Here is a 241196-nt window from a genome sequence, read left to right on the forward strand (position 1 = left end):
GGCCAGGTGGAGCAGGTCTTCCAGGACTCCCAGCCAATATGATCTCTGGTTTCTTCAGCAGCCGCAGCTTTTGCAGCTATATAAATTTCACATCTGGCAGCCAATGTGCCCCTTTGGATTCAAATAGTACATGGGTAGACAAAAAAGCCCGTGACACAAATTTTTACACCCCTCTAGCAGCTATAGTGGCTCATTTACCAGAAGTAATGTATTTAGCGTTAACTCTGGAAGTGTAGCGCTGTGGGACACGGGTGGCGCTGTAGGTAAAACCTCAGTGCCTAGGACTTGCCTATCGTATGGTCGGTGGTTCGAATTCCCGCGGTGGGGTGAGCTCCCATCGTTCGGTCCCAGCTCCTGCCCACCTAGCAGTTCGAAAGCACCCTTAAGTGCAAGTAGATAAATAGGTACCGCTTTATAGCGGGAAGGTAACGGCGTTTCCGTGTGCTGTGCTGGTGCTGGCTCGCCAGAGCAGCTTCGTCACGCTGGCCACGTGACCTGGAAGTGTCTCCGGACAGCGCTGGCCCCCGGCCTCTTAAGCGAGATGAGCACGCAACCCCAGAGTCGGTTACGACTGGCCCCTACGGGCAGGGGTACCTTTACCTTTACCTAGAAGTGTATACTCAATTCTGACCAAACTAAGCCTCCTGATGTATATTTCGCTCTAAGAGGCTATTATTTGTGGACTGTTGACAGCTATGTCTGCTACCCCCTGCAACAAAGTCAGCCACCTTTTTATAAGGCCAGCCCTACCCTTGGTTTAATTAAAGTTGTGGTGTTACTAAACATTTTATTATGTGGTGGATCCCGCCACAGATAAACATAATGTTGTCTGTACAGCATAGGTTCATTAATGCTGCCTTTGCCAACCTGGTGTCCCCTAGATGTTGCTGGACTGTATCTCCCATCAGTCTTAGTCAGCATACTAGTTAGGACTGATGGGAGCTGCAGTCCAACAACTGGAGGGCACCAAGTTAACAAAGGTGGTACTGTTGTTACTTCAAGTGGTTCACTTCCATAATTCTAACAATATACTTGCAAATGTGTTGGGAAGATAAATTTCGACAAATGCCTTTACTCCATTTTACACAAGCAAAGTTTTTAATTATTATTATACTATTATTCTAGTTCTCCAGGTGACAGATGAAACACAGGCATCGTTTGTGGAGCAAAGAAAGCACTGTTCATCCTGTCTCAACATATTAAGTTGCCATTGCTGAACTACTATGACATAGCGTGCGTCTGCTCTGGCTGACAGCTGCTGTCCAGTATGCTCGGCGGAGATGTTCCTATGCCTGATCCTATGTGGCGGGAGATTGCCAGGGATGGATGCGGGGCATCCTGCAGGCACGGCATCTGCCATTAACCCCATGCTGCATGTGGCAAAATGTATGCTACAGAAGGTATTCGCTCTCAGCAAAGCTATCCTGCCTGCATCCCGCCGATTTATAAGTCAAGTCAAGTAAATTTGGTGCTTCAGAAGGGCGTCGCTCTCCGTTTTTTGCGTCCGCAAACCGTTTTGAAACAAAACAAACCCCCACAATGCTTTGCCCGGAGAGCCTGCCGCGCGTTGTATGCTGGGAGTTGTAGTGCTCCCCCTTTTTCAGAGGCGTCCCGGAGTCGAAGGGCTGCGGGTGGAACTCTTTTTCCCAGCATGGCTGGCGCGCGCGCGCCAGAGGGCGTGGCCGGAAGAGGCGGGGAGGGCGGGCGAAGCGCGGAGAGAGGGAGCGCTGAGTGGGTTCGGGCCGCACTCGGGGCCGCCGCCTCTGCTGCCGCCGCCGCCGCCGCCATTAGCCGAGGGCGAGCTTGCGAGGTGAGTACTGCGAGACGCCTGAGGTGGAAACCTGAAGTGAAAGACATAGAAGTAGCGGGGCTTCTTTCCTGCCTCTCAAACTCCCGTGCTGGGCCTGGGCGCTGTCTGTCCGCCTGTTTGCCGGCCCGCCCGCCTCTCTCTTCGGCTGCTTCGAGGCCTTAGGCGTTGGGGAAGGGCGAGGATAAGGGTGTGTTCCTGAGTTACCACTGAATTCTGTTGCTTCTCCTTCCTCTCCCTGTTTGCTAGTGATTAATAGCATGGGATCGTGTAAGACTCTCCACGCATTTTTAGGGGGTGATAAACCCATGTGGGTGTGCATGTGTGAATGTATCCGCCCTTTCCCACGTGTGCGCTTTCTCCGTTACGTGCTTCTTGATTCTTTCTTGGATACACCAGGAGCGCACTGTTTGAAAGTTTGGGGCCTTGGGCAAAGAACTCCCCCTCCCCAAATTTATATTTGTTAATTGCTATTTGCAATTCGGACAGGGTTTGCTCCAATGCGTCCTTTTTACAATAGGCCAATGCCTGATATTTCAATAGGTTTTAGTAGCGGGTTGTCAAAAACGTTAAGGCCCTACACGTCGAAATTTGTTTGAAGGGAAGCGGTTCATTAAAACTTAGGCTGCAACCCTAGTCCCACCTACCTGAGTGGAAGTTTCTTCTCAGTGAATGTACTAAAGGGGTTCACTGACGGTCTGTGAGGGCTATCTCCAGTTGCCAGTGACAAAGCATATATCGAAAACTACAGGTAAATAACAAAAGTGTAGTCATTTGTTTTTGAACTCCCAAGTGAGTGCGAATCCAGCCTGCTAGTAAGACTGATCCATTCATTGGACTGACCTGATGAAATCCTTGAAGGAGTTTTTTTAAAAAAAATTCTGTTTCAGATTAATTATTAATTAAGTAGTTATGAAAGAAAAAACTAAGATGACAAAAACTATGTATGATACAAAAGTATCCAAGTTAATGAAATCCAAGGTAGATTGACATTAATTATTATGTGCTGGAAAATGAGAAAAGTTAAGTGATTTGAAGAGTGTTGTCCCAAGGCATGGCCTTGAGAACTTATGATAGAACAGTCTTGTCTAGTAAGACCCTTGATAAGAGACCACCATGTATGTTGCCTTCCATGATGAAATAAAGCTGGGGTATAAATCTCAAATACCGCCCCCCCAATCGAGTACCTAGAAATTGCCACCAGTTTTCTAGGATATTGAGATGTTTGATTTTTTTATTGAATGGGGGTAGGAAGCAAGCAGATATGTGAGAATTCTTAAAAGTGCGGAAGATATATGAGATATTTTAGGTCAGCGTTCTCCAGCCTAGTGCCCTGCATATTGGACTCCCAGCTTGCATGCATCACAGCTTGCATGCCTAGTAGTTAGGAAAGATAGGTACTGCTTCTGAAGGGCGTCACATTGTTGTTTAACAGTCTTTGAATGGCATCATGTTGGGGAAGGCTTTTCTAGTCTATTGAGGTATATACCACTTAATTGCAGCAGTCAGCTGATCATCAGTGTTAGAATGACAAGTAAAGCATTGAAATAAAATGTATTCCTATAAATCAGGGGTGGAGAACTTGCAGCCAGTGTGCCAAATTTGCTCTGCAATACTGTTTTCTTCCAACTGTGTTCACTTGCCCCACGTCTATCATATGTGACATCAAGTGTGGGACAGGTAGAGATGTGCCTGGATTGACTGTGTGACCAAGTTCACCATGTTCTGCCCACTTTTGGCTCAGGTCCCATCTACCACCATCATGCATCATATTGCACCAATGAAATGCAACCCTCAACAGGAAAAATATTCCTAATCTTAATTCCTAATCCCTGATACAGTTGTAACATGCTGCTCAATTTTATGAGGCAACTGGCATTATTGGAAAAGGTGCCTTAAAGGTGAATGAATAGTAGTTGTCTAAGAAGATATGAGTGACTGTTCATTTCAAGAGCTAGTATGCTAGGCATAGGTATGCAACATGTATGTTTGGGGGCCAGAGTGACCTAGAATGCCTGCATCTCTCTGAACCTGCTTCCCCATTACAATTGCCAGGGACTCCTCCATATTCCATTTATCCAAGAATAGATACAGGGAAATTGTCTTCTTAGTCATGGCCCCTACATTCTGGAATTGCCTTCCAGAGGGGTTCATCTTAGCCTACCTCTTCAGAGTTCAAAAAGGAGGGTGGATTTCCCCCAAGAAAAGTTTTAATTTATTGGAATTTTATTGAGTAGTTATAATCTTGGAGAGACAGAAATCACAAACATGTTTAAAAAATAAATAAAATCTATGAACTGCACATAGCTGGCTAATCCATAATAGATTAATGCTGTGGCAGCGGTTCTTTTCATTGTTATACTATTGAAGAGCAGGATTGCACATCTAGGTGTTTAATTAAAAAAAAAGTTTTTTTTATATGAAGAAACTGTTACCTCCAACCCATATTGGTGCCTCTGCCATTTCATTGACCTTGCAGGATTTTAAATATAAAATAATAGCTATGAATGTTGCAGTGTTCCTCCTTCAGTGTTGCAATGTAGTGCTCTCCTAAAATTGAAAAATGAACTTACAAATTTTACTTTATGATTTCTGTTAGTACAAATGAAACCAAGAAACTGATAAAACTCCACAGTGAGTGAGGCATTCCTCCTTAGTCTTGTGCAATTGTGAGTAATTGGTGGAGGAGAGTGCATAGGAACAATGCAGTTATCTGTTGATAGGACTGTGATGAATACAGATTTGAATGTAAGCATTTGTAGATTCTATAGGATGTCACAATGATTAATCCAAGTGTTTAAGATGATGCTTATGTCATGTACTATTGGTAGGAAATAAAATGAACAGTAGTTTTTTTTTTCTTGAACATACGCTCCAGTCAACAAAATGTCAGCAGAACAGCTTCAAGTCAGTAATGGATACATTTACAAAACTGAATTTCTCCCTAGCCTGTGCTTATCCTTGAAAGTTATATTCTTGTTATCGTATCAACAATACAGTATTAACTCAATTTAATACAGTATTAAAACAGTGGTTCTTTTTGCCTGCCATTAGGAATGAAAGAGATTGAGGTTTTCTACTGAGTGGACTATTGCTCTTTAGAAAGAACAGCCACTCGCCTGTGGCGAATATGAATCTCCTCCAGGCAACCAGGCACAGAAGCATTATAAAGGTTGATTCTTTTTCCTTTTATTTATTTATTTATTTCAGTGTAAATCCCGCCTTTCTACATGTAGCACTCAAGGCGGCTTATAATAATAAAAATACAGTAGTTTGGGGGAAAACCACAACCTAACAATAAAATAAAAATAAGACCAGATAAAATTAGTCAGTAATAAAACAGCAAACAGTAATTATATTTGAACATGTTAAGGAAAAAAATTAAAAAAACAGCTAATCCAAAAGCTAAATGCCTGTATAGCCACTGAGAAGGGTGTCTTTGGAAGATCTCAAGATTCGTGTCAGCTCGTACTGGAGATAGCAGTCCTTCAAGTAATATTGTCCCAGGCTTTTTGCATTGTTCCTGTAAATGAATTGGTAGTGATGAAGGTATTGTATTTGTGGTATTGCATAGTCCCTATAAGAGGCCCTACTCGAGTCCAGGTACAGCGTTCTGAACCAGCTGAAGTTTCGAAAAGCTCTTTAAAGGCAGCCTCATAGATAGCACATTACTGTGATCCAAACAATATGTAGTCAGTGCACATGCTACCATGCCCAGAAATAAACAGAAGAGGTAGTAAAACATGTTGTGAGCTAATGTTCGTGGACTTATTTGCAAGGTTGAGAAGGGTATTAGTGTCAAACATGTTACTGCTTATTTTATTATAACATTTGTATCCCACTTTTTCTCCAAAAGCATATATAGTAGTTTCAAAAGCAGTTTAGAACCTACTGGTGCTGTAAAGAAAGGGTAGGAAACCTCAGGCCCACAGGCCAACCTTGACCCACCAGGGGATTCAAGTTGGCTGGTGAGGCCATTTCCCCCAAACCACAGCCCCCTCACCAGCTGATATCACTTGTAACATCTTTTGTTGGGCGGTGTTAAATCATGCATCGGTTGGGCATACCTGTTCTTCAGCTGATGAACTTAGGTTAAATCCTGCTTACTTCAGCTGGATTCCGTTCAAACTGCTGTTAATGCAAAGGAGAAGAACACCCTATTTTAGCAGCACTTTGCACCTGATATCATTGTGATGTCAGGTGATTGACAGGTTGGTAGTTCCTCCCCATCAGTATTGATAAGGGTCTGGCCTAAGAAGCCACAAATATTCCCCACCCTAGATATGCATGCTTCTCATAGTTGCATTTTCATTTAATCCTGAAATGTATTTTAACCACATTGTGAAGTGATTTTATGATGAGGAAAGGTGCCAGTGTTTTTGTGCAAGGCAATATTAACCCTAAATGTTAATGCACAGGTAGAAGGGAATGAGAATCATACCGTAAGAAGAGGCACTTATCTGGTCCACAAAGGCATAGAGAGCTGAAGATACCTCAGGGATGGGGGAACCTCCTGGCCCTCCATATGTTGTTGTATTCCCAGTTCTCAACAGAACCTGGCAGCATACCCCATAGTCAAGAATGATGGGATTTGTAATCCAGCAACATTTGAAGGGCTACAGGTACCCCATCGCTAGCCATGGTTGTTTGCATAATGAGAAAAAGCACTAGATATTAGAGTAACACTTCATTATCATGTAAGTGACCAATGTGATTTTGTATGTTGTATTTGTGTAAAAAAAAGAAAAAGAACAAACTTTTTTAGAATTCAGATATACAGTGGACACTCAGCTTGCAAACGTGATCCGTGCAGGAGGCACGTTCACAACCCGCAGTATTCACAACCTGCAGCGCTGCATCTGCGCATGCGCAAAGTGCTGAAACCTGGAAGCAACCCATTTCGGTACTTCTGGATTCGGCGCGGTGTACAACCCAAAAACGCGCATCCTGAAGTGTTTGTAACCCGAGGTATGACTGTAAATTAAAAACAAAAAAATTCTGTTATGTTTGAGATCTGAGCATCAGACTTCACTATGTTTTCAGTGCCTGACATGTTGGGTCCACCTCCTGGTAAGGATCAAGGAGTTATTGTAGTAATAACAATCTGCATTGCTCCTAGGGAGAAGTGTTAAAGTTGTTGGCCTACTCTGCAAACTGACCTTTAACTGCTATTTAAGAACCAAAATTAAAAAGAGAAGTAATAGTAGATTTATACCATTAAGGTTTCTTCTTTTCTTTTCTATCTAAAGGGCTGTGGGCAAGCCACATTAAGTTAGTAACAAAGTACGTCAATAATCTAAACCAGAAACTAATACACCATCCAGTAACAGGCTCCCAGAAATCAGCTAAAACATCTTAGAACTATCTGGCAACTGTACAGAGGACAAGAGAGACTGACAGAGGTGAGGCAGTTGAGAACACTTGGATATTGTGTTTGGTACATGGATTCATCAAAATAAGTTAGGAAAGCTCTTCATTCAAGAAGGGAGCACAATTACTTTGCAATAGATGAGCAAACTGCTTCTATTATGGGCTGAAGTTTGTCAAAGCATTGTCTAGAGCAGGGCTGGGAAGCCTGTGGTTTTCCATATGTTATTGGCCAACATGGTCAATGGTAAAGGATGATGGGAATTGCAGTCCAGCAACATCTGAAGTACCACATATTCACCATCCCTGACCCAGAGGAATTTTTTTTTTAGTTACAAGTTAGGATACCATTTTCAGTCTGCTCAGATACTTTCATGGTTCCCGTGGGTTCCCCACTCCCACCCCGTGTGCTAGCTTTACCAATGGGTCTTGGTTTCCCTTCACTGCTGAATTTTTAGATCATGTTGATATTTATCAGTGCCAGGGTGGGAGAAAGCTTGGTTAATTGGTTGCCCAAATGCCTACAAATCTCATGCTGGCTCTCAGTTTGGATCTATGTAGGATTTTAAAGAATAGATGTCTATTCAGAAACTCTGAACACCACCTCAGAACTGACTGACCATGTTTCCATGGTCACATTAATCCCAGATTAAAATGAATGTGCAAGTCAAGCTGTGTGTACTTGCTCTCAGAAAACATTGGACAGTTTAGCTGTTTACCCTGAGCTTTCTCTCATCAATCTCTCTAGCTTTCTACTTTGTTCCTTTTATGCCTCAAACATTTATCAACATTAGACCTATCTAAATGTTTTGTGCATGTCCTGCTAGAATAATTGGTCCTTTATCGGAGAGCCAGTCTTTATTGGAGAGCCAGTGTGGTGTAGTGGTTAAGAGCGATAGTCTCGTAATCTGGGGAACCGGGTTCGCGTCTCCGCTCCTCCACATGCAGCTGCTGGGTGACCTTGGGCTAGTTACACTTCTTTGAAGTCTCTCAGCCCCACTCACCTCACAGAGTGTTTGTTGTGGGGGAGGAAGGGAAAGGAGAATGTTAGCCGCTTTGAGGCTCCTTAAAGGGAGTGAAAGGCGGGATATCAAATCCAAATTCTTCTTCTTCTTCTTCTTCTTCTTCTTCTTCTTCTTCTTCTTCTTCTTCTCATCCTTTTTTCTTACCAAGCACTTTAAATGGCTTTGGTGGTCTTGTAGGAAATGCTTGAGGCTACCCATGCTAATCAGCCAAACCATAATATCCTCTTTGGAGAGTTATCTACCTTGATCTTCTGTTCATCTACCTTGATCTTCCGTTCATCTACCTTCCAACTTTAGTGATCTGCTTACACGATAAATAGGTGTGTTTCTGTTTGCTGCCATTCAGAAGAATGCATAGTTCCCCCTCACTCTTAAAGTTTTGCCTTGAAGTTTACATTGTAGCAAGTTGTTGATCTAAGTCAACAGAAGGAAAGTGATGTCCAAATTGGTGATACAGAATTGTAGAGTTGGAACAGTCTTGCAAATAGATAGTGAATGGACTCCTATGATCTTCTGTGTTTGGCTCTGCTTTATCATAAAAAATTGGGACATACAAGTTCACTGTCACCTTTTGTTCTTGCTATTAGGCTGGGCAGATTTCCAGAGCACTGCACTATATTTCAGTAATGCAGCTGTTATTTGGCTTCCTTCCTTTACAATATCCAGCATTATAGAAAAGACAGAGGAACTGTGATAGGCAGGGAAAATATAACAAGTATCTATGGCAGCGGAGTGTGCACAGAAATGCTCTCTTTTTCTACACTGCCTTCAAGAGCTATAGCCTCCACCCCCAATATACTTTCTAGCTTGCTTTTGGTATGAGCACAGCACCAGGAAGACTTCTTTCCCTTCTGAATATTAGAGTTCAGGGAAAATCCAAGAAGACAATTTTGGGCTAGATAATTTGACCTGGTGGAAGGAAGCTTTGGATGCTCCCAAATAAGTTCTGTTGCTTTTTGAATGTGCCTGAATTCAGTGCAGCATGAGGCAGAGTTTTCTTACTTCTCCAGGTACCCAGAAAGCAGTGAGACATATTACTGCTGTTTGTGTATATATGTGACTCAGAGCAGCAGGGATGAGCCCCAGCTGACTGCTGAGGTGGAGAAGGGCAGAGGCTCTATCCCTGTGGTGTCATCTGACCCTGAGCTCAACATGATGCCAGAGAAGGCCCTGTCCTCTTCCTTGGAGGCCAAGGTTGTAGCACAAATTGATTTTGCTTGGCTGTCAAGGCCTGCAAAAAAAAGGAAAAAGAGTGACTCCTGTATATGAGCCTTTTAAGGACACAGGACAGAGAAAGCTTTGAGCACACTACTGTACTTCTACAACACAGCACAATTTTGGCAGCCTACTCCAGCTTCAAGTTAGCCAGGATGAGTACTTGAAGGTGCTTCGGTGACATATGTGAGCATGAAGGCCACCAACAGGTTGACACTTGGTAATAGAATCATAGAACTGTATAATTGTAGAGTTGGAAGGAACCACAGGGGTCATCTAGTCCAACTTCCTGCAGTACACAAATCCTTTTGCCCAGTGTGGGGCTCAAACCCATTATACTGAGATTTAGAGTCTCATGCTCTACCAGTTGAGCTGAGAATGTTTGCTGCTTGTTTCAAATGTGTGGAGAATTGCACATCTGTATTAATACAACTAAACAATTTGATGTCACTAGTTTGTATGATACATTTCTGGATTCTGAGTTCTAATTTTGGTTGTTGTATGTTGGCCAAAAATGCTCAAAGGAGGAGGGTACTGCTACAGAGCAGACGTTTCATGCTTTTAAGAGCCATAGTTTTCTTTTCCTCTGTGTCATGGTATGAACCAAGGAGTGCCTTAATGCTGGTGCCTAAATATGCTGCAGTCAGGCTCCTGCACTACAGCAATGTAAACTGGAGAAAGTTCTCTGTAGTGTGATGCTCAAATCCTCAGGGAGGAAAATCATGGCTAAGTGAAAAATTTGGACGATTCTGGTAAAAGATCAGCCTATTGTACTTGTATTGTTACAGTCTTTCATTGCCCTGGGCTGTCAGTTTTCACTGCTTTTTCTTTTTCAGTTGCTGGCTCCGACTGAGGATTCAGAATGGGAGACAAGCCTATTTGGGAGCAGATTGGTTCCAGCTTTGTACAGCATTACTACCAGTTATTTGATACAGACAGGACTCAGTTAGGAGCAATATACGTAAGTAGCTATTGCAGCAGATTTTTCTTGATTATTTTAAACTATTGCTCAATTATTCCAACACCCCCCTCCCCATTTATGTGCTTGTCCATTACAAACTCTTGCAAACAGCCCTGTGAAGTAGGTTGCAATCCTGTTATCAGGGAGAGAATTAAGGCAAGGACATGTTTACTTGCCAAATGATACACATCAGGTGTGGGAAACCTTTGGCTCTCCAGATATACCTAAACTACAACTCCCACCATTCCTGGCCATTGGCCATGCTTGCTGGAGGTGATGGACACGGTAGTTCAGCAACATCTGGTGAGCCAAAGGTTTCCCGCTTCTGACATACACAGTTATAAATAGGCAGTCTTATTCAGTCAATTACTTGCTTAGATATTCTAGACAGTTGAAAAGTACCTACCCCATCGATTGGTCAACATGTTCTATGACTTTGATTTGATGCACCACTCGGCATTCTAGTGGCCTCATTTTACAGTAGCTACAGTAAAGCAAGTTATAGGAGTCAAGAATGTGAGGTTACCAAAGCATGGCGCCTTCACCTGGTGGTATATCACAGGTGACACTCCCACTGCTCCCGCAGTATACCGCTGGGTGAAGACGCCATCACGCTCTGGCCCTCAAACCTAGGGAGGAACAGACCGATGGAGCTTGTTTTTCCCTCTGAGTGCCAGGTGCTGCCTAGCATTTATAGGCATGAAGTGCAGGGATCAAGAGCAGATTTAGTTGGCTGAACAGCTTCAGGCGTCTTGTTCAAATTCTTAGCATGCAGCAACCGAAATAAATGCCCCACAATTTGACAAAATGGTGCTCCAGACATTCCCTCTGATACTGTATAAGCATTATTGTTTAAATCAGAATGAATGTGAATGACTTTACCTTAAAAGTGCTGTAAAATGTGTCACAGCAGGCCTCAGAAGGTTCATATATTTCCAACAGGGGTAGATTTTGCCAACCCATTCGCCACCCTGAGAAGCTCTGCTGGATGTCTACTAGAGGATGCAATTGTGGCAGTGAAGTAAACATTCTTCATTGCCATGTGGTAGGCATGATTATACACTCACCAGCACAACGTCACGCTTGCTAGGAGACTTAAACCATTTGTGCTCTGTCTGTTTTCGCTACCTCCTGCTTCACCCACAACTCCCTGGAAAACCAGGGTCTAAGCATGCTCTGCAGTGCTGGAGAGGCCCTTGGGAGTGGCTGTGTCGACCACTCCTTCCATATCACTGTTCCAAAGAGAAACCAGAGTTCTAATAAATGGTGACATTTCCACTCTAGATGTTCAGTTGCCTTTCTAAATAAACTAGGATCTCCTAGGCAGATCAGTAATACAGGATGAATTGTTAATATGAAACAAAGAAATGAAGCCTTAGTAATGCTTAGATTAACGTGATCAGCAGCACAGTGCTGATTTAACTTTTACACATGCAGTTTTTGTCTTTTCTCTGAGTTCCTGTCAGCAAACTTGGGGAGGGTTCAAAATACACTTCAATACATTGTATATAGCTTAGAGGCTGTACCTGACCTTTAGGTTGGCATTGCCTGAGTGTTTCAAGAGAACTAAGTGCATTTAGGGACTGCCTGAATGCATCAGAATGCAAGAGTGATGCGCATGCACATAGGACTCTAAACTTCGTTGGCAGGAAAGCATGTGTTTTACCTCAAGCATTCATACTTTGCTATTACTAGATGCCGTCCATACTCTAGCACTATTCATGGCATAAATTGAAAGGGATTTTCAGAATTTTTAAGGGTTGAGTACCAAAAAGCAAAGAAAACCAGGGAACAAAGTGGGAAATTCTTTCTTTGTCTGACAATTATTTTTCTGGAGGGAATTAAAAATGGCATTTTTGCTAGAATTTGACTTCTAGCCATATTGAAATGTGGATGATTGCTAAGCATATTGCAATAATGTGAGAATGAAATGCTACTTATAACTCCTGTGCCCAGGCCACATCACTTCTACTCCTAGCAGGTGATCTGGTTTTATATTGGCGGGTCAATTTTCACTTCCAAAGGTTCTGGTGAAGAATGGCAGGTGGTAGAGATTGCAGATCCAATTGGAAAATGCTCCTGGATGAAATAGTGAATCGCAGCTGCTCTGAACAATTGGCAGTTCTTTTTTATGTGGGTGTTGAATGACAGTTTGCATCATTCTGTATTGTTAAAACTTTAAGGAAATGAAGGACCTCAACAGCTGCCTTTTTTGTTCTTAATAGTGTATGCTTCACAAGGGAAAGCCATGAAAGCTATTGGAATGACAATTTTAAAAATGGTGATTGACTGACTTTGGTCATTCCTAGTTCCATACAGTGTATAAGCTACCAAAGAGTGTTAGATTTATCTAAGATTTGCTGTATAAACTGAAGTAGATGGGAGCTAGAAAGCTGAGAGTCCAAGAACAGGGAGAGGTTAGACTATAGATCTTTGACCAAGAGGTAGTTGGCTGGAAGAGTGGAGCAAAGATGGGAGACCACAGCCTTCCTCCACCCCACCCATTGGCTTCCTAGCAAAATTGCAAAAGCCCATTTTCTAAATGGCAAGCTTTAAGTGTGGCACTGTCCAGTGGTAAGCATGATGAGCAACCAAGCTTCCTCCCAACTTAGAAGCTGGAGATGTGGGTGAAGATTCTTCAGCACAAATGCATACCCTGCTAGTTTTTCCTGTTCCAAGCTAAGACAGAGAGCATTGGATTAAGCAGTTTGAAGGCACTGAGGCAGTAGAGTCCAATGGCCTGCACTCCCCCCCCCCCACCAAAAAAATTGGCCTTCCCCAAATTAAATACCCTGGCGGTAAGGTCTTGACAGGTGGGGAGGCCTGGCAATTGCACTTTTTGGCATGTTCAGCAAGGCCAAATTGTAGACCTCCTAGATGGACAGCTCTCAAGCAATAAGTAGCTTCTAGAAGGCAAAATGTGGCCTTTGGGTCTATGGTTGCTGCGTAGAACAAATATATACCCTATACTTACGAAATATAGCCTTATTGTATGGGCCAAAAGTAAGGAGTCTGATTGGGGTGGAGGGTGTTGCCTGCTGTGTTGCACTACTAGGACTCAAAATTTGCTGGATGTCTTTGGCATGGAGCCAACCTCTGATTCAGCTGAGCCTGTGCTTAGCCCTTCTGAAAAAGGTGCAAACTTACTGCTCTCTGTTTCTGTGTGTAGCTGAGAGAGTTTAATAACTATTGCTGTTTTCTTTATGCAAAATGAAATCTTACTTTTCCAAGCAGATTTTTACCGTCTCCCTCTCCCTCCTCTTTTAATAATTTCAGATAGATGCCTCATGCCTTACATGGGAAGGACAACAATTTCAGGGCAAAGCAGCTATTGTTGAAAAACTCTCAGTAAGTTCCTGTGTTCTTCATTGCCGGACATTTCTGTTCAGCTCAGAATTCTTTTTGAAAGATTTGCGTTTTGGTGCAGGCCAAGTTCTGGTGTTAACTTCTGTTGTATTATTTATAGGAAGCAGGTTTAGGCTGCACCCTTTTGCATTTCTAATCTGCCTGTCTGAAATTGTAGTGATTTCAGTTCCAGAAATGTAAAGCACAGTTAACTTACGAAGTAAGTCCCATTGGACTCAGTGATAGTGAGGATGAAAAAACACACCCTTAGATTTATATAGTGTACTTGAATGTTCAAAGTGCTTCACATGCATTATTTTGTTCTAGTGCTAACTCAGTAAAGTGGTTCAGTTTTATTATCTCCAGACTGCAGATGAAGTCTGAGGAGGTGTGTCTAGCCTAAGGCTATCTCTTGAGTTCCAAGCAGATGAAGGCCCAGGGCATCCTGATTGGTGGCTCAGTCTGTTAGCCACCTAGCTATACAAAACCTTATTTGCATGTGTTCCAGACAGCACAGTTGCATCCTCTTTCATCGTAGTTGCAGTCTATATAAAGCAGGGGTGGTGAACCTGTAGCCCTCCAGATGCTTGTAAAGATGGTTCTAAGTTTTTAAGCATACAACAACAAGTGATTATACAGTGTCTTTTATTTTGCACGCATGTCTATATTGTATACTGAGAGCAGATACAGCCTTGCAACAGTTTCTGGGATTATAACATGCTAATTGTCTCAGGATAAAGCTTCTCCTAAGTGAGAGGCAATGGTGGTCTCTGGCAACCATCTACATGTTGCTGAATGCCTGTTGGCCTCATTCAGCATGATAATGAACAACCAGACTTATTATCTATAACATCTGGAGGCTACAGGTTCTCTTTCCTTGTTTTGTGTGTACTCTGTCCAGAATGAGAACAGCAATGGAGCTCAAAAGAAACACCCTTTGGAATAGGTGAGTTTCTCCTTAACAGGGCTGAATTCAGAGGTCCACAATTTTTGCCTAACCTTAATAGACAAAAAAATATGACTGCACTTTCCTATGTTGTTGATTTCACATGACACTCTATACCAGGTCTGGAATAATTCCTTGCTCCCCTCCCCAGCTTCAAGTTTAGAGCTGGAAATAAGGTGGGAGGGTGGCTTGTTGGCTGTGCAGCCTAAGTGCAGCAGCAGCAGCAGCAGCTTAAACACACATCAGCTTCCCTTGGAGCAGGGGAGGGAGGAGGTGGGAATCACCATGAAACTGCTAGTACAATTACTGCCTCGCAGCTGCAAGGTTGGGAGGAATTGCTTACAAGAAAGCAGCAGCATGCTTACCATGATGACCAAAAATGTGGGAGCCTGGCTTGACCTTTCACATGCTGTTTTAAACAAAAAACTGGTCAGCGATTGAATGAATACATTTCAGGGTGCTTGCATTTTCAGAATTAATTCAACACCTAAGAACCTGGCTTGGTGCCACAGATTGCTTCACAGATGAGCTTAACCATAAAAATTTTAAGCAAAACTTTACATTTTTTTCTCTTTCTGTTTACAGAGCCTTCCCTTTCAGAAAATACAGCACAGTATCACAGCGCAAGACCATCAGCCCACGCCTGACAGCTGTATACTCAGTATGGTAGTTGGGCAGCTTAAGGTAAGTGCTTTTTTCAACTTTTGGTCCTGTGAAAGGAATAGTTGGAGTCCAATTTCAGAACCGGTTCAGGGTTTAGCCACTGCAAGTGAGTTTTGGGCTCACATGTCCTCTGCCTTCCTCCCCCCCACTCTATGGTTTGCTCAAACCAAGGAGGGAGAGAATTAGAGCACAAAGGGGGGGGGGAGTAGGTATGTTTGAGCCCAAAGCCTGTTCATGACTGCCAAACCACAGCTTGACAATTACATCTGAAACAGGTCTAATCCATTAGGGCAGATTGTTCTAGCACTGCAAGTGAACAGACCTACTTTTGCTTGGGTCATGGAAGCTGAATGACCAGGGCTCTTTCTCAGAGGGGTCCCCGTCCCTCCCCTCTAATACAGTGGTACCTTGGTTCTCAAACTTAATCTGTTCCATGAGTCTGTTCGACTCCTGAAACCATTTGAAAACCAAGGCACGACGTCTGATTGGCTGCAGAAGTTTCCTGCACTCAAGCGGAAGCTGCGTTGGACATTCAGCTTCTGAAAAACGTTCGCAAACTGGATCACTTCTGGGTTTGCAGCGTTTGGGAGCCGATTTGTTAGGCAACTAAGCCATTCAAGAACCAAGGTACCACTGTATGTTGCATTGTCTTTGTAAACGTTAAATACTCCTATGTCTTGTTTTGACTGATGTGGGTGTGGCTTGTTTTGACTGATGTGGCCTTCATGCTACCAGTTGGAGGGGAGGAACCAAATGAGTCACCAAGTTTGTTACAACTGATGGAAAGGAGCCGGGGCCTTAACCAACACATAGCATTGTTCCCTCTCTGACAGAGGAGCTTAAACAAAAATCTCTAGGTGGAGCCGTGGTTAAAGAAGCTTGTTATCTTGTGCTGCCTTGGAAACTGAAATACACCTGTGAGCAGGCAGGGTTGTGAGGCTATTCTCTGAAAACTTAGACTTTCAGTTGGACATCTTTAAAGAAAACTGTCTGGCAACACTGAACTTGGAATGTTGGTCACAAGGACTTTGGTAAGCACTGCGTCACACAGCAAAAGTGTTATCCCTTGACACAGCCCATCGGAAGGAGGCACAAAGAACTTTTCCGTCTCTGGGCCTGTGTTAAGTGCATATGGACACACTTTGCCCCACATGTAATCCAGCTTCAAAATACTTTTACTTCATAATACCTGCTAGGAATGTAAAAACAACAAAAGAATCTTGTAGCAGTTCAAAGGCTAATATACTGTGGCAAAAGCTTTCATGGGCTGTAGCTCATGACAGCTCACACCACTATTCTTCAGCTGGTGGGTTAGGACCCACTACTGGATCATAGCTTGGTCCAAGGTGGGTTGCAACAGCAGTACCACCGCATGCAGCTATATGGAAAAAGATTGAGAAATGGGTCCCCAATTACATGCTTGGAGTTAAAGGTGGGTCCTGAGTCTGTCTTATGCTATAATAAATTAGTTTGTCTCTTAAGATGCTGCTACAAGTCTTGCTGCAACAGCCCTTTGGAACTACCCCTTTGGAAATTGCTACGAGTTTAACTTTACTGCAAGAGTTGAAGAGAAGCCTGCAAAAGTGGCATAAAAAAACCAAGGGGTGGACATTACTCTCCATGTGCCCATCGATACTGGTAGCACCTTTAGCAGTTTTGTGCTTGGAGGGAAGTCCTCTTTGTGCCTTCAGTGTAAACACACAAAGAGGTTTACATGGAGAAACAATCTAGCTCCACCTCCTAGATCAGGCATGTCCAAAGTCCGTTTCAGGGGCCTCCTAATCTGGAGGCTTAATTCGGCCCCAGTTTATTTCCTGGGGTAAAATCCTTAAAAAACCCTCACGGCCCTTCACTTCATCAAATCTGGCCCTCTTTGAAAAAAGTTTGGACACCACTGTCCTAGATACTGATACACAGTCAGCACCACTCTGAAACAAGTTCAAGGCATGTAGAGTTTGTGTCCTTGTAGAGGGAGTCCTATGCAGGAGGGATCCATTTCAAACTGATGTTTGTGTGATGTCTGAGAAGTATGGCTGACATAAGTGTCAGCATCTAGGCTAGCCCACCCAAGAACGAGAGCCCGTTTACAGGTTTTCAAGCCAACATGTGAAGCAGTAATCTAAAAGAATGCACATCTTCTTGTTATATACAGAGGCTATGTAGAAGGATTAATGTATGGATGGGGTGATTTTTTATCATAGAAGATAAAGCTTATACAGTGGTGCCCCGCAAGACAAATGCCCCGCAAGACGAAAGGGTTTTCCGTCGCGGAGGCGCTTCGCAAGACGAAGTTCCCTATGGGCTTGCTTCGCAAGACGAAAACGTCTTGCGAGTCTCGCCCTTTTTTTTTTTGCTCCCCCCCCCCTTTTTCAAAGCCGCTAAGCCGTTAATAGGCTTTTAACAGCTTAGCCGCTAATAGCGCTAAATCGCTAATCCGCTTAGCCGCCAATGGGTTGCTTCGCAAGACGAAAAAACCGCTAGACGAAGAGAATCGCGGAACGGATTCTTTTCGTCTTGCGAGGCAACACTGTATACTTTTCTTCTGAATGCTGTTTCAGAAGCGATGCAAGGAGAAAGGGCTTCACTTCTATGTCTTGCCGGAAATGAATCATGTGCATCTTCCCGGGCACTTTTAGGCAGATTGGGAAAGTGCAGATCAGTGGTGCTTCCTATATCTTCTGCATGTTGCCCTGTCCAAAAGAGTAGTCAGTGTGATATCACTAGTATTCATTATCAGTGCATACTTGTTGCATCACTTGGCAGATGAAGGCATTTAGGAAGATAGATTCTGGAAAGGAGAAAGTTAATCTCTAAACATAAAGATTACTTCGTGTAGCTTTATAGACAAACACCTGTTTTCTAGTAAGTTTTATGCTAACCTTTCAGAGTTTACTTGGCATCTTCATACTAGTAATAAAATTGAAAGGGCCCAAACTCCATGGTAAAGCAAGTATTGTGTATGCAGAAGGTTCTAGGTTCAGCCAATGACACCTGCTATTCAAATGATTGCATGTATTAGGGATGAGAAAGACCTCAGAGGTGCTGCAAATTGGAACTGACAGTGCAAGGCTGGGTGGAAAAATAGTTTGACTGTATAAGGCAGCTTCATCTGTTCAAAGCTTCACAGATAAGCAACTTTAGTTGGCAGGCTTTTAGTTCATGGTTTGCATGTGGCTTATTGTAAGCTATTGGAAGATTTATTGTTGCGAATGAAATTATATGAATCGCCCATTACAAAAACCTCCAGGAAAAAAGTTAATGTAGTCCCTTTAATGTGGACTGAAATTATCTTACTAATTTTTAAGCTTGTCCTTGTCCTCATTGTACTGCTCCTGAGTAATTGGCAGCAGTAGAGGTACCTGTTGCATGCCTGGAACATTCTTTCTAAGTGCAGTAAATACACTCATAATGCAATCCTGCAAGGAGACTGGCATTCTGTATCTACAGAGCCTATCACTTTAGTAATGATTTCTCTCCTGTTCTGCTCAGGCAGATGATGACCAAATTCTAGGTTTCCATCAGACCTTTTTGTTGAAAAGCTTACAAGGTGCGTGGGTGTGCACCAATGAAGTCTTCAGGCTAGCACTCCACAATGTTTAACCTCTGGGCGCCTTCTACCTCTGATCTTCACAGTCCTCACTGAGTAAGAAGCACACTGCTTGCTCCTGTATCCTAGTTGAACTTGCAGTCTGAACAGCATGGACATTGCTTGTGTGTTCTTAAAGCAGGGTTGAAGAATGAGAATCCTGCTCATCTCAGGGTTGTGGCTTTTGAATTGAGCAAATGGAGTTTTCCACTTGGAACCAGCTGCTGCGGAATTAATTTAGCATAACTTTTTATGCCAGTCAGTTGCTTGCCTAACATCCTAGATCTAGCATTGCTTAGAAATCTAGGACATCTGTGTGGCACACAATGAACACTCACCTTGTTGTGTTTGGAGTTGTCTGAGCTAGAGCCTGTAGGTATATCTGTGCAAGATTCCTCTTAGATCAGGAAAATGCCCTTAAGCCAAGGTCAGGTTACACTTTAAAAGGTAAAGGTACCCCTGCCTGTACGGGCCAGTCTTGACAGACTCTAGGGTTGTGCGCCCATCTCACTCAAGAGGCCGAGGGCCAGCGCTGTCCAGAGACACTTCCGGGTCACGTGGCCAGCGTGACATCGCTGCTCTGGCGAGCCAGAGCTGCACACGGAAACGCCAGGTTACACTTTAAAGCACCACAAATGTGCAGCTCATAAACACAGTTGGGTCTGGGCTTCAGGACGTTTACTGTTTAAATAACAAGAGTGTTGGAGGAGATGGGAAAGGGAAATGGCAAAGAATGGGTGAGCAAATGTATTTATTTTAGGTTTTGCTTCAGTTAGGGATAAGAATTAAGACAAAGGCTTCACAGAAAAAGTGGGGTTTTAAGAAGGATTTAGCAGGTGTTTTTAAACTGCAGCAGTAAGAATGGCTTTTGGTATGTACAGCATGGGTCTGTGGGGCCTCTACATTTACCTGATTTGGTTGCTAATAATCAGAGGGAGAAACAAATGTCAGGGATATGCAAAAGTACTTTCTTTTTAGGAAGCATTTATATATGTCTCTTCTGTGGCACTCTGAAGCCACTTTTGCCCACTTGTTTCAGCTTCAGTGGAGATTGTGTGTGTGAATGGCATGGACAGGTATGCATTTAGAATCTAGATCCGGTTATATTTCTTTTTGAGTGCAGAGTGCATTTTTAGATTTGGAGCCAATCTACTGAGTGCAACCATCTTTTGGATAAGGGTCATAGTTCTAGTTATTAAAAATATTTGACATGTAGGTTTGCTTCATCCCTGGCACCAGCAAGAACAGGGAAGAAGCAGAGTAGGCACTTAAGAGCAGTGTGCTGGTGCACACAGGTAGCAGGGGCACAACAAGTAAATAAATGAAAAATACTTAAGTGCCCAATTGCAACACAGATAGCTCAGTTCTGCCCCCCCCCCCCCCCGGCAATAATGCTTGCCTCCCCTTAAAATAAATCCTGGCTACGCTCATGCATTAAACCATAGTTTATTCTAAACTATGAGCAAACTAGCTCACAGTTAACTGCTCCATGGAATTCTGCAGAAAAATTATATGGAGTTGAAACGCAACATTATATGTACTGCTATATATTCTAGAAGACGTGAACAAGTCAGTAATTACCAGCCTTTCCCCACTGAATGTCACTGTAATGGCTTTATTCCTCCTATTTGAAGGGATTCATTCTTATGCCAAATATATTAGTGATTGTTATAAGGACATGGCATTTTTCAAATTTTTGACCACCACTCACCATCCCATTTTTTTTGCCCTATCTTTTTGTACATTCTAAACCTTATGCCTATTTTGTTGGCTTTAGCAGGACTTAACCTTGAACTCTCAAACACACTACTACCTCCTCAAATTGATGTTAAGGGGTTGTATTGATTCTCAAGAAGCTTATAATTCTCAACTTCCATAAGCATAAACATTATCTGTAGTGCAGCAGTAATTGCTACAATGGTAATGGATCATCTCCATGTTTCTACTGCTCTTTGAGTATTGTCCATGCCGTTGTAATTTTGCATCATTAAGACTCAAAAATGCATGTCAGAATCTTGCCTACCTTAATTCATTAGCACAGGGATGACATGATAAATCTGAAAGCTGAATGTTGGTGCAGACAGGTGAAGTATGCATGACAGCATTTGGCACCAGCTGCAGGAATTTGCCTTGTTAGACATTTGCTGTAGTAGAGAATTTCTAAAATTTATTTTTATTTTGTCTTCACAGGCCGATGAAGATCCTATTATGGGATTCCACCAGATATTTCTATTAAAGAACATCAATGATGCTTGGGTTTGCACCAATGACATGTTCAGGCTAGCATTGCACAACTTTGGTTGAGACAGCATCCCCGAGGCACCTGTACTTTTCTTTTCTCCTCTCCTCCTTACAGATATTAATCACATTCATGGAACATTCCAAATATCATACACAAACCTGCAACACCACGGCAAGCAAGCAAGACCTGCGACATGCCCTTCTGAAGAGTTTATGTTGTGTCACTAGAAGAGTTCCTTGTGCATGATGTTTGGAAGTTAGACTTAGCTGCATTTGACAAGGGAAATGTGTGTTTTTACCAGCATGCCTCGGGAAGCATCCGTAATGCAAAAGGTTGTGTTTCTGTACTGACAAGTTTCTCTAATAGCCCAAAGAAGCAAAAGGAAAGGAAAGAACGGCAGCCTGAATCCAGCTGAGATACTGATTTTTTTTTTTGTTCAGATGTTTCAGTGCTACATTATACAATAAAACCATGAAATTTTCTTAACAGTTTACATTGTTGGATGTTCACTATGTAACTAGATTCTTGCATCTTCAGCTATACATCTGAATACCTAGCCTGGAAACGCACGACTCGGCAGAACTTTGAAGTTCTTAACGTCTCCATAGCTCTTTTGTAGTACATTTTTGCCATTGTTTAAGGCTTAACAATTGCTCCATATATCTGAAAGTTGAGACATTTCCTTCCCCTGAAAGTCATAATACGGATTTATATTAATTACTTAAGTGTAAAGCAGATCATTACACTGAGCATCAATCATTTTCTTCAGTCCTTCTTACAGAAATAGATGGAAGACCATGCATAAAAACAGCAATGTAGAATGTACTTTTTCCAGGCTTCTAGGCTTCTTTCTCTACACTAAGTTCTCAAGATCTGGCATATTCATACCATTTGCTTTTCCTCTAGTGTTCAAGACATGGGTCCGTATATCATTATGAATTGTTTAAAGAGTTGCCCTTCCAGGACAGCCATTTTAAAGCGAGCTATAACTTTAGCCTAGTACAATCACACTACTTTTTTCATCTGCCTGTGACTTGCTTCGGATAATGTCCTGAATTATCCTAGTATTGTTGCTGAAGTAAGCAGCACCCACATGCCACCAATAGCAGTGTATCAGTAATTAAATAGTACCAGTACTACTAAACTGCTAAGAAAATTCCAAATATGTTTTCTTTGCTGATTTGCTACAACAACATAGCGATGGAGACAACACAAATTTTCAAAATGGCCAGGTCCTTATAGGATTTTTATTAATGAGCTTAGTATTAGGTGAGCAGACTTGCATCCATGGGCCTTTCCTAAAGATTAACTGAGCTATTTCCAAATTGTGCTGGGCACTTGACCTGATACTTGTTTAGTTTCATATGCCAATGAGTAGGAGGAACAGTAAGTGTGTTTTTCTCAACTATGGAAAAAGATCTCTTGAAGAGATGGATTTGCTATCACATCTACTGAGAGGTGGCTGTAGTTGGCATCAAATCAATATAAAAACCAAGGCAAGGAAGGTATGCATTTCCAAGCATATCCTGAAATAAAGGTACATTTCTAATCCCCGCTGGATGGTTTACAAAAGTCCCTTTCAGCTTCGCTCTGGATGTTAGGGTTTGGATTCCTTGTTCTGATCGTTCTACTTCACCGACTCTTTTTGTGCTTTCATTTTCCTACACAGAAGTGATCTAAAGGACTGTCACTGTCCCCGGCAAGCCAATGCTTTTGGGGCGATTATAGCTGCCGCTTACGGTCCTTGAGGTGTAGTTCCATAGACATCACTTCATTGCAAGGATTTTGGTTAACATTAGCCAGTTACATGAATTTAAAATGTGCTTGTGGAAGAGGGCTTAGGCTGGCATCCATGTCTTAATGCATGTGTACAGGTTTAGTTTGCAGAAGTCCCAATGATGTGTAGAACTTCGTGCCAAGTTTGCTTAGAACTTCACCCTTCAAATCAGGTGATCGGGCAACTATTGCTTCCACTGCCAAGTTGATGGTCGGAAATGGTTGTCTCTGTATCTAAATAAGATGAGGCAATTCCAGATAGCCTCATTTTAAATTTAGCACACCAGATGAAAATCTTTGGGTGAGGTCATCATAGGGTACCATGTTTTGAGTTGGATGTTGTATAAGTCTTGGTGAGAGCTTTGCTTAATAGCCATATGAAAATAAAATGCCTTATAAAACTTCATGAGAATGTCTTTCACAGGCAACATTTTGTTGGAAGGGGGGCTCTTTGGCCAAGCTAATGAGGAATGTTTATTATCATCCATAAAAGAAGAGTGACTGTTTCCCAATATCTTGTGTCACCTTCACAACATTAGCTTATGGCATTTTATTAAAAATTGGCTTGCAATTTGAGAAAATGTTAAAGTCAGTAGATAGAGACTGCTCAGAAGGACAATAAAAAGCTGTGTTCTCCAACCCAATTTGAAGGAGAAATCCATCCTTCCTATCATCCCTTAATGGAAACTGCCTTGTAATCATTTGTTTTCAGAGCAGAAAACATCCTTAGGATATTATAAACTGCTACAAGAAGGTATATGATAGAAAGCCTGATCTAGGATTCTAGATTATGTGTAAGGAGATGAAAGCTGTTAAACTGCTTATTCTGAAAACACTGTAAATTCTTTCATAAAACTGCTAAGTGCTACTTTGCTTTGGGGCAATACATAGAGCAGACCTGTGCAACTACCAAAGCACAGCCCATCAGCCACATACCATGGCTTGCCACATGCTCCATAAGTGTATTTTTGCAGTTCTAGGCCAGCACCCAAAACAGCAGGGTTTGGATCCAGTCAATATTGTGGTGGGGTTCTCCTTTTTGTGAGGGGTATACAAAAGAAGGCACTGAGAATTCGCTTCTATACAAAACTTGTCATCAGTTGACTGTAGAAACATCATGTTCCAAAAACTGCAGCAGCTTACATACTCCTTTATAGCAGATGCTTGATGTACATGGGGAGAAAAACACTATTTGTAGAAATGCAGAATTTCAATTGCAGAACAGCACTACCTACCTATACCATATCTACTGTATAATCTTGACTTATTAAGATTGTACCAGCAGCAAATGTTTAAATAAAGGCTCTTTAACAAATACTGTTGCTTTAAGACTAGAAACCAGAAAAAGAGTGAGGAAGTGTGTGCTGTCTTGCTTCATGAGGCAGCATAAGAATAGGGGGCCAGCATAACTCATCTGTGTTTAGATTGTTGTGTGAGGACATCTCTCATCTCTGAAATAATAATCTTGTGGCCAATTTCCCTGTTATCTAGTGATAAAAGGGAAGGGACAGCACTTTATGTGAACAAGCCTAATATTGTCACCATTTGTTTAATAGTGGCAGCCCCTTTTCCTTCACATGTAATTTCCTTCCCATGTAATTATCCTGACCACTTCTGAAAGAACAAGATGTGTGATAACATGCCTACTTGTAGAATAGCTTTTCCCAACATAGTGCCCTCCATTTCCCTGGACTGCAACTCCCATCATCGGTGATGCTGGCTGGGGCTGATAAGAAGGCAATAAGCTGGTGAAGGGTAAACTTTCTGTTTTGTTATTGACGTGCAGTCTACAGATAGCAATACATGAAATGTGAGGCACGCATACTTGCCTCTATAGGTCATTAAGGCAAATTTTCATGTTATGTACACTGCAGTGCACAGTATGGGGATAACTACATCATCCTATGCAATCCTTTGCGGTCCATGTATGTATTCATCATGTGTTATAAAAAATATTTTATTTAAAATATGTATCTCTTCAGCCAAAAAGGGCTGCCAAAAAGGCTTACAAATGTCAGTCATAAGACAGTCCTTCCCTTCAGGCTTACAATCTAAAATGCATGACATTCAAGGGAGAGGGACTGAGGAGGAAAGAAAAGAACACGGGCATTATTTCTGGTTGTGAATTGTCTGTTGCAATGATGTTGCAAAGGTTTTGAACCAGAACAAGCCAAAGGTTAGTGGAGGCACAGCCTGAAAGATACTACCACCTTAGATGTGGTTTGTGGATTTGGGGAACAATAGCAACACTAGTGCATTTCTAGGCTTGGTATCCCAGGAAAGCTTTTCCATTTAGAAATCTAGTGTAATTTTCCTTGTAGAGGTGGGTAGGGATAAAGGAAAGTTGCTGTTCCTGACAGAATAATTTAGTATGTGGATATGAAGCTTCTAGCATTGCCTCTATTCTGATTGGCAGCAATTCTTCCAGGCTGGGATAGGAGGTTTTCCAGGTTTTACTACCCAAGAGCCTTTTACCTAAATATGCAAAGGATTGATCCTAAGGTCTAATGCATGCAAAGCAGATGTTCTAGGTCAAACAAGCTTGATATGGAACCTTAAAACAACAATGTTGGGAAATATAAAAGAGATTATTTTCACTGCTTTGGCAGAACTTGCCTTAATATGTCTTGTGGGTTGGGGGAGAGGTTTAACAGGTTATTGCACATGTTAATGCAAAACTAAGGAAGTGAGAGGGATGGTGAAATTACTTCTAATTCCATAAAGTTAAAAAATTTCAAGTAATTTATCAAGAACAGTGGACAAGTTACTTATGTACAGCAGCTGCTGACAGTATTTCATTTTCTGTATGCTACAGGCTATTCTCTATATTAATAGGGTTGGTGTATTTTTAAATTGACAGAGGCTCTGTGTAACAGGCCAAAGTCAACAGACAAAGGCAGTGCCGAAAATGATGGTACAGAAGCTGTCCCTACAGCTTTGTCTGCTTGACATGCAGGGTGTTTTTAAGGAACAGAGCGCAGCCTAATATACTTGAAATGACTGAAAATGCCTGCATTTGTATGCAAATCATCTTCCTGTCTCGGTAAGTATTTTCAACGTGCTTTCTCTGATAAGGATTTTGCATAACTGGAAAACTTTTGAATAGCCAGATTATTCTAGACTAGCGTGTCTGTCTGTGTGTACGCACACACTACACAAACAGATATGCGTGAGTTAAGAGAGAGAGAAAGAGAGAGAGAAAACTAAACAGTGGGGACTAAAAAACCGCTGAATCGTAAGAAGCGCATCCTATGATATTGCAATGCAAAATCCCTTTGTATCTTAGGTGACGCTGCCTCTCAACTTGCTTCCGCAAGTGGTGTTGTCCATCTTTATTTCATATGGTTTGGGGGTTTTGGAGTCAACACATCAGGTCGTCTCCACTCAAATATTACATTCATTGGGACTTTGTGACCCAAACATAGTGACACTCATTGGGGCGATCCTACATACACACACACACACACACACACACACACACACACACAGCTCTGTGGTTTTTAAGGTTAAGCAGTGTATAAATTCTGCTAAAAAATAATAATTTGGCAGCACCACCTAACATACTACTTGGAAGTGACGCTGTGTGTTCATTTGGGGCTTAACGTCCAGGATATGTATGTCTGCAGCTCAAGCTGTAGCCTCTCCTGCTGCAGAGAACTGTCCCGCCTTTCTGTATCTTTATTTTTTAGGGCCCAAAATGAACCCCAGACTAATTTTATTTATTATGTTTATTTAAATTCTATAGTGCCCTTTATCCGAGGATCACAGTGCGGTTTACAATATAAAAATACAAACATACATAATGTTATTGTTTAGTCGTATCTGACTCTTCGTGACCCCATGGACCAGAGCACGCCAGGCACTCCTGTCTTCCACTGCCTCCCGCAGTTTGGTCAGACTCATGTTTGTAGCTTCGAGAACACTATCCAACCATCTCATCCTCTGTCGTCCCCTTCTCCTTGTGCCCTCCATCTTTCCCAGCATCAGGGACTTTTCCAGGGAGTCTTCTCATGAGGTGGCCAAAGTAAAAATACAAACATACATAATAAATGAACATATAAAAACAATACCCCCCAGCTACCCACAGTTTAAAAGGCCACAGGTTGTACGTGCGAGGTGGGCCCTCTTCCCGGCCCTCGTTCTCCTTGCTGCGCGCTTCTGCCTGCCTCGTACACTATCTGTATTTATTCTCTGCTGGGAGAGGCGGAACCCGGACGTCTGGATACCATTTGCCTGGGGGAAGGAAAGCAATGACCGGACCGGAAGCGGAAGTGGGGGCGGAGAAGCGGGGTTTGGCCTGCCCGGGCGGTGGAAGCCGCGGTAGCTGTGGTACTGCTGGCGGACTTGGCGGGGCCCAATGGCCTCCGCGAGCATCGATATCGAGGACGCGACTCAGCATCTCCGAGACATCCTCAAGCTGGATCGGCCGAGCGGTGAGGCTCTCGGGCCGGGACCCTAAAAAGAAGGCGGGGGTTTTTCCTTGGAAGCAGCTCCTTTGGGGAGTGAGCGGCTGAAATGAGGCTCGTGGTCTCGGGCGGCGGTGCTCCCCTTTGCTCAGCCCATCCCGCGTGAGCGGGAAGGCGCCAACGGCGCTGGCAGGAGGGCGGGAGGCGACGGGCGGGAGAAGAGCCCAGGGGGTCGCGATCCTATATACACGCTTATCTGGGAGTAAACCCAACGGAGCATGATGGGATTTGTTGTCTGGTTGTGCCGGGTTACGGTAGGGGGTTGCAATCCTGCGTCTACTCGTTTGGAAGTGAGCCTCCTTGAGCACAGTGGAGACCTACTTCTGAGTAACCAGAACTCAAGGATGGGGCTTCCCGTTTGGGGCCAAAAAGTCCCATCTGACTAAAAAGGTCCTCTGCAACTGTGGCTCCTGCATCAGTGCTTTCTGCTCTTTTTGGTGGCGTGTGGTGCTCAGCTTTCTTTCAAACGTGGCTGCCTCTTTCTACCCCACCCCCTTCATGTTCTGTTTCTGCCCCGCCCCCTTCTTTAATGGAGCAGGCACTTGGTTTGACTTTGCTTGTTTTTTTAAAGGCCATTTCTCCCTGCAGCTTAAGCCTGCAGCCCAGAGTCTGGTGTCATATATCTGCAGATGATTGTGAAGGCACTCTAGGCAAGGTGGGGTTGGCCAGGCTGCTCAAGCTGGCGCTGAGAATGAACAACTAGCAATTCAGTACTGTTATTCTATGGCTCTTTAACAAATACCGGATGACTTGACCTTTCCTTAATGTACATTCTTTGGTTTCTTTGTTTTTGTAGTCATATTCCAGTTGTAATTCTCTGTATTAATAGCTGCTTTTGCTACATCTCTCAGGCTGGAAGGAAGACTGAGCAATAGTGTTGTCAGATCTAAACCCTATTTTACAACTTGGTAGGGTCTTGTAGGGCCAGAAAAAAATGATGGCCTTATCTGACTTACCAAGTCATGAGTTAGCCACTCCTGCTGTAGATCATAACATTTTTGCATACTGAACATATATCTGGTGTGCCTGGTCTCCCACTCCTATGCCTCCCCCCCCCCAGCTGCTTTCAGATTTTTTTTTGGAGGGGGCACAGTTAGTTGTGGTACTCCACAAGTTATGTTTCTCAACAACTACATGAAGGTGCTGGGAAATATTATCAGAGCTTATGCATTAGATATAATTAACAAGAAGATGACACCCAGGTTTCTAGTTCATTACGTAAGTGTCCAGCAATGGCTGCCTCAGATCTGAACAGTGTGAGGAGGCCACAGGCAAGTGGATGACATAAACAAAACACTTGAGATTGATTCCAGACAAGGCAAAGATGAAGGTAGGGGTAAGACTGTGGCTCATGCCGGAGTCATGCCTGAGTAGGTTCCTTACCTATCCAGAGGGAGGTCTGGGCAGTGCTCCAGGATGTATCCTGCACTGGACATGACAAGGCAGCCAAATCAAATAGTGCCCTTGCTGGGACGCTATCTCCCCACCGATAGGTGACCTGCCTGGTTATTATCGTGGTAAGAATGATGTGGGGATGGAGTGATGGACAAAGTTGAGTGAGTAGCTTTGGAATCTTCATAAATTTGGAAATATCTGCAGTGCAGAGTATGGGAGAGGTTTGTCTTTAAAGGGATAGTTTAGAATGCACCTGTCGCTTTAGTAAAGTGTGTCTAATTAGCATGCTGTGCTGTATTTTATTTGAGGAGGAAATCACAACATTTCTGCCTTGGAAACTGCATTAGCCTCATAAGTCATGAACAAGAACATTGGTATATGGGGGCATTGTTGTCTTTCTTCATTTGTGTAAAAACAGCTGAATAGCTAGTATGAATATGATATACCTATCTGCACATATTATAATACTAATACAGTATACTTAGGTGCAGGATGCATCCTAGATTTTTATCTGAACTTCTGCTGTGCCAGCCAGATCCCTCCCTTTTTGTCTTTTGTGAGATACTGTTTCCATGGTGCTTGCAGCAGTAACCATTTCATGTGAGCAGCGTACTGTGCCTGTTGACATTTCCTGCTATAACCTCACCCAGCTCTGTTGGGCTAGATGGTGGCGTTTGGTTCCTACTGTGCTGCATGTATATCCAGCTTTTGAGCAAAGGCTCTGCTGTAAAGTATTCACCAATCTCTTAATTATTTGTAGGAAGGACTTACTATATTCAGATCACTGACATATCCCAGGGCAGAGTGTGGATTGATTGCAGAATTACTGGGGGTGGAGGATATTAACTCAATTTGCAGTAGGCAATTTCTTTATTCTAGTGGAAAATAGGAGATGCCTTTGCTACTATTACTTTCCTTTCCTTGAACTTGCTCTGGATTTTGATTCCTCCAGTAGGCGTTATCTTTGTTATTCAACTGTCCCTGTAACCACAAGAAACAGTGTGAAACTAAGTGAAATGAAAGCGAAAGTTGATTCTTAGTATTCTGTGTGATTCACTGATCAGCATAGGAATATATAGACATCGTTCACTGCTGTTCACTGCTTTATACCAAGCCAGAGCATTGATCCACCTCACTCAGTTTTGAGTCTACCCAAATTGGCAACTGCTTTCCAGTCAGATTTCAGGCAGGATCCTCAATTGAGAATCTTTCCCAGCCCTACCTGAAGATGCAGGGAATTGAACCTGGGACCATTTGCATGCGAAGCATGTGCTCTGCCCTGAGCTTATGACCATAGGCATGTACATTTTCATATGAGGCTTGGACCCCATTTTCATGGAGGGTCCTGTGTTCTGGTTGGGTGGAACTTACATCGTATGTGAGGCAGGCAGCTGACAACGGCCAGCTCTGCCTTTCCTCAACATGCCTTCTGTGTCTCCTCAGGCAATCAGATTATGGCTTGGCAAGGGGTGGGGGGGACTTAGCCTGAGGAGGGCAGAGAGGGAACTTTCCCCCTGTCGTCCATTCACTGTCTGTACAGAACTAACCATTGTGTGCTCTGCCTACGTGCCACCCACCCACCCACCTTTCCTCTTCTCACTTTATGGCATTGAGCCATGCTGCACTCTAGTATGAAACTAGCATTAGCCATCAGTTAACGGGACTGGGTAGGAATTTTACCCAGGATCATCAGCTGACTTCTCTGGCCCTGGGTTTTTGGATTCTCTGCAACAATCCCCTGACTCAAGATGGCTGAAGCTATTGATTTTGACCTTCTAACATCTACCCAGCAGGATTGCTGAGCCCCACACTTCTGACAGCACATGAAACAGTAGAAATAGGTTCTGTGCCTGTATGTCCTGTCTTGCTACTGGTAAACCTGCCTAGAAAAGTTGTTTTTTATCTTTTCTCTAATTCCGTGGTCTGTTCGTTTCTAACTCCCTTCACAGGTCTATTCTAGCCTTCAGGAACAAACAGAAGTCAGCATCTGGAATGGCAGTTATCCAGAGATTTTTAAGTGTCCTGGCAAAATCATATAGCCCCATCAAGAGTTTGGGGACCACCTTTCTCCACACAATCCTTCCTAGTTGAAGCCTAGTCATCAAGTGGTGTTGCTGGCTCCATGCTTATGGCTCATTAGGATAGGCACAGCTAGAAGGCGAGCCTTCTCAGTTATAATTTCCAAACTTGGAAACTAGAAGAGAAGCAGGCCACAATTTTCATTTTCCCTGCCCACCCTTCCATTCTCCTCTATTCTTATAGTATGGAGGCTTCTCACTGAACTGGAGTGGTTAGAGGAACTACCTCTCCATTGAGCTTTCATAGCGATTCTAAAACTTTCTTTTTTAATCCAGCCTTTGGCTGAAATAGTCTTTGTGTGTAGTTATGTCATCATCCATCATGCTTTTATTGATTAATAATAATAATTAATAATTCTATACCACCCTTCATCCAAGGATCATAGGGTGGTTTACAATATAAAATCACAAAAAATATGTAGTATACTAACAATACCAAAAAACAAACCCCAACACACAGTTTAAAAGGCAATAGTTTGTTTAATTAATCTTCTCTAGAACATTACTATCTTGATGGGCTCCTTGTTTCCTGTTTCAGTAGAAAGAGAGAGAGTTTGGCATTTCTTTTGAATGAAACCACTCTCCCATGTTATGTTCTTTTCATCTGGGACAGGGGACCATCAAAGGGAGACTGTATGGTTCAGAAACTTTCATGACCCTTTAAATGGCTGCGTGAATGTGAACATTGGCTCTGTTCCCCCCCTCCCCCCATTTAGGTTCAGTCAACGAAAACCAGAGATCATCCACTTCATACAATGGAGACCTGAATGGTTTGCTGGTGCCAGATCCCATAGCATCTGGAGATGGAGCTTCCTTGACGAAGCCAGTACCCCAAGCAGTTCCTCTGGGAGCACTTCAGGAGAAGCAAGTCATGTAGGTATCTTGGTGGGAGAAAGTGGAGAGCTTGTCATGGGTCTGCTGAAAAATCTCAGCTCGGTAATTGCTCCTACAAAGACTGGGCTTCCAGCTTTCTTGATTACTGCTTTAAAGTTGTGTAACATTGTTTGTAGCTTCTGTTCCAGAGACACTCAAATTTAAGATAGTGTGTTGTCTCCACAGCTGAGGGACTACATTCATACACAGCTTAATGGGGATACATTTTGTACAGTAATGGAGGCTTCATTGACAATGACTGGGATTGAGGTTTGCAACTTGTGGTTTGCATTGTTTGCTGTCTTGTGTTGCTTCCAGTAAAATGCTCATTTGTCCATGAAAGACCATTTGCAGCAGGAAAGACAAGTGGTAAAATTGCTACTTCATAGTAACAGGCATGTTTGTTTAATTGGGGACCTTCAGTAGGCATATCTCTAGCTTTTTCCCAGCTCTCCATAACAAAAGCTGTTTGTCTTTGAGGTTTTTTGTTTTGACTTCTTCTTATCATTTTCTTTTAGCTGCCTCTCTGGAGATGATAGCTCTACCTGTATGGTGATAACTGCTAAAGATGTTGAGATAGTAGCCAGCAGCGACTCTAGCATCACCAGTAAAGCTAGAGGGAGCAACAAGGTAAAAGGGGAAAGATTCATCTGGACAATGTACAAAACCAGTTGGGGTACCACTTGCCATCTTTTCAAGCGTGTAAAGCAGGGATGGGGAACCTGAGATCTTCCAGATGTCATGGGAGTACAACTCTCACCATCTCTTACCATTGGCCATGCTGAATGGGGCTGATGGGAGATGGAGTTCAACATCTGGAGACCTGGTTCCTCATCCCTGATTTAAGGAGTCAGTGCCTGGATTGCTGGTGAATGAGGCTGAAGAGCGTAATACGTTGGAGGGGTGGATTGAGTATTGTGGTGCTTCTCTTAGACTTTTTTTTTAAAGCAGGCATTCATGCCTCAGCCTTGGAATAGCCTGTTTTCTGTGCATATTAGCACCCCCTCTAATGTTCAGTGGTGATAGGCCTGGGGAAACCTAACTGCCATGGGAAGCCTTTGTTCACAAGAAAATGGTTGTGTGTGGTTGGAGATTGAGGCACTAGCTTCAAACTGCTGTCTTGGGCTGGTTCAGATGTAGCCTTTAACCAGTGTTTCCCAACCTTTTTTGGGCAAAGGCACACTTGTTTCATGAAAAAAATCTCGAGGCACACCACCATTACAGCCCCGTGATGTCAGCGCGCAGCGTCACGCCGGGAGGGACATGAATTGCTAGCAAATTACATAATCACCTCCTTGAGGGCTGGCTCATCTTCTCCGAAGGCAGAACCCCATTAATTAACAGCACAGACTCACACCATAGCCAAGACGAGGGGGGAAAACCTCAGTCATGCACAGTCATGCACATGTGGGGGCTAAATGAGGACGAAGACCGGGCAGAGAGCAGGGTTCAAATCACCCCACCTGGCCAGGACAATCCCTGGGTGCTCCCTTGGGCCACTCGCCTGACCCACCTCGCAGGGCTGTTGTTGCGAGGATAACACGGGGAGAACCACGCGCCCCCCCGGGAGCTCCTTGGAGGAGAAAGCGGGCGATGAATGCAATGCACGAAATATATGAGAGGCGACCAGGTTTTGCAGGTGAGGGGCCCCCGCCAGCCTCCGCTTCCAACACCCGGCGCAACGACGCTGAAGTTTCCCCCCGGGCTCGGCTCGGGGAGCAGCGCTGCTCCCCCCCGGCTCCCCTTCGCCCTCCCGGCTCTCTCTGCCGCCCACTGGGGACCCCCCTCACCTGCCAAGTCCGGAGCGCCGGTGGAAGTTGCATGCATGCATGCAGGGCGCCGCGTTGCCATTGCATTGCACTGCACTCCATGCAACGCCTGCACGCATACATTGCCTTGCACGCCCGCCAAGGGGTCTCCCCGCGGTCCGATGCGTCCCCTCCGGCGCGGATGCAGCATTGCAAAAATAAAAAAACCCCGACGCAGCCCTACCTGGGGGGCAGCCTCCGCCTCTGCCGCTCCGCCTCCTCGGGGATCCCCGGGCTCCATCCTGCCGCCCGATCTCCGGGGGGCGCAGGCAGGCTGCGCGGGGTCTGCGCGGAAGAGCCCCTGCCCGCCCGGCCGCCGCCGCTGCGCTCATTCCATGGCCGGGAGAAGAGCGCTTCAAACAAAACGCCCGGCCCGCCAGGCCACGCTGGGAAACGTAGTTTGCGCACCCCGCGCGGGCGCGGAGCCCAAGGGCGAGGGGACTACGGATCCCGGCAGCCCCCGCGCCGGGGACGGAGGGGGAGAGGCCGGGTGCAGGGATGGAGGGACGGGTGGGCGAGCGAGTGAGTGAGTGGCAGCCGCCAAGCCTTGGCCGAGAGCCAGGAAGGGCCTCCCCGGAGGAGGAGGAGAAGGAGGGAGGCGCAGAGCGGGAGGGAGGGAGGGAACCCCAGGGGTCATCTAGTGACGGCGCCCCAATCGAAAATTTGACTTTAAAAAAAAAAATCTTTCAATTTTTTAATTTTTCCCGCGGCACACCAGGCAACATCTCGTGGCACACTAGTGTGCCGCGGAACAGTGGTTGGGAAACACTGCCTTTAACCACTTGATGATATATGAAAAAGTCCTTAAGAATTCACACATCCCTGAGTTCCTTTCCTATCACCTTCCTTTCACGTGCCATGATTCCCTCCCTGCCTTCTCCTGGTTTATGACAAACTGTAGCTTGCAATTTCATCTGAAACAGTTTCTGCAAACCAGAGAGGGCAGTGGGAATTGTGGTACCTGGGAAGAAGGATTATGGTGTAAGAGCCCAGAGGTCCCTAAAGACTCGTTCACATAGTGCCACACAGAGCACATACTTTCCATGCAGAAGGTCTCCAGTTCAGTCCCCATCATCTCCTGAAGAAGGGAACAGGATTGGTGACTCCTGAACTAGGTGTTGGCTGTTTCCTCTCTCCTCAGCATGTATAGATGATATTACAGTTTTATGTTCAGCGATGGATGCCTTGTCCCTATTTTGGCAAATGTTGAATTTAATTCCACACTTCAGCTGCTCTTTGTTTTCTTTGTTGCCCTCCAGGTAAAAATCCAGCCAGTGGCCAGGTATGACTGGGAGCAGAAATATTACTATGGTAACCTGATTGCTGTGTCAAATGCCTACCTGGCATATGCCATTAGAGGTGAGGCATCTCTCCATCAACTTGGTTCTTTTGGCTAGGCTAGGCTTCTTGTAGTGGCCTTGTGTTGGGCTGAGGTCCCTTTGCTTTCCCCACAGCTGTAGAGAGTGCACTGACATTGCCTAAGCCATCTTAACTGTCATTTTCTTGTTGCTGTTCTTTGACAGGTGCCAGCAATGGCTCTGCAATGGTTCGGGTCCTGAGCGTTAGCACGGCAGAGCGAACCCTGCTGAAGGGCTTCACAGGTGGAGTGGCAGACCTGGCTTTTGCTCACCTCAACTCCAACCAGCTCGCTTGCCTGGATGAAGCTGGCAACCTCTTTGTCTGGCGCCTGGCCATGGAGAATGGAAAAATCCAGTATCTTATCTCTCAGTACTGTTCTTCGTAGGAGATGGCTGCAGTGTTGTTAGATACTGAGGCAACTTTGTAACTACAAGATAGGAAGTGGGCACTGTTTATTTCTGTATCTTAGGCAGGGAACCTGTGACCTTCCAGATATTGTCATTCTTAGCCACTGACCATGGTGCCTGGGGCTGATGGGTGTTGACAACTGAGAAAATCTGGAAGGCCAAAGTTTCCCCATCCCTGCCTTAAAGAGATGTACTAGTATTTATTTCTGCCAGCCAGCACCCAAGCATTATACATATTTTCTTCTTGCAAGTTATCCACTCAGGAAATCCTTGTATTTCCAAGTTATCCTTGTATTGTGACTCAAAGGTCCCCTTCGGCAGTAACAATTGTGGCTTAATAAACTATAGCTCATTAAGATGAGAATAGACATCAAGCTCTCACACACATATCTCACATGTGTTTTATTGTATTTTTAACATTTTGTTGGAAGCCACCTAGAGTAGCTGGGGAAACCCAGCCAGATGAGCGGGGTATAAATAATAAATAATTACTGTTATTATTATTCTTGTGCTTAAATCACAGTTGCCCATTACATCCAAACCAGGAAGCTGTGGTTTAATCCTAGTTTACTACCTAGCACTGGGCGGCCCAACTTTTCATACCAAGTGGGCCGCAGAGTACTTCAAAACGGATCCTGCGGGCCACACACTGCATTGTTGCATAGTGGGTGGAGTGAGACCAACATCTGATGCCCCCACCCCCCACTCAGCCCTCACACTGCCTTCCCAAAGCCGACTATGCAAGGCTCTGTGTTTGTTTCTACTACATCTGGGATAAATCACAAAGCAGTTGATACTACAAAGGAAAGTGATTTGTAGCTGTTCCTTAACTTGGTGATCAGAGAGGAGATCCTGGTAAACATCAAGCGACCTGATGGGACTCCTCTGAACAGCTCCCGGAGGATCATATGGTGTCCCTTCATCCCAGATGAGAACGAGGAGAGCTGTGAGGAAGGCAGTCAGACCTTGGCACTCTTACATGAGGATAGGGTAAGTTTTGATTTTTTTTCTTTCGTAAGGCGGTTGTTCGTATTGCGGTACTAATAAGTTGTAGATAAGGAATTAGAAAGATGTGCCCCATGGTTAGGTCAATTTTCCAGGTTCTTATACATCCATGCACAAAGCACCTCACAGCATGTAAACTGGTACAAGTTTATCAAGTCAGCCTCTGCTTTTATTTAAGTAAGTCTGGCAAGTGTGGTTGTGTTGTGCTATTTTTGGGTGTGGTACTTGTGAGGAATAAACACAGGAGATGGTGCAGAGTTCATGGGAGGATAGTGAATGCAGAGCGAGGTGGCAACTGGAATGGCAGGTGACTTTATGTTCACTCCTGGCAGAGCTTCAGTATGCAGTTTGTGTCCTTCCTTCTTCTCTTCGTTTTGCAGGCAGAGGTTTGGGACCTTGATATAATCCGAGCCAATCATAATTCATGGCCAGTGGAAGTGACCAGCATCAAAGAGGGCTTTATTGTGGTAAAAGGTCATAGCACGGTAAGAGTTCTGCTGCTGTCCTTGGTGTCTGTCTCCCGTTACAGAGCTGAGCCATCTGTTACGTATGTTTAATTCCTTAATCCAACAGTTTTCAATATTCTGAAGAGGCCTGTGGCTTCATCCACTTGGTTTATGGGATCAATGGCAAAAGGGTCTGAGTGTGTGAGCTATTAGACCAGAAGCAGAGGGCCTTTGGCTCTGCAGTTTTTGCTGAACTACTACTCCTATCATCCCTGATCATAGACATGTTTGCTGGGGCTTATTAGACTGTTGCTGAGTTCCTGCTTTTCCCATATGGCAAAGAACAGGCATTTATGATTGGACAAGTAAAGATGGCATCTTTTTCACCTTTCCATTGTGTGGTTTTGTGACAGTATTTCCCTCCCCCTCGAAGCACTCTTGTTAAGGTTATGGGTGGAAAACTTCCAGCCTCTGCTTACGGGGGCTTTTTGAATTGCACAGCTTTATGTTTTGGTTTAACAGCACTGGGGACAAAAGAAGCCTCTTTAAAATGGGAAGTGAGGTGAGAGGGCACAGCGTGATGTTTGAGAGCATGACTGGGTAAGAGTCCTGCTGTGGGTGGAAAGGTGCTTGGCACTTCACTGATCCAAAGATGCGTGAGGTAGTGGGAGAAGTTAAAATAGTCAGGGTCAGAGGGTGTCAGTGCATTGATGGCAGCTGAGCCCAAGATGGTGATGGAGGATGTTGCCTGGAGAATACAGAATGAAAAAGTGCTGTAACATATATCCCCCCAAATGTCTTAATTTTTTATCAGCTTAACATACTGAACACCTGGGAAATCGAAAGTACTTTGGCTCAAATTGGCAATATGTGCTGCTGCTGATATAAAAGTTGATAAGCATTCACTGTATAAAAAGAAAGAAGGAAAGAAACATCAGGTTATTAATGTGATTCACATGTATATCACAACCATGTTGGTTTTTTTCACATGTAACACTAACTTGTAACTTTGCTTTGTTGAACAAACCAGGATGACAGATGAGCAAAGTGACCACAGCTTATTTCACCTTACATTGGTTGCATTTTCTAAACACTTGTGCATCTGTAGCTGGGTCATGGTCTGGGGTGGGGTACCAAAACAAACCAGGATTAAGTTCAGGTGTAATAAGAAGCCATGGTTATTGCAAGCCACATTTCATAAGCCTGTTTTAAACCATGATTACATACAGTATTCTGGTTTCTTGGCCACAAACAAACCATAGTTGACCAGGTTGGGTTTGGGCATACAAGCAAGCACATTTAAGCTAAATAAACCACAGCTTATCCTTGGGTGCAAACCAGGTTATTGCTTTGTATTTCATTGAAGTTGTATTGCTGAGTGAAAGCTGATTTTTCCCCTGTCCCTATCTAGCGTCTGAGTGAGGGAGCCCTTTCTCCAGATGGAACTGTCTTGGCCACCGCAAGCCATGATGGCTTTGTCAAATTCTGGCAGATTTACATAGAAGGGCAGGATGAACCAAGGTAACTTCAGAAGCTCAATGTCTCTTGATTTGGTGTGCCTCAAGCCTACTTAGATGCCCAGTCCCTTGCTCCAAACATAGTCTCAATTTGGCATGATTTTGTTGATCTACAACAATATTCTTGGTGCTCTCCAGATATTTTGGGTTACAACTCACATCATCCTCTCTCCCATGCTAACCGGGGCTGATCAAATTGTAGTCCAAAGCATCTGAGCTCAAGCTTTATTAAAGTTCTTGTGCTCTATTGTCTGACCTCCACTTGTAAATAATGTTTGGATTCTTGAGAGTAAATTGCTGCCTAAAGGAGCCATTTCACGCCTGCAGTTACGAAGGAGCGGGCTCTCAGTCATCATTTCTTTGATTTCCTACCTAGGTGCCTGCATGAATGGAAGCCTCATGATGGTAGACCTCTCTCCTGCTTGCTGTTCTGTGACAACCATAAAAAACAAGATCCAGAGTAAGACATCATTCTGTTTTTTTGCTAAGGATATCCCATTTCCGGTGGGAAGCATGACTGTATGGAAAAATAAATACATTTGCTCTGTATTTACCCCACGAAGGTTCCTTGCTATAATAAAGTAACAGGACCCTACCGATCAGTCATTTACTACTTTCTAGTATAGTTCCTCTATTCCTCCAGGTGTAAGTGCTGGCAAGGAGGAAAAAACAACCCCTCTTTCCTCTTCCTTCCCCCTCCTTGCAAGAAGTTAACAGACAGGGGAGCAGACCCACGGGAGAATGGGCAAAGGCTCCCAGCAGCTGATGGTATGCTTCTGGATTCCCTATGCCCACATGAGTACAATTCACATGTCCTGTAGGTCCAGTCTCTGTACCACAATCTTGTAATGCTTTGGTTTGAGCAAAGAGAACCAGTCAGTTAAGAGAGTCTGGTATCTAGTTCTTTTTGAGGAGAGGCATCAACTTGTATGAGACAAAATCTGCCAGTTAAGAATTTTCAGAGGCTTGCTATTCAGGCTTTCACCCCTCTACACAATTGCAGAAGGAAAGTAGGGGTGTGCTCATTGGCCCCACCACCTTCATTCTGTTGCTGAGGGCTCATAGCTATCTTGACTTCTATGGGTTTTGGCTGAGGTCCTGCAGTGGGGAGCCTTTTCTACTTCTATAGGCACCCCACATGATTTAGGTCCCTGCGTGTTGAGAGTTATGTATGGCGCAGGAAGCCTACACAGATAGAGGAGGCGTCCCATGGCAGAAGTTGAGCCTGAATGTGTGGAGGACTTGGAGAGATGGCCTGTTAGGAATGTGACAGAGCACAGCCAACATCTCCCCACATCCCGACTCCCCACTCACGTGGCTGGAATAGTGTGAATGCAAACAAATTAATAAAGCTATGGAGTAAGCAAAATGGCCTTTTCTAGTCATCACTCATTCCTTCTCATCCATCCTTTCATTTCTGCAGAGTTCCCTTCTGGAGGTTTCTCATCACAGGAGCAGAACAGAATCGAGAGCTGAAGATGTGGTGCACTGTATCATGGACCTGCCTACAGACTGTCCGGTAAGTATTGCTCTAGTCATCAGTTGTGCGTGGTAGGAGCACGTGATGAATGTGTGTGTGTGGAAGGATAACCGAGAAGGGCAACTAACAGTCTTCGTCCCCCTGCCAATGATTTAGCTCTGTGTTAGAGCATCTGTCTTGCATGCAGAAATCCCCAAATTCCATCCCTGGTGTTTCTAGGTAGGATTGGGGAATGCTTCTGGTTGAAATTCTGGAGAATCGGAGTAGACCGTGCTGAACTAGATGGACCAATGGTCTGATTCTGTATAAGGCAATTCTATGTACCTAAAAAGGCAGGTTTCAGCAATGCACACAAGACGTCGCTAAAGAGAAAGATTATTAGTAGACATCTGAGGGAAACTGTTTTCACTGTGTCATTTTCAGATTTTCTCCGGATATATTCAGCTCCATGAGTGTCCTTCCTAGTTTGAAGGCCTGCCTGGATCTCTCAGCTGAATACCTGATTTTGAGTGATGTGCAGAGAAAGGTAGGCAAGTTCTGTTGAGAGGTTGAGTGCAAGAGGAAAAGACATCTGCTAGGCTAGGGAGTGTGGGGTCTGTTGTTAACATATATAAGAGATGGTTGGGGCTAGCAGCAGCTGTTTGATTAAGCAAAGCATTCGGTTCCTTTTAGTGGGTGTAAACTTTTAAAAGTTCTCATTTTCAGACAAGATCTGTGAATCCAGAATTAGTTCAGTACTGCTGACCAACTTTCATGCTGGGTTTGCAGAGAGGCTGTGTGTTGGTTTCTCCCATTGTGCCTAGCCTGTTCCTTGGCCCAAAGTGCAGGTGCACATGTGTCCTTCCTGGTACAAGAGCCCCTTATTGCATACGTTACTTCAAGGTATCTACCTGATGCTTTCCTCTTAGGTCTTGTATGTGATGGAACTTGTGCAGAACCAGGAGGAGGGCAAAGCTTATTTCAGCTCCATCTCAGAGTTTCTGCTGACCCATCCAGTCCTGAGTTTTGGCATCCAGGTGGTCAGCCGCTGCCGGCTGAGACATACAGAGGTCCTGCCAGCGGAAGAGGAGACCGATGGCCTTAGTGCAGGTGAGTGATAAAAGATGTGTCTCATCAAACGTAAGGAAGAGAAAGATGACTGTCTCTCTGGTAGCTAGCCTGGTTCCCCAAATGCTAGGCAAGCTTTGCCTCTCTAGTCACACAAAACCATGGTTTACAAAGTTTAACTGGTTTGTCATGGTGTCCAAACCTGTAAACCATGATTGGTCATTGGCCCACAAACTATAATGTGAAACCCGTAGTTTGAAGCTGATTTGAAACCTGCCATTTGGACTGAAGTCTGAATTGTTGGTTTGGGAGTCTGATTGGATGGAAACAGAAGTACTTGAATGGCTCTCAGTTTGGGTTCCCGGTGGCCACCCAGCTAACAGTTTGCCCACTGCTTTGGTCTCGGCTGTTAATCTGATGCCAATATATCAACAGTGTAAGACAAAGATGCCCAAACAGAAGCAAACAACAGATGATGCTAGATTCAGGTAGGTAGCCGTGTTGGTCTGATGCAGTCGAAATATATTTTAAAAAATAAAAAATTGTCCAGTAGCACCTTGGAGACCAACTAAGTTTGTTCTTGGTATAAGCTTTCGTGTGCACGCACACTTCTTCAGATACACTGAAACAGAAGTCACCAGACCTTTATATATAGTGGGAGGGTGGGGTGGGGTTTTTCTCAGGAGGGTAGTAGGAGATGGGTGATTGACTCAGTGGGTATGGTAAACCTGTTGATGACTGTTAATGACTGTCAGTTTTTTGCAATAGGCCAAAGCAGAGCATTTAAGGGACAGCATCCCAGGGATTCCACGGGAAGTAGGCGAGAAAACACACAGTATAAATGATGGTTTCATTGTATCTTTGGAGCACACCATGGTTTGTTTTAAAACTGCTGTTAGCACGAACCACGGTTTTGTGGGATACTGGAATTCTGTCATAGTCTTTCTTCTCAAGTGTTGAGTGTTAGAATGGTACATACCCCCTTGGCTCCTTCTGCCTAAGAGCAGGTAAGGCTTGTACTTTTGTGCCAGAGCAACCATCCTGAGCATTTTCTTACACTGTGAGCAGCCTTATCCTACTTTACTCAGAAGGTGAGCAAGGAGGCTTTACCTGCTAAACAGGAAGAAAACATGTTTTTTAAAAAATATTTTAAAATGTTTCTGTTTTTACTGATTATTTTAATATGTCTTGTAAACCACTTAGAAGTTGTATTACAACCAAGCAGTATATATATATTGTTATAAAGAAAAATAAAATTTCATCCATTTTTTTCTTCTTCCTAGAAGGTACTCAAGGTACTGGAGCGGTAGAATCAGCAGCGGGGGTGCTTATCAAACTCTTTTGTGTCCACACCAAGTGAGTATTTTGTAGGACCCCTGTTCTCCAGGCCTGCCTTTTAATTTTGTCACATATAGGCTCAGTTTTTGCCAACCCACAAGATGGGATGGTACCATAGGTAACGAACTGCCTCTTAACTGCCCTGGAGTGACCTTTCATGCATTTCCTCCAAACAGAGATAACTTTTGCTTGCTGCTCCCAAAACAGCAGTCCTGGGCTTTGTGACCAAAGGGTTACATCATAATGCAAGTGGTTCTCACCAAAATAATTCCAGTTATGTACCAAATAAACCCTCATTCCGCACTTGGAATGCAATGCAAATATTAGGTGCAGATAATGCAAACATTTTGTTGTTGGGATTATGAACATCTCTTTAATGGGGGATGTTGTGGATTGCAGGATCACAAGGCATGCGTGTGCAGGGGAGCAGTGGGGACCCAATTGCACCTGTGCATGAAGCTTTAGCAAACAAGCTACAAGTGTCAGATGCAAATGAGAAGTGACAGCGGAGTACACTGTTTTAATGGAATCTCTGTCTGCTACTGGTTTTCTTTTGCACAAAGCAACGTTGCTTGTTTAGCATGGTGTTTGCCTATCGAGGCCAAGTTTGTAAACCAAAACAATCTATCTGGATGTTGCAGGGCCCTTCAGGATGTGCAGATCAGATTCCAGCCTCTCCATAGTCCAGACACAGCTGCTCCAATTCCTCCCCATGGCTCCCATGAGGATTTTGGTGAGTCCTCTGTTCTAAAAAATGTTTGTGTTTCCTTGTTAATTTGACTATTCCAACTGATATCAAGGTACCCTAATTTGAAAGTTTGCTATGTCTCAAAGCTGACAATGGAAATTCTTGCTAGTGCTTGAGAATTCTGGATCCCAAGTCTGTTGTAGTTGCTGGGTTATTTTTGGACTGTGGGCAATTGTCAATTGTGGTACTTTTGTCAATTGTGGTACTTCATTTCAGGAAAGGGACCTTAATTCAGTGGTAGAGTACATCAGAAGGTGTATTGGCTTGTTTATTACATTTATTTATAACTAGTTTTAGTCCCTGGCATTTCCAGTTGCTGCCAGGCAGAGTAGTCCATACTGGGCTATATGAACAAAGAGTCTGATCTGTTATAAGGCACCTTTGCGTAGCCTAGGTTTCTCTGCCTCTGGACAAAATCTTGCCTGACCCTGACTTTTGCTGCCAAGTCTCTGAGAATAGCCAAGGATTTTGGTTTGTCTTGCAATCTGTACCCCCACCCCTCCCCAACCTGTGTGTGTTAATATTAATTTAACTGAGTGGCTGGTGGAAGGAGGCTGTGTGTTTTCTCTCTTTGTACAAGTTGCTTTTAAACTGTCTGGTGTGTTTTGAAGCATTCCCAGATCACCTGGCTGACCTGGGCGCAGAAGGGCTTGGATCAGAGAAGGGATCCGTGCATGGCTCACAGCCTGACTTGCGCCGCATTTCAGAGCTATCTGTTCCCGTGGATTTCCTCTCCCCTTCCAATGACACAAAACCCAAGCTCATGACTCCAGATGCATTCATGACTCCCAGCACATCTCTGCAGCAGGTAACCTCCTTAGAGTGTGTTTCAGATGGGAGCAAATTCCTTTGCTGCCTTCAATTTGGACATTATAACGTAAAAGACTTGGGATTCCTTATAGCAAGAGTGGAGAATCTGTGGCCCTCCAGATGTTGCTTGGAATGATGGGACTTCTACTGGCTCTACTGGCCGGGGCTGATGAGAGTTGTCATCCAAAATATCTAGAGAGCACCATGTTGGGGAAAGCTGGATTAGATGGTGGATTAAAGAACAGAGAAGCAATTTCCACTGTTCCTTGTATATATTTTTAAGCCAGCAGTTACTCAAACCTGTTCTAAGCACTAATTGGAACTAACTACGGTATTTGACCCAATTTGTATACCACTTTGTATGTCACTTAATTGTATGTAAAACCTCTGAGCTGTTTAAAAGAATATAAAATATACGTTAAAAATGTCAGTAAAAGTCAAAGTTAAAAACAAGCTTTAAGAAAATCAGAATTGTAAGCAGAAGTAAGGAGAAGTATGGTGCTTCTTAAAATGGCAAAATAGTTTTCGGGTGGTGCCGAGTTAATTTACTCCATATATATATATATATATATATATATATATATAGTAGTAGTAGTAGTAGTAGTACAAGAGGAGTGTTTACTAGCAGGCAATACTGTGTATGTATTCAATTAAAATGCTTGCTGGCAGAGTTTTCTAACACCATTGAATTTTCTGTGCCAGGTCACGGTGTCACCTGGAAGCAGCATTAGTTCCCTCACAGCTGTCACAACCATGAGCACGTCTTCCGTCAGTGACCCCTCCATTCCCAGGTAAGCCCTAGGCAAGGACTCCTTCCCAGTGCTACCCACTGAGTACTTTCAAGGGCAAGGAGACTCCCTTCAGAATCAGGCATGAAAATGAAATGGCTCACACGGATATCACAGGGACCTTTTTTTAAGGCGGCGCTTCTGTCATCTTCAGAGTTGCAGCTGTCAAATGCGCTATCCCTATTCCCAAGGAGAGGCATCCCCTTTGTTCTTCAGCTCAATTCCCCATAACATTTCCTGAGTTTTGTAGGTTTTGCTTCATATAATTGGAATAGATAGCAGAGGCTGGTAATGAAGTGACCTTGTAGGCAGATAGTGGAGGGTCCTAGACTTGCAGGACAGGGGAGGAACCCCTGTTCCTTGGAATATAGCTGTAGGATATAGAAGAGCACAGAGGCCAGTTCAGCATTGTTTACCAGGCAAGAACCACGAGGGGCCATCAGGCTTCAGATTTCTCATATACTAACAGATAGTGAGACAAGTAAGACTGCAGTCACTGCTCTCCCACTAGCTTCTCACCACAGCTCTGAATTACTTGAGGGAATGGATGACCACCTCTTATAGGTCCCCTTCTAGCTTTTTAGCATTCATTGTTTCAGCTTCTCCCATACAGTGTCCCCCAAGGAAGTCTTCTTTATGAGAGCGTTGCTTGGGTGACAGTCCCATAGACAGTAAAGTCAATGGCACAGTTCCTTAAGCATGCTGTGGTCGGAACCCTTCTCCCTGGGCTGATTTTTAATTGGGGTTTGCAAGACCACTCTCTTTTGTAACCTCTATGGACAAATTTGCCTTTTGCCTGCTGCAGGCCGGCTGAAGAAGTGTCTCTGAGCCCAAAGATGCAGCTGGATAGTAGCCTTACCCTAAGCGGCAGCAGTGGAAGTCTGCAGACAAGCCCTCGAAGTCATTCGGTCCTCCTCCCTGGCCTTCCTGACAAACTGACCCCAAAGGCCCCCATCCCGGTAAGGTGGATTCTCTATGAGCATGCAAAGCTTAACCTTTCTCCCTGACTGTGTCATCGTCCACACGGTGTGCATGTGGTATGGGTGCCCAAAGCCACTGGAGCAGTGGGTGGGGAACCAGTCCCCCTCCCTAGATGTTACTGACTACAACTCCCATCAACCTTAACCATTGGCCATGCTGGCTAGGGCTGATGGGAGTTGGAGTCCAACCAACATCTGGAGGCCCAAAGGTTCCTCACACCTGCACTAGAGTGCACTAGTCTTGGGTATACTGTCTGATTTCTCCCATACTGAGTTCAACGCATGTGTTCTTCCCCATAAATAGGAAGAGGGGGTGCCCCAATGTGGTCATTGCATGTAGAAAAATACCTTTGCTTATGTAAGCTGTCCCAAGACATATAGTTGTATCAAGCTGTGTGTTACAGATATACAGGTATTCCCCATGACATATTTTCAGTCCTGAGCTTCCTGTGCCACCTAGAATCATAGAATTGTGGCTTATCGCATGCTGTGAGGATAAAACTGGGGTAATCATATATGCTGCCCTAAACTCTATAAGGGAAAGGCCTACTAAAAACAGAGTAATAAAATGATCAGTAAATATTGCAAAACTTTTAATCTGTTTCCTCACTATGTACAAATCATCATCATGTTTTCGATTTGCTGTGTTAATTGTACTTCTTTGGGGGCATTTGTCAAAAAGCAGCCTATATATACTTAAAATGTAAGGAAGAAAAAATGGGATTAGGAAGGAAGGTTGTCAAGACAATTGGGCATCTAAGTAAACTCTCTAGGTAGTGTGGAGAATGGAAGTGAAAGGTTAACTTTTCCCCTTCTCTGGTCAAGGTTTCCCCAGGGAATGCTCCTCTTGCGCTAGAGCGGCAGGAAGTGGAGCCTCTGGTGGTGCCCCAGTCTTCGCCTACTCGTGAGCGCTCCCCAGACGTCATTTCCTCTGCCTCTACCGCCATGTCTCAGGACATCCCAGAGATTGCCTCTGAGACCCTGCAGCGCAGCTTTGGAGGCGGCCCCCCTGGGCTCCCCGCAGAGATGCTGGATTCCAACCATCACGCGGACAGTATGGCTTCCGCAGCATCAGCCTTGCACTTGCTCTCTCCGCGGAATCGTCACAGCTCGGAGCACAGCCATCACTCCTTGGACATGGCCCCCAATGAAGTGGACATGCTGACTGCGCCTTCGCTGCTGGAGGCGGCCTTACCTCAGGAAAACGTGGCTTCTGACGCTGGCGTGAGCCAACCGTGGCCAGCTGCCCCTGACATCACCAGGGAGACCAGGAACAGCATGGCGGACAGGTACCTGCTATCTCCTTCCTTTCTTTTGGGGAAGCACCAATCTTGGCCCTCCAGGTGTTTTTGGAGTCCTCTTTCCATCATCCACAGCCAGCATAGCCAATGGCTTTGAATGCTGGGAGTTGTAGTCCAGCAAGATGATGTCCAGGGTCACAAGTTCCCTACTGCTGATATGGGCCATCACATGTCTTGAACTCCCATCTCCTTTCTACACTGGAAGATCAGCAGCTGCCTTATCCCCTATTTGTCCATCTGGCCCATTGAGTAGGCAGTGGTGACAGTGGCTCTCCAGGCATGTCAGGGATAGAGAGGCCTATGCCAGCCCTGTCACATGATTCTTTTAAAATGGAGATGCCAGGAATTGAACCTGGGGATTTCTGCATGCAAAGGCTGTGCTCTGCCACTTCCCCTCCACCTATTGCAGTCATGTCTAGTGTTGCATAGTGTTTATTAGATTGTCGAGCTAAGGTTGTAGAGACCCAGGTTCAAATCCCCTCTTGGCCACGAGGCTCACTGGGTGGCCTTGTTCTCTCTCTGCTTAACCTAATTCAGAAGGTTGTTGTAGGGCTAAAATGAAGGAGGAGGAGAGTGATGTGCCTTGCCTTGGAGGCTATAAATAAAATAAGAGATAATAAGTATCCATTGACTCAATTGCTGCCTAACCCCAGCTCTACTGTTTGGCCCTTTCTTTTAATGGCTATGTTTGGTTTGAGCCCACAGGCCAGCCTGAAAGAAAATCATACTTGCTCTGGGTATTTTGCACAGAAATGAAAGCTTCAGCACTTACTTTGCACCTGAGTGCTCAGCTCCCATCCTTTGCATGGATGAGATCTGAGACTTCAGTACTTGCCAGAGTATCCCACTATACCAACTGTATCGAGCCCTGAAGCCAGCAGTAGGGGTGCTACTAGTGGTCCTGCCTGTGAGTGCTGCTCATTATGCAGAGGCCTGGAAGAGGGCCTTATCTGTGGTGGCACCCCAGTTATGGAACTTCCTCCACTCATAAGGATGGATTGCCACCACGTTAATGGGTTTTGCCAGACCCATTTGCTTATAAAAGCCTTTGGAGCTGACTCTGTTTTCTCCAGTTAGGCCCTCTTTCTTGTTCTGTTGTTGAGTGGCATGAAAACTGCTAAGAATTATTTTGTATACTTTGAATGGTATGATACTTAGTTTGTTTTGATTTCTAGCCAATGTTAGTTCTGCTCAGAGTAGATGGACATAACTAACATAGGCCCATGGATTTCAATGGGTCTCCTCAGAGTACTTATACAACCTTTTCTTACTATAGCTGTATATTTCTATGGAAGCTCACTTTGAAGTCTGTGTAACATAAAGGGGCACATAAAAAAGTTAGATAAATAAAATGAGGCAGAATAAATTCAGTGTGATGGAATCGTTTCCTCCTCTTCCCCGGTCTCCCCTGCCCTTAGCCCCAGGAATGAAGTGGAAGAGAAACACAAGAGCTCCTACCACAGGCACAGCTACCACCTCCTGCAGCATGACAGCCAGGATGCCAGCGCTGAACAAAGGTATTGGCAGGTGCCAATCCCCCTCTCTTTCCCCTTTGCAGTTCTCTGATGAGCTCAGCAGACGTTTCTGGGCACAGTGAATCAGTTGAATTTTCACCTCGTTTTGCTCACTGAGGACACATGCTGCCCTCTGACCTTCTGCATGCAACAACTGGCTGCTCATAACTAGGATTTTGGATGTAGCAGATGCAAGCATACTGGCATGTGCAATACCTCAGGCTCCTTCTGCCTGTGACACTAGTGCCACAGGCCGGCTAATCATGATGGTACAAAGCTGGTCCCTTAGATAAGAGCGGAGCTATCTTTGTTAAATTTTGAAACTAGAGGGGGCATTCTTGTAGAAGATTGTGGCAGCGTCAATTGGCGCCTTACCCCAGTTCCACTTAGGTGGCTTCTGCCCCTTTTCTGTTGCTGACCAGAAGGTCTGCCTTAAGACTACTGTGTTGGGGCAAGTACTCATCAGGACTGGCTTCCCTCTGCAGTGACCATGATGATGAAGTTGCAAGCTTGGCTTCTACGTCTGGTGGATTTAGTGCCAAAGCAGCTGCACAGCGCCTGCCTGTGAAGGACTGGAAAGCCAAAGTGTCGCCTCGAGCATCTCCAAAGCTAAAGAGGAAGGGGAAGAAAGATGATGGGTGAGCATATGCTGCTTGGAAGGTTGGGAATGACGGCAAAGTGGAGCCTCCTTATAAGGCTGGAAACGGTGGTAGGGCTTGTATTAAGTGACCAAGCCTCTGTGAACCTGTGAAGCCTGAGGCTCTAGCTTTCCCCTCTTCTCCTCAGCCAGGAGGAGGAATAAATCAGGATTCTGTGCTTCTTCCCTGATTCCTGGCTTGTCATTACATACAAACCAGGAATCAGGGTTTAAAGTAAAACCTAGTTCGCAAAACAAGCCAGCTTCATACGGATGGCTTGAAGGCGGCTTGTTTTGAAGCTGACTGGAATTAATTTTAAACCATGATCCCTGTTTTGCACATATCAACGAGCCCGGAACTGGTGAAATTAGAAATGAATCCTGCGTTTGTTCCTCTTCTTGGTCATTAGGGAGGAGGAGATGAGCAGAAGTGTAGAAAATTTGTTCTTAAGTCTTCATTCAGCTCTCTGTACTTTTCAATTGGCGTGTGTGTGTGTGTGTGTGTGTGTAGAGATCACCACCCTGTAGCAGAGCCATTTCCAAGTCAGAAAAGACACGCTTTATTTTTTTGAAGCAATCAGGGCATTTGTAGCAGGCCACATTTCTGGTATAATCCCCCTGGTTATGCATGCAGTGCTTGTGATGAGCAATTCACGCAGTCGTCACATTAACATCTTCCCTTCATTTCCAGGGATGTGCAACAGTCCCCAAGAGCCTTTGATCAGCAGGTGAGTATTTTTCTTTTAGAAATTCCATATACAGCAAAGCTTTCAGTTCTTCCTTCCCAAAAGGTGGGGTGGGGAACTTTTTCTTGTGTCAGGGATCAAAAATAGGACTCTTCTCTCTCTCCCTCCTCAACCCTCTTCCTCCTAGTCTAGCAGGCTGCAGGGAGAGGGAAAGGTCACTTTTGCCAGAGATTCCAACTCACTTCTTGCCCTGAGCTTCCCTTCCTTCTACAGCTCTGTTCATTTCAGCTCTCTTTCTCTCTCTCTCTCTCTCTCTCTCTCTCTCTCTCTCTCTCTCTCTCTCTCCATGCTCCCCTCACTCCCCACATGAAATCAGGACAAGGCGTACCAGTTCCACATTCCTGCCATGGGGGATGCCCTGCATCTCTTCCTCCTATGGAATTGTACAGATTTAGGGTTCAAAGACTCAATTTTTAAAAGGTGGAGAAGTGGGTAAATGGACACCCCCATGTCTTATGCCCCTTTTTAACATTATTATGTTCTGGTCTGACGCCTTTTGCTAAGACTCTGGCCACTGCTTTTTTATATATAGTTCACCCAAACCTAGTGCCATCCAGATGTTTTGGGGTACACCAAGTCAATTACAGCTGTTATAGATTGTCCTCATCCATTGTCTAAATTCCTTTTGGGAATCCAAAAATGAAGGATTATGTTACCATATTCCTCCACTAGGATACTCATCTGAGCCTGGGACTTTCTGCACCTTGAGATTTGCTAAATTTGCTTTGTTTGCCCTTCTCTGAAGTGGCTCCCTATCATTGGGTTGAACTCTTTATGTTGCTGCCTCCCATGTAACACAGAGAGGATCCACTGAGAGTGCTTGGAGTGCTTACATTTCCCCTGCCTCCTCTTCCAATAGGTCGCTCCTGAGTACCAGGATGAGCTGTTGTCTCTTCTGAGGACCCAGCAGAGGGAGATTGTTGAACTGAGACAGAACCAGATGGAACTCATGCAGAGGCTCACCGACCACCTGGATGCTGTGCAGAGCTCCCTCATGGGCCACATTGAGCGAGTGGTGGATTCCCAGCAAGAGCAGGAGCGTATCCTTCCCAGAAAAGTGCCTTCTGGGCCCTTCTCTGTCATGGGTTTGTCCCATTCAAAGCTGAGCACTTATGAGGAATGTGGCCAGTTTCTGTTGGAATCCCTGATCCTTTTTTAAAACCACATGTTTAAATATAGCTGGCTGCCTTCTGGAGTGAAGGGAAATGTCCATTAAATTTTATTGTGTCTAGTTTAGCCATTACTCTGTCCCGGAGTGGGGAACCCCATTCCCAAGCCCCGCCTCTCATCAGTCCTACTCCATGCTTTTGAATGCTTTTGCTTAGCTGGAATAAAGACACTGGCCTCCTGCTTCTCTGGGTGAACAGCAGAGAAATTGGGGGCAGGGGATGTGTGTGTGTAAAACCTCTTAACTTTTGCAAGGCTGGAATGTTGCCTGCTGTCCAAAGGCAGGAGTTGTATCCATTGCTCCACCCACTTTTTTTTTCTCTGGCCACACCCACCACCAACATTTGGCCCCCAGGAGATGGCTGCCAAGGAAATGTGGCCCTTGGGCTGACAAGGCTTCCCCGCCCCTGAAATAAAAAGAGTGACAGAGGAGAAAATATCCAGCAAACAAAAACCCATACCAGTCTAACAAAGAAAACGCGTGATATTCTTAATATTAAATCATGATTAATTTTAGAATGCATTAGAACAATGAGTGCAATATAATGTGTTGATCGTGCACACCTTTTAAGACCTTTGTTATATTTGTCCATAGAATTTATTCCATAGTTTCCTCTCTTCCTTCAGTGGCGGAGGTTATCCAGGAATGGGCATTTCTGCCTTCTCTCTCTTTGTAGGTAAGGCTAAACAACTGCCTTAGTGCTTGGGTCCCCTTCAATGAGAAGAGCCCCTTAAGTTCCAGTCCTGAAAGAAAAGGCGTGAAATACCACTTGCAGAAAATAAAACTAAATGTTAACCTTCATTATGAAAAGTTTTTTAATGGAAAACATTCAGGTTCTGCTTGCTATAAGCTTCTGGTTGGCCACTGTGAGAGCAGGAAGCTGGACTTAGACGGGCTTTTGGCTTGATCCAGCAGAGCTCTTCTTGTGTTCTTACATTTGTATCCTGCTTTTCTTCCAAGCACTCTTCCTATTTTTTTCCTTGCAAAAGCCCTGTGAAGTAGGGTTTATACTCCAAAGGCAATATATGCAGATAGGTGTATATAAAAACATTTTTTTCATTTATTTTTTGCTGGTGTTGGTGGCAGCGGTGCTTGTAAGGTATGAGGAATGAGGATCCCACCTGATGGTTTGGGAGGAAACTGCCCCATGCTAGGTCAGGCTGTTGATCATCTAGCTCAGCAGCGGCTGTCCACAGAGTTGAGGGCCGAGGCCTCTCCCAGCACTTGCTGCGTCTTCCTTTGTAGCCGGAGGTGGCAGAGACCATTCGTATGCCATGCATCTCCCCTAGCACAGAGCCATGGTCTCTCCCTTTGCTTTCCTTAACTCTTGTGGTTTCAGAGCGGAGGCTGGACCAGGCCTTAGCTGAGGGACAGCAGCGCAGTGGGCAACTGCAGGAGCATCTGTCCCAGCAGCTTTCCCAGTCCCTCTCCACGGCTGCCTGCAACCGGCTGGAAAGGACCATCCGCGAGGAGATGAAAAAGACGGTGCCCCCGTGTAAGTCCCACATCTTGGATTCTGATCAGTTTGCAAAACAACAAAGGAGGTGCTTCTTTGGAAGTAGAGCAGCCTTCTCCTTCCTGCCTCCCCTCCATGCTTTAGACTACAACTTCCATTGGTGCTGGCTGGGAGTGTTGGTCCATCTATAGGGCACCAAGCTGACAAAGGCGGCAGTAAGCAGTTATCCTGTGGTGCCCAGTGAAGATCTGGGTTCCCAGGATTTGCTGAGAGCAGAGCCCAAGAGTTTTCTCTGCTACAGATAAGCGACCCAGTTTCTTTCTCCCTGGAGAGTTAACAAAGCAGGAAGGCTTGATGCCATTGTTTCAAGGGATGGTCTATGCATGCACCTCTCCCAAGGTCCTCATATACTTCTTTATTTATTTAAGAGGGATAAAATGGGGGCCTGACTTTTGTTTTGCTGTCTCTCTGCTAACAAGGCGTTTCCAAGACTTTGGATCCCATCACTGGGCAGCTGAATAACACCATTGCCACCAAGCTTACAGCCATTGAGGGGACACTGAAGGAGAACGTCACCAAACTGGTGAAATCAAAGGTAATGGGTGGGGTTGGCTGCTGGGAGCAGATCCCTGCCAGTTTGACAGGGAGGGAAGCTGGTTTGTGGTGCTGGGGTAGCGAGTGCTGGTCAGGCTGCCCATTTAGCTGCAACACTGCTGCCTCCTAGCGCCTTTTCAAGGTGTTGATGTGCTAGGCCAGACATCGGCTCATATTTTTGATGGCTGTGACACCTTTTTAGACCAGAAACCTCAGTGATTGTGTTTTGATTGCAGAACCTTACAGATGCCATTGCCCGGGCGGCTGCCGATGCCTTGCAGGGCCCCATGCAGTCGGCATACAGGGAGGCGTTCCAGAGTGTGGTGCTTCCTGCTTTTGAGAAGAGCTGTCAATCAATGTTCCAGCAGATCAATGACACCTTCAAGCAAGGCACACAAGAATGTATGCCCCACTCTCTGCTTCTCTCCTTTTCAGCTTTGTATACTGTCAGCCGTGGGAAACACTCATGTACAGAACTGTGGGGCAAAAAAGAGGCTCCAGAAAGCAGGAATGCCCTTTTGAAAAGCCATCATCATATCCAATAGCCTTGATAGGTTTCTCTTTCATGAATCTGGAGGGGTGTGTTTCTTAAGGCTACCAGCCACTATGGTTAAATGGAACATCCCATGCTTGGAGGCTACCAGAAGGCTATGTAGAAAGACTCATACCTCTTTCTCCAGCATGTCGGCTTCCTTGAAGCAGCTAAGTAGTGTGGGAACAGAATTCTGGGCTATGTAGACTTATAGTTCAGTGATGGCTGCTAGCCGGGACTGCTCTTAAGCTGATAAAGCTTCAACACCTTTTGTCAAGCTCAGGCCTAAGCAGCTGGTGCAGAACACAGGAGTGGCACATCACTCCAGTCCTACAGACTATTTTCCTGTTGATTTTAGGGTACAATTCATGGTTCAGATTTTGACTGATGAAGCCCCTCCTTGACTTGAATAGCAGTATATTTTGGAACCTGCTGGCTCCACGAGATCCCTTCTCGTTCTCCTAAACTACAAGTGCCTTCTTAGCAGTACCTTTTATGACAAAAAGGGTGAACCAGGAGGCATTCTCAGTAGTTGCTTCAAGACACTAGTGCCCTCTCCATTTGAAAAAATATGCCTGAGCATCCCTTGAGAAGGTCTTCCTCTTCAGGTCAGCTTTTAGGAGTCAGGGCTTAGCTGGTAGGTCAGGATACCTAATACTTGTTAAATCTTTAAGGTTCTTGAATGGGGTTCAAATGGAATTGTTAGTGAGATGCTTTCTCCTTTCTTACTGCCCAGAACCTTTGAGAATGGGGCAATGCTCCTTGTAAACAGTCTTGTGGTTGCCATTGGATAAACACAACCAGCAGTTTAGGCAATGGCCCAAATCCCTCTCAAGCATTTTCACATTGTGCATTCAGAAAACCCCTGTTCCTCAGCAGAAATAAAAAAGGTGCCTTAGATCAGGGGTGGGACCCTGCATCCCTTCAGATGTTACTGGACTATAACTCCCATCATTTCCTGCCTGCATGGCCCAATGGCCAGGGATGATGATGATTTTATTATTTATACCCCACCCATCTGGCTGGGTTTCTGCAGCCACTCTGGGCAGCTTCCAGCACATATAAAAACATAATGATGGGGTTCATAGTCCAGCAACACCCAGAGGGCCACAGGTGAGGCCCATCCCTGCATTAGACAAAACTCCTGTGTGTTTTTTCATGCCTTGCTGAAGAGTTTACAGTATGAAGGCTTTGGGAACATGAAGGGGAGTTGGATTTGAGGGTGATGTGGTAGAGAGGCCAGAGGCTGTGGGAATGGACTCCAATGGTACCCAGCTGGCTTTTGAGTAATTGTGAATCTTCTCTTGTAGATATTCAGCAGCTGGAGACCCACATGAAGAGTAAGAAAGCGCGAGAGCAGGATGCCCGGGACTCTGTGGTGAGCCAGCTCCGGCAGCTGGTCAACAACTTCCAGAGCACAACTGATCAGCTGGCAGCCACCATTACGGCCAGCATGCACTCCGAGGTGCAGCATCAGCTTCACGTCATCGTGGGCAAGTGAGTGGCAGAGCAGATGGGGGCATCTCTCATAGAAAGAAGGGCAAAACAGAGAGTCTTGCGCCAGATTAATAGCAGTGGGTCCTGAGATCTGCATGAAACTGACTCATCTGATCCTTCACATATGAGAAAACAGGGCACACACCCCCTTTGAAATCCCCCTTCCTTGCCACACTGGTCATAAGCAGTGCAGTTTTCTACCAGCTGGGCAATATCAGTATTGGAAGCTTCCCTACGTCCAGGGTCTTCTCTGCTTTGTCTTGGGAAGGGGCACAATGTTCAGAGAACAAAATGGGAACGTTATCTGGAATTATGTACAACTAGCCTCTTGCTCCTGTAGACTTCCCACTTCTGTCCCCCCACCGCTGCCCCCCTGGATCTACACAGCCCCTCCAAGTTCCCTTCTTCCCCTTCTCTCCAGCATGCAGGAGTCCATCCTGGCCCAAGTCCAGCGGGTGATCAAAGGGGAGGTGAGCATGGCCATGAAGGAGCAGCAGGCTGCTGTCACCTCCAGCATCATGCAGGCCATGCGCTCTGCTGCAGGCACTCCAATCCCTGCCACTCACCTCGACTTCCAGTCCCAGCAGGCTCACGTGTTACAGCTGTTGCAGCAGGGGCACCTGAATCAAGCCTTCCAGCAGGTACGCATTTCTCCAACCATAGAGGCAACACACTGGCCACGCAACTGCTCTCTGAAGGACCCAGATGGCCACATCCTCAAGGAAGCAGGCACAAAGCTCAGTTAGAGAGATAACCGTGAGGTTTTTAAAGAGAAGAAACCCGTGACTCTCCAGGTGTTGCTGGACTCCAACTCCCATCAGCCCTGACCAGATAGTCAATGGGCTGGGGTGCTGGGAGTTGTAGTCCCAACAGCTTCTGATGGGTCACAGGTTCCCCATCCTTTTTGGAGGCATCTTTCTGGGAGTCACAAAGGGGCAGCTGGTGGTCTGCCTTAGAACCAGCAGGGGGCGCCCAGAGCAGCTGTCTTATAGTTCAAAGTGTATCATTTAAGCATGACTACGTAGCCCTGCTGGTGCATATATAACCAATCTAGATGTTGTCTGTTCAAGGCAGTTTAGCATGGATTAAAAGTTGCTGTGTCTTTCATACTTCCACTCAAGTTTGAGGAAAGGGTTGTTTTCCATCAGTGTTTTTAAGTCTGTGAGGTTTATAAGATAGGGTCTGGTGTGGAGAAAGTGGATAGAGATGTATTTTATTCTTCTCTTATTGTAGTAGAACTTGGGATCTCCCAGTGAAACTGACTGGCAGTATTCAGAGGGATTGCTGTGTTAATCCGTTGCAACAAATACAGCAGAGGCTTGTGGCACCTTTTTAGAGACCTAACACATTTATGACGCCATATGTTTTAGTGGACCAGACTCCACTTCATCAGTTGCACAAAGTGTAATCCTAAATTGGCCGCTATATATACATGCACACAGTTGGATGGTGGTATGTGTGCCAACAGCAATAGCAGGCTATTTAACATCAGTCACTCATTTGTTTGTGTCCTGCTTTTCCACAAGATGGTATCCAAAGCGGCTTTCAGCAATGTATGAGCAAAACGGCCAAGAGTACTGCGTTATTGTGCTCAAAGCCGTATTCAGCCATATTGAGCTTCTCTAGAAATGTAGATTTCTAACCAGGGCACTCTCTTCTCTCTACAGGCTCTCACTGCAGCAGATTTGAACCTAGTCCTCTACGTCTGTGAGACAGTTGACCCTCAGCAAGTGTTTGGGCAGCATCCTTGCCCCCTGTCCCAGCCTGTCCTCTTGTCTCTCATTCAGCAGCTCTCCTCAGATTTGGGAGCTCGGACAGAACTGAAACTGAAGTGAGTATCGCCCAGTGGTGCCTAATGGTAGATGCAGACTTTCCTTCCACAGGGAAGAGGCAAGTGCTTCCTACACCAGGGCCCTGTATGTTCCGCCCTTTAAAATGCAGACAAAATTCCTGCATCTGGGAAAAACTTGCGTTATTTATCTTACTTTGTACAAGTCTGTTTTTGCTGGCCATGGAAGGATGCCGTGCAGGACACTAAAGGCCCAGCTGCACCTGCTAGACATCTTATTCAGCTATCTCTTATTTCTGAGTTTAACAGATGTTGTACACATACCTGCAAGTGCATCTTTGCATCCATAAGGTCTGGAAACTTGCTTTCTTCACACATAAAACTGAGAAACTTGGGGAGCTCAATTCTGCCCATTCCCTACACATTCATGGAATGTCATTGTATACACATGCCTGCAGTTTTGCAGCCATGATCACAACTGTGCTGTGCTCTCTCTCTCTCCTTTGCAGTTACCTGGAGGAGGCAGTGATGCATCTAGACCACAGCGACCCCATCACCCGCGACCACATGGGCTCTGTGATGAACCAAGTGCGGCAGAAGCTCTTCCAGTTCCTGCAGGCAGAGCCTCACAACACCCTGAGCAAGCCGGCCCGCCGACTCATGATCATGCTTCAAGGCCTGGTCACACCCAGCATGTCCTAACAAGGCTCGAGCAGCCTCTCCACAAGGGCGTCCATCATTGCTAACCAAATGTGGCTTTTTCTTTTCTTTTTCTAATGCTCTTGCTGGGAAAATACGTCCGCGCTACAGATGTGTGGGATGGATAGAAGGGTCTGAGCCCCAGCTGTGTTAGCCCCGTATAATCCAGTTCTTTTCTGTGTGAGCAGACCATGGCCCTACCCACCACCTGCCTCTCTTTGTACTGTACAAGTTAGATGCGCAGACACTAATCCCATCTTCCTCCTATTTTCTAGCTTGGAGCCCCTCCCCGAGAATTTGAGGGGTTTGGCAGAGCTTGGCAAGCCTTGCCCTTTTGTTTCAGGAGTACGCTGCCAAGGTAGTCGGAGGTCAAAGGTGCCAGCGGGTTGTGAGTCACAGCAGCCATAGTGAAGTATTGCCTCCACCTGCGCGGCTTGTGGGTGAGGGATGAAAAGTTCATGAAGCCCACCCGTCCTGGGAAGCAGCGTTGGTTCTTTGTGTGGTGGAGCATGTTCATGAGTTAGACAACTCCTTTCATCATTATTATTATTTTGCTTTTACACCACTTTTTTTCCTTTTTATCTAGACTCTTAATCTTTCATTTTTGAATAATGTTTAACAAGTTCAATAAATGACTTTTTTGGAGGAAAAAAACTGCTTCTGTTTCGTGATGGGCCTGGTGGGGGAGCTCACTCTCTTAGTCAGCGCTGGTCACAGTGCAACTGATGGGTAGGAAACTTTGAGGCCACTGACCCGATATGGCCTACAGCACTCCTCCTCCCCCTCACCCCTGCATGCTGCAATTAGGCCTGAAAGCAGCCTTTGAGCCAATAGGAAGCTGTTTTCAAGCCTAATTGCTTTGGGAAGGAACCTTGCGGGGTTGCCTTTAGGTAGGTAAGGGTTAACCCTCTCTGTGTGCTGTGCCTCTGCCAAAATCCTCCCCAAGTAGTCTTGGAAAAGAAGTTTCATTGTCCGAGAGGCTGTTCTGAAATGTATAGATGTCCAGGGTGGGGACTTGAAGCCTAATTGTGTCTCCATAGGGGATAGTCCCCAAGCTTGATGATTGTTGCTGGGGGGGGGGGGGCGTGCATGTGTAAAAGAGAATTAGTGGGGCATTGATATGTATGAACAAATGTACTTATTGGCAAGCAGCCCCCGGAAGGTTAGCTATGAAGAAATGTGACCCTTTGGCTGAGAGATTTATCCCCACCATCACCCATCCTCAGGAAGGATTCTGACTCTCCTTGTTATGCCTGACGCTGCCAAACCAGAGTGATATCAGGTAAATTGGAAAGGCTTTTTTTTTTTTAGCAAGACTGCTTGTTGAAGGGGCATTTCCTCCCCCTCTCCCAGTTATCACAGCCAGAGGGCCCGTCTCCATGAACCCTGTTGAATGTACAAGTCATTCATTCCAAGAGAAGCTTCATCATGCCATGTTTATTTAACCACAGCCTCAGCTATTCCTGTTGCCTCTTCCTCATGGCATCCCTCATTACATTGCTATCAGTCCCACGGTGGGGAGCCTCTGTGACATCTGACATGCATTTTCCTGGAGTAAACCTTCAGCAGTCTTCTTACCCCAGCCCTCCTTTTAAATCTGTCTGTATCCTTGTCGGTGTTGTTCTTTACGGACACAAACCTGATACAAAAAATCACAGCTAAAATGTAATGTACACTTTTGCCGACACTGGAACATCAAGCAGGATACTGATGGCCCAGACTGAGAGGGGATGCACAGTGTCAATGGCTGAAATTTAATTAATTCAACTGCACCCCCAAAATTAAACAACTGCAGGTCACCAGCTGTTGGCTCCTTCCTCAGTATTTCATTAGTTCAATGCGTCTCCCCTTTTTTGTGACTCTCTAGAGCCCCAAGTTGCTCCCAACCCAAGAAGCAAGAAAGCCATTTAACAGGCTTTATAGCTGTGACAAACCAATGAGATTATTCCTGTTGCCAGGGCATCAAGCTTTTTGTGGGCTAAGGCAGATGTTGCAGCATCGAACATCCCTGGGATACATTTTTTTTTAATCACAAGTAGAACAAGAAAGCTGCTGTGGAGAGGGTTTTTCTTTCACCAGAACACATGGTGCTGTTTGAATATTGGAGCATGCTTTTTTTCTTGTTCTTCCTACCACTGTCTAAAATGTGCTTGGGACCACTTTGCAAGTCTGCTTTTCCACCTGCGCACATGCAGTGTACTCTGAAGCAATACTTGCTATGAGTTTCTTATGGTTTCTTCTGTAACCTGGGAAAACCTAGAAGTCATCATATAAACCCAATAAATCAGTAATTCCAAAGTTCAAAACAAACTCTTGGGAGCTGTTGGTGTAGATGATGCATGTTTACATACACAATAAAATTCCACTATACATCCTGAAAGTTAAGCCAATCCTTGTAAGGCCTTAAGATAGTATGTAATCTCATATATAGGATTATTCCATTTGTTTTTATACCAGAGCATCACATCTGACTCCTGTAACATTTTCCATTTTTGTACAATAGATAAATGCACAGCAACTAGTAAAAATTTACAAGTTATTTACATGCATGTGTATATGTGTAATTTATTAGATTTATATATTATATCTAAAAGATCACACAAAATAAAAGCACAAATAAATAGTTAAAACCTAAACAACAAAGCAATAACCGCCTCCCACGAACACATTTAAAGGTTGTAGAATACTAATCAGTCAGCAGTGTCAAACAAGATTTCATATTATTGAGATCTGAACTGGGGGTCCTATATCATCTATGTTAAATATTTAGGTTTTCCTAATATTTGCCAATATAGATATTACTGGCTTCTCCAACCTGATTCCCCCCCCCTCCCAATCTAGCTTTCAAATTTGTCTACGAAATAGTTTCCAATCCTGTCCTTGGGCCCAAAATAACATTAAATAATTCTGCATAAAGTTCAGCAGCCAATCCTTTCCCGGAATAAACCCTATTCAATATAATACCCTCTGAACTTGTGTAAGAAGCCAGGGAGTCTGGGCACGGATCTGAGGGTCTGACAACAAATGAGATACTTGACGTAAATGCAACCCACCCATGCCCAGGTCTCCAGTCTTCACAAGGAGTTGTTCCTGAGTAACAGGCTTGGGTTTTTTTTAATATAAAAATCCCTCGTAAAAGACCATTTAACCTCCCATTTCAATACCACTTCCATTACATTTATGACTCATTCCTAAAACATCTTGAAGTGATTTAACAATAAAAACAATTGTGTGTGCGTGTTTGTGTGTGTGAAGAGGCTGGAGCCAGATAGCAGTTGGGAATGAGGGCTTTAGGGATTAAAGTATATTCTGAAGGGAAATATCCCTTTCCCAGCTGGCTTCTGTGCCAGGGCTGGGGGTGGGGAAGGGCTGAGATGCCTGCCTCTCAGAGGCTGGCCGGCTTGCTCAGATCTGATAGCAAGTGGGGTGCAGGCTAGCAAAGAAGGGCAATTCTCTCATGCATCCATCTTCCTTATTGAGGCAAGCCCCATCAATCGCAAGCTGCCCTCTTCCAGCCCACACCTGCCTGCCTGCGTGCCTGCTCACTTGCATCCTCCGGTCCATGGGGCGGCACTCACGGTCAGCTTCCTCTCCCTCAATCTCAGTGTTGCCATTGGATAAGACAGTAGGGAAACAGGTGTAGACAAAACTAGGATGAGTTGGCTCTGCCTAAGAACAAGGATAGTGTTCTTAGTGTTGGTTGGATAGTGTTTTCGAGGTTACCAGCATGAGTTTGACCAAACTGCGGGAGGTAGTGGAGGACAGAGGTGCCTGGCGTGCTCTGGTCCATGGGGTCACGAAGAGTCGGACACGACTAAACGACTAAACAACAACAACAACATGAACAAGGAAGAGTCTGCTGGACCAGGCCAATGGCCCATCTAGTCCAGCATCCTGTTCACACAGTGGTTGAATAGTTGCCTCTGGGAACCAAGCAAGCAGGATTTGAACCCAAGACCACTCTACCCTCCTGTGGTTTCAAGCAACTGGTATTCAGAAGCATTGCTGCAGCTGCAGCTAGTAGCCACAGATAGCTCTCTCCTCTGTTAATTCCCATTCACGTTGGCTGCCATCACTGCCTCCTTTGGAAACCAGTTCCATATGTGCTGCCTGAGGGAGTGCTTTCTTTTGTCTGTCCAGAACATCTTCCAACATTCAACTTCGCTGCATGTCTACACGTTCTAATTTTGTGAGATGGAGAAAAGCTTTTCTCTATCCGCTTTCTCCATGCCAGGCATCATTTTATCCATTTCTATCATGTCACCTCTTCCTCACCTTTTCTCCAAACTAAACATGGCAACCTTTCTTCACAGGAGAGTCACTCCAAGCCCTTGATCATTTTGGCTGCCCTGTTTGGAAACTATTCCAACTCTATACTATCCCTTTAGATGTGAGGTGACCAGCACTGTATACTGTATTCCAAATGTTGCACCATAGATTCATATAATGGCACCAGTTTTATTTCCTAAGGATGCCTAGTATGAAATCTGCATTTTTCATGACTGCCACAAGCTGGGGCGACATCTTCATTGAGCTATTTACTATGACCTCAAGGTCTCACTTGTGGTCTATGGACTAGGAGTGGACACGTGGGCACATTTTTGCACAGATCATGTGGCTCTGGTTGTCATTGGCTCTGGTTTCACATACTGTTTAGACCAAGTTCAAGTAACTTATTGCACTAGCGGGAGCCAGCGCAGTGATTCCTGCTAGAGCAATGGGAATTCCCTCTCTCCTCCCCCAAGTTCCCTCCCAACTATATCCTGCTCTGGAGGGTTGGGAGGATACCCAAAAATAGATTTGGGGGGCACGCTGGGGGTGGTGGTGGGGAAAGAGGTTCCAATCTGCACGGGAAATCCTTGTGCTGATGGAACTCCATGGCCTTAGCGCTACATTGAAGGCAACCTATTGTCTCCCTGCCTTCCTCTGCACTTGTCAGTCCCCCTGCCTAAATCCGACTAACCCTACTGTGTAGGGTGGCTGCCTAGGCAACTAATTGTTAGCTATTTTATTTGTTATTCATATTGTAACCAACTAAGTTCTACTCAGAGGAATACATTGAAGTTAATAGACACGACTAATTCAGACCCATTAATTTCAACAGGTCTACTCGGAGTAGAACCTAAAACGGTTTTTATGGCCAAGAAGGGGAGAGGTGCTTGCAGGGTTTTCTGCTCCAAGTGTTAAAATAAGTTGGCTGGATTTGGCCGTGATTTTGGTGGTGCTAGGTCGTCGGGCTATTTGCTGCTCCCTGATCTAAGCAACTCCAGCGCCCTAGTTGTCGTTGCCGCCGCCTCCTCCTCTTTCTCCCCTCCATCTGCGGCCAGCCGCTTCGAGGGTTGAGGAAAGAGCAACTTTTTACAAGCTTCCCGCCCGGGCAGCCACCGCACTGCGGATCCGGCGGGGCTAGAGACGTTAAGACGAGGCAAGAGAGAGAGAGGGGAAAAAACTTCAGTTCCTTACGAGCTGCAGTGCAGGACGACGACCCCAGGAACTTGCACGGATCCTGTGCCTTTTGAGAATAGTTTGCTTCCGGTCTCCGCGCGCGCGGCAGCAGACCAACAGGGCGCTGGGCAAAAGGCAGGTGCACGGAGCAGCTCCACCTCGGCCCGCTCCTAGAGGCCGCGAGGCGAAGCTCCGCGGGCCGGATCCGAGGGGCGGGGCGCGGGGGCGGGGCTGAGAGGGGAGGCGCCTGGCGCCGCTCGGCTTCTTGCTCTCCCGCCTGGCTCCGCACTGAGCCGCTGCTGCCGCTGGAACTGGGCGCCGGCACCACCATGGGCTGCGGGGCGCTGCTGGGGTCCTTGGCGCTGTTGCTCCCGCTGCACCTGGGTGAGTATCCGAGATGTGCGCTCGCGTCTAAGCAGGGCGGCGAGTGTGCAACGGGAGTGCAAGAGGCAAGGCGAGGGAGTTGAGTGTGCAAGCTGCCAGCCGCGTAAGGGGTGGGGGGAGAGGGCAGCCCGGCGCTTGGAGGAGCGTGCAAAGGGGGCAGGAGAGAGGCGCGCAAAGTCTTTCGAGCAAAGGAAGACCGCGAGCCTCGCTGCGCCTGCTTGGTATCTCGGGAGCGGGGCTTGTGTCCCAGGGGGCGCGGATCGGCTTGGGCTGCACGTGTGTGTGATGCTCGCGATGAAAGAACGGGGCCAAAACAAGCAAAATGATTTTCCATAGGGACAAATGTCAGGTTCTACACTTAGGCAGGAAGAACCAGTTGCACAGTTATAAGGCGGCGGACACCTGGATTGCCAGTAGGACATGCGGAAAGGAACTAGGGGTCTTAGTAGAGCACAAGCTGAGCGTGAGTCCCCAGTGTGATGCAGCAGCAGAAAAGGCTAATGCTATTCTAGGCTGTATCAACAGAAGTATAGTGTCCCGAATAAGGGAAGTCATAGGACCGCTCTATTCTGCCTTGGTCAGTCCACACCTGGAATACTGTGTTCAGTTCTGGGCACCACAATTTAAGAAGATTGACAAGCTGGAACATGTGCAAGGGAGTGTGATCAAGATGATAATGGGCCTGGAAACCAAGCCTTATGAGGAACCGTTGAGGGAGCTGGGTATGTTTAGCCTGGAGAAGAGGAGACTGAGAGGAGATAAGATAGCCATTTTCAAATATCTAAAGGGCTGCCCCAGGGAGGATGGAGCAAGCTTGTTTTCTGCTGCTCCGGAGGCTAGGACCCAAAGCAATGGATTCAAGTTACAAGAAAGAGAATTCCGACTAAACATCAGGAAGAACTTCCTGACAGTATGAGCTGTTTGACAGTGGAGCAGACTCCCATGAGAGGCGGCAGACTCTCCTTCCTCGGGGGTTTCTAAGCAGAGGTTGGGTGGCTTTCTGTCCCGGATGCTTTAGTTGAGATTCCTGCATTGCAGGGGGTTGGACTGAATGACCCTTGGAGTGCCTTCCAACTCTACAATTCTGTGGCAAGTGTTCGTGAAGATGCTGCTGCTTGGTTCTGCAGCCGCGCGCCGGTGCATCTATTTTTGTGATCTAATGGCAAAAGTGCATTACTTAAGGATGTAAGCCCCATTTAAGGGGATTAAGGGTCCCTTAAGGATGTAAGGGACCCTCAGCTCATCCTGCTAAATAGGACCCAGAACATCGGCCTCCAAGTCCTGCCCTGCAAAGCTCGGAGCGCTTTAGACTGGCTCTCTCCCTCCCCCAGCCCAGGGCTCCGCGCCGGGAGGATCTCCCTGCTTCCTGTCTGCGGTCTGCCTGCTATGAATGGAGGCGCCGTGCGCGCCTTCTCCTAAGTGTGTGAACACCGGAGACCAGCGTTCCGATCCTCCCCTCAAACCCCGGGTGCGTTGCCAGGCCAGCAGGGGAGACCTCTGGCTCGCCAGTTTGTTCTCCTGCACCTTAGCAACCCTGCGCGCTCGTATGGAAGGAAGCCCTCTCCCGCGGTGCCTTTTCTTCAGCACCACGGTCTCCAACAACCGGTCCGTTTTCTGGTGGTATGGATCAGCCTTCTCCAACCCAGTGCCTTTCAGATGTTGTTGGACTACAACTCCCATCATCTCTGACCATGCGGCATGTAGGGGCAGGTGGGAGTTAGAGTCCAATGAACATCTGGGGGAGCAGCAGGTTGGAGAAGTTTGGCACAGCTGCATCCTCCGTCACGTTGGCAAACAAAGGATGTGGAATCCTACATTGTGGTTGTATCCAGTGTTACCCCTACGCAGAGTAGACTTACTGGAATTAACTGACATGACTTAGGTCCATCAATCTCAATGTGTCTACGTACTAGGAGTATAACTTGCTTGGGTACAATCCAATATTTCTAACAGATTGCTTCCCATGTTGAAAGCACTCTTCTTCCTCCCCCCCCCCCCACTTTTTTTTTACATGATCAAGGTGGAGAAAAAGGGGTTAAATTTATTTCCTTTTTCCTCCCCCCCCCCCTTTCAAATGCCTTCCTATGGGTGGACTGGTATTTTGAATTTGTTCTGGGGTGGGGGTGGTAGCTGTGCCAGTCTGCTACAGCACGCATAACAGAAAGTCTAATGGCCCCTTAAAAGACTAACAGGTTTGTTGTGGCAGCACTTTTAATGAGTGTGTGTGTGTGTGAGAGAGAGAAGCAGGGTGTCCTTGTTAATCTGGAATCTGGAGCAAGAGGGCACCACATTGCCATACAATTGCCCAGAATGGATCCCCTGGGGGTTTACTGGTGGAGTTGGAGCTGTCTTTAGCTCAGCTTGGCAACGTCTTTTCAGACGGATGGAGTTTTCATTGTGGCTTGAATCGTGGCGTTTCAGTTGAGCTTGGCATAACTGGCATAGAGTTATTTCCTGATGCTGAAAAGATGGTCAGTGACCCCAATGTGCCCTCAGTTGCAGTGATGTATCTGTGGATGGGCGGGGGGGAGGCAACAATTCCAGCAATTGTTGCTTCTGATTGTATTGCAAAGTATGTTGCATTCCACCCGTCTAGACCTGTTAAAATTAATGAACATTACTGATGTAGGACTGTTTGTTTCAGTGCATCTACCCTGAGCAAAAGTTAGTTAATTACAATCCTTTGTTTGTTCCTCTAGCCCAGCATTAATTATTTATCATTAGGGGAAAGGCTGTAGCTCAGTGGTTAGAGCATCTGCTTTGCATCTGGAAGGTCTCAGGCTGACTCCTTGGCATCCCCAGGTGGGGCTGAGAGAGACCTCAGAGTGAAACCCTGAGTGTAGTTCAGAGGTTCCCAAGCTGGTCCATGGACTACCAGTTGTATTCAGACTTCAGCACAGCACATTATAGTTGCTACAATTGTCAGAAAAACCCTTAAGTGGTCTGCCAAGGTCCTCTGCAATTTTCAGGTGGTCCATGTGGGGAAGAGATTGGGAATCCCTGGTGCACAAAATTCTGAGTTAGATGGACTGATGGACTTACTTGGAATACAGGAAGCTGCCATATTATGATGTGCTATTTTTCTTCCATCCTTTCTTCCCATTTTATCATCACAACAACCCTGTGAAGTGGGCTAAACTGAGAGTGTGGCTAGTTCAGCATCACCCAGGAGACTTCATGACTGAGCAAAGGTTTGAACCCAGATCTCCTGGCTTCCAGTCTGTTAATCTAGCTGCTTTGTTGTGTAGTCTGGTAGCTGATCTTCAGGATCCCAGGCTGGTTGTCTGTTCTACCTGACCCTTTTACCTGGAGATTTGCTAAGGGATTGAATGTCAGGCCTTCAGCATGCAAAGCATGTGATCTGCCCCTGAGCTGTGATCCCTCACATTCAAGCATAAATTGCAAGATCATCTCTAGAACATCTGTTGTAGTTGGTTATTTGTAATAATCAGAAATAGTTGGCAAAAGCTGGCATAACTATTCATGGAATATTTCACACCTTGTTTTGGTTATCCTCTTAGGCTGTGATCCTGTAGACATTTACCTGAGTTCAACAGTACTTACTTCTGAGTATATATGCCTAGGGTTGTGCTGTCAATCTGTCTTCTGGCCCTGCCATAGTGGCACTCTCTGGTTTTTGCCCAGCCTGGGGTGTGGCAGTATCAGTTTGGAAAGGACAAGAATGAATGAGGATTTGCAGTGCAGCTGACATTTGAGACTGAGTACACTCTTGTTCTGCCCCCTCTCCAACGTCAGGGCAATGTTCCCAGTGACCGACAGGCAGTGAGGTAATTAGGAAGCTTTACAAATCTGTGATTTGTTGACTCACCTTGTTCCTGTTGGTTAATATGTGGGCATATAACAACACAGGTTCTGAAAGACCTACATTGGCTCCCAGTACATTTCCGAGCACAATTCAAAGTGTTGGTGGTGCTGACCTTTAAAGCCCTAAACAGCCTTGGCCCAGTATATCCGAAGGAGCGTCTCCACCCCCATCATCCAGCCCGGACACTGAGATCCAGCACCGAGGGCCTTCTGGCAGTTTCCACACTGTGAGAAGTGAGGTTACAGGGAACCAGGAAGAGGGCCTTCTTGGTAGTGGCGCCCACCCTGTGGAATGCCCTCCCATCAGATTTTAAGGAGATGAGTAATTATATAACATTTAGGAAACATCTGAAGGCAGCCCTGTATAGGGAAGCTTTTTAAGGTTTAATGTTTTATTATGTGTAAGCCACCCAGAGTGGCTGGGGCAACCCAGTCAGATGGGCAGGGTACAAATAATAAAGTAGTAGTAGTAGTAGTACACATTGGAAGGGGGAGAAATTTGCTTGGCATTTTACGTGAATCTACTTAATTCACACTTTCTGAAATAATACGCAAACTGCAACATAGCCATCCTTCTAAAATTGCACCTCTCCAATTTTTGTGATGCAGCCCTCTGGCCAAGTAGTGTCCACAGAACTCTATATTCTAGAGTAAAATGTATAAACAAGTGAAAAACGAATACAAATGGGGAAATTGCTTGCAAAAATGTGTTTCTAGGGGAAATTGTATAAACAAATCAGGATAATGTGCACTAAAATACTGGTGACTTTTCATGAGGGCTTAAACAAAATTCACAAACTGATGCCGAAGTACGGAGAGTTGAATTTAAGATTAGGAAAAAAGGAGAAAATAAGAGAAACAAAAAATTGACAGATCTGTCCACCTCTATCTACACCTCAAATCCCTCTCTCTCTGTAAGTGTGTGTGTGTGTGTACTCCAGATTTAAATGTACACTGTGGTGTACACTGGTGTGTTGTACACCAGTTTTAAATGTCATGGTTCCCTCCGAAAAAATCCTGGGAACTGTAGTTTTGGTGAGAGCACAGAAAATTCCCAGGAGATACCTAGCCTCTCTCCTCCCAGAAGTTAAAAATCAGTAGAGGAAATGACAATTAAATCAGTGTCAAGTCTGTGCTGTAGCTATGCCATAATTGTGTGTGTGTGTGTTAGAGAAGGAGTATTCTGTAGTTCCATCCTCCCTTTTTAAAAAAGACATTTTAATATTATGCTCGTGAGCATGAAGTATCTATCTATTCTATTATGGGGCCACTGGGTCGTCTTTTCTTTCATTATTCCACCAAATAAGATCTGGACAAGCCATGAAGGAGCTCTCTCAGCCTTTTATAGAGTCAGCAGCCTCTGAGATATCTAATAAGGGACTTTTCTTCCAAGTGTTGCTCAGGAACTGGTATTAATAAATTGGTGGCAACAAAGAAAGAAGCAGACATGAATGCAATCTCAGCAACAATTGTCTTCGTCCACCTTTGGCTATTTACGATTTTTCTGCCCCCCTTTCTATGCCTGTCTCTTGATTGGAGAGGGACCTATATTTTAAGGGGGGAATTTGTACAGCTTTCTCTTTTTCCTGTTGCCCATAGAGGGGTCCCATCTCTTTCTCTGCTATCTGTATGCTTCAGACCACAAAGGTAACACACACTTCAAGCTCAGCCTTCCTTTCCATATACAATTAATGTGGTACAATGCTAAGGAACCATCATCTTTGGGATTTGCTGTGCAGACAGACACCCTAGAAGTCAGTGCATGGTCCATAGACGGTAAGCCATTATAGAAGAAGATGCTCATGCACTGCACTATACCAAGAAGTTTTGAAACGGGATGGGGAGCCTGTGGCTCTCCAGATGTTGTTGGACTCTACCCACCGGGGTTAATGGGAATTGGAATCCAACAGTGCCTGGAGGGCCACAGACTCCCCATTCTACAAGCTGACATTGTTTGTGGTGTGTGTGTGTGTGTGTGTGTGTGTGTGAGAGAGAGAGAGAGAGAGAGAGAGAGAGAGAGAGAGAGAGATGGAATATTTATTCATCAGTGTTGACTGTAGGGGCCTTCTGACCCTGTGATTCTAAGACAGGGATGGGCAACCTGTGGCCCTCTATATATTGCACCACTACCATCATCATGCTAGCTCGCTGGGTCTTGCAGGAGGTGCAGTCTCAATAATCTCTGGAAGGCCATGGATTTCCCATCCCTGGTGTCAGTTGAGAAGAGCCAGGTCCTCTCTAGAAAAATTCAGGGCATTTATTATGGATGAATGATTGCTGAAGTAGAAGTTCTCATTGATGTGAAGCATATGAAAGATGCAATTTGTTTTAAAAAGATTTCTTCAGAAAGTGTTAGGTAGAATTTTTTGTGGCTCCAGGAAGCTGCAGCCGCTCATCCTAATTGAAATACACATTTGGGGAAATTATTGGATAAAACACAATGTTCTGGGAAGTTAAATGGCAGAATTCAGCCATTAAGTACCAGAACATTTGGGTATGGAAACGTGGAGTATTCCTTCATGTAAAGTGCCTTCTTTGGCTGGATTTGGAATAGTTCTAAATTCCTGTTGTGTATTTGTATGCCCACAGAATGTTCTATGGATGGCATCTCCCACCCCATAGCAAACTTTTCTTTAGATGCTAATGGTTAGGAGGGAGTTCATTTTCTTTAATCTCCAACCCCCTCCTCCCCACTAGGGGTTGGAGCAGTGTGTTTACATTTGCAACCTATACTTGTAGCACCAAGTTCAGCTCCATATATATATATATATATATATATATATATATATATAATACTTTTATTTTGCTTTAAACAAATACATATAAATACAGACAACCAAAATTACAAAATAAAATTCCTTAATAATAATAATGAAAAAAACTTAAAAACTACAAAAAATATCAAAGTACATGGCACAGAACATATTATTTCTCATATTGAACCTCTTCCTGATTTAGAGTGAGAAACATAAATTAGCCAGTTTTATTACTGAATTTCAGTCTGAAATTTGGCTTCCAGATTTGGTGCAAAAGGTTTAAATTGTGTCAAATGAGTCTCCTTCCCACCCCCAGATGCTTGCAGGATCAAGCATAATAATCCTGTACTAAATTTCAACCAGAATCCCAAGTTCTGTAACTGGAAATCCATTATGCATTTATGCCCATCTGTGTTATGTGTTTAAATATGCTTCTGTTGCTTTTTATTTTTATGCTTTATCCTGTTTACCATCCTTTTGGTTGATTCTAGACTTTACTTGAAATTTTCCAGTACAGAATCCTGGTGCTAGAAATAGGTTTCAATAGGCTGTTAATTATAGCTAATGGACACAGCCTAGCTTCATTCATTTCAATGAGATATTGACAGTGGATTGCTAAGTAAATAACAGTGCAGGCCTATACTCAAAAGTTAATCCTATGGGGCTTATACCCAAGTATGTGGGTGTAGGATTTTAGCCTAAGTCCCAAAGTCAGTCGTCCTTTTCGTTGCTTGGAAAGCAGAAAACTCAGTCCACATAGTTTCAGTAGCAACTTGATACAGATAAGTGTTGGCATGTTACTTGAGTTTCACAAGAGATCCCAAAAGAGCCAGCATCAGATATTTTGATACCCAACATGAATAATCCCATGACAAGCCCCACTCTCTTTCTTTAATTCACATGGGCCACAACCTACTTACTAGATAGGTAAAGGTAAAGGTACCCCTGCCCGTACGGGCCAGTCTTGACAGACTCTGGGGTTGTGCGCTCATCTCACTCTATAGGCCGGGGGCCAGCGCTGTCCAGAGACACTTCCGGGTCACATGGCCAGCGTGACAAGCTGCATCTGGTGAGCCAGCGCAGCACACGGAAACGCCGTTTACCTTCCCGCCAGTAAGCGGTCCCTATTTATCTACTTGCACCCGGGGGTGCTTTCAAACTGCTAGGTTGGCAGGCGCTGGGACCGAGCAGCGGGAGCGCACCCCGCTGCGGGGATTCGAACCGCCGACCTTTCGATTGGCAAGCCCTAGGCGCTGAGGCTTTTACCCACAGCGCCACCCGCGTCCCTACTTACTAGATGTTCCCCTGCAAAACCATCATTGGTTTAAATGGGACCTGTGCATTCTTCCACAACTGTGCCCTTACTCAGCTCCTGTTTGTCTATATGTCGCTCAATTGAGAGAATGTTACAGCAGACTCTGCCACAAATCAGATCCCCCCCCCCCCGAGCGGCATCCAAAATCTGCCACCTAAAGCAGCAGCCTCTACTTGCTTCAGGTCACTGCGCATCTGTGGGTTCCAAATAATTATTTTATTGCTTTGAATATTATGGGCACTGGAATATTTAGGCTTTCAGTTCTTCACAGAGAAGAACAGTAAAAGTAGCTTATGGCACTGCCTTCTACCGTGAGGCCACTGAGCCTTCTAGCCAATGAGTCATAACTCAGTGGCAAACCACATGCTTTAGAAGCAGAAGGTAGTTCTGTTACCTGAAAGGCTTTGAGCTAAAGATGCTTAGATTGAACTTGAGACCTTCTGCATTCACAGTATATGCTCTGAACTCCCTCCCCCCCCTTTTTTTTAAGTTACAAACTTCATGCAAAGGTTGGGAGGTGGAGGGGGAGAGAAAGCAGGATTAGAATTTAGATCTCTGCACTTCCTATCAACACAGCCACAAAACAGGCTAAAACTAGGTGTTACCATTTATAATCATCATGATCATCAGCCGTATTATGAAGGCTCAAGGGGCAGTATAAAGAAGAATTCCTGGATGCCAAGATCCGAGTTTGGGGCAAGTACTTTTTTATCAAAGAACCCCAGCAGAGATTTAAAATCACAAAATACGCAGCAAAGTAAAACATAGAAGTATAGGTTGTTAGACCTTTTAAATATGCCTTTCTGAATTCCAAAATTTCCCTCTTCACCCAGCGTAGGAAAAGACCACACATTTGGTAAGTTTAAAATTGGTTTACTTACACTCTTCAAAGGTCAGGTTCATGTGCTTTTTCTATACATCAGTCAGAAAAGTTGCACAGGCAGTAAGACTTAGTTTAGTTCCAAGATGGTGGAAGTTCATAAATTATTGGTATAGGAACCCAAGAATGGCTTGTGAGAGCCATGCAGCTAATCTGGAACAACCATCTTGGCCTCTTCACATGCTGAGTTCATCCAGTACACTGAAGAGGAACAAAGTCTTGATTGTCCCTCCCAAGATGAGTTAAGCCTGGCAGGACAGCTTACTCTGTGGTCTTAACCCCTTCATGCATTAATTAGACTTAAAAATGTTAGTTATATGAGGCTGCTTATCCCACATTTGACTAATCCCTAGAGTAGGGATGAGCAGAGGTATACCTAGGCTCCCTTGTGCCCTTGACAGGGAGCTATACCAGTGCACATGTACCTGGTCCCTTGCACATTTGGCAAGGAGATGTATCAGTGCCTCCGAATCTGGGTGAGACCATGGAGCAGAAACTTTATAAGTTTGCTATTCGTCATCTTTCACGCTCCACCAGTGACTTCCTCTGCAACCATTGGGGTTCGGACTCCTCTGTTCCACCTTCTCTCCTCCTTGCTTTGCCCTCTCTTTCTGGGCAAGAGTATGGGCAGGCAAATGACAGAATTGACAGCAGCAAAGTGATGGGCTCACAGAGAGGGACCCTAAAAATCTGGAGTGACACTGCTAGCTCTGTGCCAACCTCATGGACGTAGAGGTTAAAACATCTTTAAATAAATAATTAGAGTCCTTGAGTTGCAATGTGACTTTCATTTGATTAATGCTAATCTCATGGTGGGACTATGGGCTCAAGCTGACATATGGCTTGCCACCTGCGGGTGTGACAGACTTCCCATCCTGAATTGGCGGGTTGCCCTGGGTGACCAGCAAAGGTTGTTGCATAGCTTCTTGCAAGGTTACTCAACAGTAAACGTGCGTGGCAAATACCCTATCATCTGCATGCAGCGATAGCCATGGTGGCAATGTCCCCCTTAGTGGGGAGAGCGCTAGTGCACTCAGGTTATGCTTTTGGGCTTTTCATAGGCATCTGGTTGGCCACTGGGAGATGAGCTGTTGTTCTGATCCAGCAGGCTCTTTTTATCTTCTAATGTGCAATCTGGGGAAGTTTGAATTCTTACAGCAGCATCTTTTAAGAATCATGACATGGGCATCTTGCATTTAAAACGAAGACATGGGTTACTAGCCCTTGAGGTTTCTATCACTCTGTACAAGTGATATAACGTAGCATGTGAATTGCTTTTTGTTCGAAATTTGCTCTTCACCTACATCCCTGTGCTTGGTCCCATTGGGCAGCATGGGAAGATGCCTGGCTGCTGTTTCGCTGAGATGTGCCTGTCGTTGTTGCACTACTGGTGACATAGCGGTAATGGCAGGAGGGCAAGAATGTATGCAGGGCACTAGATCCCAGTTCTTTGTTATTGCAAATACAGTGGTACCTCGGGTTAAGTACTTAATTCGTTTTGGAGGTCCATTCTTAACCTGAAACTGTTCTTAACCTGAAGCACCACTTTAGCTAATGGGGCCTCCTGCTGCCGCTGCGCCGCCAGAGCACGATTTCTGTTCTCATCCTGAAGCAAAGTTCTTAACCTGAGGTACTATTTCTGGGTTAGCAGAGTCTGTAACCTGAAGCATATGTAACCTGAAGCGTATGTAACCTGAGGTACCACCGTACAGGTTGGCTTGCTTCTCTTTCTGGCTTTTCAGGCTTCATGAGGCATGGCCCCCACACTCCTGAGCATAACTCCACAACTTAAGGACTAGAAACTTCTTTTGTTAAAATGAAAGTGGAGATCCTTGGGGTGCTGAACCTTCTATTGATTTTCTGCACTTTGCCCCAAACAACTGCCCTCTGTCCTTTAACCTACTGCCCTTCTATAGGCAGATAGCACACTCCTAGTACTTGCACACAAACAAAAAAATAAAGTTCTGAATAATTCTCAGGGTGGTTTAACAATCTGTCCCTCTTCCCAAGGAACTCTAGGAATTATAGCTCTGTGAGGGGAATATATATCTCCTAACCACCCTCAGCACCCTTAACAAACTACAGTTCCCAGCATTCCTTTGGGGAAGCCACAACTGTTCAAAGTGGTACGATACTGCTTAAAAATGTATAGTGCAGATGGGGACTGGAGGCCTTTGTCATTCTGGACCTGATTCAGCCTGTTCCCATTACATCTGCCTAGGCCAGAAGTCATCAGAGATGAGAGCAGTTTCAGAGTTTGCTAATCAGCTTCTTGGGGGCTCCCCTGCCAGTTCCGAGGGGAATCCCATCTTCGTCGGCTTTGCTGTTCAAATCTTCTGGCTGTTCCTTTTCCTGCTGGTGTGTTCAGAGGAGTGAGGCAGCCTAAGGATGTGTTTTGATCAGACTGAACTAGGCCAGCTCACTTAAAATATTAATCATTTTTCTACTTTGCGGACATCTTACTGTGTTTTCTCTGTCAGCCTTGAGTAGGTAAGTGTCTCCCAGCCAAGACTGGTCCAAGTCAGCTTTAATGGAGGGTGTCTGTGTGGGTGCCGTCAGACTAGCATCTTAACAAGAGGTCCCGACGGCAGCAAGGTCAGAATTACTGTGACTGCTGGTACTGGCACCTATATATATTTTAAACCAGTATGGGTGCACTATGAGGTCTGTCTAGTGATTTAAAGAAGGTTTTTAAAGCTGATTTGTCATCTGGCTTTGAATCAATTTGACCAGACCAATTTAATTAGATTTGCCTGTTTTTCAGACTTTCCATATTTAGGAGGTTTTCTAAGATGAGCATTTGCTGACTATATTGTAAAGTTAACCAATCCTTGTTATGACAGGTAGTCTTTAGCATTTTCTTATTCTTATTACAAGAACTCCACTCTCACTTTAGTGTTATATGTAAAATGCACAGATGTGCACACTTAATGTGACTAAAGTCTGCAAATTTGTTTTCTCACAGTTTTGGGGGAAAACCAATGAAACTGAGGGGCAGAATCCAAAACAAAATGTCTAATTATTTTGTACTAAGGAACATGCCACCCTTCCCACTTGTTCCAAAAGTACATAGAAATATCGGGAAATGTTTTTAAAAGCCAGAAAAAAACAAGGAGGAAATGCATAGCAAGGAAGGGAGGAAGCCTGATGAGATGGACCAAGGTGGCTTCAGGCTATGCTGAAGGCCACATGAACCGAAGTACGAGCCGTACGTGACCCTTGGGGACACAGGTTGCCCCTCTGTGTTAGAGATGATACAAGCTGAGTGTTGCTTGTTTCCCTCTACAGTTCTGTCCGAGGAGCCGGTGAGTGTGGCCGGCAGTAAGTGTAACACCATCTACAAAGGTTTTGCTGAGTGCCTCATCAGCCTTGGGGACAGCATGGCTCAAAGTGCACAGCAGGAGCAGCAGCCGGATGACGATAGCATCCAGGAGCAGCAGGAGCTGGACATCATCTGCAAGTGAGTACAGGATCCTTCTCCCAAATACCTAGATAAGAACGCCCATAGTGGGTCATGACAGACAGCTGCCTTATAGAACATAATACTATGGCCACATCTACACAATTCATTTAAATCTGTATCATGCCGCCTTTAAGAGTCATGGTTCCCCCCCCCACAAAGAATCCTGGGAATGGTAGTTTGCTAAGGGTGCTGAGAGCTGATAGGAGCCCCTCTGTTCTCCTCTCAGAGCTACAATTCCCAGAGTTCCCTGGGAAGAGGGATGGATTGTTAAGCCACTCTGGGAATTGTAGCTCTCTGAGGCTGGATGCCACACTGCAGCCATTTGACATCACAGCTAGGCTATGGCGGTGGGTATATAGAATCTCAGAGGAAGAACACCAGTTACTGGGAAACAACAGCAGGAGACAACTGTTGCCCTCTTGACCTGCTTGTGGGCTTCTCATAGGCATCTGGTTGCCTGCTGGACCAGGTAGGCCTTTGCTTTGATCCATTATGGCTCTTCTTCTACCCCTGCTTGATCAAAGACCCATGTAGTTCAGCATCCTGTTCCTACAGTAGCCAGCTAGATGCCCATTGGAAATACACAAGCAGGATCAACCAATCAACATCGTGGCTCAGTGGGGTTTGAACCTGGCTCCTTTCAGTCTTAGCTCAGCAGTCTAATCACTACCCCACACAGACTCTCAGTGGTTTTTAAAGATTGCTGCAGAGCAACTGTAGTCATAGGGGCAGGTCTGTAGCCATCAGCTATGTGGTTAAGCCAACCAGGTGCCCAACAGCCAGGCTGGGCTGATGAGAGTTGTCATCCAGAACACCTGGCAAAGGATGCCATTCACCATTCTGGCTGGGGCTGATTGGGGTTGGTGTCCCAGCCACATCCGGGGGCCCACCGCTTCCTCACCTCAGGCCTAGCTGAAGCTCCCCTGTTGCTGCTTCTGCTTCTCGGGGGTGCCTTGCTTGCTCCTCATGCAGATTCCTCTTCTTGCAGGTCCTGGGATGACTTCCACACCTGTGCCACCCAGGTTCTGTCCAGGTGCCCCGAGGAGGCAGCGAAAATCTGGGAGTCGCTTCGGCAGGAGTCCCGGAAGATCCAGTTCCAAGGCAACCTTCACGACCTCTGCAGCTCACGGGCCCAGCTGGCCGGCAGCGGGAGGGCTTCGGATATGGATGAGACCAACAAGGAGACCTTGCGGGGGGAAGCCTGGCTGCCTCGGCCCAGCTTTGTGGGCAGCCTGACTCTTGTGGCTCTCTTGGCTTTGGTGCCCTTTGCCTAGCTAGGGAGCAGTGGGAGGCCTCCCTCCCTCCTGTCCACCACAGTGCAGACCAGTGGCCCAGCACCGCTGCCTGCCAGGGAAATTGGGATCGGGCCTGGCAGTCGGCAGCGGTGCTCCGCGTGTCCTGATGACGGGGGCACAAGGCCCACTGGGTGGAAGAGGCAGGATGCCATGGGCTTGCCTGCCTTGTGTCTTGCCCTGCTCCAAGAGGCTGGGTTGGGCTAATGGTGCTCTTCCTGTCCCTGTGTGCCCTACTTTTACCAGCCGGCACTTTGCGGCAGCTCTAGTGCCCTGTCCTCCTGCCTACACTGCCCCTTGTGTCCGTCTCCATTGCTCCCCAGCCCTTCATGCTAGGAACATAGGAAGCTGCCTTGTACTATTGGTCCATCTAGCTCATTATTGCCCACACTGACTGGCAGCAGCTCGCCGGGGTTTCAGCTAGGAAGTCTCCCTCAGCCCTCACTGGAGATGCTGAGGATGGGACCTGGGACCTTCTGCATGCAAAGCAGATGCTCGCCCACTGAGCCATGGTCCTTCCCCATCCTGTACCACCCAAGAAACTCTGCCTAGGGGTAATATCAAAGCCACCGCCTCCCTGCTTCCTTATTCCAGTAAGAAAGGCATCAGTACATCCAGCTGCTTACAGCATCCTTGCTGAGTGACTAGTGCCCCTGAGAGTGCCAAAGGTAGTGTGTGTGGATGTGACATGACATCAGCACTCTTGTCCTAGCCTTCCCCCGTCCTGCAGCACTCTGTGTACCTGGTTGAGTGGGAGCACAGCTGTTGCCGGTGAGCTTGGACACCTTAGGGATCTATACTGGCTGCAGGTGGGTGCTGCAGTATATTTATCTGGCAATTATATAATTCTCTGCCCTAGAAGTCCAAGCCCTCCAGGTTACCCTTTGCATGGATAACAGCAGTCACTTAAGTTTCATCTGCTGTCTACTTCTCTGCAGGGTTTTTGACATCTTAAGCCTCCAAAGTACAGCATTTCTCCATGGGTAGGTCATTTCCCAGCCCAGTGCCCTTCCAGACATGCTTTCCACCCACCAGGATCAGCTGGCAGGGGAGATGGTTTGGACCTGATGATAAACGGAGCACCCTCCATCAACTCTTTTGCCAGTGAGAGGGGGTCTGTGGCAGCCTTCCTCAACCTGGTGCTCTCCAGATATTTAGGGGTGACGATGCCATCAGCCCTGATGAGAGTTGCGGTCCAAAAACAGCCGGAGGGCACCAGGTTGGGGAAGGTGTAGTATATGCTCTTGCAATTCACAAGGTCATATCCTGAATATACTTCTGCACTATTCTTTTCCTTGTGGAGAGGGGCTTTTTGGAGGTAGGTGTGTTTTGTCCCATTTGGCTGGAGAGCACTTTCCTAAAGGGGATGTCTTGCCTGTGCAGCCCAGTCTCAGTTCAGAGATCCCCTCTGTTCCCAGCACACGTGGCCATCTGTTGGCCAAGACGTGGGATGACAAATGTGTACGCAATGGAAGTCCTGGGCCTCCCTTTTTGCTGGTGTCAGCTGTTCAAATGTATCTATATATTTATATTAAAAGGCACTTTTACATTTCTCTTGCCTTGTCCTGTGTGGTGGCTTTGCCGTTCCTGCAGGGTGCTGCTGCTGCCGGGAGCCTTTCTGCCTGTTGTGTCTTGTGATCCAGATCACACTTAACTTGGAAGAAGTCAGCGTTTGGGGGTAAATGAGCTCAAAGAACTGCAACATGAGGGGACCCCATGCCTTCTGGAGTGAGAGCTGTCTTCCTTGGCCTTTTTTAAAAAATACATTTTTGTTCCAAGGATATCAAACCTCCAAAAGTTTTTATTGTTCAGGCACACCATCCTCCTTATATGTGCTAGTAGCAATCTTGCTTCTGAGTGCCAGTCCTTTATAAAGTACGCGGCTTCTTCCCAAGAATCCTGGAAACCGTAGTGTACCCCTCACAGTTTGCCTGCAATTCCCATCGCCATTTAACAAACTCCAGTGCCCAGGGTTGTTGGAGCCAGGTGTGTGCTTTAACTTTGTGGTGTGTCTGCAGCTATAGGACGCTGGATATATGCTTTCTGGTGTTGGATGGGGGGAGTGGGAGGGGAGGAGAGAGGGTGTGCTAACTGGCACATGTTTCCCCCCACTAAGGGTATTAACGGCTTTGCTTGGATTTCAGCTCTGTGTTCCCAGCGCTGCTTGCCCATAATGTAATTAATCTGCCTTTTTGCTTAAAGCCTCTCCTGAGCCCTCGACACCCACCTCTCTTTCTAGCCCAATTAAGCCCTTCCACAGCGTGGCTGCAGTTCTGATACATCTCCTGGCACCCTCTACGCATTTGCCGCATGCCCAGGGCATGCAGGTACAATGGCTGCTTCTAACCTTGGGGCAAACATCCGTCGCTATGGCACAGATCTTGCTCATTATTCAGTTTTCAAATGTCTCGTTCTTTTGTTATTTTTCTTGAATGGGCCAAATCCTAGCTGGATTGGACAGTCAGCTTCTGCTCAGGCCAGATCCTCTAAACTACTTTAATAATTTGAGGCACAGATTCTGCACGGGAAATTGTTGCTGTTTTACCCCCCTGGGCCTTTCTCCTGTTGATGATACCTAAAGATGTTTGGGCTATGTTGAGGAGGTGGGAAACAGAAGTTATGGTTAGAATGATGGAGGAAACTTCAGTCCACGCCAGACGCTTCCACTACTTGGTTCCTGCATTTCAGATACAGGACTGTGCACTGAAATAAAGTCCAGTAGCCCATGACAGAAGAGGAGAAAGGTATATGCATGGCAGTGAGAGAGGCAAGTTTTTCTCCCTCTCCCCTAACGCTAGAACTTATGGACATCAAACGAAGCTGAAGATTAAGGCAGACAAAAGAAAGTAACAGCACATAGTTAAACTGGAAATGGCTCCTACAGGAAGCAACGTTGGTCGCCAATGTAATTGCTGTGGGTGACTTTAAAAAAGGATTGGGCATAATAATGTCAATGGCTATGGGCTACTAGCCATGATCACTGTGTTTTACCTCCACTGTCGGAGGCAAGGTGCCTGTGATTGTCACAAGTGAGGAAAGTGCTGTTGCATTTTGTCCTGCTTTAAGGTTTCCCAAAGGCATCAGATTGGTCACTGCAAGAACAGGATGCAGGACAAGATGGGCCTTTGGCCTGATCCAGCAGGGCTCTTATATTCTGCTAGATAAATGGGTTGCATAATGTCAAGCCTCCAAAGCTTCATCCCTGTGCTTTCCACAATGTTGGTTGAAGGATTTTAAGAGCTGCAGTGGTTGCTGAGTTGTAGCAGGAGTGTGCCAATGCACTGCTGTGCCCCGACACTTGTCAAGGTGTTCCATGTGTCAGAAGTGGTTTAGTCACCCTGGCCACATGACCTGGAAAAACTGCAGACAAATGCCGGCTCCTTCGGCCTGAAAGCAGAGATGAGCACCGTTCCCCATAGTCCAATTCAACTGGACTTAACTGTCCAGGGATCCTTTACCTTTACCTGGTACTCAGGGATAGGTGAGGAGTGACCTGGGGGTGGTTGTTGGCCTGTACAAAGCAGCCCTAAATCTTTGGCTTTCATTAGACTGTGCTTCTAGTACCTGAACATGACAGAAATCTGGGCTTGCGAGCTGCTGTCCCTGGGGCAATGAGCTCAGCATTTTCTGAAAGGCACAAACAAGAGTCTGGTGCCTCCAGAGAGCCTCTGCCCCCAAAGGCCCCCTGCTTATTTCCATTCCATGCTCTGTGCTGGCACGCTTCAGGGAGAAATGGTCTCTTCCCTGTTAAGGCCTAATATAGCAGCAGGTGTGCACTGGGACAAGCAGGGGAGGAAAGATGCTCTGTTCACCAGGCTATATCTCACTGAATGGAAAAATGGGCTAAGGCAGGTAAAGTGTCTTCTTCTAATCTCCTATGTCCCTTCACCAGGTATCCCACTTGAAATTCCACACTCCACTTAAATCCTGCAGCAATTTCTCCAGGTCCTTTGATGCAAACTAGATGCTGGAAGCTGCTTTATACCTGAGCAGACTATTCATCCATCTAGTCTGTATTGTTTAGTCTGACTGAAAGTAGCTGTCCAGGATCTCAGATAGCAGCTCTTCCCATCTCCTGCTAGGGATGTTTGAGTATTCCAATGGAAACGGGAAGGCAATTTCCCAGTTCCCCTTACCCCAAATTGCCCTTATCTGTTCCATGTCCAGAACAGGACTCCGGCAAATGCGAATCTAGAAGCATAAAACACACCCCGATTCAGTGCAGCAATCTAGGTAAAAAATTATCAGACAAAACCAGCAACAATTTTAAACCCAGCACAACATCTTTAAGTGGATCTATATATCAGGTCTAACTTATTTAAATCTAAATAAAAAGGCCTTTAAGGCTCATGGGCAGCTGGTTGGCCACTGAGAGAACAGAGTGCTGAACTAGGTGGGACTGAGACCTGATATAGCAGCGCTCTCTTAAAATCAGAGAGAAAGAGGAGCCATACAGGATGAAGTACCACAAATGTGGGGCTACCACTGAAAAGACCTTATCACTTGTGCCTCATCTGACTTTGGTTGTATGAGCAGGACCTCTGCAACCATCCTTAAGGTCCAGGCATAGGTTGCTATGTTGCTATATGCCCAGACAAACAGGGACATTGTCTTGGTATCACAATCATGCTAGACCACATTAGAGGGGAAAAGCAACTTTTGATTGCGGTGCTTGATTTTTCTTCTTCTTCCACATTCCACTGCCTTGCACCCATCTTTTCCCAAGCAGCATACAAGGCACTGAGATGTAAAGAAACCAAGTGCAGAGACCAGGAAATACATAGCAATAACAAGATGATCTGGTTATTTTAAGGGTCCTCCCTTTGCAACCAGGATCAAATGTATATCCTCAGTTTTTACTTTTACTTTTAAACTGTCTTTTTGGTCAGGGGAGGGAGCACACAAAGTCCTACTGATCCAAAATCCACAATTGGTGTGATGAAATCTGTTGAGAAGGGGGAAAGGCCAAAATCAAAATCAAGCAATTTGGCCAACAATTTTTTAAACTGCCCTGTGCGTAGCAAGGGGGGTGGAACAGGAAGAGGGATGCCCTTTGTAAATATGCACATTCAGCAGTTCTCTGCAAGGTCCCTCAGCATTTAAAAGCAGCCAGCAGGGCAGATAATCTGCCTATTCTTCATTTAGAATTTCAACAAGCCTGTGTTTAAGGGTGAATTAGTGCTGGATATCTGCAGGATTCAGCTAAGAGGATAAGCCAGGCTGATAGTATGTGTGAACAACAGAGGATACCCAGCTCAGCCTGAGTAGTTACTAGATGAATCACTTATCCAGGGCAGGGCACACTCTAGATCACTTAACATGAATTAACCACAAGTTTATTCATTGTCAAGCATGTAGTTTTGCTGTTTTTTTGTTTTTTTTAAAAATCTTTCTATATGCCAGAGCCAGCCCTAACACTAGGCAGAATGGGGTGACTCCTTCAGGTGGCAGATGCTGGGGAGACAGCAGTAGCATCCCTCTGAGCCTCCCAGCCATTACCCTCTGACGGAGGACAGAGCTGTGCATGCCATACAGTCTGTCCTGGCCCTCCTAAATTAGCCTCCTGCCCTCAGGTGCAATGGAAGATATTATCCTGTCCTCAGTATTGAAGAAAGGTTCAGCTTATGCCTTAATAAATGTGTTACTTTTTGATGCAACAGCCTAACACGGCTCTGGAAGTTACAACTGTATACTGGCAGTTATGTTTATGATGCTGGGTGGAACTAAAGACTTGGTTATCAGAAAATTATACCTGTATCCAAAACTGACAGGTATGCATTTTGTGTCAAAAACCTTTTTTCTCTGATCGGAAAACAGAAAATATTATCTATCTTGATATAGCAGGTGTAGGTTTCTAATGCTACACAGGCCCTAGGAAACACTGGTGACTTTCTCGGGTGCCTGAATTTTGTTCTGATAAATTTCTGGACTATACTGGTAATGCTTTGAGCATGTAAACAGAAAAGTGTTTTACATTTATTATAGTTGTTATTATTAGACTGGGATCCAAAATCCCAGGAGCTGAACTACTGCTACAGACCAATTAGCTGACCCTGTTTTTGCCTATAATAGACAAACCAAATTTTCTTTTGGAGCTGTGACAACCTACACAAACTGTACTCTCTGCTGCTCATTCTTCGACCTGTTTGGCTGCACTCTCTGCATCCCCATCAGTCACTATTCATAGGTGAACCAAGAGCCCTCTCACATTAGCTCTTCTTGTTTTGTTTCATTTGGGTTTGATTTTATATTGACATAGTGAGAATGCACTGCGTAGGAGGTAAGAGGGACTGTGCTGGGAAGAGGCTGCGGCTGGGTGTGGACAATGGATCCTGCCCCTAGATGGTGCTTGATTGAACAATACAAAGAAATACGAGCCTGGTGCACTGAATACCAACTACACTTCTGAAGGAAGAAGTTGGGAATCCATAAAGGCAGCAAGATGGAACAAATACAAGGTTCCCGCCAACATTCAGATAACAAGCAAGCAAGCAAGCAAGCAAGCAGCTAACTAAACTATCAGTGTTAGAAACTTGTTGTGAAAGGGAAGTTCAGGTACATGGAAGCGTGACTCTGATAACAGTCCAGAGCTATGTGTGTACTAATACTCTAAATTACATACTTCTGTGTTCAGTGGGGCTTGCTCCCAGCTAAGTGTGCATAGGATCGCAGCCTTAATTGTAGATTTGGGAAGCACCTCAACTGTCATCTAGTCAGTAGTGACTGGTGCCTCTTGAGACTGGAGAGGCAGAAGGCAGGGCCCATCAGTCAGTGGCACCAGAGACAGTGACAGACAGAGCCAAGTACTTCCACCATCCTCTTCTCTGCTGAGGAATCTGACATCCAGTGTCACCACTAGACAAGATGTAACTAAGAAAGCAGGTAAGTGGGAGGAAACCGAAGTTGGTGGGGCAATGCCCCATTTATCCTTATGGACCATCCATCACTGCATCTAGTTCAATCTGTTGTTGGTGTAGGAGATCCACTACTCTATCCCCAGTGTAGCAATTATACAATTTTAGACTTTGAACTATTGTATATGATCTTACATGGGTTGATGGGAGGCTGTTGTTTAGATGGTTATGTATTTTATCACTTCAAAATGTAGTAAGCCGCCCCTGCTATGTTTGTGGTGGGGGGTCCTCCTGCTCATTCTACTGAATGGGGCCCTGGGCTTCTTGCCCCAAAGTCCAGCCATGATGGCAACACTGTACAACATCCCTGATAGGGTAGAAGGGCGTTTTGTAAAAGTCTCCTGAGATGTCAATAAAGTTCTTCCTAATGTTCAGTCAAAGTATCCTTTCTTGTCATTTGAACCCCTTGGTTCAGGTTCAGCTCTCTGGAGCTACAGAAAACAACTCATTATTACCTCACTAACATGCAGAAGAACTGAAGAAGAGCCTGCTGGATCAGGCCAACGGTCCATTTAGTCCAACATCCTGTGGTCACAGGTGCCTAGGAGAAGCCCACAAGCCGAACCCAAGCACAAGAGCACTCTCCCTCCTGCGGTTTCCCACAAATGGTGATCAAAAGCATAGAACCTTGGAAACTGAGTGTGACCATCATGGCCAGCAGCTGTTGATACGATTTGCCTCCAAATCCTCTTTTAAAGCCATCCAAGCTGGTGCCCATCACTGCCTCCTGTGGGAGTGAGTTCCACGGTGTAACTTTGCACTGTGTGGTGTAGTGGTTAAGAGCGGTGGACTCGTAATCTGGAGAACCGGGTTTGCGTCTCCGCTCTTCCACATGCAGCTGCTGGGTGACCTTTGGCCAGTCACACTTCTCTGAAGTCTCTCAGCCCCACTCACCTCACAGAGTGTTTGTTGTGGGGGAGGAAGGGAAAGGAGAATGTTAGCCGCTTTGAGACTCCTTCGGGTAGTGATAAAGCGGGATATAAAATCCAAACTCTTCTTCTTCTTCTTCTTCTTCTTCTTCTTCTTCTTCTGTGGGAAGAAGCATTTTCTTTTGACTGCCCTGAGTACTTCAGCATTCAGCTTCATTGCATGTCCACAATTTTGAGGGTTGCGAGAGAGGAATTAAAACCTTCCACTGCCCACTTTCTCCATGCCATGCATTATTTTATACACCTCTATTGTTTCGCCTCTTCCTTGCTTTTTCTCTAAATGGGTTAAGACGCTGCAACCTTTCCTCACAGGGAAGTTACTCCTTGACAGTGGCGTAGCGTGGGTTGTCAGCACCCGGGGCAAGGCAAGTAATTTGCGCCCCCTAACCCGCGGATTTGCGCCCCCTAACCCGTGGATTTGCGCCCCCTAACCCTAACCCCCAGATGTTGCGCCCGGTGCGGCCGGCCCCCCCTGCACCCCCCACGCTACGCCACTGCTCCTTGATCGTTCTTACTTGCCCTTTTCTAGCTCTGCAATATCTTTTCTCAGGTGAGGAGACCAGAACAACACAGAATATTCCAAGTGCAGTTGCATCATAGATTTGTATAACAGCATTAGGATATTGGCAGTTTTGTTTTCAATTCCTTTCCTTATGATCTCCAGCAAGAAAGTTGCCTCTTTTTTACATAGCTGGGTTAACGTCTTTATTGTGCTATCCACTACAAGCTCATTCTGGTCAGCCACCATCAATTCAGACTCCTTTTTTTTTTTGTCTGGATGAGCCTTCAGACACAGGATCCCCCTCTCTTCTGTGAGCCAAGGTACAGTCCAGGCGCAGCGAGAGAGAACTAAGCCTAAGAGGCTAGGCTGCAAACCAGGAGAGTCCTTGAGTTCTGCCAGAATTAAGATTCTGGGTCAATATGAAAAGTTGTAAACGCTGGGTTTCATTTAACATTTTATGTACGATTTAAAAATTGCATTATATTATTGTCTTGTGAACCACCCTGTAACTGGATGAAGGGCAATCAATCAATCAAATAAATAAATAAATAAATAAATAAATGCCCTTTATCTTGGTGGGCAGATGATCATTTTAAGGTTGACCCTCATTTTTATAATGTTCCTATCTGCTGAGTCTGTTTCTGTTTATATGCTCTTGTTTTATTCTGTTCATGGGATTGCTTCATTTTTAATTGCTATAAGCAATTTAGATGCATTGGGAAGGGTATATGATTTTAAAACAATAAATAAATAAATAAATAAATAAATAAATAAATAAATAAAGTCAAAGACCTGAAAGGAGCAAGTTTCTGGCTTGGAGCTGTCCAAGGTCCTGTGATTTGAGCCCTACCTGTTGCTGGACTGACTATTCCAGAGGTGGACAGAAGCTACCGGTACATCAGCTTTTGCTTGCAGATCTCTGGGTGATTTGCAACTGGACTATAGCAAGGGTTTCTGAGTCTCAGTTGCTGCTAACAAAATTGTTCTCAACAAAATGACTTTCCCCACTTAAATTAGGTGGTTGAAATTAAAAGGTGTGTGAGTAACCAGGAATTGACTGCTGTGTAAAAGGACCGTGGTTTGTAGCCAACTTTTAGTTAGAGTAGACACATTAACATTCATAAATGTAAGTTAGTTACATAATAAATGTAAGTTAGCGGGCACAATGACTACAATCTTGTGAGCTCAATTCAGTTATGATCCTGGAAAAAACTTCTAGGCTCAGAATACTCTGGCTGACAGACCTCTGGTCTTCTCCCGTGGAAGCATGTGTTCTGCCACTGAGCTATGGCCTTTCTGCTATCAGACACAAATTCAAGCTGCAAGTTCTCCATCCTTAACTAAAAGCATGAAAACCATCCATTTGCCCTTGATCTTAAAGTAGACCTGCCAAATCTGAAGTCTGCCCACCTCTGGACTATTGCCAGTCTGAGCCACCTCTCATGCCCTGTCCCACCTGTAGCCAGGACAGAATAGTTCACACGGACTAGCAGAATTAGCACAGGAGGAGACTTCAGGGCGAGGGTGTTGTGGGGCTCAAGCAGGGTTTTGTGCTCAAGACTGTTTGCTTTGGCCTGTGACACTCACAGTAATCCTCATATTGCCCAGTCAACTATGTGGACTAGCACAGGTTTGAACAGCCCCCCTGTGGCTTGTGGGAAATACTATTCAGTGTGGTGTAGTGATTAAGAGCGGTAGTCTCGTAATCTGGGGAACCGGGTTCGTGTCTCCGCTCCTCCACATTCAGCTGCTGGGTGACCTTGGGCTAGTCACACTTCTCTGAAGTCTCTCAGCCCCACTCACCTCACAGAGTGTTTGTTGTGGGGGAGGAAGGGAAAGGAGAATGTTAGCCGCTTTGAGACTCCTTAAAGGGAGTGAAAGGCGGGATATCAAATCCAAACTTTTCTTCCCACTCTCTCCTTTTCTTCTGACACTTAGACTGTGTGCATGGTATATTTTTAAAGCACACTTTGAACACATTATTTCCCTCAAAGAATTCTGGGCACTGTGGCGTGTTAAGGATTGCTGGGAACTGTAATTCTGTGAGGGGTAAGCTTCAGCGCCCATAATTCTTTGAGGGAAATAATACATTTCAAATGTGCTTTAAAGGTATAGTGAGGACATCCTCCATCTGAAATTACCTTTCTAGAGACACCATCAGGGCGTGGAAGAGAAAGTGGTAGAGGCAACTGGGCTAAGAGGGCAGCAAAAGCAATATAGACAGAGGCTCAAGCTTAGGAAATTCCCAGCCTGGATTTAGCTTCCATTCTCAGCCATCATTTGTTACCTGTGTGCGCACACAAATGAATCCACCCAATAGAGACTCTTGAATGCATTCTCTTGTCTCCCAGTTGCAGGTGAGACTCAGCCTGCAAATTGTACAGCTATTTGAAAGCTAGTTTGAACTGGTGGGTGATTGATTCCTCCGTCAAGGGAAATGGGCACAGCGCACCCCTCTTGTCCATTACAAAACTCTCCAGCGACCTACTTTACCCTCCCTGCCTTTGTTCTTAATTCCTAGAAATGGCTGCGCTCCAGATTTTGCCCATCAAGGCAAATTAATTGGAGTCAATCCTAATTTGCTCTCTGCTGTTCTTTGGCCAGAAGATTAAATGCTTTGCAGACATTATCCTCCTCCTCTTCCTCTCTCTCTCTCTCTCTCTCTCTCTCTCTCTCTCTCTCTTTGCTAAGGGACAAACCTCCCTGAATTGGGAGGGACAGGCGGGTGGGGGGGAAGGATAAAAGAAGGGAGAGTTAAAAGGAGATGATGTTTAAATTCACTCTTTGTAATTGTGAAGCAGGGGTGGGGGGAAGATGCTGCGCTGCAGCCATTGTTGAGAAGCCGGGCACCAGATGGTGAGACTATTCTGGGCAGCTGTGTGACAGCAGCGGGCATACGTGGAGTAGGGCTGTGGGGGCCAAGACCATTCCTATGACAGTGCCCTCTTAAGATCATGCTGGAATATTGATGATCCTTACAGGGCCTGCACTGAGAGGATAGCTTGACCAAAAGTCAGAGTTGGCTTAGAGCGGTATGGTTCTCTATGTGAAACATGAAATCCTCTCTCACTTTAGCATACTGGGGCCACATCCATACCATACATTTAAAGCACTATTATACCACTTTAAACAGTCATGTCTTCCCCCAAAGAATCATGGGAACTGTAGTTTGTTAAGGGTGCTGAGAGCTGTTAGGAGACTTCCATTCTCACAGGGCTACAATTCCTAGTGTGGTTTAACAACCAACTTAATGAACTCTGTGAAACTGTAGTACATACATCACACTTTCCCCCTTAACAACAACAACAACAACAACAACACAGAGGTCTTGCACAAAGAGTCCAAGATCTGAGCAGGTGTTGTTACAAAGTGAAATCACTGCTTGGCCAACACCATCTTAAGCAATATTTGAATCTTTACAAATCCCTTGAGCCAAGGAGAGCCCTACTCTGTTTTGTCCTGCTAATGGTTACCAGGTAATTCATTCTCCAAGGGCTAGGACTTCCTGCAATTAGTTTCCTGCAATGTCCCTTGATGTGTTACCTCAATGAGAAAAAAGAACCTTCTTTCTCAGGACACTGGGGAGAAAAAGGAATGGGATGTTATGGTTACACCGCCATAGGTCCCATCATCATCATCATCATCATCATCATCATCATAGTTTCTGGCATTTCAGTTTGGTAAATAACAAGCTTTTTTCAAAACCAGATGTACTTCCCTCCATCATGTCATATGATTTAAGCAAGTCGTAATCCAGGAAAACCTCCAGGAAGCAGTAGTTTCCCATGTGATTCACATATCTCTTTATAGCAGAGGTAGTTCCTACTTTTGAATACTAGTCCCTGGTAAAATAGGATTCCTATTTTGTTTTTAGGAGAGAAACTGTGTGAATGTACATTTGTGTACGTCCATGTGCATGTGAATCCTGGGAACTATAGTTTGTTAAGGCTGCTGGCAATAGTTCTATGAGGGGCAAACTGCAGTTCCCAGTATTCTGGGTGCTTTAAATGTATCATGTGCATGGAGGTTTTATATAAAACATACCGGCAAGCAGTAGGTTGCAGATTGGTGAGGGGCCACAGCTGATCTAGAGTCATCTTTCCTCACAAACACAGAAGTACTGGCTGCAGGTCTGATCCTAACTCAATGTAGGCACACCACACAAGCTTTTGATTTTAGCGTGCTTCGGTGCACCTAACTCTGCAAGGGATCAAGTTGCTATTTCCTCAAGCTGTTACCAAAATAAGCTCAGTTCGAGAAGACCCCTGCCCCCATTCAGTGTGAAGCTGGATTTAAATAGAATTAACTGAACATGAATCCATTCCTTTTGGCCTCCATCCAGATTTGCAGATACTGATAGGGGCCTTTTTTTGCACTCTGAGAAGGGCACCTTCTTTGCCACATGTTCTCCTTGCCCCAGGCATCTGGCAAAATCAGATGCCTCATGTAGCCTGCCCTTGTTACTGACAGAGAACTAAGTTCTGGTGAGGGAAAGCAGCTCCACTTGTATTATGCCAGTAATTAAAACACAGAATACTAGCAGATTCATATGTGGTGCTACTCAGGAATTATAAAAAACATGCTCATTGGGCAACAGTCATTCGTTCCCCTTACCTTGGGATTCCTTGGAATAATACGGTAGTTTGTGACTAAGTAGTAGACTTTGAGCACTTCCAGAGTTTTGCTATTTTGGGGTGGGATTCATTCACATATTGGTAAATTCAGGTCACATAATTAAAAATGATTTGGAGCTCTTGCATAATGAATTCACTCCCCTAATTTGACTTTTTGTGACAAGGAAATTGATGGGGAAATGCCCTGGGAAATTTGGGGTAACATTTGCTTGACACAGCATCGTTTAACCTCCCTGCAAACTTTGTGCGAATAAATCAGGATAAATCAATAAGCAGTTTGTCTTGAAGTGACCTGAGTCCCCATCCCAACAATAGATCTGAACAGGGGGAGGGAACTGATTTTCCAAATGAGAGTTTTCAAAAACTGAAAAATACCCAAGCACTATTTGTTTGACATAAAGTTTTTATAACTAACCATTTTATAAATGCAGACAACAAAATATCTCTGCAGCACACAGAAACATTATCACACAATATTTAGGTGACCTAGTATCAATGGGATCATGAACTGGATTGTATTCGTTTTCAAAAGAATGGTGTTTGCTGACAGCATTATTTTTCTACTAATGTCACACAACAGACAATTTTTTCCACAAGAAAACAAGTGGTTTTGTTAAGAGAAGTATCCAAAGAATCGGGGAGTAAAGATGAGAGAAGCTTGCTTTTGAGTCAAGTAGAGGCTTAATCCAGGAGTGGGGCCAACTCTTGCCTCCACATCACACAACATGATGTCAGTGTCTGTTTACAATTTCCAAAGGACAAACAGGATGGTATTTCTGCAAAAGAATTAATGAATACTAATTGGGTCTTAGAAATGACAATTCATAGAAACCAGAGTGAACATTCCTGTCTCTGAGGTGGTCTTTTTCTGAATTTAAAGACTTTATACTAAACACACACAAAACCCCCGAATGTTTTCAAGGCTAGTAAAGCTGCTGACCTGGAGTTTGTTGATTGATTTGACACAATTTCTTTTGACCTGTATTGTGATTTTTTAGGTTGGTTCAGTTGGCACAAACAGTGAGTAGCTCTCACATATGACAACAGACAAATTGAGCACAAACTTCCTAGGTAGTCCGGACCCATCTCCATCTTTGGGCTTATTGAATACATGTGACTCAGTCTCATTTACTGCAATTAATTTGATAAATGTAGTGCAGCCGGCTCCAGTTTTGGGGGTCAGTCAGGTGCTTTCAGCAGGCCTCAACCTTAGCACTTCTGTTCTGCAGTGCACATCTGCAAACTTGTTTGCTTTTCTCTTCTGGAACCAGTCCATGCAACCATTCAGATAAAGAGAGAGAGAGAGACAGAAAGAATAAAGCAGGCAGAGGATGCTGCTGTATCACCTCACTCTTCTGATTGTTTACATGCTAGAAATGACATGTGAACACAGGCATTGACAGCATTGAGGATGAGGAGCAAGACCAGCAGTCTCCAGGGAATGGCAGTGGGCCATTTGCAGGGGTATTGGCCACAAGAGGTGCCCAACAATTTTTGTAAATAGCCCTGTGATCTTCAGATGAAGGACAGTATAATAATTTAATTAATAAAATAATATGTAAATAATACTGCTGCCGCCAGCCCTGACTGGCACTTTCAAGCATCTGTTGAGGTAGGCGCTTGCCTCCAAGGCCCAGCTGCTGCACATGGTTTCTCTCTCTTTGCCTTTGAACAATGAAGAATCCTGCCATCCTTGAAAGGAGAGAGGACATGCTACCCTTGTAGGATATCATGTGTCAGAAGGGAAATAAACAGATATTGCTATTGCAAAAGGTAAATGCAGTTGGAGCAAACTTTATTGCTTGTGCATCCAAGCTTTCAGTTAACCTCATCTCTGATTTAAATATTGTCCCATGCTGTTCCACTTTCAGCTTTGTTAAATTGGAAGAGAATGTGTTAATCCAGACATAAAGCCGCAATCCTCTTATACTAAAGTAGCCCCATTAAAATAAACTGTACCAGTTTTGAGCAATAAGAAGATAGTAACTCTGGGAACAAACTTCAGTGAGTTAATAGTCCCAGAACTGGCCACTCAAGAAGCAGTCTAGTATGTTTCTTTCTTATCCAATCTCATGTATTTATTAGTTGTCACAGAAGTCTCCATGGTGAACCCTGACTTCTTTGCCATGCTAGGATCTGGATTACGGCGATGGCTTCTATTTATTATTTATTGTTCTCTCTAATAGTAAACTCAGGTGGTAAGTGCCGACAGAGATTGAGCTAAAACAAGGGCATTAGAAAATAAGATGGAGTGGTATGAGCATCCTCAGAGGAATCCAAAGTACAAAACATTAAAGGGGAACCCACAAAAACCAGCTCAGTGAGAATCGTACCAAAGAATGTTGAGTGTTAATGGAAGGAGGAAACCAGAAAACTGGGGGTTATGGGAAATTGATTACCCTGCTTGAACTCTTTATACTCTCGAACAAGAGGGCATGGCTTGCTGACAGAAACTCTAGAAAAGAATAGCAATACTGCCAAAAGGTGAGATTACACTGTAACACCAAAATCCATATTAGGGAAATAATTTTATCATCAAATAGAATCATAGAATTGTAGTGTTGGAAGGAACCAATCTAGTTTTCAACTCTTTGTCAGGCTAGATGGTAAATAAGAAATTTAGATGCGTGTGCAACTAAATTTACAAGCTAAAGCAAAAATGCAGCAGTAGGCAACACATGAAAAAATCCCTAAAGAGCCCGCTTAAATAAAACCAACTGCTGCATCCCATGTTGAGTTGTCAGGGAGCTTTCTGTTATTTTCCTGCACAATCCTATACACATCAATTCAGATATACAGCTTCATTCAATAGGATCTACACTCAGGTAAACCTGTATAGGATTGCAGCCTTTAAGCTGTACTTAATTTGATGAGTGTGAGTATGCTTTATTTAGTATTTTTTAGGCAGAGGCGGTTAGTTTTGGGTGGCATGGAAGGGCAGCAAATAGTTATTGGATTTATTATTGCTGTATTTTTTGTGTCAGGGAAGGGCAGAAGAAGCGCTTAGAATTTCTGCTATAGATGCCTTGATTTGGTGGGGGTGGGGAGCAAATTGTCTCGATTCGGCTGTTTTTGTTCTCTTACTGCTATTCATTATTCCTTATTGCTCGGACCTCCAGATGTGGCAAGGGACGTCTCAGCTGCTGGACTTTTTTGCTGGTTGGTAATTCTAACACACCCAGCTTGGAAAAAATGCAAGTATTTCCAAAAAGTCACGGAATATGGAGGGGTTTTGTGTCGTTCTTATAATTTACGTGCCCTGCGTTTGCTGTAAGCCTCGAATATAAACTTCAAAGAACTTAAACGGTGCTGGGTTTTTGTGTTTTTGTTTTTTAACTGCCACGGTTTGGTGAGATGAGATTTCAAAAACGCATTAAGCAAACAACGCATATTAAAAGAGGCGCATGTGTGTAAAATGTATTCGTATGAAGGCAAGCAAAAACAGAGAAGAAAACAACCGTGAGGGGAGAGAGACCAAGGGGCGCGCTAGTCGCCGCCTCCTGTTCTCAAAGGCAGCCCGCACGGGCCTGTAAAGAGCTCCAGCTCCGCTCTTGGCACCCGCTTCCTTCCTTCCTGGCCTCGCCTCGGTTTCTATGACAACCACGGCCACCTCTTTCCCCCGCTCCCGCCCCTCTGCGTTAAGCGCGGCCCACGACTCGCCTCCACCAATCACAGCCGGAGAAAGCGGCCGCGCGCCATGTGTGTTGTTATCCCGAGCGCGCACTGATGACGCAATGAGGCGAGCGCCAGGCCATAACCCCCCATTTGGGCTTGGGCTGGACCCGGCGCCCACCCCGCTGCGGGCTGAGGTGAGTCGGTGTGGGGCGACTTGGCCCCAGAAGGCACTGAGCTCGACATGGTCTTCTTGCTATCCGGCGTGGTCTTGGCGGGGCCTTGACTCGGGGGGGGGGGGATGTCTTGGGCGCACCAGACCATAGAGGGGCCTGCACTTCTCCCTTGCTCGTGCTGTATCCGAGGCCTGCTTTGCAGGTCCGTCCCCCCCGCTTCGGCCTGGCGTGGAGCTTGAGGGCTTTCGCAGTGAGCCTCTGTAGTCCTTCCGTTTGCCTGAAGTAGCACTTCAGGCTGCTCCTCTTTGGCATTCGTAGCTCTTTCCCCCGTCAGCCTCAAAGCTCTAGTAGGGCAGCGCCTGTCCTTAGAATTCGAGTAAGCAAAGAAGGAAGATGCTTTGGTGCTGACTGTGCTTAGTCCCGTTAAGTTGGTGTCACCATAAGGTCAAGGAAAGGGAATTGTTTATCTCTTAAATAAAGGAAGCTGTGTTGTGCCAGGTAAGACCATTTGTCCATTTAGTCCAGCATTGGCTACTCCAGCATTTCCCAACCTAGTGTCCTCTTAACTGTTTTGAGCTCCCAGTTCATCACCCACAACCAGCTTAGCCAATGGCCAGAGATGATGGGAGTTGCCCTACAGCATGTGTAAGCACACATGTTCTCCATCACTTGTAGCAGTTCTTCTTCAGGATGTGAGGCATAGGTCTTTCAAATCACCTGCTCCCTGATCCTTTTACCTGAAGATTTCAAGTACTCCGTCTTGGATCACCTTCCTGCAAAGCATGTGCTGGAGTTTTGGTTCCTCTCTGATTGGTCTGCCATTAAGTAATTTGGGAGTATTATTCACTTCTATAGCTTGATGCTGGTAGAATTTAGCTCTGGTTGACTGTTACCTGAAAACTCTTGAGTGCACTGAGAGAGAATGAATGGGAGTAAATATGGCTTGCTACTGTTTCTTAACATATCTGGCCCTCATAGGAAATCAAGTGAGCTTCCATACATGCATCGTATACAGAATTGCTGCCCTGTTTATGCTTGTAGAAAAAAAGGTGGAGGAGGATTAAGTATAGGCTTCAGTGTTGTGTGGGTGCACATTGGTTTTCTTCAACATGCAAGAGGAAGAATAGGTTGTCAATGTATAAAACAGAAAAACAAGGGTGAAAAACAGCTTGTTACTTGTGACTGAAGTTTTCTTCCTACATGATCACTCCTTGTCTAATCTTGTCTTGAAAGCTTTAAAAATATGTGCCGTGGAATAAAACTTGTTAAGACTGTTTACAGAGAACAAGGGTTTTAATGGGCACTTCATTTTCTTGTGTTCTCATAGCAGTTTGAAACATGCTAAAATTTCATGGTACACATGGTCAACACCTGACTCCTGTGGTACTCTTGTAAACTGCCCTTTCAAAAATAGTCTCTCTCAGAGGAGCAGGGCAGTGGCCATCTCTTAGACTGTCCTGTGGCAAGCAAGATTTGGGAGGCACACGTGCTGAATAAATATGAAGGGTGTTATCTGCATGGTTACGGTATAGTAAAGTTGCACTGGTAAAGTAATTGTACACCTGATCTTTAAACCTTAAAATTATGCATTATTGGCTTTTGTAATAAGTGCTGACGCACAAGAATTACCTGCACTTGAAGAAGTAAGAGAGGCCTGGACAAAGCCTGGTTTCCATGGAATTTGAGTGAAATTGATCCAGGGTCTGTGAGTGACGTTATACAGTTTTAAAACCACAGGACCTCTTTACAGAAAGAACCACTGCTTCAATCAGCTTACTAGGGAGACAACCTTTTTGCTTATATACCCACTAGTTTTCTCCTTGAAGTCAGTAGAATATCAGAAGCCTACTCCACAATAGCTTAAAGCTGGGCTTTCAGCATGGATGCTCCTCTTCTGTGGAACAGCATTCCTGTTGAGATATGAAAAGTGCCTATTATTTCATTTTTCCGTGATCGACTACAGACCATTTTGTTTTGACAGGCATTTCCAACTGGGTGAAAAGGTATCTGCCTTAGTTTTAGTAACACTACAGAATAAACACCTATAGTTTTCATCGTTTGTACTATTTTAAAAGCTATTTTAAGTAGGGTGTTGTTGTTTTTGTAAATTACCTTGGGATACATATGGAAGGTGATTAATAAATTAACAAAATAAGTGTAGTATTGCTAGTTCCCCCCACCCCAAGATGGTGACTGCCTCTTTCAAAGCTCTGATTTACTAAGAGGATGCAGTTGTTACTCTACCAGTCTGTTACCTACCTTCATTCCTGCCTGCAGTAGCAAGGTTGACTTTAGATATGAGAGATGGTGGCTAATGGTGCAGCTACTGCAATATCTCTCAATGCCTTGATAGTTTTAATAGGAGAGGCATCAACTCCAGATGAAGACCAGGCTATTCTGTTTGCATTCCAATCACTTCCTTATAACGGCTTTCTAGGTGAATATTGAGAAATATTTTACTTCCTTGGTAGGTTCTGGGACAATATCTGATTGCACTGACAAGCATTGTTTCCCCCCGCTTCCACCCTTGAGATTTGTGTAGGATTGGAAGGAAGTACATCTGAACTCTTCTGAAAGTACAGTTCTCAAAACATTTTCTTGTTGAAATTCTATTGCAGTCTGAAGGGTTTGCACAATAAATCTTTTTTTAGAATATTGTAGAATTTTTTAAAAAGACATTTGAAGGAGGAATAAAAATTAAATATGATGACAGGTACCTTTAAGATGAAAACAGGAAAACGTGAGGTGCTAACTTTTCTCACAGCATTCATAAGGAAGAAAAGTGTGTGTGTGTGTGTGTGTGTGTGTGTGTGTGTGTGTACACCAGCCTTTCCCAAGCTGGTGGCCACCTGATAATTTGGATTGCAACTCCTGTCCTCCCAGACCATTGTCCACATTGACTGGAGTTGTTGGAGCTGGAGTCCAAAATGTCTGGAGGGCATTAAATTAGGGAAGGTTAGTTGCTTTGACTTTGCAGTGTGAAGAAAATGTGCTCATCATTTTTTAAAGATTATTTTGAAAGGCATGCTTCTAACACACTGAGTAATGCCACACTTCGGATAATTTTCCTGATACTTTTGAATGCCAATTGTGCATGATTGATGTTTGTTACAGGTGCTTTAAATTGACAAAGACATGTGGTAAGCCATCAGCAGAGGGTGGAATGTCCTCTACTCTGCAGTTGGCTTCCCCTTCTACTTCTTGAGCCTTAAGATCATTCTCGTCCTGCGAATGGAGGTTTAGGTTTAGCTTTAAAGAGATTTTTAGGATTAAATGTTAGCCTTTGAACACTGACTTCCTTAAGCTTTTTGTTTTTTCAAAAGTGGAATGCTGCATTTCTTTCTGACATGCCTTTAAAATTCTGTTGTTTAGCTGCTCTTAGTAGATGGGATTCTCTTACGGTTGCTCAGGTTTCATGTACGTTTGAGGAAAGGTAAAATATACAATGGCAAAAGATGTTTGAGAAGATCCAGCAGCTTTCTAGTACTTTCCATTGAGTAGCTTGAGTTTAGACATCTTTTCCTCTCTCGTGGACCAGAATGGGAAAACTCAGACTGAGAAAGTGACATAATGTAGGCAACTTACCAAACTCCTGTCCAGCATTTTTTTTAAAAAAATAATAATCTTCAAACACTGTAAAATCAAGCAACCTTCTGTGGTGTGTTGGGATATAGGGGTGCTTTTCTCTTTTGATAAAATGAATGGAAGGTCCTCATTTTCCAAAAAGCGAGCCAATTCAAGGATCTGTCTGAAAAAATGATGAGACTGGTAAAATGTAATTCTGGCACCTAAGAATTTATTATTCTATTTGAAACATTTGATGCTTAATTCCTAGGAATCTTAAATATTTTAAAACCCTGATAAGGAAGGTTATTTGGCAATTTAATATTAGCCCAGCAGCAGAAAATGCTAAAGCTTGTAATGGAATTTTGTACCTGTGTAATCTGTATGATAATGTTGATAGTATTGTTTGAGAGTCAACAGTTTCAGCATTCAGCATCTGCAACCCTAGCTCCAGCTGCTAGAAGGAACAATAGAGAAAAGAAGGTGCCAAACCAAACTGTAGGTCAATATGCTGATCAGCCAAACAAATAGACAAATACTGAGTTCACTTGGAAATCTCTTGACTTCTGTGAAATTTACTTTTAGTAACTATGCTAAGCTAGAAGCCTTAATGCCTTCTAGTTATACAGCTGCTAGACTCCATTGCATTCCCATATTCTTTTTGCAGAAAACATTCGCTGTTCCAGCATCAATTTCCTGTCTTCAGCTTCATAGGTAACCTATAATTTGGGTGCAGATGCTCATGAAATGTGAGCACTTCATACCTGTGAAGTGATTCTGGTGACTTTCTTCCTTTCTCACAATATCTCTGCACATTTTTGGATGCAATTAATTAACTTACAGGTTTTCCTCTACTGGAGATTGTATTAAGGAAGCTCTAGCCAACTGGTTTTGGGAGGACTTGGGTTGATATATTGAAACAGTTTGAACTGTATATGTACTAAAAGTTATCTTGAGATGCTCAGAATTGTTGGATCATTTTATTTTTAACTTGATGGAGTTAGCACAGAACTAAGAATGTCTGAGTCTTGGCTTATCAGTGGAAGTACTGATGTTGTGGCATTTCTTCCTTTGGTTTCATGACAGAGCTGTGGTTTAAAGCACACTTACACTCCCCCTTCCTAATTATATTTTCTGGGAAGCCAAGTCTCCTGAGTTATATTAGAGATAATTTCCAAGTGATTCAATAAGCAGGAGAAAAAATTGAGGTTATTAATATGGTTCAACTCAGACATCACACAGAGGTATGGTTTGTGTCAGTCTTCCTCCAAGCTGGTGTCTTCCAGATGTTTTGGACTACAATTCCCATCAACTCCAGGGATGGTGGAAGTTGTATTCTAATGGGTGCCAGGCTGTGCAAACCATGGTTTGCAAATCTACTTCAAACTGTAGTTATTGATTCTGATTTGTTGGTGATCACAAACTGTGGTTTAAGAATTCAAATATTGCACTAAAACCTGAATTAAGCTTATGTGCAGAAAGGAGGGGGGCATTTATTGAATAAATATAGTATGCTCATCTCTCTCTCTCTCTCTCTCTCTCTCTCTCTCTCTCTCTCTCTTTCCGCTCCAGCTTCCTGGGATGTCGTGGAGATTGGAATTGTTCCAGACATGCTTGCTCTGGTGTTGCTCTGGGAGAACACCTTGATGGATGATTAGTACCATTCAGTGATGGGCTGTGGGACTAGCAAAGTACTTCCTGAGCCTCCCAAGGATGTTCATTTGGATCTCGTTAAAAAGGTGGAGCCATATACTGGTTATAAAACTGACATATATAAGCACTTCATCAAGGGTGATGGAGATGCCATCAAATCTGCTATCCCTTCTCCTCCTCGTCACACTAACCCACATGTGGAACAGGCAGAGCCTCGCAAGAACAGAGTGGCAAAGTACCGTGCAAAATTTGATCCCAGAGTGACAGCCAAGTATGATATCAAAGCCCTGATTGGCCGAGGCAGCTTTAGTCGTGTAGTACGGGTGGAGCACAAGGCTACCAAGCAGCCGTATGCAATCAAGTTAATAGAGACTAAGTACCGTGAAGGAAGGGAAGTGTGTGAGTCAGAGCTGTGTGTGTTGCGTCGTGTTCGGCACACCAATATCATCCAGCTCATTGAAGTGTTTGAGACTCAGGAGCGTGTCTACATGGTGATGGAATTGGCCACTGGAGGGGAGTTGTTTGACCGAATCATCGCCAAAGGTTCCTTCACAGAAAGGGATGCTACCCGAGTGCTGCAAATGGTGTTGGATGGAGTTAAATACTTACATACATTGGGCATAACTCACAGGGACTTAAAGCCAGAGAACTTGCTCTATTACCACCCAGGCATGGATTCTAAAATAATGATCACAGACTTTGGGCTGGCGAGTGCTCGAAAGAAGGGAGATGACTGCTTAATGAAGACTACCTGTGGGACACCAGAGTATATTGCCCCAGAGATCTTGGTCAGAAAGCCCTACACAAACTCAGTAGACATGTGGGCACTGGGTGTGATCTCATACATCCTACTAAGTGGGACGATGCCTTTTGAAGATGACAACCGCACCCGCTTGTATCGGCAAATTCTGAAAGGAAAGTACAGTTACTCAGGGGAGGTGAGTGTGTCAAGGTTCCAGCAAGGGAGTGCCTGTTGTGCCAGTGTATTCTGTGATGGTCTGAAATCTCTGGTCTCTACAGGAAACACCCTCATCCTTAAATCTGGAAGCCTACTGCAACCCTGGTCCTTTAAAAGCTACTGCTTTCAGAATATATAGTGTATGTTTTTTTGTTTCAGAAATTAGGCCCCCCTTTGCACAAAATGTCTTACAAGAAACAACAACAATGAGGTTGTCTGGGTGAAAGCAAAAGTAACAAGTGATTTCCAAGCAGTGGGAATCTCTGCCCCTGCTAATGGGAGGTGGTAAGGCCAGGCTTTTTCAGAAATGGAATTGAGAGTCATTTATCCATTTTTTGGAGATGTATTGCATTTCCTCTAAAGAAAAAAAAACCCTCTCAAAATGGTTTGCAAAGAAGAAAAATGTAAAAGAAGTATTAAACTAATACAAAAATTCTTATTTTTCTTACATAAATTAACATTATTTAACATTTTAGCATTGGAATGGTTGGCTTTTAAGCAGTTTGGGAGGCCTCACTCCTCTGGAAGATAGAAGAATGCATGGGAGCTCTGCCAAGTCTTTACAACAGCTTCAGATGGGATGAGTTGAAAAGCCATTCCCCTCTAGGAGTGCCTGTCCTCAGGAAAGATTGAGCTAAATCTAACTTCTGAGTCTTGTCTGGTGCTGTTCAAAAGACCAGTGGACCCTCCAGAAGTTGTTGGACACCAGCTTCCATCAGCTCTGGCTAGCATGGCCAATGGCCAGGGGGAATGGGAGCTGTTGTTTAGTAATATTTGGAGAGGCACACATTCTCTGGAGAGGCAATGCTTTAGAGGCTATTTCTAGGGGGTGCTGGCATGTATCAATTAAATCTGTCATTGTACTGCTTTGGTCTGCTTCATTGTGTGTCTTATGGTTATAGAAAGAAGAATATATGAATGTGGAGATAAGTTCTATACTTCCTTCAATAAGTTACACTCAGAAATAGAAATAATTCAACTATTGCCCCTAGTGGCATCTCAGCAAGAACTGAGCCAAATGTTTTATATGTGTAAGAGAGCAATTTTTCAGTCGGGGGTTGAGAAGTGACAGTAAAATAACTGACTGAAAAACAAACGAGGTACTTGCTAGTTCTCAGGCTGTGATGACATTTCAGTAATGGATGAAGAGTCCTTTTTATATTATTTGGGGTGTAATGTTCTAGATGCTAAATCAGGATATAAGTTGCTTTTGAAAACATTGAGGCAATTTTCATGGCTGTGCAGGTTTTGATAAGTCTTCCAAATAATGTGCAGTTGGTCACTCTTTGATTTGACTTGTAGCTTCTGTATGTTTGTGGCTGGGTTGTGTCAGGCAGTCAGATTTCACAAGCAAGTAGGTAACCTACAGTAAGTAGGCACCCCATTTATATTCTGTAGAGTAGTAGTAGTAGTTGTTGTTGTTGTTTATTTTGCCATGCCTGTTTTGCTTCCTGTAGACCACAGCCAGCGAATCCAGATGATCCAACTAGTTTCCCTATTTGTGAATTGTGAATGAATCTGACAGCTGCTATGTCCTGGCACTGATTTAAGCAACATGTTTCACAGTGTTTAGGAATGAGTGATAATCAATGGAGAAGTAGGTCAAAGAGCTGATAGCGGGTGGTAGGCTCCCAAGCTCCCACAACACCCCCCCCCCCCAATAATGGGTGTCTTGAAGAAACCATGCTTCTGCTAACCTGATAAATCTCAGAGAATCAGTTTTCTTCTTATCTTTTCTGGTGTAATGGGAAGAAATCAGCCATAAGCTTGTTTTATCACTGGCCTTCCAAAAACAAATTAAGAGAACTTTTATTACACAGAAATCCTTTAAAACTGCACTGGATGCAGCTGTGGCAAACTGAGTGTAAGATTGAGAATGCGGGAGAAAAAGGCTGCTACAGAAAGGCCCCTACCCCCCTTTTTTAGCTTTAACTCTGTGAAATGAACACACTTTTATCTGACAGTGGCACTCCCAAGAGGCATGTCTGTGGAGATCCGATCATAGAGTTATAGATTCGCCTGCAGTGACCCTCTGGGCTAAAGCATAAGAAATGTGCTTTTGAACCAGGGAGGAGAGTGTCTGCTAACATAGGCTCTCATAGAATTTCACAGGCAGAGAGCTTGCATCATAGAAGAATCCAAAAAAGGTTAGATGTTTTTCCTTCTCTTCCTATCCCCAAAAGAAAAGGTGTACTTTCCAAGACAAGGCTTGCCTCAAATGCTGAACTGAGATTGTGGAGTCCTATTGAGAGAGAGAGAGAGAGAGAGATGTGAAAGCTGATATTCAGGCTGACTTGTGAAGTATTTCCATTTTCTTGATGAGAAATGAAGAGAGCTTACAATTTGGGTTCCTTTCCTGGAGCAGTGTCTGTTTTCAAGAGGCTAGTAGGCAATTGATGGGAAAGCTATACCTTAATAGCTCATTTAGGTCCTGCTGACCTCAACTACTCTAATTATCATTCTCTGGCTCCTGATGGTATAGAGTTGATGGCAAAGGCATGGCGTTTAAGGCAGTCTGGGGATAAGTGACTTGGCAAGCCCTTTTGATGATGTTAGCTCCCTGGGTAAGGGTTACAATGCTTATCAAAGCTGGATCAGTACAGCCTATCCATCAGGAACTAATTGTGTTCTCCCCTGCCACCCTGCTCCCTGCTGCTCTTTCTTTGCTTTATCAGGGCTTTGCTAAATAAGCTGAAGGGGCTAGTTTTACTGTCAAAAATCCTACAGGTAACATAGCAGAAAACTTCTTCTACTGTTCTAGTGTTTCCATTAGAGAGGAGAGTTCACATGCTTTTCAGAAATGTATCCTGTCACTCTTTTGCATTTCTGATTTGATGCTAACAAACTAGAAGGCTTCCAACTACTTAAAAGTTGGAATTCAAGGGAGAAGTAGCTATTTGCAACTTGGCATAATATGTGGAGTACAGGTACTGGAGGCTGTTGGCCTGTGGGGGAAACTTAGTGCTTGGGAGCTGGTGTAGTGTAGAGGCTGATGTATAAATCAGGAAGTCCCAGCTTCAAATGTCACCTCTACCTTGAACTCATTAAGCTGCTTTAGGCAAGTTACTTTCTCACGGCCCTGGTTCTCCCATCTACAGTATGGGGGATAAAAATGCAGACTTAGGATTGTTGTAAAAATTACTGGAAAATATACATGGAACCAAGGACCTTATACCAAGTCAGGTGGTTGTTTTACTCAGTATTGTTCACAATGACTGGCAGGCAGTTTCAGGCAGGAGTTGTTCCCAGCTCGACCTGGAGATGCTGAGTATTGAACCTGGGACCCTTCTGCATGCAAAACAAATGATCTACCTCTGAGTTATGCCTACTTCTTCTTGAAAGCTTTGCCAATGTTAAAGTACTAAGACTTGCAACAAAATGTTGCAGTGTATCATCACCTTCGTAGAGGAATGCTCCTCTTCAAGGTTCCAATCAGCCATGTCTTCCACCTTGATTTTCCATCTTTTTGGGCAGGAGGTTATCTCCGCAGAGTCTTTGCTGCTGTTAGTGCCCCTGCTGAGTCAAGATCAAGATGTCCTTTGGTCACAACAGTGGCAGTGCTCAGGCCAGAGTCTGTTTCTGTTTCTAGTTGAATGCTACCATGTCATGCATCACCACAGTTCCCCATACCACTGCCATCCTGTTCCCCAAGCTCAGCTCACTATTCACATCATCTGGAACGATTCCCTCTCTTCCTACCGTTGTCTTGAAACAGACAGTGTAGTGCTGTAGGGAGTTACAGTCCTGGCAATCTCTGAGTGATATTTGCAATAGTGCATGGAGCCTACGTTTGACAGAGTGGCAGGCAAACAGTTAGTTGTTTTGCTATTATGTTCACCCATAATGGAAATCACTAGCTGCATGTCATAAGAAGAGGAAAGAGTCCTGTTGGATAAGGCCAAAGGCTCATTTAGTCTAGCATCCTATTATCCCAGAAGCAGGATATGAGTGCAGCATCACTCTCCCTACTTGTGACCTAGCAAGCTGTATTTAGAGCCTTCAACAATGAAGACAGAACATACCTATCATTGCCAATAGTCACTTATTAATTTATCTAATCTTGTTGTAAAGCCATGCAAGTTGATGGCCACCAATACATAATTGTGGGAGTGAATTCCATAGATGAACTATGCCCAGTGTGAAGAAGTACATTGCTTTTGCTGTGCTGAATCATACAACATTCAGCTTCCATTATGAGAGAGGGAGAAAAAGTTATCTCTATCCAATTTCTCCAACTATGCTGCCATGCATCTTAAATGCTGTCAGTCTGGCCTCAGTGGCTCAGCCTTTCAGCAGCCCCTCCTAGAAGGCATCATAAGAGTTGACTGGTACTCCGGCAAATAATTTTTGCATAGAACAACTTGGAAGTTCGTTGAAATAAATTGCATCATTTTTGTATCTTCATTTCTACTTGCCCCCACGTTCTTTGGTGCCTTTCGCTTGAACTTCTTCCGTATATTGTTTGTGTTTCCTGGCTGCTCTGTCTCTGTGCTTGCTGTCTTAGATCCAGAACATTGTAGTGGTTGGAGTGTCAGGCTAGGAGTGGGGAGAATGGAGTTGAAATTCTCACTGAGCCATGAAGCTCACTGAGTGCCCTTGAGCCAGTCAGTTACTACCGTATTTTTTGCTCTATAAGACTCACTTTTTCCCTCCTAAAAAGTAAGGGGAAATGTGTGTGCACCTTATGGAGTGAATGCAGGCTGCGCAGCTATCACAGAAGCCAGAACAGCAAGAGGGATTGCTGCTTTCACTGCGCAGCTATCCCTCTTGCTGTTCTGGCTTCTGAGATTCAGAATATTTTTTTTTCTTGTTTTCCTCCTCCAAAAACTAGGTGCGTCTTGTGGTCTGGTGCGTCTTATAGAGCGAAAAATACGGTATTTCTTTTGAACCCAGCTGACATCTGAAGAGCATTACAAAGATTATTATTAAATTTTTATACTGCCCTTCATCTGAATATCACAGGGCAGTTTACATTATAAAAACTCAAACACACATACCATAAAAAGAAAATAAAACAATGCCTGCCATCGATGGTTTGAAAGACCCTAGATTGTTTAGGAGAAGAGGGATGTTTTTGCCTGATACCTAAAGATAGTAACAAAGGTGCCAGGCAAGGCTCCCTGGAGAGAGCATTCCACAAGAGGGGAGATAAAGGGTCGGGGAGAAAACCAGTGTGGTGCAGTGATTAAACGTGTTGGACTATGACAGTGCAGTTCACTGAGTAAATGTGGGCCAGTCGGTCTGTCAGCCTAACCTACCTCACAGGGGAAGGGGAGAACCATACATGCCATGCTGAGCAACATGGAGGAAGGCAGGATAAAAATTTAACAAATCCTCTTTGCCTTGGCTTTTACTTCAAGATCTGCTTTTACTTACTAAAGAAGCCCAGTGGAATCTGCGGGGAATGTTTTAGAGGACATGTCTAGAGTTACTGGAAGCAAAGTAAGAATCCTGAAAACATACTTTGTAAACTTTCCTGATCATAATTTAAAAAGTGTAGGCTGCATTATCTGTCTTGAAAGAGTGGCTGAAATCTATTGTCATGGATATTTGTTGACTCGCTTGAGTAAATGGTCCACCAACGTCACACCCCTCCTTCCTTTTGCTTTGTGACTCACACCAGCTTTTATTCTCTGATGAATACCACCTTCAGATGGGATGAGGCTTAAACACCTTGACGCACAATGCACTTTGAAGGGTCGTGTTGCATATTTAGCCTGGAACACGATGTGGTGCATAACAGTTTCTGGTTGACATTAGCTTGGGTTAGTGTGAAATGGAGGCATACAGAATTATAAAAGGGAAAGGGAAAGGAACAGAACATAAATATTCAAAGACTGCCTTTGTATTTAAGCTCCTCCTAACACCATAGCATCTGCCTTCTTCCCATTTGACACTCAAGCTTAGCTTTTTGCTATGACTTCACCAAGTCAGCTTCACGGGACACAGTCCAAATAAAATTGGGATATCGTAAATATGTGTGATTTTTCCTCCACTCCTCAATGCAAAAACATGTTTACTCATGGGAATTGGTATCCCAAACATGTAAGGGCTGTGTGCCATGTGGGGATGCAGGAGGAGCAGTGCAAATAAAGGGGCAGTTTTTGCTGATGTCAGTGGGAGAGCATCTGCTTTGCATGCAGAAGGCCTCAGTTTCAGTTTCCAGTATCTCCATGTAGGACTGGGAGAAACCTCTTTCTGAAACCCTGGAGATCTGGTCCACACATGCAATATTGAGCTGGATGGACCAACGGTATATCAGTGTATGACAGCTTCCTGTGTTCTTGTGCACAGCCCTAAAAGAAAACTAAACATTCCCAAGTCTCATCTAAAAGCAAGCAGGAATTCAGTGCATGTGCATTCATCTCAATGGAAATTTGGCTTGCCTTTACTAGCAGGGATGTGTGTTTATGATGTTATGGTATTATTATTATTACCACATTTATTTATTTATTTATACATACATACATACATACATACATACATACATACATACCCTGTTTTTCCCCTGACAGGGATTCAAGGCAGCTTACAGATAAAATATCGTGCAGTCAGATATTTTGGTGCTAAAAATATTTATACTTTAAACATCAACTTTAGGCAGGCAGTTTGCCACTTTAACTTTTGTACCCACTTGTCAATCCATAACTCCCTGGATGGCTTACTATAACATATTCATAGCATATAACAAGAAATTATAGCCATAATAATAAAGTGCTGCAATCCTGTATTGACTTACCTGGCAATAAGCTCCACTGAACTCCGCTGCGTTTTCTTTTGAGTAGGATTGAACTACCAATGCCAGTAAGAGCCCAGAAAATTGAAAGTGATTTTTCTTTGACCCCCTCCATCACATTTGGCACTGTTACAAAAACGGTCCTGACTTTGGTAGACTTCCACCACACTTTGATAGTAGGGGCATTCAAGAGGTGGCTGATTGTAACAGCGAGGGAGCAGGAGGTCTTTTGGTTAATGCTTTTTCTCCATACATCCCTATAAATGACTGCACAGTTCTTCTGAGGCTTCTGAGGATTTGACTTTCCTGCAATAGTTACAGAAGAATGTTCCCAGCAGGAAACTAACCCAACTGAGACTGTAAGGTTGTTTCTTTCTTTCCATTGACTGATATACAGTATTTGATTTTCTTTTTGAAATTTGAAAGGTCTGAATGCCTGTTTCAAAGGATTATTCATTCCAACTCCCTCCTTACCTGTAGAAAGGGTGCTCGGAAGGTAAAATTCAATCTGATGTTTTCCATGCTTGGCCACACTGGCTGCTTCAAACATAACATGATGAACGAAATACATTCAAAGACAGCACAAATTAGAGGGCCCTTTGAAAGAGGTGTTTCACTTTCCTTGGTCCACTTTGTGCTTTTTTGGCTGGATGTGAAGATTTGGCTGTCTCCTTGGATGGTGGTTTGGAAGCAACTTTTGGATTTTTAAGATTGTCTTCCTAGGGGTCTTATTAGAACCACCCCCACCATGTGTGAGATGCATTAAATGTTGCACATATTTCCCACAGAGGCCTAAAATTGTGCGTATGTACAAGAATGAACAAACAAATCAATGAAAATTCTGACTGGAATAAATAGAGTCTAGAAAATTCAGCTTTTACTGAGAAGAGGAACTGTTTTTAAGTGCACCTGAGAGTTCTGTCTCCTGGAAGAGAAGAGAAATCCATTTACAGAGGAATGTGCTCTTGCGTCCCAGATGAAGAGAGCATTGAGCGAGTGTGGGTGAAGGCTCCATGTGACCTGAGGGGCCTCTACTTAAGAGACAGAGTGTTCTGGTCTCTCTCTCTCTCTCTCCCCCCCCCCTTTCTTTCACTTTTTTTCTTTCAAGACGGAGGAACATTGAAAAGAGCCTGAAATAGGCTGTCTCCATGCCTGAGGTGGAACGTTGAGGTCAGCCTGACAAATGCACACTCTATGATGAGGCTCAGAAGCCTTTTTTGCTCTGCCTCTTTTTCTTATCTCCTACACCTGACCTTAATGCAACTGTTCATCTCAAGCAGGGGTAGCCAACGTGGTGCCCTTCAGTTGCTGTTGGGTTACAACTGCCGTTATCCCTGACCATTGGCCATGCTGGCTGGGGCTGATGGGAGTTGGGGATCCAGCAACATCTGAAGGGCATCATATTGTCTATCTGCAGTGCTGATGTAGTTGATGTGGTTTTGTGCTGAGCTGTGTGGCTAACCAACTGGAGCAGTGGTAGAAACTTTTGCAGAATTAAGAACTCATGTAGCAAAGCCAACATCCTGCTTGGTTACATAGGGTGAGTGCAAATCTGCTCAAAGTAACCAGATATCCTGTAGTAAAGATGTTTCTTTGGGGAAGGGGAGAATGGACCTATATTTGGACCTCTATTGCAAGCTGAATTGTCAGTTTCTATGAATTACTAAGCATCTGTATTGTTTTCTGTAAAATGTCCACTTTCCATTATGGTGCATTAATTATAAACTTCTTTGAGTCTCCAGGTGAGTATTTTTCTCAAAAAACATTGGTACCTCGGGTTAAGCACTTAATTCGTTTTGGAGTTCCGTTCCTAACCTGAAACTGTTCTTAACCTGAAGCACCACTTTAGCTAATGGGGCCTCCTGCTGCCGCTGCGCCGCTAGTGCGATTTCTGTTCTCATCCTGAAACAAAGTTCTTAACCCAAGGTACTATTTCTGGGTTAGCGGAGTCTGTAACCTGAAGAATCTGTAGCCCGAGGTACCACTGTAAAGTGAAATAGTTTGAAAATCACACATCAAACACTTGTTTGAGATGGAAGCGAGTTCCTTGAATAATACTGGGACAAAACTAGTATTGCATTTGTTAAAATAAATGTGATTATTTAGAGAACGTGGAGAATATCAAATCAAGCATACAAATGCACACACTCACAAAGCTTCTAGCTCTGATTTAAATGTGACTACAATGCATTGTAGTTTATTTGCCTTCCGAAGGTGCTCAGTCCATTTAATAAAATGAGAGGGATAGTCTCCCATCAGAATAGTGGGAAGACTTCTTCTGCCGCATGAATCCCCTGAAGAGTAAAGAGGCTATCTCAGTTGTTGCATCCCTTTTAGACTTATTTGTTCACCGTCTTGACATCATAAATACATAGTTTCAACAGACTGTTAAAATACTTTGGGCTTGGGTCCCTTTTGACACAAGCCTGATTTGCCATGCTTAAAGAGAGAGCAAAATTTGTTGGCCTTACGTCACAACTGACTGGCAAGTTGTATAAGTAGACGACAGCAAAGTTGGGCTATAATGCAAATAATTCCATTTTCTCTCCCCCCCCCCCCCCCCCGGTCACAGGGCATTGCAAAACCTTGTGAATAACCCAAGCAAACATTCCTGGAAAACTAAAAAAAGAAAGAAACCAAACTAGTTTAACTAATAATGCATGTTTCTTTTGGTCACAATGGGAACCCACTGAACCCACCAGGCAATATGGTGAATCTGTTCAGCTGCATATGGAGCCAGCAGAAGAGCCTGTTCTTTCTGCCATACTAAGTCCACACATACAATGCAATTCTTTGGTGACATAGAGAGGCTTTTTCTTGCCATTTACACCAGAAGGAAAATTTCTTCCTTTTCTAATACAATATTTTTATCTTATAAAATACACAAAATCTTATCATAAATAAGTAAATATACAATAGATTATCTTGATACATTTGTCATGAATATAAACTGATGGAAGTATCCAAAAGACTCAACATCTGTAAATTATTACAAATATTCTGCTCCTCAGAAAATCTTGTATAAAACTGTTGTTACATTAATATTAAAATTTCTAAAGATTTATACATTCTCAGAAAAATGTTGCAACTGTGCCTTCTATTTCTGGGAGCCAACATGGTGTAGTGGTTAAGAGCGGTGGACTCATAATCTGGTGAACCAGGTTTGCTTCCCCGCTCCTCCACATGCAGCTGCTGGGTGACCTTGGGCTAGTCACACTTCTCTGAAGTCTCTCAGCCTCACTCACCCCACAGAGTGTTTGTTGTGGGGTGAGGAAGGGAAAGGAGATTGTTAGCCACTTTGAGACTCCTTAAGGGGAGTGAAAGGCGAGATATCAAGTCCAAACTCTTCTTCTTCTCTCCTCAGCTTTTGATATAATCAATCATGGCATCCACCTGGGAGATGGGCTTCAGGGGCACTGTTCCGCCATGCTTTCAATCTTATCTCCACGGATGGTTCCAGAAGGTAGCATTGGATGAGTGCTCCTTAGCCCGTTGGATTTTGAGCTATAGGGTGCCACAGGACATAATAATGTCTCTGGTGCTATTTAACATCTACATTAAACCATTGGGAGCATTCATTAGGAGTTTTAGAGTAGGGGTAGGCAACCTAAGGCCCAGGGGCCAGATGCAGCCCAATTGCCCTCTAAATCTGGCCCGTGGAGGGTCCAGGAATCAGTGTGTTTTTACATGAGTAGAATGTGGTGGGTTAGATGAAGGCTGCTCCTTTTCTGTGGAATAGCATTCCTTGTCAAGATATGGCAGGTGCCCATTATCTGCCCTTCCCAGAAACGAAGACTTTTTTGTTCTGACAAGCTATCCCAGCTGGAGAAATCCAACTCTTCTGAAAGCTACTAAAAGCAAAGCCATTTTCAACAAATCTATTAGTCTTTGTATTGATATAGACATAACAAACCCAATCAGTTTATTTTTCAACTCTTTTATAGTTGAAACCTTATTTAATCTCCAGCATTCATCATAATTTATTGTAGCTGCCATAACTATATGCACTGTAAGTTGAGAACCTACATTTTACTACATTTAACACAAACTAAGAGCAACTGTTACTGTAAAGACAAGAAGGTTTATTGAACTCTTCCAAAAACCAAGCAGACCTTCCCACCCTGCTTGCTCAAATATGTCTCTTATCATTCTGTCCAAGCTCTGGTTTATGTTTACTTTATTCCCACCACCCCTTGTGTGGTCCAGTCTTTCTGAGAATTGGTAGCTTTGTCTGTCCCTCTCCTCCTTTCCCTCCTGCAGTTCTGGGAGAGTGCCAGTCTGGAGTCCCCAAACATGCTTCCCAATTAGTTATTTGTTTGGACCTAAATTCTTTTCTGGAAGAATTGTGTGGTTCTGCTAAAACCTGAGAATCAGCTCAAGCAACCAATCAAGCATTGATTGGTTAAATGGTAAGCTGTTCAGACAGTTGGTTATGGGGAGGAAGCTTCCCGCTGTCAGCTGTTTGTAGCACCTGCTGATACTGGATTTGCCGGCCCAGCTATATAGATTCATGCCCAGTGGCTTGTAGCTTGCAGAGTTCCCATACTGTGGCATGCTGCACATGAGGAACGTCTCTCCTGGGGGAGCCTTTATTTTGAGATATTTCAGGAGATTGATTTCCAGAGTGATTGGGAAACTAACTTACAGCTGTATTATCCTAGACCAAAGGGGGTTCAAATCTTGTAGAGATTGCATGATGAGTACAATTCAAGAGATTTGTCTAGTTACGTGTCTGTCATCTTGAACTTTCTGAGATATATGGAGTGACATTACTAGTGACATCCAGATCTGATAATGGCTTAACTGCTTGCCAGTACCCACTTAAAACAAGGCAGCACAAAATTTCTTTTATATTGTTCATTTATCAAGGAACATCAGTGGATGCATCTGGAGCCCTTCATGGTCTAGTTTTGCATGATGTGTCAAGTCACCAGACTCTTCCTGTAGACCTGGATTTGCCAACCTCTTTGAGCCTGTGGGCACATTAGCAAACCAGAAAAATGCTTGAGGGCACCACACACATGCCACAACTCTTCCTCCCCGACTGTAGGGCCTCTAAAATTGTCCAAATGTCACAATTAGGTTTCAAAAAAGGAGTCTTATTAGCCAGAGGTAATTTCAGTGGGAGGATGGGACCTTACCATGCACCAGGGAAACCCTCTGTGCCTTTGAGCAGTAGTTGTTAGCAGTGATATGTTGCTCTCCTGGCTTCCCAACACTGCATGTCACTGCCAGTTACTGAGAGGGAGAGGGGCAAGGCATTGGGAGCTTTGATGCAGTGCAGGCACAGTGGTGGAACCAACCTGATGCTACTCCAGGGGAGCAATACTATTAATAGCAGAGCAAGTGACTATGTGTAGGCAGTCAGCTGAATAAACCCATTAGGGCTAGGGCTAACTTAGCCAAGGCCAGTGTTTCTGTTCCCCTTCTTCCCTTGTGGTTCTGTACTCCCCACCCCACCCCATCCCATTCCTTGCTATATTGCTGTTTTCACTATTTATGATATTGGTGTTGCTTAATAACCGCTTCAGAAACCAAACATTTAGTTTGGCTGAGCCAGTCCAGTCTCTGGCAAATTTATATCTAGTTATCCTTGCCCTGATTTCAGAAATGGGCCACTCTGGTACTCTTGCAGCAGAGAGTCTATTATAGCATTTTAGGCTGGGCGGTGTACGTTTGTGTCTCCACAAATTTTGATTGCATGACTTAAAATCCTGAGAATCTCCTCTCCCTTTTTCTTTAAATGCCTGTTTCCAGCCCTCAAGGCAGCAAAGAGAAGCTTGAAAGTATGTGGGCAATGCCTGTATACTATCAAAAGAAATTGTGGGGAGCAAATGGAAGAGGATTTGCTGTCAGCAGGGTTTCTGTGGCCTACATAACTTCTTGCCTTTCCCCATGACTAGCTGAATAACTTCTATAAATCTTCTAAATTTGCATAGTCTATGCATATTGCAGTATCCAGTATTTCTTGGTGTTGAATTTGATCTACCTTAGACAAGAATTATACCTGCTTTTGGGTTAGTATAACCATGGGTCCTTCTAGCTCAGTTTTGTCAATGCTGGCTGGCAGAGGCTCTCCAGGGTTTCACAGTTTTCCAGCCTTATCTGGAGACATCGGGTATTGAATCCTATGGCACTCAAAGCCAGTGCTCTGCCACTGATCTACAGCCCTTCAAGAGTACAGGGCTGCCATCTGTTTCTGTACTCCTGTGTTGTTAAGAAACGCAAGTAACCCGGGCAGTACAAAATAAGTGTGGTGCCTGTTGAGGATTGTACCCACCGAAGATGCAGCAATTGTTTATGGCGGCTTTACTTTTTCATTTGAGCAGTGTTTTACAGGGTTTCTGGCTGCTTGGCTTGCTCAGGCTTTTGCTGACTACCACTAACTGCCTGGCAATCTGTTTCTCAGGATTCATTAACTTCTTTTCTCTGGTGTGTAGGAAAAAAGTATTTCTTGCTTGAGTGGGTTGATGCATTTAAGCTTGCCTAGTGCTTGGTCTTAAATGTGGCTGCCTTTAGTTGTGCATAGTGTATGCCTGTGTCTTAAGACTCGGTTTCTTAGGATGATGTGTGTCTGTTGCATGTTATCCAATGACCTCTTTTTAACAAGGTGTTTGTGCAAGGGAGACCACGTTGGCTATTTTCATTTGAGAAAACTAGGTTATAGGAGATGATGGCACCAGATGGCCGCATATCCTTAGAGTGCTGTGGATTATTAAAGGGTTTGTCATGCTCTTATCCTTTTTTCCTCCCTCCCGATACTGTCAAGTGCCCATTGCTTAAGATCTGTCATGAGTTGTGTCATCTAAGAGCAGGGGTGGGCCTAATTTCAAAAGCTCTCTGGAAGAGATCAGATCTCTGGCAAGAGTGATCCTATAGGAGAAAAGAAGAAGGAGTGGCAGAAATTAAAAAGCCCAACTCTACCATGTGTGCCTGGACGGATTATTCCCAAGCGAATGCAACTTTCAACAGAAAACAGGTTCCCCATTCCTGTTTTAGAGGCTGTACAGTTCAGGACCTCAACACACCCTGGTCTGACTTAAGAACTCCTAGGTACCCATACTTTCCTGTTAGATGTTGGTAGGCCCATCATCAATGGCACAAGAATCTATTGGAAGGTGTACTGGCAATTCTTCTCAATGTCTTATTCATCTTGCTATGTATACAGCTGATCCCAGAGTTTTGGTGAGGAAGGCTTATAATTGTGGAAGGGAAAAACCTCTACATTGCTGTCCCTGTCGAAAGCCTGGAGCAATCATCATCATAAGATGATAGAATTGTGCTTCTTCTAGGCTGGGAGATGCCTGTTGTTGCACAGGCAGTCCTGATTCATCTAGCCGATCAGCTCCTGATCCCAGTTTTATTCTTCTTGTTCAGGAATTAGAAGCATGTCCTTGGAAGCCTGCCCTAAGGTCATTGTTGTTGGGGGCTGACACTGTGAGGCCAGAAGTACTGTGATATAATTCTTTCCAGCCCAGATTACATCTGAAAGAATTTTTAAGCTGAACATTAAAACAAGCAATACTTCTGAGTATGGGGATGGGTCAGAGAGGGGCAGTGGTAGTTTCTACTTTTTTCTCTTAAGAGGCCCAGATAAAGGATAAAGTATTCAAGCTTCTCCTGCTATTAGTGCTGGCTACAGGGAAAATATTGTCCTAGTTCACACAGGAGCCTGTAAACAAGGCTCTGGGTGACTGTAGCAGCAACTAAGGATTCCAACAGCTACTACAGCCAGTTGCAGAGAGCCCCCCTCAGTCCTGTCTCATTGTGGCTGCTCACCCTTCCTGTGGCAGTAATGCTTGCTTTCTTGCTTCTGCTGGTCCAAGAGGGTGAAGGAAGTAATTGCTTGCTGCAATTTATTGGGAATCCAGTAGCGCTATTTTTATTTTTGCTTCTTTGAATTCTTTGCTTGGAAACCTTTAAGGTGCATCACAGACAGAAGTCACCTGGATCCCCAACTCTTTAATGGATCTCCTCATCTCAGATCAAAATACCACATACCCACTCCAGATGTCTGCCCTTGCCATGAGAAGAGCTTATGAGGAAGTGTGGGCCATTTCTTTTGACTTGGGGTTTTGGACTAACACCCCTAAACTGCACTAAAATGCAAATGTCAGCACAGTTTGCAGTGCCCATTTTGTCACCTACGTTGAAAAGGCCGACAGCCGTATGCCTAGCTCTGATTTGTGATTGAGATGAACATTCTAGATAATTTTCTTTTTGTGAGTAAAGTTCAGATTTTAATTTATCTTATATTAGGTTGCTGGTCAGCCCATCACGTGCACAGTAGCTATGTATTGAAATGGCCTCTATGATTTATTTATTTTTAAGCATGGAGAGTAACTGCTTGCTTGGCGCTGAAAGCTCCTTATGGACCAAGAACCTTTGGTCATGTTTTTAAGCTAGATGAGTGGTTCAGATTTTATTTAATCTTTCTTAATGTAAGATTAAAAACAAGATTAGAAAGTTCTGGTGGCAAGACCAGCTCCTTGGAAGCTTATTGCAGGATTAGAAGTGTATTTCTTCTTGCTATCCAGAAAGCTCCCTTGTGCTACAACAGACATTAACTCATTTGTCTCACTGTGGAAGATTATAATCCACTTTCCAGTAAAGTAACCCTAGCATTTAGTTCACAGCAGGGCTTAGTGATGAATCGAACTGCCTCCTCAAGAAATCCGAGAGAGTGTGGCATTACAAAAGTTTCCTTCCTCACAAGCTTTCACTCTATACTAGGCTGTGGTTCTGTCTGCACTACAGACTTGGTGTTGCACAATAAAGCCTTTAATACTGAGCCAAAGGAAATAGACATGTTTCACAACAGCATACAATTAAACTATGGGATTCACTCCAACAAAGGCAGTGATGGCCACCAACTTGGATAGCTCCAAAAGAGGATTAGACAAATACGCAGAGGATAAGGCTACCAATGGCTACTAACCACAATGGCTTTGTTGGGGGACAGTATGCTTCTGAATTCCAGTTGCTAGAAACTGCAGGAGGGGAGAATATTCTTGTGCTGAGGTCATTCATGTAGGCTTCCCATTGGCATCTGATTGGCCACTGTAACAGAGGCGGTTTTAGGGTAACGAGACTGGTGCAGCCACACTGGGTACCATGCTGGAGGGGGCACCACAACAATGTTGTAGAGCAGAGCATGAGAGGCAGGGTGCCACTGAAATTGGAGAGCCCAATTAGATGGCCTGTTGGTATGATCCAGCAGGCTCTTCTTTTGTTCTTACTTCAATAGTTATCAGCAACTAAAAAACTTGTAGTTCAGTCTAGCTCAGGGTAGCTTGCTGTTGGACTTATAAAGAGTATGGCCCCAAATAAAAATGTATTATAGGAGAAAGGAAATACAGGAGAAAGACACAGACTGGCTTTGTTCAATGAAATGCAGATACGCAGAATCCATGTGCTCATCTAAACATGTACTTGAGGGCAGCTTTGAGCTGTCATAGGAACATAGGATACAGTAATACCTCCACGAACGTCCGTCTCGTCTAGCGTCCATTCCGGTGAACGTCCACAGCAAACCCGGAAGTACCGGAACAAGTTACTTCTGGGCTTGCCGCATGCGCAGAAGCGTTAAATTGCTCTTTGCACATGCGCAGAATCACAAACCGCTCCGCTTGCGTGCATGCGTGCGCAGACATGGCGCTTTGCCCTGCGTCCTTTTCAGCTAGCGGCCAGGGCTCCAGAACAGATCCCGATCACAAAACAAGTTACAACTGTACATCTAGCTCAGTATCAGCTAGACCAGGAGTTGTCTTATGTAGATTTTTCAATTTCGTTGTTCTCTATGGGACAATGACAATAAAGATGTATTGTATTGTATCGTATCGTCAGCCTGGTCCCTACCTCCCACTAGTGGGCGTTTCAGGATTCTAGGTGAGCGGTAGGGGGTTCTATGGCACAAGCTCCTTCCATTGAGCACTGGTGGGCGGTAGGAAAAGTTTACCATCAAGAAAGATGTATTAGTGGGCAGTAGGTATAAAAAGGTTGACTACCCTTGAGCTAGACTGACTAGTAACAAGTAGCTCTTTGCAGTTTCAGGCAAGAGTCTTTCCCCAGCTCTCCCTGGAGATGTTAGGGGATGAATCTCAGAATTTCAGCATGCCAAGCTTATGCTTTCCATTTGAGCTATAGTCCTTCCCTTAATACTGGTTTACCTATAAGAAGGACTCACGTGATTAGCTCTTAAGGTGAGCATAAGAAAGCATGTCATACAGCCTTGTTACTTGCACAAAATAAATAAATACCAAGTGGCTAGTAGAATTTGCAGACTGGAAGCATTTCCCCACCACCACCCTCCAGCAGCATAGAAAAGGGGTCCATTTCATAGAATCATAGAGTTGGAATAGACCACAAGGGCCATCGAGTCCAACCCCCTGCCAAGCAGGAAACACCATCAGAGCACTCCTGACATATGGTTGTCAAGCCTCTGCTTAAAGACCTCCAAAGAAGGAGACTCCACCACACTCCTTGGCAGCAAATTCCACTGTCGAACAGCTCTTACTGTCAGGAAGTTCTTCCTAATGTTTAGGTGGAATCTTCTTTCTTGTAGTTTGGATCCATTGCTCCGTGTCCGCTTCTCTGGAGCAGCAGAAAACAACCTTTCTCCCTCCTCTATATGACATCCTTTTATATATTTGAACATGGCTATCATATCACCCCTTAACCTCCTCTTCTCCAGGCTAAACATGCCCAGCTCCCTTAGCCGTTCCTCATAAGGCATCGTTTCCAGACCTTTGACCATTTTGGTTGCCCTCCTCTGGACACGTTCCAGTTTGTCAGTGTCCTTCTTGAACTGTGGTGCCCAGAACTGGACACAGTACTCCAGGTGAGGTCTGACCAGAGCAGAATACAATGGCACTATTACTTCCCTTGATCTAGATGCTATACTCCTATTGATGCAGCCCAGAATTGCATTGGCTTTTTTAGCTGCCGCGTCACACTGTTGGCTCATGTCAAGTTTGTGGTCAACCAAGACTCCTAGATCCTTTTCACATGTACTGGTCTCAAGCCAGGTGTCCCCCATCTTGTATTTGTGCCTCTCATTTTTTTTGCCCAAGTGCACTACTTTACATTTCTCCCTGTTAAAGTTCATCTTGTTTGTTTTGGCCCAGTTTTCTAATCTGTCAAGGTCATTTTGAAGTGTGATCCTGTCCTCTGGGGTGTTAGCCGCACCCCCCGCACCCCAGTTTGGTGTCATCTGCAAATTTGATCAGGATGCCCTTGAGTCCATCATCCAAGTCGTTGATAAAGATGTTGAATAAGACTGGGCCCAAGACAGAATATGATATTGAAATATGACTTTCTTCTATAAGCATAACATGTCCTAGTTGATCATTTGAAATTTGGAAGGAAAAAAATATTATTTGAATTCTCTGCTTGGGATTTTCCTTTCATATACTGTAATTACAGAATTGGAGGGATTTCCAAGGGTAAACTAGTCCAACCCTCTGCAAAGTGCCCAACCAACCTTTGCTTAAAAACCTCCAATGAAAGGAAGTCCACCACATTCCGAGCTAGTCTGCCTCTCTGCCAAACAACTTTTACCATCAGAAAGTTCTTCCTAATGTTTAGTTGGAATCTCCTTGCTTGTAATTTGAATCCATTGAGGGCCTACCCTTTGGAGCAACAGAAAACAAGCTTGCACTATCTTCTTTGTGACAGCCCTTAAGATATTTGAAAATGGCTGTCTTATCTCCTCCCAGTCTCCTCTACTCCGGACTAAACATACCCAACAGCACCCTCAATCATTCCTCATAAGGTCTGCAGAACAGCAAGAGTCTTGATCCAGGTTGGGACTTTGGTTGGGGGAGGATTACCTTAACATTTTATCCATCACTGTTTTGTGTTGAAAATCCCTCACACACCCCTCAGAATCTGCTATTTACTGTTTTGATTTATTTATTTTTTAAGTGGCAGAGAATCCCAATCATAGGGCTTCAAAGATGTGGTGAATATCATGTATACTTTGACCCTCTTTGGGCAAGTTACTTTAAGGCTCAATTTCTATTAATCTGAAAGGGAGAAGTGAAAGATTATACTGTAAAAATGATTTCTCCCCTACCCCCCCCCACTTCCATTGATGTCGTTCTTCCATCAAAGTTCAACCCTGCTGATGTGGTACTGTGAAATGGATCAGCTTTGTCAGGAACTTGACAAAGAAGCTGGTAAACTCATCTTGGCTATAACCTCAGCAGGATATACTCTTTTTTTCCTTTTTTCTTCAGGAGGGTAGCTTAATTAAATCAAGCCAAAGATACATACAGTACAGCAGGTGAAACCTGCAGCAGCATAAACAGATCAATAAACCGATTTGTGTTTGCTGACCAGAAGAGATTTCTAATTACTAGTGCTCTGTACTCCCCATTTCTGATGGCGTGGGAGTAATTGAAAGCATAAGAAATCCAATTCCCTCTTGTTTGGGAGTTTGTTTCTGTTTAGCTCCACTTAACTGGACTGGTAATGCTGACTCGTCTGTCGAGGCTGAAGGTGGTAATTTATTTCCAGTTGTCTACTTGGGATCCTAGTTCCTTATTCAAGAGTTGCTTAAATTTTTTAGTAGGAGTTTATTTTTAGAGGTTTCAATACACTGTGCACTAGCACATTAAAGTATATATATGTGTGTGTATTTATTTATATCTGCCTAAAAGTACACATGTGCCCCAGACTTCCTGCTTCCTGTATCAAAAAGAGAACGAAAGCTAAATAATAAATAAATAACTGTAAGCAGCACCGAAGGGGAAATTATCCTCCAATTTGTGAACCTATGGAAATACTGTATATTCTGTATTGTTGTATAATATCTAGGATTTATTGCATGGAGAATCAAATAATATTATTATTACTGTTGTTTTTTTTGTTGTTATTTAATCTACCGTATATGCTGCTTACATGCCAAAATGGCTTCTAAGTGGTTTGCAACTATAAAATCAGAATCAAAATACACAATAACATTAAAAGATCCATAATTAAAATATACAATAAAACAAACAATTAAAAAAGCATAATGAAAACAGTGAAAACCCATTTCAGGAGATATGGGAGATAATCCAGCAAGATTCTTAATTTGGTGTTCACACACACCAAAACTGATTTTTAAAACTATTGATGTAGCATGTTTAGAACTTTTCTGAAGTTCTGTCAGAGTGCAAATACTGAAAACCCAAGTATTAGTAAATGCCTTTTGACTTTTCACACAAAACTTAATTAAGAGATGTAGCAGTATGGTTGCTCATTAATCATACGTTTGCTGCCCCTGTAGTTCTGCTGCCCTGAAATCCATTAGTCTCCAGCCATGTACCTGCCAATGTACATCAGCATCTGTGGCTTCTTACACTGCTCTGGGTGAAGGAATAACAAGGGCAAGGCAAGTGATGTGGTTCCTTCCACTTGCCAGAGCAAGTGTGGTAGGAATGCACACTTATTTAAAACAAGACTGCTTGCACATTGTCACTCTTACTCCAATGTGGGATGGTCTGTTTGTTACCAACATTAGAATTAATGCTTTCTTCTCTCCCCGCCCCCTGTTTCTTTATCATTTTCAGCCATGGCCCAGCGTGTCCAATCTTGCTAAGGATTTCATTGACCGTCTGCTCACAGTGGATCCTAGTGACCGGATGACAGCTCTTCAAGCCTTAAAGCACCCCTGGGTGGTCAGCATGGCTGCCTCTTCTTCCATGAAGAACCTGCACCGCTCCATATCTCAGAACCTCCTCAAGAGGGCATCATCTCGTTGCCAAAGCACCAAGTCAGCCCAGTCCACCCGCTCCAGCCGCTCCACTAAATCCAATAAGTCCCGGCGGGTACGGGAGCGGGAACTGCGAGAGCTGAACTTGCGCTACCAGCAGCAGTACAATGGCTGACAACTCAGCAGGAGGCTGCCTGGCTTGTTCTTTCTTTGTCATTGGGACATGTTCTGCACTGCGTTCACTAAGTGAGGGGGCCCCAAACTCCAGCCCTCTTCTCTCCAAGCCCAACTTCCTATGTCCATCTTCCTGCCTTGGGAGATGGAGCTTTAGGGATGCTGCTGCCCCTGGGAGCACATCTCACCTGTGTAGGGTCAGGGGATTAGAAAATCCTGCTTCTTGGCCCAGCCCTGGAAAAAAAGTCTACAGTTAGTTGCCTGAAATACTGGAGCCACGCAGAAGAGTCCTTCCCTAGCCAAGAATCTTTGCTACTCCTATTTATTGACTCCCAAGTTTTATCTAGCCAGCCTCTGTTGCTACAGGGTCTGGGAGGGGATGATTTAGGCCAGGGTAGCTAACATGGTACCACCCAAATGTTGTACTACAGCTCGTCATCTCTGTTGACTGGCCATGCTGACTGGGGCTTATGGGAGTTGGAGTCCAGCAAAAACTGAAAGGCACCACATTGGCTATTGCCGACTTAGGCTGTTGGTTAAAATCAGGATCATGGAACCCCATGGGTCCACAGGTGCAGAAGGAGATTACTGAGTTCCTCTTCTGGCTGCAGCCTTTTGCACTGCATCAGACATTGCCCCAGAAGTTTTTGTGACATCAGTTGGGGGTTTTCTGCACCCAAGAGAGGGGGAAGGGGAGCCTATAAGTCCCAGTGCATGTGTGCAACACCTTGCACAGCTCTCTGAATCTTGGGCTATGCACTTTCACAGTTTCAGTTTTCACTTGGTTTTGCACTTAAATGGCTGCTTTCCATCCATACAGCTGTGAAATGGGGACCAAATTCTCCTTTGATACTTGTTGGAGGAAATCAGAATTAGTGCTGCTCCTCTCACTGTCCTGTGTGTTGAAGGCCGGAGAAATGGTTGTGCCTTAACTACACTAATTTTGGCTGGGAATGGCTTTTCCTCCCACTATTTTGGAGCCTTATCTTGCTCTCTGTTGTATCTTTCCACTTAACGCTGGAATGAATTATAGGAAACCCGGTCATCATTCTGACTCAATCAGTGCTTAGATGTGTGACTCAGTACTGCAACATTGCAAGTGACTGAGGAGACATCAGACAGCTTTCTTCCCTCTTCTGACCTCCTGTACACACACCAGGGGGGGTCTCTCATCACAGGGGTGACATCAAAAGTCTGTTTCTCTCATTAAAGGCTTGAGTGGGTTCAAACAACTGCTGTGCTTGCCTCTACAGCTGGCACACTGGGGTGCAGGCAATGCAGCTTAGAATCATAAAATCACATAGCTTAAAGGGACCCAAAGATAATCTACGCTGCATGCCCCCCCCCCCCCGGATTAACCCACTTTCCCTTGGTTTTAGTGTGCTGCAAATAAAGAGCCAGAGAGCAAATCAGGTGCTCACACCAGAGCTGCCTCTTGAATTAAGTAATATGAAAAAAATCTAGACAGCAAGCTTGGTGCTTATTACAGCAGCAAATTGCCAGAGTCAGTAGCCAGTCTGAGCAGAGAGACAACGTGTTTCTGTAGGGATTTTCTGTCTCCAGTTAGACTTTTATCTAAAAGTGCAGCAAAATGATGTAATGAGGTACCAGAGTCCTGAAATAATAGGATGGCCTGGGGGTGGGATAAATTTATTCGGGATATAGGAGCAAGTCTTGTTGTTCTGGCCTTTCATTCACCCCAGTAGATAAGGTCAAGAAAAAAGGGCAGCTATTGGAGTTTCCAACCTTAAATCAATATTTCTCTGTCCTGTTCATGATTGGCATTGTGCCCTCACATCAGCTGCTCTGTTTCACAGAAACCAGCTACTTCCAGCCTCTGGTGGCACATCCTGTTTCTGAGAGCAACTCTCTTGTGCTGGTTAATGTGTCAGGATACATTGTCAGACATCAGCTTAAGGACATTGCGTCAGTCATGGTAGGCAGGTGGCCATATCATTTTGGGCAGTTAAATTTTATTGACGTCTACAAAGGCACTTCCTGTCCCAATGAACAGTGACTCAGTGGAGGTGTTAAGAGTAAAGGTGTACAAAGTGTCTGGGAGTGATACCATTGCAGTGGGGTAGCCCTTGGGTGCTCCCAAGTGTGCATTTCCCCATGACAGAGAGGGAGGGAGTGATGGTGCTACAGTAGCTGTGATGTTGAATCGCTCATTAGTAAGGATGTGAGTCTGCCTTGTCCTCACCTTGTTGAGACATCAGCATTACATAGGAAAAGTAATGTAACACACAGCTTGTGTGCTTAAGAAGCTTTAATCCACTACAGTGGGATTGATTCATGTCCATGTGTTCCTGCAGTAGTTCTAGAGGTACATTATGCAGAACCAGTTTCTCAGCCCAGGGTGACATCTAGTGGTCCAACATACTCTCTCTGTCAGTAACCAGGCTCCTATTGATGCTTGGCTTTTATCTCATACAGTGGTTTCACTTAGGTTACTTTGCAGTTGGAGATGCACCTGCTATTTATGTGTCACCAGTGAGTATTGCCCACTACTGCTGGCACACTGTGCTTTCCATTGACTTTTGTGGTGTGTATGTGACTGCTTCAGGAGACACCCCAGCATGGGTGGTAGCGGTAAAGGTCTCTGCCTTGTCTCTCTATTTCCAGTTTTCTATTCTGGATAGGACACCAATTTCATAGAGGGTTATTCCTTTAGACTCACTCACACTTTCCCCCACAGTTATTTCTGTTACGCGATGGGGAAATTGCCAAATGTGAGGTGCCTATGTTCAATAGCCCTGGCAGTGAGAAATTTCTGTGTTAAGGAATTATTAAGTTTGTAGGTCAAAAGAAAATGACAGCATGACCTCACTGTTGTTCCGTCCTGGATTGCAGAACTCCTAGGCCATGCTTTTGCTTCTCCTGCTCAGAGTTCATGCCAGTGAACTGGATTCATTGTGTGCATTTGCTTAAAAACAAAAAGCAACAAGGTGGCAACACTTGGGTACTGAATTGTCTCTAGATGTTGACGTTGGTCTCTATCTTATACCACCCCTTCCCTCCCTGTTGGAACAGTAAATATTGTAAATATATTGGAACTTAGCAATACTGTGTGAAAAACAAACCAACCCATACAGCATCTCGGATCTAGTGGTGCAAAACCCACCTATCCACTGTGGAATGGGATAAGGTCAATGATTGCCACTTCAGAGAATGCCTGCTTCAGATTATGTGACGTTTTTGTTGATAAGAGAGGACTCACCCCAGAGACATAACTGGGAATGGGGATAGGGGTATCATGGACAAGAGGCAGCTTCTAACTGGGTTGTGCCATTTGAAATGTCTCACGTTTTTGAGCCTGGAGATTCTTCATGATTACTTCCTCCTACTGGTTTCCAAGTACTCCGTGTACAGGAGTTTCCCTTCTGTATCAGCAGATTCTTCATGATGACTTCCTCCTACTGGTTTCCAAAATCCCCCTTGCCCCTTTGGATAGTACCTTGAAGTGTCATTGTGCCTTAACACCAGCCAGCAGGGATAAGGAGGTGTATTCTGCTGGGACAAAGGGCCTTGGGGTAGTTTAATCAGAAAGGGGAGAGGCTAGCATCTGCTATGTCTCTTCTCTTAGTGTTGGGAAAGTTAGTTTCTGTTGCAATAAAGGCCATTAATTCCTAGTGCTTTGAAGTCCCCCACTCCATATGGGACCAAGCCCACACTCACAGTGGATAGAGGCTTCCTTGCCCTCATAGCCTTACTAAGCAAACTCTGATGGCCAGCTGTAACAATCTGGAAGAGCTGGGTCTTCCAAAGGAACCTTTTGGCTTGGTCCTTCTAAGCTACGGTGCTTCTGTTTTGAGGTGCATTGGGATGCTTCCAAATGGAGTTTTTTCCTTTTCTTTTTCTGGACTCATGTATGCTCCTACATGAGTGGGATTCAAGAGGTCCTTAGGCTTACAAAACCATTTCCACATGCATGTCAGATGGTGTTCCCTCCATCTTCAACTTTTCCTGTGTCTTCCACTCCTTGTACAGCATTGAAGACTATCCCCAAGAATTTTGGGGAGTAGTTTGTTGAGCCAGCACAGAGGTCTTCAGTCATAAAGGAGAGCCTCCCAAAGTTCGCACGATAATTCATTGCATGGTCATTTTGGGTCCTAGGCAGTGCTCTTTTTTTTCCTTAAAAAATGTTTGGGGGTATTCTCATTCTGTCTGAGACTCAGGAAACACCATGACAGGAAATGAGGCCACTATCAGGGGTAGCAACGGAACTGACGATTCACCGTGCTAGAGAAGAAACTAAAAAAATATTATTATTTTTAGTTCCTTCTCCCGTTTGATTCACAAAATGTTTAGGAGTATGCATACCCGTACATCCCCCCAGAAAAAAACCACTGGTCCTGGCCATGGAGCATGCCTGAAACTGGTAAGCCAGATGGAAGATATGCCAACCCTGTGATGATACCAGGTTGGGGAGACAGCAACATGTGTAATGCAGCCACTTTGAGGGTTTTTTCCCTACAATTGAGTGATATATAAATTTTATGAAATAATAATGGAGTTGCTACAGATAGCACAATCTGCAGGAATAAATCCCCCCCCCCCCATTCCACGTCCTCCTTTCTTCCTTCTCTGATGCTGTGGAGCAGTTTTAAACCCCCATCTGGAAGCTCCCTTGGTCTTTATTTCTGATGTGCTGATTACTTTATTCATCTTTTGAAGAGTTATATGGTCCCTTTCTTAGAGTGCAGATGCCACTGCTACTGAAATATACTGTGACTGAAGCACAGACTTCTGCATGAGCTGTCCTTTGTCCTCATCTAATTCCTACCTTATAAGGAAAGAAGTCTGATGGGGAAGTCCCTGATGTGATGGCATGTGAGGGAGATAGTGAAGGCAACATGGCACTTTTTAGCTGCCATAATGTGTATTTTGGCCCTCAGCTAACCAGACAGACAGCTGAACCTGCCATTACATGAATCTCTGGTTTGGTGGCCAAGCAGTGGCCTGGGATGCCCTGGCTGAGGCTGCATTCTTCTCTGACACACACCAACACCAAAAGTATGGGATTGTCTTCATTGCAGTTGAGTGAAACGTGTTTGTGAACCATGTTGTTTAATCCAAATATGAATGAGACAGCTGAGATGGTCCTCTGAAAATCTGTCAGTAGCAAATGCCCGGGGGAGCACTAGAAAAAGGTGTGTGTGGAGAGAGGAAGGAAGGAGGGGGGCTCGGTTGCATCATTCTGCCTATGCAGCTTTTCCATGTCTTTTGAAAAGTTGCCTGTTCTGAATGACTTATACAATTTTCATGCTGCATTTGCCAACCAGTGCCTTATTTATCTAAAGCAATCAGTCTCTGCCCTCAGAAATCCAGGGTTCACTTGCAGCCCTGAGTCAAGATCCAAAGAACTGCACAATTAGTAATGCACATCAACTAGTCTTCCATGTTTGTGTTTGTTGTACTTCTGTTTCCCCCTTTCCCCCATGCTCTGCTACAGACAGTTTTTGAACTTGGGAGTCTGCTATGACACAAGGGCCTCCGGTTCAAAGGGAGGAGCAATAAAATAAAAAACTCTCCCACTGGGCACTTTCTAGCCTGGCACTGTTCTGTGGATCTCAGCTGTAGCATTTGTCCCCCACTAACAGAGACATAGCAAAGAATGTGAAGTGCATTAATTGACTGAGGGTGGCTATCCGAAATAACCAGGTTTCTGGTTGGGCAGCCCCTGTGTTGAAAAATCCATTTGTCTCTGCTTTTCCATCACTCGGTCTTCTCTTCTGCTTCATCTTTGCTCGTCTGCCTCTGTGGCATGTAATGAAAGGTTGTTTATAAAGTTGGGGATTTCAAGCTTTCCACTTGCAGTGTACATTCTAGCCCAACTCGTCTGCAAAGGAACCCTTCCCTGCTTGCCCACCAGAGAACCCCAGCACACTGCAGAGGATTCTGGGGCTTGTAGGGCATGCCCTGAGCAATGGCTGCTGGTTAGGCCTTGTTGGGTGTTGCCATTTAACCTGTACTAAAGTAGAATGCCTTAGAACACAACACACCTACTACTGGCTATGCATTGCTGGGAAAGATTGGTAGTGACGGGCAAGCTGCCTATTGGGAAAGCTCGTTTGCCGCTACTGATTTTTCTCACTAATAAGTATTCAAAGAACCTCTGGGTTCTTGGAGTACAGTTTGAAAACCACTGTTTTAAATAAACAAGGCTGCAGTTCTATAGCCACTTACCTGGGAGTCAGCACCATTGAACTCAGTGGGACTTATTTCTGAGTAGACATGCACAGGACTGCACTGTGTAAGACACACTGTCTCTGGCTAGTAGCAGGCTACTTTCCAAGCCGCCTGCGGTCTGGTGGCCTTTGGACTGGGGGGCGCCACCTCTTGGCCTCCACCTGCCCTTCTCTTCTCCCCTGTCCTGTGAATGGTTCACTTTTGACCCTGCAGTGCTTCTTGGAAGTCCTCCACTGCAGGTCTTAAGGACCTCGCTTTCACATTTCAGACATTCTCCCCCACCCCCTGCTCATCACACTCAAGTTGCCAAAAAAGATTGTTCCTAATCTCTCTCCCTGTTCTCCATGGGACAGTGAGATTTTACTTTTTGTCTCAAGTATTCATGTCTGTGATTTTTGCCTTAGGTGCCTCTTTTATTTTTTACACTATGGAATCTCTACTTTTTTAGAGTGTGATTTGATACATGGCAATTAACCTGTAATGTTGAAATTAGTGTATAGAATTATTTATTTTGTGTATTCAGTCTGTTTTTAAATTTGTAAAAGTATTCTGTTTATTCAGTAAAGTGTTGATCCTCACTTAGTGGTCAGTGTATTTCATTTGGGGTGTGTGGTGTGGTGACTGCTTTATTGAATACATTGTCAATGTCGTCATATTGGTTCCTTTATGTGCATTTTAGTGGATGCTCAGGCATGCTTTATGAAGGGAGCCCTCTCAGGATAGCAAACGTTCCTAATCTTTCCTCTGCTTTTCTTCTACCTGCATCTGTTTGATATTTCTCTTGGGATATCAATTACTTGCTGAGCACAGGATGGAGTACTGTATGTGCCCCCCCCCCCGGATGGAGACTGGAGCAAAGTGGTTTGTATGATGTGTATTTCAAAGGTATTTTTAATGACAATGAAAGACTGGAGAGTTATTATTACTATTATTATTTATTAAATTGGTTAGCTTCCCAGCGGCATCTACCTAACTCATTGTTGAAAATGGAACCTTGGTTCAATCCAGCAGAAATCACATGAGCTTTCCACTCCCCAGTAGAGTTCCAATACACAGCCACAAACTGAAAGTGTGAGGAGTTATGCCTGAGAAAATAGATGTTGTAATCCAAGTTTTCTTGTGTCCTCATCACATTTGCATGTGAATCTATACCACCAGAGTTCAGACTGTTGTATTCTGTATCTGCACATGGAGGCAATTGGGATCTTCGTAGATGCTGTGTGGCGTGAGAAGCTAAGCTACATGGATGGGTGCTTCATCTGAAAAAAAATGCTTAACACATGCTTTTGGAGAAAGATACTTTCAGCATAGTGCTTCCTCAGTATATCAGACTCTCTTTGAGTTAGCACTCTTACCTGGCAGGAGGAGGCGCCAGTCCCTGCAGCATATAGATCATAGATGTGGTGATACGGTTGCCCCAGTATTGCTGGCACTAGCTTACTGTCACCAGGGGTAGGTCCACCTGCTGTAGATTGGCAGCTGAGCCACTTGCTACTGAAACAAATCAACCTCAGGTAGGGAAAGGCTAGGCAAAGTGGTGCCTGGTGCCCATTCAGACTGATAGGGTGGAGGGCAGGAAGACTCAACCATAGGTGGAGCCAGAGCTAATGGCAAGGAGAGACAACTAACTTTGGCTTTGTCCATATTCTCCTGCCTGCTGAATTCTACAAGAACAACACAAAGAGTGCCATCCACTCTTATGTAGGGTGGGGCTCACCCCCCCCCCATTTTATTCATGTTGGCACCCCTGGAAGCAGGGCCATTCCACTGGCTCTGCTGCAATACAAGCTCCCTCAGGCACCTTTCTCAACTGTGACCTGACTGCAGCTGCTTATCTTGTCTCTCCATCAGTCACTACCCAAGGAGAGGAAGGAAGCAGAAACCACGGGTGGTACAGACCTGATTTGGTGATAGGTACACTGGCATTACTCACCACAGATAGTGCCAAGCAGGTCTAGGTAGGCAGCAGCTGTCCACAGGAAAGCCATTTCAGTTAGTGCCCCAAGGGAACATCAGATCTCCTGGTACCCCTCATTCTATATGGGCTCCTCATCTGCACTAAGCAGCTTATTGGCAGCTGCACTTCTCTGTGTGTCCTTGAGCTGATAATAGCAGAAGGCCCAATTTAGCCTTGTGTTAGGTGCAGGTGCTGGACCAAAACACTTCCTCACCAGGACCCACAAAGCCTCCAACAGTATCTGTTCCCCATAACTTTCTCTTTATGAATGAGAAACACAACATTCAGAATTAGGTGTGTGGTTTTTAATTCCCGTGCTTATTGGCTCAGCTATAGAACTATCTGAATAAAAGTGGTGTTCTGTGCTCCACACATGTCCAAGTGGTGAGAGCTTGCCAGCACTGGGAAGAGAGATTGATTATTAAAACACTTTTAAGACTGCAGTTAAGTGAAAAGAAAGGGTTCTAACAAGTCAGTACCCTTAACAAATGACAGTTCCCAGGAGTTTTTGCTGAGAGCCATGGCTGTTAAGTGATATATCACTGCTTTAAATGTAAGGTGAAGGTGTAGCCAAAGGTGTCACTCCAAAGCAGCTCTTTTCACCCTAAAAAGCCATTGCATGTAATAGTGCAGTGCGACCACGACCAGGACATCAAAGCATACTGTAGTTCCTTCTCAACACTTTAGCAATTGAGTGTAATAGGCATGCATTCTCTGTTGGCGTGTGACTTGGAATAACAGAGTTTTTCCATATTTGTCTATTGCAAAACAGTTGGGAAGTCCTAGTTTGAGCAAAAGAGAGAGAAAAGAGGAAGCCACTTCAAAAGAAATGTTGGGTTCTTACCATTTTTGAAAATGTGGTAATTTATGTACAAACTGCATCAGTTTCAGTCATTTCCCTTTTGCACTAGAGCTCTACTTACACTCGTTCTCCGACACCTATTTGCAAAGGCTGAGCTCTGCAGGAGGCACAGGATGGCTCTTCTCAACATCACAGACACACACTCGAGCAGCACGGTGGAAGAGGTGTCATGGGTAAAAGCCAGCTTGCTTCCAAGCCTCTTCCTTGGGGCTTGCTTCCTGGTTGGCATGCCTGGGAATTGTCTTGTAGTCTGGACGGTTCTTACTAAGTTCCCCCAGCGTTCCTTCACCATTATGCTCATCTTGAACTTGGCCTTGGCTGACTTAATGGTCATGTTGACAGCACCATTCTGGATCTACTATTTTCTCAACAGCTGGGTCTTTGGAAATGTCATGTGCAGACTTCTCCTCTACCTTGTCTACTTAACTGTGTATGCCAGCATCTTCTTCATCACCCTGATGAGCCTGCACCGCTTTGCTGTTGTGGTCTTTCCATTCACTTCCCAAATGTGGCGGAGGCAACGTGTGATGTGCAGGACTTTGCTGGCCGTTTGGTTGCTGGCAGGTGTGTTTGCATGCCCAACTTTGATATCTGCATCAAGCCTGAACAAGGTTGGAGAGTGTACAGATGAAATATATTTCTCAGATGAGCATCGCCTTGTGGTCAACATTCTGGAGACCTTATTTGCCTTCATCATCCCGTTTTCTATTCTCTCCATCTGCTACTCCTGCATGATGAGAAGGATTCGGACACTGAGACGCTGCAAGGAAATGAAAACTGGGAAGCTGGTTGCAGCTGTGGTGGGTGCCTTCTTTGTGTGCTGTCTTCCTTACCACATCTTAAATCTCGTCATAATCTCTGCATTGTTGCTGAAATATGCTCAGCCGGAGAAGGCAAAGGCCTTGCTAGAGACAGCTGAAGCTCTAACAAACCTTCATGGGTCTGTAGCTTTTTTAAGCAGCTGCCTGAACCCCATCCTCTATGCTTTTGCTGCCCGGAGCTTCCGTGGGGGACTACGAGAGACCAATTTTGCCAAGTTATTTGCCAAAATGCATGAAGACACAGAGGAGAAATCTTCTAAGGACAATACTGTTTCAATGCAGGTTCTGTAACTCCAGGGGAGAAAGGAGTAACTTTAGAATAAAATATTCCTCGTCTGATATGAGCATTTTCTGTAGATATTAATAAGCTAAGGAAGAACCTCAGAGGTTGCTTGGGTAAAATAAATGGATGTGAGACCCAAGGCAATGCTGTTGTGGCACCTGGCAATCTGAGGGAGTCCCAGATAGTTTTTGTGTGCAGCAACAACCTTATCTGTGGTTCATTAGCTACTTTCCAATGTGGAGAACTCTTTATGTCTATCCTAGCCAAGCAATTTTCCTCCCTGTACCCAGGTCAACATATTCCGGGGGCATGTAGGTTGCAATGACAGAGCTTCCGTACTTAGCATAAACATATGTTGCAAACCAGTTGAGTAGTCCTAGTTTGAGTACAAGAACAGAAAGGGGAAGCTCCCCTTCAAAAGCAATGTTTGGCTTTTACCAACATTTTGAGAAAATGTGGTAATGTACCTACATCATCTGCATCAGCCCCAGTCATTTCCTTTCTGCACTGGTGTTGTTATTTCACTCATTTTCTGACACCTATTTGCAAAGGCTGAGCTCTGCATTGGCTCCCCCCAATATTACAATGATGTATGGGAACAACACGGTGACAGAGGTGTCATGGGTGAAGGCCAGCTTGCTTCCAAGCCTCTTCCTTGGGGCTTGCTTCCTGGTTGGCATGCCTGGGAATGGTCTTGTGGTCTGGACGGTTCTTACCAAGTTCCCCCAGCGCTCCTTCACCATTAATGTCATCTTGAACTTGGCCTTGGCTGACTTAATGGTCATGTTGACAGCGCCATTCTGGATCTACTATTTTCTCAACAGCTGGGTCTTTGGAAATGTCATGTGCAGACTTCTCATCTACCTCGTCTACTTAACTGTGTATGCCAGCATCTTCTTCATCACCCTCATGAGCCTGCACCGCTTTGCTGTTGTGGTCTTTCCGTTCGCCTCCCAAATGTGGCGGAGGCCACATGTGGTGTGCAGGATGTTGCTGGCTGTTTGGTTGCTGGCAGGTGTCTTTGCATGCCCAACTCTGGTATCGGCATCGACCAAGAACAAGGCTGGAGAGTGTACAGATGATATGTATTTCTCGGATGAGCACCGCCTTGCAGTCAATGTTCTGGAGACCTTGTTTGCCTTCGTGATCCCGTTTTCTATTCTCTCCATCTGCTACTCCTGCATGATGAGGAGGATTCGGACACTGAGACGCCACAAGGAAATGAAAACTGGGAAGCTGGTTGCAGCTGTGGTGGGTGCCTTCTTTGTGTGCTGGCTGCCTTACCACATCTTAAATCTCGTCATAATCTCTGCATTGTTGCTGAAATATGCTCAACCGGAGAAGGCAAAGGCCTTGCTAGAGACAACTGAAGCGCTAAACAACCTTCATGGGTCCGTATGCTTTTTAAGCAGCTGCCTGAACCCCATCCTCTATGCTTTTGCTGCCCGGAGCTTCCGTGGGGGACTACGAGAGACCAATTTTGCCAAGTTATTTGCCAAAATGCAGGAAGACACAGAGCAGAAACTTACTAGAGAAGGTACTGCTTCAGTGCAGGCTCTGTAACTCCAGGGGAGTAAGGGGGTAACTTTAGACTAAAATATTCCTCCTCTGATACGAGCATTTTCTGTATATATTAATAAACAAAGGAAGAACCTCAGAGGTTGCTGGGGTAAAATAATGGATGTGAGACCAAGGCAATGCTATTGTGGCACCTGGCAATCTGAGGGAGACCCAGAGAGTTTTTGTGTGCAGCAACAACCTTATCTGTGGTTCATTAGCAACTTTGGAATGTGAAGAACTCTTGACGTCTATTCTATCCAAAAAACTTTCCTACCTGTATCCAGGCTATTACCTGCTTACATTTTTGCTCTGCGCAGGACACCTCACAATATCTCCATGAAAGAACCGTGAGCCCTGGCTGCATTAAGATGTGCTACCTCTACTCAGTCCTTCTTAGGGATGGACAAATCTATCAATTTCAGTTTCTCCCACTTTCCCATTTTTTCAATCTTAAGTTCAGTTCTTCACATTTCCACATCAGTTATATATTTTTTTAAGTCCTCATGAATATTCATCAGCATTTTAGCGTGGATTTCTTTTAGTAACTACATTTTTGTATGCATTTTAACCTGATATACACATTTTTGCAAAGCTATTTTCACCAATAAAATGCAGACTGGTGTTTTATTTTCACAAATATAAGCAATGATATGCACATTTTCATCTAGCACTTGCATTTTTGTACCTATTACATGGCTGAGGAACTGCATTGCAAAACTGGAAGAAGTGCAGATTTAAATGGCTGTGTTTCACTTCATGTATTTTTTAAGAAAAATACAAATTAGGTAGGTTCATCTTTAAATATGAATGAATTGAATTTACCCCCCATCCCTAGTTCTGCTGGCTACTTGGGTACCCAAGATAGAAGATGCTCATGGCAGGTTCTTTCCCGAAGTTTTCCAGTGCTTACAATAATCAAGTCAACCTTCTGCTGGCAGAAATTGCTGCAGAACTGAAACTGCTGACCAGAGATATCACCTTGAAATATTATTGTGTCTACTGGGAATCTGTTTTGGCTATCCTGCTATCCCAGCATTCCTTTGCTAAAGCCCAAACTTTGAAAGTATTTTGAATAAGGGCACAGCTAGCAGCAATACTCTTACAATACTTAGGTTGAGTTAATTCATATATATATATATTTGTTTTTAAAATTTATTTTCAAACTGTGAAAATGCAAACATCAACTTTCTGGTTATCGTGCAAATTTATCACTGTTGATTGCAACAAGAATTTGAATGCCCCAACGGGGGTGGGGATGGAATGGGAACTAATGCATGATAAAGTTATCATTCAGAAGTTAAATGGTTGGTGTTAAAAGGTTTGCAGTTTGTGCCTATCTATCTATATGTCACATAGATACACAAACACATGGTACAGGGAGAGCAGCATGGGGCACCTAGTTATAACTAACTAATTATGTGACCCCTGAGCATCAAAGGCTTCTGCTGCTGCCGAAAATCCTCCAGATGGGGTATTATTGCTTGGTGATTTTTGCTAGGGTCAAGATTTAATTTTGGAGATGTATTATTCTGGGTGTTATTAGTCCTTATTAAAAATTATCAGTGGATTGTTTCATCTTATTGTATATTTATTAATAAGAGATGTTTTCATTAGCCTATATAACGATTTACATGTTGTTCTCTCTTGTAAATGCTCGTGAATTATGTAAACTTTTTGAAGTTGTAAGCTGCTTTGAGCATGATCTATGATGAAAAAACAGCATACAAATAAACAATGATGACACATAGGAATGGCTGACAACTTATTTTCTCTTCTTGGGTAGACCTCTGGGTATAGGGTGGTATATAAATTATAATGATGATGATGATAATAATAGCAGCTGAGATGATATGATGCCATCTTCAGGTAAATTCCACTTTATTTTGCACTAGCTGGGCCCCACCTGGAATACTATGTCTAGTTTTGGATACTTTAAGAAGTATTTGTTTAAAAAACAGAATAGGTTTAGAGGAGGGCAGTGCAGATGATCTATGAGACAGGAAACAAGTTGCTTGAGTAAAAGTTGAAGGAACTTGGTAAGTTTAGCATGGAAAAGACCTACCAGCAGTGCTTTCCCCCCTGAAGGTTCTCAAGGGTACACAGTACTGGCACTTTTTTTTCTAGAAGAAAAGCACTGCCTACCAGGGACATATTAGCCGTCTTAAAATACCTGAAGATCTGACATTTCTTTGCTACCCCAGATTAGGGCTATGTACACATTAGTGCCTTAAAGTGCAGCAAGGGCATTTCCTCCCCCCCCCCCCCGCTGTGTTTCAAGTTGCATTTGTACTTGCTGTACCCACCAGAAAGTAAGTGGGGTGTCTTCACCCAATGTGCTTTACCTGCTTTGTTTCCCCATCCCTGAAACCCCTACAACTCCTATTCAAGGAAGCTGTTATCTGTGCATGCTGCACTTGGGGGCACTTTTCCTTATCGTTTTTCATGAGGCTGGTAGTGCTAAATCCCTGAAGAGAAGGGACCACATGGAGATAACTAAGGGAACACTTTGGCCGAAAAAGGCACTGTGAGGAAGTGTGGTTTGTGTGGCAATTTTTGGAAATGCAAGTTCCTGTTTTTGTGAAGCTGGCGAAAGAGCATAATTTCCTCTTACATTTTCAGACATGGAATCAGGGTGGTTGCCGTGTGTGTGTGTGTGTGTGTGTGTGTGTGTGAATGAGGGAAGACTTCCAGTTGTGTATGATATTTGTAATGAATTTGGAATGAATTGTTATGTTTCCTATCCCTCCTTCTGAAAATAAAACAAAACTAAGTTTAGGATTTGCACAGCAAATCCTGAACCAAGGAGCTGAGGTATTTCCAGTGTCACCAAAGTATTTACACTTTTGACATTTCCTCACCTCAGGGTAGAAATTAGTTCAATTCATAATTCAAACCTACAAAATTTGCACTTCTAAAACCTATACAAACTAAAACAGATCTCTTTCAAATGTCACACTTCTCCTTATTTTGCAATGCAATTTTGCAACCCCAGAATGCATACAAAAATGTGTATATTGGTCAAAACAACATACAAAAATGTGTTCTATTAGGACAAAATAACTTGCAAAAATGCATATATTTGGCACAACTGTATTTAAGTTTGTTTACTGGGAGAAATGCACATAAAAATACCTAATAAATTTCCTGCAGACTTGCTTTTTAAAAACGTTATAGACATATCTGGAAATGAAGCAAATAGCCTCAAGTTCAGAGACTGGAAACAAACTTCATGTGATGTGATTGGCTGCTGCAGCCTTCCCACAATGAGGAGAGCATGACTCTAAGCTCTACCTGGGTGAAATTAGGTTGCTTTGGTTCCTGAGCACATGTTTGCTTAAATAGGGCCCTCTCACTTCATCTGTGTTAGGTAAGAAGAGAGTGGCCTCAGCCAAACAGAACCTTCAACTGTGGTTTAATGTTATAGGAACATTAAACCACAGTTATAGGAACAAAGTAGTGAGGTTATGTGGTTTCTTTCCCCCTTCCCTCCTCCACTGCTTCTGCTCTTGATTTGTCATTCCATCTGAACATGACAAACTGGTCAGTGTTAACTATGGGTAAGTGAATGTTGTAACACCATTATGACTTCGAACCATTGCTTGTTACATGCAAGTTCCTGCCTATTTATCATTTTGTTTACTCTGACGAGTTTGAAGTTGAAGGGACATAGCCCTAGTTAGAAATGCCCTAGTTAGACATAGCCCTAGTTAGAAATGGCTTTCTGTATGTTTCTGAATCATGAGTTTACTCCTAGAATAAGATTTTATTGTACAGAGTCTGAAGCTTTCTTACAGGAATTGATAATTGAAATTTGCTGGTAACACATGATTAGTATGCTGATCTTTGCATGAAGTAATAGGAAGTCAGGATATTTACTCATCCCTTCCAGGACCAGTTTGTCATCAAGAGATGGAGGAGTACACCTTTGGGAGTGGAGTCTATGGGGTGCAAGCCTGGGCAGTGTGTGTGGAGGTCCTGGGCTGCCCAGACAACAAGAACCACCCTGCTCTTGGCCCCACTGATGTGGTCTAGAGGAAAGGAAAGCAAGACAAGACATTTGGCATCAGCTTGGCAGCAGGAGTTGCCGGAAGGAGGCATACAAGATGCCTTAGAAACTCCACTCTGGATTTGTGGAGGAAGAGTTTAATTATGTGATGTGTGAAAGAAGTACTTCCTTTTGTCTGACTTCACTACCACTGAATGTGGTGATGGCCATTAGCTTGGAAGGCTTTAAAAGGAGATTAGATAGATTTGCAGAGGATAAAGCTATCAAAGGCAGTAACTAATCATTATTTAAATAACTAGGTTAATAGGCATGGGAATTTGTGTATGAAAGTGAAGTTCGACATCATAAGAATTCAAGATTTGTGGTGATTGTCTTTGCATTCCAACTCTGATATTCACATAGAGCCAGTGAAAGCTGAAGGATATGATGGATTGCATGAATTTCTTGAGAAGCTGTGTTACTGCATCACCCCAGGCCATTTCCTCTGCATTTACCATGAACCTCTATATAAGATGGTGCTCACTCACTCTTTGCAACTGCTAATCACCGAATGAGATCCACAATGGCTCTCAATAGTTCTGTAGAGACTGGATTGAACAACACAGGGATGGACACTTTGTGGGTGCAGCACACTTTGCTTCCAAACCTGATTCTTAGTGCTTGCTTCCTGACTGGCATACCTGGGAATAGCTTTGTGCTCTGGATCATCCTAACCAAGTTTCCCCGGAGATCATTCACCATTGCACTCATCCTGAACTTAGCCATGGCTGACTTAATGGCATTGCTCACAGTGCCATTTTGGATTTATGACTTTGCGACCAGCTGGAACTTGGGAGAGGCTTCTTGCAAGCTCCTTGTGTACTTTAACTATTTAACTATGTACGCCAGTATCTTTTTAATCACCCTGATGAGCCTGCATCGCTTTGCTGTGGTGGTTCTTCCGGTCGCTTCCAAAAGGTGGCAGAGACCACATGTGGTATACATCACTTTCGTGGCAGTTTGGTTGTTAGCAGTTGCCTTTGCGTCTCCAACTCTGATATTCACATCGAGCCAGAATGTGGAAGGAGATTGCTCAGATGATGTGTATGGGGCCCAATGGCAGCAGATTGTGGATAACGTGGTGGAGACTTTGTTCAGCTTTGTGATCCCCTTTGCTGTGATCGCCATCTGCTATTCCTGTGTGGCAAGGAAGGTTGGGACTCTGAAATTCCATCAGAAGATGAAGACCAAGAAGCTGATTCTTGCTGTGGTTGGGGGCTTCTTTGTGTGCTGGCTCCCTTACCACATCTTCAGCCTCCTCACCGTCTGTGCACTGTTGCTGCAAAGCACCTTCCCAGGTGTGGCAAAAACTCTGGATCATGCCGACAAGGTTGTCTCAAACATTCACTGGGCTGTAGCCTTTTTAAGCAGCACTGTCAACCCCATCCTGTATGCCTTTGCTGCACAGAGTTTCCGTGGGGAACTACAGGGGACCGGTTTTGCCAAGTTATTTTTCAAGCTGCATGAAGACACTGCTGAAACATCTGCTAACACTACAACCACCAAGAGGTAGGGCAGAGTCATAACTAAAACTTATTGGTTTGAACGGAGTTTCATCCATGTAAGCACATGATCATGGATTTCAACAGTTCTGAGCAAAATGGAAGCCTCTAGTTTCCAACGGTTGTGATATTCATTTCCAGTGACAAGGGTATAGCTGAAGCTAAATAGAGTAGCAGCAGGGAAAGATTCCCTCAGGGTCTTCTCTTGAACCTGACAAGTTTCTATGTGCATAGCAACCACATTTCTGGTTTGCTTGCAACTATCCCATGTGGAGAACTCCGTCTGTCTACTGCAGCCCATAAACTCTCCTGCCTGCCCCCAGTCTGTTACCTGCTTCTTATCAAAGTCTGTAAAATATTCATTTTATCCCTGTCCCTTCCAGGCCTTCCAGTGACAACAGTATAGATGAAGCTAAACTGCCTCAGCCCAATATACTTGAAGGAGCGTCTCCACTCCCATTGTTCAGCCTGGACACTGAGGTCCAGCGCCAAGGGCCTTCTGGTGATTCCCTCTCTGCAAGAAGTGAGGTTACAGGGAACCAGGCAGAGGGCCTTCTCAGTAGTGGCGCCTGCTCTGTGGAATGCCCTCCCATCAGATGTCAAGGAAATAAACAACTATCTGACTTTTAGAAGACACCTGAAGGCAGCCCTGTTTAGGGAAGTTTTTAATCTTTGATGTTTTATTGTATTTTTAATATTCTGTTGGGAGCCGCCCAGAGTGTCTGGGGAAACCCAGCCAGGTGGGGTATAAATAAACTATTATTATTATTATTATTATTATTATTATTATTATTATTACCACCAGTGCTTTTTTCAGGGCAGGACAAGGAGGGGTACGCCTACCCCTAAACATTTTGTGAATCTAAGCTTGGCCTCATTGAAGGGCAGTATTTCAATATGAGTAGGAAAATGAGAGTACCACTAAACTTTTTTTTTTAATAAAAGCACTGATTATTATTATTACTACTTAAAGAGCAGGTGGGTGGGGGATGGAACCTGGTATAATATAATACTGTATTTTATAAGATATCTAACATAATAAGAATATAAGATATTAAAAGCCCTTGTTTTGATATTAGCTTTATGACATTGGTTTGATGTATTATTGTTGAGATCAGCACTTATTAAACTATCTGATGTAGTCATCCAGCAATTCCCGCCCACCCAATGTGCCAGGCATCAGTACATTTGATCTCTGAAGTGTCCCACCCAACCTGGGCTGTGGTGGAGTTCAGCATGGACTAGCAATGGCTTATGGACGGCACCAGTCTGTGGACCACCACTTTGAGATAGCACTAGTCTAAGATGTTGCTGCTAAGATACCCTGCCCCTCTGCCTGGGTTGCCCCAGTCACTCTGGGTGGCTTCTTGCAGGCTTGCTTATAAATAGTCTATTTATTGTTCACTCATTGTGAGGCTTTTAAATGTTATAAACCGCTTTCAATAGGCTTCTCCCATATTTTATGCCTTTAAAATATCGTGAAATAAAATAAATGGACCCAGTCTCTGCTGTGTGGTGTTATGTTTGCAGGTGGAACATCCCAGCTGGGGAAACTCCTGTTGAATGTAGGCATGAAGTCACCCAAGATGAAACATGAAGCAGCATTGCCTTGTGCATGAACTCTCATCATTTGCATACGGCATATAAAATGAAGGTGGGAATAACTAGTGCTTGTGGTTGCTTGGTATTCAGTGAAGTATACTCTGTGCATGTTCAGGGGCAAACTTTTCTTTCTTATAGCTTCTCTTAAGCCTGGCAGTGCTACATTCCTGGAAGAAGAAAACAGTAGTTGTCATGAGGGGGCAACTGCCACCAAGCCCATTTGGGGGAATAACTTTTTGGCAGGATTGTTTCTGAAGTTCCAGGCCAGAGTTTGATATTTATTCTGCTGCCAGGTATGTTCCAGAGGACAGGTGCTCTCAAAAGCAGGCTTTGTCAGCCAGAGACCAAGCTTTAAATCAATTTTTTTGTTAGCCACCTTGCACTATATAATCCGCTCAGAACTTTTAATTGAACAACATCATACTAAGAATGCATAAACAGATGTTAACTCACTTTAAGGGAACATAGGAAATAAAAGTCAACAGTAAACTTATTGAAAGCTGGACATATCTTTCAAGAATTAAAACATAAGAAGATGATCCTCGATGGATATGAAGAAATAACATCATTTGAATCACATTTTTTGAGAAAGTTACACCATTTTCTTTTTTCTCTTTTGGGACTTGGGTTTGTTCCTTTTGCATCTGTCCAGTGTAAATAAAACTATGTATTGTGTATGATAAAAAAAAACTTATTAAAAATACAACAGGTTATTAAATGACATAACATAAGAAACATTTCTGGTTGAAAAAGTCCCCAATATGAATATGCGATGTTTTCTAGAAAGAAAATCCAAAGGCTTTGGATTAGGCTTAGAAATCAGTGTGCTTATAACAGACATTCAAGGGACTGTAGCCTTTTTAAGTTGCTCTCTGAAGTACTATATGACACTTCCATGGGGGACTACAAAAGCCCAATTTTGCCAAGTTATTTGTGGATGATAAATCTGCTAAGGATACTACTGGTGCAATGTAGCATTTGTAATTCCAGATTTAGGCACCATATGTGCAATATATTTGAAGTGGCATTATGCCACTTTTTAACAGTCACGTCATCCCCCAAAGAATCCTGGGAACTGTGATTTGTTAAGAAAGTTGTTAAGAGAGCCCTATTCTCCTCACAGAGCTACTGTTTCCAGAGTGGTTGAACAATCAATACTTTTTCTCAGGGAACTCTAGGAATTGTAGCTTTGTGACAGGAATAGTGGGCCTCTTAACAATCCTTAGCACCCACAGAGTCATGGGACCTATTTAAGGGTGCTGGGAGTTGTGAGGAGACCCTTAACAAACTACAGGTACCCAGTTTTTTTAGGAGAAGTCATGTGTGTATTTGGGAGCTTTAAATGAATGGTGTGACTATAATTTAAAGCAACACATCAGCTCTATTTTCTTCTTGACAGCCCTTAAGGAATTTGAAGACAACTATCATGTCACCCTGTCATCTTTTATTCTCCAATCTAAACGCGCTTATCTCCTTCAAACATTTCTTATAGGATTTGGTTTCCAGATCCCTCACCATACTGGTCATGTACCAGTGGTGAAAGGAGAAAGGGGTCGACCAAGGATGGAGCTTTCATTTTGCTGCATTCTATTGTTTTTGGAGTGGCATTGTTCTGTGAAGTTCACATGGTGCACATGGAACATGGCAGGCAATTGTGGTTAGCTGGGGTTAAGGGAAATGCACTCTGTAGATGCTCAGAGGCAAACCTTTATTTCTTATTATTTCTCATGAATCTGGTAGTGGTAAATCCCTGAAGAGCAGGTGTTGTGAGCAGGTAGCTGGTGAAATCCTTTGCTTGAAAAAGGCCCCATGAGAAAGTGTGTTTTTGAGAAAAGAAATGCAAGTTTATATTTTATACCTGTTAAAGGAGGGGAAAGAACATCACTTCCTGTTGTAGTTTTCAAAATGTGTGGCTTGTGGTGGGGGGAAGAACTTCTGTTTTTCTCTGCAGGGACAGCAGAAATGATTTCTAGATGTGTACTTAACAGATTTTGAAATGAATTGTTTTGCATCCACACTTACGCCACTATGTAACCAGCCCTTACACCAGGGTTGGGTTGGGTAACCATATGTACTACCTTACAGAGGACAGTCCTCTATTTGAAGAAAGCCTCTATCTCTGTCCTTGCAGGGGACTAGAGATGGGCGAATCTGTTAATTTTGGTTTCCCCCAGTTTTGCATTCCAGTCTTAAGTTCAGTTGTCCACATTTCCACATCAGTTTTGCAAGTTAGAAAGATAAAAAAGGTTCTCATGAAAATTCACCAGCATTTTAGTGTGAATTTCTCTTGCATGAAGTTTTGCCAATTTTTTTGCAAAGCAATTTCCCCTAATATATTGCACTTTGGTATGCTATTTTCACCAACATGCAAAGAGATGGCGGCTTATCTCTTCCTTTCCTGATTGGCCAGGAGTTTAGGGCCCAAGATATGCTGGAGTGGTTGGTTCCCATTGCACTAGGAAAAAAAAAAGGATAAGCCTGTCTTCCCTAAGTGCCGTGTTCACCATAAGGGCTACATGCCTTTAATTTAGAAAAGAAAAACTGAATGCTATTTATCTAGAAAACATTATCTAGCAAGCATATTCGGTTCTTAAGCATGAATTGATAAATATGTTGCTCTTGTGCTCCATGATTGTGCCCCATGATTTGCATAGTTCTAGGATAAAGCACATTACGCTGTCTGCATAATTTGTAATGACAATGCAATAAGCAGTGCTCTTTTGGGAGTAGAGGCCAGTACTGGCTTTGGTGCCATTTGCCAATCATATTAATCTTTTCTAAATGCTACAAGAGATGGGCTTCAGTGTACTAGTTGGTCTGCACAAGTGTTACACTCATATACTGTGTAGAATTCATAAGTGGGTTTGGGTGTGGATGTGATCTGAGCATATATTAACACCCAAAACCACACAACCCACAGAAAACTAGTGCAACTGGTGCGTAATAGACAACCATTCCTGCGTATACTCTTGCATAGAATATAGAGCAGGTGTGGAGAGCCTTTGGCCCGGCAGATGCTGCTGAACTCCCAACAGTCATAGCAAACATGGCCACTGGCTAGGGATGATGGAAATTGTAGTTCAGCAACACCTGGAGGGCCAAAGGTTCCTCACACATGGTAAGGAGACTGCATGTGGCTGTGCATGGCTGTGAATATGGGAGAGAGAACATAAAACTGACTAAATTTAGCCCCGCCCCCACAAAATGGCACCATGTGTTTTGGATTGCTGGAATGTAAAAAACAACCCACCACCAACAGGCTCAATCCCCACTCAAGTTCCATCTTCCCAGGTCACCAGCTACCGTCCTGGCAAAGTTAGCAATGCAGCTGTAGACGTATCAGCATCTGTGGACGTATCAGGCACATTTGGACTTCCCAAGGCAGAAGGGTGGCTCCGGAGCTGGAACAAAAATGTTGCTAAAAACTGGGCGATAGTTCTCAGGCAGTACTTGAGGATTCTGCACCATGATCTCCAGCACGTTGTTGTGGATTTCTTTAGAGATGTCGCCACGCAAGTGGAGGAGCATGGAAACGTGGTCTTCGCTGGTGAAACAACAGGCACAAAACGTGTTACCTCTCCCTTGGCCTCCTGCTGCCAACCAGGACTGGCCCTACCTTTAGAAAGAGTGAGGCAGCCACTCCACAAGGGGATGCTAGTGGGTGGAGAGTTGGAGAAGAGAGCTGTATGTTCTCCATTGTGGCCTACCCTCCAAACCCTTAGCTAGGCTGCTGTTCTCAGGTACACTGGAGGAAAGGTACCTGATACCAGTGCTGAAGGAAGATTGCTTTGGTGGAAATGGCCTTGTGGGCCAACGTGGACCCCCTGGCAGGCCAAGATTAGACTGCAGGTTGGAGAGTTATTACCCTTGCGTTATTGCTGGGGCGACTGCCAGAAAATGTTTTCGGCCTTGAATTTGGAGAACGGAAGGGATGCCTAAGGCCTCAGATCCAAGACCTGGCATCTCCAAGCAAAAGAATTCCAGCTCTCACAGTGCTGGAAAAGAACAATGATTCTCTCTGTGTTGTATTTCCTGTGCTTCCTGTTTAGGGGCAAAATGCAAATCCTGTGCTTGGGGAAGCAGTGGTGGAAGATGGGAAAGTGTATTTGCTTTGAGTGCCCTACCTGATATCAGGATATTTTGTCACAAATCCCAGTACTTCCAGGCTCAGCATGGAGGGGTCCTTGAGACTGACGAGCTCCTGCAGGTCAGCAATCACTCTGAGAGTCTGTTCATTCTCCTCCAGGCCCTGGGAAAGGAAGCAGGAGACAAACTATACTATACCAGGAGGACAGAGCGGATGGACCGATGTGGAGGCTGCAAGATGAGTTATGATTGTCGAGTGACTATTACTACTGTTAGCAGTTGCAGTTATACTGCATGTGGGTTTTGCATTTTTATATATTGATTTTTGTTGAGATGGGTAAACCTCTCGGAGATTTTTAAAAAATAAATATAACATGGTATACAAGTTCAATAGATAAAGAATACCGTATCATACTGTACCATAATAAAAATAAATAAAAAATTATCTAGTAGCATCTTATAGACCAACTAAGTTTGTTCTGGTATAAGCTTTTGTGTGCATGCAAGCTTCTTCAGATACCTGCACCCAAAAGCTTATACCAGAACAAACTTAGTTGGTCTATAAGGTGCTGCTAGACAATTTTTTATTTTTTTTATTTCTACTGCATCAGAGCAACACAGCTACCTACCTGATATTGTACCATAGACATTAAAGCAGAGAGCAGCCCAGTCATCACTAGACCAGTGTTTCCCAACCTTGTGCCTCCAGCTGTTTTTGAACTACAACTCCCATCATCCCTGACTAGCAAGACCAGTGGCAAGGGATGATGGAAATTGTAGTCCAAAAACAGCTGGAGGCACAAGGTTGGGAAACAGTTTCCCAACCTTGTGCCTCCAGCTGTTTTTGGACTACAATTCCCATCATCCCTTGCCACTGGTCTTGCTAGTCAGGGATGATGGGAGTTGTAGTTCAAAAACAGCTGGAGGCACAAGGTTGGGAAACACTGCACTAGACTACCTTCCACAGCATCCTTGAACGAAGTTCAACTAGGGAACAGCTAGCAGCTGTTGGCAGAGCCAGCCTCATGACCAGGTGTTCTGCACAGTTGTTTATTCCCCAACCCCAACCCCAACCTGGCTTGGGTTGCCACCTCCTGACCAAAAGGATGATTGCCTGATGTGACTTTTTCATGCAGGTACTGAAATGCAAAGACACCTCAGGAGTAAGCAGCAACTCTAGCTTGGTATTATCGGCCAGACTTGCTAGGCAACAAAGTTGATCTCCCAACAGTTCGGCCCTAGGAGAAACCTGCACAGGTTTCTTTGGAAGCTGGAAGTCGTGCAACTAGATGCTAGGGATGTTGAAAATTTTGCTCAGTTCACATTTTAAGTGAATTTATTCCATTCTTACTTCCCAGACTAATACAGGAACTGGAATGCAGTTATCCTTCAGTTGTTGAACATCTTAAAATTTTGCAATATAGTTCATGGCTCAAAAATATAAAAAATGTGTACTTCAGGTCAAACTGCATATGAATTTCCCCCCAGTTTAAAACAAACAAATAGCTGATTGATGTGAAAATAGGAAATAACTAACTTTTGAATGAACACGTGCAAAACTGACACAATCTGGAAATAGAATGACCCATTCATCCCTATTGGATGCATATTTGATCTTTGCTGGCCACGCACACAACTCTGTATTCAGCTTGGTGAGCAAAGTCAATCTCCCTTTCCTCTGTGATCACCAGCAGCTGCCAGCCCCATCCTTGGAACGTGTCTGGCAAAACATGATAGCTGTTAGCTGTTCCTTTCTCTCACCAGGCTGCAAAAGAGCTCCGTCAGCTGAGAGGCGTCTTGCACCATCTGCCTGGCCGTCCGGCTTCTCTCCTCAGCGTTCCGGCAGACTAGCCTTTTCTGCAAGAGAGCCCTCACGTACTGGCTCATGACCAAGCGCTCAGTCTCTGACAGGAGGTGCTGGACATCAAGGGGGGAAAATTGCCATGGTCATTCTAGTTAATGGGAGCTGCACTGAGACAAAAGGCAGAAACGCAGTGTGTGTGTGTTTCCTGCAGTGGTGGCTGGTGTCCACTGGGCCTGGTAGGGCAGGAGGCAGGGAGGTCAATAGTAGGAGCCAGAGCCAATGGCAGGCAGAGATAACTAATTCTAGGTTTGTCCCCATCTTGCTGGTGATGGGTGGCGCTGAAGCTGGCAATGGGCATGGCCAGAGCAAAAAGTGGGAAGGACCTCCCTTTGACACACACTCTCTCTCTTTCTCTCTCCCCTCTCCCCCGTCTCTTTCTTCCACCCCATTTTCTTTCTCTTTCTGATAAGTTTGCAGAGAGCTTACCCTCGCTTTCTGTCATTCCACCAGTCTTGGCTCCCTGCCCCTTTCTTGCCAGGCCCCCCTCACCCACTTGAAATCCAAAGCCCAAAGGCCACGTGTAAACCTCAGGCTGCAGACCCCCCACTTCTAGAATCTAGAGGCAATACTCAAATGGTAGACCACCCTCCCTGAAGCTAGCCAACCAGCAGTGCACAGATCTTCCCACCGCTGTCAGCCCCCAGCTATGGAGGGATCTTACCATGCTCATTGGCTTGTGAGTTCTGCAGAAGAATTTCATGTGCATTTCTACCACCTCGCATATGCTGCTCAGCACCTGGGATTCACCAGACAGCCATTGACGGGAGGGCATCTGAGCAAACGGAGGCTGGGACAGAACAAGGGACGTATTAAGTTGTTTTAAAAAGGTCTCTCTCTCTCTCTCTCTCTCTCTCTCTCTCTCTCTCACACACACACACACACACACACACACACACACCACCTTCCAGAAGGAACTCCAGAATGGCTTACAGCAACAACAACAAATACAGGCAAACCTACAAAATGGCATAGAGCTCCTCTGCAAATACTACATGTTATGTTGCCTTTAAAAGACCCGCTCAAGGAAGTATGTTTTGGTTTGCCTCTTGCAGGGTCAAGATATGGTGAGCAGAAGATCTATAGCTGTGAAGGCAGAGCAGATAGTTAGCCTGCCTTCCACCAATTCACCCTCATCAGGAGCTTGGCTGCTGCAAACTAGGGCTCCACAAGCTTCTTTGGGCTTGCTTGCAAGCACAGGCACTCAGGACCCCTCCAGACATCTTTTTTTAAAACTGCATTCATCATTATTTGTGCTCATGGTGGTATTAGGGCACTTGTAAGTGGGAATCTCTAATCCGTTTACTATGTGTCAGAGACGGGGAACCTTTTTCAGTCCGAGGGCCACATTCCCTTCTGAGCAAGCTTTTGAGGGCCACATGCCACTGGTGGGCGGGGCCAGAGGCAAAAGTGGGCAGAGCAATGCATATTGACTTTACCTTCATACCGTAGGTTAGTTTTGACAATCTCACACAACGCTCTCTTATCTTTCATCCAGGCAAGCAGGAAGCATTGTCAAAGTTCAGGGGTATATTCTAGCTTGGGAAAAACTCATGTGTGGGTGTGAAACAGGGTCAGCAAGGGACATGGCCTTGGGAGAGTTCCAAGGGCCAGACAGAGAGGCCTGCAGGGCCACATTTGGCCCCTAGGGCTGCGGATCCCCACCTCTACCATAGGCTTTCTTAATAACAATGGGTACCTGCAGATCTTTCAGCATCTCCTCCAGCAGCAGCTGGCATGCCTTCTTCTGGGCTTTCTCCAGGGCAACATGAAGGCTTGATGACATCTTGCTGGCCTCTGAGGATGTTGATCTGCCTTCACACAGGGCTGCAATGGAGGTGCTACCAGTGGAGGGAAGAGGAATAGCTGGGAAGCGGGCTTGCATGTAGGCTGCTAGCAAGAGAAGCCCAGATACAGAAGGCATATGGGAGGAATCAATCACAGGAGTTGGGAATACCTGAGAGCCTGGCAGTTGTTGAGGGTTGACAGCAAGTAAGGCACATAGCACTTGGAGGTCGCAGGTTCTCGTTGATGCTCCTTGCCAAATCCCACCAGGTCTTCATACAGGCTGCAGAGAGCACAGCAGTTGTCATGACATCTTGCACACCAGTAGCCACTCGCCCATCCCATGTGTCTTGAGAGCGAAACAGTGCAGAGTTCCACGTATGATGAAGAATAAGCAGACCTATGCCCCATCTTCAGTAGACATTTAAAGCACTTTTGCTACTTTAACAGTTCTGGTTTCTCCCAAAGAATCCTGGGAACTGTAGTTTGTTAAGGGTGCTGAGAGTTGTTAGGAAATTGTTATTCCCCTCACAGAGCTACAATTCTCAGCATGGCTTAACAGTCAGTGCCTCTTCACAGGAATCATAGATCTGTAAGGAAAACGTGTCTTTAACAAACTACAGTTTGGGATGAATGAATGTGTAATCTTGAAGCGCCCTCTGATGGCTTTAGAAGAATGAGACAAATTCATGAAGGGACAATGGCTATTAACCACTATTGTTAAATTCTGCCTCCAGGATCGGAGGCAGACAACTTGTTTACTGAGCTTATGAGGAGGTTAGACCACATCTGGTCTTTATTGAGCTTTTTTCTGATTTGTTTGCGGGGTGATTATACAACAATGAGGATTCATCCTGATTTGCTTGCGAGTTGATTTTACCTCTTTCTATTAGTTATTTGCCCATTCTACACTTTTTAGTGCATTTCTCTATCACTTTCCTAACTGCAAAAAGTCAGGATTTTGCTTTAAACTGGATTTGTTTTGCTAGGTCAACAGAGAGCTTTCATCCACCTTCATTTCTGGTATGGGCTTAAATTCTTTTTGCATAATACTGACAGATCTGGAAGTAATGCCTCTTCTGGGGAAGAGCAGAGGGAGAGAGAGAGAGCTATTGCACTCATGTCCTGTTTGCAGGATCCCCACAGAGCTATGTATGGGAAGCAAGATGCTGGACTAGACAGGCCTTTGGTTTGATCCTTCAGGGGTGTTCTTATGGCGCAGAAATAACATACCTCATTTCAAGCCCACTAAAGGTTTTCTGTAAGGAAAATGGAGCCTCAGTTGGAGCAGGATTAGGGAAACGAGCCTCCACAGCCTCCAGTGAAAGAAAGGGGAAAGGAGCAAGGATCCTTAGCAGGAATGATAACCAAATTCAAGTAAGAACCCAAGATGTCTCCTTGGGCTGTGCCTGAAGGTCCTACTGCTGGTGAATTAATGTTAGGGACATGGGAAGCTGCCTTATACTGAGTCAGATCATTGGTCCATCAATGTATTGCCATCACTGATGGGCAGCAATTCTCAGGGGTTTAAGACAGCAGTCTCTCCCAGTCCTACCTGCAGATGCCCTACTTGGGACCTTTGGCATGCAAAGCAGGTGATTTACTGCTGAGTTATGGTGGTTTCCCCACTGAGCTGTGCTGTGCTGAGCATCCTTTTCTTGCCTCTCAGTCCCTACTCTGCATCAGCAGCATGGAGAGAGAACTGACCTGCCCAGAAAGACCTCAAGCTCCTCCAGGGCCATGCTGCACAACTTCTGCTGCAGAGTATCTGAGATGAGGGATGCCACTCGGATATTTTCATCCAGCATCTGGGGCAGGCAAAGAAAGAGAGGAAGGTGATTGGATGAGTAGGGATCAAACACATGGCTTTGCTTCCACAGCCAATAGGACACCCTGTATAGGAATCAGGCAGGCTTCCCTGCAGTGCATTGCCTTCTTCTCTGACCTTCATGACAATCATGGGAAGGCTGGTCTGGAAGCAGCCTTGATAGTCTGATTCGGGCTCCTCTTCACTGAACCACTCTTTAAACTCCATCTCCAGCGTCTTCTGCATCCACTGAGCAAAGCTGGCCTAGAAGAACAAGCAGAGATCGTTTATGGCAACAGAGGTTGGGGAACCTTATTCACCCCGAGGGCCGCATTTTTGTCTGGACAACCTTCTGAGGGCCATGTGCCTATGGTGGGTGTGGCTGGAGACAAAAGCAGGCAGAGCAACAAATGTGAATGTCACCTTTGCATATGGGCTAATTTCTCCACATGAAGCTCTCTATCTTCCATCCAGACAAACAGCAAGCACGTTCTGAATTCAACGACACATTCCAGCCAAGAAAAAGCACTCATGGGTATAGCCTGGGGAAAGTTCCCAGGGCCAGAAAGAGAGGCCTGGGTGGGGCGGGGTGAACAAATTTGGCTCTCAGACCTGAGTAACTATTCTCTTTTTAAGTGAAGACCAGGGACCCTCCACTGCACACAAGCCACTCACAACCCCAGCAGTGTTCATATTCATTTGCCTAGCTCCTTTCTCCTGTGGATGAGAAACATCTCTTTAGTGGGGCAGCTGATATACAGTACATACGGCTCAGATCCACATCACACATTCACAGTACATTTAATGCACATTGCTTCCCCCAAAGAATTCAAGAGCTACAGTTTGTTAAGGGTGCTGGGAAATATAGCTGTGTGTGGATATGACCTGCAGTATGTGTTCTACCTCCACCTCTGGTCTTCCTGAAAACCTCCCACCTCTATCCCTATTTCTCTCCACTGCTGTGAAACAATGGATGCTTCCAGACTGTCACTATTTTCAGGTGGAATTCAGCCACAAGCCAGCAGATTCAGGTTTGCTCAATTATAGTTGATTAGGAGGTCTTGCACAACAAACCTGTTTCCCTGAAAGGTAGCACTTTCTGTGCTATTTTTGGGTGGGATTCGATCTCGTGCAGCAAACCTGTCTCCCAAATCAGGATGAATGTTCATTAAATAGCCAACACCTTCTAAGCTCCCCAGCAAACAAATCAGGATGAATGCTCAATAAACAGGTGATCTGGAAGTGCCTGATGAAAACTCCAGAGACTAGAGGGGCTTAAGAGGCAAACTGCGCAGAAGTAACACGTTTTGGCTGAAGGCTGCTTATTCTGAATAAAAGTAGTTTGGGGTAGTGACCTATTTTGAACAGAGAAATAGCAGACGGAGGAGGAATGCTTAGCCCTTTCTTTACCAGCCATTTTCCCCATCTGCTCCAAATCGCCCTCTTGACCCTCAGAGTCCCAAGTGTGTGGTTGCCTGAGTTTGGAACCCTGGGCAGGGCCAAATCAGTTGGGGAGACAACCTTTGGAAACCTTGGGAAAAGGGTGAAGCACCGCTGCCTCATCTACCCCCTATCTGTTAAAAATGGGCATCTCCTGAAGGTGCTTTTCTTCAGAAAGAGGAGACAAGGACTTTACACAACTTTATAGCATAGCACGGCATCCAGTAATATGCCATTTGTCCCTTATTCACAGGAATATGCTGGATACTGAGTTAGACAATTGGTTCCTCTAGCTCAGTAGTGGTCCCTCCAGCCCACAGCAGCTCTCTAGACTTTCAGACGGAATATTTCCACATTCACTGGTAAGAAAAGATCTCTGCCTGAATATTTGGAGAACTTCCTATTAACACTCTCCAGCACCCAGGTTTCTAGGCCAACCAGCAAATCTGAATATATGAGTGCTTCAGTATCCACGATCATTTTGTTCCCCATGGTCTCCACGACTCACCTGTACTTTCCCCACATAGGTCTCCTCCAAATAGTCTACTGTATCCACAGGAAGCAGAGGACCCAAGACTGTGATGTCCACTTCAGGTAGAAGGCTTGGGTGGGTCATCATTTCTGAGCTGTGGAACAACAAGAAGGGTCAGGAGCAAAAGGTACCTAAGTTCAACTGTCCACTGCAAGGCTGTTCAGTACACCTGAAGCAGGATTATATGTGCATATTTCTAGTATTCTTGTACGGGGAAATGCAGCCCATTGCCAAATCTGCTTCTTTGCAAATTCCACCCGACAGTTGCCTGCTGGTACAACAGAGAACATGATTGGATAAACACCCATGTGTTTAAAGCATTATCCTACCACTTTAACAGTCACAGCTTCCCCCAAGCATCCTGGGAATTCTACTTCGTCAAGAGTGGTGAGAGTTCTCAGTAGACCAGTGGTGGCCAAACCTGGCCCTCCAGCTGTTTTGGGACTAAAATTCCCATCATCCCTGACCACTGGGCCTGTTAGCTAGGGATTATGGGACTTGTAGTCCAAAAACAGCTGGAGGGCCAAGTTTGGCCACCACTGCAGTAGACCTTTCACAAACAACAGTTCCCAGAATTCTTTGGGGGGAGCCATGACTGTTAAAGTAGCCTACGAGTGCTTCAGATGGATGGTGTTTGGGATTCCAAGTCAGAGTTATGGGTGGTAGGCAAATGTAAGCCCCAGCACTTCTTTTTCTAAAAAAAATAATGACCCCCACTTCTCCTATGAACCCCAACACCTGCCATTAGGAGCACTGACCTTGGGTAGACATGGAGTGCCCACTGGAGAAGAGTAAAGACCTCCTGCTTCTCCAGCTCCCGAGTGAGGATGTGATGCAGGTGTTTGGCAAGGCCTTGATGATACATGGCAGCAAAGGCTGCGACGATATTGTAGTGAGGTGGGCAGCACTGGGCCATCAGGTCTTTCACAACACACAATTCAGCCAGGATGTTGTTCTGCAAGATCGCCAAATGCTGAGCAAGGTGCTGGCCTTGGGCATTGCTTGGCATGGCCTGGAAGTGGGAAGCGACTATGGTGTCCTGTATAACCTGGAAGAACTTCTGCCTCCAGCACTTGGGGCGCCCTGGTGGGAGGAAGCCAGAAGGAAGCTGAGATCTCAGCAGCAGGGCAGCATCAATGCTCTCCTCACGCTCAATAATGCGTAGCGTGGAGACAAAGAGGGAGGGGTCCTCAGACACCAGTCTTGTGCTGTGGGCCACAATGTGCCACAGGTGCTGGGCAAGGGCATCGTTCAGTTCCAGGAGGCCCCTGAAGTAGGACTCTACACTGGCCAGGTGCGAGGAGCTGAGCAGGTTGTGGTGATGCAGCTGGAACAGGATGCTGTCCCGTAAACTCTCTAGGTCCATGAATCCTGCGTGGGCTTCCAGCAGATGGTGACTCTGCAGGAGGTCAAAGGTCTCGGAAAGGAGTTTGTGTACTGTGTGGGAAAGAAGAAAGGGAGAAAGGGCTTCAAAAGCATAACCTGGGGAAGAAAGAGGAATGATATCCAGTGTGGTTAGAGCAGTGGTTAGAGCAGGGGTGTGGAACCCTCTGTCCAAGGGCACTCAGCTGGCTGGGCAGATGAGGGGGAAAGGGGTGCTGTACAAAGTATGCAGCTGATCTACAAGATTATCTGCTGCAAGACGATCAAGCCAGAGAGGGAAATGTCTCAGCTGAAAGGTAGGCACGCTGCTTGCAGATATTTAGAAGGTTGTTCCATGTGTTTTGGAATTGCATGCATGCAGTTTTCAGGATGCAATGGCATTTAGGTATTTGAGGTTTTGAATAGCCTCTTTACTCAAGCCCTTGGCTGAGTGCTCTGGGCTGGTGTTTTGTTATTCTGATATGATTGTTTTGCAGTTTAATTTCATAATTTTAGTTGTTCATTGCACTCATTCTAATAGTGTGGTTTTTGTAACCCACTCTGGTTACAAGGGGATATAATAATAAATAACACATATACAAACTGAGGCTCACCTGAGAAAAGTTGGGGCAATGTCTGGGCAACTGAACCCAGCTGGGCATGTTCCACTGCCACCTCCCGTAGTCGCTGCAGGCTCTGAAAAGAGTCGGTGCTGGATGCCAAGGACTGGCATATGTTTCTCAATGCTTGCTGCACATGTTGAACATCTGCAGTGGCTGAGTGCAACTGCTCCAGGCCTGTGCTCACACCCTCTAGGTAGGACTGCACAGTTGACTAGGGACAAAGAGAATCAAGTGGCAAAGAGGACACAGAGACTTCACAGGCAGGACAAAGGGTCTTGGCTCAGTGATAAAACATCTGCTTTCCATGCCGAAAGTCCTAAATTCAATCCCCAGCATCTCCAACTAAGGCTGGGATGGAGCCCTACTTGAAACCTGGAGAGCCGCTGCCAGTCAGTGTAAACAATACTGTGCTAGCTAGCTCTGACTCAGTATAATGCGGCTTCCTATGTGAAAAGCTCATATCTGGATCTCCAAACCCTTGTTCTATTAAATTCATAATCAAGGCTGCTTAAACCAGTGAGATTTCAGGATCAAGCTGCATTAATACTTGAAAGAGTGGCTCTCCTTGTATATGCCAACCCGATAAATAAAGTTTTGGGCAATGCCCAACAGACAATGACCTGATATAGGGTCTTTTCTGTTGTGTTGTCCTGGATGTGGTATCACTTGCCTCTGTAGGTGTGCCAGGCATCATTAGTATATCAGTTGTCATAAAGCCACACCTCTCCACTTGGACCTTTGGGACCCCACTGGCATTGGTGTTGGGTGATTTTGGATTTAAATCCTTTTTTGCCAAGGTTATTCAAGGCTGCTAGTGTTAGCCTAGTTTTATCCTGGGACAGAGCAACGGGAGCTCACCCTGTCGTGGGAATTCAAACCACAGACCTTACGATCGGCAAGCCCAAGAGGCTCAGTGGTTTAGACCACAGCACCACCCGTGTCCCTAGAACCTTTGTTATTGGGTGGTTTATAAATAAACCTAGGCATAGCCAAGGCCTGGCATCTGGGATTGCTACTGATGGGCACTTGCCAAGGCCCATAACTCAGCATCAAGCCCTGAAACCCCCTGATCCTGCTGGTTCTCTTTTTTACAAACAACAACAGCCCTTGCCCGCTTTGAGCACGCCGCAAGTGATAGGGGTAGGGAGAAGGTGCAGCTGCCTTTGGTCACATGACCCTTCTGGTGAACCCATCCAATGGCCATCCAAAAGCTGGAAGAGCCAACCCAGGTGTTCAGGGAACAGCCAGTGGAGGCTGGTACATTAGGGCCAGTGGGGCACTGCCCCACCAGCCTCAGTCTGCTGTCACCCATCCCCCAACTGCCTGTCTCCATACTTACAATGGGTTCAGGAGATGGCATTGCCTGTCCCCTTCCTCTTCCTTACTCAGTGTGGCCAGTGCAGAACTCAACAGGGAGGAGGATAGAGACAGAGCTAGAATCAGTTGTGTCTGTCATTGGCATTGGCGTTTGGCTGCACTTCATATTGGGTTCCCTGACTTTCGCCCTCCCAATCCCAATGGGCACCAGCCAGCACTGGTTTCAGCACTGCAACCACCAACCTTTATGCGGGATTGGATGGAACTGTTGCGTTGTATCTCTCGGATCCGATACTCCTCAAGGCCCTCCAATTTGTCAGGTCGGTAAAAGACCCCAGATGCCCATTTTAAGGCAGCTCCTCTGGCTAATTTTTCAGCCTTCTCCACTTCTGGCCATTCCTGGTCTAAAACAGAGAAGGAAGAGGGAGAAGAAGGAAAACCACACATACAGCTGTGAGTCTTTGCAAGACAGGAATTGCTCTTCCATCCCCAGCTGCTTCCCTGGAATGCAGGAAGGAAACAGGATGTGACCGCCTACCCACAGTCTGGATAGCCTAGGGGGAGAGGTGGAATATCTGTGGAGGGGAAGCTTCTGGGGCTTGGAAACACAATGACCTGGGAAAGGAGGCACACTTGTATTGTCAGACGTCTGGCTTCAGAGGCAAGGCGGGAGAGGGGGTGTTAGAAGGGCGTCTGGAATCTGATAACTAATTCCCTCTACTGTATCTGAAGAAGTGTGCATGCACACGAAAGCTCATACCAGTAACAAATTTAGTTGGTCTCCAAGGTGCTACTGGAAGGATTTTTTTTTATTTTGTTCCCTCTACTAAAGAATAGCTGTTCTATTTCTAATAGGCATAAGGGCAATTATGAGGCTGCTAGCATGCTACCAGTTAGTTCAAGCTTTTGCTTTTAGCATTCAAAGCCCTGTACAACTTGGGTCAGGTTACCTGAGGGATCATCCAGCAACTTTGTAGTGGAGTCTGGAAGATAGGAAATTTTGCAAAGGCAAATGGATTATTCCACTATAAACAGCCACAGCTTCCCCCAAAGAATTCTGGGAGCTGTAGTTTGCTAAGGGTGCTGAGAGTTGTTAGGAATGCTCTATTGCCCTCACAGTTGTGCAATTCCCCGAGTTCCAATAGCCAGGGCCACCCCTTGAACTGGTTATTAGTAAGGAGTTGGCAGGTGGCTGCGGGGAGATCTAACTTGGTGGGGCAGTGCCCCATTTGCCCTAATGAACCAGCCTCCACTGCAATTGTGTTCCTCGGGGGGGGGGGGCATTGTTAAGAGTTCTGCATGCTGCAGATGTATGCATGAGGTCAACTAAAACCCAGGACTTAAGTGTTGTTGTGGCTTCAGTTCTATGGAATCTGCTCCCTGGTGAAATTAGACAAGCACTAGGGCTTTTAGGCAGCTATTGAAAGCTTTCAAAGAGGACTACCCTGAGGAGTGACTCAGCCGTTTTATACTCAGGAGTGACTCAGCCATTTTTTAATGGCATCTTGTAATTTAAGACTTTTAAGATTTGCTTTTTTAAATGTTACATACAGTGGTACCTCGGTTTATGAACTTAATCTATTCCAGAAGCCCGTTCTTAAACTGAAGCGCTTTCCCTAATGAGGCCTCTTGCCACCGATGCCCTTCTACCATTTGGCTTCCGTTCCTAGACTGAGGTAAAGTTCGCAAACCGGGACACTACTTCTGGTTTTGCGGAGTTCGTAAACCAAATAGTTCGTAAACAGGGCTGTTCTTAAACCGAGGTACCACGTAATTCTGTTGTACACTGCTTTGGAAACTTTAGTTTGGAAGTGGTTTGAAACTCATTAAAGAAATAAATAAAGGGTGAATTCAAATGACTGGGCAAATCTGTACAATGTAGGCTCAACCTTCCCCAATGTGATGCCCTCCAGATGTTTTGAAATACACTGCCCATTAGTTGTGCTGGGTGGGTCCACTGGGAGTTGCAATCCAAAACGTCTGGAAGGCTGATATAAAGATATAAATTGCCACTCCTCTCCATCCAAAGAATGAAGGTGTTGTAACACCAGGCTTCACCTTGTGATAAGAGGCCTACAGACCAGAAGTAGCCCACTGTGTCCCCTCCAGATATTGTTGGACTACAACTCCTATTATCCTTGACTATTACCCATGCTGGCTTGTGGCTGATGGGAGTTGGAGTCCAACAACATCTAGAGGCACCATGTTGTCTAATCCTGCACTACTTTATTTATTTCATTTATATCCCACCTTTTTCTCCAAGGAGCTTAAGCTGACATACATGGTTCTTCCACACCCCACATGTAATGCCAACAATAACCCTGTGAGGTTGATTAGGCTGAGAGCCAGTGATTGGTCCAAGGTTACCCAGTAAACATCATGGTTGAGTGGGATTTGTACCCTGGCCCCCCAGAGCCTACTCTGACACTCTAACTACTGCTCCACATTGACTCTAGACAGACAGCACCCGACATAGCAGCATACACTAGAGTGGCCATGTGTCCTGCTTTCAGAGGACACTTCTCTACTCGAAGGGCTGCCAGGGGCCAGTCCTTTATTTAAAAGTGTCCTCTATCAGAGCACTACACAGTAAAGTTTTAAAGCATCTATGGTATTGCTCCCAGTGAGGACAGACAGTAAACAGACAAACCAATCTCTGGCTCTGATTTTTCTAGCCCATTTATTTCCAAAAAGGACAGTTACTATGACATGTAAGTCTCTCTCTGAGACCTCTCCCTTCCTGCATGACCCCAAGAATGCAATATTATCTAGGAAAAAGTATCTGTGACATCTCACAGCCCAGGTGGATAAAGTTTAAGTGCTTTTCTTAAAGTGGAAGGTGCCTGGTACCCATATACTAAAATTGTCTGGCACCTTCCTCCTTAAGGAAAGCACTTTAAAATCATAACCTCATTCATTGTATGTGTGCTGAGATGTCAGGTACAGTATTTTTTCCCTCATCAATTGCAAGAACAGGGAGTTCTTTCTCAAGTAGGGAGAAAGAAAGAAATCAACACAGCTAGGAGACTTGCTTTACCCAAAGCCCATCTAGGAAGGGCCCCATATGCCTCACCCCACCCCACCCCACTGAATGGTACGGTCACTGGGATCCTGTAGCTGCATTTCGCGTTACCTTTGAATCTGGTGGAATCGTCCTCCTCTGCAGACATGCCCATAGATTCAGCTGCAGTGCACAGGTCCAGAGCTTAGGGCTGGGCTGAGCAGAGGAAGCAGAGCCAGCAATAGCAGTTTCCGTCAGTGATACTACTTCCAGCTCCTCAGGGGCTTGTTCTGTAACACTGCAGATAGACTCAGGATGTAGGAACAGGAGGGCGGAGGAAACAGAAAATGCACTCAAAAGTTTAATTCTTAGGGAATGCAGATTAAGCAGCACAGAACAACTCTGGTATATATGCATGCCTGGGTTGTGGCCGCCAGGATTCCTGCATGTCCCTCTGCCTTCAGCGGTAGCTACTGCTCTTTGGGACTAGTAAGGCAGAAGGCAGGGAGACCAGCAATAGGTGCAGACAGGCAGGCAGAATGACAAGCAGAATCAACCTCTAGCTTGTTGTAAGTAAGGAGGAAGATAGGTCCACAAGCTTCATCTAGTCCAACCCCCGCCATGCAGGAATCTTTTGCCCAATGTGAGACTCGAACCCACAACCCTAAGATTAAGACTCTCGTGTTCTACCAAATGAGGACATGTTCTTTCAGATATTTGGGGCCCAAGTCATATATGGATTTAAACACTAATGCACCTTGAATTGGGGCCATAAATAAACTGACAACCAATATACTGAGTTCCTTTTTTGGAACCTAACACAGCATGTTAACACACACACATATAATGTGTCTGAATAGACAAATAATATGAAGTGCTTCTTTTCTCAATGAAAGGATTATCTAATCAATTGCTCAAGTTAGTCAGTGTGCCCCACCCTGGATAGTTATTGCTTATTTGTTTATTTTACATGATCTCCTTTCCTCTGAAAGGGCTCAAGGTGGCTTACAGGTAAAAGAAGAACCACTAGAAACAGAGAAAAATCAATCATTAAAATACAATGAAACATTGATAAAATTAAAAATATATATAATATATACAATATGTTAAAAACATACCAATAATTACAATAAAAACAGCACAGCACCAGGTCACATGACTGAAATGAATGGAGATAGTATTCGGCTTAAGTCCTGCCCTGCAGCCCCAGCAAGCTTTGGCTCATCCAGCTGAGCCCTGGGTGAGCTGGGGTGAGCCAACTATGCCAGCGTATTCCTAGCTGAACTTGCATTCAGACTTACACTGGTGTAGCTGAGCTCAGTTAGAGTTAAATAACACGGAGGAAAACTTTTGCCTGACAGCTATTAGTATGGTTTCCACTGGGTGTGCATTAATGTGGTGGCACAGCTTATAGGGGGATCTCAAGCTGCAAGAAATCCAGTTCCCACCCCTGCACTGCAAGACCAGATATTTCTAAAGTGGGTTGCTACACCCACCATTCAGCTGCGATCTACATGCCAAAGAAGTATTTCAATTAAGTGTTATCTGGTAAGATAACCCATCCATCCAACCAGTTGCAACCATAGATTATCAAATCAGCAGGAAACAGTTTGTGCCTGAGGACAGTGATAACTGGGACACACAACAAGGGCTAAGAGAGACGAGAAGGACATATATACAGATGTTGAGATAGGTGAAAAGAAAGAGACTTTGGAATAGGGGGGTGTCATAAGTGCATTATTGCAGTAAGGTCCTAGATTTGTAAGTTATTGCTGTACTTTATAAATCTTTTTGGGACAAAGATGACTATTGTGGAATAACACTTTGTGCATAATTCTTATTTTGTTTGCGCTCACAACTACCCTGAGATAGATTATCACCGTTTACACTTTGCAAATGGGAAAGGAATGACTTATTTCAAGCTTAGGTGCCAGGAGCTGAAGATCAACTCTCTACCCATTATGGGGCAGTGGCTCCCGCATGAAAGGTGTTGTATGGATTTGGCTCCTGAAAATTAAGGATTAAATCTCTAAACACAAGTCCCTAATTGGATGTTTCTAGTCATGTGATTTATTTCAGTTCTGCAAAAGATTTGATTTAAATTAAAAAAAAGTTTCTGCCCTGTAGTAGCAAACTCGGCAGTCTACAAGTGGAACCCACAACAAAATGTTGCATTATTGAGTGTGCACTGATTTAAGCATTTGGCAACAGAGGTCCACCACTCATAAATAGATCATAACAAGCCCACCCGACAGAGCTATATTCTGCTCTTATGGACAAGAAGACAACTGAGAGTGGGGGAGGAACGTTCATTTTCCGAACACCCCACAGGCGCAACCCTTTGGAATCCTCAAGGCGCCACCAGTGTTTACACGCCACTGGCCAGCAGGGGTCGCTACAACGGCAGGAGAGGGGAAGCCGGTGGTAGTGGTGGTGGGCGGAGCCGAGCAGAAGGAGGCGGGAGGGAGCGTGGCGGCGCTCCGCCCTCTCTCCCAAGATGGAGCCTTCCCTCCGCCTCCCTCCTCCCGTCATGCCCTGCGGCGGCCGGAAGCGGCAGAGGGGTCAGCGCGCGGGGGCCGTACCGGAGACCCGGGATCTGCACCGGCCTCGGCGGCGGAGGGCCTGAGGCGGACGTGGATGGCGGAGTCCGCGGCGCAGCCACCGGGGGGCGCCCCGAGCCGGCACGAGAAGAGCCTGGGGCTGCTCACGACCAAGTTCGTATCTCTGCTGCAGGAGGCCAAGGACGGCGTGCTCGACCTCAAGCTGGTGAGGAGGAGAGAGCGGGGGAAACGGGGTGCCGGGGGGGGGGTCCTGCTTCCACAACATGGCTGGGGGTGGGCTATGGCTGGCTCCCATCAGGGCAAGAAGCATTCCGGCTGGGCAGACTTAGGGCTTCTTGGATCTACTTTGTTCCCCCTCCTCCCCCCCAAATCCCCCCCATTCACCAGCCAGAGGCAGCTGAACACACACACACACACGTGTCACTCAGGTAGTAAGAACAAGGTGCCAGGATCTGGGATGGGTTCCCAGTACCACAACGGTATTGATATCACATCCCTTTCACGCTAAGATTAGCTTTCTTCATTTCAACAACAGCCCCATTAGTGTGGGTTTTTTTGGGGGGGCGTTGTGTTGCTGCTATGAAAACAGTTAAGAAACCCTTACCGATAGATCCCAATTGCTTTGTGCCCACCCGATGGTATAGACAAGAGAAAGGAGGCAGCGTGGAGTGGCGGTGGCAGGATTTGCCTCTTGGGGCCGGATCGGGCTCACGGAAAGTAAGGATCGGGCCCTATTAGGTATCTGTTCCGACCACCTCCTTTTATCTGGAGCTTTGGTCTGTTGCTGTGTGTCCACATTTGGGATCTCTTGACTCCGTTCCATCTTCCCATGCAGGGTTGGATGTGTGTGTGTGTGTGTGTTAGTAAAAATCCCAGTTAATAGATCCTGCCTTGAATTGGGCTTCTCTCTCTCGGTCCTCAGACCAAATGAGCAAACTCTAGGGGCAAACTGCTTCCCCACCTGTTTGCTAGCTCTTCCTCTGACCTCCCTCACCTCATATCAAGGAAGCATGACCGTTAAGGTGCAGCATCCGCCAAATGGGGAGATAATGCTGAGTTGCATGTTGGGTATGAACTGCAGGAGTGCATGGAGGGATCTCTGTGGGTGGGGGTGTTACACTGAGCTGGTTGCATATGTATAACTTAGTCACAGGTGTGACCAGTTTGTTGCCAGTGCAGAACTCCAGCAGTTGCAGGAGCTTCTGCTTTACCGCAACAGTAGCTTCTGTGTGAAAGGGACTGCAGGTGTTCGCAACCTTGCCTGAAGTGCTTAACCTTAACTGAAATCTGCTTTTGGTTCCACTGCAATGCAGGCAGATGGGGAAACAGGCAGACGCCTCTGCAGTTCAAAACGGTTTAGGACCAAACATGGGAAATCTAGAGTAGAAAAAGTGGGCAGGAAGAAGCTTTTAATGCTATGAACCACAAACTGTTTAAACAACAACAAAAAGCATTAGTATAGTGTTACTGAATCCAGATGTGGCTTCTTATGTGAACTAGGCCAGTCAGCTGCAGGGCCATCTAAGGGCCTTTGGTTTGGAAGGGAACAGCAGTGGGAAGGAGCCCTGCTGGAGCCCTGTCTAAGGTGATTGATGATGGCTTTGACAGCATAGGTCTGTGTATCTTTGCACCAAAGCAAACCCCCCTCTGTTCAGGTGGTGCTTACTCCTACGGAAGTGCAAGGAGGGTTGCAGCTTGAGACTTTTCATCAAGGCAGCTCTTGTATTTTGCTAACTCCAGAGGAGCAGACATAAGAAGCTGCCTTGTTCCCCCTAGCTCAATATTATCTAAACTTTAAATTACTGGCAAAAGCTTGCCGGGGTTTAAGATCAGAGGGTTGTATAGAGTTTAGCGCCACTCAGAGTAGATCCATTGAAATTAATGGGCATTATTAATATAGGTCCATTAATTTCAGTGGGTCTACTCTGAGTAGAACTTGTGTACAATCCAGGGTCTTTCCTATCCCTACTTGGAGATGCTAAGGATTGAACTTGACTTCTTTTTCATGCAGGGTCTGTTAGCAGCAACATATGTCCATGGACACTTTAAAGGCTTACTTACTGTGTTAGAAGCTTTTCTGAGTCAGAGTCTATTAGAAGTATGAAATAGTCAGGTAAATGGGTGGATATGCATACCCTGAGTAAGGAGATAACAATGTTTCAATGAAGTTGAGAAATGGAAGAGATTGTGGTAAGTGTCATAATTTGCACAACACAAGTGAAAACAGGCTCTAGTCAACAAAGATCAGGTACAAGAAGCATCCGTGTGACCCACTCTTAGCTAGAAGTTACTTGTGATGAATAGGCATAGCTGAATTGATAGTCTCGGTAAACACTGAAAGGGACAGTGGCTTTCTCTTCCCAGGTGGTTTATTGATGCCAAGTTCCCTAGTGTCAAGTTTGGCAGTGAAATCTAATTTCGCAACTTCATGCCAGAGTCATCCGTTCCAACTTCTTGAAGGCTTTAAGGTCTGCAGAATGTATGGGAAGATTTAGCTGGACTTGTAATCCAGATGGTTAAGCAAGATGGATACCCTGGGGAAGTTCATAAGAAAGGTGTAATGATTATATCTGTCTCTGGCTTATTCCTGGCATGTACCAATCAATGGCTATTAGTCATGATGGATTTGTACTACCTCCAGTATTGAAGAATTGTATCTCTCTGAATATCAGTTGCTGGGGAACAGAGTGTTATTGCACTCATGGCCTCCCTGCAGGCTTTCCGTGACCTGGCTGGCTGCTGTGAGAACAGGATGGTGGGCTTTTGGTCTTACCCAGCAGGGTTGTTCTTATGTAGCAGTCATACTGTTCTTGCGAATGACAAAGTTGCACTTATATATCTAACAAACATGAACTGTGCTGCATGTTGCTCAGTGGTAGAGCACATGTTTTGTGTGCAGAAGGTTCAGAGTTCAATCGCTGGCATTTGAAGATTAAAATAAAATCTAACGGCAGGTAATGTGAGCTGCCGCCAATGAGAGCAGACAATACCAGATTACATGGACACATAGCATAAGCTGCTCTTACACAACTCCCTTTGATCCATTTGTGCTCCCAGCATTGTGTGACTGAAAGACATCTGAATATTTTTATATCTGGGTGAAGTTACGAGTCCTCTTAATTTCTCTAGAACCTGCTTTCTAATAGTAAGCGCTCTAATCTACCTACCTTTTCACCTTTACCTTGAGAAAAGGGCATCTTGGTATCTACAAAATCTTTGTTAACACATCAGGCATTTGTTAACACATTGCATTTTATGCAACAATAATATGGGGGATTTTGATTTTTCCCCTCTATTGCATCTTACTGCTGGATATGCTTCCAGGCATTACCTGCTTATGCATGCTATACATTTGGTGAAGCTGAGGATCCAGAAAAGTCACAGAATACAACCCAGCTGCCCTGCAGCGATACTGCCTAAACAGGATGTAGAGAGTTTGGTTCTTACACTGGGTACTGATAATCCACATCACTGTTCATTGATGTTCTGAACAGTGGATATATATAGACCCTTTCATGTAATAAATAGGAAATCATCTTTTATATGTTACAGATTTTGGGTTTGCAATATTATTATCATGGTGATGATGATATTACATTATTCTGTTCTTCCTGCAGGGAGCCCAAGACAATTTACATGTTTCCCTCTCCCGTCTCCCATTCACAATAACTTGGCTAGATAGGATTAGGTTGAGAGAGTGACTGCTCCAAGCAAGGCTTTATGGCTGAGTGCAGATTTGGATTCCTCACCCAGTTCTCTAGCCACTACACCATGTTGTCTCTCTGTGTGGCAGTGTATCAGAGAAAGCAATGCCACACATATACGCTTCTCTGCCATGAAAGGTGGGATTTGTTCCCTCGGATGTGCCATGACATCAGGCAGTCTTTGGGGCCACTTGGAAGGAGCCCCAGGATGGCAGATGCGTTGCAGCTTCTCATGCTGAACTTCTGTTTTGTTTATAAACTAACCCCCTGAAATGGAGCATGTGGGAGGCAAAGAGATTTAATTAATGGTTCCTCTCCCAAACCCAAGACAGAAAAAACTGAGTCCATGCATGTTCCTTTGTATAACTGACAAAGTGGCTGGAGGTTTTCTTTGTTTTGTCAGCTTCCTGCTATTCTCTGAGTGGCTCAGGCCTTCGTGAACAGGGCATGATAATGTTTTGGGTTTCCTACACAGGCAGCAGATACCTTGGCAGTGCGGCAGAAGCGGCGCATTTATGACATCACAAATGTCCTTGAGGGCATAGGGCTGATTGAGAAGAAGTCCAAGAACAGCATACAGTGGAAGTAAGTGCCCGTGAATTGGAGCAAGGATTGGTGAAACTAGGCTCTGTTCTCAGTGATGCGTGGGGGGCAGTTGCATTTGAGGAGTGTGGCACAGTCACAGCTTGCATTTGAGTAGTTGACTGTGTCCTGAGTGCAGCATTTAAGGCAGTTTTGAATAAGCTTCACCAATGGTCATGCTGTTCTCCTGTTTGCTGAGTGGTCACAAATAGCAGGGAAATAGCTTATGAAATTGAGTTGTAAGGGGAGTTGCAGGCACCCACAGTATTGGGATTTAGGTGCCTGCTTAAACTCATCTGTTTGCATTTGCTTTTCCTGAGCAATGATCCAGTTATGTTTGATGTATTAAGCAGATACACTAATTTGGGATGTGTTTTATAATTGTTTTATGAATATAAATTTATTTTATGCTGTTTGCTGCCATGATATTTTCCCCTTGATGTTGGCAGTATAGCATTTATAGGTTCAAACTTATAAAAATGTACCTCACCTAAAACCTAATGACATGATATACTATTTGGGAATAAAAACATGACTGAAGTTTGGAGGAACTCTCTTTCAAGGGAACTGTGTTGGTGGAAGGAGATCTTTGAATATTTTATTTTTATTATTTATTGCATTTATAGCCCATCTTTTTCTCCAAGGAGCTGAAGATGGTGCACAAGGTTTCTCCCCATTCTTCATTTAATCCCCACAACAACCCTGTGAGGTTGGTTAGGCTGAGAGGCAGTGACTGGCCCCAGGTCACACAGTGAGATTCATGTCCCGGAGGCGATTTGAACCCTGGTCTCCCAGATCCTAGTCCTGCACACTAACCACCGCACCATACTGGATAGTGACATAATATCTAAAGGGCTGTCAATTCATCTCTGGAAGGTTTGGGCTTGGAAACAAAGGGAGGAATAGTTTGTGCTCAGTGCGACTGAACAATCCTGTGGGTTTGGGGAGGTATTTTGCGGTTGCGATGGCAATGTCTCTGATAGCTCATGCCCTCTAGGGAAGCTCTGCAAGAGGTGGCCTCTCTCATTTTTCTTGCTTCCAATTCTCCTTCCCTCCAGAGGAGTAGGTCCTGGCTGCAACACCCGTGAAATTGCCCACAAGCTGATAGAGCTGAAGGCAGAGATTGAGGACCTGGAGCAGCGGGAGCGGGAGCTGGAGCAGCAAAAGATGTGGGTGCAGCAAAGCATCAAAAATGTGACGGACGATGTACAAAACAGCCGATATCCTTCTGAGTGCACCGTGGTCCTTTTTCCTCCTTCCCCTTCCCCCTTTCACTTCGAGTTTCCAATGCTCGTTCCAAGATGATCCTTCTAGGATGGCGGAAGGAAAACATTACTTTCCAGGGCTTGAAGGCAGTGACACCGATCCTGTAGTGCTGGCACAACTCTTTAATTTCAAATCACTTGCCACCCTGTGCAGGATACAGAAATTTCAGTCTTCTTGCTGGGTCATGTCCACAACATTGGCCAGCGAGACATCTATGGTGAGATAGTGACACTCTCTCTCTCTCTCTCTCTCTCTCTCTCTCTCTCTCTCTCTCCGCGCGCGCGCATCTATCTGTCCCTGGATGAAATGCTAAGAATACCAAAACAGCACCAACAACTCAACTGCCTTATCCCAGATCTCTTTTTGAGAAAATGGAAATAATTTCTCTCTCCGCATCATTCATCCCCACTCCCCTGCCATCATCGCGTTGATGTCACTTTTCTTTAATCTGTCATATTCCTTTCTTGGGAGTGGGTTTTGTTTTGTTCTTTTTGCAGAAATACAGCTGCAAAAGCAACAGAATCTTTTGGCTCCTTGAAACTTATTGTGTCATAAGCTTTCGTGAAGTCCACTTAATGAAGTAGACTGTGGTCCTCAAAGGCTCATGTGCCACAGTTCATTTGTTAAGTCTTTAAGCTGCCACAGGACTCTACTAAGGCTCCACCTGCACTACACATTTAAAGCAGTTTCATACCCCTTCTAACAGTTACGGGTTTCCCAAAAGAATCTTGGAACTGTATTTTGTAAAGGGTGCTGAGAATTATTAAGAGACCTCTTTCCCCCCTACAGAGCTATAATTTCCAGAGTGGTTTAGTCCCTCTTCCCTGGGACCTCTGGGAACTGTAGCTGTGTGAAGGGAATATGGGTTTCCTTGCAGTTCTAATCACCCTTAACAAACTACAGTTCCCCGGATTCTTCGGGGGAAAGCCATAACTATTCACTGTTGTGTGAAACTACTTTATAATACAGATGGTTGGGTGGAGCTTAAAAAGTGTTAAGTAAACGTATCGGATCCAAAATGTCCTCCTCTGCTGCTGCTTTTGTAGAGATGCACCCAGTAGGTGGGGCACATAGGACACATTCTGACCAGCGTTTTCTGCAGCACCGACTGATCACTAGATCTGTTGTTCACTTGTTTCTTCCAATTCCCCTAAACATCTTGAAGTGTTCCTTTGTCCAATGATCTCATTGTTTCTGGATGCATCTGGTTTTTCCCCTTAACTTCAGGAACGTTAGCCTATGTGACTGATGAGGACCTCTGCAAATGCTTTCCAGGTGAGGATGTGGTGGTGTATCATAGCTAGATTCCCCTCCTGTACGGCGTACCTTTTCCTTGGCATGGTGCCCTCCAAGTGTTATTAGGCTACAACTCCGATCATCTATGATCATTGACTATGCCGGTGGGTGGGGGAGCTCAGCAACGTTGGGGACCCCACTCCTTGCTCTAGGAACAAATGAACTGAGCTGGGCAAGAGTTCCAGAGTTTAGAGCCTGTTTTTCTTAGAAATCAGGCAAACCCTCCAATTCTTCACAGCTCTCAGAAAGTGCAGTAGCCCTTGTCTTGCTATCCAGGCTGGATTCCCTTCATGTATACTCTGTTTTGCCATCACCTTGCTTTAGTCACTTAGGTCTACTAGCATTAGCCAGATAAATATTGTGAATGAAATGGCCTTTTGCTGTGAAAAAATACAAGCAGCCTTAAAAAAAACAAACCACAAAAATATTCGCACTGCCCTTCTGTATCTGAGAACTGTACACAAGTCTGGGAGATGTCCTTTTTTCCTGCCAATGTTACTGGCCGCGTTAAAAGTTTGCAGACCAGGTAAAGCATGGATGGGGAAGTGTTGTCCCTGCTGATGTGGCTGAACTATGACTTCCATCAACCCTGGCCATTGGCCAACCTTGTGAGGCTGATGGGAGTTGGCATCTAGCAACATCTGGAGGGCCACAGGTCTCCCATCTCTTCGGGAAAGAGATGAAAAAGAAGGAAGGAGAAAAAAAGAGTATGCGTCTTGGCTTGCAACGGCCTGCTGCTCCATTCTTCACCTAGATCAGATTAGTAAATGCTGCGTTTGCTCTCTTGTTCCAGGTGACACACTGCTAGCCATCCGAGCCCCATCGGGTACTCAGTTAGAGGTTCCTGTCCCGGAGGTAGGTGGCACGTGGGTAACAAAGGAATGGTCCCTGGTTGCAAAGAGGCAACGGTGGAAGCCTTATATGAGGGATCACTAGCCTTTGGCCCTCCTGGTGTTGTTGGGCTCCTGTTGGTGCCACCGCAGCTCATGTTTTGCTTGCAGGAGGTCCCAGGTTTAATCCCGAGCACTTCCAGTTAAAATGTGGTTGGGCAGGGGAAAACCTGTGGCTGAAACCTCAAGGAGCTGGTGGCCCTTGGAACAGTCAGCAGCATCTCACATTGCAGGTTGATGCTGGCTGCAAGTTGTGAAGGCGCTTTCATTTCGCATTTTCTTGCACAACAACATTCATCTGGCACAAAACATTTTACCAGTGGAACAAGTATCCCACTAAGATTGTTGAGATTCCTGCGCTGCAGGGGATTGAACTAGATGACCCCCGGAGTCCCTTCCACCTACAGTTCTATGAGTCTAAGTAACTTAATGCTATATTGGATACAGTCCTTTACACACATAGATGCATCACTGCGCTGGCTTGGGTGCCTTACCTTGCAGCAATCTCTCTCCCATTCTTTAGGGCTTAAATGGTCAGAAGAAATACCAGATCCACCTGAAAAGCACAAGCGGTCCAATTGATGTCCTGCTCGTAAATAAAGACGCTTGGAGCTCTCCTCCAGTGGTACTACCTGTGCCTCCCCCGGAAGACCTCATTCAGTGTCAGCCAGTCACACTCTCTAAGGCACAGAGACCACCTGTTGCCCACTTCCAAGAAGCATCTCTTCCCAGTGGTACACACCCTTCTGCGCCCGTTCCCAACAGCACACAGGACCAGGTCTCTGCTGTACAGAAAGCAGCCAGCGCCACAGGTGAGTCGCAGAGGAGCTTTCCCTTCCTGTAACCTCTCTCGAATATGACACTGAAGTCGAGTCACTTGGCCTTGCTGTCAGCCTCTTCCAGATGAAAGGAGTGGGCAGACCTGGCCAGAGGCCTGCCTTCTTCAGCAGCCACCTGAGAACTTTGGAACCTGGCCTTGGCAAGGTTAGGAAGCCTCCAACATCACTGTCCCTTTTCAAAACGGCACCCAAACTGGACTGGGGATCCTGTAGCCCTCCAGATATAGTCAGGCTGCAGCTCTCATCTTCCCTAACCATGGGCCACACTGGTTGGAGCTGATAGGAGCTGGAGTTCAGCAACATTTGGAGGGCCACAGGTTTCCCACAAATGCTGTAAAACCTTCCTATTTCATCAAACCTTAAAGGAGAATTTAAATTTTCTGAGTCTTTTCCGTCGTATGTATAGCCTCCTTGTGATTTTATAATTGTTTGGCTTTTTGTTTACTTGCTTTAGTGTAAATTAGTTTGAACTCTGGAAAGCAGTACAGCCAGTCAGCTGCAAAGTGCTTGGGTCTCAAACTGGAATAATATATTTACAGTGGACTGTACCAGCTTTTCCCATCTTGTTTAAAAATTATAGTTGTATATAAATTATCTTACATAATTTTCAGTACATACAATTATTGTAAGCCAATAACACATACATTCCTTTTTTCTAGTTCTGAAACAGCAGATTCTTTCATATATGTAGTTATTATATTTCTTATCCCAAATTAAGATATGGAAAGCACATAACATCCATTCGTTGTTTTCATCACTAGTCTTAATGTATTTATTTCTTTAAACACATTATTAAATAGGCCACCATCAAAGTGGTGTACACTGAGAATGAAACACAGAAACACAAGCTCAAAGAACAGGAAAAATCAATTCAGCAAACTCAAACAATAAAACTATCCATACAGACTCTTAAAAACAACAGTACTATTTTATCAAATATAAAATTGATCTTCCATAAACGTCTGGCTTACACCTTGGGGTAAGATTTCCTTTTAAAAAAAACATATTCAGTAGGCGACTAAACATCCTCATGTTAGGTGCCTGGCTCGTAATTGGTTCAAGAGAACTGGAGCTACAATACTTCTTACACATTCAGAAACCCAATCAAGTATTGACAGCTGTTTTCTCTACTATTCCATTGTTGGGAGAGAGAAAAAATAAGTCCTTCCACCACACTCCCAAGTTTCCCTTCTACACATCCTTCCTTCCTTAAACTTGATATTGTACCTGTACTAACATACTCCATATATCAGGGATGGGAAACCTGTGGCTCTCCAAAAGAGAAGTTGTTGGACACAGCCACAGCCAGCATGCCCAATAGTACAACAAAAACACCTGAAAGGCCACAGGTTCCCCATATATGGCTTACATACCAGTTTAACAATCTGCCTGCTGCAAGTGCATCAGAAAAGGGCAAGTTTTTTCTGTGGCAGGTCTGCCTGAGACAAATATTTGCTTTGCCTTGTGCATTTGCTTCTGTGTATGTGTGTTCTCTCTCGAGGATTAAATTGTGGTCTACCACTCCTCACTCCTGGAATGTGTGTTGAATTGTTAAGGCAGTGGCTTGGTTTTTTTTTTTTTTGTCTAAAATTCTAACCTCGCACCTAACTTTGATAACTGTTTACAGGTTGACTCTTTGGGAAAGCTGTATCTTCCCAGTTGTTAGGTTTTAATAAAAAGTATAGCTGTTTTGTTTTTTAAAAAAGTTGCATAATAGGTTGTTACTGTGGTAAGAATTTACTTCTACACCACCTTGCTCTCAGCCAGGCGAGGGTAAATAAAACATGGAACCAAGGAAATAATTCAAGTCCAGCACCCAGTTAGGAGGTCAGCATTTACTGTAGTAATAAGACAGAGCTCAACTTAAGTGGTTGTTCTCTAGCTGAACCACTAGTTAAGAAGTCACCTGCCACTAAGAGAATTAGAACAAGGGTTTTATACACACAAGACACAAAAGAGTCATAAAACATCTAAACGTTCTTAAACCATCAACATCCTTCTACATACATCAGGAAAAGTTACAGGTCATGAGAAGCAAAACACGCATGGCTCCATACTGGTACCTTGACCCCCACAATCAGCTTGGGGTGCCCCAAGAGTGCCCAGGCCATATGGTCTCAAATGTAGCATTTCTGTCACTGTTCCCCTGGCAAGCAGCCCTTCATCAGGTTGTTGACATTCCTTCCTTTATCTCACTTTCCTTGGGGAAGCTTCAAGGATAGCTGACATTACACTCTGGTCCTAACTCATGATAGATTTAGAATAACATCCTGGAGGGCCATTTGTGCCACTTTCAGGGTCAGATAGAAAAGGAATGCAGCATGGGAGTCATAAAATGCAAACACTGAGAATCAAGTCTAATACATGCTAGCCAAAGCTTCAATACAATTAATATTGGAATGTTTTAAAAATCTACACCCTGGGCCTCTAATTCTTACATCATTGCGATACCGTTCATGTTGGCTAAGTTGCATCTGGCCTGTGGTGCATCTGTCTGGAGAATGGTGGATGGCATAACAGAAAGCTTTTGGATCTATGAAAATTCATCCCCTTCATGTGGGAAAAGGCATGTTGAGGAGAAAAGTTCTAATCAATGACCTATGAAGGCTAGTAACTTTTCTGTGGCGTATTTATAAGGCTTAGGGGATGCCTGCGGGCATTTAATGCAACACCGTACTGCCCTGGAGTTTGGTGGATGAGTGTCATGTCCTATTCAGTGTGCAATCCATGAAATGTTGCAAAATTGTCGCCATCTATGTCTTACACCTTTGCAGATAGTGGCGTCTCAACGGCAGAATCGAGAAGCAGCGGGGAGCTGGACCCACTTGCCCCCTCGACAGCATCAGCCAGCCCACCTGCTGGGCTGGACACGCAGCCCCTCCAATCCTCCGCCTTGCTGGACAGCAGCTCCATCCTGCCCAGTCCCTCCACTTCCTTTGAGCCAATCAAGCCAGACCCCACAGAAAGTGAGAATTCTTTGGTTGCTGCCTTTTGGGTTGGGGGTTCCTGTGTTCCCAAATGGGCATGGCACCGAGTCCTGCTTTTTCCAGAAACTGGAGCTGCTTTGTAATGGTTGCTATGGTTAAAAGTCTGCCGTGGAGCAATGTTTGTGTGCCTGTGGTTTGTTTTGGGGTTTTTTGAATAGCAAAGCATCTGCTTTGCCATGTGCAACAAGGGTGGAGAACTGGATGTGGTCAGTAGATTGGCCTCACCTCCCCCTGTCACAGGCCACTTTTGCAAGGTGGGTGGAGCTCCTCACCTTTCAATCAGCTGATGCCACAAGTCTCTCTTTGGGGGCATGCAGTGCATATTAAAGAAAACCCCAACGTAATGCTGTATCGGAGCGGGCAATGAAATGGGATTTCTAAAATACCGGTAGGCAGGGTTGTGGGCAGGATATTTATGTTGGTTTTTGTTCTTTTTTCATGTTTGTGGCTTCCTACAAGGAATCCTAGGATCTTTAGTTGTGTGGGAATGAGTGTTTCCAGACATTGCTAGCTACTCTCAGAACTACAGTTCCCATGATTCTTTGAGGCCTGGTTCACAGACAACGCTCAACTGTAGCTTTTTGGAGTGGTTGCGAAGGGCAAATGGGAAGCATCAGTTTTCTGGCTGAAGCTAACTTTCAGTTGCTGCGTCCAGCAAGGACAAACTGTGGCTGGTTTAAAATATTGTTTATTTAAATGAGCAAAGCTAAAGCCCTAGCTTCTGATCCTGGCTTGTACTGTACAAATAAAACCATAGCTTAAATTAACATTTGTTCCTGGGTTGTAAGTAGCAACATACTCTGGACAAGTAAGACCTGGTGCTTCTGAGCCCCTCTTCCTGGTGTGTGTTGCAGGAGATCATGAGCCTGAGGCTGGAGCAGATGGATTTGCATAGGCAGCCCTTTAGCATTGCTTCCAAACTGAGCCCTCCTTAAGCCCACAGTGTAGATGTACCATCAAGTTTCACAACCATCTATAGCGGAACTGTCTAGCAACAGTGGGCTTCCACCAAATATTATGGCAGGTGTTGGTAGTGTGTGTGTGTGGGGGGGGGACTCTGCTTGTGAACAGAGGCTATCAAACAGGGGAGAGCACCCTGTATAGGTTACTGCACTTTGGACATTACTGGAGCAGCATGGAAACCAGAGCCGTCTCTTCTGTTTTTCAGTACCGGAACTTCCCAAAGAGCTTTCGGAGATGTTTGATCCAACAAGAGGTGCGTTGCTTCAGCAGAACCATATTTGTTTCACTTTTCTGGGGCAACGTGAGGGGCCTTTGAACCTGCTTGATCTCGCATTTTCTCCCATGTTTTCAGAGGCCCTTACTATACTCAGTTTGGAGAAAGCAAATATCATGGCACAGTGGCCCTCTGCTGGATACATGTGAGATAACAGCTAGCTCAGGGATATTCATGCTGTGGTAGTGACACTGCCCTTGCTGTGAAACTAGGGTGCCTGTGGCTATTGCTTTATCTTGTACAGCATTACTTGCTGCAGCGCAAGCTGGCATCTGTTCATAAGCAGTTCCTTTAGGCCTCATTGATCTGTTTGGGTCATCTGGAATATAACATTTCTCCCTGGGCATCCAACACTTACCCCAAGAATAATGGGAATTGTAGATCTGTAGGGGTGAACTATAGTTCCCATGGTTCTTTGGGGGAAAGTCATGTGTTGAATGTATTATAAATACACAGTTGGGGTGTGCAACTGACTGCTTCTTTTTACAGTTAACATCCAGGTAGTTAACATCCATCAAAGGCAAAGCTGGCTTCTTTATCATGGGAGTGTATTCGAAACTAACATACCTGAGCCTTTGTTTGAAATGATACAGAATATTCTACTGTAGAATCCCAAAGCAGAGTGTGTGGTTGTAATGCAACTCTTTCTTCACACAGAATGCATGAATTCTGAGCTGCTCGAAGAACTAATGTCATCTGATGGTAAGGATTAAGCCTTTTGCTATTTCCCAGTTTTGGGGTGGAGATGGGTTTGGGTAAGGCTAGAAAGTTAGGGTATAGGAAATTGAGTTGGTCCAGTTGAACTGTAAGCAAATGGTAAAGCTCAGCTGAACTGTAATCAACTGAGTAGGCTAATGCACACTGGTCTCAAACTAACACAGGTGTGGGTCTGTTTACAAGCAGGACATCATTTGGACCCCTTGTACTCCTGATGTTGCTGAATTACAACTCCCATCATCACTGGCCATTGGCCATGCTTACTGGGGCTGATGGGAGTTGTAGTACAACAACATCTAGAGGGCCAAAGGTTCTCCGTATCTGGACTAACTGGTTAGGATCCACAAGCTAAGTGGTTGGGATCCACAAGAAGTGACCTAAAGTTGCACTTCTTATTTTTGTTTTAACTGTCCCCTCCACCCGCCACAAAACATAAAGCATATGTTTATCTTTGCTGCCCCCTTTTTTAAAAATAACAACAACAACACACATGTTGGTTCTGTAGTAGTTTAATTGCCATGGTTGTTCCTACACCCCCCAAAATCCGGGGATTGATGGTTGAAGATACTAAGCACTTCCTGTTGTGGGTCCTTAACCCCACCAGTTGCTCTTCTTTCCTCACCCTGCAGCTACACTTCCTCAGAGAGAAGGAGTAAATGTGGCATTGGTATATCTGCAGTTTTTGTGTGTGTCCTAAAAGAGGCATAGAAGAGCAAAGGAGCTTATAGGTTCTAAAGTTAAAGCAGGGTCCCATGTTTCAAGGTTGGGTTTAATGGTGAGTCCTGAGGGTCATGCTACAAGTTGACATGGGCAATCTGTTCCTTGGGTCTTCTAAGGTCTTCTACTTTTGGTAAAGCATGCAGGGCAGGGAGGCATGTGGGTTGGGTGTTGCAGCATGTGGGAGGGGCCTTACCCTGGTTTTTGTTGCCAAAGGGCCAGCATACAGGCACAGTGAGCCAGACACAGCCTGACTCCACTCCTTTCCCTTCAACAGTATTTGCTCCTTTGCTCCGTCTCTCCCCGCCTCCTGGTGACCACGACTACATCTACAACCTGGATGAGAGCGAAGGGGTGTGCGACCTTTTCGATGTGCCTATCCTCAACCTCTGACTCCTGGCATATGGATGGACTTTAGGATACATGTTTTTTAAAAAACAAACAAACCAGTCCTTGGAAAAACCTGGTGTTTTTTTGGATTCCTTTTCTGCTCTAGTGCTTGAGTGACACACTTGGCTGCTCTGGTCTTGACTGAAGATCAACAGGGATGGACTTGCGGACCAAGCAGCAGCAGGAGCAGCAGCTCCCTTTCCTGGCTTCTTTTCTTCCTTTCCTATGTTGCACAAGGCAGTCCCCTGGTTTCCCTCTTGCTCCATTTTTGGCTGTCCTTTCACTAGATCTGAGGCCTCCTTCCCAGCGGCCTGCGGTCAATTCTTCCTGAACAGCAGAAGAGCTTCCTTGGGTCTGCAAGCCTGGCTTGGCTCCCCTACACTCCTGGTGGCACTTTCTGGAGAGAATAGGAGGGCTGAACAACAGGGGCAGGGAAGGCTCATGCTGTCTTGTCTTTATAGCTTGTCTCTATGTATTTCAGAGGTGCTCATTTCCTTTTCTCTCTCTGGCAACTACACACTTTGACACAAGGAACGAGGGGGAGAGGGGGAAGCGACGCCTCGTCAACCCTGCCTTGGATCCATTTTATGTATGGAAGGTGCTCAGAAACTTCTTCCCGAGTTTCAGCTGCTTCTGTTTCACTTTGAGAGCACGACGATCACTCGGTCTTGCAAGCCGAAACATGTCCAGTTCTTCTCCTTTAGCCGTGTAGAGGTGCCAGTTTTGCACAGTCACTTTTCCTCCAAAGAGTCAGGATGGAGAAACAAATTGCCCCCTCCCCAACAGCCAAGTTGTTTAGGGATGGGGAAGCTTGGCTGGGATTGCCTGCAATGCAAGGCCCTGAGCTCGACAGTGAGAGCCCAAGAGGAGGGGCTTGGATTGAGGGAAGGGGCCAAGTCTGGGTGATTTATTTCCATATCCTCGGTCAATGCTGAAGGTGGGCTTTTTTTGAGTGCATTCGAGCTACTGCATTTTTCCCTTTCCAAATTGCTGCTTTCATTTGGATGCCCATCCGTGCAGCTTATCTTCTCTCCCAGAGTCTGTATGCGACACATCTTCCCCACCTTCCAACACTGAGTATTGCTCACCTCCCCACCTGCACCCGTGAACCTCCTCCTATGACTCCTTTGCACTTCTCGACCTCTTTCCCGTAACCGCAGTGTTGCTCTCCAGTCTGCAGTTGTGCTTTCACCAGATGCCAGCCCCTAACTCACGCTCCCTGGCCCGTAACCTTTGCACAGTTCTTGGCCGCAGGCACTGAATATGAAGGTGGTGCTGCCTTGCACCCTAACCTTAAAAACTGCTGCTTGGGTGAAGAGTTTGATTTCAGTGGGATTTAGACCTGCAGCCCTAAGCACACTCACCACTAAGCCGCCCATATTAAATCAGGGAATGTTTGTGTTGTCATGTGGTAGCTTTTGGCCAGCAAGAGCTAGTTTAAGCTGGCTGCCCTGTCCTGCTTCCTAAGAGTGGCCACAAGGGTGTAAGTTGTGCAGCCGATACTTCCCTCTGTATGGAATATACAGCCCTACAATTCCTCGGCATCCTTTCCAGAGTGGGAACTTGTTAATACTCTGCTTCCAGATGCTTAGTGTTTAGAGAAGCCTCTGGTGTCCTGTTTAGCAGGGATGGGCAACGTGGTGTCCTCCAGATGTTGTACTCCAACTCCCATCAGCCCCAGCCCACATGGTCAGGGAGCTTTGGGAGTTCTAGTCTAGCCACACCTGGAGGGCTACCCATGTGCTTAGGCACCTGTGAGGACACCTTCCTGGCCTGCATGTGTCTGTTTCCAGAGCAGTTCCTGCATTGCACAGATGCTCTAGGAAGCCCAGAGGTGTGTCCCATTTCTTCCTCCCCAATAGGCTCAGGGGCTTCTCTGTGTCTTTGGGAGGGATCTGTTTAGCAGCTGAACCGTCACTTCCCTTTGCTATAAATTTCTTGCCTTCTCTTTAGATGACGTCCTGGAAAAGATACCTAAAGAAAATGTACAATGGGAAGGGGGGTGGAAATGAACTTTGATTCATATATAAAGATTATTTTTATACTTTTTGCAGCAAGAGACTTGCCTGTAATATTTGTACAGTTTTTGTTTTTTTGAGTGAATAAACAAAACCTTTCCAAAGCTGTTTCCTGTCAGCATGTTGGAACAAGCCATTTCATGTCCTTTGCAGCCTGGCTGATGCTGTGAGGCAATCGAATTGCAAGGCAGAGTTTAAAGAGATTCTAATGCTAAAGAAGGATTTCCATTGCACTGAGCGTCTGGAAAAGAAGCAACAGCTGCCTCTTTTGGTTTCCTTTTCAAATAGTCTCCTCCAGTCTCAAATTAGGCTATAAATCAGGTGTGGCTAATATTTGCCCCTCCAGATGTTGGTTTACACCTCCCATCAACCCTGGCCATCAGCCATGCTCTCTGGAGCTCATGAGAGGTGAACCCCATTAGCATCTGAGGGCACCATGCTGGCTCTGGTTGCATCTGTCAGTCTAGGCAGTCCAACTGCTGGAAGGTTGCAGTGCCTTCTGTGGCTGTAGAGACTGATACAGGAGAGATGTTTAGTTGCAGCTGGGGCAGATGAAGGCGTCTGGTTGTGCTGCTGCTGCACTATGGCATTTCTTCTCTCTGCACTCCTCCCAGCAGCCATTCCTCCTCTGGTCACTGCTATGGATGCACAACCTAACTGATGGTCTCCAGGTGCTGCGGTTGCCTGCATCATGGGGTTGGGGTTGCCAGCCTTCATGCCACGTTTGCAGACATCTTTGTAACACAGAGTTGATCTGCCAATGGGTCTGGTACCGGGAGCCAGCTCCCCTAGAGCACATCCTTGAGCATTCTGCTGTCTTCCGTTCTGTGGACGTGACCAAGCCAGTGTAGACGTCCCTGAGACAAGAGAGTGAACATGCTGGCTACTCAGTGGTGGAACTTATCAAATAGCACCCGGGTCAGCCATGTGGGGGGTGCCCCCGAAGATGGCATGGCACAGAGGGAGCCTGCTGCGGCAGGGACACATTCATGCGCCCCAGTCCGGGAGAGTGGATGGCAGCATTGCTGCCTACTCTCCTCTGCCAGAGCTCCTGGTCTGGCAGAGGTGTGAGAGGGGACTCTGGGGTGTGTGTGTGTGCCTGGTCCATGCCCCCCATGGTGTGCCCAGCCCCCCTCCCGCTACTCCACTGTGACTACCCCAAAGGTATTGTACATTGCCTTGCTCAGTGGCTTTGGGGACTCTTGCCCTGAGGCTCCTGCCGCCCACAGAGCCTTATCCTGATGGCAGATTGCTGCTCAGAAGGAGAGACCAAACGGTTAGGGAGTATCTTGCTCTGGGTACCACCCATCCCAAACCATACTGACTTTTAGAAATCCCGGACCACCAAGCCCGGCAGGAGAGGAGCAACTTAACCACTGATGGAGGCTGGGATCATGGCCACCACCTTTTTTGATTTTGCCAAGCCCCGCTCCCCTTTCGACGGCAACCTCTTCGCGCCCACACCCTTGACGTGCAGAAACGCGGCACCCTGGACCCTTTTGCTGGAAACGGGGAGAAGCTTCCCCACTTTCACACGAAGCCAGTGCCGCGACGGCATTTGCCGGAGAGGGGCCGGGAAGCGAGGCGCCTGGGGGCCTGAGGATCCGGCGATGGGCTGCGCGCCGCCGGCCGGGGGCGCCCCGGCGTGTTGGACGGCGCTGGAGGGATCCGGACTTCCTAGCCCTCCCCAGGGGCGGGGACGCTCGCCTTCCTCCTCCGCACCCGTGGTTGGGGGGGAGCCCAGCCACCGCCCCGGAACTACCGAGAGTTGAGCAGGAGGAGGCCGGGCCAGCGCGTTCTGGCGGCGAAGATCGGAAGACGAGGCGGGAGGAGGAGGCGAAGGAGACGGCGAGCGCCCGGACGAGCCTTCCTTGGCGTGTCCTCCGGGGACCCCATCAAGGGCACCTGCTTGCAGAGGTGCGCGCCGGTCCCTTGCAGGAGCCAGGCTGGGGCTGCTCTCTGCAGAGCGCCTTCTTTTCCCGGAGGAGGCGGGCGGCGTGGTTCATCCGGGCCGCCGTCCCTTTCCACTCTCCCGCGGCGGGTATGTCTCCACCCCTCGTTTGGGGACGAAGGGAGGCAGCCACAGTTTGGAGGGCAGAGGCTGAAAGCGAAGCAGTGGGGAGGATCCATCGTACCCCCGCAGGGGTCGACGGACGGGGGGAAGAATTGGGGGATCTGTAGGCGGCGGGACGGTGCGGGGGAAGCTTTGCAAAATTCTTCCAGATCAGAGTAGCTGCATGTCGTGTTCAAAGTTCCAGAGAGAGGAATTTTGACTTTGGGACAAAAAGGGTTAAGAGGCTAATTACTGGTTTCCGGAGTCAGGGGTGATTTGGTTCCATTTCGTAATTTATTTCTCCTTATGATATCCGCTCCAAAAAAGTTGTATTTAGGGACTAGCCCCTATGTTCGTTATATATTTTTGTCCACTATCCTTCAAGGAATGTTTTCTCTCTTCCCCTTCTCCTGAGGTAAGGATCTCTATCTAAGGACATAGATTAAGCTGTAGCGGTTTTCATGCTATCTGGTAAGTGTTGCAGATATGTCTACAAAATGATGGATTCAATGATGGTTTATTTCTTATTAATTTATATGCCGCTTATATGCAACAATGGCCTCAGAGCGGTTTACAAGTACTGTATAAGATCAGGACACGATTAAAATGCACAAGGACAAATCTGTTGCAGCATTAAAACATCCTTAATTAAAATACACAATGAAACAATTATAAAAGCATTCCAGTTAAAACACTTAAATCACAAGTTCAGTTCAGGGGAATACTTGTTGAAAGAGGCATGTCTTCAGGATCCAGTGGAATGCCAACACCGATTGGGCCCCTCAAATTTCAGCAAGAAGGGCATTCCACAACACTGGTGGTCCCAGTGAAAAATCCCACCTTTGCATTGTCCTAGGCTGATAGCCATCAGACTAACTGGGTTCCATTAGCTGATTATAGTGCTGTTGATATGTAGCCAGTGAATGGTGCAACGTTTTGCCCCCACTTATATCAGGAATGGTGCAGAGTCAAAATACTGGGAGAATCAAGGGATAGCCTGGGAGTTGGGGTATTTTTTTTTTTGGAGCCTGAGCAAGTGCAAAGTGCCTTGTGGTTTTACTTCATCAGCTTTAAAATGTGGGAAGACAACCTTGCTGTGTTTGGAGGTTCTCTTGTTCATTGGGAAAGGGCCTTAGCTCAATGGTAGAGCATCTGCTTTGCACGCAGAAGGTTCCAAGCTCAATCCTTGCCATCTCAGGTGGGGCTGGGAGAGAGACCCCTGCCTGAAACTCTGGAGAGCTGCTACCAATCAGTGTAGACAATACTAAGCTGGATGGACCAAGAGTCCAACTCATTTTAAGGCAGCTTCGTGTTCCTGTTGTGCTCAGTGGATCCCTGGACATCTGCCTCGAAGTTCTGCCCTGGGTGTTATAAACCAGGGGTTGGAAACTTCCTTCAGTCCAAGGGATGCATTTCCTTCCAAGCCACCTTTGGTAGGTGGAGCCACAGGCAAAGTGGGCGGAGCAATTGATGTGAATTTTTGCCTTTGTGAAGTAGGCTAGTATCTACACCTATTAACCCACCTGTCTCTATCCTCCATCCAGGCAAGCAAGAGCCATTATCAGAGTTCAAGGACGCATTTCAGCCAAGCACTGGCTCACACACTCAAGGAGGGTGTGAACAAAACCGGTGAGGGTTTGTGGCCTGGGGAGAGTCCCATGGGCCAGACCCCTCCTCTGTTACAAAGCTTTGAGAACCCAGCAGTTAATACGCAAAACAAGCTTCTGGTTCCTAAATGGGCTTCCTTGCTCTCAGTGGCAGGGGATTCCAGAGGATTCCTCTTGTGGCTACTTCTCTAATGGCCTTCTGAACTCCTGTGTTCTTCTCTCAGGTGGGAGCAGGTGAGGCAGCACCATGCCGCCCTCCAAAGATGTTGTGAAAATTGCTGTCCAGATGATGGGCGCCATCCCCCAGCTCATTGAGCTTAATCAGGTGAATGCCTTTCTGCCTTACCGTCCTGTGCTTTGTCCTAGGAAGGGGTTCCTGGCTTAAGTGTTACCCTAAGTGCTCTACAAAGCAGGACCACGTCCAGGTTGGAATCCTTCTGGGCATATTTTATCTAGAATGGAAATGGTTTTGTTTCCCCTGTGTACGGAATCTGGTCTCCATGTGCCGTGTGCTTTTAATTGCAGGCCAAGCCGCTGTCAGCAGTAGTGAAAGAGGTCTGCGACGCGTGAGTAGCCTTTGCTTTCCACCTTCACCTTGAATTAGAGCAGCTTAGAGGGCAAGGAGTGAACTGCCAACTGTTCCACAGCCCTTTTCCAGCTAGAAAGCCACACTCCATAAATGTCTGCAAAAATCTACCATAGTTTTCTGTGAACATGTTGAGCTTTAACTTTGTTTACTCTTTCCAGCTTTATGCATGAGTAATATCTTCAACTCTGTTGTGATACGCCCAAGATTGCATGTGTGCACATGCACCAAATTCAAAGTGTGTTTGTGAACAAAGCATGGTTAGATGTCTGCTGCTGGAGTGGTAACTGAATAAGATTTCCAGAGTCCAATGATGGTCCTGTGTCCTGTGTAAGCAAAATAGAATCTTGTTGCTCCTTAAAGACTGCCAAACTTATGATGGAGTAACCTTTCAGTTTGGACTCTAGTCTGCAAAACGTATACCATAATAAATCTGCTAAGGTGCCGCAAGACAGGTAATTTTTGCTACCATACCGGGAGTGGTGCTTTACAAAGCTCTTTGGCTTTGTTCATGATTAGCAAAACCAGAATATATACATTGCAGAATAAACGGAGCAAAACATATGTTTTACAAAATTGCACAATGAGTTTTCATGTGCATGATTTATGGAAGCTTCAGAATTCTACTGGTTTTGGCATAGAATTGAATTCATTTTAGGGCAAGTTCACACACAGCCCTAAACAGTTCTTAAAAGTGTGAATAAATAGAGGTAGGGTTTTTTTTTCTTTTAAAGGGCTGTTCTTTGTTTAAGGAAAGCTGAAATGGTTTGAGTATTAGTCTATCAATCTACCTTTTCATCCATTTGCATATAGGTAAAAACAGTACTACCTTTGTTGTTAGAGACAGTATGCCTTTGGATGTCAGTGGCTTGGGAATCGTAAGTGAGGAGAGCAGTGGGGCACTCAGGTCCCTTCTTTGGGGCTTCCCATAGGCACCAGGTTGGCCATTGTGAGAACAGGATGCTGGACCCGATGGGTCCTTGGCCTGACCCAGCAGGGCTCTTCTTATGAAGTCTGAAGCAAGAAGCTTACATTTTCAGGTTTTTGGTGATGCCTGCATTTGTCCTAGGTGGCTCCTGAAATGGTGTTGTTCCCTCTTCTTTGTGGTGGCTCCTGAAATGGTGATTGACAACTGCAGTTTTTAAAAGTATTTAAATTAAAAAGAATCAGGGACCATTTTTATTGACATTCAAAAAAGCAAACAGTGTTGCTGCTCTTAAAAAAGCAAAACAAGCTTAGGCCATTCTGCCTCCTGTCCCCCATGTTGAATACTGTAGAAATTTATCTGCCCATCACAAGCATTTTGCCTCCTTGTGGGATGGGAATATGTCCTTTAGAGCTGGTCGCATTTGCCTGAGGAGATGCAGATGCTTTTGTGATCCCTGCTGTGGCAGAACTCTGACGGGTGGTCTCTAATACAGGTGGAACTTGAATAATTCGGAGCGCTACGCTCTGCAGTATGTGGATGGGCAGCAAGCGTACATCACAGAATCGGTGAGTACATTTGGCTTATATCATTGATCTTTCCTAGGGGTTGCCCCCTGCTTGATCCTGTATTCTGTGCCAAATTTTGATTGTGCAACCATTTTCTTTTCTTGTTTTTGCCAGAATCGCGGGGAGATTAAGAATGGGAGCATCCTGCAACTGACCACCGCTCCGGTAGGCTCAATTATGCAATTGTTAAGATGAAAAATGCACAATGAGATAACTGTGGTCCCTAGATAACTGTGCCATGCCCACTTTGATGGGCAGCTCTCAGAGGGCTGACCATGCATCCATGTGGCCCTTACCTGAAAAAGGTTAACTGCTCCTTTACGCCAACTCTGGTATAAAGAAGGAAGTGCAATACTTCCATCTGTTTCTGATGTTCAGGCTGTGAGTGATGTTGCTTACACAATAACCAAGTGTCACCATCCAGCCACTCACACCCAAGGGAGGTGTCACTTAGATTTGCAGAAGGACCAAAGATCTGTAGGAGGAATAGCTCCAAGCAAGTCAGGATTGAGCCCTAGAATGCTGATGGACTGAATTGTTGGTTGATGGCGTGTGAGAATGGAAGAGCAAGCGGAAAGGGAAATATAACGGCATACTCTAGAGTAGGGGATGGGTGTCTGGCTGGCACACTCAACAGGAGTGTTTCATGCTTCAACATTTTGTTGCAGTTCTCACTTGTTCTGCATATCTACTTTTATCTTGCATGATTTTTTAAAGCATTTTTCAGATGTCCCCTCCTTGCCTGAGTTGTGTTTTTCACCCTTTCCTAAATCTATTTTGTTCATTTGTTCTATTTAAAAACATTTTTATACTGCCATTTTAACAGAAGAAAACTCCTCCCGATGAGATTTAGAATTAAAATATGATCAGAATGCAATAAAACATTTAAAGGTCAGCAGAAAAGCCCCACAAACATCCAGCCCTAGAAATACCAAAATATAGTATGTAACTGCGACAAAAGCCAGCAGAAGAACACAAGTCAATAAAAACAAGACAAAAGCAAGGGCCACAAATATTTTCGCCTTTTCTTTAAGGAAAGCCCTTTATTAGTTTGCCATCTCCGTTTTTCTTTCTTCTTCTTTTTTCACACTGAGATGGGGGACCTGGGATGGTGCATGGTATTCCAAATGTGTCTGCTGCTTGGATTTGTCTAAAATTAAAAAGCCAAAAATTCTGCTTGGCAGGACCAAGAGGCAGCAAAGCTACATGGTGGGATTCAGAGCAACAACCTGGACGTGAAGTCTGAGTCTTTGAAGAAGCTGGCAGGCCTCTCCCGAGACGTCGCCTTTGCCCAGGAGTTCATTAGCAGAAACGGCCTCAACCAGCTCTTCCTCATTGTGGAAGAAGATAACAAGTGAGTATCCCAGGTGGGGGAGGAAGCTTCAGAGACCCCCAAACTTCAGAGGGGAACATAGGAAGATGCCTTGTACCAAGTCAGACTCTTGGTCCAACTAACTCAGTACTGTCTTCACTGACTGGCAGTGGCTCTCCAGGACCCCTGGGACCTTCTGCATGCAAAACAGATGCTGTCACTGAGCCAGGGCTTTCCCCATGCACAACTCTGAGGATCTTTTATGTGGAATACCTTCATAAAGGATTTGCCAGTGTATAATACATGGATGAGGGACCTGTGGTCTTCCAGATTTTCTAGGACTCCAACCCCCATCCATTGGCCATGCTGGCTGGGGCTGATAGGAGATGTAATCCTAGGGCATCTGAAGGGCCTCAGGTTTCCCATGCCTGTCATATCACCATTTCTATAGCTAGGCTGAGGGGAAGCCTTCTCAGCAGTCGGTGGTTTGGTTTGCAGCTGGCAGGTCTCATGTATTGAGAAGGACTATATCTTGTAACCCAGAAACCTGTAGATGATTTAGCAGCATCCATCTGTGCTTTCAGACTTCTGAAATCCAATTTGTATTTTATAGTCAACTGGGAAGTCCTTTTTCTCAACCCCAAATGTAGCTTGGTGGAGGAGGTGGGGTGGATTTTCATTGGGATCATTGTGTTTGGGGAAGGGTTAAAGTAGCATTCCTTCAACTGCTCTCGCAATTAGGATTCCCCAACTCCCCACCCATCTGCAGTTTGGGGTGCTAGAGGAATAAAAGAACAGACCTAGGGAGACGATGCAGTTTGGAAACAGGAAAGATTAAAGCTGTAGAGTTGACAGACACAAACGGCTAGAGAACTCTGTACAGGCTGCAGCTAGTCAAGATAGCTGTGTGATAGGCCATCTACACCTGGAGAAGTTATGTTAAAAACAAAAAAGGAAGCCTACCATGGAAAACATAGGGGGAGCATGTTAGGATTAAGTTGTGACACAGGATTCCCCATAAAAAGTGGCTAAAGGCAGTGTGTCTATTCCATAGTAACCGCCCATTGCAGAACCAGCCCCCAACACCAGACCTGGGTTTTTAAATTCCTCCCGTTGTACATGGTTCTCCCCCTATTTTCTTTTTTCTCCATAGCCATGTTATCCTTGCAACAACCTTACAAATAACTGCTTTGACAGGGTGTTTTTTTGAAAACACACACAGACAACAACAACAACATCCAAAAATCAAGTGGTATATAAATGTTATGAAATAAATAAATAAAACCTGTGAGGTAGGATCGGTTGAGAGAGAGAAACTATAGTAAGGGAGGGGGCGGAAGGCAGCAACTGTACAGAGTAGTACTCAGGGAAGTTTTATTCAGAGCAGATCTATTGAAATTAATGGACCAGTCATGTTTGTTCATTGCACTGCGTCTACCCTTAGTAAAACTTGGTTGACTCTCACCCATAAACGCTCCAGAATTAATTAAGTAATTTTTTAATGTTTGAAGTAAATTTTCTTTCCATATTCCATTTGCCAAATTTGGGGTTTCTGGGGGCAGAAGTTGAGGTTTTCTGAACTCTTCGCCACCTGCTTGTGGTTTCTGAAGTTCTCCCTTGGCCTTTTCTAGGAATTTGAGCTTATACAGAACTTCCTTCTCGTCACCTCTCGCTCTCCTTCTCTCTCCTTCTCTCCTTTGTCTTCCTTTCTCTTTCTCCCCCTCTCTCTTCCTTTCTAGGTGTCTCTAATGCATCCTTCCTGTCGTTTCTGGGTGTCTCTGTTCCAGCTGCACTTTGGCCCTCCTGGGTGGCCTCTCTGGGGCTCTCTTACCCTGTTTGCTGTCTGTTGCTCCAGTATAGGGGAGATTCTAGCCTATGCTCTGAAGGCCTTCGTGGAGCTGATGGAGCACGATTTCGTTTCCTGGGAGACTCTCAGTCCGGCATTCATCAAAAAGGCAAGGTTACCTATCCGTTAATGGCAGCTCATCTTGTTTTTGCAACCCATTGGAAACAAGCTCAAGGGCTTTGGGCATATCCACACCATACTTTTAAAGCACACCCAACACGCATTTAAAGCACATGACTTCTGTCAAAGAATTCTGGGAACTGTAGTTCCCCACTCACAGAGCTATAACTCACTGTAGTCGAGGCGGCAAGCCAAGGACCTGTGCACACCTGGAGCTGGCTCTGATGTTAAGGACTGAACCTAGGGTGTTCTGCTCTCTAGCACCTCTATGCAAGTCCCCACACAGGATATGTTTCCTTTTTAAAGAAAAGAGTGCCTTCAGTGCAGGGGTGGTGCATCCCATTTTCCACTCGAGACGAAATGAGAAGTGCTGCCTTGCCCTGCTACTGCACCACTCACACCAAAGCATCCCTTATCTAGGTTGCGTGGCGCAAAGTGGTGGTGATGATGGTGGCAGGTTCTGGCGAGATCTCATGAGATTTAATTGAGATCTCGTGAGATCTCACAGGAAGTCAGTGCTGATGCTGCTATTGTTTCTGTCAGTGGAGGTGGTGGGGTGCTGCCTTGGGGAGTGGGTTGGCCCTGCTCCAGTACATCCTAGGAACTGTGAATCTTCCCAGGTTATTCTACCATACAATTTGTGTTTGTTTTAAATTTTGTCAGCTGTCTTGAGTCCTGGTTCTGGAAATAATTGGGATCTAAATAAATAAATAAAATCAATTATCTTCACCCTTGGAAAACTACTGTGTCCAGGATTCAATGGGAGACGCCAGGAAAACATAGGTGAGGCTGGGGCTTTGGCCCCTCCCAGACTTATGATTCTGTCCATTCCTGTTCCTTGGCTGCAGATCGTGAGCTATGTCAACATAGTCCCAATGGATGCCTCAATCCAGCAGATTTCACTGGCCATCTTGGAGAACATGGTGCCAACCAGCCATTATCTCTTTGAGCTGGTCAAGCAACAAGTGACTCTGGATCGTCTCATTGGCCTTTTGCAAGTGTAAGCCCAGAACAAACCACTGCCAGTTTAGTTTTCCTCCCTACAGGTGCCATTTTTTCCTTCTATTTCTACTCTTCTCGGTTTTACTGCTCAGGTGTCGGTATTAAAGCATTCTTCCCATCAAGGCCTCCATTGTCCGCTCTTTAAGCACAGCCTTCCCCAACCTGGTTATCCTCCAGATGTCTGGGACTCCCATACAAGCTGTGCTGGCTGGGGATGATGGGAGTTGGAGTCCAGAACACCTGGAAGGTGCCAGGTTGCCAGAGGCAGCTTTAGGAAGCCTGTCCTTGTGTGCCCAGTTAACAGTATGACAAGCATTCATCTGTAGGTTTTAGTACCTGCGTCTTGCAACTAACTAAACTTTTCATGCATTCAGCATGAATATACATGGGGAACCTTTGGTACAGCACACAGGGGGTGCGGGTGAGATCCACTCTCCTCCAGCATTTGAACAATACTAATCTTTTGCTTTTCTTCTAGAACGAACCAGCAGCTGCAGCTGAAAGCCATGGCTCTTCTTATTGCTCTGCTCCTCAATGCCAAAGAGCCTGACAGGAGGGTAAGGGAGATCTGTTGGCCCCAGAAGGGCAAGAGGAGGAGCAGGTAGTCCTTAGCCAGTGCTGTTGGTGTAGGAGATTCACTTCCTGTAGGAGATGGTAGAGCCCCCTCTAGCGGTGACAACAAATATTGGGGTGTGCGTGTGGAAAGGTAACACCCTCATTCCCAGTGTCTCCCAGTCTCTCCCTAGCAGACCTTTAGCCAGTGCACATGTGCTTTCTCCTAGGTGTACAGCTGTTGTGGATGTGCTAAATTCTGGACCATTAGTGGGGAGGGAGGGGAGGCGGTTAGAGCAGGTGTGACTAACCTTTTGAAACCCAAGGGCCTCATTGAAGATTGTCCATCACCCTGTGAGATTTGCATGCCTGTGGTGGGCTTGGCAAAGTGACTGATGCTCACTCACTTATTTGTTCATCTGGGCATGCATACACACAACAAACATGCTACTTTCCATACATACAGTAGATGCACAGAGACATTCAGACAGGCAGAGACAGCCCGTTGTTCTTTTGCTGATCAGCAGAGAGTGGGGGGCAATGTCACCTTCCACATCATTTTGCTTCCCTGTGGCATCACTGGTCTTGGAGGAAAGGAGCCCCTCTTAGCCCAGCATGGGTGTTAGATGGAAAAAAAGAGAGGAAAGGGCCTCTTCCTTTGGTGCAGCACTATTTCAAGAAGGTCTCCAAGGTTCAGGAAAGAGAGCTCCTCCTTTCCTGAGCCTCTTAGAACCTCTTTGCATTGGTGTCAGGCTGGAGAGCAAAGAGGTGCCTGGTCTTGGCAGAGGGCTAGCAGGCCATGAGTCACCACCCTTGTCCTGCAGCCTGCTTAGGGCATGCATGGGGAGCTTGTGAATTGACAAGGGTGCCAAGTAGTCTGTGGGTGGGGAACTTTGCCACCTGATGCAAGAAATTGGAACTTGGATGCTTGCACAGATGTGCTGGGGACCTGTGCATATAGCTGAAAGAAAGGTGGGGCGGGAGGTTTGTTTTGGAACTGACTCCCTGACTCCTTTCTCCTTCCAGGGCATGATGGAGTATCTGGGAAGGAAGAACCTCCGGCAATTTATCCACAAGGTGAAAGCATGCAAGTGGCCTGCGGTGGGGTGTGTGGCATAGATTTCCTCGTCGTAAGCGTTGTGCTTTCTCACCTGTGTGCCCACTTCTCAGGCATGGGGATGGAGAAGCTTTTTTGGCCTGAGGGCTGCAACCTCCCAGGAGCCGCGTGCCAGTGGTGGGCAGGGCCAGAGGCAAAAGTGGGTGGGACAACAAACAGGAATTGTTACCTTTGTACAACAGGCTGCTTTCTATGCACATCCCTCTCTAGCCCCCACCCCAGGCAAGCAAGAGCTTGAAGACATAGTTCAGCCAGATAAGAGAGTCCTAAGGGCTGGATAGAGAGGCCCCTAGGCCTGAGGCTTCCCATCCCCGCTCTTACATTTTGACTGACTGGCCTGATTTCTCTGGGTCCTCACTCTAGCTTTCTCCCCTTCTTCTGTGGCTTCTCTTCTGCCCATTTCGCCTTGGTGGATGGTACCCCTTGTCCCCACTGAGCTCTGCTGTGAGGAGTTGGAATATTGCATCAGGGGATAAGGGGTGGAGGTGGGAGGGAAGGAGGGAGGTTGACAATGCAGGTGACTCTGCTGTTCTCCGTCCTTAGAACATCATCCATGCCTCTGAGCCCATTGGGGATGAGATGGCCCACTACCTCTATGTACTGCAGTCTCTCACGCTGAACCTTCTGGAGCAGAAGATGAGGACCCCTATGGACCCCTATTTACAGGTCTGCTCCCTTTTCCTCACTTTCGTGGCTTGCCTCTCAACTTCATTGTATTGCCCCAAAGTTTGATGGCCTCGGATCACTGGTCCCAGATTGCTGCGATCATCTGGAGTAGCCCTCCTGACTGGTCCCACAGTTACCTTGTATTTAGTTTAGTTTTCCATGCCTTTTAGTTTAGCAACCCAGAACTTTGGAACACTCTTCCTGTTGAAATCTGTCAGTTCTATTTTGTTGCCTGCTGAAAACATGCTTGTTGTGCAAACCTGGATCAGCACTCCAGCACCTTCCCACTAGCCACCTCCCCCACGCCCACCCCAGATTGGAAATTTGTGGGAGGGGAAAACTGTTCCACAGCAGAACTACACCTTCATTGTCACACAAACAGTTCAACTTTCAGTGGAGTGGAGTTTTAGCACCTTGTAAATAAGCCCCACAGAAATTGTAACCCTTTTGGGGGCTGGCTGAGAAGGGGTGGAGAGCTCTGTTCTCCTGTATGCCTCTGTCACCTTGTCACCTATGCCTGCCAGGCCAGTGTTTAAATGCAAGCTTGCAGAAGTTGCCAGGCTCATTCCCCAGCCTCTCCAGCTCATAAGGCAAACCCTGCTGATATTCTCTGTGCAGGATCAGAGGGAGCTCTTGCAGTCCCTGCGCCATGCGGCCTTTGTCTCCGAGAACGAATCCTACGCCAGCAGCTCTAACACTGAGCGCCGGCACTCCCTTTGTGCCAAGGAGTTCCGGAAGCTGGGCTTTGTGGTAAGTTCCTCATAGACTGGGGTGGAGGACCCTTTTCCTTTTGGGGGGCGCATTCCCTCGTGGGGAACCTTCTGGGGGCCTCATGCCAGGGGTTGACGGGGCCAGAGGCAAATATGTACAGGGGGGCAACAGCTGTGGCTCTTACTTCAGGACAGCTGACTACATGCCAGCTTTGCAGAAACCAGAGGTTTCTAGACACTCCTTTGAGGCAAGCAGGAGGCATTGTCACAGTTCAGAAACACATTTCAGCTTGGCAAAAGGGCTGAAGGAGGGCCAGGGAAGGGCTGTGGCCTGGGTGATGGGTGACAGTTCAGATGTCCTGACAGAGAGGCCCAGAGGGTCACATTGGGCCTCTATGCTCGGTATAGATTATATGCCACAAGAAGAGAGCACAGCAAGTATTCAAAGTACCCACAGGGCAAGTTTTGTTGAGAGGGTGGCATCGCCTGTGTCGGCACCTAACAGGTGCCAGGGTTCCAGAACCAAAGCAGGGCCCACCGCTGACCCAGCAAGCCAGTCAAAGAGACCAAATTTCATGTCTTCATCAGACTCTTCAGACACCTTCTTGGCTTCCACCTTGGCTGGGACTGCTGACACCTGCATTGCTCTCCCGCTTTAATAAATATTTGGCCCAGCTCTTCAGACAACCCTGGGCAGCTGGGTCATGCCGGCATTTTATTTCCTGCCATGGTGGCTAGGCCCAGCCAGACTTGTAGTACTGCTACTCATCTCTAAGGCAGCTTGTCAGGGCCTGGCAGTGAAGGAGAGCCCTCTGCCCCTCAGCATTTTGAGACACTGCCTCTTTATTGTGTCTTTTGTGTTGTTTTGTGTGTGCCTCCTCTCCTCCCTCACCAATCTAAGCAGCCCTAATATTGCGTTATGTCTTTCTTTTTCAGAATAACACTAACCCTGCCCTGGATTTGCAGCGCAGCCCTCCAGGGCTCCTTGCTCTAGACAGCATGGTATATTTCTCCAGACACTTCCCAAGTGCCTACAGCAGGGTAATGGAAGAGCTTGCTTGCTTTGTGACGCTGGTCCTTTCCTCCCCCGCCCCCCTAACTTATAGCAGAACTTCAGGAATCAGTAGCAGCCATGTGCTTGGGATGGGGCTGGCTCTAGGATTGAGGTGCCCCCACCCTGGGCAGAGTGTCCCTCTGGTGGGCTTTCCTCTTTGATGGGGAATAAATCCAGTTCGGTTCAGAACTTAACAGAAACATACCTGATTTGCACTTTCTAAAACAATAGGCAAACTGAAGCACAGCTATCCTTCCAAATTTGCACTTCTCTGAATTTCATGACACTGTTCTCCAACTAATATAATATAATATAATATAATATAATATAATATAATATAATATAATATATAATACTGCCTCCCTGAGCTTGCTTTTCAGACTCTTGCAGGCCTGATGAGGTTGTGACATTCTTCCTTTTCCTCTCAGTTCATTCTTGAGAACAGCAGCCGAGAAGATAAGCACGAGTGCCCATTTGCCCGGAGCAGCATCCAGCTCTGCTTCATGCTCTGTGAGATCCTTCATGTGGGGGAGCCTTGTGAGTATTAGTACTTCCCTTCTCTCTCTGAACCCAGGATGCCTTGAGACTCTGGTCCCTCTGCCGGCATTCACACACTGCCATTGAGGCCTTCTTTATGAGCCGGCAGGGCTGGTAGTGAGGTTTCTTTCTCCTAGTTCCAGTGCATTCACAGCTTTCCATAGGAAAATGTTTCTCCACTGCTGTAGGGCTGGTACCATAGACAGGAGGTAGATTGGCATCTACATGTAGTATTTGGAGCATTTTGTGGCAAATTGGCATGGCTTTCTGATTCGCAGTTGTCTAACACCCCTTTATAAAGTGCTTTCTCTTCCTAAACTAGATTGCTGAAAAAGAATATGGTGTGGGGAAAAAGGAGTGAATTTGTGTGGAAGCATGTGTGAGTGTGGTTCTGGTTCTAGTCACATATTTCTGGACTTGGAGGTGTGTCCTGTTCCTATGTCCACCAACCTGAGACAGTATTTTGCCCTGGTTCTGGTTGGTGAATCCTAGAGTTACAGTAAAAAAACAAAGTAGATCCCACAAGTCTAAAGTCTGCCACCCACCACCCCCACATGTGCAGTGGCAGATCTGAGAAGGAAACAACAAAAGGAACAATCAAGGCCTAAAAAATGGGAGGGGGGAACCAAGTTGCATAGCTGTAACCAACAAGTCCCCCTGGATGGAAAAGGAATTTATGGTGGTGTCCAGCTGTAGAGAATGAGCGTAGGCATTTAAAAATATGGTGTTCTGGGAAGACAGAGGGAACTCTCCTCCCCTACCCCCCACAGCCCTTAGGGAAGCAGTGAGGAACTTCTGGCCTTTCAGATGTTGTCAGACTCCAGCTCCTATCATCCCTGACCATTGGGCCACTCTGGCGAGGGCTGATGGGAGTTGGAGTTCAGCAGTATCTGGAGAGCACCAGGCTCTCCACCCATGCTTTAGGACAGAGCTTTCCAAACTGTGTGTTGCAACATGTTAGTGTGTCAGCTGCAGTGTATGTGCTTCCCGTGCTCCTTCCAGGGCTGGAAAGGGGTTAGTTCAATCTCCAGTTTGTTAGTAAAACTGAATTACTGTATCATGAAATGATGCATGGTCTAAAAAGTGTGTCACCAACATGAAAAGGAAAGCTCTGTTTTAGGACACTCACATCCTGTTCTGCGAGACCTCTGAGAGAAATGGGAAGATGGTATTATGGGGTGAGAAGCTCTCCATGGAAGTTCTTGGATGGTTATCGAATTTGGAGGAGCAGAAAGGAGAGAGGAGGAGATGATTTTAAAAAAACAGACCCAGGGATTGTGTTTCTCTTTTATGACAGGCTCTGAGACAGCCCAGGCCTTCTATCCCATGTTTTTCGGCCAAGAAAGCTTTTTTGAGGAACTCTTCTGCATCTGCATCCAGCTGTTGAACAAGACCTGGAAGGAGATGCGTGCGACACAGGAAGACTTTGACAAGGTGAGGCCTAGAAGCAGGGACTTTGGGGCACAGGCTCAGGATGCAAATGTGCATGTGCTAATTGATATGTATAGGTGAATACCCATTTTATTCTCCCATGTACCCATTTTATCTTCCTCACAACAACTCTATGAGGCAAGTTAGGTTGATAGAGAGCAACTGGCTTGCTGTCACCCAATAAGCTTCATCGTCAGTCTCACGCATACCCATTGGCACTGTATGATAAATAAGATGAAAACCAAAACTAATTGAACTAGAATACCATTTTTTAAATCTTACATAAAATCCAGTAATTGACCAAACAACAACAAAAATGAATTAAGTATATCCTGCTCTACCAGATACATACCTAAATTTTAAAATCCCCTTAAAAAAATTTCCAGTTTTAGTTTTCATAGGTGACTGTTAACCAGGACAAAATATTGGTCTTGAGCTATTAGATACTGAATTGAAATACTCCATCCTGTGCTGTGCTTACATGGAGGCCAGAGAGGGGCTGGCTTCCTTATCTATAGTTGTTAGATGGCTACTATTCATTTATTTCAATTTGTATGCTGCTTTTCCACATAAATGTGCCGAAAGCCGCTCACAATGCCACAGCAGTTGTGCACATCGATACATTTGGCATGATTTTTTGTTGCAAATTAGATGGGAGTCGGGGAACAAAAGTGTGTCTTATTCTGTTTACGTCTCCCCCAGCCTTTCTTTTGTAATTTGAGCACTTGCTGTATGAACATGCTTGAGGGGGCTTTCAAGAGTTTAGGGGAGAGAGGAATTTGGTGGCAATGGGGATAGGGCACTATATCTATTTGTTCACCCATTGCATGAATCTCTGGCCCTGCAGGTGATGCAGGTGGTTCGGGAGCAGATCACCAGAATCCTCACCCTAAGGCCCACTTCGCTGGAGCTCTTCAAGAGTCGAGTGAATAGCCTAAACTACAGCGAGATCCTGCGTCTTCGGCAGACGGAGCGGATGCACCAGGAGGAGATCCTAGCTGCGCCCGTCCTGTGAGTAAGGAGGCCTTGCTCACACCTTGTGTGAGGTGTTTGTAGAGTTGTCTTGTATCAATATTTTTAGTATATCTGGTGCCTGAAGAGATACCTCAAGGTATCAATCCCTGCTCTAGCTTTGGATTTCCTGCTCAAGAGGGATGTTGGACTATGTGGCTTACAGGCTTTGTGATTCTAATTCTTACAGCCCTAAATCAAAGGGTGGAGAAACTGTGACTCTCCAGATGTTGTGGACCACAATTCTCACCATCCTTAACCATTGGCTGTGCTAGTGGGGGCTGATGGGAGTTGTAGTCCAACAACTCCTATCAGCCTCTAGGGGAAGGGCCATAGCTCAATGGGAGAGATCTGCTTTGCCTGCAGTTCAGTGCTGGAACAGAATGGGAGGATGTTCTGCTCTCTGGGAATGCCAGAACAGAGAGAATGTTCTCATTCCGGCAGTAGGGATGAGGCTGGAGGACGCTTGAAAGGTCATGGGGCCTTGTGATATTAGGCAGTGTTACTCTTCCTTCCACTGTGCTTTGTCCCAGGGAATTGAGAGAGCGCCTGAAACCTGAGCTTCTCAAGCTGATCCAACAGCAGAGACTCCTCCACCTCTGCGAAGGGACGCTCTTCCGCAAAATTAGCAGCAGGCGGAGACAGGGTAAGTGGCTGGAGGCCATGTTCTCCACTGAGGGATTGCAAGGGTAGCTGGAGCTTGTGTATCTTGGGCTTCTGACGGGAGAGGAGCCTACTAGGAAACAAGTGAGTCAGGAAGTTGGAAGGCAAGGGGCTCATACTGGATCTACTGCAGGAAGGGCTCTTGCAGCCATAATCTCCATGCTGTGACTTGTTTTCTCTTTGCTAGATAAGCTCTGGTTCTGCCGCCTTTCTCCCAACCACAAATTTCTGCACTATGGAGACGTTGAAGAGGGCATAGAAAGTCTGCCAATTGAGAGCCTGCCAGAGAAAGGTATGCAGACCTGTCCCGTGTGTCGCATCTGACCTTCAATATTCCTGCTCCCACTATGGCTTCCAAGGCTGCTTTGCTTCCTCTGTTGTGCCACTCACAAGACCAAAGGTGGGAAGCCACCAAAGCAAGAATGAGAACCGAGAATCCCTAAAGTGGGTATCTCAGAAATATGGGGCCACCACTGAAAAGACCCTTTGACCCTTCCTTCCTTCCTTCCTTCCTTCCTTCCTTCCTTCCTTCCTTCCTTCCTTCCTTCCTTGCTTCCTTCCTTTTATATCCTGCCCTTGCTACCAAAGGGCAGCAAACATGAAGAGATAAAAACATCATAAAAACAATTCCAATACAGATGCAGGCTAGGAAACATCTCAACTTAAAAGCCTGGTTGAACGAGGTCTTCAGTAGATTCCTGTCTAATATTCAAAGGTGGGAGGAATTCCAAAGGGCAGGTGATACAACACTAAAGGTCCGATTCCTATATTGTGTGGCATAGACTCCCTGATCAGATGGCAACTGCAGGAGGACCTCACCTGCAGAGCACAGTGCTCAATTGAGTATATAAGGGGTGAGATGATAGTTCATTTATCTGAAAGTGCCCATCAACCTAATACATCTTGATGGTGGGCCCATACGCAGGGTCTCATCGAGGTTGATTTTAAAGGATTATATAAAAGCAGCCCTCCTGGAGGAGGAAGGAGAGGCTGCCACCCTCCCAGAGGAGCAGCAAGTCTTCCCTTGGGGCATCTGGTCAAGGACATTCTGCCAAGATCCATCTAGTCAAGCATCCTCCCCGAGTGCTCATCCAGGTCCCTGCAAACCAGGGGTGGGGGACTTGTGGCTCTCCAAATGTTGCTGGACTCCAGTTCCTATCATTCCTGGCCATGCTGGCTGGAGCTGATGGGAATTGGAGTCCAACGACGACTGGAGCACCACCAGTGCTGCACCCTTGGCTTGAAGAAACTCATGTGGGAGGGTATGGATTGGACACATTCTTATCCCTGCTCCCGAATCCTGTGGTTCTCCTGGTTTGAGCTCTGCACATCTGTCCTTGTTGCCTGGTGGTGTTTTAATCTGTGTGTGCTTGTTTGCCCAAAGTTCCTGTGGCAGATATGAAAGCATTGCTTACTGGCCGGGAATGCCCACAAACCAAGGAGAAGAGCTCTGGCAAACAGAACAAGGTCAGTTTGCATTCTGTTCTTCTTCTCCTCTCACTGTGCACATGTATGCAAGCTACCTTATCCTCCCTACTGTTACTTAAGAGTCCTGCTGGATCAGGCCAGTGGCCCTTCTAGTCCAGCATCCTGTTCTCACAGTGGCCAGCCAGATGCCTGTGGCAAACCCACAAGCAGGACCTGAACAGAAAAGCATCAGTGCTCCACCAGCTTCATTCAGCAGCTTCATTCAGGCCTGTTAGCATTAAATACTCATATTGATTTTTTAATGGAGTTCAAATTGTAATATAATAAAATACAATAAAATAAAATAGCAGTAACAATACATTGAAAAACATACAGCATCTAGCATAGTGCATTATAGTTGCTACACTAGGCAGAAAAATGGTCCAAGACCCTCAGAAATTTTCAAGTGGCCTATGGGTTTCTGATGGTTTTCAAATTGTTTTGAAACGTTTTAAAGTTGTTTTTATTTTAACTTTTAAAACTGCATTGTGTTAACTTTTTGAAGTTTGATGTCTTGGGCTCCTTTGGTTGGAAAGCTAGAACAGAAATTTAGTAAGTAATTCTGCTGAGTGGGGACCTGGACTTCTGCCCCAAGGTCTGATGGAACCGCATCATTGAAAATGCCTGGCATCTCTTCCCACTTTCCTCCCTGCAGGACCTCCTAGACCTTGCCTTTTCCATCAGCTATGATGTTGGGGAACATTTGAATTTCATTGCTCCTACGCGCTATGAGGTGAGTAGCTACGTGCTGCAGAGGATCTCCTGTATCTTAACAGAATGGGGTATTTGTCTCTCTCTGCAATAGAGCAGGGCTCAAGTGGAACCTGCAAGAACATGCTGATGCATGAAGTGCTCTTGCTCACAGTTCCCCTCAGCCGTGCTCTATGCAATCTCCCTTTCCACTTCCCCTCCCATCTACCCAGCTCCTCTCCATGACAGCCGGACAGCATTTTGTAGCTGTGCAGCATCCTCATAGGAACATAGGAAGTTGCCATGTACTGAGCCATCTAGCTTATTAATGTCTACTGCCTGGCATTGGCTCTCCTGGATTTCAGGCAGCGTCTTCTCCCAGCCTTACCTGGAGATGCTGGGGACTGAACCGAGGACCTTCTGCGTGCAAGGTGGTGCTCTACCACTGAGCTAGGACCCTTCTCCCCTTAAGTGGCTACTCAGTCCTCAACAGGCTGTTTGGGGGTTTATCTCCACTTGAGCCCCCCCCCCCCAAGGCTTTGTGTACTCATGCAAACTTTGGGGATTCCCCCATGCCTGCTGCAAGGAGGGTGTTGTTTTGGCTACAAAAGCAATGGCAGGCACACCTGAACAATTGGAAAGAGAGGGAATGCTTAGGCACAGAGAAGGGACAGCAGTAGTACTCTAGCAGTCAGACCCAGCACGAATTCTGAAGTGGTCTACGGTGTTACCCACTGTAACTCAGTGGGTTGTCTCCAACTAAGCTTTACTCGGAGTACGCCCATTAAAGTGAATGAACCTAAGCCAGTCATACCCATGGGTTTACTCTGAGAAGGGCTAGCATTGGCTACAACCCTCTGATCCTTGCTTTGCCCTTTTGCAGCAATGTTAAAATAGCACAGTGAGAATATTAGTGCTCTGCTGGACCACACCAGCTTCCTGTCAGAAAGTGCTTGTGTGAACCCCTCCTTCAGCGCACAGGCTGGAGCTTAGGAGTTAATGGATGATGGAACGAGCAAACCCCCTTTTCCTTGTTCTTCAGTTCTGCTTATGGACCGATGGGTTGAACGTGCTCCTGGGCCGAGAGATGGCGAGCGAACGGACGCAGAGCGACCTGGACATCTTGCTGTCTATGGAGCTCAAACTGCGGTTGCTGGATCTGGAGAACATCCCCATCCCAGATGCTCCACCAGCCATCCCAAAGCCCCCCAGCAACTTAAACTTCTGCTACGATTTCACCCATATAGAACAGTAAAGGCTACCTCTTCCTAGCATGCTCTGCTTCTCATAGCCGCTGGCTCGTTTTGGATGATCCTCCAAACCAGATCAGGAACATGCGGCAGATTTCCCCTCCCCCCAACCCTTGCTTAGGTACCAGTTCACTTCCCCATGTCATGTTTGCTGTAACCATTGTTTCCCATGATGCTGAAACTGAAAAACACACACACTAAGCTTAGTGCTAGCTGGTAAGTCACATTTGAGCGACAGTTTCAAATAATTTTGTTTGGAGAGTAGTGCTGACCCACAGATTGCCTTATTCAGTTATCATAGCAAACCAAATTGCAATGAATCAACATTATCACAAGCAAGGGAGAAAGAGTGTGCCAGTCTGCGGCATGTTCTCAATCCTCCAAACTAAGCCCATGTATCTAGAATCTTAATTCTGAGTTTAAAAAACCCAATAGACACATTTGCAGATATATGTGTACGTATAGAAACCTGACCTAACTTGCTTTCTTCCAGCTACAGCATTTGAGACCTCTCAGAATTTTGAATAATTTCCTCCAGGTTGTTTTGCCAGGGACTTGGGAACGTATTGGAGGACGAAACAGGTCTTAAAGATTGAAAACTGAACACTATGAAAGGGAAACGGAGATGAGCCACTGATTCCCACCCACGGGGCTCTCTTGTCTTTATAGCCAACACCTGCAGCAATGAGTGCTAGAAAGTTGCTTTAAAAGAAAGAAGAGAGAGGCTTGCCTTCTGTGGATCCTGGGTTGTATTTTTAGATACCCTATTTTAGACTTTCCCATGTGATGATAATCCACCGCACAGAGATGTTGATTCTGTCAGCAAAACTGCTGCTTTACCAATGGATTGTATTTCACATTTAGCCTTGCTATACAGTGAGGTTGCCTCAATTATGCAGATGACCTATATTATGCAAAATTAAAGGAGTTGGGGAAATATGACCGGGGGAGGACAGAGTCCTCCCCTCCATCGCTTTTCCGAGGAATACATAAATAGATCTCCCACCTTAAGAAACTTTGACTCCTTCCACAGAGAGAGTGGCAATGCCACCTCTTTCCTAGTTCTGTTTAGCTAAATACTGCCTACGGGATCTCTCTTTGCCACATTCTGAAAGGCAGAAACAAGCACTTTACAAAACTGGCTCCCTTGCTCTATGAGAACAGCATCAGGTATGTTTTGTCACCTGCCTGAGCAACAGGAGAGCTGTGACAGGGTGAGGCACTCTGCCTAAAACTGTAGCATAACTATCTTTTCAGGGACCTTTTCCCCATAGCTGTAGCAAGGGAGGGACATATGGAGAGAGGTGTTTCTTCTTTCTTTATCCCCTCTTTCCAGAATGCTTCCTTTCTTCATAGGCTCTTGAATCAGTGCCTGTTTCAGAGAAAAGCTCTTAAAATGCATCCAAAGTTTTCTTGAAAATATTTTCAAGATGTGACATGGTACTTGTTAAGCCAGGGGTGTGTGTGTATCTGTTTCTTTTGAACTATCTCCCTCAATTATGCACTGACAAAAGATGGATTCAATGGCCAATGTCAATCATGCAAATTAAGCAGCTTTAAGTAACTTCTTATTTTGCACTTCTTACCATTCCACATACTTTTTTCTTTCTTTTTCTTTTGCTAGCCTCCCAGCAGCGGTGGGGTAAAGGGAGATACCTATGCAGACACTAAAGTCCCATGGTGAGGAAATTTTGGCCCTCCAGATGTTGCTGAACTACATATCCCATGAGCCCCAGCATTCATCGCCAATGGCAGGGATGGTGGGAAGTTGTAGTTCAGCAACATGGAGAGCCAAAGTTTCCCCACAGGTTGGCTAAGGCCAGGAAGCTGACACTCAGGTGGCATTCCCATGGGCAGCCAATTCCTTTGTTCTTCTGTTAAGTCATTTTGTAAGTAAATGTGATTTTGGTTTTCTTGTGAAATTTTCTAGATGTAACACACACACACACACGTATTTTCACAGCACTATGCCTCTTTAGAAACACTGAGTCCAATTGCACTGGAGCGGCTATTTCCTAGCCTCCTACCCCCTTACCTCTCTGTGTTATTCATCAATCTTGCAGCACTGTAGCTGCCCACTATCATAGGAAACATTTCCACCTTCAGTATCTCCTGTAAAGGACTTCCCAGACTCCTTGAATTCCTTCCTGCTCAGGTGCTTCTACTGTAACATGTTCACTGTGGTACTGCCTCTGGCACAGAGGCCTTAATATTATTATTAATAATAAAGGGAATTATCTTTATGGAGTTTTTTTTGGTAACTGCTGTGAGTGGTTGAAGCTTTGCAATGACTGTGCACAAACCAGAGGAATCGGTTTCTCTGCTTGCCATTGTGAAAGCAGGCGGTTCCTCTTGATGTGACTGGGATTTTAAAAAGCCCAGTGAACGGATGGCCCAACCTGTGGCCCTCATGTTGTTGTTGGACTCCAGCTCCCATCAGCCCCAGCTATTATGGCCCATGGTCAGGGATTATGAGACCTGTAGTCCAGCAACATCTAGAGCAGTGTTTCCCAACCTTTTTTGGGCAAAGGCACACTTGTTTCATGAAAAAAATCTCGAGGCACACCACCATTACAGCCCCGTGACGTCAGCACGCAGCGTCACGCCAGGAGGGACATGAATTGCTAGCAAATTACATAATCACCTCCTTGAGGGCTGGCTCATCTTCTCCGAAGGCAGAACCCCATTAATTAACAGCACAGACTCACACCATAGCCAAGACGAGGGGGGAAAACCTCAGTCATGCACAGTCATGCACATGTGGGGGCTAAATGAGGACGAAGACCGGGCAGAGAGCAGGGTTCAAATCACCCCACCTGGCCAGGACAATCCCTGGGTGCTCCCTTGGGCCACTCGCCTGACCCACCTCGCAGGGCTGTTGTTGCGAGGATAACACGGGGAGAACCACGCGCGCCCCCGGGAGCTCCTTGGAGGAGAAAGCCGGCGATGAATGCAATGCACGAAATATATGAGAGGCGACCAGGTTTTGCAGGTGAGGGGCCCCCGCCAGCCTCCGCTTCCAACACCCGGCGCAACGACGCCGAAGTTTCCCCCTGGGCTCGGCTCGGGGAGCAGCGGTGCTCCCCCCCGGCTCCCCTTCGCCCTCCCGGCTCTCTCTGCCGCCCACTGGGGACCCCCCTCACCTGCCAAGTCTGGAGCGCCGGTGGAAGTTGCATGCATGCATGCAGGGCGCCGCGTTGCCATTGCATTGCACTCCATGCAACGCCTGCACGCATGCATTGCCTTGCACGCCCGCCAAGGGGTCTCCCCGCGGTCCGATGCGTCCCCTCCGGCGCGGATGCAGCATTGCAAAAATAAAAAACCCCCGACGCAGCCCTACCTGGGGGGCAGCCTCTGCCTCCGCCGCTCCGCCTCCGCGGGGATCCCCGGCCTCCATCTTGCCGCCCGATCTCCGCGGGGGCGCAGGCAGTCTGCGCGGGGTCTGCGCGGAAGAGCCCCTACCCGCCCGGCCGCCGCCGCCGCGCTCATTCCATGGCTGGGAGAAGAGCGCTTCAAACAAAACGCCCGGCCCGCCAGGCCACGCTGGGAAACGTAGTTTGTGCACCCCGCGCGGGCGCGGAGCCCAAGGGCGAGGGGACTACGGATCCCGGCAGCCCCCGCGCTGGGGACGGAGGGGGAGAGGCCGGGTGCAGGGATGGAGGGACGGGTGGGCGAGCGAGTGAGTGAGTGGCAGCCGCCAAGCCTTGGCCGAGAGCCAGGAAGGGCCTCCCCGGAGGAGGAGGAGGAGGGAGGCGCAGAGCGGGAGGGAGGGAGGGAACCCCAGGGGTCATCTAGTGATGGCGCCCCAATCGAAATTTTGACTTTAAAAAAAAATAATCTTTCAATTTTTTAATTTTTCCCGCGGCACACCAGGCAACATCTCGCGGCACACTAGTGTGCCGCGGAACAATGGTTGGGAAACACTGATCTAGAGGACCATAGATTCCCTGTCTCCCTTTTAAAGCAAGTGAGCTGCACTCTTCAGGCCACACCAGCAGCTGCTTTTTTGAAGTACTCTGCAGAGGAACCCCTGCATGAGAAGCCTAATGACGTACGTGGAAGTAAGTGAACATTATGCAGCTGCCTTATGGTGGGCCTGGTTGTGGGTTCTCTTCAGGCCTGGTATCAGTATGGTGGCATCCCTGGGCAGCAGCCAGAGCCCAGTAGGGCTCTAACTGGGATGAGCCATGAGCGTGCCTTAGCTTTCTCTGGTTTGGGGCTCACAGTCTCTGAAGCTCAAAATAGGAGGGCTCGGCCCTGAAAGGAAACTGCAGCCGTGGCTGTCTGCACGAAAGAATGAAGTGGTTTTCAAGAGGTCAGAGGGCCTAGATTTAAATCTTTCAAAAATAGGTTATTCAACACTTGCACATGTGTATAACAGAGAACAGCTTTGATCACTGTGGAGGTGCAGGAAATGCCTTGTGGGCAAGGTGTGTGTGACTGTATTGCAGAGCATTGTCATACAACGCTTAGCTGGAGGTGCAGCCTATTAAAAGGAGCACCCAATAGGTTTTAGAGTCCTGATTGGAACCCAGTGCCATTATAGTTCCTAAACTGTGTGCTGGCAATGGAGATTGATCCATTAGAGCAAATGACCCACCAAACTGAGTTTGACCTCTGTGAGCCCCTGCCTGCCTGCTTTCCTACCTGCAGTCAGTCCAGGGGGTGGCACTGTCTTGGCAGCTTCTTCCTTCTCAGTCTCAGTCAAGGAGGGCAAGTCAAAGTTTTTCAGGCTGCCGTCTCCATTCATTTAAAATCCAAAGTATGTAAAACAGATACTAAAGTCCTTTATTAGTGCAGTGGCTTTGGTGATGTTTATGGAAAACCCTGTTGCATAAGCATAGTGCATTTTTCGAAAAGATGAGTGGGAGGCTGGCAGGGCAGTGGCTTTCTCACCTTTATATTGTTTGCAGGAATGCACAAGAGGAAAAGTTTTGGTGCCTGAATATGCCATGGACTGCTTTTGTGGGAGTGACCTCCCACTGTCTCCATGTGTACCTCTAAAACTAGCAGCTGTGTACCAGGGGGACCCAGAAAGAAGAAGTCTCCCTAGATGCAATTTTCCAGCTGATTTTTTAAAAATCCCTTTCACTGACAGGGATGTTGCAGCTGCTGAAAGCAGGGGTGCAAATTAAGTGCTTGGCACTGGCTGTGCCAAAGATTACATCAGCAGCCATTACCGTCTTGCCTTATGGTTGCTGGTTACTGTTCCTGCTAGCGTGGGATCTGCTGTGCTCCAGGCAATCCCTCCCAAAGCCCAAGGTGCACTTCCCCATTCTGCTTGCGGAATGGGGGTGATGGGAGGCTTGCGCAACAGCCAGCTCCTCCATTGAGGCAGGCTTGGGTGAGGATGCCCCCTCTATAGGAAGAATCGGTCCATTTTAGGGACCCACTCAGTGGCAGTGGCGCAGCTGCATTTAACAGTAGGCCAGTGGGACTACCAAGACAGGAACTGTTTCCCAAGACAAGTCCCCTATTGCCATTGAGGCAGCGTGGGGAGGGAGAGCCAGCTTGACCGCCATTTATCTCTGGGAACTCAACCTACAAAGTTTCCATCAGAGAGTGATGGAAAGGTCTGCTCCACCCACAAACCGTGACTGGATGCTAGTCTGACTCTGCAGCGGGAGTTGCGACTGGAAATGCTCAACATCTGTCATGCTGATCTTGCTGCACATGGAGACGTCCAAGCTCTTCAGTTGCTGGCACTCCTGCCCAATGGCCTTCAATGTCCTGCAAGGGAGAGTTCACCAGTTGTTGATGGTCTCTGCCTCTCTTTCAGTCCCTCCCAGTCAGCCAGCCATGCCTTGAAGGAACTTTCAAAGGCCTGCCTCTGGCTTGCCTTTACCTCTCCTCTCCACCTGCCAGTGATCTTTGCACTCTGCAGCTCTACTCACCTGGGAGTCAGCTGGTTGCAACCAGAAAGGATGAGATGCTGAAGTCGGTGCAGGGAGCCAGCTGCTTCCATGAAACCTTTGTCGGTAAGGTTTGTGCAGTGACTTAGCGTGAGGTTCTCCAAGCTCTGGCAGTTTTGAGCGATGGCTGTGAGGCTGGTGTCTGTGATGTTGGTCACAAGGCTGAGGGACAGGCGCTGCAGCTCGGGAAAGCTGATGACCTGAGGAGGAATAACAGAACAAGGACAGGAAGTTGGGTGCCCTGCCTGGGCACTGTGATGAAGGGTGCCCAAAAGAGCATCCTTGCCCAATGGCTGTAAAAGCTTTTGCTCTGCCATTGGCCATGCCCAAAGCCATTCAGGGTGGAGCTCCACACCAAGAAAGTGAACATGGGGACTGCAGTGTGTAGCAACCGAGGAAGAGAACTTCTTTCAGAGCCATTCTGGGGGCTGAACAAGATGCTTAGAAAGATAGCGAGTTGCAGGCTTCTTGGAGTGTACCGCTTCAAAGTGCAGTTGCGGATGGGACCACATGTGTACAAATGCTCTCCCAGGTCAAAGCCTTTCTATGTGTAGAAAACAACCACATCAGAAAGATGACGACTGCTTGGAACTGTTCTCCCTGACACGCTAGTTTTTAATGGGCAGGGAGTTTTGGGTAGCTTGGTCAGGTCTCATATAAAAGAAGGAAGTAGGAGCTTGAACTTTAAAGCTCTCCCTCCAGCCAAACTGATTACATACCCTGTGACGTTCCTTGCATTCCTTTTTGGATTTTCTGCAGAACGTGACCTGTTGCCAACCCGTTTAATCCTCCCACTTTTTTTATGCCTTGACAAGTTTCTCTCCATCTGTGTATCAAACCACTTCCTCTTCCTCCGTGACCCACTTTTCTAAAGCCTCTTCTCTAAAGCCTCTCATTCTCTCCATGGTTGTGTGGCCGGTCCCTCTACTCACTGACGTCTCACTACCCACACATTCTGCTCTTGCTTGCCTAATGTCAGTCTACCTGGAAGCATTACATCCCTCCCATGGCCTGTACTGTTGGTGCTCCATAGATGTTTAATTTGAACAGGTGCCACTGAAAGGGCAGGGCACACAGCTCAGTAGTACTAGGGCATCTGTTTTGCATTCCAAAGGTCCCAGATGCAATCATTGACAATCTTATGTCAGATAAGAAAGACTCTCGAGATGGGAAAGACTCATGCCTGAAATCTTGGGAGAGCTGCTGCCAGTCAGTGTGAACCAGGGATGGGAACCTGTGGCCCTCCAAATGGTGTGCTGGCTGGAGCTGATGGCAGCCCAAGAACATCTGAAGAACCACCAGTTCCCCACCCCACACTCACCAAGAGGGACAAATGGTCTGACTCTTGAGTAAGGCGGCTTTTGACGTTCTTATGGTGGTACTCCTGCTACCCTGAAGCCAAGGCTGTAGGTGGTTTCTTTTGCAAGAACACTCTGGTTCATAGGAATTTGTCTATGGCCGGATCATGTGTCCCATCTAACAAAGCACCTACTCTGCCACTAAGCAGTGGTCTCCCCATAGCTGTCTGTATTTGCAAGCTGCAGTGTCCAAACCTTAGCTATGCTTGCATCTGTGAGTTTCGTGCAGGCTGTCAGGTCAAGTTCCTGAAGACGAGTCAGGGCATTCAAGGAGGCTTTGTGCTTCTGCTGAGCATCCTGCTTGCTGAGGTCAATAAGGATCTGGGTGTCCTGCTCCAAATCCTGTGGAGGTGGTTGGAAAAATCCCATGTTGCCAAAGTTCCTGCTGAACTTTGGGCCAGCATCCTTCTGTCAAGGCAACAGAATGAGGGATTAAAAGGAAGCTGGGACCATCTCGAGACTCTCTGTTTCCTGTCTGGGTAACACAGGTGAGGACCAATGCTGTGGATTTGAGTAAACTAAGATGCAACAGATGTTACACAGTGAAGCCTAAGGCTGTGGTGTGAAAGTAGCTCCTGACCCCTCTGTTTAAACAGCCTCCCAAGGCTCATGCCGCCTGTAGTTTCTTGTGTGCTGTACTTCACAATAAGCAGCAGGGGGCCACGAGACAACAGGAACCAAAGAGCCAACTAATCCCAGCGTTCTGCTTACGATAATTCACCAAGGAGGCTCACAAGCCTGATATGAATCTGAAGGCCATTTCCTGTTTGTCTAAGAATAAAAGGCAAACTACTTTCAAACCTGGGGGAATCCATTTCTACTGTCCTAGTTAATAGCCCTTCTAGTGTGGCTGGTTGGGAGGAAGGCAGAAAGGCCAACACCACTTAGAAATGCTAACGAATAATAAGTGGTATAGAAATGCCTTAAATAAAAATAAACAAATTCTAGGTGGAGGCAGAGCCAAGTAATTCTCGTTTTGCCTGCAGAGCTCTACAACGGCAACAGTGAGACTAAGGAGGAGGAGGCTGACAAACCTGAACTGAAGGCTGAGAGCAGATTGAGTTGGGGGGGGCAGTGCCCCATTTGCCCTGATGAACCAGCCTCCACTGAATCCTTGACAGATAAACTCACCCCACCCCAATGCAATCTATCATTGTGGGCATCACTGTAAATAGTTTCACTGAACACTGTATATTTTGCATTCTGTGAAATGCTTCCTTCTCTTTGCCTTGAATTGCCCCGGAGACAGCAAAGCACAAGGGAAGAACTACCTGGCCACTGGGAGGTTATCTCCCCTGCTCTGCAGAAACAGGATCCTGGCCATCTGGAAGATCAGTCTGGCCCCACCCATTGGCCAGAGAAGTGGCAGCAGCAGGAATCTCTATCTGCCCTCCCTGCCAGAAAGAACACTCTGCTTCAGTTGCCGTGGGACCATAAAAAATATTCAAAATGAATAATAGATCACAGACTTTTGATTAATCTTGGGTGAGTGAGTGTCACTTGTCACCTCTGGAAAACCAGACACTGAGTACCCAGTGGCCACATAACTAGCCAGCATGCCAGAATCGCTGTTCTTGGGATTAAACCAAAATAGTGCCAATACCTAGGAACAGCTGAGTACTACAACTTAGAAAACTGATAAACAGCCACCAGTACTTTCCGCATCTGAACTGGGCAAAGTTTTCCACACTGGCTCTGAGAAAGCAGGTACCTTTTCCTTTGGAAGGCTCCTGCCGTGATGACAGGAAGATAAAACTGCAGGGTCGCTTCTAGTCACTGCAAGCTGTGCAGCTCAGCACGGGGCAGGGTATGTAGACTGCAGCATCTGGACTGTGGCAAAAGTTTCACCCTGGAAAGGAGCAACTTCTGGACAAGCTACCAGTCTCTTCTCTGAAGCCCTGTTCACCACAGACAATGTGCTCCCCTATTCCAGGACAGAAGGTTGCCCCTGCCAGTATGCCCAACCTCAGCGATCTCTTTATTAGTCCAGTAAAGACAAGAGAGTTACAACTTGGGCTCCTGGCCTCCAGAGAGGCAGCAAGAAGCAGATCTGACCAGTTTCCCTGCCCTTCTCCCAGCTAAAAGAACAAATTAAGCACTGGATTAAGAGGAAACAGCTTCTTATTATGGGCCTCTTTGGGGAAAAAAGGGAGGGAAACCACATCAACAATAATCGGAGTATCAAAGATACTGCCATTGCACAATATTTCTCCTTTCCCCCACTCCCAGGTCACATAACCAGAAAAATGTCTACTCAAACCTCTCTGGCACGTTCACGCTCCTCTCTGGGCTCCTCAGCCCCCAGCAGGCCCCAATCCGTCAACTCCTTGCACCAAGCCAAACGCAGGACTCTCAAGAGCAAGAGGTGTGAAGCGATTGCTTGGATGCTTCTGTTAGTGATGGACACGCAGGAAGAGAGATCCAAAACCCGAAGGCTCTTTAGGCCTTCAGCCAGTGAAATGACCAAGTTGTCCTGCGGAAGAGGGGGTGGGAAATGTTTAGTTGAAGGCTGCATGCACACCACGTGTTTAAAGCACATCCCCACTTCCAGCCAGGAATTCTGGGAACTAGTTTACCCCTCACAGAGGCTCCATTTGCACTATACTATTAAAGCAGTATCATACCACTTTAAACAGTCATGGCTTCCCCCAAAGAATCCTGGGAACTGCGGTTTGTTAAAGGTACTGAGAGTTATTAAGAGACCCCTCGTTCCCATCCCAGAGTTCCCCGGAAGAGGAATTGATTGTGAAACCACTGAGAATCGTAGAGAATTGAGCAACATCTGGTAAAAGGCTGCTAAATAACAAACAAACGCCTTAGAACTTACCCGTAGTAAAGAGCAGAAGGCAACGTTCAGCAAGACCAGTTTGGGCTGTCCCTTCATAGTCCCAAATGCTCTCACCAGCTCACTGCACCTCATGAGGCTGCATTCTGAAACATCCAGGCTTTGGAGCTGCTTCAGGTGTGAAATGCCCTGGAAGCCGGCATCGGTGACACGTGGCAGCTTTCCCAGACACAGGTGCTGAAGGGACAGGAGCCGGGAGGTGATGACAAGGACAGCCCGGTCAGACAGCTCAGAGCAGCCACTCAGGTCCAGCACGGTCAGGTGGGGCTGGTGCTGACACAGGATGCTCACAGCCTCATTGGTTAGATCCCGGCAGGCCTGCAGCACCATCTCCTGCAGGCAAAGGTTCTCTACCTGCACCAGGGACTTCATCGCCTGGCTCGAGATACTGGTGCCACTCAAGTTCAAGGCCTTCATGGTGCTGGCTCGCTCCCGGACGAAGTGCAGGAGGTTGCGGAAAGACAGCAAAGCCGAGGAGTTGTAGTTACTAGAGCCGTAGTAAGTGTCCACCTCGAAGGTAATGTGGCAGCGGGCGAGGGAGAGCTTGGCCAGGGATGGACAGCAGCTGGCCAAGCGGTTGAAGGTGAGGTCAGACAAGTATCGCACACCGGACAGGTTCAGCTCCTGCAGGTTGATCAATGTTTCTTGGGCTTGCAGGAAGGTCTCCTCTTTGGAGAGCAGGGTCCCGGACATGAAAAGGCTGTTGCAGCCACTCAGATCCAAGGCTGTGAGGCGGGGACAAGCAAGAAGGAGCTCACTGAAGTTGGCCTCCGTAAGGCTGCTCCCGTGCAGGCACAAGCTGCGCAGGTGAGGCCCAAGGAAGCTGGCAACGGACTTGATGACGTCCCGGGAAGTGGTGGAGCCATCCAAGTTGGTCATCCTGACGCTGCACACGTGCCTTCGGGACAGATTCTGGATTGTCCGGAGCGAGGCAGAGGTAGCCGGGATGTTATAAAATATGCTTTCCTGGAATTTGAGAGGGACTACATGGTGAGTTTTTAGATATGAACCAAGAGACATGGCTTCAATTTTTTTTCCCCAGTTAGCAAAAGAAGTACCCTGGGATGGCCAGGGCAAGACACACCTGCTCTTTCTTGGCCTAATCTACTTTGCAGGACTATTGTGAGGGTAAAAAAACCCAACATTCACTTCCCTGAGCTCCTTAGAGTAAGGGTCAGAGGAAAGAAAGTGTGACAAATCTCTCTCAATCTATTTTTGTTTGTGTTCTTTTGTTGTAGCAGCTCCAGTGTAGCCTGTGTTGTGTATATTGCTCTTGAGGGGACTTGGGGATGGATGAGCCTGCCTTTGAGGAAGGACCATGGCTTAGTGGCAGAGCACCTGCTTTGCATATAGAAAGTCCCAATGTCTTAAGAACATAAGAAGAGCCCTGCTGGATTAGGCCATCTGGTCCAGCATCCTGTTCTCACAGAGGCCAACCAGATTCCTCTGGGAAGTCTGAAAGCAGAACCTGAGCACAACAGCATCCCCCCCCCCCGGCGTGTATTATTTGTTTACCCTACACTTTTCCGTGCAATTCTCCACCACTTCCTAACTACAAAAGTCTGCTGCCATTGTTTTTTAAAAGTGGATCAGTTACAGTACAGTGAGAGAATGCTTGAATCCACTTTAATGACGCAAACCTAAATTTCCGGTATTGCGCTTGAATCCTTCCCGCAAAATACCGACAGTCTGGAGGTGACTTGTGGCTTAGCATTATGTCTGAAATGGGGCTATGACTCTCCCGCAGGGCAGCCCTGTAAGAACAGAGGAAGTATGGGTAAGACACCAAAGCAAGAAGGTGTTACCTGGCGTAAGGTGTCCTGGGCTGCGAAATACCATGTTTGATTCACTAGAGAGGCTTCTTTCCTATCTGCGATGGGCAGGAAGCTCAGGATATAAGTGATAATCTGCAAGGAAGAAAGAGAAAAGCTTTGACAATAAGTGCAAGCTTGTTTTTCAGCAAAAGGGCACGCCAATTTTAAAAAGGCAATTTAAATTGCAAGGAATAAGAAAGGCCAATTTTAATCAAGATTCCCATGTGTTTTTCTGGACAAGTGAGGATACTAATTCAGCTACTGAAACGGTTCAGATGGGTTTGCAGCCTTTGGCCTCCCCAGTACCTTAATTAAAAATATCTGGCCATCCAGCTCATATCCTTTCTGTGCAACATAATTATATCTGATTAGAGAGAAGAAATGGGGATGTAATTGTGAAATTAATGGAGCAAGATCTGGCAAATTACTGGGCGGAACAAAAACATTTCTACAATACGTGGGAAGAAAATATCTGTGCTGTTTGGCTGATAGAATCATAGAATCATAGAATTGTAGAGTTGGAAGGGATCCCAAGGGTCATCTAGTCCAACCCTCTGCAGTGTAGAAATCTCAGCTAAAACATCCATGACAGATGGCCATCCAACCTCCAAGGAAGGAGAGTCCACAACCTCCTGGGGGAGGCTGTTCCATTGTCAAGCAGCTCATACTGTCAGAAAGTTCTTCCTGGTGTTTAGTCAGAATCTCCTTTCTTGTAACTTCAGTTTGAGTCCTACCCTCCAGAGTAGGAGAAAACAAGCTTACTCCTTCTTCCAATATGCGAGATAAAGGAGCAGTGTTTCTACCACAGAAAAGGAAGCATTACATCATTTCATTGGCTTAAGGAATATGGGAAGTCTGAGGTAAACTGAGTTGAGGAAGAGGTTGGAAGGGAGGTAAAGTTAGTAGGTAAAGTAAAATGTTTATGTATCACTTGGGAAGACGGGTGAACTAATGTCAGTGGAAGAAGCAAAGATCACCAGTGTCAGAGCAATGATTCTTCAACATCAACTTTGTTGGACTGGTCATGTTGTTTGGATGCCTGATTATCGTCTTCCAAAGCAACTACCGTACTCTATTCCCAACTTAAGAATGGAAAGCGGAATGCCAGTGGACAACAAAAGAGGTTTAAAGACACTCTCAAGGTAAATCTTAAAAAATGAAGTATAAGCACTGATAATTGGGAAACACTGGCCTGCGAGTGCTCCAATTCAAGAATAGCCTTTAACAAAGCCGACATGGACTTTGAAGATGCAAAAGGGAGAAACGAGCTAAGAGGAAGGCACGTTTGGCAAATCCTCACCGTGATCAACTCCCATCCGTAAACCTATTTCCCCACTGTGGAAGGACAGGTGGATCCAGAATAGGCCTCCACAGTCACTTACAGGCACACTGTTAAGGGCTACAAGTGATCGCCAAAGAAGAAGGGAGGGAGGGCAGGTATTCATCATGAAAGAGCAGACTCTTTTGCCTGCTTGGGTGAAGGAAGTATTCTGCAAGTGGCAATGTCTGCTTTTTCAGTTCAACTCGTCTATAAAAACCCAGGCATTACTGACCCTTGTCAAGGTCGCATATTATAAGGCTATTAAAGCAGTCAATGATTGACTTGGAGTTGATCGTACAAAATTGAAACAGGAAAACTTGTAATTGCCATCCCTGAAGAAGGCATTTTGACTGGATGCATTGGGCTTTTTGAGTCTATAAATCCTCTTTTATGTACCAGTGAGAAGCCAACATATATTTTGCCCTTCTCTGGATGTTGCTGTGGTTGCCCTCCTTTTCTTTTTAGAAAAGATTTATAATTTTCAGACCAGGGAGTAAAATCTCTTTATGAGGTGGAAATTGAAAAATCAACTTCTGAGACATGGTGGTTTCTCTGATAAACAGAGATGTTAAAGCAGCCAAACTATTCTGTGTTTTTATCAGTCTGTCTTTTTGTCTCGTTCATGCCCCTCTTCTCCCTCCAACCACAAGATTTGCTTGGACAAAGCTTGTTTGGACCCAAAAGGATTCCTAGGTGGAAACAACAACAAACTGAAAAACCACCCAAGCTATAATCTGTGTTTTAAAAACCTGTTCCACCTTGAAACTGTGTTGTTGGTATGCTTTTGTCTACAGAGATTATGTTTTTTAAACAATTGTAATTGCCCTCTAGACAGCATTTAAAAAACTAAAAATAAAACATTTTTATAAAGTTAAAATAGTAGTCCAGTAAAAAATGTAAAATAAAGTAAAATAACAAAAAGAAAAACTGTACATAAGAACCCCTGGGTTCATAGCCGTAATAACATAAAATAATGTACATTCTCAAAAGACTACACAATATATTAGATGTTAAAACAAAAACTGGCCTGATGCAAAGATAATACAAAATGAAAGTTATGGATACCAAATAAAACCATATTTCATATGGACTTGCCTTCCCCTAACTGACTTGTCATATAAATACCAATTGGCCACCAAACGGAGGTGAAATCAATAGGTTTAGTTGCATCCTGAAATACCCTTAATTTATGAGCTATTTTTCCAGAAATAAGGGTAAATATTACTTTACTAAACCAAATATTTAATGAAAAACGTGAGGATTCCTTCCAGTCCTGGGATATGGTCAAATGAGAAGTTACAAACAGAAAAAAATATAAGTAGTTCCCATATTAAGTCCGTATTCAACTCATCAAAAATTGATAAAAGACACCATTTGGGGTCTTTACCTATTATTTGAGCTATTTTTGTTGAATAGTGGGTAGACATGGCAGACGACACGGCGATTTCTCCAAAGCAGCTCTTTATTTTGTAAGCTGGAACAGAAACTGAACAGCAAACAGCTCAGCCAGCCTGCTTTTATAGGCAGCCAGCTGTCAACATTGTAGCAACAACAACCCGGGTTTTCCCACCTAAGATAACTGACGTGGACCTGAGTGAAAACTATCTACAGTATCCCCCTGCTGGCCCAGGGTGAGAACTTCAGTACATAACAATTTTCTTCATCATCTCTTTCTATCCCCTTTAAAGAGACTTCCACCATTCAAATTTTTTACCACACTGGAAAAGTGAACTTCCACTGAAGTCAGTTTTTAAAGGAAACCATACAGGCCAGCCCTTCAAACATCATCATTGTGTTTTGTTATAAGAAAAACTGCTCCTTTTTCCTTATGGGGTACCCAAGAGCCCGTATAGAGTCCTTATGTAGGTTATCTATCAGTAGGAGAAGATAACAGAGGCCAACCAGAGAATATTGAGAAGCAAAGCAGCTAGTAAGCATGATCTTTATTAAACAGTTGCAGCAGGGTGCTCACCCCTCAATGCAGGAGGGAGGAGGAACCCAGAACAATGGTGTGCAAGCCCTGTAGCTCAAGACCACAACCATAATCTACCTGTAGGAAATACTGGAGCATCAAACCCAGTCCAAAGCTTTGCTTGCACACATTGTGTTATTAATATATGATGTTCCCATGCCAAGTAAATTATTTTCTTGCCACTGCAAATGAAGTGGGATTTGAACCCCAAAATAACCATGGGACGACGCCCTAGGCCATAGATCTCCTGTGATAGACATGAAAAGGAGCATCATAGTTGAGAGTACTGTACTGCAGTTTGTGGCCCAGGCAGAATACTAGAGTATCCCAGAGGTAATAGTCTCCAAGTGGCAGGGATGTATGACTCAGGATGGTTCAGATCTTACTTTGGGGGAATTTTGGTTCCTTATTCAGGCTGCATCTCACGCACACAGAACCACATTATTTGAATACTGTTCAAGTGGAAAATTCAGGGGGGAAACAAATTCTTTCGTTTTGCAGCACCCTGCACAGCACTGAGTGGCTGGTACTTGTGACCATCCTGAAACCACTTCCCTGGAGCAGCTTTTCTACGTTAATTAAAAATCAAACAATCATGTGGTATCTTTTAAAGCTTCTGAAGAAAGGTTTACAACAGATAAGCTGCGGGCTAGGTACCTGAAGAGCAACAAGAACAACATGCAGAAGATGCCAGATTAAAGTCCAGGCATCATCAGAGAGGGCTGGGAAAGATCCGCCTCTGCTCCTAGGGAACTACTGCCAGTCTGCGCACACAATACTGAGCTACATGGAGAGCAGTTCTCTGACTCGGCGTAAGGCAGCCTCCTAGATTAATAATAAATAAAACCGCAGGACAAAGAGGAAGCTATTAAAGAGGCAAGTATTCCATATGACAAATGAGAGGACGTGTGTGAAGCAGAGTACCAGGCAGGAGGAAAACAATTACGCGCCGACACGTGTTTGTAGACATGTCTGCGCGCACCAACGCGTGTTGAGTTAGGACCTGCGCCCCTCTCCAGTCCCCTTGCAAAGCTGGGGCGATCGTTAGTAGCAGCCTCTTTTCTTCCCCTGCTCCTTACCTCCATAGGCAGCTCGCATGCCTCCATAGCTCCCCGGAGCTCGACCTTGCGGGAAAAGCAGAAAACAAAAGTACTGTACAGTAAAGCCGGCAGGTCAACGGCCAGGCCACGCCCCCATCCCTTCTATCAGCCCCGCCCCTTTCCCCCTCCTCAGCTTCCTCGTCTCTCCATGACGACGGCGCGATGCTTTTCGGGAGTTGTAGTCTTCCAAGGACAGACGTTTGTTGTCCGCGTCTGGCCCGAGCGATGACGTTGTCATCCCTGTGCCGGAAGTCTTGCTGTGCTGACTTGGTGGGTTTTCTGCCTGCCTGTCGTTGGGACTCGCCGTAGAGCCACCATGGCGGTGAGTGAAGGGGCCCGAGCGTGGAGAGCTTTCGAGCGTGTGGGGTGGGGATTTTTGTGCACGGGGGGCCAAGCCTGGCACGGATCGGGGCCGGAAGAAAGTTGTGGGTTCTCTCTGGCTAAATCATGCATACAGGAGACCCGTTGGAATCAATGGAGTTGACTCCATTTATGTCAGCTGGTGTATGTCATGTGCGACGTATTCGGATGCAGCCCTCGATATTTTTACACCCCCATTCAGGATCAGCTTTCATCTCTGCATATTTCCCCCTTTCCTGTGCAGTTTTATTTTATTTTTATTTTTTTAACGTGGTTCCATCCATGTGGCACTTCACAAAGAACTGGCGTGACAGGCCCGCCCCCAAATTTGCATGCAATTTTAAAAGACACATGGAAACAAGCGAAGACGGGGTGGGGGGAATAGATGTATAAGTAGAAAGAGGAGGAATATGTGATTACTCCTGTTAAATGTACAGTACTTTAATGGGCTTAAGGTTGTAACTGGGCAGCAAGGTGTAGTAAATAAAGCTGCTGAGAAACCTTTTGGAATTGTTGGAACCTAGACTACTTAAGGTAAATACTCTCTCCCACTTTAATATTACAATTCTGTAAATTGTAATTGTTAAGTTGTTGGTGAACATATCAGATGACACAGCGATTCTTCAAAGCAGCTCTTTATTCATAAGCTGGAATAGAACTGAACTGAACAGCTAACAGCTCAGCCGGCCTGCTTTTATAGGCAGCCGGCTGTCAACATTGTAGCAACAACAACCCAGGGTTTCCCGCCTAAAGTAACTGACGTGGACCTGAGTGAAAACTATATACATGATACTCCTGGTGGCCAGGGTGAGAACTTCAATACATAACAGTAATAATTCCATATTCTTCGTTTGTTTACCCCGTCTCCATTTCGGAACACTGCCACTTCAGTTTTAGCTTTTGTGCTGGTTCCACTCTACTCTGCGATTCAGAAGTCCAGAGTGTTGGGTTTGGGTAGGAGACACCTGGATTCAAACTGGACAGATTGAACTATTTCACAACCTTGTTGTGCAAGAGAGAAAATAACTCACACAGGCTCTTGTGAAAGATCAGAAAATAAGGGTAATTATTATTATTTTTTTAATGAACTTCCTTGATACTGGCTTATTCAGCACATTTAACATTTGACTCAATCCCTATTTTTCTATTTTTTTCAGCCGAAGGGAAAGGTGGGAACCAAAGGTAAAAAGCAGATATTTGAAGAAAACAAGGATACCCTCAAGTTCTACCTGCGGATCATCTTGGGAGCTAATGTAAGTGTGTGATGCTCTGTGTGTATAGATTCTATACAGTGGACAAGGCCAGCCTGGATATTTTGGGCAGAAAGTATTTGCAGTTCTAAAAAACAAACAACCTTTAGTTCTGAATAGCTTATCTGCTGGTGTCTTTCCCTCCCTTTTTACTTTGTGCAAGGCCCAAAGAAGTAAGAACTGATACCTCACATGCTGCAAGCTGTGAGATACCACTTCTAAGTCTAAAATGTCAGGGTGGGAGAGATAAGGGGAACAGATATTATATGGGTGAGCACTGGATTTGGACTACTGCCCATCCTTGCCCTACGTAACATGGAGTTCAAGAGCCTGCATTGCTGCTGGAAAGCCAGTCTCCTTTTCTTTTTGATTGACAGTTCAGTTTCTTCATGGAAAGGATTATCAGCCTGCCCCCCCCCCCGGAAAAAAACCCCTTCTGGTCTGAGTGTGAGCTATTCATTAGTGAAGCTTGCATGTGGCAGATCCTGCCTACCTGGGGTGCTTGAGACTAGCTGATGGTTGGAGGCAATGTGATTTAGTGATAATCAGGGCCAGAACCTAGGAAATTCAGAATTCAAATCCCTGAACTGAGCCAAGCAACATGTTCAGCATGCAGCTTTTTATTACTGCAAAAAGCAGTCAGAGGGCAGGGGATGTGCATGATCAGAACTGTGGGACAACGGGGTTTAACTATTCTGTCGTAGGCTCCAGTCCAAACAAACCAGCCTATGTCACTGCCTCTCTGCCCCCCACCTTACCCTGTGCCCTGAAGCTGCTGTTTGCCATGGGAGGGAAGCTGTTGAGGATTTGATTTGTTACATTTCTATCCTGCTTTTCATTCAAATGAATCTCAAAGTGCCTTACAAACAATAAATAACAATAACATAATAGAACATGGGTAGGCAAACTAAGGCCCGGGGGCTGGATCTGGCCCAATCGCCTTCTAAATCTGGCCAGAGGATGGTCCAGGAATCAGCGTGTTTTTACATGAGTAGAATGTGTGCTTTTATTTAAAATGCAACTCTGGGTTATTTGTGGGGCATAGGAATTCGTTCAATTCCCCCCCCCCCCAATATAGTCCGGCTCCCCACAAAGTCTGAGGGACAGTGGACCGGCCCCCTGCTGAAAAAGTTTGCTGACCCCTGTAATAGAACATCACAAATACAGCATAAATCATATTAATTAGCAAATCATTAATAAAACAATTACCACCTGTAAAACACAATTAACCAAACAGAACTAAAAAGTAAGATAAACATCATGATTGCAGCAAAAGTCATGCTTTATGATTAACAAATCAATATGGCATTTAGAATCTATAAAACAATATTTACAACATTAACAAAATAGCAACTAAAAATAATAAGCTAGGCATTGTTAACTTCATATACACATACTGCACACTCCATGACTCATAATCTTTCACTCTGTTCAGTTCATTAAAATACACATGTTGTTGGTGTCAATAGGAGATCTTCTGCCAGGGCAAAAGACAGCATTGGAAGGGTGGCTTGTGGTGGGACTATGGCACAAGGGTAAATAATAAAAGCAAGCCAGAAACCAAAGGCTTTTTTATGCCACAGTCCCAACCCTGCAGCTGCTGTTTACATTATTGTTTTTAAAATGCACATCATGTCCAAACCATTTGTTTTTAACATACAGTCAATTACTGGGCTGATCAGAGGGGAGGTTGGAGATGATGCTTTGCCCATCTCACAGGGTTGGTTTGTTTTTTATTGGAATAACCAGGGAGAGGATATACACTGTCCTGAGCCCTTTCAGATCCTACCTTATCTATTCTGTTCTTCTAAAGTAGCTACTCCATAGGCCTTTGCTCGTCATTCTTTCTAAAAAAACAAAAACAACCCTTAGCTATCAATAGCAACAAGACAGCCTGTGCCCATATCTGTCTGGGAGGGAAGGAACTTGGTATGAAGTTGTCACTTCATAAACTGCTGTGCCTGAAGATGGAACGGTGGGTTTGGGTTTCACCAGTGTGGCTTCATTCAGATTTAGATCACACAAGTGGAACCTGCAATAAAACTTTGTAGTGTGGAGTGTTCCCAGTTCATTCCCCCTCCTTTCCCACTCCCCCACCCCAGTTTTTCCCTCCCTGTCCCAAACAGTCAGAAAGTATTCCATAGCTCACACAGCACTCATTGGGCTGTTCTGTGGGTTTCCCTTCCACCCCAGCTTTTTTTTCTAATGGTTTTTGTGTGCTTCTAAAATAGTTGGGGTTCCCCCCTAGTCTGCTGCCTCCTCTCTCTTGTGTGTCCACAGTGTTGTTTGGGCTACAATGGCACTCACCTCCAGAGCTTATTTATACTACATTCATGTTTTTGATGCAAGAAGATTCAAAACTATTCTTTGTGTCATCCCTTAATTTCAGGCAATTTATGGAATTGTTAACTTTGTGGTCTTCTATGCAACAGCCACTGCCTGGAGTTGGGTGAGTCCAAAATGTCTGGCGGGAACTGTGTTGGCGAAGGTGGTATACTCTGATGGTATAAATTGTCATCTCCTGAGGGAAGTGCAATCCAAAACCATGTTGTCTCCCAGCCCCTTCATTTATCCCTGAAAATAATGGCATTTATACCAACAGTAAAAATACTGTATCATTACCATATGTAGCCATATACTGAGTTAGAATATTGAGCCCATCTAGCTCAGTATTGTGTTAGCAGCACCTATGTGACCCCTCTGAGTTACAAGCCTGGTCAGTGTGTATTGAGGGCTTCGGCTGCCCAGATGACAAGACCCCCATCTCAAGCCTTGCTGATGTGGTCCAAAGGAAAGCAGAGTGATGCATTTGGTGCCTGCTTGGCTGCAAGAGTTGCCAGAAGGAGGCATCCAAGGCACCATCCAACCATCTTAGGGACTTCCTTCTGGATTTGTGTAGTGTTTACTCCTTAGCCTTTTCTTCTCCCAAAGATAACCCACAAGGCAGCAGAAGTTTAGGATCAGTTTTCCTTCACTTAGATGGACTACCTTCCCAGGTTGACTAGCCCCAACTGCCCCTTACTTCCCTCTACTACATCATGTGCACAAACCACCTTCTTGACCGTAAAAAGCTACTTAAGGCAGTGGCAATCACCGCATCTGCTGACAGTGATGCAAGTTAAATGTGCATTGTGTGAGGAGGCAGTTTGTCCAGAATCTTCTGCCATTCAGTTTTTTCACTTTCTCCATGCTGTGTATAATTTAAAAAGCTTTTCTCATGTCCTCCTCTTCTCCTCACCCCACCATGTCCTTCATTCCTAAGTTGAGCAAAAGCTGGACAGATGCTGTAGTTGAAAGAGTGCTACAATGTCCCTTTTGTCTCTACAGTTCTGTGGTTCTATGACTTTAAAAGTCTCCAAATGCTTTAGTCCAGGAATGGCTAACCTGTCACACTACAGATGTTTTTGGACTCCCAATTCCCAGCGGTCACACCAAGCATAGCTAGTGGTGTCAGGGATGATGAGAGTTGGAGCCCAGTACCATCTGGGTATCTTTACCTTCCTGATTTTTGTCTTCTCCTTGTAGATTGCATTTGTGTTCAGTTTGCTGATCTACGGGGCCAGTTACCGCTCAATGAGCTCCATGGCAAAGCCTTCTTTTGCGGATGACGGCAGCCTTGCAGATGGTGGAATTGACCTGAATATGGAGCAGGGGATGGCAGAGTGAGTGTCTACACTACACAAGTCCAGGTGAGCAGGATCTGCTGCCTGAGTGCATACACAGATCTCCTTCACCCCTGAGCAGGAAGCATATAAAGGTACTGGTGTCTTTGGGGAGCCATTGGCTGCTTCTCAGAGCTTTGTTCTCCAGCTCCTTCACTGAGAAACTGCGGGGGGAGGGGACCCTTCCTCCTTGTGTACACCCAGTGGTTAAGAAGAATGAAGTTCCTAAGTCCTTCCTTCTCACTGTCCCCTAAAACACGTTGCTGTTCTCACTCCTTGTCCTTTCTGCCATTTGCCATCCCAGTTGGTGCAAACAAATTACAAATGACTTTAGAAATCTGAATGGACTTGATGATGCTTAATATAGATTAAAAAGTATATGATGGTCATTGATTGTAACAATGAAGATTTGAATTTCCTCTAAGGAGCTCAGTTATGCATTTAGAACTGGGATTTATGAGCTGTGGGATAATAGATTTATTCAGATTCAAAGTTCACATTTTCCTTGGCTGTTCTCAGAAAATACTATACCGGATGCCTTTGTTGCCCTGGCACTTCCAGCATCAGTGGCATCGCTAGAGGCGACTGAGAAAGACAGCAAAGCACAGTGGCCTCTTAAGGGATCTTGCTGTGTTTAGGGAGGTGAAGCCAAGAGGGGCAGCATTTTGCTCCCTAGTGAGCAATAAGGTTTTTGAATTGTTATCCCTATAGATTAGGCGAGTGAACCTTATGCGCCAGCATCAAATAGTCATATTTCATGTTGTTTTTAACCAGGCTATTTCTGGAACACACACAGAGAGACCACCACCACTCCCATGCCATCCCTGCCTGCAGCCCCTCTCCTCCAGACTCTATGGCAGAGATGGTTTTCTGTAGCTCTTCCTGCTAGTGAAAGGTTTTGGGACCACAGGGCTAGGCAAGGCTTTTATGCTCTGAACCCGTAAACACCAGCTTCTTCTTGTTTATCCTCAGGCATCTGAAGGATGTGATCTTGCTTACAGCCATAATCCAAGTCCTCAGCTGTTTTTCCCTCTATGTGTGGTACTTCTGGCTCTTGGTGAGTCTTTCTAGCTCCATTGTTTGGTACATAATGAACCTCTAACTTTCCTTTTCCACTGTGTCTGCAGATCCCAGCCACTACCTGCCTGGATCAACCTTATACTCTTATCTGTGTTCAAAACAACGTTTTATTCTTCTTTTTTGGAAACGAATAATTGGGAGAGGACTGTAAAAGGTCATTTCTGCAAAGAGGTAGTCTGTAAATACCATGTCTGTTGTTGGAGGCAATAAAGCTCAGAACCCCAGTTTGCTGGGAATTTTTGGTGCAGGCGTCTGGTTCACCTGTGAGAGCAGCATGCTGGACTAGACGGGCCTTTGGCTTGATCCAACATCTTACGATGTTTGAATAAAAGTCCTAGTTTTTCTCCAGATTCCAGGTGCAAGGAGAACTGTTGAATCAACTGCCCTTCTGATGCTGTCCTATAGAGATTAAGGGGTAGCTTTGAGAAATGAGAATTAGTGTCAGGCTTCTCAATCTTGTTAAAGAAGTTCAGGCCTGGAAGTTCACGCTTATGGAAAAATTGGGTTATGAAATAAGAGTGAGAAGAAAAAACATGACGATAAATAGCTTTTACTTTGTTTGGTCAGACTTCATTTTGCATGCAATGACAAAGGAACATGGTTTCAGACCACCTATTATTTATAGCAACTAATAGAATACCATTCTAGTATGAAAATAGTTAATGGTATATATATATTTTGTAACTTGGGTTGCTGCATACCTGAAGGATCTGTAAAAAAAAAAGATATTTGTCTCTCTCTCTTTTTTTGCAGGCTCCGGGTCGAGCACTCTATCTCCTCTGGGTTAACATCCTAGGGCCTTGGCTCACTGCAGATTCTTCAGCCGCCAACCAAGAGCCCAACGAAAAGAAGCAGCGTCGGCAGGAACGCCGTCAGATGAAGCGTTTTTAGCTGTGCTCATGGAAATAGATATCATGCCACCTGTTGTCTCCATGTGGCTGCTTATCAGGGATGTGATTTCTTTTTAACCAATCAGAAACGTCAGGGGTTTCTTCTCTCTGCTGACCCTCCCCTTCTGTGACAGCAGTTCACTATAAGGCAGGGCTGTGGAATCTGTGTCTCCCCCAGTTGCTGCCAAACTCCACCTCCCCATATTCCTGACCATCGGCCATGCTCCCTGGGGTTGATGGGATTTGGAGTCTCACAGCACCTGGAGGGTCGCAGGTTCTCCATCTGCACTGTAAGGCTCAATTGTTTCAGGGGAACTGTTGCCAGGCAGATACTTGGCCTTCATCTGCTTTGTGGCAAGTGGGGAGGGGACCTCTTGGATGCTGGAGGTGTGTAAATATCTTTATAAAGTGATGCTGTAATATGAATCTAAGGGTGGAGGCACTGCAGAGTTTTAAGAAATGGTTCATTAAAAAAACCCAAAAGGCTGTAAGAGTCTATGAGAGTGCTTGTGGCTGAAGTTGATTTTATATCATCACAACTTGTACCTTTCACATTTGTTGACCCATTTCTAAGTGGGCACAGTAAATAAAACCAAAATACAAAACAAGCAATAAGCTTCCAACAGTCAAAACAATAATTAAAGCCAGAGTTCACAAAAGATTGCATCCCATTTAAGGCAAAGAGAATAAGAGGCTAGTTGAGGTGTTTGAAAGAAGTTCTCATTTAAATCCTGGTGTATTTTTATTTTTAAACTGGCAGGTAGGAACCTCTGGCCGAAAGGTGGTGTGTAAGTATTTCATACACAATTGTATGCCTCCCTGTCCTCTATAACAACAAAGCTGAATTGATGAGGTTAGATGGGCCTCCCTTTGCAGTGAATTTCTGAAACCTAGCACCACTACCCAAAAGACCCTGCACTGGCTTCTTGTGAATCTGACGTCCTTTGATGAAGGAGCTGGAAATCCCTTTTTCAAATCTTTGTGAGTTGTGGATTTGTAGCACTCCTGGAAACGTATTTATTCTTCGGCACAAGGCTATTAGAGCCTCCTTGGAAGCAGGGACAGGGGGGGCAAGTTAAACTAATGGTAAGGACCAGTGGTATCTCCAAGCAAGGAAGAGAAAGGATGGTTGGAGGGAAGACAGGGAACAAGACTGGGCCTGGGGTTGAAGCTGCTTCCTGCAGCGGGAGGGGACAGAGGGCCTGACAGCCTCCCCCTTAAAATAAACCAGCAGCAACAGAAGGTGGAGGTGACCTCCTGCTGGTTCTCCACTTTGGCTTCATAGGAATGTCTTCAGGGGGCTTTGTTTAGGGAGAGGCGCTTAGTATACCTTACTGGTGGCATCTAGCCCCCAATTCAGGGCAGAGTGGTGAGGGGAGCTGTTTTGCAAGAGGACATGGACAGGATGGGCATCACAGAAGTAGCACCCCGCCTTCCTACAGCAGAAATATTAGCACATAGCCCTGCATTTGGAAGACAACAACTGGAAGCAACCATGCTAGGGCATGTTGACCCACTACCCCCAGCTCGCTGCTTCACCCCCAGCCCCAGCTGATTGGAGTGTGAGGCCAAGTTGCTTGAGGGCATTGGAGACATCAGACGCTTCCTGCACTCAAGCCAAACTGCTGGACATTCCCCAAGGTGATCTCCATCAGCTGTCCTGCAGGAAGGATTTCAGGAGAGGCAGCAAAGACCACCTCATGGCCTGCTCTTACTGAACTTTTTCCATCCTCGGCTAAATAAGATCTATGATCAACTGCAGTGTGAGAAATATCCTGGTGACTTTTTAATATCCCTTGGCCTTGGACAGATTCGTATCCCGAAGGGCAGGATGCAATTTAATTAGTTAGTTAAATAAATAAATAAGATGCTGAGAACAGGAGGGAGAAAAGCATTGAGGTGCACCATTACCCTGAAAATATGATCAGAAGGAACAGGAAGAGATTTGGGGAGGGTGCATTCTCACATTATGGGGGTCTACAGGAATTTTTCTGGGGTTGTGGTGGAGCAGAAGTAAAACAATGAAAAGGGGAGAGTGGCCTGATTTCTCACAAAACATGAGAATACTGCCTGAACATTTTGTCTCGTATCTTACATATGCTAGAAGCACTCTTAAAAAAGAAGAAGCTAGGAATGGGGGGGGGGGGGGTTCATCCACCCCATGACCCAAATTGGAAGTAGCATCTGGTTAGAGAAGGAAAGGGGAACATTGAAGATAAAGAAGAAAGGAAGGATGACGTCTGTTCCTTAAAATACAACTTCCCTTGTCTGTCGTCTGATTAAAGCTTGCTAGCCCCGTTCAATGTCTTCGCTTCAGTACCCTCCCCTTCTTCAAGGAAAATACGTACTCCATTATTTCTCTCTGTGTATTTCAACTTTTAAATGGGGTTTTTATTTTGAAGGCTGGATAGGGTGTGGCCTTGCACAGCTTCCACATCGTCATAGGCCAGAAAGGGAGTGGCAACCCACTTGTTTTTAAATATTTTGCACATTAGGTTTCTTCCAGTGTTTTGGATTTACTCCAGTAGCTCTATTTAGAGATTTCTTCATGTTTCCCAGCCAGTCAGTTTCCATCAGTGCTGCTGCCTCAGGAGAGAGAATGGAGTCCAGTACAGCCTAAGTGAAAGAAATGCAGTAATCCAAGAGGGAAGTTGTTGGGTTTTTTCTTCATTTGGGGCCTTTTCTGGTGAAGGTATGCAAGCTTTTGCATTTGACAGAGTGTCCTGGTTTTCAGGCAAAAACGAAGCGTCTGTGTGTATAGCCTTACTGGAGCCACAATGGAAGCTTTTTAGTCATTTAATGTAAGTACAACCTTCAGAATAAATTGTTGAGATAATATGGAACTCTAAAAGCCACTTTTATTGCCTAGGGAAATTGCTCTTTAAAAAAGAAGTTTAAATTCAACATGTTTGTAGATACCAGGTTTTTGAACTCATTTTCTGATTTTGTACAAAAGGAACAGAAACAAGTATTTTGAGACAGTATTCACACGTGTTGTGTACATGTGGATAACATTCATATATCTACTCTTACCAAATAAGTATTCAGTTTGTAAGAAAAGAAGTGCTAGAGCACAGGTCAGCAACCAGCACTCCAAGTGGCCCCCAATCTCATTTTATGCAGCGTCCATCACCTGAAACTACCCTATTCTTCTGCTTCATCAGAGTTCCTTCCTGTTCTGTTCCTCATTTTTCTTGTTTAAGTGAGTTCCCTCTCCTTTTTTTTCTATGTAGTTTGAGAACAATTGCACCATTATTTTATTTGATAAACATAAATTGATTTTTTAAACAACTTTTCCCCTGGTTGTAGGGAAGAGATGATTTTCCTTAGCTATCTGAAAACAAGCTGGTATGCTTCTGCCATACCTGTTTGTATAGCACACTAAAGTAAAAAATAAATAGCTTTCACTTTCTTTCCAGAACAATAGCTGTAACAAACAAACAAACAAACAAACAAATAAATATATTCTGTATATCTATTTGAGAGTAATACCATCAAACTCAGTGTGGCTTACATCTGAGTAGACTAGCACAGGACTGGGACTTTAATCTGGTGAAAGCTGAATCAGGAGTCTCTATTCCAGATTACTTAATCCAGAACACTCTTTGTCTCTGGCTTTGCCCACTGCCGATGCAACCCCCTTAGGGAGTTACTCTAAAGCTGACCACCCCTGTGCACACAGGGGTGCACACAGAAGTCCTGTCATTTAATTTCAGGTGGGTGGTTGTAGGGGGTGCAAGACTTTCTACATAAGTTCAGAGGCAACTGTGTCTTTGATATTCTGAGATACATGAGTGACATGGAAGAAAAAGTGTCACTACATAACAAGAGTCCTGCCGGATCAGGCCAATGGGCCCCCTACTCCAGCATCTTGTTCTCACAGTGGCTAACTAGTTCCCTATGGGAAGCCATAAGCAGGACATAAGCAAGTCTGCTTGTGATTCCCAGCAACTGATATCTCCAACAAAATACTGCCTCCAATATTATGGAGGTAGAGCACAACCATTGTGTGGCTAGTATCCATTATTCTCTATAAATTTGACTTATCTTCTAAACCAACCAAGTTGGAGACCATCACTACAACTTGTACTAGTGAATTCCATTTATTTAATCAATTTCTATACCAGCTAAACAAAATAAACGGTTTTCAACATGGGTTAAAACATCTTTAAAAAATAGCAAATACAAAAAAGAGAAACCATTTTCTGTAAAACACCATTAACAACTGAATGGCGTTTTCTTTTTAGTATCAAAATAAACATAAAAGGAGCAACAAAAGTGCAAGGAGAATTCGCAGCCAACGCAGAAAGCAAATAAAGTAATCTTAAAAGTTGAGGAAATGAAATAGTACAAATGGAAGTTCCCTTGTAGGCAATCAGTGCAATGTTGTGGTCCCCAAACTCAGCCCTCCAGATGTTTTGGGACTACAGTTCCCATCATCCTTGACCACTGGTCCTGTTAGCTAGGGATGATGGGAGTTATAGTCCCAAAACAGCTGGAGGGCCAAGTTTGGGGATGCCTGGGTTTGAGTGTCAGAGTAGGAACTGGGAGACCATATCCGTCCCTGACCATGAAGCTCACTGAGTGACCTTGGGCCTGTCACTCACTCTCATCCTCACCTACCCCACAGGGTTGTGGGAAATGGAGGAGGAAAACTGTATTCCATCTTGAGCTCCTTGAAGGAAGATGTGGGATACAAATGCAATAAATAATAACACAAAATATAAACAAAAGTATACATTCCAACTTAAAAAACCCCCACCCCACAGCCATATGACTGACAACTACGTGCTGTGTGAGGAAGCATTTTCTTTTGGTTCTCCTGAATCTTCAGACACTCGGCTTTATTGCATGTCCAGGAGTTCTAATATTATGAGCAGGAGAAGAAACTTTTCTCTTTCGGCACTTTTGGTCCGGAGTTGGTGTGCCTTTTGCTTCAAGCTGGAGGCGTTGGTCCCCTCTGTATTTGAAACGAGGTTTGTGTGGGGCTGTGAGGAACGAACGAGTCTTCTTTCGAAGCGAGCAGCGTGATAAGGAGCCCGTTGGCCTTCGACGAGCATTAGGACTTTCGGGTGCCAAAAAAATTGAAGCCGCCGGATACGCCCGTGTTTTCGCGGCGAGAGCTGCAGTACCCTGTGCCTGCCAGGAGGGGGCGGGCTACCTGGGGGATAGCTGAGGAAACTGCGAGCGGCAGGGAGAGAGAGGCGGGGCGGGGCTTGGAAGGATGGGGGAGGAGTCGGGCCGCTGCTCTTGCTGTCGCCATGGAGACGGGCCCCGCGGCCTGACCCGCGCCGAGGAGCCTTTGGTCCAGCAGGGCCTGCCCTGAGGAAGGGGGCCCCTCAGCGCCCTCCCGATCCCGGGCATGAGGCGGGTGCGTGGCCGCCCGGAACTGCCACTGAGCTGGGGGGGGAAGGTGAGGAGGACGGACTCGGGCCCCCCTTCCCCCGGTGGGTGGGGGTTGGATTTATACAGCCGCCGGAGTGAGGCCTTTCCCGGCCGGGGGAGGGGGATCGTGGACTTATGGGTGCTCGTGGTTTTCCACGAACCTCTATGGAAGTATGTTTTGGGATGGAGGAAGGGACTCTGCTATCACCGGCGTCTTGGCTTGAGAAGAGCTGGTCTCTCTCTCTCTCTGGCTGTCGAGTTTAAATCTATTTTAATTTTTTAAAAATCTACTTCTGTTTAATTAGTGCTAGAATTATAATAAAAGTTCTACGGAAGTGAATAGCAAGCACGATCCTGTACACGTTTACTCGGAAGTTATGCAGGCAGTTATCTGTGCACACTTTCCTAGGAGTGAGCCCCTTTGATTGGGACACACAATAGTATAAGTTTTTTTTTTTAAATGCTTGTGGGACTTTGAAGACTTAACAAATTTATTATGGCCATAAGCCTTCCTGGACTACAGTCCACTTCATCAGATGGATGAAGTCTTAGTTATCCTGTGTTACAGGTATAGTTATACACTGGGTGCTTCAAGACAACCTGTTTATTATTCAGTGTTCAGACATCCAGATTTATTTTCAAGGAGGCTAGACACTTTCGACCAGAGGTTTTCAACCTTTTTGAGTCCACGGCTCTCTTGATGTTTAACTGAGCTTCCTGGGCATGGCTGGACCGCGTAGCATGTTGAGAACTGAAAATGCAAGTTTTCCATTATTTGTGCTTTCCTTCCACTGACTGGCTTTTTCCTAAATCCTATTTGAGGCATTTGGACAGTTGTGATTTATGAACTGACACTTTATTTTCTCCATACTAGTAGCCTCTGAACATCTCTTGATATACTACACCTAATTTTCTAAGGCATGGGCTGCTGTTTCTCTGAAAGGTGCCTCAGTTTTCACTTTTCAGAACTCGGAAAGGCATGTGAAAAAATAACTCCCCTTCTTCCCAGCTTGGAGACAATATGTTTGCTTCCAGTTCCAACCAACCAGATCACTATATTTCCTTCCTCAATTAGCCTTTGATAACTTTTAAACACCCACTTACCAGCTAGTTCTTACTAAGGTGGTAGACAGTGTTCAAAACTCTCATTGTTCTAAGCACATTTTGCGACAGGGAATTTCATTAGCGTGAGCAGTTTCTGAGCTCTGGGCACAGTACTACCTGTGCTTCTGTTAAGTGCTGTCTAGCAGAGCTATAGATTTATATATTTTTGTCTCCTTAATCATCTGCTGTGATTCTTAATAATATGAATGTTTACAACAGTTTCTTTTAATCCTCACAACAATCCTGTAAAACAGTCTAATATTACTATCTCTGTTTTCCAAATGAAGAAGTCTGGATCAGAAAAAAAATAGCTTCTCTAAACCCATCTAGTGCGTACATGATTGAGATCAGATTTTAACTAGAGACATCCAGACAATACTACATACTACACAAGCTTTCTGTGGTTGCCACTTGAGACTCTCTTTCAAAAAAAATTTGCAGTCCCTGACTACGAAAATTTGGGTGTTGTGTATTTGAGTATTGTGAGCACACGTGTGCAGTCCTTGTGTTGTAGTGTGTATTTATAAGAAAGTGTCTAGGAGACCTGGCAATACACTAGTGTTGTGTTCCCTAAGGAGTGGCATCAAAAGTCACTCCTCTGCCAATGCATAAAATCAGTTGCTTTAGCCTCTGCTTAAAAAAACCAAAAAACCTCTGTTAAAGGAGAATCATGAATTTTCACCTCTTGTAGAAGTGTCTGTTGTGTTCCATTTTCACCAGCCAAAGCAGACAGTGGATAGCTTGCCTCTTTTTAGCTTTTGTAGTTCAGCTAGTTTCATATATTGGAGAATGAAGTGGGCTTTGCAATAAAGGATGACCTATTTGGTGGGCTTTTCCATCACACCTGTCTTCACTGGATAGAGATGAAATGGGTCAAAAAGTACCCAGCAAAAGATACAAAATTGTTTTTAAAAACAGTATTACTTAAAATGTAAAGTATCATTTTTGTATTGAAGGCTTTGGCACAGAAGCCTTTATGTATCGTATTTTTTCAAAAGATTGTTTTTGATATTATTTAATCCTTCTAATTTACTCTGACTATCTACAGAGAAAAGGACTGTGGGCCTTATGAGAACATTTTAAGAGCTACATGATCAGATTAAAGGAGCCTGCACTGAGAAACTGAGGCCACCATCTTGCGGCTGGGGTAAGGGAAGCCTCCATGACTTCTGCAACTTTTATAGTCTTCCATGGCCTTGGGCTACTCCAGGTTACACACCCCTTGTGAAGCTTAGAGTTTTCATGTGATGTCTTTGCTTGTTTGTAATAAATATCAAGTAAGGGTGCTTGTATTAGATTTGTGCAGAAGACAAAGTAGCTGAACTTGTGGAGATAATCCAGTCCTCCTCTTCCCTCTGTTTGCTTGTCAAAGTACTTAGCATAAATGCAGAAAGTCATTAGACATACATACTGGTTAAAGGCAGACATATGGACAGGGTAGGGAAAACTTTCCTTCAGAACAACTTATGTTTGGTGAGATATGTTTCCACTGCACTAAAACACACATACTCATTTAGCTATGGGAGTTGGGATGCAAAGCATTACACAGTGCTCACCTAGAGCAATAGCACACTTGGCAACATTGCACCTATCTCAACGCCTAACAGTATAACAGATGTAACCTTTAGACCTGGTCTAAGCAAACCTCCAAAGAGACAAGGCAAGCTGCAGTATTGTCTTATAGGGTGGTCTTTTTATTATTTATTTATTTCATAATTTTTATACACTGCTTGCTTTTTAAAAACCTCCAAGTGGTTTACAGAACAATAACGTTATCAGTAGAAACCGTTAAAAGCAACTGTTTGAAATGGTTTTTTTTAAAAAATCAGCAATAAACTAAACAGATTAAAACACATGAACATTCTACAAATCAGGTTGGGCTTGTCTGAAGAAAACTGTGTTTAGCAGGCACTGAAAAGAGGACAGTGAAGATGTCTGCCTGATGTCGATAGGCAGGAGGTTCCAAAGTGTGGGTCCTGCCAGACTTAAAGATCCATTTTCTACAAATGTAGAACAAATTATATTATGTGGCACCTGCAACAGTGCCAGTTCCGCAGATCAGAGTAGTCAAGTGGGTATATTTGGGCAATGCAATTGATCTTTCAGATAAATAAAGCTACACAAGCTGTGGCACGTTATGTTGCCACCTCTCTGGTGTTTAGACAGGCCTTTTCTGCACAGTAAGCTTTGACTGAGAGAGGTTTTATCCCTGTAAAATTTGTCTTCTAGGCCTCATTCAAGAAAGCATTTTTCTTTTCTGCTTCTGGTAGATGAACATCTGCAATAAACCACCTAATAAGACAGCACCGGAGAAGAGTGATGAAGCAGCTCCTGAGGTCCAGTCCCAGCATGCCCGGAGAAATGGCTGGAGCTGGCCTCCACATCCATTCCAGTTTGTTGCTTGGCTGCTCTACCTCTTCTTTGCAGTGGTTGGCTTTGGTGTCCTTGTGCCACTCCTGCCTGCGCACTGGGTTCCTGCTGGGTATATTGTATCCTTACATGTTGATGTTTCAGCATAGTATTGCAAATACAGCTGTCACAATTACTGGTGAGGTTATTTAGGAATGGTAGAAAACCTTTAGTGAGCAAAATCACTGAGTGCTCCTCTCGTTCAGACTATACCCTTACTTTACTGCAATTTGTAGGATTGTTGCATTTGAGTAATATCTTATGCTTTCTGAAAGAATAAATGCAATTTTCTGTACACTAATGGCTCATGCCCTTTTGCTGTGTCCTTTTGCTCTCAAAGCTGCCCACATCCCTTGTTAATTTTACTTCTCCTGTGCCTTTGTGAGTGAATGGTAATTTGAATCCTTTGACTCACTTGGTGACAAAAGAGACCTTTTTCTTAACTGAAGAGATTAAAAACTGATATTTTGCCCGCTTAAATGGGACCCTGAAAATGAGAAGTATATTTGTAGAGACAACCCTTAACTGTGTCCACTTCAGTGTCCCGGAGTGTTTTTTCTCTGCCATCTAGTAGTTCATCTTACAGCAGTTTCTATTGACCCAGCTGATGACGGTGTGCGAGAGAAGAATTACCAGGGGCCACTCACTACTTTCAATCGAAGCCAGCATGCTCACGTCATTGAAAACCGCCACTGTCACATCTGTGATGTCAATGTGTAAGTAACAGTCTTTCTCTTCCTTATGTTTTCTGTAAGTTTATTGCATTGAATCCTCTCACAGACAGCAGTCAAGTATTGGAAATATCAGATGAAGCATATGTGTAATAGTTGTGGAGTTATATTCTACCTTCATTGGAGAACTGGAGATTTATTGAGCACAAGGCTGTCAACTAAATACCCATTTGTGGTTCCAGAAGCAGTTCAGTCCTTAATTTTTCCTCAGTTCAAGTTATGGAAACAAATACTGCCAGGGCAATGATTTTTCCTGTTGGTAGGGTCCTGTGTTTTTGTTGTTGCTTCATTTCACTGGAAGCCAGTGGCTCTGCTACATTGGTGGCAGGAAGTCATGGACAGCACAATAACCACCAGCACCATTGTGTTTGTGCATTGGACACAGTGGTTAGGTAGGGATTTTGGCTTGCCCAACATACTCGTCTTTCAGTATTTTTATTGTAGCATTAAGAGAGAGGCTAGAATGATCTTGCTCAGGTGTGCTGGCAGGAAGCATAAAAGTCAACAGCAATTAAGAAAAGAGCAATGGTCTCGTGCTGCTTCATTGCATTTAAGTGGGAGTTGCATTGTTGCAAAATATATAAGTAGGCTCAATTGGGTTTGTAGCCTGAGAGAAAGAAACAGAGAAAGAAAGAGAGTGTGTAATGTTGGTCTTTAGTAGACTTAGGTGTGCTATTCTTCCCCTTTTCTTTGTGTTTTAGGCATCTAACGTAGCATCCCAGACTGTGAGAGGCATGAGCAACAAACTGTAATTAGTTCTGTTTTGCAGGTTTTATCCACTCTAACATGAACATTCCTTTCTTATTGTTAGGAGCTCCAGATCAAAGCACTGTGGGACCTGCAACAAGTGTGTGTGTGGATTTGATCATCACTGCATGTGGCTCAACAACTGTGTGGGAGAAAGGAATTATTGGTATGGGTCATGTCTTTCACAGCATTAATCCACACAAGCAAAGCTACTGTGCAAGACTGTTGAATCATCCCTGTGCCTTGTGCTTCAGCCACTATTGTCCAAATACCTAGTTTCTCTCCTTTTCAAAATTACAGCATACTCCATACAAATCAGAGAGACCCTTACGTTTGCAGCCAGAATTGCATGCCTACTTCTTCAGTAGCTTTTAAAAGGGAGCACAGATTAGAACTTATTTAGCCAAATATTAGGGATCTCTGTCCAAATGCTTATTTTGAACCCTAACTCAAACAGCTGGACATAGAGCTCACTTTCTTGCTCTGTTCCTTCTGGCTACTGAAGGTTAAGCTTTGTCCTCTTTTAGTAGCTCTGAAGTAGGTGATGCCAACCTTTTTTGGCATGTGTGTCACAAGTCAAACTTAAATTAGGATAGAGTTCTGTAGTGTGTGCCACAGTACATGCACATCCCTCTGGCCTTTGAGGCAAAAAAAAATTCCCAACTTCGCTTATACACTGATGTGGTCTGAGCAGACAATGATTGACCAGGAAAGGGATCTAAGGGTCATGGTGGATAGTTCAATAAAAACACAAACCCAGTGTGCATTAGCTATAAAAATACGAATTCCATGTTTGGGGTCATTAGGAACAGAATTGAAAACAAAACTGCCATATCATAATGCTGTTATACAAATCTATGGTGTGACCTCTCGGAGTGCCATGTTCTGGGAATGGACTTTCAAAAAGGATGTTGTAGAGCAGGAAAAAGTTGCATGAGCAACTCTCTTATGAGGAAAGACCATAACATTGGGGGCTTTTTAGTTTAGAAAGAAAAGCAAGTTGTATAAAATTATGAATGGTATGGAGAAAGTAGATGGGAAGGACCTTCTTCCTCTCATAATGCTAGAACCCGGATCATTCAACATACAGAGTAGTGCTAACTGACCTTCTATTTCCTTGGCAGGCTTTTTCTGAACAGCGTGATATCTGCCATCCTAGGCCTTCTCCTAATCCTACTCATTGCTTGCTACGTTTTTGTGGAGTTCTTCCTTAACCCCATGAGACTGCGCACAGACCAGCACTTTGAAGGTATCAACCCACACTCTGCATGAGGAACTGTCTCAATGTGAACACTTTGTTCAACTAGGTTCCCTCACGGAGCACCTCTAATGATTAAGTATCCCAATTATCATACACTATTACAGCATTCTATGATCAAGAGCGGCATGATGCAATTTCTTAAATAGTTAACATCTATAAAGAGATGTTCAAGCTCAAAGTTTCTTAGAAATTGTTCCCTTTGATCTGAGCAGCAAAGGTATTTTGCACTTTCTCAGTATCACTCCCCTTCAGATGTTCCATGGCTCCAGACTTGGCTTCAGTTTCCTTATTTGCATAATTCTGTTTTCTAGGCCTGAAGAACCAGACGGATGTGTGGTTTGTGTTCCTTCCTGCTGCTCCCATTGAGACACAAGGACCTGCCATTTTGGGTTTGACTGGGGTTCTGATTCTTCTGGGGCTGCTGACTCTGTTCCTGTTGGGTCACCTGCTGATCTTCCACATTTACCTCAGTAGGTATCACTTTGTATCCTGCAGTTCATGTTAATTGGGAACCCCCGCTGTGCACATGCTGTGTAAGGAGCAACTGGGATATGTTTTCTATTGTCTATATAAATACTCTGCCTAGACTATAAAAAGAAGTAAGTATTTGCACACGGGCTTCCAATCTAAGGCACAATACAAAAGGAAAAGGAAATGAGAGAAGAGAAAAGACAAGCAAATTCAGATACTAAGTCTTAGAAGAAGAAGAAGAGTTTGGATTTGATATCCCGCCTTTCACTCCCCTTCAGGAGTCTCAAAGCGGCTAACAATCTCCTTTTCCCTTCCTCCCCCACAACAAACACTCTGTGAGGTGAGTGGGGCTGAGAGACTTCAAAGAAGTGTGACTGGCCCAAGGTCACCCAGTAGCTGCATGTGGAGGAGTGGAGACTCGAACCCAGTTCACCAGATTACGAGACTACCGCTCTGAACCACTACACCACACTGGCTCTTAAAGTTACATAATTCCCCTTATAAGTGACCAGCTGAACTGGCCACTGAGGAGGCAGTTTTGGGAGAAGAGAAGCTAAATAGCAGTTGGTCCCAGCTAAGCTGATGTAGTTGGTCTCTCTTCTCTCTGCTCAGATTCATCTTACTCTTCTTAGCATTTTTATTCCAACAAGTTGTCTGCTTCCATTCCCCAGTGGTTGAGTGTGTGTCTATCCTGAATTTCAAATGGTGGGGTAGTAATAAGCAGAATGGCAATTGTACCTTCCCATTCAAATATCTTTCTAAAGTGTGAATGCAGCTGAAGGTGAAGGTGGCTGGGGCATACATTCACTTTGTTACGAAAAAGGAGCAATGCAGCAGCGAGCTGCAGCTGGCTGGAAAGCCAAACAGGATGTTGATGTTTGGGACTATACCATGGGAACAAAGGGACAGTCTATTCACTGTACTGAGCACCGGATGTTAGCTCAGAGTGTCATCTGAACTGTACTGGAAGTACAGGGGTGGAGTCTCTCTCTCTCTGCTGTTGGTGTTAAGAGAGTGCAGACATGTTTCTCTGTACTGCTGCAAAAGACAGAAATAAAGGCATGTAGATACATTTCTGTCTGTCTCTTTCCCCTCCCTGGGGATGGCAGGGAGGAGGGGAAGAGTGGTGTGTTCTTCTCACGTTTGAGGAGGATCGCCGATAGAGGCCTCGCCTGTATCTTGCCGGGAGTCGCAGACGGTGAGGTCAACAAGGAACTCAAGCCAGGTGCCTGGAGAGTGGCCAATTCCTCTGACAAGGCTTGAAGATTCCAAGTCTGGATAAGTCTGGATAGACAGTGGAGTTCATAGTACTCTCCCAACACAGTTATCCAAGGACCACCCATGATTGTTTTGTTTGGATTGGAGTATTTTGCATGCAGTGTTTACTCTTTGATTTAACAATGAAAAATGTATTATTTATTGAGAACCAATAAGGAGAATGTTAGTTAATAATTTTGAGCTTTTCCACCTTTATTCATGCAGTGCCTGAGCTGGCAGATTTTCTATCATTTAATTCTTCTCTTTTCCGTTTCATTAGTGTGGCATCGATTGACCACCTACGAATACATTGTGCAGCAACGCCCCCCTCAGGAGATGAAGGATCCTGTCAAGCAGCTAGAATCCTGCCCTCCTCAAGTGAGGCCTATTCAGGTATTGCAGGGGTGACCAACCTGTGACCTATGGGCTGGATCTGACCTGACAAGGCACACAGAGTAGTTTGCTGGCTCCTGCAGCTTATCTTCCAGTCTCAGCATGGTAACACCCATTACTGAAATTGAGAGTCAAAGTGCTCTGCCTGCTCTTTAGAGGTGAAGTGTAAAAGGCAGCACTGTGGTGGTGGTGTTTTAAAACCTACACTGGGAATGTATTTAAAATCTTAGCATAAAAGGTCTTTCTCTCAAGAGCTGGCAAAGCTGCTTTCTGCAGGGATCGGGGAAATCAGTTGGGCAGCTGATCCAATTGATGCCCCACACCTGGCATCAGGTTTGGATGAAATGACCTTGTGGGCCCAATTGGGACCCATGCCAAGCCAAGTTGCACCCATAGTCCTGGGATTTCCCAACCCTGATATAGATAGAAAAATCTCCTTTAACTCAATGTTTCTAGCAGAGGGAATTGATTTGGTTTATATAAATGATCCTTATATTTGGATCATTTAATACTGACCAAATTATTCTTTTAAGAGAAACACGGCATTTACAACTTTTTAAAAAAGAATAATTTTTAAAAAAATTAAAAAAAATTGATTCTCATGCAGCATATGCCTGATCAATCCTGTCTTGGAATGTATAGACAGTATTCATATTGACAATAAATTCAGTTGTACAATTTAAAGAAATCATCCATTCCAAGTGGATTTTGTGCACTTTGGGTACAAAGTGATCTTCCATAGTCTCTCAGTGCTGCATGGTGAGAGACAGTTTAGCTTGTATACTCGAATCTAGCTTTGAGCTGAATTTCAAATATGCAAGAAACTTATGCAGAAACTTGTGCAGACTAAAACCAAGCTGTCAAAGGGAGGTGCAAGCCATGATTTGAACATGGCATTAATAGGGAGCTAATGACATTTAAATGAAGTGATTGATAGTGTTGGTGCTCAACTAAACACAGCATAATTTTATATAGTTCATAAACTATTGCCCAAGCCTTTCATCTTTTTATCATCTAAAATACAACTAGAAAAAATGAACTATATGCAAGTGGCTCTCATTTTTATTTTGGTTGAGATTTTTTAAGATGTTGCAATCTATGCATGTTTACTTGGGAACAAACCCCATGGAACATACTGGGACCTCCTTCTGGGAAAATATATTATAGGACCAAGCTTTTAAAAAGTATTGATGATGTTGAAATCTGCAGGTACCTGAGCTAAATAACCAAATGTTCCTTCCTTGCCCCACAGTATGGAGGCATTTGTAGAAACAGGGTTTTACAGTAATTTTGACTTACAATAAAGAGAGGGAAACTAATTTGCCAGGATGCCTGGGTTGTTCACTTGCCTCTGTTTTAAAATAACTCTTGCACATTTCAGGAAATGCAGTTTTATGTAGGAAGCCTTGGATATACCAATCCTGAGATCCAGGTGGAAGACTCTACAGGATTAGCATCTGGGAAAGAGTGAGTAAAACTGATGCCAAGTTTCTTTTCATATAACTGAGCTTATCTAGAAGCTGTTCTAGAGTCACAGCAGGTAATTTAATGAAGTCACTCTGAGGGGAGGAAAAATTAGCACTTCCAGTTTTTCCAGGCATCTGAGGTGTCATAACACCATTCTCAATGTACATAATCTCATAGGTACAAGTAGAGAGGTTAGCTATTTGTGTGAATGGGCTATAAGAGAAGTTTCCCTGTGTATAAATGTTACTAAAGGGACACATGGAGCAACTTTTATCAAAGCATTTCCTCAAATTATGGAAAAGAGATTAAATACAAATTATAATATTAAGATGAAATATACAGAAATTCTCCACATTGCAAATGGATTTCACATGAAGAGGGAAATTATGTTAAACTGTTATAATTTACGGGGACGCGGGTGGCGCTGTGGGTAAAACCTCAGTGCCTAGGACTTGCCGATCATATGGTCGGCGGTTCGAATCCCCGCGGCGGGGTGAGTTCCCGTCATTCGGTCCCAGCTCCTGCCCACCTAGCAGTTCGAAAGCACCCCTAAGTGTAAGTAGATAAATAGGTACCGCTTTATAGCGGGAAGGTAACGGCGTTTCCGTGCGCTGCACTGGTGCTGGCTCGCCAGAGCAGCTTCGTCACGCTGGCCACGTGACCCGGAAGTGTCTCCGGACAGCACTGGCTCCCAGCCTCTTAAGCGAGATGAGCGCACAACCCTAGAGTCAGTCACGACTGGCCCGTACGGGCAGGGGTACCTTTATTATAATTTACATGGTGTAAATTTTTTATTTTGTTACTTCTTGTTTTTGTATTTTAAAAAAACAAAAACTGAAGGCATTTCTTCTTTCTGAAGAAATTCTGGGAGTTCAGACTAGAACTCCAGTAGCAAAGGCTTGATGGGCCGACAAAGGAGGTGAAGCTTTTATTTATTGCATTGTAGATGGATTGGTATGTAAGAAATCAGCACTGCCTGTTCTGTTTTCAGCCTAACCAAGTTCTGCATTCGCAGCGATGGCTCAGACACCAAGCTCATCCTCACCCCTGAGCAATCAGAGGTGCAAGATGGAGACCAGCCACAGGTGAGAGATAGAGCTGTGAATTCTAGTCTTTTGTGCTGGGGGCTGTGCTGCTGCGCCTGATCTTGGGGCATAAGTCATCATGCCACACTTCCTCTTTCATCTGCAGCTGTTATCATTCACAGCTGAACTTGTATCCTTGACATCTTCCCTTCTGTGGTTAGTGGCCCTTTATCTGCTTGTATCCTTCCACTGAAGCAAAATTACAAAATTCATACTTTGATGGCAGTATGAGGAATGGTGTTCTGAATGCTCTTAAACTGAAAGCATTGTTGTACTGAGGCTAAATATGAAAAGGGTCAGATGTGCACTTTCTCCTTCTTTTCCATGTTTTCATGGAAAATCATCTCTCATTCTGAGGGTATTTATTATTTTATTTTTAAAATTGTATACCACTTAACTGTAAAAAACAGTAACCCTCCTCTAGGCAGTTCACACACACACACACACACACACACACACACACACACACACACACAGAGGTTGAAAAATAGTGACTGGCCCAAGATTACTGAGTGAGCTTCATGGCTGAGAAGAGATTTGAACCTGAATCTCCCAAGCCCCAGACCAACATTCTAATGTCTACATCACACTGACTCTCAATCATCAGTTATAAAACTATTTTAAAATGGAAGGAACTGGTGCTAGTTTGATACCTACAACCTTGCTCATTGTTTTACTTTTTATCTCTCCTCCCTCCTTCCTTAAAGGGGCTCAGTGGGACCACATTGTTCTTTGCCCTTGCTCACTGCCCCCCCCCATCCTCAGAGTGACTGCTCCTAGGCCACCCTGCAAGCTTCAAGGCTCAGTGGGAATTTTAACTCTGGTCATCCAGGTCCTTATTTGTCACTCTAATCCGGGATTGGCTAACCACCCAAAGCATTTTTCCCTGCCTCCAAGTCCCCATCTGTTGTGGCAGTTGCAAAGCCATTGTTGTTTCTTGTTTCTCTCTGCTCAGCCCACTCCCTATTGGAAACACAACTCACTTCCTCCCTGGTCATCAGATTAATCATTTTATGAGCAGGAAGGGAGTGATAACACTCCCTCTTCAGTTGATCGGCACAGATCAGCTGAAGCAGGAGGCTGTGTGATTATTCCCATGAGTGTAGCATGAGAGTGTATTTTGGCCACACCACTGGCATTCAACCCCAGTGGACTGGCCAAGGGTGAATCTGGGCCTTGGGCCAATAAAAGGTTAGCCACCCCTCCTCTAACCATTAAAATTGCAATGATTTAAAGCGGATTTGTCTTGTTGTGTAACTTCAGAAAAAGAAGAAGAAGAAAAGGAGAAAGAAGTTGCATAAGGTCCCCTCTTCTGTGTCAGAAGAAAGATCCAAGATGGCTGATGGCCCATGGTCCTCTCTTCCAGCTTTACAACCAGGTAAAAGGAAAAGGTGGAGAGAGTCAGAAGTAGAAAGTATTTGAATAGAGTTTATGGGGTCATGAATGGTATATGAAGGCAGGCATTTTCTTAGTTTAATAAATAACCTTTCAGTGTATAGAAATTTTGGACATGGCATTATATAGGATGTTATAGACATGTTTTGTACAATTGTTTTAAACAGCACAGTTCTTTTTCTTTTTTATAATTATGTCCCCCCCCCCCAATAAAATAGGGAAAGTAAGATAATGCCATAGAGATCCATAACCGCAGCTGTCTTAGGTTGATCAGAGTTCTGTGGAAAACTCTTTTCCAGGCCAAACAGCCTTCAGGGAGGCACCTCTTTTTCTCTTCTTGCAGCATTGCACAGCCTCTAAACATTGGAGCATTTCTTCTCAAATCAGAAACCATATAACTCTTATTGTCACATGTGACCACTAGCTGACCAATCAGTAGATTCCAGATTTAACTGCAGAGCTGCCACCTCTCCTTTCTCTGGCTCACTTCTTTCTACTCCAGTAGATTCATACTCCAAAGCCTATGGAGACTGGAGCTCTGTTCTGTTTACCTCTTGGCCTTTCTTGTGGAACAGGGGTGGGGGATAGGATCCAGCTGCTGGGCCTGATCCAGAGTTCCCCTGAGTATGGTAGGTGGGCAAGGTGGCCTGCCTGTCAGTTCCTGTCAGTCATCAGGTGATGCAACAGAACTTACTAGTGTAAATGCTGGTCAGTACTATTGGCTGCACTGTAGAGTTCCTAATTGAAACATGCCAGTTAGTAATTCACAAGCACAGCCAATCCCTGCAAGGCTTGTTATCACCACCAATCAGGTGATTGATGCTGATGGCAAGCCTCACTTGCCAAGGAACAATCAGGGGCACACTTTAAGGTTTCCAATTATTGATTTGCAGCCACATCTCTACCTGCCCACATCTGATACCACATATAAGGTCATGTGTGGTTTGTGGAAGATGTCTTCACAGGGCATATTACGAGCCCTTCCAGACTTAATTTGGTCTGTGGTCTGGAGGTTCCCCACCGTTGCTGCTGAAGGAGGGAAATATCATTTCCTAACACCCTCTTCCTCCTCTTACGTTTGCAGAACTTTCCATCACAGGTGCCACCTCCTCAACTGCCTCGTCCTCCAGCCTTCGCCTTCCCATGCCGGCTGCCCCTCCCAAAATCGTCACACCCACAGGCAGCAACGGTCCCGTCCAGGCCGCAGGTCCTCCAGCTGACTACCATTCCGAGTCAGCCGAGTCCATGGATGAGATCCCGGTGGCTCAGACGCGTCTGGGGAGCAGTGCCCCAAATGCAGCTTCCCAGAGCAACGCTCGGCATCTCCCCTTCCCCACCGTCCACTCCAGAGGGGGAGGAGAGAAGCACCAGAACACCACGCACAACCCAAAAGACAAGAACTGTCAGCCACCTGCAGGGCAGCGGGTGGAAGAGCTGGAACTGTCTCCTAAGATCCCAACCATCTTTGTGAGCAAAAGCAGTGGGGAGCCACCTGTCCCCAAACCCTGGTCTGGTGAAACATCATTTGAACCCCCCCACAGAAAATGCTCCAGTAAACGGCACGTGGATGATCAGGACTGCCACGTATGGGACTCAACCACCAGTTCAACTGCAGCTTAGACATCCTAAAAGCCAAGGCAGAAGAAGGGATGTGTGGGCTGCTCACTCTCCAAATATATTCATGTTCAAGGATTTAATCTTGAGTCATCTGTCTTGCTCTCTGGAGCTGGCTGTTCATGGCTCCTTGTTAACCTGCCTTTTGTGGATGGGGGAGAGGGCTTATTCCATCATCTTTGTAGCTTTTCCAGGGAAGTCATTTTGCCTTTGAAGGCCAACAGAATTGTAGAAATCTGCTCCTGGGCAACAGTCTTTCCTCACTGATGGGTACCAGGAGGTTTGAAGGTTTAAGGCTAAGCCTTATAGGTGGTTGGATTCTTATTTCAAGCTCTCTTACAGATCCCACAGAAGCAAGCCTGTGTCCTTTGCTTAACGCAGTATATTCCTATGGGGTGCCAAAAGCAGCTACCACAACAGTGCAAGGAGCAGGGTGGGAAAGTCACTCGTCCTACAGTAGCATGGATTACACTCTCCTCTGGAAACTGCTCCCTGTTTTTCTATCTCTCTGTCTGAAAGGGTTTTCTCTTTCTGTGATGGCTTATTCTTGCCTTGTAATGCAGATTCACAGTGGAGGACTTGCATCGATGCCCAAGGACCAGAACCAGGGACTTTTAGTGGGTGGCTTCCCTTGAAAATGCTGTCTGGGGAAAATAAGGCTCTTTGCAAGGTGTGCAAGGAGATAAAGTCCTAGGATGAGGCCCCTGGGTGCTTGTGAACCTCCTCAGTGTTTCACTGCTTGCTATGGAGAGGGACCATGTGATGGAGCACATGCTCTGCAACTCGAGCAGGGCGGGGAACCTCTCATCCCTTCCAGGTGGTGGGCTGCAGTTTCCCCACTTCTGCCCTAGAAGTCTTGTGTTCCATCCCTGGCATCTTTAGTTTATAAAGGCACAGGTAAACAGTACGTGAGACTGCCTGCGACCCTGGAGAACCACTGCCAGCCAGGAAAGACAACACTGGTCTAGACTGACGAATAGG

The 241196-nt window shown here is 45.2% G+C and overlaps 13 protein-coding genes and 3 long non-coding RNA genes across 32 annotated transcripts; 12 read left to right on the plus strand and 4 right to left on the minus strand.

The window, feature by feature from the left end:
• The first annotated feature begins 1664 nt into the window (after positions 1 to 1664).
• Positions 1665 to 21648, plus strand: NUTF2 (nuclear transport factor 2). 4 transcript variants are annotated; one of them, XM_028739727.2, is made up of 7 exons: positions 1671 to 1810; positions 4862 to 4979; positions 7057 to 7209; positions 10251 to 10375; positions 13652 to 13723; positions 15252 to 15350; positions 21106 to 21648. In XM_028739727.2, the coding sequence occupies exons 4-7, from the start codon at positions 10277 to 10279 to the stop codon at positions 21217 to 21219; spliced, it is 384 nt and encodes a 127-aa protein (XP_028595560.1). In that variant the 5' UTR covers positions 1671 to 1810; positions 4862 to 4979; positions 7057 to 7209; positions 10251 to 10276; the 3' UTR covers positions 21220 to 21648. The 4 variants fall into 4 exon arrangements, with proteins under 4 accessions (XP_028595558.1, XP_077787837.1, XP_028595560.1 ...); XM_028739726.2 differs by lacking the exon at positions 7057 to 7209; XM_028739725.2 differs by lacking the exons at positions 4862 to 4979; positions 7057 to 7209 and having other exon boundaries at positions 1665 to 1810.
• On the plus strand, positions 17124 to 21081 carry LOC144328420 (uncharacterized). Its single transcript, XR_013393648.1, has 2 exons — positions 17124 to 19347; positions 19529 to 21081. It is a non-coding gene; the product is annotated as an uncharacterized LOC144328420 (long non-coding RNA).
• Positions 21649 to 27198: 5550 nt separating the features above from the next.
• EDC4 (enhancer of mRNA decapping 4) lies at positions 27199 to 58065 on the plus strand. 2 transcript variants are annotated; one of them, XM_028739722.2, is made up of 29 exons: positions 27199 to 27366; positions 31589 to 31745; positions 32264 to 32375; positions 34813 to 34912; positions 35077 to 35266; positions 36162 to 36309; positions 36705 to 36809; positions 38182 to 38291; positions 38664 to 38747; positions 39711 to 39806; positions 40191 to 40293; positions 40676 to 40856; positions 42098 to 42170; positions 42794 to 42885; positions 43512 to 43708; positions 44413 to 44501; positions 45304 to 45457; positions 46304 to 46767; positions 48198 to 48296; positions 48779 to 48931; positions 49622 to 49658; positions 50536 to 50716; positions 52184 to 52339; positions 52780 to 52895; positions 53131 to 53296; positions 54737 to 54923; positions 55345 to 55564; positions 56591 to 56754; positions 57222 to 58065. In XM_028739722.2, exons 1-29 carry the CDS (start codon positions 27291 to 27293, stop codon positions 57412 to 57414), a joined length of 4203 nt encoding a protein of 1400 aa, XP_028595555.2. In that variant the 5' UTR covers positions 27199 to 27290; the 3' UTR covers positions 57415 to 58065. The 2 variants fall into 2 exon arrangements, with proteins under 2 accessions (XP_028595555.2, XP_028595556.2); XM_028739723.2 differs by having other exon boundaries at positions 42101 to 42170.
• Positions 58066 to 58828: 763 nt separating this feature from the next.
• On the minus strand, positions 58829 to 63060 carry LOC144328419 (uncharacterized). The gene is made up of 2 exons (XR_013393647.1): positions 62875 to 63060; positions 58829 to 59050 (listed from the first exon to the last, which is right to left on the minus strand). It is a non-coding gene; the product is annotated as an uncharacterized LOC144328419 (long non-coding RNA).
• An 85-nt stretch (positions 63061 to 63145) lies between these two features.
• On the plus strand, positions 63146 to 78324 carry NRN1L (neuritin 1 like). The gene is made up of 3 exons (XM_028739721.2): positions 63146 to 63240; positions 75305 to 75476; positions 76468 to 78324. The coding sequence occupies exons 1-3, from the start codon at positions 63186 to 63188 to the stop codon at positions 76751 to 76753; spliced, it is 513 nt and encodes a 170-aa protein (XP_028595554.2). The 5' UTR covers positions 63146 to 63185; the 3' UTR covers positions 76754 to 78324.
• A 15118-nt stretch (positions 78325 to 93442) lies between these two features.
• Positions 93443 to 124385, plus strand: PSKH1 (protein serine kinase H1). Of its 2 annotated transcripts, none has more exons than XM_028739718.2 (3): positions 93443 to 93559; positions 98675 to 99693; positions 120006 to 124385. In XM_028739718.2, the coding sequence occupies exons 2-3, from the start codon at positions 98773 to 98775 to the stop codon at positions 120321 to 120323; spliced, it is 1239 nt and encodes a 412-aa protein (XP_028595551.1). In that variant the 5' UTR covers positions 93443 to 93559; positions 98675 to 98772; the 3' UTR covers positions 120324 to 124385. The 2 variants fall into 2 exon arrangements, with proteins under 2 accessions (XP_028595551.1, XP_028595553.1); XM_028739720.2 differs by lacking the exon at positions 93443 to 93559 and adding an exon at positions 93666 to 94036.
• Positions 124386 to 125987: 1602 nt separating this feature from the next.
• LOC114602922 (leukotriene B4 receptor 1-like) lies at positions 125988 to 130459 on the plus strand. Its single transcript, XM_077931712.1, has one exon. It carries the CDS (start codon positions 129339 to 129341, stop codon positions 130443 to 130445), a length of 1107 nt encoding a protein of 368 aa, XP_077787838.1. The 5' UTR covers positions 125988 to 129338; the 3' UTR covers positions 130446 to 130459.
• Positions 130460 to 131010: 551 nt separating this feature from the next.
• Positions 131011 to 133724, plus strand: LOC114602921 (leukotriene B4 receptor 1-like). The gene has a single exon (XM_028741652.2). It carries the CDS (start codon positions 131023 to 131025, stop codon positions 131998 to 132000), a length of 978 nt encoding a protein of 325 aa, XP_028597485.2. The 5' UTR covers positions 131011 to 131022; the 3' UTR covers positions 132001 to 133724.
• A 1999-nt stretch (positions 133725 to 135723) lies between these two features.
• LOC114602920 (leukotriene B4 receptor 1-like) lies at positions 135724 to 137555 on the plus strand. The gene has a single exon (XM_028741651.2). It carries the CDS (start codon positions 136554 to 136556, stop codon positions 137553 to 137555), a length of 1002 nt encoding a protein of 333 aa, XP_028597484.2. The 5' UTR covers positions 135724 to 136553.
• Positions 137556 to 139964: 2409 nt separating this feature from the next.
• On the minus strand, positions 139965 to 157268 carry EXOC3L1 (exocyst complex component 3 like 1). Of its 3 annotated transcripts, none has more exons than XM_028739716.2 (13): positions 157093 to 157267; positions 154203 to 154363; positions 152634 to 152853; positions 151416 to 152094; positions 150634 to 150751; positions 148824 to 148949; positions 148586 to 148686; positions 147051 to 147161; positions 146793 to 146934; positions 145758 to 145883; positions 144994 to 145149; positions 143271 to 143395; positions 139965 to 142547 (listed from the first exon to the last, which is right to left on the minus strand). In XM_028739716.2, the coding sequence occupies exons 1-13, from the start codon at positions 157133 to 157135 to the stop codon at positions 142463 to 142465; spliced, it is 2193 nt and encodes a 730-aa protein (XP_028595549.2). In that variant the 5' UTR covers positions 157136 to 157267; the 3' UTR covers positions 139965 to 142462. The 3 variants fall into 3 exon arrangements, with proteins under 3 accessions (XP_028595549.2, XP_028595547.2, XP_077787839.1); XM_028739714.2 differs by having other exon boundaries at positions 139965 to 142690; positions 157093 to 157266; XM_077931713.1 differs by lacking the exons at positions 139965 to 142547; positions 143271 to 143395 and having other exon boundaries at positions 145074 to 145198; positions 157093 to 157268.
• Positions 157269 to 159492: 2224 nt separating this feature from the next.
• On the plus strand, positions 159493 to 176268 carry E2F4 (E2F transcription factor 4). Its single transcript, XM_028739713.2, has 10 exons — positions 159493 to 159726; positions 163701 to 163810; positions 164866 to 165027; positions 166305 to 166348; positions 167163 to 167224; positions 167783 to 168071; positions 170873 to 171064; positions 172254 to 172301; positions 172980 to 173024; positions 174034 to 176268. Exons 1-10 carry the CDS (start codon positions 159598 to 159600, stop codon positions 174147 to 174149), a joined length of 1197 nt encoding a protein of 398 aa, XP_028595546.2. The 5' UTR covers positions 159493 to 159597; the 3' UTR covers positions 174150 to 176268.
• On the minus strand, positions 173533 to 178046 carry LOC144328421 (uncharacterized). The gene is made up of 2 exons (XR_013393649.1): positions 177927 to 178046; positions 173533 to 177021 (listed from the first exon to the last, which is right to left on the minus strand). It is a non-coding gene; the product is annotated as an uncharacterized LOC144328421 (long non-coding RNA).
• Positions 177936 to 199575, plus strand: ELMO3 (engulfment and cell motility 3). Of its 6 annotated transcripts, none has more exons than XM_028739708.2 (23): positions 177937 to 178205; positions 178633 to 178688; positions 179762 to 179846; positions 180049 to 180149; positions 180350 to 180390; positions 181832 to 181904; positions 182019 to 182069; positions 183089 to 183258; positions 185072 to 185171; positions 186031 to 186182; positions 186663 to 186741; positions 187763 to 187813; positions 188397 to 188519; positions 189138 to 189269; positions 190166 to 190270; positions 190712 to 190820; positions 192118 to 192254; positions 193099 to 193262; positions 193796 to 193908; positions 194113 to 194217; positions 195310 to 195392; positions 196048 to 196125; positions 197125 to 199575. In XM_028739708.2, exons 4-23 carry the CDS (start codon positions 180072 to 180074, stop codon positions 197335 to 197337), a joined length of 2157 nt encoding a protein of 718 aa, XP_028595541.1. In that variant the 5' UTR covers positions 177937 to 178205; positions 178633 to 178688; positions 179762 to 179846; positions 180049 to 180071; the 3' UTR covers positions 197338 to 199575. The 6 variants fall into 6 exon arrangements, with proteins under 6 accessions (XP_077787840.1, XP_028595541.1, XP_028595540.1 ...); XM_028739707.2 differs by having other exon boundaries at positions 178638 to 178688; XM_028739709.2 differs by having other exon boundaries at positions 177943 to 178081; positions 178638 to 178688.
• Positions 199576 to 202099: 2524 nt separating this feature from the next.
• Positions 202100 to 213740, minus strand: LOC114602006 (uncharacterized). Its single transcript, XM_028739712.2, has 7 exons — positions 213634 to 213740; positions 209253 to 209354; positions 207430 to 208413; positions 206863 to 207075; positions 204798 to 205010; positions 203227 to 203444; positions 202100 to 203062 (listed from the first exon to the last, which is right to left on the minus strand). Exons 1-7 carry the CDS (start codon positions 213658 to 213660, stop codon positions 202888 to 202890), a joined length of 1932 nt encoding a protein of 643 aa, XP_028595545.2. The 5' UTR covers positions 213661 to 213740; the 3' UTR covers positions 202100 to 202887.
• Positions 213741 to 213830: 90 nt separating this feature from the next.
• Positions 213831 to 221382, plus strand: TMEM208 (transmembrane protein 208). Of its 2 annotated transcripts, none has more exons than XM_028739706.2 (6): positions 213831 to 213976; positions 215172 to 215267; positions 217654 to 217713; positions 218790 to 218926; positions 219899 to 219983; positions 220760 to 221382. In XM_028739706.2, the coding sequence occupies exons 1-6, from the start codon at positions 213971 to 213973 to the stop codon at positions 220895 to 220897; spliced, it is 522 nt and encodes a 173-aa protein (XP_028595539.1). In that variant the 5' UTR covers positions 213831 to 213970; the 3' UTR covers positions 220898 to 221382. The 2 variants fall into 2 exon arrangements, with proteins under 2 accessions (XP_028595539.1, XP_077787844.1); XM_077931718.1 differs by lacking the exon at positions 213831 to 213976 and adding an exon at positions 215059 to 215076.
• Positions 221383 to 223316: 1934 nt separating this feature from the next.
• On the plus strand, positions 223317 to 240298 carry ZDHHC1 (zDHHC palmitoyltransferase 1). 4 transcript variants are annotated; one of them, XM_077931717.1, is made up of 12 exons: positions 223317 to 223697; positions 228434 to 228532; positions 229656 to 229874; positions 230335 to 230510; positions 231337 to 231438; positions 232397 to 232521; positions 232845 to 233003; positions 234542 to 234654; positions 236036 to 236121; positions 237113 to 237206; positions 238470 to 238584; positions 239686 to 240298. In XM_077931717.1, the coding sequence occupies exons 3-12, from the start codon at positions 229656 to 229658 to the stop codon at positions 240219 to 240221; spliced, it is 1725 nt and encodes a 574-aa protein (XP_077787843.1). In that variant the 5' UTR covers positions 223317 to 223697; positions 228434 to 228532; the 3' UTR covers positions 240222 to 240298. The 4 variants fall into 4 exon arrangements, with proteins under 4 accessions (XP_077787843.1, XP_028595536.2, XP_028595538.2 ...); XM_028739703.2 differs by lacking the exon at positions 223317 to 223697 and adding an exon at positions 226132 to 226267; XM_028739705.2 differs by lacking the exon at positions 223317 to 223697 and adding an exon at positions 226134 to 226309 and having other exon boundaries at positions 237137 to 237206.
• The last annotated feature ends 898 nt before the right edge of the window (positions 240299 to 241196 follow it).

This window comes from Podarcis muralis, chromosome 7 (genome assembly GCF_964188315.1).
Source record: "Podarcis muralis chromosome 7, rPodMur119.hap1.1, whole genome shotgun sequence".
NCBI lineage: Eukaryota > Metazoa > Chordata > Lepidosauria > Squamata > Lacertidae > Podarcis > Podarcis muralis.

What these genes read in the sequence shown, in the direction of transcription:
- LOC114602006 (XM_028739712.2), bottom strand. Translation starts at nt 213,660, where the DNA reads ATGGAGGCATGCGAGCTGCCTATGGAG. An exon ending in CCCAGGACACCTTACGCCAG is followed by an intron (nt 208,414 to 209,252) that starts GTAACACCTTCT and finishes CTCAAATTCCAG; the next exon opens with GAAAGCATATTTTATAACAT. An exon ending in TGCAACCAGCTGACTCCCAG is followed by an intron (nt 203,063 to 203,226) that starts GTGAGTAGAGCT and finishes TCTCCCTTGCAG; the next exon opens with GACATTGAAGGCCATTGGGC.
- TMEM208 (XM_028739706.2), top strand. An exon ending in CAGCCACTGCCTGGAGTTGG is followed by an intron (nt 217,714 to 218,789) that starts GTGAGTCCAAAA and finishes TTCTCCTTGTAG; the next exon opens with ATTGCATTTGTGTTCAGTTT. An exon ending in ATGGAGCAGGGGATGGCAGA is followed by an intron (nt 218,927 to 219,898) that starts GTGAGTGTCTAC and finishes GTTTATCCTCAG; the next exon opens with GCATCTGAAGGATGTGATCT.
- LOC114602921 (XM_028741652.2), top strand. Translation starts at nt 131,023, where the DNA reads ATGATGTATGGGAACAACACGGTGACAGAGGTGTCATGGGTGAAGGCC.
- E2F4 (XM_028739713.2), top strand. Translation starts at nt 159,598, where the DNA reads ATGGCGGAGTCCGCGGCGCAGCCACCGGGGGGCGCCCCGAGCCGGCAC. An exon ending in CCTCTGCAAATGCTTTCCAG is followed by an intron (nt 166,349 to 167,162) that starts GTGAGGATGTGG and finishes CTCTTGTTCCAG; the next exon opens with GTGACACACTGCTAGCCATC. An exon ending in CAAGCCAGACCCCACAGAAA is followed by an intron (nt 171,065 to 172,253) that starts GTGAGAATTCTT and finishes TCTGTTTTTCAG; the next exon opens with TACCGGAACTTCCCAAAGAG.
- NRN1L (XM_028739721.2), top strand. Translation starts at nt 63,186, where the DNA reads ATGGGCTGCGGGGCGCTGCTGGGGTCCTTGGCGCTGTTGCTCCCGCTG. An exon ending in GTTGCTCCCGCTGCACCTGG is followed by an intron (nt 63,241 to 75,304) that starts GTGAGTATCCGA and finishes TTCCCTCTACAG; the next exon opens with TTCTGTCCGAGGAGCCGGTG. An exon ending in GAGCTGGACATCATCTGCAA is followed by an intron (nt 75,477 to 76,467) that starts GTGAGTACAGGA and finishes CTCTTCTTGCAG; the next exon opens with GTCCTGGGATGACTTCCACA.
- EXOC3L1 (XM_028739714.2), bottom strand. Translation starts at nt 157,135, where the DNA reads ATGGGCATGTCTGCAGAGGAGGACGATTCCACCAGATTCAAAG. An exon ending in AGATGCTGAAAGATCTGCAG is followed by an intron (nt 145,884 to 146,792) that starts GTACCCATTGTT and finishes GTTCTGTCCCAG; the next exon opens with CCTCCGTTTGCTCAGATGCC. An exon ending in ACAAAATATCCTGATATCAG is followed by an intron (nt 142,691 to 143,270) that starts GTAGGGCACTCA and finishes TTGTTTCACCAG; the next exon opens with CGAAGACCACGTTTCCATGC.
- PSKH1 (XM_028739718.2), top strand. Translation starts at nt 98,773, where the DNA reads ATGGGCTGTGGGACTAGCAAAGTACTTCCTGAGCCTCCCAAGGATGTT. An exon ending in AGTACAGTTACTCAGGGGAG is followed by an intron (nt 99,694 to 120,005) that starts GTGAGTGTGTCA and finishes TATCATTTTCAG; the next exon opens with CCATGGCCCAGCGTGTCCAA.
- LOC114602920 (XM_028741651.2), top strand. Translation starts at nt 136,554, where the DNA reads ATGAGATCCACAATGGCTCTCAATAGTTCTGTAGAGACTGGATTGAAC.
- EDC4 (XM_028739722.2), top strand. Translation starts at nt 27,291, where the DNA reads ATGGCCTCCGCGAGCATCGATATCGAGGACGCGACTCAGCATCTCCGA. An exon ending in CTTCAGGAGAAGCAAGTCAT is followed by an intron (nt 31,746 to 32,263) that starts GTAGGTATCTTG and finishes ATTTTCTTTTAG; the next exon opens with CTGCCTCTCTGGAGATGATA. An exon ending in ACCTGCCTACAGACTGTCCG is followed by an intron (nt 39,807 to 40,190) that starts GTAAGTATTGCT and finishes TGTCATTTTCAG; the next exon opens with ATTTTCTCCGGATATATTCA.
- ZDHHC1 (XM_077931717.1), top strand. Translation starts at nt 229,656, where the DNA reads ATGAACATCTGCAATAAACCACCTAATAAGACAGCACCGGAGAAGAGT. An exon ending in GGGTTCCTGCTGGGTATATT is followed by an intron (nt 229,875 to 230,334) that starts GTATCCTTACAT and finishes TGTCCACTTCAG; the next exon opens with TGTCCCGGAGTGTTTTTTCT. An exon ending in CACAGACCAGCACTTTGAAG is followed by an intron (nt 232,522 to 232,844) that starts GTATCAACCCAC and finishes TCTGTTTTCTAG; the next exon opens with GCCTGAAGAACCAGACGGAT.
- NUTF2 (XM_028739725.2), top strand. Translation starts at nt 10,277, where the DNA reads ATGGGAGACAAGCCTATTTGGGAGCAGATTGGTTCCAGCTTTGTACAG. An exon ending in CTATTGTTGAAAAACTCTCA is followed by an intron (nt 13,724 to 15,251) that starts GTAAGTTCCTGT and finishes TTCTGTTTACAG; the next exon opens with AGCCTTCCCTTTCAGAAAAT. An exon ending in TGGTAGTTGGGCAGCTTAAG is followed by an intron (nt 15,351 to 21,105) that starts GTAAGTGCTTTT and finishes TTGTCTTCACAG; the next exon opens with GCCGATGAAGATCCTATTAT.
- ELMO3 (XM_077931714.1), top strand. Translation starts at nt 180,072, where the DNA reads ATGCCGCCCTCCAAAGATGTTGTGAAAATTGCTGTCCAGATGATGGGC. An exon ending in AAGCGTACATCACAGAATCG is followed by an intron (nt 181,905 to 182,018) that starts GTGAGTACATTT and finishes TGTTTTTGCCAG; the next exon opens with AATCGCGGGGAGATTAAGAA. An exon ending in TCCGGCAATTTATCCACAAG is followed by an intron (nt 187,814 to 188,396) that starts GTGAAAGCATGC and finishes CTCCGTCCTTAG; the next exon opens with AACATCATCCATGCCTCTGA.
- LOC114602922 (XM_077931712.1), top strand. Translation starts at nt 129,339, where the DNA reads ATGTACAAACTGCATCAGTTTCAGTCATTTCCCTTTTGCACTAGAGCT.